A 256669-nucleotide genomic window follows, 5' to 3' on the forward strand; every position below is an offset into this window, starting at 1 on the left:
CTCATTCATGAACTTAATGTCAAGTGAAGGAATTTTGGGCACGACACTGATCTAATGGCACATCGGGTTCTGTTAATACTTCGGACAGCCCCTAAAGACTAGGGGACAGTTCTGCAATGACTGCAGGGCAAGCATTCCTGGCATTTTATCGCTTCAAAAATTGAATTTTTTGGAATTTGTTTTTAAAACTTTTATCGATAAAAGTTTCACAGGAATAAAATCATAAATACAAACTACAAATGTCAGTCATTATGAAAAAAACTTAGAAAATCAGCCAAACCTTTTAACAATTAGCAATAAATAGTGAAGGTACAAACATTTAGATAGCAAAATAGCACGAGGATCAATCTGAAACAGTCTGGGAAAATAAGGAATAATACAGAGCACAACAGAGGTAAAGGAAGAACCTGAAAGGAAAAGTAGAAACAGTGGAGCTGCTGAATAAAACAGGAAGAATAGAGTCCCATCATCGCAAGGAACAGATGAGTGCCACCTTGAAATGGCCGGGGGGGGCGGGTGGTGGGGAGGTGGGGAGGGAATGAAGTGTGCCAATTTGAATTAAGGTAAGAGAGAGAGAGAGAACGGTGGCAGCACAAACTGGGAAGAGTGCCACCTTGAGTGAGAGGGGTGTGGGAAGGCAAGAAGAGAGCCAGCATGAACCAAGGAGAGGGGGAGAGAAATGCTTCTATATCATTGTGACAGCTTTAAAATAATTTTAAAACAGTTTAAACAATCAAAATTAGTAACAGAGAGCACCAATACTTATCCACAATAGACCACACTTTTCCCACAAGGACTGAAGGAAAATCTGCTACAAATTTGACACAATCTTCTGCTATGCAAGTAATGGAATGTGGATATACCTGAAACTTAAAGTTATGGTAAGCCAAGTTTCTGCATCAGAGACCTATAATCAAGGCTGTTTTTGAGGCTGTCAGGTATTGCTAGTTTTGCAGGTTGACGTAAATGGGAGTGGTGCAGGCAGATTCACTCAACTAATAAAGAAACAAAATAAATGGAAAACCTTCAAAGAGGAGGCAACAAAGCTTGGACCCCAGACCTATGCTCCTACTAAGGGGAAGCCATATGTACATTAAGTCAAGACATTTCCACCCCACCTCCCCCCCTCCATGGCACTGTGAAGGACGGACTTGTGGATGTGTCTGTAAAATATGTGAGAGGATACTTACTTCAGCACATCCTCTCCAGCATACATCAGAGGATGAGCTGGTGCATGTTAAGTCCTGTACACCATTTTTAATTGCTCTCCTGCACACTATACAGAGAAATTCTAAGAATTGCCCGGCAAATAGCCTCCTCATCTCAAATGTCGATTTCAAAATCAACCTCACACGTCTCTCAAAAACAAAGCAGAATAGAAATGTAAAATCAGTTCATTAACAGAAACAGAATCGACAGTCCTAATAATTCTTATAGCATTTTCAGGCACAAGTAAGAAATGGCAGATTTGGTGATAAGAAAAGACATTATTAACTTTGAATGAAAATTGGTGCTGTAAAGCAGTTAAAGATTTAACCATTCCTCCCTCTAAGAGATAGAAGATGGGCAACTCAAGCCAACAGTGAAAACCATAAGTTGCACTAAGGGAGATAGCTCAGATTGTCCCAAATGAGGAAGCAGCAGACAGAACTTGGAAATAATTGAAGAGTACACAGCAAATTCTTAGGACTAGCTCCACAGCAGGATGCTACAGCTCATCTTAATCAGTAGATGAGAGATAAGGATGGCTGGAAAGTAAACCTGTTCAAAGTGTCTTTACATTGTAGCCTTTAAAGAAGAGGATGTATCTACAGCCCTGCTGTGCCAACCCAAAAAAAATCAATGGAAAAATATCAAATAAAAAGAAAAAACTGTAAATGTTAGAAATCTGAAATAAAAACAGAAAATACAGGCCAGTCAGCATCTTAAAATGAAAAGACAGATTATGATGTTACAGGTATATAATCCTTCATTTGAACTAGCTCAAAGGTATCAGTGGTAATAAGTGGATCCAAAAGATGAAAGCTTAAACTGAAGCATGAATGTAACCTGAGTTGGACATGGAGAGAAGTATCAATAACAGAGGTATGGTTGTAAAAGCAAGTCTTAGCAAGATACACACTCAAAACAGACCCTGACTGACTTGTTACATAATTCCAGCATTCTATATTTTTAATGGAAAAACATTGTTGATCGATGATCCATTCCTACAGCACACTCAAAGCATACAAAGCATTAAACTAGTATGAAATTAGGATTATAAATAGCAGGACTTAAACAAAACTGCTTTCTTGACAATGATTCATTTCCCCTTCCTGGCATCTCACTCAGGCTGAACAAGACTGTGTGAAACCTTAACATTCTGTTTGATTCTGAGCTGAGCTTCAAACCCCACATCATCTCCTCCACAATCTGTGTAACAATGCCCTCTCTGCCATTTCCTCAGTGCCTCTGCCGCTATAAACCATTTCTATGTTTTTGTCACATCAGACTTGATTATTCTTCATTCACGCTGCATTAACTCCAACTTGCCCAAATTGCAGCTGCCCATATTCTGTTCTACACTAAGTCCTGCTCACCCATAACTTCCATCTTTGCAGGTCTACATTGGCTCCCTGTCCCCCAATGCATTCAATTTAAATTCCTTGCCCTTCCCTTCAAATCTCTCCATGCCCACACTCCACTCTACCTCTGCAACCTCCACTGGACCTACATTCCCTCCCGTACTCTTCAGTCTTTTTAAATATTCATTCTCGGGATGTGTGGATCGCTGGTAAGGCAGACATGTTTGGCCCATCTTTCGTTGCCCTGAGAAGGTGGTGCTGAGCCTTCTTTCTAGTGATTTGATAAACTGAGTGGCTTGCTAGGCCACTTCAGAGGGCAGTTAAGAGCAAACCATGTTGGTGTGGGCCTGGAGTCATATATAAGCCAGACCAGGTAAAGATGGCACGTTTGTTTCCCTAAAGGACATTAGTGAAGCAGTTGGGTTCTTACGACAATCAGACAGCTTCATGGGCACTTTTACTAATATCGGCTTTTTATTTCCAGATTTTTTTTTAAACTGAATTAAAATTCTCAAATTGCCATGTGGAATTTGAACTGATGGATTATTAGTCCAGGCCGTTGGATTACCTTACTCTGACTCTGGCCTCCCAATCATCCCCTTTTCTTCACCCCACCATGGGTGGTAGCGCTTTTAGCCTCCTAGGCCCTATTCTCTGGAAGTCCTTTTCTAAACCCCTCCTCTTCCATACTCATTTCTTCCTTAAAAATCTTCTCAAAACCCATCTTTTTGATCAAGCTTACAACCATCCCTCCTAAACTCTCCTGGCTCAGCATTCCATTCCTTTTACAGCTACTCTGTAAAGTACTTTGGGACATTTTATACATTAAAAGTACCATATAAATGCATGATGTTGTTATTGCAAAACTTACATAAGAAACATATGCAATCACTCGATATTCTCCTTTCTTGCTCAGCTGGTAGCATGTTTGCCGCAGAGTCAGAGGTTATAGGTTCAAGCATCACTCCAGGACTTAATCAAATGATCTAGGTTGCCATGCTACTCCACTGCACTCCTGTACAGTACTGTGTTGTTGAAGGTGCAGCCCTTTGGATAAGATGTTAAGTTGAGGCCCCACCTGTTTGGATGATTCAGATCAACATCAAAGATCCTATGGTACTATTTGAAAGATTTAAATGGCAGATATATTTAAAAACAGTGCAGACAGCTGACTGGCTGCATATTACAATATTACTAGCAAAGTGATAACACCAGACTGACTTTTAATTATTTTTAATAGTTTTCCCAATTAGTTCAAGTAAGTGACTTGATTGTATTCACAGCCCATTGTTTACAAATGGTCTTTTTCATCCTATAAGGGCAGTTCCAAAAAATATATTTGCTTTTTCATTATGAGAAAAGTAACAAAGGCTAATTTATCCTGACCTTTTGCCCCGCAGGTGTATACACTGAGACAAGAAATTCTGATACTCCTTTGTCTCAAAAAACATTCCACCTATACTGAAATAGTTGCTTGATCCTTACTGCATGCTGACGTGTCTCTTGAAGTTCACATGATAGCTGTACAGCACACAGCCACATAACTTCAGTGTGTCAGAGTAACACTGCCTTTGCAACAACTGAAAGAACGAGTTAATTCAGCAAAATGCTGATTCAAAGACACAGTATGAATTGATTTAGACATCTGGTTCAGCCAATTTGAAAGAAATGACCCCTGGGTGGATTTTGTGATTTAAAAAATATTTGTGCAAATAATGTAAAGTTTTTAAAAATTAGTGTTTTTAAATTTATTTTCTACATCAGTTTCAGATAAAATCAGCTCCTGAAAATTATTAATTTTAATATCCTTTTATTTCTGTCTTTTTGTTTTACAACTTTACAATTGTTATACATCATCTTGTATAACATGACATCACACTGCGTTATAGTAAACTATTTTTTCTTAGAGTCGCTTTTTGATAACATTATTGAGGGGTACTGGCTTGCTTTGACCATGTGCAACAGCTAGAGGAGCACAGTGTTAAAAGTCACTTTTATATTGGTGCCTATATAGCTTCAATCCACTTCGGATCAAAAAAGCATAGAACAGGGTACTTTCTAAATGGTAAAAAGTTAAAAACAGTGGATGTCCAAAGGGACTTAGGTGTTCAGGTACATAGATCATTGAAGTGTCATGAACAGGTGCAGAAAATAATCAATAAGGCTAATGGAATGCTGGCCTTTATATCTAGAGGACTAGAGTACAAGGGGGCAGAAGTTATGCTGCAGCTATACAAAACCCTGGTTAGACCGCACCTGGAGTAATGTGAGCAGTTCTGGGCACCGCACCTTCAGAAGGACATACTGGCCTTGGAGGGAGTGCAGCGTAGGTTTACTAGAATAATACCCGGACTTCAAGGGTTAAGTTACGAGGAGAGATTACACAAATTGGGGTTGTACTCTCTGGAGTTTCGAAGGTTAAGGGGTGATCTGATTGAAGTTTATAAGATATTAAGGGGAACGGATAGGGTGGATAGAGAGACACTATTTCCGCTGGTTGGGGATTTTAGGAGTAGGGGGCACAGTCTAAAAATTAGAGCCAGACCTTTCAGGAGTGAGATTGGAAAACATTTCTACACACAAAGGGTGGTAGAAGTTTGGAACTCTCTTCTGCAAACAGCAATTGATACTAGCTCAATTGCTAAATTTAAATGTGAGATAGTTGGCTTTTTGGCAACCAAAGGTATTAAGGGATATGGGCCAAAGGCAGGGATATGGAGCCAGATCACAGATCAGCCATGATCTTATCAAATGGCCGTGCAGGCACGAGGGGCTGAATGGCCTACTTCTGTTCCTATGTTCTTATGTTCAATCATAGGAAAGTGACATCCGTGAGCCAGCTTCCTGTATATACATACCTAAAATCAGCTCCCATGTCCACATTTTGTGGGGATCTGCATTTCTGTTGTTCGGATTTAACAATGGATTTAAAAATAAGGGTTTTAACAATGGCAAAACAGGGTGCCAGCTCTTGGATGTTGCTCTCCTGAGCTTGAACTAAATAAGTGCCAAGTTAAAAGCACACAAAATGTCATGATTACTGATCCTTCCCTGGGTCAATATTGTATCTCAACTTCAGTGCAGAGTTCAGTAACTACTGCCCTGTCGCACCATTTCTTCTGTCCCAAGCATTTACCATTTTAACAAAATGAATTTAGCTCTAATAAAGTCTAGAGAAGCATTGAAGTTAACAGTATAGTAATGACAGGATTAGGCTAATGATGTGTGTATCATGCACAATGTGGGATCTCCTATGTCTGCAAAGTTTTCAGGAGGAATACACATGCATGAAGTGTCAGAAGGTTGCGTCACTCAAGCAGAGGAGTGCTAAGACAAACTGCAAGACAAACCAATGGAGTTTTTTGAGGATTTAACTGGTAGAATAGATAAGGGAGAACCAGTGGATGTGATTTATTTGGATTTTCAGAAGGCTTTTGATAAAGTCCCACATCAGAGGTTAGTGTGCAAAATTAAAGCACATGGGATTGGTGGTAATATACTGGCATGGATTGAAAATTGGTTAACAGACAGAAAACAGAGAGTAGGAATAAATGGGTCTTTTTCGGGGTGGCAGGCAGTGACTAGTGGGGTACCGCAGGGATCAGTGCTTGGGCCTGAGCTATTCACAGTATATATATCAATGATTTGGATGAGGGAACGAAATGTAATATTTCCAAGTTTGCTGATGACACAAAACTAGGTGGGATCGTGAGTTGTGAGGAGGATGCAAAGAGGCTTCAAGGCGATTTAGACAAGTTGAGTGAGTGGGCAAATACATGGCAGATGCAGTATAACGTGAATAAGTGTGAAGTTATCCACTTCGGAAGGAAAAACAGAAAGGCAGAGTATTATTTAAATGGTGATAGATTGGGGAATGTTGATGTACAAAGGGACCTGGGTGACCTTGTACACCTGTCACTGAAAGCAAACATGCAGGTGCAGCAAGCAGTTCAGAAGGCAAATGGTATGTTGGCCTTCATTGCAAGGGGATTTGAGTATAGGAGCAAGGATGTCTTATTGCAGTTATACAGGGCCTTGATGAGACCACACCTGGAGTATTGTGTGCAGTTTTGGTCTCCTTACCTAAGAAAGGATATACTTGCTGTGGAGGGAGTGCAGCGAAGGTTCACCAGACTGATTCCTGGGATGGCGGGATTGTCGTATGAGGAGAGATTGGGTCAACTAAGCCTGTATTCACTCGAGTTTAGAAGAATGAGAGGGGATCTCATTGAAACATATAAAATTCTGACAGGGGTAAACAGACTGGATGCAGGGAGCATGTTTCCCCTGGCTGGGGGTCCAGAACGAGGGGTCGGTGTCTCAGGATACGGGGTAGGACATTTAGGACTGATATGAGGAGAAATCTCTTCACTCAGAGGGTGGTGAACATGTGGAATTCTCTACCACAGAAGGCAGTGGAGGCCAAGTCACTGAATATATTTAAGAAGGAGCTAGATAGATTTCTAGACACAGAAGGCATCAAGGGGTATGGGGAGAGCGGGAATATGGTATTGAGATAGAGGATCAGCCATGATCATATTGAATGGCAGAGCAGGCTCGAAGGGCCGAGTGGCCTACTCCTGCTCCTATTTTCTATGTTCTATGTTTCTATGTTTCTGAGCTTGATGACCAACTGGTTGTCCTCCACAACATATGTGAAGAGGAAAGGTTTCTGAAAGAGACATTCCAGAAGATAGTTATGCCACAGATAGAGAGGAATAGTTAAGCAGAGGAAAGGAAGTGGGTGACTACTGCAAGACAAATCAATACAGGAAAATCCTGTGGGTCTGGACTTGTCCATTGGGTATACAGTTTTCAACAACACTGAATCAGCAATCCAGAGATTGAGTTCAAATTCCACCTATGGTAAATTGTGAAATTAATACAATAAATCTGATAATTTGTGGGCTAACACCAAAAAAAAAATGATTATTAAAACTACCGGACTGTTGTAAAAATCCAACTGGTTCACTAATGTCCTTCAGAGAAGGAAACCTATCACCCCTACCCAGTCTGACCTACATATGACTCCAGTCCCACACTATCTGATTAGCTCTTAATGTGTCTGACATTGACTAGCAAGCCATTCAGTTGTAACAAAAAAAATCACCCTTCAATCATCTTCACAGGACAACTAGGGATGGCAATAAATGTCATCTTGTCAATGTCACCCACATCCCAAAAACAAATTTTAGAAGTCCGTGATGAGGACAATGCACAGGGTAATCAAGAGCAACACCATGACACTGTGAAGATGTTACTCAAAGGGAAAAGACAGACACTAGTAATAAGAATAAGAGAATGACAGATGTGAGCAATTCTATAATTAGGGGGATAGAAAGCCTGTTTTTCAGCCATAAATGGGAGTCTCAAATAGTGTGTTGCCTCCCAGGCGTCAGGGTAAGAATGGGTGGAAACATTTCTGAAAAATGCAGGAAACCAACCAAAAGTCATGGTTCACATGCCTCTGCTCAAGCAACACAACTCAATAAAACAGGAAAGGGTGAGATGGAGGTCTTTCAAAGAGAATTTGAGGAGATTGAGATCATGCACTTTAATGCAGAACCTAAGGTAGTAATCTTTTTTTTTTATTCGTTCATGGGATGTGGGCGTCGCTGGCGAGGCCAGCATTTATTGCCCATCCCTAATTGCCCTCGAGAAGTTGGTGGTGAGCCGCCTTCTTGAACCACTGCAGTCCGTGACTAGTCCCAGCGCCACATACTCAACATGTCAGGGAGATATGTCAACATGTAGCTAAAAAGATAGTGTAGAAGGGATGGTATCTGATTCCTAGGGCATCGTGACAAAGTTTGGGACAGGCGGAAGTTGTACAGTTGGGACAGACTTCACCTAAATTCCATAGTAGTTCTACTGGTCTCCTGCTGTGACTCCAGCAGGAACCCTCAGAGAAATGGTGGAAAAAGTCAATTTCAGCTTCACGGTAGTGTGAGGTACAATAGCTAACATTTGTAAGAAATACAAACACAAGTATAATCCTTTGGACTGCTGGTGCTGCTGATTCATGCGCTGTGATACTAAAAAAAAACTCCAATGTTAAAGCAATAATTTACTCTGATGTCAGGAGTAACTTTATGATATTAAGATAATACTATCAGCATACATAGTTCAAAAAAAAATTAAAAGTTTAAAAATCTTCACTTCCGTTCTGCTCATCTGTCAGGTCAATAACACTGAAAGTTTTAATTTATTTATGTTATATTGAGTGGTATATTACCACCATCCCAAATAGTCCTGAAACTTACATCTGAAAGGAAGTGGAAATAATAACTGGTGTTTTTTTTCCCAAATTCATTGAAAGTTATTTTTTCACATTTAGCAGCTGATTGAAATCAATCTTCAAAATCATGGTAACAACCTTTGTAAGAAATACAAACACAAGTATAATCCTTTGGACTGCTGGTGCTGCTGATTCATGTAAAGATTCTCAGTGACTTGCTAAATTATTTCACTGCATCATAGGTAGGGAACTGCAAATTGCATTCCAAGCTTTGCTCAGCTTGATTCAGTCAGACACTCGCTAAACAGCAAGTTGCTACTCTTGGCAGGTTCTCAGTTGCAGCTGTCATACTCCAATTATAGTAGTTTATCTCCCACAGATTTAACTGTTCAAACAAGCAACAGATCTTTATCGTGCTGAAAACCATAGCATGTCCTTTGGATTCCAATTGCTTTGTTTGACATGCATGGGAATCTTCAGATCACTGGCCAGTTACCTTCATCAAGAGGGCAGATCTTAGCAAGATGATAGCCTTGTGACAATGAATGACTGCCAAGTTGGAGTTGATGGTGTCTGTGTTATCAATGGTAAATCCAAGATTCAGCCAAAAGAGAGTTAGTGCTGACCAGGAAGTCTAGGACTGGGTCTGTGTGACTGCCAGTTGGGCGGACTCAACAGCAGATGGTGTGGCCAAGGATTTATTTTCCTCTGCATCAGAATTCATAAACAAACTAAACTAGAACCTACTAGCTGCTCATCCACTAAGCAGCACCCCATTAGGTTATCTGGAAAAGCAGAGGGGCTTTGGAGCAGCACTTGAAGTTTCTTTGGAGCAATCAAGAGCTGCAGCATATTGTGAAGTCAGGATGTCCATTAGAATAATGAAGCAGGATTAGTAGGTTGTGTTCATCTGCAAGGACACACAATTACATGAAAATGATTCTAAATCATTTGTCTGTTGGCCAAAGTCTGTCATCAATTATGATCAATTTAGCCTAGAAGGGATTTTGGATCAGTTCATATCAGGATGATACTACTAAGTTAAATTCAGCTCACAAAAGGTTAAATCCATAAAGCACAGCTTCTAGGAATGTGAATTTAGATTCAGACGAAGCTTCTGTCCAGAATGGTACGTCCCTCATACGTCATCAGTTTGAGACAATGGAGTTTCATTAAACATCCACATATAACGCGGACGTAAATTTCTAACTTCATCGCATGGGCGGCAATCTGGCGGAGCAGATCGCCTGTCCATTATAGAATACATCATGGACTCAAATCAATGGGTGAAAATCAAGCGGGTTCTATAATGGGTGAGTGATGTGCTCCTCTAGATTACCACACATGTGGTGAAGAAAATTTACTCCAATATGTTGGAACAGCTTCCATTCATATGAGGAATGTGCAAGACAGGCCAGTAATGCTGCCAATTACACAGCTGCCTGGGCCCCCTATTTAAATAACCCTGACCCCAGGATTTGGGACAGGACCAGTGCACTTCAGACTGGAGGCCCGAAGTCCCATCCCGCCACATTTGTCACAGCAGAGGGGGGCCCCAGGAATTTCAGGTTCTTTGCTATTTAATGTCCAGGAAGTGTACAAATGTTAACTCTTTCTTGAAAGTTTCCTTTTAAAAGGTGTTCCTTATAGTGCAACTTCATTTAGGTTTCAATCTGTTTAGTTTCGCCCACGTACTGTCCTCCAGGCATTAACTTGTACTGATCAGGCAAACAGGAGGATTTGCAGATGTGGGAGCTCCTCGTATAATCTATTGCTTGGATTCATTGAATAGTTTTTATTCTGTTAGGGCAAGTTTGCATTCTAAGCGGATTACATTCTAAGCATTACAAACATTAAACCAATGTGGTTATTTTGTTTTTCTGTCTCAGTATATTACTCTTTTCATTAATATACCTCAGTGAAAAATGAGTTTTTAATAAAAGTAATATATTCAAACTAGTTGAGACCAAAGGACATTGGTTGATCAGCTTGCCCAAATAATCATACACTTATAGGGATGCACATGCATAGGACATTTCTTTCCCTGTATAACAAAATATACCAGCAACACTTGCACTAATATATGGCCGGGAATTTCCTCAGAGCTGCTTCCATTTGCCCCCGTCACTTCACCGGATGTGTACCGGAAACTATATGTGCATAAACTGGGTTTCCATCGCACTTCCGACGAAGTTATGGCGCTGGAGTGGGAGCAGCTCCGAGGAAATTCTCGGCCAGCATTTTTAACGTAGCAATGGTTAGTCCACACTTGGAGCACTGAGAACAGTTCTGGTCTCCATTTTATAAAAGAGGATATAGAGGCACAGGAGAAGGTGCAAAAAAGATTTACTAGGATGATACCAGAACTGAGAGGTTATACCTATCAGGAAAGATTGAGCAGGCTGGGGTTCTTTTCTCTAGAAAAGAGAAGGCTGAGGGGTGACCTGATAGAGGTCTTTAAGATTATGAAAGGATTTGATAGGGTGGATGTAGAGAAGATGTTTCCACTTGCAGGGGAGACCAGAACTAGGGGTCATAAATATAGGATAGTCACCAATATATACAACAAGGAATTCAGGAGAAACTTCTTTACCCAGAGAGTGATTAGAATGTGGAACTCGCTACCACAAGAAGCAGTTGAGGCGACTAGCGTAGATGCATTTAAGGGGAAGCTAGATAAACACATGAGGGAGAAAGGAATAGAAGGATATGCTGATTGGGTTAGATGAAGTGAGGAGGGAAGAGGCTCGTGTGGAGCATAAGCACCGGCATGGAACTGTTGGGCTGAATGGCCTGTTCCTGTGCTGTACCTTCTATGTAATTCAATATGTTTCAAGACCTTTCATAAAATGGGGAGCTGGAAACCAAGCAAGAGTTAGGAAAAGAATGTGGACCGCTATTTTTGAAATGGCAGGTGTGAGCAAAAGAATGCCTACAGGTGTGGTCAGAGGTTGGTTTTGAGGAGACCTTGGAAGATGGAAAAAGAGGCAGCATATCAGAGAGGTTTAGGAAGTGAATTCAAAAGTACAGCCCATAGTGGCTGAAGGCTTTGCCACGAATGGTGGATGAGAGGGAAAGGAGAAGGCGCAGTAACCCAGAGTCAGCCAAGTGTACTAAACAGATCCTAATAGTCTGCTGTCATTTTTAGCAATAAAAAGAGAAGAAAGTGCTCAAAGCCATTAGTATAATAAAACAGTTTAGTCCATGAATGTTCAGGTAAATCACTTGCCACAGTGAAAGAAAAGAGACAAAATAAATAGCAGAGATGCAAATTCAGTATTAAAAATGCAACAGAGTAATGAAGGTAAGAAAAAAATAAAGAAGGATTAAAAAAGGTAGAACAAAAGTGAGATATGGAAAAAAGACTTTGGGCCGATCCAGAGACTGTTTGAAATGTTTGACTGTTTGAAACCTACTTACTGACGTGTAAAAAATGACAGGCCAAAGAAGGAACTTGCATTTATATAGTGCCTCATCATATCCCAGTGTGCTTTACAGCCAATGAATTACTTTTGAAGTGCATTCACTGTTATCATGTAGTTAAATACAACAGCCAATCTGCTAACAGGAAATGAATGAATGACGAAATAATCCGTTATTAGGTGGTGGTGGTCAAGGAAAGAACGTTGGCCAGGATATGAGGGAAAATCCCTACTCTTTGAATAGTGCTTTGAGTTCTTTTATATCCACCTGAGATGGCAGACTGGGCTTTAGTTTAATGTCTCATCTTAAAGACACACCTCTGGCAATGCAGCACTCCTTCACCGCTACACTGAAGTGTCAGCCTAACTTAAGTGCTCAAGTCCATACTGGAGCCTGAACCCATGACTTCTTGACTCAGAAACAGTAGTGTTACCAACTAAGAGAAGTTGGTATTTAGGGCCTGAAATTCCAATTGGGCTCAATGGTGATAAAGGGTGGATCTACAGATGGAGTCCAAAATTTGGGATGGAACCGAATTGCACCAGGAATCCCCCATGTAAAAAGCCCAGCTACATTCCAGTCGGGGTGAGAGGATGAGTGTTCCGCCTACCACTCCCACATCAGTGGGTATGTGTCTAGAATTTCTGGGGGCTGCTGGTTTTGCACCAATGTAGCGAATAGATCATTTCTTTGCTCCACCAATTGTGCCTAGCACAACTGCAAAATATTATGTATGATGGCCATGCCAGTGTGTTGCAAAACTACACACCAACACAGAATTTTTCAGTGGTCCGCTGAAGCAGGCACTTACCCTCCTCCAATATGCTCTGGGATGGTGGTATGAAAGGGTCAACATATAACTGATGTGACCTCTGGTCTGTCACTTTGTGCTGTGTACCTTACAGAAGGTCTTGTGAGGGAGCTTACACCACTTGTCAGCACAGTGTTGACTTTAGTCCCTAGGTGGCATATCTTCAATAGCTCATGTTGGTTCCCCCTTGCTATAGGGTTTGAGGTCCTGCTGTGCCTTGTTACTGCTCTCTGAGGTAGTAGGTGACTCATGGTTGGACTCATCAGATTTGGACGAAGTTGACTTATCTGTGGCGACAAAAAAGACATGATCAAAACCCCTCATAACTTTGAGCAGAGTAAATGGGGAGAATCTGTTTCCATTGGCAGGAGGATCGGTAACCAGAAGACACAGATTTAAGATAATTGGCAAAAGATCCAGAGGGGAAATGAGGAGAATTTTTTTTACGCAGCAAGTTGTTGTGATCTGGAATGCACTGCCTGAAAGGGTGGTGGAAGCAGATTCAATCGTAACTTTCAAAACGGAATTGGATAAATACTTGAAGGGGAAAAATTTGCAGGGCTATGGGGAAAGAGCAGGAGAATGGGACTAGTTGGATAGCTCTTTCAAAGAGTCGGCACAGGCACGATGGCCGAATGGCCTCCTTCTGTGTTATATGATTCTATGATTGTTCTGTTAATTAATCTGAACTCCAGATGTACTGGAAATACAGAAGAACTGCTGGTGATACCAGAGAAGTACAGAATAATCATAGAATCATACAGCACAGAAGAAGGCTATTTGGCCCATCAGGGCTGGCCAGTTCTTTGAAAGAGCAATCCAATTAGTCCCACTGCCCTGCTCTTTCCCCGTAGCCCTGCAAATTTTTCCTTTTCAAGTATATATCCAATTACCTTTTGAAAGGTGTTATCAAATCTCCTTCCACTGTTCTTCGGGCAGTTCATTCCAGATCTAAAAAGTTCATCTCCACCAAATTTTGCATTTTCAAAATTGTACAAACAGATATAAACAAGTGGCGTAAGAAAGACATGATAGTACTTTCGAACTATATGGGACAATTGTTGTTCTTGTTTAAAAAAACCCTGTATTTCACACTTGCCAGACCATGCTGATTCTGAAGAGTTGCTGGGGGAGAAATTCTCTGCATGAACAAATTTCAGGCCACCTGCCTCACTGGCTGTGGCCTGAGGTGAGTGCTTGGGTGGGTGGGGTGGGGGGGGGGGGTGGAAAAGACAGCAGGAGGGGGCTGACTGCGGACAGCAGTGGTTGTCAGAAGTGCTGCGGAACAACAGGAGCTCCTCCTGGCTCCACATGAATTTAAGGAAAATTACTCATACTCACCTTTTCGCTGGCAGCTGGTTCCCAGGCTGCATCCACCAGGTGAAGTTAAAGGGAGTAGGCCTGACACCTGCTCTGTTCCTCAGGACACCAATTTCCCGAGGGATCCTAAAACAGGCATTAGGATCCTCCTTTATGTATGTAAGGGGCTTAACGCCTGTTTTAGGCAGCTGCTAGGGTTGCCTGAAAAATTGTCCAACCCACATGCAGGTCGGATGTCTTTCAGGCATCCTTGGGGTCTAGGATGTTGGTCTTTGAAATTGGGCCTGGTTGGCCATTAAATAGGCGCAATGAGGTCCAATATCTACTCCGCCATCTCATTTATCTAGAAGTTTGAAGTGTTTGATAATCTTGTGGACAATTGTTTACTAAATTTAGCCACCCTTTACAGATCACTGAGTTTTTAAAAAATAATTTTGTCATTTTCAAAGCTTTGTTGGCTTTATATACAGTCAGGATCTCAGCCTATTGTGTCCTTCTGTAGTTGAAAGAGCAAATGTTGTATAATAGGCATCCTCGTGGTTCAGAAATTGTTTAACTCGGATAAACAATTCCACTTTCATCTTTGGACTGTCTTTTCTATTCATTACTGCTACCAGTGCACAATGTCACTTTTATTAGCATAGGTCAAATGCATTGTTTCTGCTTGTTGGGTGATAATTTTTTTTATACATTTAGTGATTTAAAGTGATAAGATGGGACAAGAAAAATAAGCAGTGGGAATATAAACTAAACATTGTAGACTAGAAATTGCATGATACAAATCAAGCACAGGTTAAATGTTACTCTAGTGGGTGGGGGTTGGAATTTGGGCTGGAACTCAAGGTTGTTGGTTTTTTGTCAATGATAAAATGCAGGACAAATAACACTGCCCATCCCCGTTAGGGAAGCCAACACTTTGGAGGTGTTCCTGGACCACCTTGGGAATTCCAGAAGAAGTACTTCTGATAGGCCCAGCGGGGCCTATGTCTGCTGAGAACTGGCACAGGTTTTGCTTCGGGCCTAAAATGAGGGCCTGAAGGATCAACTGCCATTTTCACTTGAGCCGTACCGCACTCCATGAGAAATGGAAGAAAAAGTTGATCCTTCTTCTTTGGCTCCTATTCTCAGAGCAGATTGCTTCTCTGAGTTTCGCTGTCTCTAGGGCAGACACCTCTTTTGGCTGATACAGGCGTGAGCCCATTATTTTAAATGATCTTCTCTTTGGAATTCGGGACAGTGTCAGGGCAAGGTGAATACAGCAGGCAGCAGTTTCAACCCACCATACTTGTGCAAGTGCAATGGCACCACTGGAATTTTTACCCTTATTATTCTGTAGGACACAACATAGGAGAGAGATCTAAACCTCATGATGTTTTGTTGTCTGTATATGTTAAGAGCAGTAGTTAAACCTTCTTGTCCAGCAACTGTCCTTATCCCTAAATCCTATTGAAGTTAATTCACTGTCCAATTAAGCTTACGTTTATAGGTATTTCTAAATTGGTTTCAGTCTTTTGAATAGCTGGCTTCTAGACTAAATTCCATTGTTAACTTGCAATAAGGAAGCTCTATAGTGCATTATTACAGGGAGCTGATAATAGCTTGCTGATTGCCATTTGGTAATTGTCTACAAGCAAAAAGTGATGAATTCTACAACTTTAGAACTGAGGCGTGTCAATCTCTAGCTTGTATTCATCGCTTGCAAGCATGATGGAAGAGGATGTTTAAAGTGTGGCTATCTAGTTAATAATTGCTGGTCCTGTTTATATATGTGTGCATATCTATATGTATGCATGTGTTTCATAGAATCATAGAAGTTACAACATGGAAACAGGCCCATGTCGCCCAGTTTATACCACTAAGCTAGTCCCAATTTCCTGCACTTGGCCCATATCCCTCTATACCCATCTTACCCATGTAACTGTCCAAATGCTTTTTAAAAGACAAAATTGTACCCGCCTCTACTACTGCCTCTGGCAGCTCGTTCCAGACACTCACCACCCTTTGAGTGAAAAAATTGCCCCTCTGGACCCTTTTGTATCTCTCCCCTCTCACCTTAAATCTATGCCCCCTCGTTATAGACTCCCCTACCTTTGGGAAAAGATTTTGACTATCTACCTTATCTATGCCCCTCATTATTTTATAGACTTCTATAAGATCACCCCTTAACCTCCTACTCTCCAGGGAAAAAAGTCCCAGTCTGTCTAACCTCTCCCTATAAGTCAAACCATCAAGTCCCGGTAGCATCCTAGTAAATCTTTTCTGCACTCTTTCTAGTTTAATAATATCCTTTCTATAATAGGGTGACCAGAACTGTACACAGTACTCCAAGTGTGGCCTCACCAATGCCCTGTACAACTTCAACAAGACATCCCAACTCCTGCATTCAATGTTCTGACCAATGAAACCAAGCATGCCGAATGCCTTCTTCACCGCCCTATCCACCTGTGACTCCACTTTCAAGGAGCTATGAACCTGTACTCCTAGATCTTTGTTCTATAACTCTCCCCAACGCCCTACCATTAACGGAGTAGGTCCTGGCCCGATTCGATCTACCAAAATGCATCACCTCACATTTATCTAAATTAAACTCCATCTGCCATTCATCGGCCCACTGGCCCAATTTATCAAGATCCCGTTGCAATCCTAGATAACCTTCTTCACTGTCCACAATGCCACCAATCTTGGTGTCATCTGCAAACTTACTAACCATGCCTCCTAAATTCTCATCCAAATCATTAATATAAATAACAAATAACAGCGGACCCAGCACTGATTCCTGAGGCACACCGCTGGACACAGGCATCCAGTTTGAAAAACAACCCTCTACAACCACCCTCTGTCTTCTGTCGTCAAGCCAATTTTGTATCCAATTGGCTACCTCACCTTGGATCCCATGAGATTTAACCTTATGCAACAACCTACCATGTGGTACCTTGTCAAAGGCTTTGCTGAAGTCCATGTAGACCACGTCCACTGCACAGCCCTCATCTATCTTCTTGGATACCCCTTCAAAAAACTCAATCAAATTCGTGAGACATGATTTTCCTCTCACAAAACCATGCTGACTGTTCCTAATTAATCCCTGCCTCTCCAAATGCCTGTAGATCCTGTCCCTCAGAATACCCTCTAACAACTTACCCAGTCTGTAGTTCCCAGGCTTTTCCCTGCCGCCCTTCTTAAACAAAGGCACAACATTTGCTACCCTCCAATCTTCAGGCACCTCACCTGTAGTGGTGGATGATTCAAATATCTCTGCTAGGGGACCCGCAATTTCCTCCCTAACCTCCCATAACGTCCTGGGATACATTTCATCAGGTCCCGGAGATTTATCTACCTTGATGCGCGTTAAGACTTCCAGCACCTCCCTCTCTGTAATATGTACACTCCTCAAGACATCACTATTTATTTCCCCAAGTTCCCTAACATCCATGCCTTTCTCAACCGTAAATACCGATGTGAAATATTCATTCAGGATCTCACCCATCTCTTGTGGTTCCGCACATAGATGACCTTGTTGATCCTTAAGAGGCCCTACTCTCTCCCTAGTTACTCTTTTGCCCTTTATGTATTTGTAGAAGCTCTTAATATATAATATACATCTATATAAATGTATGGTGTGTTTAATATAATGCACTACCTAGTGTACCTAGTGAGATTTTGCAGGTACTGCAATTAGATTAGCTATTATGATAAATTTAATTTCATTGTTAAATCTTAAAGTTCATGTACTTAGATCCTGGACCACTGTATGACATGTCACAGGCCATATCTAAAATTTGCACAATCTTATCTAGGCCATTGAAGAGAAGGAGTCAAGTGGATATGAAGGAACGCCCCTCCTGCAGTCAGAAGAAAATCAGAGAGCGTATCAAACGATTCTGCACTCTTTGATCTCCCAGTGGCCATCCTGAGACCAGCACGACAACAACAACAATAATAACTTGCATTTATATAGCGCCTTTAACGTAGTAATACGTCCCAAGGCACTTCACAGGAGTGTTATCAAACAAAATTTGACACCGAGCCACATAACGTGATATTAGGACAGTTGACCAAAGAGGTAGGTTTTAAGGAGCGTCTTAAAGGAGGAAAGTGAGGTAGAGAGGTGGAGAGGTTTAGGGAGGGAATTCCAGTGCTTAAGGCCTAGGCAACTGAAGCCTCGGTCACCAATGGTGGGGCAAAGGAAATCGGGAATGCACAAGAGGTCAGAATTGGAGGAGCACCGAGTTCTCGGAGGGTTGTAGGGCTGGAGGAGGTTACAGAGATAGGGAGGGGCGAGGCCATGGAGAGATTTGAACACAAGGATGAGAATTTTAAATTCGAGGCGTTTGTGGAACGGAAGCAAATATAGGTCAGTGAGCACAGGTGTGGGATTTGGTGCAGATATGGGCAGCAGAGTTTTGGATGAGCACAGGCAAAGAAAGGAAGAATGAAAGATTAGCATTTACATAGCACCTCATCACAGAAACATCTCAAAGCACCCTACATATAATTAATTACTTTGATGTACAGTAATTGTTGCTATTTAAGAAAAAGTGCCAACCATTTGTGCATGGCAAGATCCCACAAACAGCCATGAGATGATTGACCAGTAAATTTGTTTTTGGTAGCATTAGTTGAGGGAGGAAAGTTACCCAAGACACCATGAGAATTCTCTCTTCTTTTTCAAATAATATGATGGGATCTTTAACATCTACCTAAGCCATTGGAACTGGCAGAGAGGGGCTTAGTTTAACATTTCGTCCAAAGGACAGCAACTCCAACAAAGTAATACTCCCACTGGAATGTCAATTTAGATTATGAGTTCAAACATTAACATGGGGCTTGAACTCACAGCCTCTGATTCAGAGAGGAAATTGCCTGGCCACCCTTTTAGTTAGAGAATGCTGCAGGGAAGGACCTAACTTTTAAAATGGGAGGTAGCAAAATAGCATCACAATCGAATAACTTCCATAGTTCCCCAGATGCTGAATTCTCAATTTCATTCATGCCAACATGGGTCATCACCAAACAAAAACTAGTTCTTCCCCAGTGTCATTCGAGGTGTCTGTTATACACCTCCCCATGATAAGATAGATGATGGCCTGGAAGATGGTAACCTGTCTATGCTCTCAGCTGGAGATGCTACATGACCCAAGAAGATACAATAACAACAAATAGCAACAACGACACCAGCACCACAAGAAGTTAAACGTAGATTATCAACTATTTTTTGTTGAGTTATTAAATGTGTGTTTAGTTTGTTTTACATTACATTTTCATAAGATCCAAATCAGTATACAGAACACAATAGGAGTTAGCTAAATAAAATGGAACCTGCTTTAAAAATTCATGTGCCACTGAAAAATCTTCGTGATGATAGTTCTTTCATGTTATATATAACCAGTGTAGCCTCTTTAAAAAAATTGTTTTTATGAAGAGTATGTTGCAGCTAGCATGAGGTGTAAATATTTCCACAAATGAGGCAGACTAAAGAACTTCCATATGCATTTTCAAGCTCATGAGTGGAGATATTCAACCATATACATAGTTTTGAGATAGTATATTTATAATTTTTTTTTCTTTTATCCAATCACAGAATACCACCTGTGCTGACCAGTATTACATTTTCATTTCTCTATGGTGTGACTGAGTGAGATTGCCAACTATTAAGTCTTGGCTGAGTGGTAGCACTCTTGCCTGAGTCAGAAGGTTCAAACCACACTCAGAGACTTGAGTACATAATCTAGGCTGGCACTTCAGTACAGTACTGAAGGAGTGCTGCACTGTTGGAGGTGTTAAACTGAGGCCCCATCTGCCTTCTCAGGTGGACGCAAAAGATCCCATGGCACTATTCAAGAAGAGTAGGGAATATATTTATCCCTCAACCAACACCTTAGAACAGATGATCTGGTCATTTATTAATTGCTGTTTGTGAGACCTTGCTGTGCACAAATAGGCTACTGCATTACAACAGTGACTACATTTCAGAAGTACTTCATTGGCTGTAAAGCACTTTGGGATGTCATGAAAGACAATATATAAATGCAAGTTCTTTCTTTCTTCTTTCTTTAGTGCTGAACCGTGGGCAGCTTTTTGCTACGAACTTGCATCCACCAGGAACTGAGTTAGAATTAGCCAAACCTACTTCATTTGAGAGTGGAGATTTCCATTGCAACAGCATGGTAGAAGTCATACCAAGGTGTCAGAGTAGTGGGCTGACTCACTGAATCATTTCTGATGTCTAGGTCCAAAACACAATTTGTACAACATTCTCTAGAGTCTAGAGTGCTCCAGTTTTGCATTAAACACTTATAAGGGATAATTTTGGAAACTACTGATGAGTCAATAGATCACAATAGGGAAGAATATTGGCCCATTCAACAAGGGATGCACATAAAAGCTAGGCTTTGTATCTACAATTTTGATTGCTGAACTACAATACTATTTTTAGTAGTCAGTTTCATTAAATGTGTGCCTAAATACACTATAAATGGGCATTGTAATATTTAGAAAGCAACATTACAACTGTTGGGTCTAAATAGATGAAGAGATGGTGATGACATCTGTACAAAGGTCAACTTTGTGCACTGTAATGCACATTACAATTTTACATCCCCAATCAACAGTTAATTGAAAAACTACTACACTGTAATCAGTCAAAAAACTCATTTGCTAAATATCATCAGTTACAAAGCAGAGATATTTCACATACTGCTGACTCTCATAGAATGGATAGCAGCAAAAAAATAATTAGCAAAGTAGCAATGAAGTTGAATTTTTTTAATGTTTCCTTAATGTTTTTTCTACATACATCTGTGAAACTCACAAGAACCAGAAAATAACACAAATTATACATCTTTTGGTACATTCTATTTTCTTACTAATTATAATACGAACATTCTGAATGCTGCAATAATCTTGAATTTCTGTATTCAATACAAACTTATATTTATGTACATATAAATATAAAAGTGTTATTTTGAGTTTTTTGTAATTATCAACCTGTTATTTTTTCAAAAATAATTTTTAAAACATAATTATTTAAAAAGATATCCTGTCTTTGGACCGGTCTCTATCCAATTGAAGGACAACCAAAATCTGCATGTATAGTACAGGTGCTGCAATAACTGCTTTTTTAAAAAAAGAAAAAAGTTCAGCAGTCCATGAATCCTGTCTGAAAGTACATTGATGAACAATTTCAATAGATAGCTAATTCATTCTGTTCATGACTACAAGACCTGAGGGCTCAAATCTGCATTTTTTTCATATTGGGCCAGAAATCACACAGAGTGGTGGGGCAACATTCACTGCAGCTCCTGCAAATTAAATCAACGAAAATACTTACCGCGGGCTCTGTGCCATCAAACTGCTTGAATTTGAACTTTAAACAAAATGTGCGCTATCAACCCAGTCTCTGAGCAGTGTGAGTTGCTGCACGGCCAGAGAAGTCTGTGAGGAGAAGATACACCCACAAAATCTGCCAGGAAGAGAAGTCGCGCCCACAGACTCTGGCTGCATTCATTTAAAGTTAGTATTCTGTATGTCATTATAAATTTTTTTTAAATTATAAAAAGCCAAAGAAATAATTGAATTAAATGAAAGAGACAGAAGGGAAAAGTAAAACTTTTTTAAAACATTTTTTTGATTTAAAAAAAATTTAATGACCAAATACTATTAAAATAAGGAGTAATATAAGACTCCACATTTTTAAAAGTTAATTTTTAGTTGTTTGGCAGTCATTAAGACTTACTGGGCTGTTAAAACTTAGTTTAGACCTGGTATTTTTAAGCGTACCTGTTTGGTGACTTACTGTCCAGCTGGGCAGATGAGCATATTGGTGTTTTCTCAATGATTTTCCTGATTGCAGCGTGTGATGGCCCTTCAATTCCATATCACCGGCAAACCACTAGGAGCAAGTTCTGGATTTCAGCGTTTCACTGCACATGTGCGAACGCAGGAACTTACTCCTTCAGTTCACCACTAAAAATTAAGAACGCTGTTGAGCTCCTCCATTATTTAAGGAGTGATTTCTGGCCCATTATCTTTTGTTTTTCCCCTGTTGAAGACACTAACTCTTGCTGGGTAACCTGCTCACACATCAAAATAAAGAAAAACTCTTGCTGGGTATGTTTCTGTGAGTGCAAAGACACCCAACTACAGGGGATTCAACTTTTATAAGGTAAATGCAATAACATTTGCAAACTGTGATTGTCACATGATCAAACCTGCAGGAATGCGTCCAATCTCAGTTGGCAACCCTAATGATTAGGGTGTTGGACGTGGGGATGGGGAGGGTACAAGTAAAGGTGGAGCAGAGCCAGGCATTATGTGGAAATGGAAGAAAGTGATTGGGGATATCATGTTGAAAGTGAGACTGAAGGGCTTGCTCAGCGTAGAGGATGTTGTCAATTGGATAACTAGGGGATTTTGTGTCTTTTATCAGAAGAAAAGTGTCTTCTGATCAATCCTTGTTAATCAATCAGAATCAAGATGTGAAGATGCCGGTGATGGACTGGGGTGGACAAATGTAAGGAGTCTTACAACACCAGGTTATAGTCCAACAGCTTTATTTGAAATCACAAGCTTTCGGAGCTTTCCTCCTTTGTCAGGTGAATTGAATATGAATTGAAGGGCCATCACACGCTGCAATCAGAGAAATCATTGAGAAAACACCAATATGCTCCTCTGCCCAGCTGGAAAGTAAGTAATTACGCCACCAAACAGGTACGCTTAAAAATACCAGGTCTAAACTAAGTTTTAACAGCCCAGTAAGTCTTAATAACTGCCAAACAACTAAAAATGTACTTTTAAAAATGTGGAGTCTTATATTACTTCTTATTTTAATAGTGTTTGGTCATTAAATTTTTTTTTTAATCAAAAAAATGTTTTTATAAAGTTTTCCCTTCTTTCTCTTTCATTTAATTCAATTATTTCACCTGACGAAGGAGGAAAGCTCCGAAAGCTTGTGATTTCAAATAAAGCCGTTGGACTATAACTGGTGTTGTTCGACTCCTTACATTAATCAGAATCAACATTACTTTTGAACCTTCTCACTGGGTGTCAGGAGGTAACGTCTAATTTCTCAGACAATTTCAATAAGCTGCTTTGTTTGTTAAAAGAAAGCAATGTGTCCAATGGAGAATTTGCATTCAAGAGTATTAATTTTTTTTGCCAGAACTGGGAGTTGTAGAAATTAGCAATGTTGCTGCCAACGATTTATAATTTTTAAACAACTATAAAAGAGAGGAAGATCAAGAGTTATGGGGAGGGAATTTCTTCAGTGCCTGAATAACCAATAGGGTCTCCAACAGTGCCCCTGGCTGTTTGACTCCACTTCCTCAATAGAGCAAGGTCTGATATCAGGCTTGTATTTTGATGAAATGTGATGGTTTTACTAAGAAGAAAAATGTGAATAGAATGTTGCAAAGAGCAGACCGCACAAAAGTGCACAGGTACCAGGCACACATTCAACTGGACTATCTGCAGTTTTGAAAATTGGATTGCTACAAGGACAATTGCCTCAGGATTATTTCTAATGATAAAATGATTGTCTGGATCAAACTTTGTGGGTCATATTACCATGCATCTACTGCTGAATGCTTTATGTTTTCACTGAGTATAATTACTCGGCATTCTGCACCGTCCTTGTAATATTAAAAACAACTTTAATATAGCAATGGAAGATGATTAAATCACTGATTGGCACAATTACTGTGGACCAAATCTCATTTTAAAAAAGCCAGAGAAAAATGTGAGCCCCAGGGAGTTAGGCCTGGAAACTGGTTGGCTGCAAGTTTAAAAAAATTAGGTGAGTTAGCAGCTCTTAAATGACGTGTGCTTGCCTTTAAAGGGCCGTTGCCAGCAACTGTGTGGCTGAAGGGAGCAACAGATTTTGCATCAAGATGTATGTGTGACAAGGGCACTGTCACAGACTCCTGTCTCCAATAATGACTTGTTGGAGGTGTTGTTGCAGGAAGGTGCTGCTGTTATACAGATGCTTAATGCTAACATGATCTTCACAGCTGTAAGAAGAGCTGTCCCAGACCTTGAAGTTGTCTATAAATCAGATTACATCAGGTGGTGTTGCTCGGTCACTTTCTCTGCAGTGAAATAGAGATGCCAAAGACAGGTCATGTGTGACATAGCCAGATAAGGGTGGCATAGTCTGTAAATGTGGTTCCTCAAGCATTGATAGCAATGAACTTACCACATGAAGTGTCATTAGTTCTGAAGTTATTGTGCCCTCTTGAATTGGTCCTCCTGGTTCATGTGGCACTATGGGAACAGCCAAAGGGATTCCAATCCCCAACTTTATTAGCTATAACTCGCACTGCAGCTATGATCCCAGGAAAGTGTGTATTAACACAATTGAACACTTCCACAAAAAGGCAAAAATGTAGAGGGAAATAAAAGTGGGGGAATGGGACTAACTGGATTGCTCTTACAAAGAATTGGAACAGGCTCAATGGGCCGAATGGCCTCCTTTTGTGCTGTAATGATTCTAAAAGTATGCAAGTTGTTGAATGGACAAATAGGGAAATGCCAAAAAAACTAGACTTCAACATTTAATGAGACATCAAACATTGTTTTCAGGGACACTCCAAATCAGGCCAGGCCTATTTTCTTTGGATGATTTGAGTGCGGGGATAGAGTCTCACCCAAACTCATGAAATTCAGCATAGGAACCAACTTATTATTTGCATATGAAATTGTAGGTTTTGTTTACTGGTAACACTGACTCTTTGCTCCATCTAAAATTGTGCATCAGAAAATTGAGTTCTCCATGAATACGGCACAATTTTCCAACTTCTACCTGCCAACAAAGAGGCTCCATGCCATCGGCCGAACTTCGGGAAATCAGGACTGCTCTCTAAATCAAATTAGGAGTAGTGTTTAATACCTTGGACTGTTAGATGCTACTAGTTGTTACAAATACTGCAGTTTTTTCACTAAGTATAAATATTACTTGACAGGAATTCATTAATGCTCAGCAAAATTAAATCATAACGTGTTTCCAGGATTTTCAAGCAGTTTAAATTGATATATGTATACAATAACTGGAATTCAATTAACATGGGGAAATTTAGCTACTTTAGCTTAACAGAGTGTTAGAGGTGCCAGTTCCCAATGTTTGGCTGTCGCACAGCTTTCAATATCTGTCAGTTTGATTCTGTTTATAGAACTCTCATCTGTACGTCAGAAAAATGGGGGTTTCCACTGCAGGACTTTTAAAAATATTTTTTCTTGGGATATGGGTAACACAGGCAATGCCCATTTATTGCCCAACCCTAGTTGCCCTGAGAAGGTGGTAGTGATCCTTTACCATCAACTTCTGCAGTCCTTGTGATGATGGTGTTCCCATGATGGTTTTAGGTAGGGAATTCCAGGATTTTGACGCAGCGATAATGAAGGAATGGGCTGTATATATCTAAGTCAGAATGGTTTATGACTTGGAGGGAAATTTGCAGGAGATGGTATTTCCATGATATTGCTGCTTTTGGCCTCAGTGGTAGAAGTTTTGGGGTTGGGAGGTGCTGTCAAAGTGGCAAGGTGCTGCAGTGCATACTGTAGATAGTACATACTGCAGCCACAGAATGCTGGTAGTGGAGGGGGTGAATATTCAGTACAGTGGCAGGGGCACCGATCAAGTGTACTGCTCTGTACTGGATAGTGTTGGGCTTCTTGAGTATTGTTGCGGCTGCACCCATCCATGTAAGTGGTGATTATCCCATCACACTCCTGATTTGAAACTTGTAGATGGTGGAGAGGTTTTGAAGATCAGAAGGTGAGCCCCTCATTGCAGATTATCCATGAAGCCATGGTGTTGATGTGGCTGGTACACTAAGGCTTTTCATAGAATCATAGAATCACAGAAAGGTTACAGTATGAAAGGAAGCCTTTCGGCCCATCGAGTCCGCGCCGGCTCTATGCAAGAGCAATCCAGCAAGTCCCACTCCCCCGACCTATCCCCGTAGCCCTGCAAATTTTTTCCTTTCAAGTACTTAGCCAGTTCCCTTTTGAAGGCCATGATTGAATCTGCCTCCACCACCCCCTCGGGCAGTGCATTCCAGATCCTGACCACTCGATGTGTAAAAAAGTTTTTCCTCATGTCACCTTTGGTTCTTTTGCCAATCACTTTAAATCTGTCCTCTGCTTCTCTCTCTCTCTACTCTGTCTAGACCCTTCATGATTTTGAATACTTCTATCAAATCTCCTCTCAACCGTCTCTGTTCCAAGGAGAACAACCCCAGCTTCTCCAGTCTATCCATGTAACTAAAGTCCCTCATCCCTGGAACCATTCTAGTAAATCTCTTCTGCACCCTCTCTAAGGCCTTCACATCTTTCCTAAAGTGTGGTGCCCAGAACTGGACACAATACTCCAGTTGTGGCTGAACCAGTGTTTTATAAAGGTTCATCATGACTTCCATACTTTTGTACTCTATGCCTCTATTTATAAAGCCCAGGCTCCCGTATGCTTTTTAACCGCTTTCTCAACCTGCCCTGCCACCTTCAACGATTTGTGTACATATACGCCCAGATCCCCCTGTTCCTGTACCCCTTTTAGAGTTGTGCCCTCTACTTTATATTGCCTCTCCTCGTTCTTCCTACCGAAATGTATCACTTTGCATTTTTCTGCATTAAATTTCATCTGCCACGTGTCTGCCCATGCCACTAGCCTGTCTATATCCTCTTGAAGTCTATCACTATCCTCCTCACTGTTTACTACCCTTCCAAGTTTCGTGTCATCTGCAAATTTTGAAATTGTGCCCTGTACACCCAAGTCCAAGTCATTAATATATATCAAGAAAAGCAGTGGGTCCAGTACCAACCCCTGGGGAACACCACTGTACACCTCCCTCCAGTCCGAAAAACAACCGTTCACCACTACTCTCTGTTTCCTGTCCCTTAGCCAATTCTGTATCCATGTTGCTACTGCCCCCTTTATTCCATGGGCCGCAATGTTGATGATAAGCCTACCATGCAGCACTTTATCAAACGCCTTTTGAAAGTCCATTTACACTATATCAACTGCATTGCCCTCATCTACCCTTTCTGTTAGCTCATCAAAAAACTCTATCAGGTTAGTTAAATACGATTTGCCTCAATAGTGAGCCCAAGATGTTGATGGTGGGGGACATGGTGATAGCAGTGCCTTTGAGGGCCAGGGGGAGATGGATGGGAAAAATATGAAAAAGTGACATAATCGACATTGCAGAGGGAGCAGCGGTGGAGCCCGAAGAATATAAGCTAAGTGTTTAATCTATTATCTACACTCTAATTTGAATTATATAGTTGGATATGGTTGATTAAATGGCTAAATAACGTAAGATAGCACATACAAGGCAAGGTTAAAAACCAAACTATCAAATTTAAATAAGTAAATAGACCTAATAGAATAAATTTACTAAGCTGAGCGATAGAATAAACTAAATTATCATTTAAGGTGATTCAGTTAGCACTAAAGATAAATAAATAACTGCTATGTACTCATTAAATAAATATTGAATAGTAAATGGCAGCAGAGGCAAGGGGCTCGATTTTAGGAGCGTGTTTCCGGCGGGTTCCCAGCGGGGTGGCCCCGAAAATCCCGATCTCCGGTCACGTGACCGGATCGCGACGAAGTCCCGGCCACTTCCGGGTACCGCGCTGACGTGCGGGGCTGCGCGCGCAAGCCCCGCTGGTGGGAATCCCGCAGGCAATTAAAGCCAGCGGGGTTCCACTTGAGAGTACTTACCTTGCTCGTTGTGGTCAGTTAATGAGCTGAAGCAGCTGTCAAAAGAGGAAGTGTGGGATTTTAGGTTCAAGGCAGTGAGTTTCCCACACTGGGGGAAACAATCTCCCTCCAACCAGGCGTGTTGCAGCCAGCAGCCTGTGGCAGGTGCCAAGGTGCGCTCCACGGGGGAGAGCCCTCACCCACGCAGGAGGCCACCGCGTCACATAGGGCAACCCCTGCCCTCCACCACCCCCCGCCAAGCCAGAGGACAGACTGACACGAAACCGCAGCCCCAGTCCGAGGAACCACACACCTACCCTGCACAACCCCTCAGACCAACACCTGCCAGTTGGGTGGTGTGTGGAGACCCTCGGAGGACGAAGAGCATGACCAGCACCAGCAGCCTCGCAGTCCACGCCGTCCGCCGCAGGGACGTGGATCCCCCCAACACGGTGCTGTTGCACGCCCACCTGCACAGCAGGAGGGAGGGCTACCGCAGAGAGAGACGCGTCGCAGAGGGCACTACCCTCGCCACAGGGTCCACAGACCGAGGCGCAGCTCCCCGGACCTCTCCGAGCAGCAGTGCACAGGGAGGCGCAGATTCGCTCGACATGTAGTCGTGGAGATCTGCAGCCTCTTTCATGCCGAGCTGCTCCTGGCTGGCCCCAGCACCAACTGCTTACCTGTCGCTGGCAAAGTCACCACTGCCCTCCACACCTTCTCCTCCGCATCCTTCCAGGGTGCAGCCGGCTACACCGCCGATGTCTCTCAGTCGTCTGCGTGGACGAGCCCTGCAAATACACCTGCACCTACTCTGCAGTAACACGATGGGTGGCATCAGTGGTGGGTCCTCATAGTGATACCCAGGAGCGGGCATTATTGGACACAACGGACAGGATTCGCGGAGACATGGCAGTGGTGGTGTCAATATAATGTGTGCTGTTTGTTGCTCTGAAATTCAATATGGGTAACACCCATGACAACCCCTCAGACACCCTTGTGCACCCCCTTCATGCTGACGAGACGTTTGCCTTACGCTGCCTACTGCACATATGTGATGCATGCCCTGTGGCTGCAGCACAGGTGGTGGCAGGTTGAGTGAGGCTGGCCGTGAGGGAGATGCACGAGAGGGTGAGTATGGGATGGAGCAATGAGATTGTATGAGGAGTGGGTTGTGTGTTAGTGGCAGGGTGAGTACTGGCGAGGTGAGTAGGTGGAGGTAAGATGAGGATGGGGTGTGAGTGGGTATGAAGGGTGATGTGACAGAATAGTGTTGGCGGTGCCGAAGGAGATGTGGGGTGGGGGCAGTGTTGTGGCAGACGGAGTGTAGGGGAAAGACTTCGTGTTCTCACTGCGGCTGACCTACTGCGGTCATTGCAGCGCCTCCTGCACTGTATGCAGGTGGGCGATATGTTGGTGGCGCAGGTGACCCCCTCTGCCACCTCGAGCCAGGCCTTCTTGGTGGCAGAGGCAGGCCGCTTCCTCCCGCCCGCCGGGGGAAAGATCTGTGTCCGCCCCCTCCTCCTCACCCCATCTGATGATAGCTGGGGTGAGGCATCATTAAACTGGGAGCAGCCTTCCCCCTGGGCTGCTCCATGCTGCAATTTGTCCCATTGGTTGCAGCATCTGTCAGTGGAGGACTGCCCCTTTAACTAGAGAGCCTCCAGCTGACAGATCGTACTGCGCATGCGCAGCCCGCCCGACACGCAGACCAGCAGCGCGGAGCCCGGAGGAGCAGGTAATTGATTCCTATTAGTGTGTTGCCTGCTACGATCGCGTGGGCAACCCACTAATTTCGCCGAGAGTGTTGACCACGCTCCCGGAGGACCACCCGCTGGGAACCCGCAGGCCTGCTAAATTCGGGCCCAATGTGTCAGGACTGCAGAATATGGGGATTTGTGGACAGTGAGACTGTCCCGGATGACCACATCTGTAAGAAATGTCTCTGCTTTGAGTCACTCCAGCTCAGAGTCATTGAACTGCAGTGTGAATTACAGACACTCTGACACATAAGGGAGGATGAGGAATGTCTGGTTAGTTTACACCAGAACACAGTCACACCAAGTAGAAAGATGTAGGTACAGGAAGAGCAGTGTTTGACTGACAGTCAGCAGGGTAAGGGAAATCTAATGAAGGCAGAGAAGGATGAACCGCAGAATCTGGTCCTGTCCAACAGGTACAATGTACTTGCTGCCTGTGGGGATAAAGAGAAGGAAGGACAGCTACAATGCTGACCAAGGCACCATGGAGCAGGAGGCAGTTAAAGGGGGATGGGAGCAGAACAGAAATGTGTAGTTATAGGCGATTTGATAATTAAGGGGATAGACAGCATCATCTGCAGTCACGATCGAGAGTCCCAAAGGGTGTGTTGCCTACCTGGTGCCAGGATAAGGGATTTCTCAAAGCAGCTGGAAAGGAACCTGGAAAGGGAGGGTGAAGAACCAGTTGCCGTGGTCCTTGTCAGAACCAACGACATAGGAGAAGCAGTGAGGAGGTCCTTCTAAGAGAGTATCAGGTGCCAGGAGCTAAATTAAAAAGAAGGGCCTTGAGGGTAGTAATCTCAGGATTACTACCCGAGTCCTGTGCTAATTGGCATAGGGACAAACTGATGAGGAAAATGAATATGTGGCTGAAAGACTGGTGTGAGAAAGAGGGGTCCCATTTTCAGTGGTCCATGTTCTTTGAATGTGGGTACAGGTGGAACAATCCTACTTCTACTGGCTCCACATTCAGGTAAGTATACTTTGAAATCTGACTTTGTTGGTTGTGGCCTAACAGGTGGTCCCCTTGCCTCAGGGCAAACCAATCTTGCAGTGGGCACCTCAAACAAGTGTTAGGCCCCTTATTGTGCATATGTAAAGGGACTAATGCCCATTTCAGGTGTGGGGGGCACTGCACGTCAATTTTTTGGCCTGTACCAAAATGGTGGGTGGTGCATCTCCGGCTCGTAATGAGCATATTCTACCTGCCTGCCAAATTGGAGGTTCAATGGGCTGTTTATCACCCGAAAAATGGGCGCTGCATGGCCAAATTTCTAGGCCAAGGTCATCACCTTCCTTGAAACTGTTACAGGGGTTCATTTTAACCTAACCCACCCAGCAATGAAAAGTACAATCAGGTAGGCTGTAAAACAGGCACTTGATCCGATCAGAACAATGTGAGTTTCCTGAGATTTATGGTGTTCTGTGATCTAGTGTAAAGCCACATTATAGCCTTTTCCTATTTTCAAAAAATTCTTAGATGGTTATTTTATACTGGTAAGATATTTTGATTGTCCCACAGGACCATTTTTCTCAGTAAGTTTTGCTTTTTTTCCTCCAAAAAAGTAAGACAATTTGTTATATATTCTGTGCCAATTTGGAATGCAATAGAGAATCAAAAATATGTCATTCACCACCAGCAAGTTATTGTCTCTTGCTACCACAATATCCTTCCCCCATCCTGGAGGAAAGAATAGTCTGTGCCAATGTCAATATCAGCCAAACCTTGGTCAACAGGATGTTTGCATCTGTGAGATCCTGATAATAACCTTCCCCACTCCCAGATCAAGATAAAGTCTTGCACTGACACGTAATGCTTGATTCAACAGCTCAGCCAAGAACTGACAAAATCACTCATTGGACAAAGTCCTGTTGAATGGCTGCATTCAGACTTAGGGTTTCTCTTCGATGCAAAATGTTCCATTAAGCCACCCAACATTAGAATCCAAACACAGCTGGTGTAATTACTAGCTTTTGTTTACTGCATATCCAACCATGAATGCATTCTCAAGACAGTCTCACTTTAAGTCTGAGAAATTTATACACACACACCCACACTCTGCAGACCTGTTTGCTCTCTGATAAATGTTATAGCAAAGCTCATTTTCTAAATTCCAGGATCAAGGTTAAACAAAAAATGGTATCCTTTTCCTCTCCTCAAAAGTGGTTTATCAAACAATAAAATGCCCCTGGACCCAGATAGGCAGTAAGTAGCATTTTATTTCAATCAAGCCTACAAAATAGAAAAAGCACTCCAAAATCAAAAAAAAAATCCTGGAAGGGGCAGCAGCTTTCCTCTGCGCAACAAATTCAAGGGCCCTGCAATAAATGGATGCTATGCAATAATCTTGACATCTACTTATGTCATCAGCACAGCAATATCTTCTAATCAGCCCTAAGGAAAAACTAACATTTGACAGTTCATTAGTATTTGAAGATTTTAGGTAATAAAAAATGTACTTAACTTCCATATTGTGCTGAAAAAGCGTAATTATCTCACTACTTTAGCTTGTACTACCATTTATTATATGGTTTTTGTTTTTTTTAAATCCTCTAAATGCAGCTTTCCCTTTTCAACTCCTCTCCAAAAAATTATTTGAAATCATAGCTCATATACCGTTAACTGGAGTTTGCTTTATTTATTCTGCCTTATGAATATGTCAAAACTAGCTGTAAATAATATTCCATGATGTTGACTGGCTGAGTGGAATTACCATCAGCCTTACAAATGGAATAATAATCCGATTTCTCAGTTGCCATAACATGTCCTTCCCTTTTTATTTTGACTTTTTATTTATTTCATGAATCAGAATGTAGTCTATTATGAGGATGGAAGGCTTTCTCTTGCTCTTTGTTTCATTATTTGAGCCATTATTGCCTCTCTGTCGAAGTAACTGGAAACCATATTGGAAATCCTCTTGGGGACAGGAAAATTAAAATGAGAGTCATATCTGAGCACCCAAAATATATTTTAGATGTTTTATGGAACCAATTTAAATTTCTATTGCTATTAGCAAGCAAAGGTTTTCCTTTCATTGCCAAGTTTCTCTCCTTCCCTCGCCTCCCCTCCTAATCGTGTGGAATCCTTGCTGGAATATTGTTCCAGAGGAATTGGGTACCTTCTCATGCCTCACTCAATTGTCCATTTGTGAGCCTTGAAACTTGAATGAGTGTTGGCGGGCTATTTTATCAGGAAGGAAATTAGTGCCAATCCTGATCCTGTTCTTGTTTGACATCCACAGACACGTATATATACCCACGTGCGTGCGCGTGCACACACACACACACACTTCCAGCAGGAGTCGATGGATGGTTAATTTTTGTGTTGTGTTGTTGACAGTACTGTCTGTAGTGATACAATATTTTTTTGTAAGTGTTGCTACACTATGCTGCTTCCTCTCTGATTTGGGGTAAATTTCAGGCAATGCAACACTACTAAAACCATGGTTTAAGCTTTGCACTGTTATGCTGACCTCCCAATGTCCAATGACACTGTACATCCAGAACAATGCTGTGAGGAGGGTAAAAAAAAATTGCCTACCAAAGACAAAATCATAATCTCCTGAAAGCTATCTTTGTTGTTTTTCATCCTTTTAGTTTTATATGGTTATTTTAAACATCTACTGTTTATTATTAAGTGTATTTTAATTATGTTGGGTGTAGTACTTACAGTGTTCATCATTAAATGATGGAACGTTTGCAGCATTCAAAGATTCTCAGTTGTCTCATAGCCAACCAACCACTATCTTTGTTAGAGGAGAGTTAAGTGGGATATCGATAAGACCAAGGTGGTTCCATGATGACGTGCCTGATTACTGAGTCTGTCAACTTTTTGTGACAGACTCAGTAATCAGATACCTGTTGCCAGGTAGGTCAGTAGTACTCCAGGGTTAGGTTGATGATTGACTAGTCAACCCAGCTCATTAATGGGACACAGACTTGTAATCAGGAGCTGGGATTCATCTCACTTGGCTCTGGATAACCCTGCAAGCCAATATGCTAAAGGATAGGATGGTCCTGGCTGGACAAGCTGCAGGAAACTTACCAGCCTTCTGTGCTGATAGGTTGTATAGTTTTGGCTGGTTAAACCTCAGCAGTACATCTGCACACACTTAGGAGTTCCTAAGCCTTGACTGTTGTCAGCTGACTAATAAAAATACATTACCAAATATTGCAGTCCTCCAGCCATACTTGTGGATGTTGCTGCTGCACGATTCTACAAAACACAAATTTCTGGAGAAATGTTGAAGATCATTCCACTGTATCAAAAACTATGAAGTTCAATTCCTGCAAGTGAAGCTGAGTTTTGGAAGTATGCTAAGGTACTTTGATGCAATTTTGTAGGATCGGTTCAAAAGGATGTTCTTCAATATTCACTCCGGGTTCAGATGTTGTGGAATCAACCCCATTCACTCCGGAGTTCATTCCACAGCATTCAGAATAATGGAGAAACAACTGCACATGAACAGCTATTTCAAAGTTACAAATTGCAATTTCATTTCTTACCACTGTATCCTCCCTAAAGACCAACCAAATGTGCTTATTTCTGCAACTGCCTTGGCAATACATCACTGTCTTGGCATGCAGTAAGCTGGTCTATATGGGTGAGCCAGTCTGCTCAATCTACCAGGACCAAAATATTTGGCTGCCTCTGATGAAAATATTTATAATACTGCTGCACCTAGAGTTAACCATCTCTTTTGATGGGTTTTAGACCCTCCAGAGGCAGCAGTGCCACCCCCTCAATGCTCTCCACCACCCACCCCCATCATGTACCTTGCCTCAATTTGTTAAAGTAAGTGAGATGCATGACAACCAGGAAGTCTTCATTAGGGAACTGGGCTCTGCTTCAGATGTGATGCACAGTTTAGGTCCAGCTTTCCCTATCCAATTGTGTAGCCTACTGGAAATTTATTTTACATATGACTCAGCCTCACCCTTACATTGAATCATAAGAACTCTGTTTGAACTGATCACCTTTAATTCAAATCCAAATTATGCTTTGATCCAATTAAAACAGTATAAGCATTGCAGTTTCAGCCAATTAGATTAAGATAATTTCACTCACTCAAAGAACAGCAAATCTTGTGCTACATGTGAGTCATGTTTCATTCTTGCCTCTGAAAGAACTGCCATAACTCACCATCCAGTGAGCTTTTCTGTGTTCAGTTTTGGCCAATTGGTCACAAAAAAAGATAAACTTACATTGGAGCTAAAAGACTGATCTCAAATATAAAGGGGATGAGTTATGTGGAAAGTGGCGAGAAGCTTAAGCTTTACAATCCAGAACTAGGGCAGTTAAGGGAGCTTTATTACTAGAGTATATAAAATATTAAATGATGTAGATAAAGTAAAATGTAGACTATTATTTCAAAGCGTACCAAGAAAGTAAGGCTAGAGGACATAAATGGAAATTAGTGAAAAGTTAATTTGGAACAGATTAAGAACAACTTTTTCACTCAGAGTGATAAATGGTTAACGTTATAGAAGGTATGCCATGTGAAGTTGTGTTTGGATTCCATTTGTATTTAGGACTCCATTTTGCGGTTAAAAGACCGCAAATCTCTAGAAATTTACTGAAACTCTCAGTATCTGCAAAATGTCAACAAGATAGCCCAACTCTCCAAGGCTGGTACTGACTGTCGTCATATGATAGATTCTGCTTCCTTGTGTAGTTCGGACCTTCTAACTGATACATCCAGCTGTTTGACTGCTATGCGTTTACCTTTTCCGTACATGTAAGGAGATAAGACAGTTTATGTTATGTTCTGAGGCCCTGTGGAGCCTTTCACTCCCTACTACCATGAGACAGTGAGCACTTGGAATGTTGAGCTAATGGTACCTAATGTAAACAAAGGTCATGGAAAAGGTATCATGTAATGGCCTTTGACCGAGGGTATAATTGCATACCATTGTCATAGGAAGTTAGGGAGATCGAGGGGTGGCCACCCTGCCACTGAGCTCAGCAACTGTAACATCAGGTCTCTCGCAGTTTTCACATCATGTACGTTGTCTGTGAGTATCATTTCCTCTAATAAATCTATAAGCGAAAGACTCTGCATCTAGAACTCTCATTTGTGGCACAGAGACAACAGCTCCAAGCTTGGTCTTTCGCAAGCAGCCTATTAACAGTTAGAATAATCTACCAAGCGAGATAATAGAGGCACAAACATGTGTTTTCAAAATACAATTAGATGCTACGATGGAGGAGTTTATTGTACGAGACACATGGGGCTCAATTTTAACATTGAAAAAATGGGTGGTTTGAGGGTAGGGGGGCATTGAAAATTGCCACCATTTCAGACCCGCCCCCAACCCGCCTCCAACCCTCCCAATTCTGGTTTTCACCGAGGCAGGAAGAGGGGCGGGCAACCAACCCACTCCCAGGAGGCGGGTCGGGCCTTAAAACTTTTCAAGGAGGCTTTGGGCCTCCATTTTTCTGGACTTCCCGATTTCAACCCCAGGGGGCCAGAATTCCCGGGCCTTCTATTTTATGCCTCGTGAAAGGAGGCGAGAAGGCCCGAGACTAGCAGGTAGGTGCCTAGAAAGGCGCAGCTTGTGGGCCAGGAGGAGCAGGAGTGCATCCCCCAGGCCCAACTAGCCTATCTACACCGACCCCGTAACCATCACTGACCCCCGATCCCCGTCCCCTCTTGACCCCCGATTCTCCCCCTCAACAATTGCGGACCCCCGCGATGACCCCCTGATCCCTCCCCCCCCATGACTCATGACCCCCATGTCAACCTATGCCCACCAATGCCCCATGTGCCTGCCCATGCCCCCAGTGCCCAACCAATCCCCCATGCCCACGCATGCCCCACCTGTGCATACTCATGCCCCCTGTGCCACACCCTCCTCTTCCCCCATCCATACAAAGACTTACCTGCAGACTTACCTGCAGGCACCCTCTCCCTGGCTGGTCTCCCTTCCAACTCAGTCAGACGCGAAACCGACAAAAAAAAATAAAAGATGTCCTTACGTCAAAATCGTAAGGATGTTCGGGAAACCAGTACTAATAGGCTTCCCGCCCTCAATTTGAGCCCCTGCCCCTTCCCAGCTCGGTTTTAAAATTAAGCCCATGAGTTTCAATTGATGACTGGCCTTTTCTCATCCCTGATTTTTCTCATGTTCTAAAGTTTTATATACTTCACTATTTATCCAAATCAGGCCTTGAAGGATGTCAAAATATTTTGGTGGTTTATGCTCATGCCATTAGTTAACCTCCATGCATGGAACAGTTGAATCTCATAAATTTGCCCATAACACATCTGATTGCTGTGAATGACAGCTAAAATCACAACTGCCTATGTACAATAGGTACTGAGTTCTTTTACCTCAAGGACTGGGACTTGCATCCAGCTCAGACTGATGGAATGACAGTCTTTTCTCCTGTAAGGGTGTCAAGTGAAATGAGTGCCAGTTTCAATCGAGTTCATAATTGAGGTGAATCCATGGAACAAAGCTGCCTATAATTTGACAATAATTAACTGGCATTTATTCAAACAGAACATGAGAATGATTTGTGTGAGAAATGAAAAATTCACAGGGGGGGTAACAGGCAGTGCTCTTCAGAGTTTGGGGTTAAAGTACATAATGGAGTAGACTGAAATTTACTTTGCTTCTATACCTCAGGTTAACCTCTTCTGAATTTCTTAATTTGTGTTTTTTTTATTTCTTGAGCAACTTCAGATAACCACACTTAAACAAGAAATACAAGATCCAGCAGCTGGTGTCAAGACCACTAGTACCACCTGCAGGAGAAAATATGAGTCTACAGAATAACACATTATTACTGTTTAAACCGAGAGAAATAAGGGAGATATAACACATGTTTATAATGTCACCCTTCCAACCACAACTGGAAGTTTTACGGTTGTGTCTGATCAAGAATCACTTGTTCACTTGTTACATAAGAGCAGATATTTTAGCAAAAATGTTACGGTTTGTTTTGTTAAAAGGAAAATCTCCAATGCTGTAAATTTTTAAAAATCAGAAAATGTTGGAAACACTCAGCAAGTTAGTAAAAAGTAAAGACAGGTTATGATGTTTTGGGTATGAGCCTTACTACAGTCTGCATAAAAATGAACTTTCTTTTATCAACAGATTGTTTTATTATGAAAGCTGGAGGTTAAGGAGGTTTAACAAATAAAACAACTCTTTTCACCCTGCATGCAAGACATAGACATGTCACAGTTGAAGTGTAGTTAGTTGTAATTACATTTGGCTAGTTTGGAAAAAGGCTTCTTGAATTGAATGATGGACGTGTTGTAAACATGGTCGTGTTCATATTTCCCAACAAACTCTACCACTATTGATCAACCCTGGCAATCTGCCTGAGGTAGAGGTTAAAGTAAGTTGATAAAGCATCATGACAGATTTATGTCAGTTTAAACATATTTTAGTCCACAACACGAAATTTCCTAGTTTGATTCAAATTAGTACATAAATGTTAGTCTCGTTCAGAAACCCTACGAGGATGTGAGGAATGGAGAAATGCCAGATGGTGTGCTACTGAGATGGGGGTTAGGGTAGATTATTGGGGAAGTATAAAGAGAGCTTTACTTTGCATCTGGCTGTGGTATGCCTGAACTGGAAAGGTGTGATCTTAATACCAGGTGTAAAAATTGACAAACATGTACTTTTTCTGAACACTGACATCTCCAAATCAAAAGCAAAGTACTGCGGATGCTGGAAATCTGAAATAAAAACAGAAAATGCTGGAAATACGCAGGTCAGGGCAGCATCTGTGGAGAGAGAAACAGAGTTAACGTTTCAGGTCGAAGAAACAGATGGTGCCTCACTTGTTGAGCTTTTCCCGCATTTTATGATTTTATTACTGACATTCCTAACCCAGATGACCACAAAATTTACCAAAAAGGCTTTGGGGAGGAAGCTGTTTATATATAAACTTGTAATCAAAGGGGAATTACCACCTGATAGGGTGGGGTCTTGGAAAATGTACCCTATCAGTAAAGCCTTGCATGCAACGGACAGCTTATCAGAAAATTGCACTGTAAAGAAAGTGCACTGTAAGCTGCCCACTGCATTAGGAAACAGGGTCTCAGAAATTTGTCTCAAAGTGCCCTGAAAGATACAGGGCTGGATTTCCCTCTTTGCGGTGAGGTAGCAGCAGGGTGGGACCTCAACCCACAGGCCAATTCACCAATTTTACAGGGAACAGGTATCTGATGCACTACATCATAGTATTTGCCCCTGATGTCCAGGTGAATATTTTTCTCTCAATCAACACCACCAAAAACAGATTGAGTGTTGCTTTGGCTCAGTGGTAGCACTCTTACCTCTAAGGCAGAAAGTCATGGGGTCAAGGCCCACTCCAGAGACTTGAGCACATAATCTGGACTGACACTTCACTGTAGTACTGAGGGAATGCTGCACTATTGGAGGTGCCATCTTTCAGATGAGTTGTTAAACTAAGGCCCCATCTGCCTGTTCAAGCAGATGTAAAATAACCTATTGGAACTATTCAAAGAATAGCAAGGGAGTTTATCCCCCAACACCACCAAAAATAGATGATCTGGTTTCTTATCTCATTGCTGTTCGTGGGACCTTACTGTGTACAAATAGGCTGCTGCGTTTCCTACATTACAACAGTGACTACACATCAAAAGTGCTTTATTGGCTGTGATGTAAGTTCTTCATTATTTCTTAACTGGCCATTCACCTCATTGCTATTAGCTATTTGTGGGACTTTGCTGTCTTGTGTTTACACACGTAATAACAGTAACTGCAGTTATTATTATTTAGTGTACGCAGAGTAGCTGCAGTTCAAAGTAACTGTTGTATGTGAAGTGCATTGGGATGATTCTTTGAGACAATGTTAAGGTGCTACATAAACGTAAGTTCCTTCTCTACAGCAGCTAATGTGCTTCAGCAGTTTTTCAGAGCAGACATTAGTAGCATTTCCACAAACAAAACCTTCCCAAAATCTTTTATAATTGATATTGCTGCACTGAAAACATAATGAAGATGAATTTTCCCTATTACTTTATCCCTGCTGTTAGGGGTGATCAATGAGTGGATTTTGTGCAATTTATTTTGATTAACTTCATAATGCACCATAAATTTAAAAAGATCTATATACCCTCTATTAAGTGAAGGAACTTCTTTAAATCTGCTATTAAAATGAAGATTTAAAAAGCTATAATGAATATTGTGAAATTGAATGATTTATAGTCTCAGTCTGATAATCCCTCACACCATAGTGTTAAATAAAAGCAGCTCTATGTGCCATGACCTTGGCTGTTCTGTACGGTGCTGTTCCCACATACTGGCACTAAATGAAAGGAGGTAAAAAATGTTCTTCTTAAACTCAATGGGGGCAATTTTCGATTCAGGCACATATCAGACAGGCAGTAGGTGCTGCGTCTGCTCCATTCGACCGATGCAGTTAGTGGGTGATCCAATCAATTTTCAAGATCGGGCCTCATTAACATTGAATAAACGAGCTGCCAGCACTATTGGTGCTCCCTATAGATAGCTCACAATTTGGGAGGGCAGGAAATCACTGAGGGGTAGTCATTACTTAAAGACACCAAAGCCCCTTAAAGGGGTGGTGCACTTTTCAATGGTGGTTAATGGAGAATTATTGAAGCAGCATGCATCATGACATTGTCCAGCCCCTTCTCCCCCACTCCACCCAACCCCTCACCCACACCCCTCCCACCTCCACCCCGCCCCCCCCCCCCCCCACCACCACCGGTTCTCTAATGCAGCCATGGTGCAAGTGAGCAACAGAAAGGAAATCCTCTACTCTTCCGATGGGTGATGGGTGCCCCATCAAATTAGCTAGCAGCAATAGAGAGAGGTGGTTGAGCATGTCAGTACCAGCAGCAATTAGGGAAGCAAAGAGAAACGACGAGAGTAAATTATCAAGGAATATGAAAAGAAATAGAGAACGGACACATAAATAACAAAAGAAAAATCAGAATAGGGATGGGGCCACTAAGGGACGCACAAGATAAACTCACAGGTAATGACAGCAAATTGGCAGAAATATTGAATAGTTACTTTGCCTCCATATGTACCAGGGACTCTAACATGGTGGGCTGGACATTAGAAGAAGAGATCAAAAAAGATAATTAAACATTTAAGATAGAAAGGGGGGAAATAATTGATAAACTAATCAAACTAAGAGAGAATAAAACCCCAGGTCCAGATGGATTGCATCGGCGAATATTAAAAGAAGTTAGGGAAGAGATAGCAGAAGTACCTATATATAAAAATTCATTAGAAAAGGGAATAGTGCCAGAGGGCTGGCGGACAGCTAACGTTATTCTTACATTTAAAAAGGGAGATTGAACAAGTCCAGTGAATTATAGACTAGTTAGCTTAACATCGGTGGTAGGAGAGATAATGGAACCTTTACTCAAAGATGTAACACCTAGAGAATGAAAATATAATAACGAATAGTCAGCACGGATTTCAAAAGGGAAAGTCATGCTTGACCAGCCTTATTGAATTCTTTGAAGAAGTAACAGAAAGAGCAGACAAGGTTAATGCAGTAGATATAATATATTTTGATTTCCAAAAGGCCTTCGATAAGATACTGCATTGTAGACTCATGGCTAAAGTCAGAGCATGTAGAGTCAGGGGACAGGTAGCAGAATGGATAGCAAGCTGGCTACAAAACAGAAAACAGAGAGTAGGGGTTAAGGGTAGGTACTCAGACTGGTAAAAGGTGGAAGGTGGTGTAGCACAGGGATCAGTGCTGGGACCATTGTTGTTCACAATTCACATTAACGATTTGAATTTGGGAATCAGAAGTACAAGCTCAAAATTTGCAGATGACACCAAATTGGGGGGTATAGTTAATACAAAGGAAGAATGCATCAAAATGCAAGAAGACATTAATAAACTTGCAGAATGGGCGTGTAATTGGCAAATGAATTTCAATATAGATAAGTGTGAGGTGGTGCATTTTGGTAGGAAGAGTAAGGAGGCCACATACTCCTTGGATAATAAAAGTCTAAACGGGATAGAGGAGCAAAGGGATCTAGGGGTACAGATACACAAATCACTAAAAATAGCGACGTAGGTTAATAAGGCCATAAAAAATGGCAAATCATCCACTAGGGTTCATTTCTAGAGGTATAGAATTGAAAAGCAAAGAAGTTATGTTAAACTTGTATAGAATTTTGGTTGGATCACACATGGAGTATTGTACACAGTTCTGATCACCTCCATATTATAGAAAGGATGTACAGGCATTGGAGAGGGTGCAAAAAACATTCACAAGGATGATACCAGAACTGAGAGGATATGCTTATCAGGAAAGGTTGAACAGGCTGGGGCTCTGGGGCTCTGCAGGTTGACCTGATAGAGGTCTTTAAGATAATGATAGGATTTAATAGGGTAGACATAGAAAAAATGTTTCCACTTGTGGGGGAAACCAAAACTAGAGGTCATAAATATAAAATAGTCACTAATAAATCTAATAGGCAACTCAGGAGAAACTTCTTTACCCAAAGAGTGGTAAGAATGTGGAACACACTACCACAAAGTGTAGTTGAGGCAAATAACATAGAAGCATTTAAGGAGAAACTAGATAAGCACATAGCAGAGAAAGGAATAGAAGGGTGTCCTGATAGAATTAGTTGAAGTAGGGAAGAAGGAGGTCTCGCTTGGAGCATTAACGCTGGCATAGACCAGTTGGGCCTGTGCTGCAGTTTCAATGTAACTCCTGATTTGTACCGCCCGTGGTTTGTGGGCAGATTGAGGAACTTGCAGTAGCAATGGGGGTGTCTTAATGAAGCCCCCAACTGTTTCCAGCAAGAGCTCAGGCCCTAGGTCAACTGGAAAATCCGAACAGGCAGACCTCCTTTCTGTCACTTCGCACTTCCTGTGTCAAACTTTAAAGTCACACTTTTTGATTCATTCCCATTGATATGCTTGTATTTTATATCCAACAAAATAGTCCAGCAGCTAAAAATACAACTCAAATCTACCAATAAGACAAAGCAGAATCTGAATCAATCAAACCACAGAATTGTTTTCAAAATCCTTTTGACCACAACTAATCAGAACTCAGTAACCACGAGACTAAGCAAAATCTGCCAAAATAAAAAGCAAATACTGAACAAATTAATCTCTCAAAATATTTTTCTGGGAAAATTTTGTTGCCCACCATTTGTTCCCTCGGCCTACTGAATACACATTGGTTATAAAATACAATTTATAACATAACTAACATGTGAAAGCATAATAGATTTATGAGAAATGTTTCAACATTACCATAAAAATGCCCAAACTCTATTGGAAGTGTATCTATTAAGTTTTTGCCCCCAAGGCTTTACTTCTATAGGGCCTGGAGCTCAAGATTTTAGCCCATCCTGAACTGTCACACAAAGTTTCTGGCCCACTGTGTCCTGTTCCTGGCCCACACTGACCTGCTCTGGTTCACACTAACCCCAACGCCTTCAGGCCCACCTCCAATCCTTGGCCCTATCCACTCTGCCCATTCTCACCTTTGTTCTGCTGAATCCAAATTGTCTCTGACTTCTTCGGTCGACAAATATAGTATAAGCGGATTGAGCAGTAACAATCAACTTTAAACTGGTATCAGGTCCCAAATACTCAACCTCCTTGATTTCTTTGAGGGAGTGACAACCCAAGTTGACTATGGTAAAGCCTACGATGTTGTGTACTTAGACTTTCAAAAGGCACTTGATAAAGTTCCACACAAAACGTCACTAATTAAGCTCAAAGCGGTGGGGATTAAGAACAAAATTTGAATATGGATAAGAAATTGGCTGAAAGGTAGAAACAGCGGGTACTGGTTAATGGCATAAGGCACATGTCCGTGTGTCCCGTTCCCCCCAGTCCCCGCCGCCCCCCAGCATTTGGCTAGTTGCGTCAGAAGGCCCAGATCTTCTCATTTTGTACCCTCACGTCCCTCAGGAATTTTGGCCCCTATGATTCTAGATTATTAAGTCACTTCCTGGGGATGCATATTTGGGGCAAGTACTTGGTACAGGAATCTGTTGTGTAGCCTTCTCTTAGTAGCCTTCTTAGGTCTTCCATCTAATTGCACATATGGAGCCAGGTCTGGTGAGTGTTGTTGACAGCATTCACCGTGTCAGCTATTTGCTGCCATGCTTGTGATACCACTTTCTTCTGTTGAGGATGCCCTTCAGTGGCGATGAGGACAGAATCCTTTCCCTCACTTCACTCAGTATGAGCTCCAATCCAACATTAGTTACCATAGCGGTATGTGGGCAAGAAACCTTAATTGTGCAGTAATATTGCTGCTCTTAACCCATATCCTGCTATTACAGGCAGGAATAGAAGCACTTAAATGGCAGCTGAAATCCTTTAAATTACTAGCAACTGCTCAAATCATGAAAACGTTACTTCATACAGCCTATTCAGCAAGTGTTAGCTCACATGGAATAGATAATGACTGCCCAGATAGTTTTGGGCATGAAATCAGCACTATATGGGCAGGGAAGGGGGCTGAAATTTGAGGCAGAAGCCATTTCCACTCCTTCCTTGCCTCTCTGACAAATTCCGATGGAGAGGGCACAGGGAAATTCCAGGCGATTGATTGCTGTTAGATGAACGGCACCAAAATACTGGATAATCCAGCAAATAAAATTCCTACCATTTTCTTTAACACACTATCTTAATACTTGGATATATTATTCAGTAGAGATGACACTTGTAGACTTTCCAAAATATTATTTTTTATATTATAACAATTATACAGTGGTGTTCCCCAAGGGTCGGTACTAGGACTACTTCTTTTCTTGATATATATTCATGACTTGGACTTGGGTGTACAGGGCACAATTTCAAAATTTGCAGATGACACAAAACTTGGAAGGGTAGTGAACAGTGAGGGGGATAATAATAGACTTCAAGAGGATATAGACAGGCTAGTGGAATGGGCGAACACATGGCAGATGAAATTTAACGCAGAGAAGTGCGCAGTGATATATTTTGGCAGGAAGAACGAGGAGAGGCAATAAAACTAAATGGTACAATTCTAAAGGGGGTGCAGGAAAAGAGAAACCTGGGGGTATATGTGCACAAATTGGTGATGGTGACAGGGCAGGTTGAGAAAGCGATTTAAAAAATATATGGGATCCTGGACTTTATAAATAAAAGCATGGAGTACAAAAGCAAGGAAGTTACGTTGAACTTGTATAAAACGCTGGTTCGGACACAACTGGAGTATCGTGTCCAATTCTGGGCATCGCACTTTAGGATGGACGTGAAGACCTTAGAGAGGGTGCAGAAAAGATTTACTAGAATAGTTCCAGGGATGAGGGGCTTCAGTTACGTGGATAGACTGGAGAAGCTGGGATTGTTCTCCTTAGAGCAGAGAAGGTTAAGAGGAGATTTGATAGAAGTGTTCAAAATCATGAAGGATTTAGATAAAGTAAATAAATAGAAACTGTTCCCATTGGCGGAAGGGTTGAGAACCACAGGACACAGGATTAAGGTCATTGGCAAAAGAACCAAAGGCGACATGGGAAAAGCTTTTTTACACAGCGAGTAGTTATGATCTGGAATGCGCTGCCTGAAAGGGTGGTGGAAGGAGATTCAATCATGGCTTTCAAAAAGGAATTGGATAAATACTTGAAGGGAAAAAATTTGCATAGCTACGGGGAAAGAGCGGGGGAATGGGACTAACTGGATTGCTCTTACAAACAGCCGGCACTGGCTCGATGGACTGAATGGTCTCCTGTGCTGTAACCATTCTATGATTTTATGATGACAAAAAAATAAATCCTCTATTTAGGTCAGAGATTTTTTAAATTTATTGCCAGAACACGAAAAGCTGTCACTTCCAAGCTTGATTTCTCCAATGATCTCCTCACTGACCTCTCAAATTCCACTCTACCTAAACTCAAACTCATTCAAAACTATGGCACTCACACCGTCCCACTCCCCTGTTGTTCTTGTCCTCACTAACTTCTATTAGCTTCCCTCCCCCAATATATTGAATTCAAAAGCCATGTCCCCATTCACAGACCCCTCCTGGGCCTTGCTACTACCTCCTCCAGCTCTGTGTGCTGCTCTTTTGACTCTGGCCCTGCATATTCTCCCCTCCTTTACTTTACCTTTGATGGCAGTACCTTCAGCCATATTGGCCCTTCATTCTGGAACTCTCTCAGTAAGTTACTCAATTTGCTACCTCTCTCTCATCTTCAAAAGCTCCCTATCTTTTTCGACCACCTCCCCTAACTCTTCTCTCACTACTGGTCAGTGTCCATTTCTACTCTTTGGATCAACTTGGGATGCTTCCTACATTAAAGGCACTAAATAAGTACAGAGGCATAGCTCAGTATTCAATTCACTCTGAAGTCCCTTATTCTAGCACAAGCATCTGGGAACATTATTACACAAGAACATGAGAAAGAAATGGCCATCAAGCCAGCTCCTTTTCATGCAACATATACAATCAACTCTATCATCAGCTCTACCCACCGACAGAACTCCACCCCATTCATCCATGCTTACTTCTCAATTCTTGCCAACCACACTCCATATACCACCCTGGGCTTAGCCATTGTGTCCTATTAACATTAGGAGAAAACAGTTATTTTAGAAATGTGAGATTTTACCATGCATTTATGCCTACCCACTTAATCATTTGAGTTACTTGCTTCATTTCTATCTCCACGGTCATAGTTATCCCACAATGTTGTATTTGTAGGAACTTATTTTCTCAATAACATGACAAACATCGCGCAGGATCAGTGATAAAAGGAGAAGCAAGAGAGGAGAGAGCAGAGTGCGGGATCAGCGATAAAAGAAGGAGAGAGAGAGTGGAGAGTGGGATCAGCGATAAAAGAAGGATCGAGAGAGGAGAGAGAGAGAGCGGAGCGTGGGATCAGCGAAAAAAGGATCGAGAGAGGAGAAAGAGAGAGAGAGTGGAGTGTGGGAGAGAGGTGAAAAAACATCTAAAGTGATGTCAGCACAAGGGAAGGAGCTGATTGATGAGTAGTTGGTGAGTGTTCTTTTTCTGGTGAGTGTTTATTTTTGTTAAGTTTAGTTAATAATCTAATAAATCCAGAACTAGCTGCGCCTCTGGCCAAGCTGTTCCAGTACAGCTACAACACTGGCATCTACCCGACAATGTGGAAAATTGCCCAGGTATGTCCTGTCCACAAAAAGAAGGACAAATCCAATCCGGCCAATTACCGCCCCATCAGTCTATTCTCAATCATCAGCAAAGTGATGGAAGGTGTCGTCGACAGTGCTATCAAGCGGCACTTACTTACCAATAACCTGCTCACCGATGCTCAGTTAGGGTTCTGCCAGGACCACTCGGCTCCAGACCTCATTACAGCCTTGGTCCAAACATGGACAAAAGAGCTGAATTCCAGAGGTGAGGTGAGAGTGACTGCCCTTAACATCAAGGCAGCATTTGACCGAGTGTGGCACCAAGGAGCCCTAGTAAAATTGAAGTTAATGAGAATGCGGGAGAAAACTCTCCAGTGCCTGGAGTCATACCTAGCATAAAGGAAGATGGTAGTGGTTGTTGGAGGCCAATCATCTCAGCCCCAGGACATTGCTGCAGGAGTTCCTCAGGGCAGTGTCCTAGGCCCAATCATCTTCAGCAGCTTCATCAATGACCTTCCCTCCTTCATAAGGTCAGAAATTGGGATGTTCGCTGATGATTGCACAGTGTTCAGTTCCATTCGCAATCCCTCAAGTAATGAAGCTGTCCGAGCCCGCATGCAGCAAGACCTGGACAACATCCAGGCTTGGGCTCATGAGCGGCAAGTAACATTTGTGCCAGACAAGTGCCAGGCAATGACCATCTCCAACAAGAGAGAGTCTAACCACCTCCCCATGACATTCAAGGGCATTACCATCGTCAAATCCCCCACCATCAACATCCTGGGGGTCACCATTGAACAGAAACTTAATTGGACCAGCCATATAAATACTGTGGCTACAAGAGGAGGTCAGAGGCTGGGTATTCTGTGGTGAGTGACTCACCTCCTGACTCCCCAAAGCCTTTCCACCTTCTACAAGGCACAAGACAGGAGTGTGATGGAATACTCTCCACTTGCCTGGATGAGTGCAGCTCCAACAACACCCAAGAAGCTTGACACCATCCAGGACAAAGCAGCCCACTTTATTGGCACCCCACCCACCACCCTAAACATTCACTCCCTTCGCCACCAGCAGCAATTGGCTAGAGGCGCAGCTAGTTCTAGAGCACAAGTCTTCAGCACTACAGCCAGGATGTTGTCGGGGCCCATAGCCTTTGCTGTATCCCGTGCACTCAGCCGTTTCTTGATATCACGTGGAGTGAATCGAATTGGCTGAAGTCTGGCTTCTGTGATGGTGGGGATATCGGGAGGAGGCCGAGATGGATCATCCACTCGGCACTTCTGGCTGAAGATGGTTGCTTCAGCCTTGTCTTATGCACTCACGTTCTGGACTCCGCCATCATTGAGGATGGGGATGTTTACAGAGCCTCCTCCTCCCATTAATTGTTTAATTGTCACCACCATTCATGACTGGATGTGGCAGGACTGCAGAGATTTGATCTGATCCATTGGTTGTGGAATTGCTTAGCTCTGTCTATAGTATGTTGCTTCTGCTGTTTAGCATGCATGTAGTCTTGAGTTGTAGCTTCACCAGGTTGGCACCTCATTTTTAGGTACGCCTGGAGCTGCTCCTGGCATGCTCTTCTACACTCCTCATTGAACCAGGATTGATCCCCTGGCTTGTTGGTAATGGTAGAGTGAGGAATATGCCGGGCCATGAGGTTACAGATTGTGATGGAATACAATTCTGCTGATGGCCCACAGTGCCTCATGGATGCCCAGTTTTGAGCTGCTCGATCTGTTCTGAATCTATCCCATTTAGCACGGTGGTAGTGCCACACAACACGTTGGATGTCGTCCTCAGTGCGAAGACAGGACTTCATCTCCACGAGGATTGTGCGGTGGTCACTCCTACCAATACTGTCATGGACAGATGCATTTGCGACATGTAGATTGGTGAGGACAAGGTCAAGTAAGTTTTTCCCTCGTGTTGGTTCGCTCACCACCTGCCGCAGGCCCAGTCTGGCAGTTATATCCTTCAGGACTCGGCCAGCTCGGTCAGTAGTGGTGCTACCGAGCCGCTCTTGGTGATGGACATTGAAGTCCCCCACCAGAGTACATTCTGTTCCCTTGCTACCCTCAGTGCTTCCTCCAAGTGGTGTTCAACATGGAGGAGGACTGATTCATCAGCTGAGGGAGGGCGGTAGGTGGTAATCAGCAGGAGGTTTCCTTGCCCATGTTTGACCTGATGCCATGAGATTTTATGGGGTCCAGAGTCAATGTTGAGGACTCCCAGGGCCACTCCCTCCTGACTGTATATTACTGTACTGCCACCTCTGGTCGGTCTGCCCTGCCAGTGGGACAGGACATGCCCAGGGATGGTGATGGAAGAGTCTGGGACGTTGGCTGAAAGGTATGATTCTATGAGTATGGCTATGTCAGGCTGTTGCTTGACTAGTCTGTGGGACATCTCTCCCAATTTTGGAACAAGTCCCCAGATGTTAGTGAGGAGGAATAAGGCAGATGAGCTGAGGAAACAGATAGACACATGGAAGTACATTATCTTAGCGATTACAGAAACATGGCTTGAACAGGGGCAGGAATGGCAGCTGAACCTTTCTGGTTACACGGTTTTCAGACAAAATAGAGAGGGGGATGTAAAAGGAGGGGGATGGCAATATTGGTTAAAGAAACAAATATGGCTGTGAGAAGGGATGATATGTTAGAAGGATCATCAAATGAGACCATATGGGTTGACCTAAAGAACATAAAAGGGGCAGTCACTCTGCTGGGTGTGTACTATAAAGCCCCAAACAGTCAGAGGGAGAATTTCTGAGAAGTGCAAAAACAATAGGGCAGTAATAGTAGGAGATTTCAACTACTCTAATATTGACTGGGATACAATCAGTGCATAAGGAATAGACGGCGCAGAATTCTTAAATTGCATTCAGGAGAACTTTTTTAGCCAGTACATAGCAAGCCCAACAGGAGGGGGCGCAGTTCTGGATTTAGTTTTGGGGAACAAAGCTGTTCAGGTGGAAAGAGTATCAGTGGGAGAGCATTTTGGTGGTAGTGATCATAATTCAGTTAGATTTAGCGTAGTTATGGAAAAGGACAAAGATAGAACGAGCGTAAAAGTTCTAAATTGGAGAAAGGCCAATTTTACTAAGCTGAAAAGTGATTTAGCAAAAGTGGACTGGAAACAGCTACTTGAAGGTAAATCAGTGTCAGAGCAGTGGGAGGCATTCAAGGGGGAGATTCAAGGGGTTCGGAGTAAACATGTTCCCACAAAGAAAAAGGGTGGGACTGCCAAATCTAGAGCCCCCTGAATGACAAGGAGCATACAGGGTAAGATAAGGCAAAAAAAGGGAAGCTTATGTCATTCACCGAGAGCTCAATACTGCAGAAAGCCGAAAGGAGTATGGAATGTGTAGGGGTGAAATTAAAAAGGAAATTAGAAAAGCAAAGAGAGGGCATGAAAAAATACTGGCAAGTAAAATTAAGGAAAACCAAAAAATGTTTTATAAATACATAGAGCAAGAGGATAACTAAGGAAAGAGTACGGCCTATTGGAGACCAAAAAGGTAAACTATGTGTGGAGGCGAAAGATGTGGATATGGTTCTCAATGAATACTTTGTGTCTGTCTTCACAAAAGAGAGGGACGATGCAGAGATTGTAGTTAAGGAGGAGGAGTGTGAAATATTGGATGAGATAAACATAGTGAGAGAGGAAGTATTAAGGGGTTTAGCACCTTTGAAAGTAGATAAATTGCCAGGCCCGGATGAAATGTATCCCAGGCTATTAAGAGAAGCAAGGGAGGAAATAGCGGAGGCTCTGACCATCTGGGCGGTGTGGTGCTTAAGGATTGGAGGGCTGCTAACGTTGTACTGTTGTTTAAAAACGGAGAAAGAGATAGACCGAGTAATTATAGGCCAGTCAGTCTAACCTCGGTGGTGGGCAAATTATTGGAATTGATTCTGAGGGACAACATAAATCATCATTTAGAAAGGCATGGGTTCATCAAGGACAGTCAGCATGGATTTGTTAAGGGAAGGTTGTGTCTGACTAACTTGATTGAATTTTTTGAGCAGTAACGAGGAGGGTCGATGAGGGTAATGCATTTGATGTAGTGTACATGCGTTTTAGCAAGACTTTAGACAAGGTCCGGCATGGCAGACTGGTCAAAAAAATAAAAGCTTACTGGATCCAAGGGAAAGTGGCTAGTTGGATCCAAAATTGACTCAATGGCAGGAAGCAAAAGGTAATGGTTGACGGGTGTTTTTGCGACTGGAAGGCTGTTCCAGTGAGGTCCTGCTAGGCTCAGTACTAGATCACTTGCTTTTTGTGGTATATATTAATGATTTGGACTTAAATGTGGGGCTTGATCAAGAAGTTTGCAGATGATACAAAAATTGGCCGTGTAGGAAAGCTGTAGACTACAGGAAGATATCAATGGACTGGTCAGGTGGGTAGAAAAGTGGCAAATGGAATTCAATCCAGAGAAGTGTGAGGTAATGCATTTGGGGAGGGCAAACAAGGCAAGGGAGTATACAATAAATGGAAGGATACTGAGAGGGGTAGAGGAACAAAGGGACCTTGGATTGCATGTCCACAGATCCCTGAAGGTAGCGGGACAGGTAGATAAGGTGATTAAAAAGGCTTAGGGGATACTTTCCTTTATTAGCTAAGGCATAGAATATAAGAGCAGGGAGGTTATGCTAGAATTGTATGAAACATTGGTTAGGCCACAGCTTGATACTGCGTAGAGTTTTGGTCACCACATTACAGGAAAGATGTGATTGCACAAGAGAGGGTACAGAGGAGATTTATGAGGATGTTGCCAGGGCTGGAGAATTTTAGCTATGAGAAAAGATTGGATAGGCTGGGGTTGTTTTCTTTGAGGGGAGATTTAATTGAAGTGTATAAAATTATGATGGGACCACATAGAGTGGATAGGGAGGACCTATTTCCCTTAACAAAGGGGTCAGTGACCAGGGTGCATAGATTTAAAGTAATTGGTAGAAGGATTAGATGGGAGCTGAGGAGACATTTTTTCACCCAGAGGGTGGTGGGGGTCTGGAACTCACTGCCTGAAAGGGTGGTAGAGACAGAAACCCTCAACTCATTTAAAAAGTACTTGGATGTGCACTTGAAGTGCCGTAACCTACAGGGCTACGGACCAAGTGCTGGAAAGTGGGATTAAACTGGATGGCTCTTTTTCGGCCGGCACGGACACGATTGACTGAATGGCCTCCTTCTGTGCCTTAACTTTCTATGATTCTATGAACATCATATTTAATTGTTTTAACAAAAACTGTTTTATTTCTGATTTAATTAACTTGTCCTATTTGTTCCATTTGCAGGCTTACTCCTTCTGCTGGGAGCATGTGTGAAAGGCTTTCTGAAATCCCACAGGACAGCTTGCTGTTCTGTAATGTGAAATTCACTTTTGCAAATATTTGAGTAGTTGAAGTGATTTCCCGTTGCCTTCCACATAGTTTTTATCTCCGGATTACCTTCTTTTAGGTGGGCTGCAACCAAGGCTGAAGAGCCCCACCTGTCCTTTACAAAGTTTGGAGGGGGGCACCCACACCCATCAGATGCAAGTACTCCCAATGGACATCCTTCCAGTACTCATAGGAACATAGGAACAGGAGTAGGCCATTCAGCCCCTCGTGCCTGCTCCGCCATTTGATAAGATCATGCCTTAATAGGGTAATAATAGTGGGGGATTTCAACTTCCCCAATATTAACTGGGATACTCAGAGTGTAAAAGGCTTAGAGGGTACAAAATTCTTAACGTGCATCCAGGAGAGCTTTTTGAGCCAGCATGTAGAAAGTCCTACAAGAGAGGGGGCGGTACTGGACCTAATTCTAGGGAATGTGGCCGGCCAAGTGGAAGAAGTGCTAGTAGGTGAGCACTTTGGTGACAGTGACCATAATTCGGTGAGATTTAAGGTGGTCATGGAAAAGGACAGGGAGGGGCTGGAAATAAAGGTTCTAAATTGGGGGAAGACCGATTTTAATAGGATAAGGCAGGATCTGGCCAAAATGGACTGGGATCAGCTGCTTGTAGGAAAATCCGCATCGGAGCAATGGGAGTCTTTCAGAAGGGAGATTGAGACCATACAATGGCAACATGTTCCCGTAAAGGTCAAGGGTGGTTCCAAGAACTCCAGGGAACCTTGGATGTCAGGGGATATACGAGAATGGATTAGGAGAAAAAGGAGGGCTTTTGGCAGATACAAAAGGCTAAAGACGGAGGAAGCCCTAGAGGAGTACAAAAAGTGCAGGGGGATACTTAAAAAAGAAATTAGGAGATCAAGGAGGGGCCATGAAATAACACTGGCGAGCAAAATAAAGGAAAATCCTAAGATGTTTTATAAGTATATTAAGGGTAAGAGGATGACTAGGGAAAAAATAGGGCCCATTAGGGACAAAAATGGCAATCTGTGTGTGGAGCCGGCAGATGTAGGAGGGGTTCTAAATGAATTTTTTGCATCTGTTTTCACTATGGAGAAGGACGATGTAGACATAGAAATACGGCAGGGGGACTGTGATATACTCGAACATATTAACATCGAGCGGGAGGAGGTATTGGCGGTTTTAGCAGGCCTAAAAATGGATAAATCCCCAGGCCCGGATGAAATGTATCCCAGGCTACTGTGTGAGGCAAAGGAGGAGATTGCGGGGGCTCTGACACATATATTCAGAACCTCTCTGGCCACAGGGGATGTGCCAGAGGACTGGAGAACCGCTAATGTAGTACCATTATTCAAGAAGGGGAGTAGGGAAAAACCGGGGAACTACAGGCCAGTGAGCCTAACATCAGTGGTAAGAAAATTATTGGAAAAAATTCTGAAGGACAAAATTAGTCTCCACTTGGAGAAGCAAGGATTAATCAGGGATAGTCAACATGGCTTTGTCAAGGGAAGATCATGTCTGACTAATTTGATTGAATTTTTTGAGGGGCTGACTAGGCGTATGGATGAGGGTAACGCAGTGGATGTGGTATACATGGATTTCAGTAAGGCCTTCGATAAAGTCCCCCACAGGAGACTGGTCAAGAAGGTATGAGCCCATGGAATCCAGGGTGCCTTGGCACTTTGGATACAAATCTGGCTTAGTGGCAGAAGGCAGAGGGTGATGGTCGAAGGTTGTTTTTGTGACTGGAAGCCTGTGGCCAGTGGGGTACCACAGGGATCGGTGCTGGGTCCCTTGCTGTTTGTGGTCTACATTAATGACTTGGATATGAATGTAAAAGGTATGATCAGTAAGTTCGCTGATGATACAAAAATTGGTAGGGTGGTAAATAGCGAGGAGGATAGCCTCAGTCTGCAGGACGATATAGATGGGTTGGTCAGATGGGCGGAACAGTGGCAAATGGAATTTAACCCGGAAAAGTGCGAGGTGATGCACTTTGGAGGGACTAACAAGGCAAGGGAATACACAATGAATGGGAGGACCCTAGGCAAGACAGAGGGTCAGAGGGATCTTGGTGTGCAAGTTCACAGATCCCTGAAGGCGGCGGAACAGGTAGATAAGGTGGTAAAGAAGGCATATGGGATACTTGCCTTTATTAGCCGAGGCATAGAATATAAGAGCAAGGAGGTTATGATGGAGCTGTATAAAACACTGGTTAGGCCACAGCTGGAGTACTGTGTGCAGTTCTGGTCGCCACACTACAGGAAGGATGTGATCGCTTTGGAGAGGGTGCAGAGGAGATTCACCAGGATGTTACCAGGGCTGGAGCGCTTCAGCTATGAAGAGAGACTGGGAAGATTGGGTTTGTTTTCCTTGGAGCAGAGGAGGCTGAGGGGGGACATGATTGAGGTGTACAAAATTATGAGGGGCACAGATAGGATGGATACTAAGGAGCTTTTTCCCTTCGTTGAGGGTTCTATAACAAGGGGACATAGATTCAAGGTAAAAGGCGGGAGGTTTAGAGGGGATTTGAGAAAGAACTTTTTCACCCAGAGGGTGGTTGGAGTCTGGAACTCACTGCCTGAAAGGGTTGTGGAGGCAGGAACCCTCACAACATTCAAGAAGCATTTGGATGAGCACTTGAAATGCCATAGCATACAAGGCTACGGACCAAATGCTGGAATATGGGATTAGAGTAGACAGGGCTGATGGCCGGCGCGGACACGATGGGTCGAAGGGCCTCTCTCCGTGCTGTATAACTCTATGACTCTATGACTCTATGGCTGATCTGTGATCTAACTCCATATACCTGCCTTTGGCCCATATCCCTTAATACCTTTGGTTGCCAAGAAGCTATCTATCTCAGATTTAAATTTAGCATAGCTAAATAGACTCATAGCTGACTCTTCAGTCTCCGCTCACCAGGGCTGTCTGGAGTGAGGCCCAAACCCAATCCTTATGACACAAAGGTAGGAATACTACCACTGAGCCAATGGGCAAAGAATACATAAGAACATATGAAATGGGAGCAGGAATAGGCCATACAGCCCCTCGAGCCTGCTCCGTCATTCAATCAGATCATGGCTGATCTTTGACCTCAACTCCACTTTCCCACCTGATCCCCATATCCCTTGATTCCCCTATAGTCCAAAAATCTATCCATCTCAGCCTTGAATATATTCAATGACTCAGCATCCACAGCCCTCTGGCTTAGAGAATTCCAAAGATTCATAATCCTCTGCGTGAAGAAATTCCTCCTCCTCTCAGTCTTGAATGGCCGACCCCCTTATCCTGTGACTATGCCCCCTAGTTCTAGACTCTCTAGCCAGGGGAAACAACATATCAGCATCTACCCTGTCAAGCCCCCTCAGAATCTTATATATTTCAATGAGATCACCTCTCATTCTCTAAACTCCAGAGAGAATAGGCCCATTCTACTCAAATATTAGAATCAAAGATACAAATCTTTTTGAGAAGAAACCTTTGCTGTAACATTCACTTTTTCATTAAAAGTACCAATATGTTAATGTGCGAACTAAAAAAATAAAGTAGGCAATTATATATTTTTCTAAGACTAATCCAGCTGACTCTCAATAAAGTTAGTTTACAGTGATGTTGGTAGTAGCAATAAAAAAAAGTTTTCTTATGAGGTGAGTCGGTAATTTTCTCAGCCTCACCAGTTTCCGGAGCTTTCAGTTCCTACCCCTTCACTCTATTTCATTACCATGGCTGATAACTTGTTTTTAGTCTTTAAGATAAAAAAAACCCATTATACTTCATTGTTTATTTTGCACTTTCAAAGTTCTAGCATCATTCTGTTTGGTCATATCTTTGTCATTTAGCAACAGCTGCTCTGTAATATCATTTCTTCTTTGAGTGAGTTTTATAAACTGCACAAGAGATTGTTTGGAAATAGTCATCTCTCTTACCATTTATAAGTTGCAAATGTGCTATGTTTAAGACATTCTACCAATTTGTTTTAGAAGTTCAAGTGGTAAAGCACTTAGCTCTCAATTGGAAGGTCATGGGGTCAAGTGTGACAGCTCCCTGTCAACTGAATCCTCACTGACACAGTATTCTGGATGAGGTAGGAGCATTTAAATTAAAAGTTAATAATGCATCACTTTCCTGGGGTTCTGTCTGTCGGAGACCCACGCTGTACACTCAGTGAAACTGGTTCTTAGAGGTAGTGATAGTCCCTTCACATTAGAGGATCTGAAGCAGAGCTGACAGCCACTTACTCCCACCTCTAGACAGAAATGTTGAGTTTCTGTGGGTCAGCAAGGGTTGCTCCTCGGCAAGAGGCCACCTGGACTGCAGTATCCTCCACCTATCTGGGGCATATGCCCTTTTCCAGGGGCATTACTGAAAAATTGGCCTTCTTGTCTCCCTCAGTTTTTACTTCCTCCTACAACCTTCAGGTTTTCAACACCTAAGCTTGACTTCATGCAGTCACTATGGGCCTTAGCCCTTCTAAGTTTGGAAATTTTTTTGTTAAAAAAGTCACAAAGCTGCATCAGGACCAGACATGGAAGTGTCACCAGTATCAACAGCCCTTACCTCCCAGCAACCAGAGACTGGACGCCAGTGACTCAGACAGGTGGAGTAAGAACAGAGCTTTTGAAAATTAGATAAATCCTACCTGTGATACTCCCAGTCAAGCTAAAGCATAAACATGGCACAAAAAACAATCACAAGCTACTACTGCTTTGGAGAATGGCCAAGTCGTATTAATGTATTCTTTTTCTTTTTTTTATCCTCTTTTTCCCCACCTTTCTCTTCTTTTTTTCTCTTTCTCTTATTTCTCTCTCCCATTTTCTGTCATTTATTTTCTTCAGATCTATCTGGCTGTGGGATTGCAAATATTTTCTGTTGCTTTCTATTGTCCTTCAGTGAGACAGAGCAAAATAAATGCCAGGAATTACTGGCACAGTTCATACACGTGGCAGGAGATCTTATAAGAACCTCTTGCTGTAAATGAAAGAGTTGGCAGACCTGTTAATGTTATATATGGGAAAAAGGATGAAAGTAATTAATCGAACCAGAATCAGTTTAACTGAACATTCTTCCGGAGAGTGTTGATACGGATAGCTTGTAAGACAATCACCAGAATCCAACTGTGCTCTTTCCTCAAATGGATTTAAGTTTCAGTAAGTTCTCTTCTTCCATGGGTATTGGTACTTATTACATTCTCCCAGATAGAATTACTCTTCAAAGACTCAACAAGACCAGAGATAAGGTCAAACTAACAGAAAAGACAGACTGCCAAGTCTTTCTGATGTACAGGACTGAGTTGGCAATAACAGAAACCTCAAAGAGGTTGAAACATTAATGGATTACAAACCAGAACAATTTGTTGGAGGGTGAGTTATGAGAGTCTCTCTGTGTCACCAATTAAGTTTATTTTTGTTAATTCATTGTCCAGACAGTCTGAATAAAGTCAGAATACAGTTGTACATATAAAATACTTACAAGGATTTGACACTGCCCAACAACATGCACTGAAATAAAGCCTAAGGGTGACATTGATAATTCTGCTTATTACAAGTTCTGAATACAAAAGAGAATCCACCCTCCCCAATCTCATTATAGTTTATATCATGTAATACAATACAACGTCAGTTCAAATCTCGTTGATCATTGGAGTACGCGCCATGACACTTACCATTGTCAAAAGGACAAAATGAAATAAACCCACTTCCCATAAGCTGAGCACATGATATATTGTATAGAAGAACACAGGCTGAGCCCATGATATATTGTATAGAATAACACAGGCTGAGCCCATGATATATTGTATAGAATTACACAGGTTGAGCCCATGATATATTGTATAGAATTACACAGGTTGAGCCCATGATATATTGTATAGAATTACACAGGTTGAGCCCATGATATGTTGTATGGAATAACACAGGCGGAGTCCATGATATATTGTATAGAATAACACAGGCTGAAGTCCATGATATATTGTATAGAATAACACAGGCTGAAGCGTATTGCAAACACATAGGGATAGAAATTCGCCTTGGACGGTGAGGCTAAACGGTCAATATGGCATCAGCTGCCTGTTATGCGCCCGCTTAATATTCAGTTCAATTCTAGGCAATGGAACTGAATATGGAGTAAGGCGTATAACAGGCCGTCGATACGATACCGCCCATTTAACACTACTGCCCAAGACACTCATGTTTAAACCTTATGGTTATCATGTTTAACCTTATGGTTATCATAGTATTTCAACCTCCTCACTGTATTCTGGCCTTGTACTGCACACCAGCCTATTTCCTATACAAACATGCCAGCCTTACAGTGGAATACATTTTAGCCCAGATTTTGAGAGGGCAGCAAAATTCTTAATAGGACTGCGCCTTGCCAGTAGGGGAAGGGCTGACCTGGCTGGATATTGTAAGGCTAGTTCCTTGCTCCTCATTTGAATAAGAAGAACATGCCGAAGGAGGCTGACCAGCAGTGTGTTTGGCTGGTGGTGAGGGAATTTTAGCTACACATCAGCTCTCAGATATCCTCCCTATCACAAAGTCAGCCTAATTCCACCTCTGTAAAATCACCCGCCTCTACCCTACCTCAGACCACCGATTGCTGAAAAAAATGTCTGGATTCAGATATATGGGGAACACTCCCCCATGTACTGAAGCTCCCTTGGAGATCCCGCAGCAGGAGGTGCAGCAAAGAAAGGTGATCCTCTTTGGAGAAAAAGCCACCCTCCTGTGAAAGCAGAAGTAAAGTTGCTTAGATGGAGATGGTGCAGCAGGTGAATTGTGTCTCCCATGTCTACGGGGATGAGGAAGTAGTTTTGTGTTATCAGCAGGAATATTAAGATAAATTCACCCAACTTTCCACATATTATTTTACAATTGGGGCACACTTTGCATGGCCCAGAGAAAAATTTTGAGATGCAGTACCGTCAGGGAGGAAGGATGCAAAGTATGGAGTCAATATTTTCCTTTTCCTACCCTATTTTATTCCATAGAGGCTGAAGTGCACACTTTTTGTGCACAGAAATAGCTTTCACTATAACAATTAAATGCTAAGAACCAACAGTGACATCAGAACTGACATATGTGCTACATTGCAATGCATTCACACAGGGCTGACTTTCTGCGTGCAGTGCCAATTTCTAACATCCGGATGTCTTGTGTGCGCTCCCAGCATAAGGCTGCTAACAACCACTGTGAACAGATGCATACTGGCAGTAATGCATCATGGATTTGTACAACTGCAGATGGGTGGCAACTTCACAACCATTTACCGGGGAGCCCCTGAGGACTGAAGGACCAAGATTGGAAACACCTTTTCCCACAAACTTTATGATTCCATACAGGAGTCTGTTGGTGCCAAAAAGGACAGAAAGTTCCACATTGACGGGCTGCACACTTTTCAGTGGATCCCTTCAGTCTGATGTCACGTTAGCTGCTAGAAACCCTACAGAATGCCCAGCATCTAGGGCAATGCTATTGGAAGGCACAGATGAGGTAGCTTGTTCTCAGACTGACCGCACATCTGTCCAATCCAGCCTAACCTCTGAAAGGATCAAGGAAGTGCCAGTTAGTGGGCAAGCACTGCCAGCTAGTGCCTCTCAGACATTGCTCCAGCTGTAGCAGGGCTATTTCACAAACCTGCACACAAATGATATAATGGCAACTTCATCTCTTGAGACTTGGCTTGAACAATAGCTGACCACCACACTTGCTGTCCCCATTTTGGGAGTATTTAGATGTAGCACTGGATTAGGAAGTAGAGTTAGAGGGTCACCAAAGGGAAGCAGAATGTAGAAGTATTTTATTGTATAAATATCACATAATAAAGTTGGAGTGCTTTATTTCTCTTTGGTTCATACAGTTTTTTTTGGGATGGACCATGTTAAGATAATGGGTAATGGTAGGATGTTGTAAGCTACAGTGGAGGGAAAAGTATAGCATGCTGTTTCTGGGTATAGTATGCAGTGTTTCATGTGTCTGCAATAGTTGCAATTACTGAAATCAGTTATCAATCAATGACTACCACATCAATCTCCCAAAATGCATCACTGCCTCTTTCATTTTCTCCTCCTTTACTTCATCCTCCTCTTCAGCTTCTACTGCAACATGGGGTTCCTGTTCATCATGCAGCATGATCATTTTTCTTTGTATTGCAGGGTTAAGTAATATGCAACACACTATGATTATCTTGAGATTGTTCACCGATAGGGAAGCGGCCACCTCAACAGTCCAACCAGTGGAATCTTTGTTTCATAATTCCTATAATGTGTTCTACTATTATTCCAGTTGGGGCATGTGACTCTTTGTATCACCATTCCACTGCTGTTCAGGATTTCACAGTGGTGCCAGCAGCCTTGGTCTCTCAGTGGCCATCCACCCTGTCTTTGTGAGCCTTCAAATAATGCAGGTACTCTGGACTGCCACAATAAAGTGATCATGGCCATCACCTGGATAATTGGCATTCACATACATAATGTTGTTTCTGTGGTCAGATACCACCAGAGTATTAACGGAATGGAACCCCTTTCCATTTATGCAGGCCATAGGATTGACATGAGAAGCCCTGATGCCCACATGGGTGAAATCTATGATGTTCTGGACTCTTTGGAACCCTACCACCAAAGTTCTGTGCCCTTTCAAGCTGATGCCTGCCACTTTTGTTTGCAGGAAAGGTGATTTGGTTGCAGTCTATTGCAATCATTAGGGCAGAAATTCTGCAATGCTGCTGCACCTGGAGAAGTGTGGTGGGACAGAACTTCTACTCACTGCCTTGACCTGCCACTGGTCTTGTCCAAAATCCTGGAGATGGGGTCATTTAAATAATTGAGATGGGCACCTATACGTGTAGCAATGCAACAGAGACGCCCACCTGCAGGAAGCAGCAAATGTTGAAACATTACCATGCCACTCCAAGAATGGAAGCCCAAGACCTAGAATGGGCCAAAGAAGAACAGCTACAATATTTTTATCATTATCCCTCAAAGAAGAGAATGGGATCTACACTTGCTCTCAGCAGGTCCTGCTGGGCCTATCAGGAATACTTTGGGTAGAATTCCCAGGGAAGCCCAGAAACGTCTCAAGAAGTTGGGTAAGTGAAGCATCTGAGAGGGCACTGGTGGAATGTCTGCCCACCTCCAGAAAAGTAGGTTTTGACTTTTTAGGTGCAGCAATAATGAACTTTGGGGCTGGAGGTCTTCTGGCAGCTGTTTAAGAATGGCAGGCAGAAGAATCTGCAGCTGGCAGCCACTAACATTTGGGTCCTACAACAGAGATCAACTTTCCTGCCCTGCTTCTGAGTGCAAGACCTTTGCAAGGGGTGTTCCTCACCGGGGGAACACCGGGGCCGTGATACTCCCAATCAACCCATAGATATAGGCGAATCTGGACTAGCGCTCAGGCAGGCGGTGGTGGGAGGGAGGCGAATCAGCTCCATGAAATCGTTTGAGGGACACTAACATAATAAGCCACCCCAGCACAACCTCAAGAAAGCGTGACAATTTCTTCATCACGAAATGCAGTGCACTGCTTATCAGATACATGGGCCTATGCAACCTCCTCTCACTGCTAGCAAGGCTCCTCACCGGTAATGTAGCCTCACAAAATTGGCCCTTTAATATCCTATATTAACTATAGTGCTAGTGTGCTAATGACACTTCTGTGGATCCCATAAGTGAAGAGATGGCCTATTCAGGTTCACAACTTGAGACCCGTCATATTTATGATTTTTCTTCATCCTTCACCACATAATTATTCTAGCCCTTCATTAAAATATAACTCTTCAAAATAGGGATTGAATCAAAATTAAAGGTGGGTCAATGAGTTAAGTGATAAATGCTATGTAGTTTTATCTGGAAAAATCTTAAATGAGAGCCTTGCCTTCAAAGGAGGCTGATACAGTCTAGGATGAGACATACCTAAATGATTAATCAGGTGCCAAGTTTGAGCAATAGGTGGACAATAAATCAATTTATGCATCACAAACCATTCATTATTATTTAATAGTGGGTTGGAGAGCTCTTATCAGTCTGCATTAATTATATATGGCCTGCCAATTTATCTTCAGGATACTGACAGTCATTCTGGGTTAATTTTATACTGAAGGTATGTGGTAGCAAGAAAGAATAATTTTTGACATATCTTTTGCTATGTAGTAGGCGCAAATCACACAGGAACCAATGCACTGATTCTGTATGCTTCAGTATAACAACACCAATGAAAGCTTGCATTTATATAGAACCTTTAAGATAGAAAAGAACATCCTAAAGTGCTTTACCAAAATGTAAGGGAAAAAATGAGTGCCGAGCCAAAGAAGGAGATATTAGATGGGGTGACCAAAAGCTTGCCCAAAGAATTGGGTTTTAGGAGGGCCTTAAAGGAGAAGGAGATGTACAGGAAGAGGGGTTTAGGGAGGGAATTCCGGAGCATGGGGCCTGGGCAGCTGAAGACATGGCTGCCAATGGTGGAGCAAACGGAGGGGGGATGCTTGAGAGGCCAGAGTCATGAGAATTGGGAACTAAAGGAGGTAACAGAGAAAGGAAAAGGCTATGAAGGAATTTAAACATAGCATGCAACTTTTAAATGAGGCGTTGGGAGAGCGAGAGTCAATGTAAGTCAGCAAGGACAGAGTTGATGGGTAAGCGAGACTTGATGAGGGATAGGATACGGGCAGGCAAGTTTTGGATGAGCTTAAGTTTACTTTGGGTGGGGAATGGGAGGCTGACCAGGAATTACTTTAAAGTTGAGTGCAAGACTTCCAAGGATGGTGGACTCATATTAATTTTAGAATGAACAATTTTGATAGAAATATTTTATTCAGTGGATAGATCATTTGGAAACCATAAATCAATGAGTGAAAAGATTTAACTAATATTTTATGGCAAGATTTTCAAAGAAGTGGTACTATTTTACAATAATCATTGACAACTGCAATTTCCCCAAGCGACAAGGTTACGATTTTGGTTATACCACCAAGAAAAGGTGCAGAGCAGATTTCAGGCACTTCCTTACAGAGCAAAAGAAAAAAAATCAGCAAGTTAGTCACCCCTGTCATTTGTTGCACACCTCCCAAATACCAGCTCTAGAGCAACATTGGCAAAGGCCTGGATGAATATTGTGGAATAGTGAGGGAGAAGGACAGGGTGAATGGGAGATCTAAAGTTGCCTCTATATGCCACTTTATGTCAATGGAAAAGTAGTTTTTGATGTACATTGATATATGAATAGCAATATAACTCAAGAATTGGGTTCTGATTTTAACTCCTGAGCACATTGATAGTGTAAGATGTGAAACTAACTCTAGTAGACAGTCTCACACTCCTTGGGCTTCACACTAGATGGAGTATATCTCTAGCCTGGTGCCAATCTATGTTTTAAGTGTCGGGGCAGTACAATGGATAGCCTAGCACTTTCTAAGCTTACTGTGGAATCATTTTAATGTTCAGGGAGCTGCTACATCCGTACCATCCTAACATTAAAAATTAGCTTCACACTCCTTTGTCATTGAGTTCATCGTGATCAATAGCCAGCAGTGGGACTTGGGACTGCTGGCTGAACATTGTGATAAAATGGCAGCATAAAAAGATGAAACAAATAAAAAATAGGTTGGGGAAAAAGTAAAATAATTTACCAAATCATTTCTCATGTTCAATTAAATTTGAATGTTAACCAACAGCAATAAGGAAAACAGAAACTAAATTTATCATTAATCCTGTCTTGCACAACCATTAGATTTGAAGTTGTAACAGTTAAAAATGTTAATATAAATGGTTTGAAGAAAGATGGGGCTCTGTGTCACAATCGCCTCTCACAACTTCAGTGCAGATTTGTCGTTACACAAGACTACAAGAAAAGACTGTGGCTGCAGTATTTACACTTCATTTTGACCTTTTCCCTCTGAGGATCTATCCATTATGATGAAGAAGATTCTTTCCTTTAAATGGTAGCTAAATATTCCTACCAAAAACTGTTGCCACGACCCTAGGCTCCTACACAGTGAGATCCTGCTGGGAGAATGAATAATGGTAAATAGCAATCCTGGTCCCTACTTCAGATCCCATGATTTGCAAGATTGAAATCCAGAAATACCAGTAGGCAGGCAGGATTGCAAACAATACTCTGCCCCTGTATGGCAGGCATCACCTGGGACTGTGACAGACAAAGTAATCTCAATATCACATCTGTCACTCCAGCTAATCAACAGACAAGAAAGCAAAACAAGTCTAGCACAATTTCTTGTTGTTTAAATATGAAATTTAAAATTGGAAAAGAAAATGAATGTAAATAGTCCTCTCATCTGAAATCAGGCCATTTTAAGTTTACACTATTCCATTTTTTAATGAGTATTATGTTCAAATAAAGGTTAGCTGAAAACTGCAGAGAGACAGAGTTAAAAAAACAAGAAGAACTATCAGCTTGCAGTCAAGCAATCAACGCTGACTGTTTTTTCCATGATGTAAAATTAATGTTAAGCTCATTCTTTCAGGTCAAATGAATGAATTATTTAGTCATTTGCTGATTTTTATCTGTCCTTTTATGCTTTACCTACTGTGTCTGAGATGAATATAAATGATAGATGCCAATGCAAACATCAAAACTTATGTGCCCCAGATTTCCTCAGGAGACAATCCTGTCGGTTGCCATGATCAGCTGAGACTGCTAGAAGTGCTTTACTTTGGAGCCTGCAGCCTGAAGAAACTTTGAGACGTGTTTGCTGGAGTTAAGGGCTTCATAGAATCATAGAATGATACAGCACAGAAGGAGACCATTTGGCCCATCATGCCTGTGCTGGCTCTTTGAAAGAGCTATCCAATTAGTCCCACCCCCGCTCTTTCCCCATGGCCGTACAATTTTTCCCATTTAAATATTTATCTAATTCCCTTATGAAAGTTACTATTGAATCTGCTTCCACCGCCCTTTCAGGCAGTGCATTCCAGATCATAACAACTCGCTGCGTAAAAAAATTTCTCCTCATCTCACCTCTGGTTCTTTTGCCAATTACCTTAAATGTGTGTCCTCTGGTTACCGACCCTTCTGCCACTGGAAACAGTTTTTCCTGATTTACTCTATCAAAACCCTTCGTGATTTTGAATGCCTCTATTAAATCTCCCCTTAACCATCTCTGACCTAAGGAAAACAGCCCCAGTTTCTCTAGTCTCTCCATGTAACTGAAGTCCCTCATCCCTGGTATAATTCTAGTAAATCTTTTCTGTACCCTCTCTAAGACATCCTTCCCAAAGTGTGGTTCCGAAAATTGAACACAATACTCCAGCTGATTTATAAAGGTTTAGCATTAGTTCATTGATTTTGTACTCTACGCCTCTGTTAATAAAGCAAGGATCCAATATACATTTTTAACAGCCTTCTCAGCTTGTCCTGCCACCTTCAAAGATTTGTGTACGTATACCCCCAGGTCTCTCTATTCCTGCACCCCCAATAAAATTGTACCAATTCATTTATATTGCCTCTCCTCGTTCTTCTTACCAAAATGCATCACTTCACACTTCTCTGCACTAAATTTCATCTGCCATGTTTCTATCCATTTCACCAGTCTGTCTATGTCCTCCTGAAGTCTGTTACTATCCTCCTCACTGTTTACTACATTTCTGAGTTTTGTGTCATCTGCAAACCTTGAAATTATGCCCTCTATACCCAAGTTCAGGACATTAATATATATCAAAAAGAGCAGTGGGTTAATACCAACTCATTGAAACCTTTTCTTTTTGTCTTGCATTTGGATAGAGCTTGACATCCCTTTGAAAGCCTGAAGGCTTGGCAGACCACTGGAGTATTTTTGCCCCCCTCACTTAATACCAGCTATAGGATTCCTAATGGGTATGCCCTTGTTTGCAATTTTAATGATGGAGGAGGAGCATTTGATGATGATGCGCCCTACAAGATTTACCCTGAATAATTTACGACCACGGAGATCTTATCAAGATGTCATTGATGAAGGCTGCATGAAAAGAGTGCAGTTCACCAATGAGGCTATAGGAGAACCGTGCCAGTTTGTACATGAAGACCTGCAGCTAAGACCATTTATCTCGACAGCTCTGCCTGTGGCAGTAAAAGTTACCACCACTTTTATGCCAACAGCTCATTTCAAGCAAACACAGAGGATCTGTGTAATACCACCCAGAATGCCAGCCAGGTAACTGACACACTTTTTAGGAGAGCTGGGGGATACATCGTTTGTCATAACAGCAAGGCAGCAGTGTGATAGGATCATACAGTTTTATCACATTGTAGTTCAGGGTGCAATAGATGGCTTGCACATAGCATTGTGAGATTCTATTGGTAACCTCTGCAAATTTCTTAGTAGAAAGGACTACTATTCGCTGAATGTCCAAATGCAAAACATCTTTTACGCAGATGCCACATTTGCTAGAGGCTGTCATAGTGCCTTCAGCCTCAGGAATCCTGCTCTCACTGAGCTCTTTAAGAAGTTAATCAAATGAATAGCTTGTGAGTGACAAGGCACACCCTTCGCTGCCATAGATAGTGACCCACCTAAGAATTGCAATAACAGCAGCTAAGGAGCGCGTCAACAAAGCACATGAATTAATCCGAGTTGTCAGAGAAAGAAACATGAGGGTCTTAAAGGAGCATTTTCACTGCCTTGATCAACCAGGAGGGGGCTGCATTATATTCCAGAGCATGTATCAAGTCGTAGCTTAATGTGTCCTTCACAACTTTGCCATCCAAAAAGCCTGGAAATTAAGATTCTTGGGAAAGGGGCCCGCGTTGCTTTGAAGGCAGCATGGAGAAGAACAACAGGTGAATAGTCACTCAGAGGACTCCTCAGTGATGGCTGCAAGGGACAACAACTTATCAATGAAGCGTTCACATCTGTTTAACAGTCTCCCTTTGTCTCCATTGCCATTACTTCTTATCCCCACTTTCAACAATTACAAATCCTTCAATCCAGTATCCATCCTCGATCGTCACAACACATCAGACTTCTTTAGCCCTACATGACCATGCAAGTCTACATAGTATGAATAAAGAACTAAGTACAACATAAGTGTACACTTTCCTGTATGACTAGAACCTGCATGAATAACTCAGTATGAAATAAGTGCACATTCTCCTTTATTACAGGTAACACGAAAGTCAACATAAGCCATCCTAGTCTTCCCTTATTTTGGCGCTAAACTAATGCCAATGTATATTTAAATAAGCTGACCCCATAATTTATGGCAGCATCAGCACTGCTTTCGATCATCATATAAAAATGCCGCCTCCGAGCACAATACCAGCATAAATGGCCCTATGGATTTTGGGGGCTGTAGATTATAAAACAATTGTAGAAAAGGATTTGATCTGAAAAAGCCCTGTTGGCATTCACCTAGGCTGTTGTAAGAAGTGAGAGAGGAGATAGCAGAGGCTCTGGCCACAATTTTCAATCCTCCTTAAATATGCAGTTTGCCATGGGACTGGAGAATAGCTAATTAAACACCTTTGTTCAAAAAAAGGCAGAAGAATAAAGCCATAGCTCTCTCCGCATTGCCCTCTTTCAACAACAACAACAACAACTTGCGTTTATATAGTGCCTTTAACGAAGTAAAACATCCCAAGGCGCTTCACAGGAGCGATTATCAAACAAAACTTGACACCGAGCCACATAAGGAGATCTTAGGACAGGTGACCAAAAGCTTGGTCAAAGAGGTAAGTTTTAAGGAGCGTCTTAAAGGAGGAGAGAGAGGTAGAGAGGCGGAGAGGTTTAGGCAGGGAATTCCAGCGCTTCGGGCCTAGGCAGCTGACAGCATGGCCGCTAATGGTGGAGCAATTAAAATCGGTGATGCACAAGTGGCCAGAATTGGAGGAGCGCAGAGACCTCGGAGAGTTGTAGGGCTGTTGGAGGTTGCAGAGATAGGGAGGGGCAAGGCCTCAAAGATGAGAATTTTACAATTGAGGCTTTGCCAGACCAGGAGCCAATGGAAGCCAGCAAACAAAGAGGTGATGATTCTAAGGAAGAGAGAAATGGATGGGGCAATGAAGAGCACTGAAAGGGAGAGGGAAAGGGGTAGAAGTTGGGAACAGCACTTGGTTGTGGGGACAAGGAGAGTACCAGCATTAACTGAATAGGAGGAAAGTATCACCTTAAACTGGGGCAATAGGAGAGGGAAAAGAGTGCAAGTTAAATGGGGGCTGGGAGGGAAAACGTGCCAGTTTGAACTGGGGCATGGAAGATGTGTACCAGCTTGAACTAGGTTAGGAGGAAAAGAGTGTTAAATTGAACAGGGAGCAGAGGGAGAAAAGTTCTGTTATGGAGTGAGAGGGTTAGGGAAGGAGACAGTATCTGTGAAAGAATGGAGCGTTGATTGGGTACAGTGTCTCTGGTCCTTAGGAGGTGGAGTGCCTCTGAACTAGAGTGGGGGTTGAATAAGGGAAAGTGACTGTTGAGGAAACTTTTGAAGAGATCATTGTTAGCCCTAACTGTTATGTTCTTGTGTATTTCTACACTCCATACTCTAGAATTTTCAATTTCTGTATCTTAGCCTGCAGGTCACAGGTCTTATGTACAATCAATTAACTGAATTTGAACTAGTTTAAGTTGAACTTAAAGTAACTGTAGCATCAGTATGAGAAACAGACCCGAGTGAGGCTTCAACTGACTGCAGGTCACTGCAGCTACAGATCATTAACGATGGATTAATGTGACTACGGATGCCAATGCACCCAAAACACCCCCTGAACGGGTGTAATCGGCAAAACTTACCATGCCGACTTGGGGGTATGGCTAGTTTTGTGGGCGGAGACTGCTTTGGGCAAATTGACTTTTGAACCAACATAAAAGATTGCAGAAGCTCGTGCATAAGTGGTTATCGGCGTAACTCATTTACATTGTAAATTCCGCAAACTTTTATGCTATTTCAGTCGATTCTGCCCAGATTGCGTTGATATCTGGGCGGAAAACGTGTAGAAAATCATACCAAAATGAGACAAAAGTACTGGCTGGAAAGGTCATATGGGCTGTCACCAGGAGAGAGGATGAGTTTTCTGCTTCTGCATTGACCAGTCCATGGTTTTCCGTCACTAACAGAAGTGCTGACATGTGCAGAAGCAGAAAACTCAGGCCTTCACTTTTGTTGCATTATTGCCTCCTTTTTGTACCCAATACTCATCAGTGCCACCAACATGTCTCTCATGAGGATCAAAAGTGTATTTATTCCTGACATGACATTGTGTTGGCATTCCTGCTGGGACAATGTCTTTAGCAATGTCCAATTTAAAGAGATGTTCAGCCAATTAACCACTGCTCCCACTTCTCCATCACATTATGGGGAAGACCTATTATTTAAACTAAATTGTAGGCGATTGTTAGTCTTGTGCACAGTCAATGCGCAGGCTTCAAGCACACAATGTGCATGTCCACTATACCGCAGCAATGATTAAAGGGTTAAATTATGAAGGCAGGTTGCATAAACTTGGCTTGTATTCCCTTGAGTTAGAAGGTTGAGGGTGATCTAATCAAGATCTTTAAAATGATAAAGGAATTCAATAGGGTAGATACAGAGCAATTATTTCCTCTGGTGACAGAATCCAGAATGTGGGGCACAATCTTAAAATTAGAGCTAGGCTATTTAGGAGTGAAATCAGCAAGCACTTTTTCACACAAATGGTAGTGGAATTCTGAAACTCTGTCTCAAAAGGCTGTGGATGCTGGGTCAATTAAAATTTTCAAGACTAGCAGCGATAGATTTTTGTTAGGTAAGGGTATCAAGGGATATGGAACAAAAGTAGTTAAATGGAGTTGAGGTACAGATCAGCCATGATCTAGTTGAATGGCAGAACAGGCTTGAGGAGCTGAATGGCCCATTCCTGTTCTTATTGTCCAGTGTTCCTATGTAATAGACATATTGGGCACAGATAATATGAGCACCCTGCATTGAGTGGCTGACATCAGATTATCGGCACCAGCCTTCCCAGGAATTGCTCGAATCTACATTAAATAAATTCAACTAGTCTCAGCTGCTGTCTTCCACTTGGCTTCCATAGTCTACAAGACATCCTTCCTCAGAAACCATTATAAAATCCAGTGTGTAAGTCATACTTTCGCATAAAATGTTATGATCTACTGACTAAGTGATGTGAATATTATACTACAGAATTGATCTTTTAGAAGAGGTGTGAACAATATACTTGGTGTATGGTGATTTACTCTCATATTCTTACGGTGCAGTGCCTCAAACAATATAACAAATAATTTGAAGCCATGTTCCTGCACCAGGAGATGCTCAGATGCAGCTTTGTTGTTATGATGTATTGTTTTTAGGTCTCCTAATAATTGAACATCAAATGATAAAGGAATAACAGAATTTTTAAAACAAGCTAATTTCTCATTTTAAATCAAATGGTGAGTATTTCTTTCACGTGCTCAAGAAAGGTAACCAGATCTTGGGATATATAGCCAGAGGGTTAGACCCAAATCCCAGCTGGTGGTGATGAGCTGGATTCCCTCATTGCAGTGCAGCAATATTTTAGCCTGCCCCTCCAATTGCACCATAATCCAAACTCACTTTCCTGGGTTGGGGGTCATTTCTAATGCAGGTTGGGCTCCCAGTAGGATTTATGCCACCAAGGAGGAGCCCGCCACTTCCACAGAGGGAAATTGGGCAGTGCTGCAGTGGGGCTTCCCCTGCAGGACCCGAAGAGATGGAGACCAAGGCTACAAAGATAGGTGTCTGGGTTGAACTGGAGGGAGAGGGGGCTACTACTAGGCCTCCCCCCTCCATCCTTACACTTCGGGGCCTTCCTACCTCTAGGCTTCTTCTGGCAGTTCCACGGTGCGGCAGCTAGCACGGAAATCCAATGAGAATTAGGACGCTACTGCCCTTCCACCTCACCAGTATTTGCAAGTGGTGGGTGGGGAAGGGGTGGCCATTGGCAGTCATGGCAGGGGTGGGGTAGGGAATTTAAAGTTGGGGCATGACAGCAGCAATAAGCCTTGCCACCCAATTTTCCGTCGCTTCCAATCTAATTTTGGGCGGGATCATGGATGAAAGCCCAGCCCAATGAAAAGGCACTGGTATGGCCACACCTGGAATATTGTGGATAATTCTGGTTGCCTTACTACAGCAAGGATTTGTAGCACTGGAGCCAGTGCAGAAAAGAGCAACCAAACTGATACTTAGTTTGAGCTACGAGGGGAGGTGAAAGAACCTAGGATTGTTTACTCTGGAGAATAGAAGGTACAGGGAGATATTATTCAAGACTCTTAAGGAAATAGATAAATTGAAACCTAATAAAATGCTTGAGACTGCCACAGACTCTAGATACAGGGACATGAGCTCTAGCTTTAAAGAGGCAAGGTGCACAGACAGTTTAGAGGGTAGTGAATACATGGAATGAAGTGCCCAGGGAGACAGTGGAGGCAGAGTGCAGAAACACTTACGGGAGAATTAGATCGATATTTGGGGTGTTGGCGATTGAGAGGTCTTAGTTCGTGGGATCAGACAGATGGACTGCAGAGTCTTTTCTGTCCTCTACATAATGTAATATGTATTTCCACGCCAAACATATTTGCTTTTAATCAGCCAGGCAGCTGCAAATGTAATACTCGAAAATCAAATTCTTTGGTCTTATGAATAAGTAAGTTTATTTATCTAGAGTTACTTTCATTGTAAAAGGAAAGGGAAACTTACAGACTTTTTTTTAATGTTGATTCATCTTATATAACAACTAGCTCCTTGATAGGAAAACTCATTGGGCTCGATTTTCAAATGGCAGTGGGACAGCAGCCGGGGGGTTGGTGGGGGGGGGGGTCAATGGACGTGCGACAAACCCGGATAATAAAATCTTACTGTTCCCCACGCGATCACGAGTTAATTGGTGGCCCTTACCGTGGCTTCCGAGTTTGCCGTCTGAAAGCTGCACAGTGGGCGGACTGTGCATGACAAGCTGTCAGCTGGAGCATCTGTATTTAAAGGGCCATTGCTCCAATGGCTTTTGCTGGAGCAAAGACCAAAACAACACAATGGAGCAACACAGAGGCAAGGATGCTCCAAGATTTAATGATGCCTCACTTCAGGTGCTACTGGCCGGGGTGAGGAGGAGGAGGAGGGAACTATTTTACCCGGCTGACAGGAGGAAGTGCCCTGTGTCTGCCACTAAGGAGGCCTGGCTCAAGGTGGCAGAGGAGGTCACCAGCAGCAGCAACATCTCCTGCATCTGGGTCCAGTGCAGGAAGCGTTTCAATGACCTAACTAGATCAGCCAAAGTGAGTACACTTACTGATTCTCCTGCATTCCGTGGTGCACATCACCCCCCCTCCCCCCCCCCAACTCATTCTGCACTGCCAAGACTACTCTATTACATCACTCCTCACACCCTCTTAAAGCTCATCCTCAACATACCTTCACTTCCTCACCTCCTCATTTGTGACCCCACCACTACCACTAGCCCCAATCCTCATCCAATGTGATGTCTCTGTCTGATACTCACCCTCTGATGCACCTCTTTCATGGTCAGCCTCACCCAAAGCAATGCATTCATCAACTGACCACTTCACCATCACTCACTCACACGTTTGTACTTTCTCCCGTTCCAGGAGAAGAGAGCGCAAGATGCACGCGAGAGGGTGAGGACTGGAGGGTGGGCCACAACAAATAGTGGTCCTCACAGACACGGAGGAGGCGGCCCCGGAGATCAGCTGCATCCTCGAGTGCCTGTCCGTCGGGGCGCCGAGACTGGCACCCCACAAACGTCTGGTAACGCAACTTTAACATTCATCACACAACATGAATTGATGTTAACAATGATTGGCATGTTGAACACCTCAGTATGCTTATCGCAACGTGACACATCTATGATGATGCTTAATATTACCTTCTGTTCTCTTACAGGCCCTTCAATGACCGCAATGATGGCAGAGGGCGATTCCTCAGAGGAGCTCCCAGCCTCTGAGGGCGCACCGACACGTCTTAGTGAGCCATCCACCAGCGCAGATACTCACACCTCGGTGGGTCCTATTAGTCAGTTAGTTGGTTTGGCACCAGTGAGTTACCACACACAATTGAGCACAAGCAGACATTGGTGGCAGAGGCAGCTTTGGAGAGCCCACGTTGGTGGGAGCATTCCTCTCCAGGCTCTGCTCAGCTGGATGCAGATGCTGAACCCTAGGGGCCATCCTTTAAAAGGAGAATGATCGAGGGACAGCAGCACATTTGCAAAGTGCTGGAACAGATGCCACACACACTCTCCACAAAGTGCAGAGGATGGAGGAGTCCAACTCCTGCATGTGTGGAATGGTGGCACAGGTATGGGAGGGAATCTCTGAGATACTGCCACAGGGACATATGCGACTGTTTGAGATAGTGTTGCAGGTAAGTGCAGGAATGTCTGCGATGGAGAGAAGGCTAGCCTCCGTTGAGCTTCAAGCACGGCTCACAAATGAGCTCATTCAGGCCCTAACAACGGCAGTTCGGACTCATGGTGAACAACATTCTGCCGCCTTAAATAGGCTGACAGACATTTTAGAAGTGGCCGTCCAAGGCATCACACATGTCCTCCAAACTGTTGTCCAGCAGGGTGGTCGGAGTGAAGTGGGCCTGGCGCAGGAGAGGGATGATGGTGAACGCGGACATGGAAGTGGGGACGCCACTCAAAGCACTCCCACATCTCACCCGTTGTCCCCTTCTCAACCAGTACATGCAATGCTGCCTCCTCTCCAGGTGGCCGGTTGTCCAGCAGGGTGGTAGGAGTGATGTGGGCCTGGCCCAGGGGAGGGTTGATGGCGAAAGGGGATATGGAAGTGGGGACGCCACTCAAAGCGCTCCCACATCTCACCTGTTGCCCTCCTCTCAACCAGTACCCACAATGCTGCCTCCTCTCTAGGTAGCCTAGTCAGGTCCTGCACAAATGCAGGTGGAGTTGTCATTGGAGGGGCCCTCACGGGCTCCAAAACCCAGAGAGCGTAGGCCAAAAGCATCTAAGCAGTCAGGGCATGAGCAAGAGCAACCTGCCACTACCTCTGCTGCAGCCATAGGGGATGCACCACGTAGAAGTAGTAGGAAGAGAAAGGCTAAGGATTTGTGATCACGAAGGGTATGCACAAGGGTGTCTGACAGACTGTCATGTTTTTCATTTATATTTGGTTTTTGTTAAAGTCACATTAAATGTTATCATTCTCACCACTACTGCCATGTCTAGCCCATTCTTGACTGGCTTTTGTGATAGGGCCCTTTCATGTGCTTCACCATGAACGGCGACAATTGATGCCACCCAGTGGGTCACTTTACAGTGGGTGTATGTATAGTTACAGGATTGTTTTGTGCAGGGAGGGTGGGTGTGGGGGTGGACTTGTGTTGGCGCTGCTCTTTCCAGGTGATGTGAGGACTGGACTCTTCTCACTTTCTGATCTTACGAGAACCGTTCACAAATGAGTGACTCCCTGGCCTCACGAGCAGCCAGGTGAGCCACTGTTCTGCCCATGGGTTCATCCTCCTCCTCCTCCTGCTCCTCCTCCTCAATGTGGAAAGCAGATGTGGATGTTGGATGAGGGGATGGGGCCTCCTCAAACGGTACCACTCTCTGTTGCACTATGTTGTGCAGGACACAACACACTACTATAATGCGACCCACCCTCTGGTGCGTATTGAAGCGCTCCCCCAGAATGATCGAGGCACCGAAATCGCATCTTGAGCAGCCCTATCGTATGTTCAATTATAGACCCAGTGACGATGTGGCTGTCATTGTATTGACGTTGTTGCTCGCTGTTGGGGTTCCTCAGAGGTGTCATGAGCTAGGTGAGCAGGGTATATCCCTTGTCCCCACGGAGCCAGCCCTTAAGGGTGTTCGGTGCAAGAATGAAGGAATCGTGGCAGCTGCCAGGGAATCTGGCGCACACGTGAAGGAATCTTTTGCGGTGGTCACAAACGAGCTGAGTGTTGATGGAGTGACACCACTTTCTGTTGATGAACAGTCCTGGCTCATGTGGAGGTGCTCGGATTGCTGTATGCAATCGATTGCACCCTGTACCCGTGGGAAGCCAGCCACAGGGTGGAATCCCACTGCCCTCTCTGTCTGGCTAAGATCGTCCATGGGGAAGTTGATGTATTGCAAGCCCTGCGAAACGCGCCATTGGTGACATGCCTTATGCACTTCTGTGCAGACGACTGAAAGACCCCGGCGTTGTCACCGGTGGCACCCTGGAATGATCCGAAGGCGAAGAAGTAGAGGGCAGTGGTGATTTTAACAGCGACAGCAATGAGATGCCGCCAGGCCCAGCCGGGAGCAGCTCGGCATGAAGAAGGCTGCAGATGTCTGCGACCACCTGGCAACTCACTCTCAGCCTCCGTATGCACTGCTTCTCAGAGCAGTCCAGGAAGCTGAGCCTCAGTCTGTAGACCCTCTGGCGAGGGTAGTGCCTCCTGTGACGTCGCTCCCTTTGTTATTGCCCTCTGTGCTCTTGTGCGGGTCCCTGTGGCGCAGCACTGTGTTGTGGAGCTCCAAGTGGCAGAAGTGCATGCCGTGCCTGGCGAGACTGGTGATGTTGCTCATCCTCAGATGTAGTGGTGAATGCAGCCATCGCGCCCCCCCAAACTGATGGTGTCAGTTTGAGGGGATCTGAAAAGTTGGTAAATATGCATAAACAGAAGAATTCTGAGTGGAAACCAAGAATTTTCTGTCTAAACACAAAGATCTCCCAGCCAAAAGTTTGTCTGAGAGAACTGAGTGCCCTGCTGTAATAACTCGCCTTTTATCCCCATCTGTCAAACAGGGATTTAAATGTCCAAATGGCTGCCTGCTGAAACACGGCTCCTTCAACATGGAATGTTTCACACAGCACGGGAAACATGCTGAGGCAGAATGAAAATCACTCCCCTGCCTCAATCATCATGAAATTAACAACTTCAACAAGTTCAACGTTTATAAGTGCTTTAAATATCAGCCCGCCAATCCAGAAGCGCGTGCACACAGATGCGTCTGCGTGAGACGTGGAAGTCGGTGGGTTGGAGCCGGTTTCCTTACCCACTCGGGATTTTCCCGATTTTCCCAGCCCCAACGCACCCGCCCTTTGATTTGAAAATCGAGCCCATTAACACGAACAAGCCACTGTCCCAAAATAGTGTATCAGGTTCAGAAAGTAATTGGGGTCGATTTTAGAATGGCTGAGTGGGTGCGTTGGGGGCTCGTAAAACCGGGGCAACCCAGAGCAGGTCCGGAGCCCGGCTCCAACCCGCCCACTTCCGGGTTCCCCAGTGACGCGTTCGGGTGCGCGCGCAGCTCCCGCATGCGGGACTCCCAGCGGCAATTAAAGCCGGCGGATGATAATTTAAATACTTACTTCCCTAGTTGAGGTCCTTGACAGACCTCATTGACAGGAGATTTTGGCAGGGGTGCAATTTTCAAGGCTTCTCAGCATTTCCCGTGCTGTGGGAAACACTCCCTGCTTAAGTAGACGTGTTTCAGCCAACAGCCAGTGGGTGATGCAAAGGTGTATTTGACAGTCGGGGGGAATACCTCATTTATTGCAACAGGGCACTCTGTCACTCTGTCACAAGACCTCCAACCAACACTATACACCACTATACAACCAACACTATACACCAGATACATCGACGACATTTTCTTTCTATGGACCCACGGCAAGGAATCACTAAAGAGACTACACGATAACATCAACAAGTTCCATCCCACCATCAAGCTCACCATGGACTACTCCTCAGAATCAGTTTCTTTCTTGGACACACGAATCTCCATCAAAGACGGGCACCTCAGCACCTCACTCTACCGCAAGCCCACGGACAACCTCACGATGCTCCACTTTTCCAGCTTCCACCCTAACCACGTCAAAGAGGCCATCCCCTATGGACAGGCCCTGCGAATACACAGGGTCTGCTCAGACGAGGAGGAACGCGATGGACACCTACAGACGCTGAAAGACGCCCTAGTAAGAACGGGATATGACGCTCGACTCATCGATCGACAATTCCGACGGGCCATAGCAAAAAATCGCATAGACCTCCTCAGGAGACTAACACGGGACGCAACCAACAGAGTACCCTTTGTCGTCCAGTACTTCCCCGGAGCGGAGAAACTACGCCATGTTCTCCGCAGCCTTCAACATGTCATCAATGAGGACAAACACCTCGCTATGGCCATCCCCACACCTCCACTACTCGCCTTTAAACAGCCACCCAACCTCAAACAGACCATCGTTCGCAGCAAATTACCTAGCTTTCAAGAGAACAGCGTCCACGACACCACACAACCCTGCCACGGTAACCTCTGCAAGACATGCCAGATCATCGACACAGATACCACCATCACACGAGAGGACACCACCCACCAGGTGCATGGTTCATACTCCTGTGACTCGGCCAACGTTGTCTACCTCATACGTTGCAGGAAAGGATGCCCCAGAGCATGGTACATTGGCGAGACAATGCAGACGCTGCGACAACGGATGAACGGACACCGCGCAACAATCGCCAAACAGGAGGGTTCCCTCCCAGTCGGGGAACACTTCAGCAGTCATGGACATTCATCCACCGACCTTCGGGTAAGCGTACTCCAAGGCGGCCTTCGAGACACACGACAACGCAAAATCGTCGAGCAGAAATTGATAGCCAAGTTCCGCACCCATGAGGACGGCCTCAACCGGGATCTTGGGTTCATGTCACGCTACACGTTACCCCACCAGCGAACAAATGTTATCTGTTTTTAATATAACGGGTCAGTTGCTGTCTTTTCTATGAGTCTACCTCTCTATCTCTGTTTTTTTTTGTTTGTTGTTTTTTTTTGGTGATTTGTATATTCTGTGAGACCTGGCAGGTAACACCTGTCTGTCTGCACACTGATTGCCTTGGCAACGGGCAGTTGAAAAAACTGTCTGTACTCACCAAGCATTGTTCTGTGAATTATAAATGCGATTTCATTTCGAGGATTTCATTTTCACATCGTTCACCTGACGAAGGAGGTAGCCTCCGAAAGCTTGTGAATTTAAAATAAAATTGCTGGACTATAACTTGGTGTTGTAAAATTGTTTACAATTGTCAACCCCAGTCCATCACCGGCATCTCCACATCATGACTTCAGACAAAGTTTTGGCTGCAACACCTTTGTCGTTACACTCAAAATTATTAACTTATACCCTAAACTCTGCTGTGCAAACACATTTACCTACTTTGCACACCCCCTCAAACTCACACCGTCAGGATGGGGGGGCGCCATGGCTGCATTCATCACTTCATCTGAGGACGAGCAACATCACCAGCCTCGCCAGACACGCCGTCCACCTCCGCCATGTGGAGCTCCACAACACAGTGCTGCACCACAGGCACCCGCACAAAATAGTCGTGCAACTACACATATACCCACTGTAGGGTGACCCAATGGGTGGCATCAAGTGTGGGTGTTCATGGTGAACCTGCACAAGCCAGTCAAGAATGGGCAAGATGTGGCAGTAGTGGTGATAATAATAAGATTTATTGTGAATGGAAAACAAAACAAATATAAATAAAAAACATGACAAAGCGTCAAACACCCTTGTGCATCCACTTTGTGCTCACAAAACCTTTGGCTTACTCATCTTACTACTCCTACATGGTGCATCCCCTGTGGCTGCAGCAGAGGTAGTGGCAGGTTGCTCTTGTTCATGCCCTGACCAATTAGATGCTTTGGGCCGACGCCCTCTGGGTTTCAATGCTCGTGAGGGCCCTTCCAAAGACTGCTCCACTTGCACCTGTGCAGGGGCAGACTCGACCATCTGGAGAGGAGGCAGCATTGCAGGTACTGGGGCAACGGGTGAGATGTGGAAGCGCTTTGGGTGGAGTCCCCACTTCCATGTCCCCTTTTGCCATCATCCCTCTCCCGGGCCAGGCCCACATCACTCCTACCACTCTACTGGACGACAGTTTGGAGGACATGTGTGACGCCTTGTAAGGCCAGAGCTAGTGTATCTGCCTGCCTGTTTAAGGCGGCAGAAAGTTGCTCGCCCTGAGTCCAAAACGTCGTTATCAGGGCTGCAATGGTCTCATTATTGAGCCATGCTTGAAGCTCGATGGAGACTAGCCTTCCCTCCATCGCAGACATTCCTGCACTTACCTGCAACACTATCTCAGAGATGCCTTCACGTCCCTGTGACAGTATCTCAGAGATTCCCTCCTGTACCTGTGCCACCATTCCACTCATGCAGGTGTTGGACTCCTCCATCCTCTGCGCGATTGTGGAGAGTGCGCGTGGCACCTGTTCCAGCACCTCGCAAATGTGCTGCTGCCCCTCGATCATTCTCCTTTTAATGGATGGCCCCCAGTGTTCAGCATCTGCATCCAGCTGAGCAGAGCCTGGAGAAGAATGCTCCCACTGACGCGGACTCTCCACAGCTGCCCCTGCCACCAGTGTCTGCTCGTGTTCACTTGTGTGTGGTGACTCACCATGTGCAACCCCAACTAAGTGACGACAGGGACCCACCGAGGTGTGTGTATCTGCGCTGGTGGATGGCTCGCTCAGATGTGACGGTGCCCCCTCAGAAGCCAGCAGGTCCTCTGAGGAATCACCCTCCACCGTCACGGCAGTCACTGAAGGCCCTGTAAGAGAACAGAAGGTAATATTAAGCATGATGACAGATATTGAGGTGCTGAAGATGACAAGGCAAATTTACATCATTTGCGATTGTGAGTGCTGAATGTGAAAGTTCTGTCACCAGCCGTTTGTCAGGTGCCAGTCTCGGCATCCCCCACGGATAGGCACTCAAGGGTGCGGCTCAATTCGAGAGCCTCCTGCTCCGCATCCGTGAGGACCACCAGATGTTGTGGCCCTCCTCCGGTCTTCGCCCTCTCCCATGCATTCTGGGCTCTCTTCTCCTATAAGGGGAGAAAGTAGAGAGGCGTGAGTGAGTGATGGTGACGTGGCCAACCATTGAATGCATTGGTTTGGGTGAGGCGAATCGTGAAAGAGATGCATCAGAGGGTGAGTATGAGACAGAGCCATGACATTGTATGACGATTGGGTTGAGTGGTAGTGGTGGGATGAGTACTGGGGAGGTGAGTAAGTGCAGGTAAGTTGAGGATGAGGTTTGAGTGGGTATGAGGAGTGATGTGATAGAGTAGTGTTGGCGGTGCCGAAGGAGTTGTGGGGTGGGGGCCGTGATGTGGAAGACGGAGTGTAGGAGAACGAGTAAGTGTACTCACTTTGGCTGACCTAGTTAGGTCATTGAAGCGCTTCCTGCACTGTATCCACGTGCGCGAGATGTTGCTGCTGCTGCTGACCTCCTCTGCCACCTCGAGCCAGGCCTTCTTGGTGGCAGAGGGAGGCCACCTCCTCCCATCGGCCGGATAGAAGATCTCCCTCCTCCTCCTCACCCCATCAAGTAAGACCTGGAGTGAGGCATCACTAAACCTGGGAGCAGCATTTCCCCTGGGCTGCTCCATGCTGCTGTTTCAGGAGCAGCATTGGAGGACTGCCCCTTTAAGTTGGGCTCCTCCAGCTGACATCCTGTGATGCGGGTGCGCAGTCCGCCCATTGCGCAGGTTTCCAATGGGAAACCCGGAAGCCAAGGTAAGTGGCTTCAATTTACTTGCGAGCGTGTAGGGAACCCACCGATTTTACTGGGCGGGTTACCCACGTGCCCAGTCGACCCCCCGTTGCCAACCCGCCTCCCTGGTAATATCGGGGCCATTGTCTCCAATGTAGCAGTTGACATCCTGTAATCGACTGGAAAATGATCCATCTGCAAAATTAAGTTGGCACTAAACAAGACCTCATTGATTGACAACCAAAAGTTCTGCATCAGTAGTTCAAGTGACAGTTAAGTTATCAACAGAGTGACTCTTCATAGTAAGAGGTATTCTTACCTGTGAGGTGATTCATGATATGTCCTTTATCCCATTATTGGAATTTACAAATGACTATTAAGTCCTATAACTTTTGAAACAATTTGATAAATGAAGGAAAGCAAACTAAGACCTCTCAACCGCCAATACCCCAAATATCGAAAGAGAAAAAAATAACAGGGACTAAACTATTGGAAATCACAATTTGGACTCTTATTTGGCTAATCTTTGGCAAGCTTTCTCTGATTTTGAATAGAATTGAGGATTTTGGCTATACCACCTGTGGAAGAGATGTCTGGAGTCCAAGCAGCAGATTATGATTGTCAAGAGCTCATCCGAAAACTCATTGTAGCACTAAAAGCTACCTTCAAAATTGCTATTGAAAATGGGATTGAGAGAACAGATCAAGATTTCTGATCCTTTCTTCCTGGTGTGCTGACTGCCAGTCTTGTGGAGCTTTCACTTACTGTTCCTGTTTCTAACACCTTTGACTGGATGAAGCTGGAGTGGGATCTTGATCGAGAGATGATTGCTTACCATTTGCACTCATCAAACTAATTGTATTGTCTCTTATCTCTACATGCAAATTGGTATGACGGTTTGCTACTGGGATTTCCAGGATAAAGGAATGATGGCCACTGTTTGAGTTACTATATTGAAAAATACAGAAAATAACAATTATGCTTTCTTCACATTAATTCTTGATTGCTGCATTTTTTGTTGCTGGAACAATCCAACATTTTGAACTGAGATCTTTTGCTTCAGGGTGGCATCTTTTCACTGTAAAAGATAGACTCTGAACTGAGACTATTGAAAACCTTAAGTGTTTATGCACATATAATACTTCACTAAATTTCAGTGTAAAATTCATTAAATAAATAACTCATGAATAAAATAGTACTTATACATTTACAGTCATTCCCCTTTTTTAAAAAAAGCTAATAAGAATTATGGATGACTTCTTTTTTAATGTTATTTCTGTTTATTTTAATGTAATATTTTGTTGAAATAGGAGGGTTGATGGCATCATTACGATGACCAACTTGGAGCAGCTAGTGGGTCCAATTGTGTGAGGAGCTCTTGAAATTATAGTGGTCTAGATATGGAGTGTCAAGAGTATAAGTATACTATGGCAAAATGCGACTGTTCACTAAGTGTTAACACTTAAGTCCCTGAGACGAAGGACTGTGAAGAATAAGATCTTAAGTAGCCCAGTTACTGTTGAAGAGGTAGGTATTAAATCCTGAACCAATGGTTATCTCAATCTAGTATTTCACATCCAGGCATTTGAGAGAATTTGGGGTAAATCAGCATGCTCTGAAATGTCCAAGTGTAGACAGATTTACTTCTGTTCTTCCCCCATCAGCATATGGGCGAGGTATCAAGCTGCCCTTGTAAAATCTAATTAACAATCTAAAACATAGCATAATAGAAAGAACCCGAGCGAAACTGTGAATACAATTTGAAATGTCGTCTCCTTTTACTTCTGAATCTGAGCTCAGCTATCTTTTCTCTCGCTGTCATAAAAGAATGTATATTGCTGTCTGATTCAATAATGTTAACTCTAAAATCGAAGAAATTACAACAAAAAAAAAGCTATTCAGTCCATTGTGTATGTTAGTTCTAACTCTGCAGGCATTTACTCTGATCTCCATTCCTTGCATTTTCCCACATCCTTTTATATTATTTTTAAAACTTATCTAATTCCGTTTTGAATTATGTTATAGTCTCTCCCTCAATAACCACTTGTAATAAAACATTCCGGGAGTTAAAACTCAATATCGCAGGAAAACAAGCGCATGGATCGCAGTACGCGATTAACCCATTGCAGTGCAGGCAGCAGGTAAAATCCATGCTGCCTGCTGCTTTAACTGATTGCTACATACCACCAGCGCTACCCTCGCTGATTATTTGCTGCATGCATGAAGAAGGAGGCCGATATGGGGAGTGCAGAACGCTACTTAATGGGAGCCTTAAACTCTTAAAGGAGAGTTGCATTGTGGCTGCAATTGGAACTAAAGGCAATCTTGACTTACATCTTGGAGAATGGCAGAAGGTGGCAGAGAGTGTGCTGCAAGGATCTCTGATGCTGTACTGGAGGCCTTGGTGCAGGAGTTGGAAAGGAGGAGGGACATTCTATATCCACCAGAGGGCAAGAAGATCTTCAGAGCACATGATGAGAAGGCAGTGGCAGGAGGCCCAGAGCAGGTGAATGCCATGAGTATGGCTCCATGTACCAGGAAAAAGTGTTGCAAGAAGTTCAATGATCTGACAAGAGTTGTCAAGGTAAGATGAATCTTCAAATGGCATCTCATAACAACTGCACCATTAGGCTCATCAACCGTTGAATTCACAACACCCCCATCCCCTACTTACAATCTCAATCTCTATCAATCAGTACTGAAGACTTCAATTCATATGCTTAATCTCACCCTCACACACTCAGCGCTATTGCAAACTTCACACACACACTGACAGCTATTCAAACTTGCCAGCCACATCACCCAGACATTTTACAGGACACTCACTAACACACTTCCCTCTTTCTTGCAGGAGAAGGTGGAGCATAACAGGAGGCAGCAGCGCGCCTTCATATACTTACCCCCATGGAGGACGGTCCTGGTCATAATGGGAAGGGACATTACGGAGGCCATGGCCACTGACGACGCTGGAGGGATCAGAGATCAAGGTTTCTGCAAAACTAATCCTCCTTCTCTCGTCTCACTTCTCCATCACCCCACACACTCTGAATGAGAAGCTACAGCTGGTGTCAGCATGCACTTCTTCCTCTCTCCTCTCCCCACGCCACAACCTAACCCTTGTTTCTTTTTCATTTCAGCTCCCCAAGAAGTGAAAGTCCCTCAGCCAGTGGAGGAAGTTGAAGAGAGCGATGATAAAGATTCACCGTCACTTGATCTTACTCTCGCAGCCACCAACTCAGAGACTGACACTGCCTGGACTTTAGAGGCTAGGGCAGAGGAGGGATTTGCACGTAGTGAGACACCGGGCACAAGTGTGCTGGAGCTAGGGCGGGGGGAAAGGATGCCACAGGTGCCAGCTCACCGGAGGGCAAGATCGCTCACTAGTTCTGCTCCAGAGGACTCAGATGATGACTTCGATGGGCCAGGCTACAGAAGAACGCTTATCAGCATACATCACAAAATGGTTGGTGCACTGGGAAGCCTGCCAAGAAGCTTGCGCACAATGTCAAGGAACATGGAGATCTCCACTTACAACTTGGCACAGGGCTTTGCGCAAAGCTTGAAACCCATCCTTTCCAACGTGCAACAGGTGGTCGCTTTGATTAGCACTGCTGTGGAACCCACCACGATGCAGCGTCGGATGACCAATCTGACAGCTCCCACAGCACAGATGCTGCCATGGAAGCTCAGACTGCTGCCATCGTGGCTTAGGGTGCCCCTGTTGAAAGGGGTTTCCAGGGCATCACAGCAGTTCAACAATCTGTTCTCCAACGGGTAACTGGGATTTCTGAGGCACTGCCCCGGAAGAGTGGCCTTGGTTCCATGCTATCCTCTCTCAGGAAGACAGCACACCTGCTCCCACCCCTGCCACTCCACCAGTGCCCTTGCTATTGCCTGTCAGCTAGCCAGGCCAGACTGCTGCAGCCCAGGCCGAGAAGGTACAGTCTACAGCTGGGCCCTCTAGACCCAGAGCTGCTCGAGGTCACCCTCCAAGGCCATCTGTAGTCTTCTCAACTGAATGTCAGCAGCCTTCCATCTCCCATGCTCCAGCCATTGGGGAAGCGCCTCATAAGGTGCACCAGGATAGGAAAGGGTACACGAAAGACAGGCACCAAGGAAACGCACAATGCTGATTCGATTAATTTTGTACGCATTATGCAATGATTCATTTGGTACATCTAGATTATATTTTGCATTTGGTGTTGGTTTTATGTGCAGTCAACTGAGGAGGTACCAATAAGTATTGACAGAAAGAAGACGATGTGATGGTTATTGAGAAAGGAAAGGTAAGCTGTGTGGGACTGTTGGTGAATGGGGAGGTCCAGTTGAGGTTAGCGGAAGCATTCCTCAATGAGCTGATCTCATAGAGCACCAACAGAAAGGGGTTATCTAGTTTGCAGCCTCTCTTCTTCTGCCTCCTCATCACACTCCTCCTCCTCAGCTTGTCGACTGGCAGGTGGTGGCAAGAGCTGGTCCCTCATGATGGCCAGGTTTTGTAGTGTGCAGCATATGACCACAAATCTGGATACCCACTCAGCTGTGTACAGCAGGGCTCCTCCTGAACTGTCCAGGCAGCGAAAGCATTGTTTTGAGCATGCTGATTGTCTACTCCATGATGTTCTTTGTGACAGCATGGCTCTCATTGCACTGCTGCTGTGCAGATGTGCATGGGTTCCTGACCACAGTCATGAGCCATGTCAAGAGGGGATAACCCTTGTTGCCAATAGCCAGCCTTTAGCTTGGAGGGCTAGTTGAATATAGGAGGTACAGACGACTGCCAATGAATGAAGGAGTCGTGACTGCTGCCAGGATGGTGGGCACAGACCTGCATGATGTGCTGCCTGTGGTAGCAAACCAGCTGTACATTGAGGGAGTAGAATCCCTTTCTATTGATGAAGATTGCAGAGTTATCATGGGGAGCATGCAACATGATGTGCGTGCAGTCATTGGCACTTTGCACCATGGGGAAGCTTGCGATGCGGGCAAAACCTTGTGCTCTTTCCCCTGCTTCTCTCAGGCAATTGGGAAGGAGATGTATGGATTTATGTTGGTATAGAGAGCCTCAGTGACTTGCACTGCGAACTGGAAGATGTTGCTAATATGTCCTGTTGAAGGCTGAAATGAGCGCGTCACATCGAAGTTTCGAGCAACAGTTACCTTGGCAGCCATAGGCAGTGCTGTCCTTATCCTGCCTTGAGGCTGCAGTTGTGGATGCAGCAGCTGATATATCTCAGTGACAACCTCTTTGGTGAAGCGAAGGCACTTCATGCACTGCTCCTCATTGAAATTGAGGTGCGAGAAGTGGACCCTGAAGAACCTCTGTGGATATGGCCTCCTGCACTTCTTCCTTCTCATCCCTCTTCTGGCAGTTTGTCCAGCTCTGTTGTGTCCCCCTTCATGCTCACAGTCATGTTCTATTCCGAGAGGTAGCCCTACCAGGCCACCCATGTCTGGAGGCAAATAACTTGTGCATTAGATAACAGCCACAGGACTGCAAGCGCAGCCAGACCCCTTTCTCTGTAAATTACTGAACTTTCAACAGCCCCATAACTGAGCAAAAAAGGCCTATAAGTCGAGCAGCAGCCAAAAGTAATAATCCAGCAACTTACCTGTGATTCCTGAATGATCCCTTTATATAATGTTTGCGGGGGGTCCTTCATGCCGTTTAGCATCATGTTCTGATGAGTGAGGTCAGCACAGGACATCCGATTGACTGAAGCCTTCCAAAATGCCAATGGTGGCCTCAATTCAGTATTGCACGCTGATCCACATCATGATCTCCCTCCTCTATATTTGCCGGCGTTCGATAGGCATGCGCGCGCTAAGCCCTTTACCAAGATGGCACGCTGCACAATTCCCATCGTGAATGCGCATCTTGGACACCATTTTGGGTCCTTAGGTGGCTGCATAGTGCCTGAAAAACAGATGCTACCCGGCCCAATTTAAACCCCTCCATGTTCTAATAACCCTCGTGTGGAAAAGAAAATGTTCTATTTTCCTCCTGTGTTCTTCTAGTGATAATTCGGAGTATATGCTCCAATCACCAACCAGTGGAAACAATCTTGCACTATTTACCCCCTCAAAATCTTTCATAATTTTGAAAACCCCTCTCTATACCCCTCCAATTTTTCAGTCCTTTCTTCATAACTATAACTTTTCATTCCTGGTATCATTCTAGTGAACCTTCATTCTATCCTTGTCATGGCTCTAAAATCCTTCCCATAATGGGGTGGTCAAAGTTGCATACAATACTCAAACTGTGGCCTAATGTCTTGTACAAATTCAACATCACTTCCCTGCTTTTATAACCAATGTCCTTGTATATAAAGCAGAAAATCTCATTTGTCCTTTTCTGGGCCTTTTCTAACTGCACTCCACCATTAAAGATCTATGTATCTTCCACTCTGTAACATGTAACATGCTAGAAATTTAAAATGTTATTGCACACAAATAATTTTTTAAGTTGCCTTGCTCAGCTTATGGAAGGTTGCACTTGCTGAAACATTACTGTAAAATGTGATTCTGGGACAGCACTGACTGCTAGCCATTTTCTGTGTTTTAATAAACTGCTTTTGGTTTATCTAGCTGTATCCAGCCCTTCATTTGAAGTTAGCAATCAAAAGGGGGTCCATCCATGCAGTGAGAGAATCAGGCTGTGAAGCATGACATGCCCATCAGAAAGATAGCTGACTGCATTGCTACTAACGTTAAAAGAGTGCCATTTTCATTAAAATGTATTTTGACAAGACCTTTTTGTTCAGGTAGGGAGAAAACCATCATGTTGTGTGGTTGCAAATGATTAATTAGCATCAGTTCAGAGGCAAGCAATACTCTGCCAGAATAAATTGGCAATCCAAATCGAAACAACGCTCATCCCTGCCATGTCTTCAATTGCCAGGTTGCTTGTGAGTTTTCCCTCACTGAAAATGCTACCTTCTCTTGTGAATTTTATTTTTATTCTACCCAGTGATGGTAGGTGAAGGAAAAACCAACAGACAGAGACAGTAAATAATGATGGGGTCTGACCTCGAGCACACATCTTTTTGTAGTGAAACATAAAAAGGCATTACACCACCGAATGCATCAATAACTTTGAATGCTGAGTCTGGACCTTACAGTGCAAGGTTCAACACAAAAATTGCAGGCTAAGCAGCTTTTTACATCCTATTCACCACAGTATCAGCACTCACTGCTTGCCTTTCCTTCTTTCTTCTAAAGATGGTGACTCCTACAGATGTTGGCAGCCCTCCATTATCATATCCATGTGACCATTTATAAGTTTGGACAGTGAGTGCTAGCAAGCTATTGGTCAGGGAGGGGCATTACAGCCAAGTTGGATTCTATCCTCTAGCAGCATCCAAACAAGTACACTATCCAGCAGGAAATCCTGGCTAACAACACCCCCACCGCCCCCCCCCACAGCATGGGATACCAAAGCCAACTGTAGTGCCCCCTGCCCTCCCCAATCAATAACCCAGCTGAGATCAACTATCTCAGCACAGGGCTTCCAAGATCCCATTGGGACTATTTGGTCTATAATGACACCAACCAGTAGCACATCTGAGCTTATGCCCTGCACCAGTGGGCAGCAAGGAATGTGACAGTGTGTCTGCTTCTTTAAGGCCTCCTCCAATGCCAGCACTTGAGGGAGCTTCAGACCTGATACCCCAGTGCCCCTTAGCAATGCAAGAGAATGGCAACTGGAAGTGGGTATCTCAGAGACAATAGCTTTACTGATATGAGAGTCACCTCAGTCCTAATAAGACTCCAGAGGAATCTTTCCAGGTTTGTCAACTTCAATTCACTGAAGACACTCAGCTATAAATTGCTGCCTCCTTTCTGTGGCTCTCTTGCTCCTCTTACCTGATGTAAAGAAGGAAAGCCTTCTCTATCTTCTCCATTATCATCATCCCCTTCAGCTTCAGGAAGCAGTCACCCTTTCTGTATAACATACAAATACACAGCAAGCTACAATGAATCAGAGACTCTTATTGGGTTGTCCTGCAGTTAACCTGTGGAATTCTCTACCACAGAAGGCTGTGGAGGCCAAGTCACCGAATATATTTAAGAAGGAGCTAGATAGATTTCTAGACACAAAAGGCATCAAGGGATATGGGGAGAGAGCTGGAATATGGTATTGAGGTAGAGGATTAGCCATGATCATATTGAATGGGGGAGAAGGCTCGAAGGGCTGAATGGCCTGCTCCTATTTTCTATGTTTCTATGTTTTATGTTTCTATGTTTCTACCAGATTTATTGAGGCACCTAAAATGAAACTTCAGAATGCCAATGATCTGCTCTATCCATAGTTCTGTAGTCCCCCAGACCTAATTATATTTGTGTTCTCCCCCTGTCTGTTGTTGCCTTATTTGAATTATAAGCCATGACTTTAGGGGATAACACTGATTCCCAATCAAAATCCTGATACAGGGTTTTGAGTCATCAGGGTTGTTATGGTGGATTGATGCATTAACGTGCAGGATAAGGTGGGTGATTGAATGAAATCCTTTCCTGTTCATGAAACTGAACAGGTTCTCAGATGGGGCTTTCAATGCCACACAAGTTCCATCAATTGCTCCTGATGCCTGTAGGTATCCTGCCAATCCATAGAATTGGGCTGCTTGTTCTCTTTGTTCCATAGGTTCCATGAAGAAGGTAAACAGTAAGGCCCACCAGAATAGGGCTTCAGTGACCTTCCTTATAAAATGGTATGCTGCTTCCTGACTGATGTGACAAAGGTCACGGGAGGCTGCCTGGGAAGATCCTGCAAAATAATTCAAGGCAGTGGTCATTTTCACTGCCACAGATAATGCCATTTCCCCTTGTTGAGGTGGGCTACAATGCTGCAGCCAGCAGCTGGCGTAACTCCCCAGTAGCTTCCAGGAGGAAATGCAGTCTTCTGAGGCATTGACAGGCAGAGAAATCTAAGTAAGACACTGTAAGGTGTGTAAAACTTGTTAAGTGCGTTGAAAACAAGTATCTTCTATGATGCCTCACTCTAAGTTCCAACAATCTATCCTCTTTCATTTCCTCATCTTCTTCCTCATTATAACTAAGGTAGAGAGAGATTCCCATTAGGAAATCCATTTCTTCAGTCCAAAAAATAACTTTCTCCAATACTCGCTATAAATGCTTGGAGAAGAAGTCTTCGGAGAAACTCCAGAGCACCAAACAGCAAATATTGGGACAAAGTGTCCCAAAGCTTCAGATATCTCAACAAATATGGCCTCCTAAATGCAGTATCCATCTCAGGAACTATTCCATCCCATCAACTGAGGACTCAAGAAAATCCTGTGCTAAAAAACAACAAACATTCTCCCAGCAGCCAGACTACCATCAATGCGCAGGAGCCCCAATCTAACCAATTAAGACTGTTCATGCAATCAAAGCCATTCCAGTAAGACATTGTTTTGGGTCGAGGTCATGTGTTCAATGACATCACTACATGTTGCATCATCTTATTTGGCAACAAATTTGTCTCAACTGAATTTCAACTTTTGAATCTATTTTAAGAATAATAAAATTATCATTTACATTTGTTTCTATTTACATCTATGATATGAACAGAAAGTAAGTTTGGGAATATTTTGCACACACGATTTAGCCAAAAGGTTGATCCAACATTACAACTTGTGTTACTCTATCAAGTTCACCCATTAAATAAATATATCTGTTACAAATTCAGGTCTGCTGTATGCACCTTCTTGAGTTGCGTGGTCTGAGCATCTTCGTTTTATGGAATTGACTCACATTGCCTTATATCTACTTGTACAATAGCGACACCCAGAGGAGTAACAATAGAATCTCCTTGTGAGCGGAACTGAATTTCCATGTCTTTTCTTCAATCACTCCAAAGGAAGAGTGAGTTAACAGGAAATGAGGCAAAGTTTGGTTCGAATTGTAAACTGCTTTATTCCACAGTAAAATGCAATGTACAGAGAATTAGGTATGATCAGAGTTGCTTAGTTCAATCAATATCATTTATACTCACATAATGATACAAAATAAAGAACACACAACGCTACTTCCACTTGGTGGGTCGTCTTACTTAACTTAATCGTGATGTGGAGATTGCCTTGGCAACGGGCAGTTGCAGGGGCAGTCTGTAAACACCATTTATTATTGTTCAATATGTATAAATGCGTAGGCTTCAAGGAGATCTTGAAACATTTGCCTGAGGAAGGAGAAAATCTCCGAAAGCTTGTGAATTTAAAATAAAATTGCTGGACTATAACTTGGTGTTGTAAAATTGTTTACAATTAACTTAATCGGTATAATCCCTCTGCATCCTGTTCAATAGCCCAGGTCAGAATCACTCTCCTTGCTGTCCCTTGTCTTGCCTAACTTGTTGCTGCCTGATTACCTGTGCAGCATCTTGGGTCTTTTGAGGTAGGTTTTTTGAGAAAGGGGGTAATCAGAACCTAAAAGAGGAAAAGACAGGTGTTACTCATCATCAGAACTCAGTTTGAAAGTTTTGTTTTGATGATTATGATTTATCCATAACCTTCCTGAAGCTACCTAGAGATAAAAATAGTTTATTTAAGATCATTAAATCAGCACACACTCAATCTAGGTAATTCCCTGCCTGCCTCTGAGCTCCCGATGAACACAAAATCTAGGCTGGCACTCCAGTGCAGTGAGGGAGTACTGCACTTTTGGAGGTGCTGTCTTTCAGATGAGACGTTAGCCCGAGGCCCTGACTGCTCTCTCAGGTGAACGGAAAAGATCCCATGGCACTATTTCAAAGATAAGGGGAGTTCTCCCCAGTATCCTGGCTAATATTTATCCCTCAACCAATATTACTAAAAAAAAGGTAACCTGGTCATTATCACATTGCTGTTTGTAGGATCTTGCTGTGCGCAAATTGGTTGCCGTGTTTCCTACAACAGTGACTACAGTTCAAAGTATTTCATTGGCTGTAAAGCTCTTTGGGACGTCCTGAGGTCGTGGAAAGTGCTATATAGATGAACTTGCTACCTGTGAGGATAAGGATAAAGACTGTCGGAAGTACAGCCAGAATGCTGACCATGGCATCATGGAGCAGGAGGCTGTCCAAAGGGAGGAGAATGAGGCAAAGCACGATCTGGTAGTTGTAGGGGATTCAATAATTAGGGCGACAGATAGCACCCTTTTTAAGCAGGATCGAGAGTCCCACATGGTATGTTGCCTACCTGATGCCAGGGTGAGGGACATCTCAAACCGGATTGAAAGAATACTGGAGAGGGAGGGGGAGGATCCAGTCGAGACCAACAACATAGGAAAGAATAGGCAAGAGGTCCTGTTCAGAGAGTACCATGAGTTAGGAGCAAAATTAAAAAACAGGACCTCAAGGGTTATAATCTCTGGATTATTACCCAAGCCACATGCAAATTGGCGTAGGGATAAGCAGATTAGGGAGGTGAACACGTGGCTGAAGGAGTGGTGTGTGAAGGAGGGTTTCCATTTCATGGGGCACTGGCACCAGTACTGGGACAGGAAGGAGCTGTACGTTGGAATGGGCTCCCTCTGAACCAGGCTGGGACCAGGGTCATAGTGTAAAGGATAAATAGGGCGGTCACAGGGACTTTAAACTAGTAAATGGGGTGGGGGGGGGGGGGGAGATTCAGGTGGAAAAGGTAGTATAAATAATATAAATAGTATAAAAAATTAGGAGTGAGAAATAAGAAATGTGTGAGAAAAACAACATTATATAAGCTTTCTTTATAGAAACACACGGAGTATAAGGAACAAATTGAATGAATTGCAGGCGCAAAATCAACTTAGAGGGTACGATATGGTAGCTATTACTGACACATGACTATAAGACAGTCAGGACTGGGAACTGAATATACACAGGAAGGATAGGGAAACCAGTAGAAGGGGAGGAGTAGCCTTAGCAATTAAGGATGAAATTACCTCAATGATAAGAGAGACTATAACAAGAGGTAAGCAGGCAGTGGAAACTTTATGGGTAGAATTAAGAAATAGAAAAGGATTTAAGACTGTAGTGGGAGTTGTGTATAGGTCCCCTGGTAGCAGCTGTGAAGTGGTAGAATGTATAAATGCAGAGATTAGACAAGCATGAAGCAAAGGCAGAGTGGTTTTAATGGGGAATTTTAACTTGCACATTGACTGGGATAAGCAGACGAGCTCACGTCAGAAAGGTAGTGAATTTCTTGAGAGCTCAGGACAGCTTTCTGCAACAATATGTTCTAGAGCCAACAAGGGGGCAGGCCATATTAGATTTAATAATGAGTAATTAATTGGTTTCCAGCCTAATGGCACGTGAACACTTAACTATTAGCGATCATAATATGATCGAGTTCAACATTGTGTTTGAAAGGGAGAAACCTGTATCAGCTACTAAGATTCTAAATTTAGGTAAGGCCGACTTCAACGGGATGAAACAGAGACTGTCCACAGTAAACTGGGCAAATCTGTTAATGGGTAAAATGATAGAAGATCAGTGGGAGGTGTTCAAAAAAGAATTTAACATGATACAGATCCAATTTATACCCTTAAGGGGCAAGACCTCTACTTACCAAAAAGAAACAACCATGGACAACAAAAGAGGTAAGGGACAACATAAAACTAAAAGAAAAAGCATACAAAAAGAAAAAATAGTGCAGATCCTGGTGATTGGGAGAGATACAAAGTACAGCAAAGGGTGACAAAACAGATCGTAAGAGCTACAAAAGAGGAGTATGAAAAGAAACTTGCATGGGATATTAAAATCAACACAAAAACCTTTTAGAATTTTATTAAGAAAAAGAGGGTGGTCAAGAGCAATGTGGGCCCCTTAAAAACTGATAATGGTGATATTGTAAATGAAAATAAGGAAATGGGAGACAGGTTAAATAATTACTTTGCATCAGTATTTACAGTAGAGGAAGAGGGTAGCATGCTGGACACCCCAAGGAAACTAATTTTGAATCAGGGACAGGGACTCACCATAATTAATGTAAGCAAATTAACAGTAATGAACAAAATAATGGCACCAAAGAGTGACAAATCCCCAGGACCAGATGGTTTCCGTCCCAGGGTTTTAAAGGAAGTAGGTGAGAACATTGCAGAAGCCCTAACTATAATCTTCCAAAGTTCTCTTGATTCAGTTACCGTTCCTTTAGTTTGGAAAATTGCACATGTCACTCCGCTATTTAAGAAAGGTGAGCGAGGAAAACCAGGGAATTATATACCAGTTAGCCTAACATCTGTTGTCGGGAAATTACTAGAGTTTATAATTAAGGATAGAGTGACTGAACACCTTGAAAATTTTCAACTGATCAGAGAGAGCCAGCATGGATTTGTAAAGGGTAGGTCATCCCTGACGAACCTGATTGAATTTTATGAAGAGATGACTAAAGTAGTTGACAGGGGAATGTCTATGGATGTTGTTTATATGGACTTCCAGAAGGCATTTGATAAAGTCCCTCATAAAAGATTATTAGCTAAAGTTGAAGCTCATGGAATTAAGGACAAATTATTGACCTGGTTAGGAAATTGGTTGAGCAGCAGGAGACAGAGAGTAGGGATAATGGGCAGGGACTCAAATTGGCAGCATGTGACTAGTGGTGTCCCACAGGGATCTGTGTTGGGGCCTCAACTATTCACTGTATCTATTAACAAGTTAGATGATGGGATAGAGAGCCACATATCCAAGTTTGCCGATGACACAAAGATAGGCAACATTGAAAGCAGTGTAGATGGAAGCATAAAATTACAGAGAGATATTAATAGATTATGTGAATGGGCAAAACTGTGGCAAATGGATTTCAATGTAGGCAAGTGTGAGGTCCACTTTGGACCTAAAAAGGATAGATCAGAGTACTTTCTAAATGGTGAAAAGCTCGAAACAGTGGAGGTCCAAAGAGACTTAGGGGTCCATGTACATAGATCATTAAAATGTCATGGACAGGTGCAGAAAATAATCAAAAAGGCTAATGGAATGCTGGCCTTTATATCTACGAGGGGGTAGAAGTTATGCTACAGCTATACAAAGCTTTGGTTAGACCAGACCTGGAGTACTGTGTTCAGTTCTGGGCATCGCACCTTAGGAAGGATATATTGGTTTTGGAGGGAGTACAGCATAGATTTGCTAGAATGATACCTGGACTCTGAGGGTTAAATTATGAAGAGAAATTACACAAACTAGGGTTGTATTTCCTGGAATTTAGAAGATTAAGGGGTGATTTGATCCAAGTTTTCAAGATATTAAGGGGAATTGATAGGGTAGATAGAAAGAAACTATTTCCGCTCGTTGAGGTGTCTAGGACTAGGGGGACATATCCTAAAAATGAGAGCCAGAATTTTCAGGAATGAAGTTAGCAAACACTTTTACATGCAAAGGGTGGTAGAAGTTTGGAACTCTCCTTCACAAATGGCAGTTGATGTTAGCTCAATTGTTAATTTTAAATTGAGATTGATAGATTTTGTTAACCAAAGGTATTAAGGGATATGGGGCAACCCTCTCATCCCATGAATCAATCGAGTGAACCTCTGTTGCACTGCCTCTATGGAGACCAAAACTGTACATGGTATTTCAGGTGTGGTCTCAACAAAGCCCTGTACAATTGCAGCAAGACTTCCTTACTTATATACTCCAACCCCCTTGCAATAAAGGCCAACATACCATTTGCCTTCCTAATTGCTTGCTGTACCTGCTTGTTAAATTTCTGTGTTTCTAATATATGGAGTTAGGTCACTGATCAGCCATGATTTCATTGAATGGCAGAACAGGTTCAAGGGGCTAAATGGCTTATTCCTGTTTCTATGTTCCCATAAAGAACATAAGAACATCAGAAATAGGAGCAGGAGTAGGCCATATGGCCCCTTGAGCCTGCTCTGCCTTTGAATAAGGTCATGGCTGATCTTCAATCTCAACTCCACTTTCCCACCCAATCCACATATCCCTTGATTCCTTTAGAGACAAAAATCTTTCAATCTCAGTCTTGAATATACTCAATGACTGACCATCGACAACCCTCTGGGGTAGGGAATTCCAAAGATTCACAACACTCTGAGTGAAGAAGTTTCTCCTCATCTCAGTCCTAAATGGCCGACCCCTTATCCTGAGACCATGCCCCCTAGTTCTAGACTCTCTAGCCAGGGGAAACAGCCTCTCAGCATTTACCCTGTCAAGCCCTCTCAGAATCTCTTATGTCACAATGATATCACCTCTCATTCTTCTAAACTCCAGAGAGTATAGACCCATTCTACTCAATCACCCCTCATAGGACAACTCACTAATCCCAGGAATCAATCTAATGAACCTTCGTTGCACCGCATCTAAGGCAAGTGTATCCTTCCTTAGGTAAGGAGACCAAAACTGTACACAGTACTCCAGGTGTGGTCTCACCAAAGCCCTGTACAATTGCAGCAAGACTTCCTTACTCTTGTACTCCAATCCCCTTGCAATAAAGGCCAACATACCATTTGCCTTCCTAATTGCTTGCTGTACCTGCATGTTAACTTTATGTGTTCCTTGTACAGACACCCTAATCCCTCAGAACACCAACATTTAATAGTTTCTCACCATTTAAAAAATATTCTGTTTTTCTATCCTTCCTACCAAAGTGAATAACCTCACATTTCCTCACATTATATTCCATCTGCCACCTTCTTGCCCATTCACTTAATCTGTCTATATCCCTTTTCAGACTCTTTGTGTCCTCCTCACAGTTTACTTTCCCACCTAGCTTTGTATCGTCAACAAACTTGTATACATCACACTTGGTCCCTTCATCTAAGTCATTAATATAGATTGTAAACAGCTGAAGCCCAAGCACTGATCCTTGCGGCACCCCACTAGTTACAGCCTGCCGACCTGAAAATGACCTGTTTATTCCTACTCTCTGTTTTCTATCCATTAACCAATCCTCTATCCATGCTAATATATTACCCCCAACCCCATGAGCCCTTATCTTGTGTAACAACCTTTTGTGTGGCACCTTACCAAATGCCTTTTGAAAATTAAAATATACTACATCCACTGGTTCCCCTTTAACTACCCTGTTAGTTACATCCTCAAAAAACTCCAATAGATTTGTCAAACACGATTTCCCTTTCATAAAACCATGTTGCTTCTGCCGAATCATATTATTGTAAACAATTTTACAACACCAAGTTATAGTCCAGCAATTTTATTTTAAATTCACAAGCTTTCGGAGGCTTCCTCCTTCCTCAGGTGAATGAAATGAAATCCTCGAAATGAAATCGCATTTATAATTCACAGAACAATGCTTGGTGATGACAGACAGTTTTTTCAACTGCCCGTTGCCAAGGCAATCAGTGTGCAGACAGACAGGTGTTACCTGCAAGGTCTCAGAATATACAAATCACCAAAAAAAAACAACAAACAAAAAAAAAACAGAGATAGAGAGGTAGAAACATAGAAAAGACAGCAACTGACCCGTTATATTAAAAACAGATAACATTTGTTCGCTGGTGGGGTAACGTGTAGCGTGACATGAACCCAAGATCCCGGTTGAGGCCGTCCTCATGGGTGCGGAACTTGGCTATCAATTTCTGCTCGACGATTTTGCGTTGTCGTGTGTCTCAAAGGCCGCCTTGGAGTACGCTTACCCGAAGGTCGGTGGATGAATGTCCATGACTGCTGAAGTGTTCCCCGACTGGGAGGGAACCCTCCTGTCTGGCGATTGTTGCGCAGTGCGCGGTGTCCGTTCATCCGTTGTCGCAGCGTCTGCATGGTCTCGCCAATGTACCATGCTCTGGGGCATCCTTTCCTGCAACGTATGAGGTAGACAACGTTGGCCGAGTCACAGGAGTATGAACCATGCACCTGGTGGGTGGTGTCCTCTCGTGTGATGGTGGTATCTGTGTCGATGATCTGGCATGTCTTGCAGAGGTTACCGTGGCAGGGTTGTGTGGTGTCGTGGACGCTGTTCTCTTGAAAGCTAGGTAATTTGCTGCGAACGATGGTCTGTTTGAGGTTGGGTGGCTGTTTAAAGGCGAGTAGTGGAGGTGTGGGGATGGCCATAGCGAGGTGTTCGTCGTCATTGATGACATGTTGAAGGCTGCGGAGAACATGGCGTAGTTTCTCCGCTCCGGGGAAGTACTGGACGACAAAGGGTACTCTGTTGGTTGCGTCCCGTGTTAGTCTCCTGAGGAGGTCTATGCGATTTTTTGCTGTGGCCCGTCGGAACTGTCGATCGATGAGTCGAGAGTCATATCCCGTTCTTACTAGGGCGTCTTTCAGCGTCTGTAGGTGTCCATCGCATTCCTCCTCGTCTGAGCAGACCCTGTGTATTCGCAGGGCCTGTCCATAGGGGATGGCCTCTTTGACGTGGTTAGGGTGGAAGCTGGAAAAGTGGAGCATCGTGAGGTTGTCTGCGGGCTTGCGGTAGAGTGAGGTGCTGAGGTGCCCGTCTTTAGGGAAAGACGGAAAGACGGACACCTCAGCACCTCACTCTGCAGGAAAGACGGGCACCTCAGCACCTCACTCTACCGCAAGCCCACAGACAACCTCACGATGCTCCACTTTTCCAGCTTCCACCCTAACCACGTCAAAGAGGCCATCCCCTATGGACAGGCCCTGCGAATACACAGGGTCTGCTCAGACGAGGAGGAACGCGATGGACACCTACAGACGCTGAAAGACGCCCTAGTAAGAACGGGATATGACGCTCGACTCATCGATCGACAGTTTCGACGGGCCACAGCAAAAAATCGCATAGACCTCCTCAGGAGACTAACACGGGACGCAACCAACAGAGTACCCTTTGTCGTCCAGTACTTCCCCGGAGTGGAGAAACTACGCCATGTTCTCCGCAGCCTTCAACATGTCATCAATGACGACGAACACCTCGCTATGGCCATCCCCACACCTCCACTACTCGCCTTTAAACAGCCACCCAACCTCAAACAGACCATCGTTCGCAGCAAATTACCTAGCTTTCAAGAGAACAGCGTCCACGACACCACACAACCCTGCCACGGTAACCTCTGCAAGACATGCCAGATCATCGACACAGATACCACCATCACACGAGAGGACACCACCCACCAGGTGCATGGTTCATACTCCTGTGACTCGGCCAACGTTGTCTACCTCATACGTTGCAGGAAAGGATGCCCCAGAGCATGGTACATTGGCGAGACCATGCAGACGCTGCGACAACGGATGAACGGACACCGCGCACCGCGCAACAATCGCCAGACAGGAGGGTTCCCTCCCAGTCGGGGAACACTTCAGCAGTCATGGACATTCATCCACCGACCTTCGGGTAAGCGTACTCCAAGGCGGCCTTCGAGACACACGACAACGCAAAATCGTCGAGCAGAAATTGATAGCCAAGTTCCGCACCCATGAGGACGGCCTCAACCGGGATCTTGGGTTCATGTCACGCTACACGTTACCCCACCAGCGAACAAATGTTATCTGTTTTTAATATAACGGGTCAGTTGCTGTCTTTTCTATGTTTCTACCTCTCTATCTCTGTTTTTTTTTGTTTGTTGTTTTTTTTTGGTGATTTGTATATTCTGAGACCTTGCAGGTAACACCTGTCTGTCTGCACACTGATTGCCTTGGCAACGGGCAGTTGAAAAAACTGTCTGTAATCACCAAGCATTGTTCTGTGAATTATAAATGCGATTTCATTTCGAGGATTTCATTTCGTTCACCTGAGGAAGGAGGAAGCCTCCGAAAGCTTGTGAATTTAAAATAAAATTGCTGGACTATAACTTGGTGTTGTAAAATTGTTTACAATTGTCAACCCCAGTCCATCACCGGCATCTCCACATCATGGCTAATCATATTATGACTTTCTAAGTGCCCGTTACCACATCCTCAATAATGGGTTCCAGCATTTTCCGTACTACTGATGTCAGGCTAACTGGCCTGCAGTTCCCTGTTTTCTTTCTCCCTCCTTTCTTGAATAGCGGGGATACATTTGCTACCTTCCAATTCACTGGGACTCTAGAATCTAGGGAATTTTGGAAGATCACAACCAATGCATCCACTATCTCTACAGCCACCTCTTTTAGAACCCTAGGATTTAGGCCACTAGGTCCTCGGGATTTGTTGGCTTTTAGTCCCATTCATTTCTCCAGTACCTTTTCTTTACTAATATTAATTATTTTAAGTTCCTCACTTTCATTAGACCCTTGGTTCCCCACTATTTCTAGTATGGTTTTTGTGTCTTCTACTGTGAAGACAGATACAAAATATTTGTTTCTCCTGTCTCAGCCTCTAAGGGACCCACGTTTACTTTCGCTACTCTCTTCCTTCCTACATACTTGTAGAAGCTCTTACAATCTGTTTTTGTATTTCTTGCTAGTTTTCTCTCAAGTCTTTCTTTCTCTGAGCTCCCATGGAGTCTGGAACAGAGACAGATGCAATAGTCAGCCAGTTTATCTTGTGAATGTAGAATGCACTGCTCGTTAGGATTATTATAGGTGCGTCTGGTGAAGGGCTTCAGTTCACAAATTAACGTGATGTATCTCGGGTAACGTTCCTCCATTAGTGGCCATTCCTTGAGCTACCGAGGCCCTAAGCTCCTCCCTAAACCTCTCTGCCTTTCTACCTTTCTGTCCTCCTTTAAGATGCTCCTTAAAATCTACATCTTTAACCAAGCTTTTGGTCACCTGTCCTAATATGTCCTTATGTGGCTTGATGTCAAAGTTTGTGTGATAATCCTCCTGCGAAGCGCCTTGGGATGTTTCACTACGTTACAGGCGGTATATTAATTCAAGCTGTTGTTGTTGAAGGGAACTGTAAAGTTATATGGAAGTTCTTATAACTACCTTTAGGTTGCATTCACACACCCTTTAAGTTTGTTTGAAAAGTAGTTACTATTTTGCAGTGATGCGAAAGATGGTGTGTAAACGAGGTAAATGTCAGATTGAATAGAGCTTCAGACCCTAGTACCTCGTGGTTTCAGACCCGAAATTCAGATCGCAGACTACCCTGTAATGTCTCATGCAGTTCAGGATCCAAAGGGCAAAATATTCTGGTGCCAAGAAAAGAATAAATTTTAAGCTGTACAAAAATGTCTTCACTGAGTTGTTCTCCCTGGGGGTGAAGTTCCAAAGTAAAAAGAATCAAGTGTTTTATGCGACATGCATCGTGATGTCATCACTCATGACATCATCACCACTGGAATCCCCAGGAGCTCAGACTGGGTTTTTGGAATTGCTGTGTGAATGGGGACTCTAAACCTGAAGCAAACTTACGAACAAATTGTTCCCATGTTCCATGATGGACTATGAATACACTCGATTTTCAGATTTAAAATATCTGTAACTCTTTCAGGATAAATTAGTTTTGGGTTGAAAGGAAGAATTACAATATGCTCCAAAATTATAGAAAATCCACTCAAAATAAAATATCAAAAATCAAAATTTTGTGGGGATATGCCCCCAGACCCCTAAAAAATAAGTTTTATGCAATAGGTACTTGTATCCCCCTTTAGTATACTTGAGCTTTTCCTGTGCAATAAAAGTGATTGCATGTTCAGCATATCCTGATCTTCAGATGTCACGAAGCTTATTTTAGTGCTATTTTTGAGCTGTCAGCTAATTGGTCTGTATTTTTTTTCTAATTTTCTTGATTGGCATGTTATTTAATGTCTAACATCACACATCCATTATGACGTTGCACCTCTGACACCCCTGTTCATTATCAATGAGGGTGTTCTCACCTCTTCGGTCAACTCAGCTTGGGGTGAAGGGAGAAAAAAGTGAGGAGAATCTTCTCTGTTATATATAATGCCAATCATCACCGTTTAATTCTGACAGTCAGCATTTTGGGATCCCAGACAATGCTTACTTTCAAAAATCAGCATTTAAAACGACGACGGATTCCAGGAGAAATATATTCCTCTAAAAAGCGAGAACAAATAAATCAATAATGAAACAACATGGATGAATAAAGAGATAAGGGTAAAATTGAAACTAAAGAAAAAGGTATACTCTAAGTACATAGACAATAAAGGAGAGGATAACAAAAGGGAATACGAAGAGATTAAGAAAGAAATCAAAAAAACAATTTGGAAAGCAAAGAAAAACTACGAGATTAAATTATCAAGGAATATAAAAAGAAATAGTAAAGTATTCTACAGACCATAAATAACAAAAGAAAAATCAGGATAGGGATAGGGCCACTAAGGGATGCACAAGATAAACTCACAGGTAACGACAGCAAAATGGCAGAAATATTGAATAGTTACTTTGCTTCCGTATTTACCAGGGACCCTAACAAGGTGGGCAAGACATTAGAAGAGATCAAAAAAGATATTAAAACATTTAAGATAGAAACGGGGGAGATAATTAATAAACAGTCAAACTAAGGGAGGATAAGACCCCTGAATGCTGAGGGGTGACCTGATAGAGGTTTTCAAGATAATGATAGGGTTTGATATGGTAGACGTAGAGAAAATGTTTCCACTTGTGGGAGAGTCCAAAACTTGAGGTCATAAATATAAAATAGTTGCTAATAAATCCAATAGGGAATTCAGGAGAAGCTTCTTTACCCAGAGAGTGGTAAGAATATGGAATGCACTACCACAAGGAGTAGTTGAGGTGACTAGCATAGATGCATTTAAGGAGAAGCTAGATAAGCACATGAGGCAGAAAGTAATAGAAGAGTATCTTGATAGGGTTAGATGAAGTAGAAAGGGAGGAGGCTCATGTGGAGCATAAACCCCAGCATAGACCAGTTGGGCCGAATAGCCTGTTTCTGTGCTGTAGTTTTGATATAACTCGATGTAACACTGGGTCCCTTTTCCTCAGTCCTGCACCTATCTAAGTCTGACTGCTAATTTTGGGCCCTTGTATACGCAATGCCACACCCAGTGCTTAATGAAGAAATTCCAGCTGCTGTATACTGTAGGTGGGAATTCTTGCAAAAAAAGGAATTTCCATTCGGCAGAATAGAGAATCCAAAATCATTGCTATTATTGCTAAGGGCAACTCTGAAGAGAGAGGACCCTGACATAGGTATGAATGGGACTGATACAAAGAATGGGGGGGTGTAGATGGCAGTTAAGGAGAAAGGGGGAGCAATAAAGCGAATAGTGAAAAGGAGAGGGAAATTGACGGCAATGAAGGGAAAGGGGCAGAAGCTGGGAATAGGATTTCAGGGTGGGAGAGAAAAGAGAATGCCAGTATTAACTCAGAGAGAGTGAGAAAGGAGAGTTTCAACATGAACTAGGGGCCAGGAAGAAGAATGCCAACACGGAGCAGGCTTGAGGGGCCGTGTGGCTACTCCTGCTCCTATTCCTTATTTCTTATGTTGAACAGGGACGGCTGGAACAGTAGAGACTGTTTGTGAAACTGTGGGGAGTTGGATAATGTATGATGCCTCTGTTAATTGAGTTGGCAGGGGGTCTAGCATTGAGAAGTACAACAATGTCGTGGTTTATGTCACTGGGATAGTAATCCCGGGCTAATAATCCAGAGAAGGTGAGTTCAAATCCCATCATGACAGTTTGAGACTTTGAATTCAGTTTTAAAAATCTAGAGATAAAAAAAGGCTGTGTCAATAAAAGTGACCACAATGCTGTTTTTTTGTTGTCAAAATCCAACTGGTTCACTAATGCTCTTTAGGGAAGGAAACCTGCCATCCTCACCCAGTTTGGCCTATATGTGAATCCAGTCCCACACAACGTGGTTGGCTCTTAACTACCCTCCTACCTGGCCACTCAGTTGTATCAAACTGCTACTCAGTGGTTCAAGATGGCTAATCACCACCTTCTCAGGGCAACAATGCCATTCTTGCTGGCGACATCTACATCCTGAGAATGAATAAATTTTAAAACGGAAGTGTCTGTTTTGGGGAAGCGATGGTCTGATTGTTCTGTTGAAAATCCAAATGGCGCTCACCGTTATTTATGCGCAAATCGGACAGCAACTTCAGGTGAGGGCAGATGCGCAATTAAACACGAAAATCCAGAAGTTGCTGTCCGAGATGCACTGCTTCTCCGTTACCTTCGCGAAAACTCAAGACGCTCGACACCATCCATGACAAAGCAGCTCGCTTGATTGGCACCCCATCCACCACCCTAAACATTTAGTCCCTTCACCACCGGCACACCATGGCTGCAGTGTGTACCATCCACAGGATGCACTGCAGCAACTCGCCAAGGCTTCTTCGACAGCACCTCCAAAAATGCGCAACCTCTACCACCTAGAAGGACAAGGGCAGCTGGCACATAGAAACACCACCTGCACGTTCCCCTCCAAGTCACACACCATCCAGGCTTGGAAATATATCGCCATTCCTTCATCGTCACTGGGTCAAAATCCTGGAACTCCCTACCCAACAGCACTGTGGGAGAACCTTCACCTCACAGACTGCAGCGGTTCAAGAAAGCAGCTCACCACCACCTGCTCAAGGGCAATTAGGGATGGGCAATAAATGCTGGCCTCACCAGCGACGCCCACATCCCATGAACGAATAAAAAAATGCATCTCACTGTCTGCCTCACCATTCAGATGCATTGACCGGCATGGAGTTCTTGTACTTGCATGGTAGATATGAACTAAACTCATCACAGAAATTTAGGGCTTGTCCATTTCAGTCTAAGTACCCTTTTTAATGGTATAGTGTTAATCACTGCCAAAGAACCTCGCTAGCACTGAAAATTAACTATTACAAGTGTGGAGTCTCATTGTTTCAGCTTTTAATTGTTGTTGGAGATTTTTTTTCAAATTTAAATTAATTTTTTTAACTTTTTCTTTCTGTCTCTTTTTTCCTCTATCTCTTAATCCAATCTTTCTTTCTCTCTCTTTAGTTCTCTTCCTGTACCTGATTTGACATTTAATTCACTATTCTAACTTACACTTCCTGGTTCAGACTCTGCGTTGCTCATTTCACAATCCTTCAATCTGATTGATTAAGGAGATACACAGCTGTTTGCCCTGTTCACACAGATGCCAGATGCCCTGTAGAGGGCATCGCACACTTTCAGTGCAAGATCTCATTAAACGAGCAAGGGCAAGTCTAACTAACAACAGATGTGGTTCCTTGACCAGCTACAGCAAATTCTGGGTCAGTAATTGTGAAATATAAACCCACTTAAAATTATGCCACACTTTAAATATTAAAAAAATCATTTTTTTCCCCAGTAAACATGTCCCTCGACCTCCTGCAAATGCACTACTTCCAACATTTGTATTTCCCTTAGACTTTTCATGTACTTATAACGTTTGTTTTCCCCTTCAATACAAGTGAAGGATTTTCACAAGAAGTTACAAAACCTCCATGACTCCGTGTTTTCAAGTCACTCTTGGGGGTGAGCTTTTTCACAGCTGTGTCAGTAGTTTTCTAAATGTCTCCTCTCACGGTTGCTGGGTGACACTGACTCACTCGGAGCCTCTCCGCGGACAGCGCCCCCTGCGGCCGGCGGAAGCGGCGCGCCAACGGTTCCTCTCATTTTGACTGGTCGGCGCGTCGTGACTGGGGCGCGTGCGCAGTGGGACGGAAGTTGACGGGACGAGGCCCGGACTTTTCCGTTTATTTTCTGTCACTTTTTGCCTCCCTCGGCCTCTGGCGGCTGCGGGTTTTCACCGCGCGGTGGCTCGAGCCGAGAGTAGGCCTGGGGTCGTGGCTAGTTTGCGGGATGGTTTGAACGGCAGCCACGAGGAGAGGATGGCAGCACCGAGAGCGGGAGAGCCGCCAGGTACTGTACCAAAGGCCGAGCTGAGTCGGCCCAGGCGCACCGCCTCCATTCGCTGTATTGGGGGCGAGTTTATCGAGCGGCTGTGGAATGAGGCGCTTGCTGATGTCGTCATGTGAAGGAGCTTAATGTCAGAGATGGTTAACACTTAACTTTTCACTTCTTGAGAAGAAAAGGCTGAGAGGTGACGTGATAGAGGACTTTAAAATGATGAAATGGTAGACGTGGAGAAGATGTTTCCACTTGCGGGGGAGACCAGATCTCTCTGTTCCTGTACCCCTTTTAGAGTTGTGCCCTCTAGTTTATATTTCCCCTCCTCGTTCTTCCTACTGAAATGTATCACTTCACATTTTTCTGCATTAAATTTCATCTGCCATGTGTCCGCCCATGCCACCAGCCTGTCTATATCCTCTTGAAGTCTATCACTATCCTCCTCACTGTTTACTACCCTTCCAAGTTTTGTGTCATCTGCAAATTTTGAAATTGTGCCCTGTACACCCAAGTCCAAGTCATTAATATATATCAAGGAAAGCAGTGGCTCCAGCACAAACCCTTGGGGAACACCACTGTACACCTCCCTCCAGTCTGAAAAACAACCGTGCACCACTACTCTCTGTTTCCTGTCACTTAGCCAATTTTGTATCCATGCTGCTACTGCCCCCTTTTATTCCATGGGTCTCAATGTTGTGCCACTTTATCAAATGCTTTTTGAAAGTCCATATACACCACATCAACTGCATTGCCCTCATCTACCCTCTCTGTTAGTTCATCAAAAAATTCTATCTGGTTAGTTAAACATGATTTGTCTTTAACAAATCTGTGCTGGCTTTCCCCTAATCAATCCACACTCGTCCAAGTGACTGCTAATTCTGTCCCGGAATATTGTTTCTAAAAGTTTCCCCACCACTGAGGTTAAACTGACTGGCCTATAGTTGCTGGGTTTATCCTTTACACCCTTTTTGAACAAGAATATAACATTTGCAATTCTCCAGTCCTCTAGCACCAAACCCATGGAAGATTATGGCCAATACCTCTGCAATTTCCACCCTTACTTCCCTCAGCAACCTAGGATGCATCCCATTTGGACCGGGTGACTTATCTACTTGTTGTACAGCTCGCCTTTCTAGTACCTCCTTTATCAATTTTTAGCCCATCCAGTATCTCCACTATATCTTCCTTTACTGATACTCTGGAAGCATCTTCTTCCTTGCCACCAGCCTGTCCATTTCCTCTTGAAGTCTATCACTATCCTCCTCACTGTTTACAGATGCGAAGTACTCATTTAGTACCTCTGCCATCCCCACTGCCTCCATGAGTAGATCTCCTTTATGGTCCTCAATTGGCCCTACCCCCTCCTCCTCCTACCCGTTTGCTGTTTACATGCCTGTAGAAGACTTTTGGACTCCCTTTTATGTTGGCCGCCAGTCTATTCTCATACTCTCTGCCCCTTGTTTCTTTTTTTCACTTGCCCTCTGAACTTTCTATATTCTGCCTGGTTCTCACTTGTGCTATCAAGCTGATATCTGTCATACGCCCCTTTTTTCCATTTCATCTTCCTCACTATCTCTTCTGTCATCCAGGGAGCTCTGGCATTAGTTGCCCTACCTTTCTGCCTCGTGGGAATGTGCCTAGACTGTACCCGAACCATCTCCTCTTTAAAGGTCGCCCACTGTTCAATTACAGTTCTGTCTGCCAATCTTTGATCCCAATTTACCCGGGCCAGATCTGTTCTTATCCCATTGATATTGGACGACCTCCAATTGAGTATTTTTACTTTAGATTGGTCCGTGTCCTTTTCCAAAGCTATTCTAAACCTTATGATACTATGATTGCTGCTCCCTAAATGCTCTCCCACTGACACTTGCTCCACTTGGCCCACCTCATTCCCTAGCACCAAGTCTAGCAATGCCTCCTTCCTCGTTGGGCTGGAAACGTACTGGTTAAGAAAGTTATCCTGGACACATTTCAAAAATTCCACACTCTCTCTGCCCCTTATTATTGTTATCCCAGTCTATATTAGGATCATTGAAGTCCCCAGTTATCACTACTCTATAACTTTTGCACCTCTCTGTAATTTCCCTACAAATTTGCTACTTTATATCCTTCCCACTAGTTAGTGGCCTATAGAATGGGGGCACCCAGTAGTGTAATGGCACCCCTTTTATTTCTTAACTCTAACCAAATAGATTCTGTCCTTGACCCCTCCAGAACACCCCCCCCTCTCATTCCCTATCTTTCCTGAACACCTTGTATCCAGAAATATTTATTACCCAATCCTGCCCTTTTTTGAGCCAAGACTCTGTTATTGCCACGACACCGTATTCCCACTTGATGTTGGACAAGCAGTCATAAAACATAGTAACACTCATGAAGTCGAAGGCGGTGGCAGAGATAAGATCAATACCTCTTTATTGAATTACAGCACTGCACTTTGTGGAGAGTTTTCACGTAATGTTCTGTTGTCTCAACCACCAAACTGCAAAATGATTCCTGTAGGCACACAGTTGTGATTCCTGCAGTTCACTCCAAAGAAAATAACTTTGTGATGTTACACACATTGTGACTCAACCGATATAATTTCAAGTCCCTATATTTTAAAAAAAGTGACATCATGCGCACCACTTTCATCTTTAGAGAAATTCAAGCCCTAATAGCAGTCAGATGAATAGTTTTAAATAGAATTTGCAAAAGAGGGCTAGACGAAAAAAGACATCAGTCCATCTAGTTCACCTTCTGCTATCCTGGTTGTTGCATGATACAACAATAATGAAGTTGTCAACTAATCATGGCAATCAATCTCTCAATTAATCCATAACAGACATGAGACAAGGAAACCTCCAGTGGTGGCAAGCTTTGGGAGCCACAGGTCCAAAGTTACCTGTTCCTCTGATTATGGTAACCATCAACTGCTGATGGCTGCTTGGGTGAGGTACCAAAGGGTAGATGGGCACTGGTGAACCATACCTCAGCAAGGAGTCGATGCCTCTGCGGCGAGGGGGGGTGGAAATTGGTGGAGAAAATTGTTCTTTTTAAAAAAAAATTACTGTCTTATATACCATGTAAGAGTTTACAAGGCAGTAATTATCCATAAATATATATACTATAACAACAACTTGCATTTATAAACTGCCTTTAACGTAGTAAAACACCCCAAGGTGCTGCACAGGAGCGTTATCAAACAAAATTTGACACCGAGCCACATAAGGAGATATTAGGACAGGTGACCAAAAGCTTGGTTAAGGAGCATCTTAAAAGGAAGTAGAGATGCTGAGAGATTTAGGGAGGGAATTCCAGATCTTGGGGCCTAGGCACTTAAAGTGGCTGGAGTGATTTAAAATCAGGGATGTACAAGAGGCAAGAATTGAAGGAGCGCAAAGATCTCTGAGGGTTGTAGGGCTGGAGGAGGTTACAGAGATAGGGAGGGACAAGACCATGGAGGGATTTGAAAAGAAGGATGAGAATTTTAAAGTTGAGGCGTTCCCAGACCGGGAGCCAACATAGGTCAGCGAGCACGGGGGTGATGGGTGAACAGGACTTGGTGCGAATTAGGATATGGGCAGCAGAGTTTTGGATGAGCTCAAGTTTATGGAGGGTGGAAGATGGGAGGCTGGCCAGGAGCGCATTGAAATAGTCAAGTCTAGAGGTAACAAAGACATGGATGAGGGTTTCAGTAAAACATGAGCTGAAGCAGGGGCAGAGATGGGCGATGTTAGAGGTGGAAGCAGGCAGTCTTGGTGGTGGAGCGGGTATGTGATCGGAAGCTCATCTCAGGGTCAAATAGGACACCAAGGTTGCAAACGGTCTGATTCAGCCTCGGTGACCAGGGACAGGGAACGGAGTTTGTGGCAGGGACCGAAGACAATGGCTTCGGTCTTCCCAATATTTAACTGGAGGACATTTTTGCTATGTCAGACAAGCAATGTGACAAATCAGTGACAGTGGAGTGCTCGAGGGAGGTGGTGGTGAGGCAGAGCTGGGTGTTGTCAACGTACATGTGGAACCTGACATTGTGTTTTCGGACGATGTCGTCCTAGATGAGAAATAGGAGAGGGCCAAGGATAGATCCTCATGGAACTCCAGGGGTAACTGTGCAGGAGCGGGAAGAGAAGCCATTGCAAGTGATTCTCTGACTATGACTGGATAGATAGGAATGAAACCAGGTAATGCAGTCCCACCCAGCTGGACGACGAAGGAGAAGCATTGGGGAAGGATGGTGTGCTCAACCATGTCAAAGGCTGCAGACAGGTCGAGAAGGATGAGGAGAGATAGTTTACCACAGTCAGTCACGTAGGATGCCATTTGTGACTTTGATACGGGCTGTTTCATTACGTTGGCAGGGGCGGAAACCTGATTGGAGAGGTTCAAACGTGGAGGTGCGGGAAAGATGGGCGTGGATTTGGGAGGCAACAATACATTCAAGGACTTTGGAGAGGAAAGGGAGGTTTGAGATGGGCCAGTAGTTTGCAAGGATAGAGGGGTCAAGGGTGGGTTTTTGAGGAGAGGGTTGATGATTGGAGATTTGAAGGGAGGGGGACAATACTTGAGGAGAGGGAACTGTTAACAATATTAGCTAACATGAGGGCCTGGAAGGGAAGTTGGGTAGTCAGCCGTTTAGTGGGAATAGGGTCGAGGGAGCAGGAGGTGGGTCTCGTGGTCAAGATGAGATCGGAGAGGACATGAGGGAAGTTTGGAGAGAAACTAGAGAAAGGTGCAAGTTCAGGGCTGGGGTGGGGGGGGGGGGAACCGTCGGGGAAGTTTGGCTGGTGGGCTAGGGGAATGGAGGGAAGCAGCAGAGATAGCTGAATGGATGGTCTCAATCTTAGTGACAAATAAGTCCATGAGCTCCTCGCACTTGTTGTCGGAGGCGAGGGTGGAGGAGGCAGGGGAGAGGGATTTCAGAAGATGGTTTGTCGTGGAGAAGAGAAGCCAGGCGTTATCTCTGCATTCCAGGATGATCCTGGAATAGTGAGCAGTTTTAGCAGAGGAGAGCAGGACTCTATACTGCTTTGTGGTCCAGCCAGATCTGGCGATGAATAGCTAAACCAATTGTCTGCCATAAACGTTCAAGTCTCGGACTTAAGGGAGCAGAGATGAGGGCCGTACCAGGAGGAACGACCAGGGTGAGAGAGAGTAATGGTTTTAATGGAGACAAAAGCATCAAAGTTGGCGGTGAGGGTGTGATGGAGCAGATCGGTAGCTGCAGAAATGTCATGGTGAATGGGGGGCCAAAGGCTAGACAGTTGTTATAGGCTGTTATTTCCTGGCAATAACTGTTGCTTTGTACTTAGAAACGTAATCATTGTTGTGGACATTATCACGTATCAGCGACATAGGACACTGTGTCTGCCACGACAGCATAAAAAGGACTAAAACTGCCACAGTATGCATTAAAAACAAATGTGATTTCCAGGCTATCATATTGGTGTAATATTCAGGTGGTGGTTGTAAACTTCTGGAGCTCTTTTTATTTTGAAATCATCTGAACTTGAGGTTTTTTTCCATTAATCTCAACTTTATTGATGGTCATATTGTTTAAATTTTATTAGATGATGGTAGAAATGAGGAAATTCTGAGACAAATATTTTTCCAGCATCCCGCATGAATCTCAATTTTTTTTAATGAATCTGTATTCAACAGGTGGACTGGAGCTTAATCCAGATGCTGCAGATTTCATTCCTCGGGAAATGCAGGAAACTCAGAAAAACAAGAACCCAGGGGCTTTTAGCAGGAACAATAACACAAATCAACCATCAAGGCAGCAACCATTTCGTAGCTATCGGTGTGGTTTGACACACAAGAGGGAATATTATCAGCAGTCAAGGAATCATTATGAAGAAGACCCCCCTCCTAATCCCAGGACAGGCAGTGAGGGTCACAGGACTAACCATAATAATAAAGCAGGTATGCATAGCTTCCAAAATCAGCGCCGTCACCGGATGAGAGAAGACAAGTCCTGTTCTGGAGAAACGTGGCTTGCTGAAGAGTCACAGCAGGAAACTGTTGGAAACTTTGTGCAACCAAGTTTATTAGAAAAAGATGTTATACAGAAAGACCCAATGGAGGCCGGGGCAGAATTGGTGGAACACCGAAAGATTGAAAATTTGGAACAAGAAAATTGGCGAGCACCAGATAGTCGAGGAGGAGCTAAACCAAAGAAAATTAACCTGCATGTGCATAAACCTGATCGAGGAGTGGCTAACCAAGGAAGACTATCCTTTGAAAAAGACAATAGAACTTTTGGAAAGAAAAGCAATGAAATGACAGAAAACTTGAGCCCACCAGAGGCTGGTCAAACAGAAACACTTAATGAGCCTGCTGGAATGGATAAGAATGGTGAAAAATACAACGATGAGTCACAGAGAAAATTTCCTAAAAGTAAAAATAGTCAGAGAGGATTCACCTGGGGCAAAGAATACTCTGACGATGAAGTGTACAGAAGTCATAATGCAGACAATGTGAGGAAAGGCTCAAGTTTCTCCATGACTGCTTCAGAATTGGATGCCAAGGCTGATCTAAATGAGGAGAGAGCAAATCCCAAATTGCGAGACCGGTTGAGCCACCGAACACAAACGTGGAAGGTGAGTGAAGTAGAAAGAAGAAGAAAACGACCACAAGATCTGCAAAAAAAATCTTTTGATTCAGGAAGGAAAACATCTTGGAAAAAACAGATGGAAGTACACAAGAGCAAGGAGACTCACACAGGTTAGTTTATTAAACCTCATTCGTTAAAACGTACTGATTTTTAAAAAATGTATTTTAAAAAATAGTTGAAGTAAAAAAGTTGTTGTATTGTGGGAAAGCGCCAAAGTTCCACCAGTACTTTGGTAGGTTTTAAACCCTTCTTTAACCTCTTGCTCCCCCTCAAATCCTAACAGAATTATACAATGCAAACTTATACCATTCAAATTGCTTCCACTGTCACCAAGCAATAAAAGATAATGTAAGTTGTAGAATCTATTAAGTTGTTAAGTTATGATATGTATCTTTGTTTTCAGTTTCATCAAAGTGGCCTGAGGAAACGAGTGAAGTAGGGCTTTTTAATTAAAAGGGACAAATTTAAGGATGCAACAGCTTTACTAAATTATTTTGAGAAATGTCAACAGACTGAAGGAACCTTGGTGATCATCCGTATTGAAGAGCTATCAGCCATTTATCACTGGAACAGGTCATAGTTTGATATTTTTGCTGATCACTGCATCGTGACAAATGTTCACAAGATTGGTTACGTTCTGGTAGAATTTATGGACTTCCTCAAATAGCTATTCGAGGCAACACAAATGGTAAAACTATACCTACTTGTTTATCCAACACATCCTGAAAATCAGGATTTTGCACCTAACAAAGCTAACAAAGCTCATCCCTCTCCATGGAACCTTTTCCCAAAGGTAGGGGAGTCTATAACGAGGGGGCATAGATTTAAGGTGAGAGGGTAGAGATACAAAAGGGTCCAGAGGGGCAATTTTTTCACTCAAAGGGTGGTGAGTGTCTGGAACGAGCTGCCAGAGGCAGTAGTAGAGGCGGGTACAATTTTGTCTTTTAAAAAGCATTTGGACAGTTACATGGGTAAGATGGGTATAGAGGGATATGGGCCAAGTGCAGGCAATTGGGACTAGCTTAGTGGTATAAACTGGGCGACATGGACATGTTGGGCCGAAGGGCCTGTTTCCATGTTGTAACTTCTATTGTTCCAAATGCCTCTGTCATGCCTTGTTCTTTGCCAGTAAGAACATAGCCGCATGTTCCCATTGTTCAACCAATTAGATAAATGATATCAACTGCTATAGGAGGATGGTATGGTGGGAAGGCCCTGGGAGAACTTGGGATATCTAAGTCTTGGCTCTACCAACTGCACCTAAGCTCTTTGACTAAGCAAGTGGGGAAAAATTGTGTACTCCATACAAGACAAATAGAAGCCCTGCAGGTAGCTTGAATTGGAAACTCTTAAATATAGTGATGAGTTTCTGCATGTGTCTCCGGCTAACCAAAAAACAGCCATTGGGGTGAAGTTCAAGTGGCTTTTAAAATAGTCGATGAGAGCATCCCGGGTTCCTCTGCGTCATCAGATCTGCCCATTGGATGCTGAAAGTACCGTGTGCTCTGAGCACAGCATCTTGAATTCTGTATTCTGTAATTTTTTCCATATTTTTCTGTTTTTGTTAACTTCCTGGCACATTTATTTCTGTTGCTCGAAACTAACAGAAAACATTTTTACACTGAGAGCATTTTTCTTTGGGTAGCTGACATTGTCTTTCAGAAGTAGGGGGTTCTTGGTGTTGATTTTTTAAAATATTTGTTCTGAGATGTGAGCAAGGCCACATTAATTGCCCCTCCCTAGTTGTCCTGAGGGCATTAAGAGTCAATCACATAGTGTGCAAGGAAACCTCCTGCTGATTACCACCTACCGTCCTCCCTCAGCTGATGAATCAGTCCTCCTCCATATTGAGCAGCACTTGGCGGAAGCACTGAGGGTAGCAAGAGCACAGAATGTACTCTGGGTGGGGGACTTCAATGTTCATCACCAAGAGTGGCTCGGTAGCACCACTTCTGACTGAGCTGGCCGAGTCCTGAAGGACATTGCTGCCAGACTGGGCCTGCGGCAGGTGGTGAGCGAACCAACACGAGGGAAAAACCTACTTGACCTCGTCCTCACCAATCTACCTGTCGCAGGTGCATCTGTCCGTGACAGTATTGGTAGGAGTGACCACCGCACAGTCCTCGTGGAGATGAAGTCCTGCCTTCGCACTGAGGACACCATCCAACATGTTGTGTGACACTATAACCGTGCTAAATGGGATAGATTCAGAACAGATCCAGCAGCTCAAAATTGGGCATCCATGAGGTGCTGTGGGCCATCAGCAGCAGCAGAATTGTATTCCAGCACAATCTGTAACCTCATGGCCTGGCATATTCCTCACTCTACCATTACCAACAAGCCAGGGGATCAACCCTGGTTCAATGAGGAGTGTAGAAGAGCATGCCAGGGATAGCACCAGGCGTACCTAAAAATGAGGTGCAAACCTGGTGAAGCTACAACTCAGGACTACATGCATGCTAAACAGCGGAAGCAACATGCTATAGACAGAGCTAAGCGATTCCACAACCAATGGATCAGATCAAAGCTCTGCAGACTTTCCACATCCAGTCGTGAATGGTGGTGGACAATTAAACAACTAACGGGAGGAGGAGGCTCTGTAAACATCCCCATCTTCAATGATGGCAGAGTCCAGCACGTGAGTGCAAAAGACAAGGCTGATGTGTTTGCAACCATCTTCGGCCAGAAGTGCCGAACGGATGATCCATCTCGGCCTCCTCCCGATATCCTCAGCATCACGGAAGCCAGTCTTAATCCAATTCGTTTCACTCCACGTGATATCAAGAAACGGCTGAGTGTACTGGATACAGCAAAGGCCATGGGCCCCGACAGCAACCAGGCAGTAGTGCTGAAGACGTGCTCCAGAATTAGCTGCGCCCCTAGCCAAACTGTTCCAGTACAGCGACAACACTGGCATCTACCTGACAATGTGGAAAATTGCTCCGGTATGTCCTGTCGACAAAAAGTAGGACAAATCCAATCCGGCCAATTACCGCCCCATCAGCTTACACTCAATCATCAGCAAAGTGATGGAAGGTGTCGTCAACAGTGCTATCAAGCGGCACTTACTCACCAATAAGCTGCTCACCGATGCTCAGTTAGGGTTCTGCCAGGACCACTCGGCTCCAGACCTCATTACAGCCTTGGTCCAAACATGGACGAAAGAGCTGAATTCCAGAGGTGAGATGAGAGTGACTGCCCTTGACATCAAGGCAGCATTTGACCGAGTGTGGCATCAAGGAGCCCTAGTAAAATTGAAGTCAATGGGAATCGGGGGAAACTCTCCAGTGGCTGGAGTCATACCTAGCACAAAGGAAGATGGTAGTGGTTGTTGGAGGCCAATCATCTCAGCCCCAGGACATTGCTGCAGGAGTTCCTTAGGGCAGCGTCCTAGGCCCAACCATCTTCAGCTGCTTCCTCAATGACCTTCCCTCCATCATAAGGTCAGAAATGGGGATGTTCGCTGATGATTGCACAGTGTTCAGTTGCATTTGCAACCCCTCAGATAACGAAGCAGTCTGTGCCCGCATGCAGCAAGACCTGGACAACATACGTTCTTGGGCTGATAAGTGGCAAGTAACATTCGTGCCAGATAAGTGCCAGGCAATGACCATCTCCAACAAGAGAGAGTCTAACCACCTCCCCATGACATTCAACGGCATTACCATCGCCAAATCCCCCACCATCAACATCCTGGGGGGTCCCCATTGACCAGAAACTGAACTGGACCAGCCACATAAATACTGTGGCTGCAAGAGCAGGTCAGAGGCTGGGTATTCTACAGTGAGTGACTCACCTCCTGGCTCCCCAAAGCCTTTCCACCATCTACAAGGCACAAGTCAGGAGTGTGATGGCATACTCTCCACTTGCCTGGATGAGTGCAGCTCCAACAACACTCAAGAAGCTCGGCACCATCCATGACAAAGCAGCCCGCTTGATTGGCACCCCATCCACCACCCAAAACATTCACTCCCTTCACCACCGGTGCACTGTGGCTGCAGTGTGCACTATCCACAGGATGCACTGCAGCAACTCGCCAAGGCTTCTTCGATAGCACCTCCCAAACCCGTGACCTCTACCACCTAGAAGGACGAAGGCAGCAGGCACATGGGAACAACACCACCTGCACGTTCCCCTCCAAGTCACACACCATCCTGACTTGGAAATATATCGCCGTTCCTTCATCGTCGCTGGGTCAAAATCCTGGAACTCCCTTCCTAACAGCACTGTGGGAGAACCTTCACCACGCGGACTGCAGCGGTTCAAGAAGGCGGCTCATCACCACCACCTTAAGGGCAATTGGGGACGGGCAGTAAATGCTGGCCTCGCCAGTGATGTCGACGTCCCATGAACGAATTTTTTTTAAAAAGCCATGTGTAGGCCAGACCGAGTAGCGGTGTCAGGTCCCCTTCCCTGAAGGAAGTTATGATGTGGAGATGTCGGTGATGGACTGGGGTTGACAATTGTAAACAATTTTACAACACCAAGTTATAGTCCAACGATTTTTATTTGAAATCTACAAGCTTTCGGAGGTTTCCTCCTTCCTCAGGTAAATGTTCAGGAGCTCCTTGAAGCCTACGCATTTATACATCACAGAACAATACATGGTGTTTACAGACTGCCCCTGCAACTGCCCGTTGCCAAGGCAATCACCGTGTTCAGACAGAGAGGTGTCACCTGCAGAACCCCCGAATACACATTCAACAAAAAAACAAACAGGATAAAAAAACAGAGAGAGAGAGAGAGGCAGAAGCATCTGGAAGGCAGAGAAAGCCAGCAAATGACCCATTATATTAAAAACAGATAGCTTTTGTTCGCTGGTGGGGTAATGTGTAGCGTGACATGAACCCAAGATCCCGGTTGAGGCCGTCCTCATGGGTGCGGAACTTGGCTATCAATTTCTGCTCGACGATTTTGCGTTGTCGTGTGTCTCGAAGGCCGCCTTGGAGAACGCATACCCGAAGATCGGTGGCTGAATGTCCCTGACTGCTGAAGTGTTCCCCGACTGGGAGGGAACCCTCCTGTCTGGCGATTGTTGCGCGGTGTCCGTTCATCCGTTGTCGCAGTGTCTGCATGGTCTCGCCAATGTCCCATGCTCTGGGGCATCCTTTCCTGCAACGTATGAGGTAGACAACGTTGGCCGAGTCACAGGAGTATGAACCATGCACCTGGTGGGTGGTGTCCTCTCGTGTGATGGTGGTATCTGTGTCGATGATCTGGCATGTCTTGCAGAGGTTACCGTGGCAGGGTTGTGTGGTGTCGTGGACGCTGTTCTCCTGAAAGCTGGGTAATTTGCTGCGAATGATAGTCTGTTTGAGGTTGGGTGGCTGTTTAAAGGCGAGTAGTGGAGGTGTGGGGATGGCCATAGCAAGGTGTTCGTCGTCATTGATGACATGTTGAAGGCTGCGGAGAACATGGCGTAGTTTCTCCGCTCCGGGGAAGTACTGGACGACGAAGGGTACACGTTACCCCACCAGCGAACAAAAGCTATCTGTTTTTAATATAATGGGTCATTTGCTGGCTTTCTCTGCCTTCCGGATGTTTCTGCCTCTCTCTCTCTCTCTCTCTCTCTCTCTCTTTTTTTATCCTGTTTGTTTTTTTGTTGACTGTGTATTCGGGGGTTCTGTAGGTGACACCTCTATGTCTGAACACGGTGATTGCCTTGGCAACGGGCAGTTGCAGGGGCAGTCTGTAAACACCATGTATTGTTCTGTGATGTATAAATGCGTAGGCTTCAAGGAGCTCCTGAACATTTACCTGAGGAAGGTGGAAACCTCCGAAAGCTTGTAGATTTCAAATAAAAATCGTTGGACTATAACTTGGTGTTGTAAAATTGTTTACAACTGAAGGAAGTTAGTGAACCAGTTGGGTTTTTACGACAATCCGGCAACTTTCATGGTTATTTTATCTGCTAAACCACAAATCACCAGATTCAACTGAATTCAATTTCCCAACTTGCATGCTGGGTTATGAACTCAACCTCTGGATTGCTAGTCTACTACCATAACCACTTTACTAGTGTAACCCGCCATGTTTACATTTATACAGGGTCCCTGCGCGCACAAGTGTGAAAACTACTGTGTTACAGGTCTGTGACTAGTGGTGGGAGCAATTTGAGGCAGTGAATTAAGAGTATCTCACAAGCTATGTTTTGATACAACTTTCCAATGTATTTGCTTAAATGTGTTTTTTTCCCCCCTTTTTTTATACAGTGTATAACGGGGGTGTTTGCTAGTGCTGTTGGGGAAGGTTCAAATTAGAGTGGCGGGGGATGGGAACCTGAGCGGGGAGTCAGAAGGGAATAAAGTTGAGAGCAGCAAGAGAGGGGAAGACCCAGGGGAAATTTACAATACAAATAGTACAAACAGTTGTTCAAGAACAAGTGAAAGGGAAACGCGTAGAGCAGCGGAAAGAAAGTGTACTTTAGGCATAACAGATAAAATAAAAACTAGAAGGCGTAAGGCGATTAACCCAGCATCAAAGCTGAAGGTCAGGCTAGGGTGTGTGGCCCAACTAAGAGTTCTATATACAAATGCACAGAGTATAAGGAATAAATTAAATGAACTACAGGTTCAAATTCAAATTGGAGGGTATGACATGATAGCTATTACTGAGATATGGCTGCAGGATGGTCAGGATTGGGAACTAAACATACCAGGTTATAAGGTCTACAGGAGAGATAGGGAAAATGGAAGAGGGGGTGGAGTAGCCTTAGTGATTAGAGATGAAATCACTTCAATGATAAAGGGGGATATAACGAGAGGTAAGCAGCCAACAGAGACCTTATGGGTTGAATTGAGAAATAGGAAAGGATCTAAGACTATAGTGGGAGTTGTATATAGGAGCCCTGGCAGCAGCTCTGAAGTGCTAGATTGTATAAATGCAGAGATTAGACAAGCGTGTAAGAAAGGCATAGTTGTCTTAATGGGGGACTTTAACCTTCACATAGATTGGGAAAAGCAGACTAGCAACTGTCAGAAAGGTAGTGAATTTCTTGAGTGTGTCCGGGATAGTTTTCGCCAGCAGTATGCCCTAGAGGCAACAAGGGGCAAGCCATACTAGATTTAGTAATGAGTAATGAACCAGATTTAGTTAACGGCTTAACTGTGCGTGAACATCTATCCAATAGTGATCATAACATGATCGAATTCAATGTAGTGTTTGAAAGGGAAAAAAGTGAGTCAGCTGCTAAGATTCTAGACTTGGGCAAGGCCGACTTCAATGGGATGAGACAGAGACTGTCCACAGTAAACTGGGCAAACCTGTTAATGAGTAAAACGACTGATGATCAGTGGGAAATGTTTAAAGAAACATTTAACGTGATACAGAATCGGTTTATACCCCTGAGGGGCAAGAATTCTACTTGCCAAAAAAAACAACCATGGACAACTAGAGGTAAGGGACAATATAAGACATAAGGAAAGGGCATACAAAAAGGCAAAAAATGGCACAGATCCTGATGAATGGGAAAGATACAAAGATCAACAAAGGGTCACAAAACAGATAGTGAGGGCTACAAAAAGAGAGTATGAAAAGAAACTTGCAAGGGATATCAAAACCAATACGAAGAACTTTTATAGTTATATTAGGAAAAAGAGGGTGGTCAGGAGCAGTGTTGGCCCCTTAAAAACTGCAAGTGGGGATATTGTCATTGACAATGGGGAAATGGCGGACATGTTGAACGATTACTTTGCGTCAGTATTTACAGTAGAAAAAGAGGATAGCATGCCGGAAATCCCAAGGAAACTAATATTGAATCGGGGACAGGGACTCGATAAAATTAATATAAGTAACAGTAATGAAGAAAATAATAGCACTAAAGAGTGACAAATCCCCAGGACCAGATGGTTTCCATCCCAGGGTTTTAAAGGAAGTAGGTGAGCACATTGCAGATGCCCTAACTATAATCTTTCAAAGTTCTCTAGATTCAGGAACTGTCCCTCTAGATTGGAAAATTGCACATATCACTCCGCTTTTTAAGAAAGGAGAGAGAGGGAAACCGGGGAATTATAGACCAGTTAGCCTAACATCTGTTGTGGGGAAAATGCTGGAGTCTATAATGAAGGATAGGGTGACTGAACACCTCGAATTTTCAGTTAATCAGAGAGAGCCAGCATGGATTTGTGAAAGGTAGGTCGTGCTTGACAAACCTGATTGAATTTTTTGAAGAGGTGACTAAAGTAGTGGACAGGGGAATGTCAATGGATGTTATTTATATGGACTTCCAGAAGGCATTGATAAGATCCCACATAAGAGACTGTTAGCTAAGATAGAAGCCCATGGAATCGAGGGAAAAGTACGGACTTGGTTAGGAAGTTGGCTGAGCGAAAGGCGACAGAAAGGAGGGATAATGGGAAGGTACTCACATTGGCAGGATGTGACTAGTGGAGTCCCGCAGGGATCTGTCTTGGGGCCTCAATTATTCACAATATTTATTAACGACTTAGATGAAGGCATAGAAAGTCTCATATCTAAGTTTGCCGATGACACAGATTGGTGGCATTGTAAGCAGTGTAGATGAAAACATAAAATTACAAAGTGATATTGATAGATTAGGTGAATGGGCAAAACTGCGGCAAATGGAATTCAATGTAGACAAATGTAAGGTCATTCACTTTGGATCAAAAAAGGATAGAACAGGGTACTTTCTAAATGGTAAAAAGTTTAAAAACAGTGGATGTCCAAAGGGACTTAGGGGTTCAGGTACATAGATCATTGAAGTGTCATGAACAGGTGCAGAAAATAATCAAGAAGGTTAATGGAATGCTGGCCTTTGTATCTCGAGGACTAGAGTACAAGGGGGCAGAAGTTATGCTGCAGCTATACAAAACCCTGGTTAGACCGCACCTGGGGTACTGTGAGCATTTCTGGGCACCGCACCTTCGGAAGGACATATTGGCCTTGGAGGGAGTGCAGCGTAGGTTTACTAGAATGATACCTGGACTTCAAGGGTTAAGTTACAAGGAGAGAGTACACAAATTGGGGTTGTATTCTCTGGAGTTTAGAAGGTTAAGGGGTGATCTGATCGAAGTTTATAAGATATTAAGGGGAACAGATAGGGTGGATAGAGAGAAACTATTTCCGCTGGTTGGGGATTCTAGGAGTAGGGGGCACAGTCTAAAAATTAGAGCCAGACCTTTCAGGAGCGAGATTAGAAAACATTTCTACACAAAGGGTTGTAGAAGTTTGGAACTCTCTTCCGCAAACGGCAATTGATACTAGCTCAATTGCTAAATTTAAATGTGAGATAGATAGCTTTTTGGCAACCAAAGGTATTAAGGGATATGGGCCAAAGGCAGGTATATGGAGTTAGATCACAGATCAGCCATGATCTTATCAAATGGCGGAGCAGGCACGAGGGGCTGAATGGTCTACTCATGTTCCTATGTGTATTGGTATCAATAAGCTGATTGATAACACTTATCTATGTCATACCTTAATGTTGTTTAGCAGATAGAACTCATTGTAATGTAATATTCTAAAATGTTCACATTTTTCCTTCCAATCTGTTTAGTCTTCTAGCCTGGGCCACACTGACACTGCCCTAGTCTTTCCTCAGTAGCCACTAGTAGTAGTATTTGTTCTAACTACTTGTACCTTTTTGTCAGGATCACTGATTGAACATCTTACAGCTGAGAAATATGAGTGTATGGTTTGCTGTGAGGTGATCCGTGTGATGGTACCTGTCTGGAGCTGTCAAAGCTGTTATCATGTGTTCCACTTGAACTGTATTAAGAAATGGGCCAGATCACCAGCTTCTCAGGCTGAAGGTTAGTTTGTTGGAATTTTTGTTTGCATGTAGCATTTGGGTTCTGCTGCCTTGCTTGTTTTATAAAATATAGAGCATACAGTTAATAATCACTCTTCCCCTCGAGATTAATTAGGACAGGGTCTTTTACAGTACAAAATGTTACATGTTGAAAGAAGCATGGAAAACTATCAATGGCAAAAACTCATTGTAAAAATGTGCACATCTACCTGCAGTACAAATTACACGTGTAGGTGCCACCGTAAATGGCCATTTTCTATTATAAATCTGTCCTGCTAATGTTAAAAGAAAGACTTGCATTCACGCAGTGTCTTTCATGACTTCTGGACATTCCCAAATGCTTTACATCGGGGAGAAGTAGTGCCATGGGATCTTTTACATCTACCTGAGGGGGCCTCTGTTTAATCTTTCCTCTGAAAGATAGCATCTCCGATATTGCAGCACTCCTTTAGTACTGCGCTGGAGTGTCAGCTTAGATTTTGCGCTCACAGATTTTGAACCCACACTTTCTGACTCAGAGGTGAGAGTGCTATCACTGACCCATGGCTGACATAAGAACATGCCTTGATATAGTAAACTAATTTTACTGAATTGACCAACACTTACAGACAATGGCCACCTGATGAGTCTGTCATTTTTGCTTCCAACAGAAGAACCAGCAGCCTTATCTGTCCAGAGTTCAGAAAGCTGTCCACCCCCTCCCCTCCTCTCCTCTCCCCTTCCGAACATACGAAAATGACGGACAGGAAAAGGTCAACTGGTCCATCGCGCCTGTCCCGTACAGTCATGTTGCAATTAAGCATCATGACTTCGAATGCTCCCACACACCAGCAGCCATATAATCTCCCAGGAGAGATAGAAAAAACAGATTTAAAAAAAACCCTAGGCCCATTCAGGGGGAAAAATTCTGGCAAATTCCTCTCCAAACCCAAACGGTCATCAAAGCAGATTCCAGGAGACCACAGACACCATGAGGCATATCACCCAACATCCCACCTACTTTTTGTACGCACTGATACCAGTCTCAGACAGAAACTCATCTAGCTGCCTTTTTAATGTTTGCAGTGAATCCACAGTCACTGCACAAGCCGGCAACTTGTTCAAGAGGTCATTGACCCTCTGCAAAAAAAAAAACCCTGACCCCTAATCTAATTCTATGCTTATGTAATGTGTGCACATGTACCCTGGTTCTCCTTAACCTGTCTAATTCAAATAGTCTATCCACACAGAGAGTCTAATCTGTTTACTATTTTAAATACCTCAATCAAAATCTACTCTAAGTCTGCACTTTTCTCGAGTAAGAAGACCCAGCTCTCTAAGGCCATCGTGATAACTAAGGGCTGTGATATTCACTTGGCCAATTCAAGTTGCCGCTTTAGTCCCAGATTTAAACCTTGAATTTACAGTATATTTTACTGTGACTATTTTAAAAACTGTATGTAGTTGCAAATTGTCACCTAGATTTTCGGGGGGCAGGAGGGGCCTCCTACTGTAACTTTGGTGACCGATCGCCGTAAATAACTGTTTACACCGTTTCTCTAGGGTTTCTGCTAATGTTATGGCGGAAGATCAGGCGAACCTCTGCAAAAATTCCACCCTTGTATGAATAAGTTACCATGGATAAAGCTAGTGTATTTTTATGGAATTATTATTTTTAATAAGTTTTGTTTCAAGGGAAAGCTGCATTCCAATTCAATAGCTGTGTGAAGCACTGATGTAACAAGTGAAGTAAAATGGCAAATCTTTCAGAAGCTATTTGTAATCAGTAAGGATCAGCTACTTGGAGAGGGGTAGCTTTGCTATTAGCAAATTTTGTCTCCTCTTACAATAAATAACCGAATGAAAGTGTGTATTGAGAGGCTACGGGAATAAACTTTTTTCCTACTAATGTGCTGGATAACGATATATATTTTTATATGCTAGATGGGAATGGTGGTTGGCGATGTCCTGCTTGTCAGAATGTTTCTGTACGAGTCCCTAACTCTTACATGTGTTTTTGTGGTAAGTAGAGAAACTCTATGCAAGTGTGTGAAAATTTTCAGCAGTAATTGGCTTTTGAAAAATGTTGTCTATAAATGAGTGTCTTGAGTCTTTTGTATATAACAGGAAATGTAATGTGTAACTTGATTACTTTTATTGTTACATGAAGATGGTTCTGATGTGCATAAAAATAGATTTGGGGTGCAAATTATACACCATTTTTAAGGCTTAATTGCTCATTTATACCATATGCAAACACTAGAACAGTGGTTTATTTTATGACCTGGTACTGCTTTGGAACATTTGATTTCTCGGATAGTATAACAGCCAGTCATAATTTGGAAACTTCAGTACTAATGAAACTGAGCACAAAACTACATTTACAAAAAAAAACTGCCTCACTTTTAATGAGACCAATGTATTTTTCTTGTTTTTCTCTATTTGTCGCACCAAATACTTGCAATTTGATATTTTTCATTATTGAACTATCCTGGGCTTTTATCCCATGCACCCCTGTATCACTCCTTAATTATTTCACTCATGGTTCATGTAAACTTTCCTGCCTGTGCACCCAAAATCTCCTTTTCTGGCTCCTTGCTAATCCACCCTTGTAATGCTGTTTTTGATTCTCTGGCTACTGCCTCTGCCACTTCATGTTCTGTCACCTGTTATCACAGTTTTGATCTCCCACATGTTCTTGTCTCCCTACTTTGTCAATGGACTCTTTTATAATGCAACCAGTCCACTTCTGCAACAGGATGTGGATTGAAAAGAAGCAGTATTATTTTTCACTTTGATCCACTTCAACTGCAGTTTACAATCCAGTTATAGCATAAAAGGAAGTGCACTGGAGCTTGATGACTTACCAAAAAGTGAACAGAGTAACTCAAACCTGCACATCTTACTTACCTTTTGGGATTCTTTGACATTGTTCGATTTATTTTTTAGTAAATGACAGAACTCTGTTTTGTTTAACTTATATGTATGTGGTTATAGTCATGGTTAAAACCATAGGTCTAAATGCTAACAATAAAAGATTTTCATTGAAGTAACAAGTAGAAAAATTGGGTACTTTTTTTTAAGAGGAGTTATTTCAAGGTAGGGGAGGGGAGAAGAAATACACGGTAGTGTGACCCAGGACTCGGTGTTGGGACCACCGATATTTCTCTCTTGCTCCAGTGCAAAGACAGATGCTGGTGAGACTCAAATGGATAAATTAATACTTTTTGTATCTGTTTTTACAGTAGAGGAAGTGGGCAAAACACCAGTGGTGCAAGGAACCTAAAAATAAGTCAAAGGGAGGAACTTATTGGATTTGATATAAGTAACAAAATGGTAATGGAGAAAGTAATGGCACTTAAGATAGACAAATCTCCAGAAGCTGATGGTTTTCACCTTAGGCAATTAAAAGAAAGGTGGGGCAATTACAATTGTTAGTCATAACTTTCCAAAGCTTTTAGGTTTGGGAATTGTACCTTTTTGGTTTCGAAAATTGCAAACATTACTCCATTATGAAAGAAAGCAAGCGAGCGAGCGACCGACCGACGAACGGAATGGTACTGCAAGCTATCAGCAGGGACAGAGTGACCGCGTGCATAGACCAGGAGGGGCGGGTCAGATCAGAGAGAGTCAGCATGGATTTGGGAAGGGTAGGTCATGTCTGACTAATCTAGTTGAACTGTTTGAGGAACAAGGTGGACAGGGGAGTATCGATGGATGTTGGCTACATGGACTCCCAGAACCCCCTACTTGTAGACTCTCCAGCCAGGGGGAACAAACCTCAGCATCTACCCTGTCAAGCCCCATCAAAATCTTATATTTCAATGAGATCATCTCTCATTCTTCTAAACTCGAGAGTATAGGCCCATTCTACTCAATCTCTCATCCCAGGAATTAATCTAGTGAACGTCCGTTGCGCCGCCTCTAAGGCAAATATATCCTTCCTTCGATAAGGAGACCAAAACTGTACGCAGCCTTGCTGTATCTGCATGCTAACTTTCTATGTTTCTTGTACAAGGACACCCAAATGTATAGTTGAATGAAATAAATAAATAGAGTTGTCTATCTAAGTTTGCAAATGACACCAAGTTAGGAGACAAAGTAAGTTACATAGAATTTACAGAACAGAAACAGGCCATTCAGCCCAACAGGTCTATGCCGGTGTATATGCTCCACACGAGCCTCATCCCAAGTTATGTAGATAGCAGCATGAAGTTACAAAGGGACGTAGACAGATTAGGTGAGTGGGCAAAACCGTGGCAGGTGAAATTCAATGTGCGAAAGTGAGGTGATCCTCTTTCCATCCTAGAAAGACAAGTCAAAATATTTTCTTAATGGCGAGAGACTAGGAACTGTAGAGGAGCAAAGGCATTTGGGTGTCCAGTTACACATCACTAAAAGCTAGTTGACAGGTACAAAAAGTAATCAAAAACATTAATGGAGTTGGAATACAAAAGGAAGGGAATTATGCTTGTACAGAGCCTTGATCAGACGCCATCTGGAGTACTGCAGCCAGCTTTGGGCATCGCACGTCAAGGATATATTGGAGGGTGTATAGTGCAAGTTCACTAGAATGATTACCAGGACTTAAAGGATTAAATTATGAAGACAGGTTAAATAAACTTGGCTTGTATTCCCTTTTAGATGGTTGAGGGGTGATCTAATTGAGATGCTTAAAATGATAAAAGGATTCAGTAGGGTAGGTACAAAGAAGTTATTTTCTCTGGTGGTTGAATCCAGAACAAGGGACATAATCTTAAAATTAGAGCTTGGCCATTCAGGAGTGAAATTAGGCAGCACTCTTTAACACTAAGGATAGTGGAAATCTGACATTCTGTCCCTCATAAGGCTGTGAATGCTCAGTTAATTGAAATTTCCAAGACTGACATCAACAGATTTTTTACTAGGTAAGCGTATCAATGGATAAGGATGAAAGGTGGGTAAATGGAGTTAAGGTACAGGTCAGCTATGATCTAATTGAATGGCAGAACAGGCTCCAGGGACTGAATGGAACTATGTTGAACTCCATTACAAAACACAGTATAAGTCAGAGGAAGTCCTGACCAAACTGTACAATGCCCTGCATCTCGAGTACTGTGTTCAGTTCGAGCCACTGAGACAAACGAGAAACATTTCTCTGCACTGCCTCCAGTGCTTGAGAGCGTGTGGTAGACCTCTGGAAAGACTGGAGAATTTAAGCATTCCAGCTTTGAAAGGAGCTGCCTGAGAGGTGATCTAATTGGAGGTATATACGATAGTTGTGGAAAAAGTAAATCTGGAATATTGTTTTAAATTAAATTGCGAGAGTTCAAACTAGAAAAAGGTAACTTTAAGACTGACTTCAAGAAATTCTTCCTTACACAAGTGATCAACATGTAGAATGAACTTCGAGATTGAGTAGTGGAGGCAAAAACCTTGGCTGAATTGCCTAATTGATCTAAATTCCCCCTGTCTGACATTACATCGCTCAGAAGTACTCTGTTCCCTATTTTCTTAATCCAACTTTCTTATTCTGTCCCAGGTTCTATCCTGGATTTTCTGAACCCCTTTACTGTAAAGACAGCATAGAATATATATTTTGTTTGCTACAACTTTACCATTTTAACTCTTTGTTACATTTGTTTTCATAATACATCCCCATGGTTTGATGCAAAGCTTTTTATATGGGTCTTTGTCAATGGCTTTCTAGAACTTTAAATAAACAATATCATTCTGAGTTCCACTGTCTACTTTATTTGTCATTTCTTCAAAGAAGTTGAGGTTTATCGAGCAAAATTTTCCCTTTTTAAATCTACAGTGGCTATTTCTTATTAGTCAATGACATAAGAACATAAGAAATTGGAGCAGGAGTAGGCCAATCGGCCCCTCGAGCCTACTCCGCCATTCAATAAGATCATGGCTGATCTGATCCCAACCACAAATCTAAAGAACACAAGAAGTAGGAGCAGGACCCGGCCACACAGCCCCTGGGCCCTCTGCGCCACCCACAGGGCATTGACCGATCCGAACTCAGCTTCATGTCCAATTTCCTGCCCGCTCCCCATAACCCCTAATTCCCTTTACTTCTAGGAAACTGTCTATTTCTGTTTTAAATTTATCTAATGATGTAGCTTCCACAGCTTCCTGGGGCAGCAAATTCCACAGACCTACTACTCTCTGAGTGAAGAAGTTTCTCCTCATCTCAGTTTTGAAAGAGCAGCCCCTTATTCTAAGATTATGCCCCCTAGTTCTAGTTTCACCCATCTTTGGGAACATCCTTACCGCATCCACCCGATCAAGCCCCTTCACAATCTTATATGTTTCAATAAGATCGCCTCTCATTCTTCTGAACTCCAATGAGTAGAGTCCCAATCTACTCAACCTCTCCTCATATGTCCGCCCCCTCATCCCCGGGATTAACCGAGTGAACCTTCTTTGTACTGCCTCGAGAGCAAGTATGTCTTTTCTTAAGTATGGAGACCAAAACTGTATGCAGTATTCCAGGTGCGGTCTCACCAATACCCTATATAACTGCAGCAATACCTCCCTGTTTTTATATTCTATCCCCCTAGCAATAAAAGCCAACATTCCGTTGGCTTTCTTGATCACCTGCTGCACCTGCATACCAACTTTTTGATTTTCTTGCACTCTGACCCCCAGATCCCTTTGTACTGCAGTACTTTCCAGTCTCTCGCCATTAAGAAAATAACTTGCTCTCTGATTTTTCCTGCCAAAGTGCATAACCTCACATTTTCCAATATTATATTGCATCTGCCAAATCTCCGCCCACTCACCCAACTTGTCTATATCCCCCTGCAGGTTTTTTATGTCCTCCTCACTCTCTACTTTCCCTCCCATCTTTGTATCATCTGCAAATTTTGATATGTTGCACTCGGTCCCCTCCTCCAAATCGTTAATATAGATTGTAAAGAGTTGGGGACCCAGCACCGACCCCTGTGGAACACCACTGGTTACTGGTTGCCAGTCCGAAAATGAACCATTTATCCCAACTCTCTGCTTCCTGTTCGATAACCAATCCTCCACCCATGCCAGAATGTTACCCCCAATCCCGTGATTTTTTATCTGAAGTAATAATCTTTTATGTGGCACCTTGTCGAATGCCTTCTGGAAGTCTAAATACACTATGTCCACTGGTTCCCCTTTATCCACCCTGTACGTTATATCCTCAACGAACTCAAGCAAATTTGTCAGACATGACTTCCCCTTCATAAAGCCATGCTGACTTTGTCCTATTAAATTATGCTTATCTAAATGTTCCGTTACTGTCTCCTTAATAATAGACTCCAAAATTTTACCCACCACAGATGTTAAGCTAACTGGCCTATAATTTCCAGCCTTCTGCCTACTACCCTTTTTAAATAACGGTGTTACATTAGCAGTTTTCCAATCTGCCGGGACCTCTCCTGAGTCCAGGGAATTTTGGAAAACTATCTCCAAAGCATCCACAATCCCTACTGCCACTTCCCTCAAGACCCTAGGATGGAAGCCATCAGGTCCAGGGGATTTATCCGCTTTGAGTCCCATTATTTTACTGAGTACCATCTCCTGAGTGATTTTAATCGTATTTAGCTCCTCCCCCCGTAGAGTCCCCTGTTTGTCCAGTGTTGGGATATTCTTAGTGTCCTCTACTGTAAAGACTGAAACAAAATATTTGTTCAGCATTTTTGCCATCTCCATGTTTCCCACCATTAATTTCCCGGTCTCATCCTCTAAGGGACCTATGTTTGCCTTAGCCACCCTTTTTCTTTTTATATAACTATAGAAACTCTTGCTATCTGTTTTTATATTTTTTGCTAATTTCTTTTCATAATCTAACTTCCCTTTCTTAATCAATCCTTTAGTTACTTTTTGCTGTCTTTTGAAGACTTCCCAATCTTCTATCCTCCCACTAAGTTTGGCTACCTTATATGTCCTTGTTTTTAGTCGGATACTATCCTTGATTTCTTTACTTAGCCACGGATGGCTGTCATTTCTTTTACACCCTTTTTTCCTCAGTGGAATATATTTATTTTGAAAGTTGTAAAATAACTCCCTAAATGAACACCACTGCTCATGTACTGTCTTACCCTTTAATCTATTTTCCCAGTCCACTTTAATCAATTCCGCTCTCATACCATCATAGTCTCCTTTATTCAAGCTCAGTACGCTTGTTTGAGAATCAACCTTCTCACCCTCTAATTGGATATGGAATTCAACCATGTTGTGGTCGCTCGTTCCAAGGGGATCCTTAACTAGGACATTATTAATTAATCCTGACTCTTTACACAGGACCAGGTCCAAGGTTGCCTGCCCCCTAGTAGGATCAGTTACATACTGCTCAAGAAATCCATCCCTGATGCACTCAATGAACTCGTCCTCAAGGCTGCTCTGCCCAATTTGATTTGTCCAGTTAATATGATAATTAAAATCCCCCATAATTATAGCTGTTCCCTTATTACATGCCCCGACTATTTCCTGATTAATACTTCTTCCAGCAGAGTTGCAACTATTAGGAGGCCTATATACTACTCCCACTAATGTTTTTTTTCCCCTTATTATTCCTTATCTCCACCCAAACTGTTTCATTATCTTGATGCTTTGTCCCAATATCATTTATCTGTATTACAGTGATTCCTTCCTTTATTAACATAGCCACCCCACCTCCCCTTCCTTCCTGCCTGTCCTTCCTGATTGTTAAATACCCTGGCATATTTAATTCCCAGTCGTTGTCACCCTGCAGCCATGTTTCTGTAATGGCCACAAGATCATACCCATACGTAGTTATTTGTGCCGTTAACTCGTCCATTTTGTTACGAATGCTACGTGCATTCAGATAAAGAACTTTCAAATCTGTTTTGTGACGCTTAGTTCCTGCTTTTTCCTTTTTTAACACATATAGGTATTTCTCCAGATGACTCCTTATAAATAGATTCAATTATTTTACCTGCTATTGATGTTTGGCTAATGGGCTTCTAGTTGCCTGGGTCATGCAAGTCACTCCTCTTAAATGTCAATACTATGTTGGCTTGTTTCTAACCACATGGAACCTCTCCAGTACCCAAGGAATCTCATGAATGTAGCTAGTGTACCACATTCTCCTCCCTAGTCTCATTTAGCATCCCAAAAAATAACCTTAAGTTGTGATTTTTGCAGAACCTATTTTGTGATTATTAGTGCTCTCAGCAAAACAAATTGTGATGGATTGCAGCCCCTAGTCGTGAACTCACACCTTCTTGAGGCATGCTGTTGAGGTTGTTTTGCAGTGTTTTTTAAAAAAAAGTGACAAGATCTCATATGCAAACTGAAGGTGATGCTTCTGGTAATGTTTTGCTCTATGTACTTGTAAGGTAAGGTTAACAATCCAGAGTGGAACAGAAATGAAATACCTCACAGCTGTGGAGAGCTTTGTGGAAAGAAACGATCCGGCAACGACTGTCCTCACTCATGTAACATGTAAGCACAAAAGACATGAGAATGTATGCCTTTTTTGATATTTATTACTTTACATTTGATAATTTGCTTCAGTGTCTTAATATGGGTACTCTAAGACGTTTTTTTTTGAGTTGCTTCTTCATTAGAGCATGTTAGTACCAAATACAATTATTTTGCATTTTAATGGAAATCAATTTCTGCATGCTACTAATTTTCAGTTCCATCTTTCACTGGTACCAACTCCTTTAGACTTGTACAAAATATACTTGGGCCAATACTGTATTTGCTTACAGTGTTGTTAATACCATGAAACCTCAATTATCCACCAATGTGGGCACTTCCCTCCCCCAGTGGAAAATAGAAAGTGGAAGATACTTTAGAGTCCCACTAAGATAAACTGTAGTGGAATTTTTTTTTAAAAAGGACATAGATGAATTCTATCTTGACTGCAATAAATTGCTTTGGTTCAACCAATCCACTTGTCAGAAATGATTAACCATATAAAGGCACGTACTGAGTGTAGTGAAGCGTCGTTAGAACAAATTTAGTTTCTGCAAGTGTCTTAATTTTTTTTTAAACTTTGAGCTGGGCAAAGTTTCCTTTTTTTAAGATTTTTTAAATGAATCTAATAAATGATGTCAAAAAGACTCTCATAAGCTTTCATTAAAGTCTAATTCCAACTGGATGATGCCACTTTTTAAAAAAAAACTCGTTTGTTTCTGTCCTCCCAAAACAGATTGTGGTGGGGGGAAAAATAGTGTTTTTTTATCATGAGGAAATGAGATGTTTCAAAGTTTGTAATCGTGATGTTTTTCTGAAACTTACGTACTTTAATATAGTGCTTATTCACTGCTATTGGGTTCAACCTGTACGATGTATACTTTTTTCATTAACGTACACATATGCAAATCAACCATCCAATCTGCTCTTGTCCAGCCATTTTTGGAGACCCCAAAATAAGAAGAATATAACAGCAAGCTTAAGTTACAGTATTGCACCCCAAAGTGGAAGTACAATCACTCACTCCCACTGATACAACCCAGCCCAACTTTTGCTGCTCCACCGACCCCAAAGTATTACATTCCAAAGAGAGAGGAACATAACTGATGCCTGTTGGTGTTGTGCCCCAGTACTGATGCCATTGCTCTCCAACCAGCCCAACTCCTACAACAATAATTGTGAGAGTAATTGAGTGTTTAATAATCAAGGTCGTACTTTATCAATATTTCACACCATTAGTAGATTTCTAAATAACAATCATATAAAACCATTGTAAACAATTTTACAACACCAAGTTATAGTCCAACGATTTTATTTGAAATTTACAAGCTTTCGGAGGCTTCCTCCTTCCTCTGGTAAATGTCAGGAACTCCTCGAAGCCTACGCATTTATAAATCACAGAACAATACATGGTGATTACAGACAGTCTTTGCAACTGCCCGTTGCCAAGGCAATCACCGTGTTCAGACAGAGAGGTGTTACCTACAGAACCCCCGAATATACATTCAACAAAAAAAAAACAAACAGGAAAAAAAAAGAGAGAGAGAGAGAGGGGCTGGAACATCCGGAAGGCAGAGAAAGCCAGCAAATGACCCGTTATATTAAAAACAGATAGCTTTTGTTCGCTGGTGGGCTTACGTGTAGCATGACATGAACTCAAGATCCCGGTTGAGGCCGTCCTCATGGGTGCGGAACTTGGCTATCAATTTCTGCTCGACGGTTTTGCGTTGTCGTGTGTCTCGAAGGCCGCCTTGGAGTACGCTTACCCGAAGATCCGTGGCTGAATGTCCCTGACTGCTGAAGTGTTCCCCGACTGGGAGGGAACCCTCCTGTCTGGCGATTGTTGCGCGGTGTCCGTTCATCCGTTGTCGCAGTGTCTGCATGGTCTCGCCAATGTACCATGCTCTGGGGCATCCTTTCCTGCAACGTATGAGGTAGACAACGTTGGCCGAGTCACAGGAGTATGAACCATGCACCTGGTGGGTGGTGTCCTCTCGTGTGATGGTGGTATCTGTGTCGATGATCTGGCGTGTCTTGCAGAGGTTACCGTGGCAGGGTTGTGTGGTGTCGTGGACGCTGTTCTCAGCAAATTCGTTCGCAGCAAATTACCCAGCTTTCAGGAGAACGGCGTCCACGACACCACACAACCCTGCCACGGTAACCTCTGCAAGACTGTGACCCCTCGTTCTGGACCCCCCCAGCCAGCCAGAATACCCTCTAACAACTTACCCATTACAGATGGCAACCAAAGGTATTAAGGGATATGGGCCAAAGGTGGGTATATGGAGTGAGATCACAGATCAGCCATGATCCTATCAAATGCAGAGCAGGCACGAGGGGCTGAATGGTCCACTCATGTTCCTATGAATACAGGCCTAGTCAACCCAATCTCTCCTCATACGACAGTCCTGCCATCCCAGGAATCAGTCTGGTGAACCTTCTCTGCACTCCCTCTATGGTAAGTATATCCTTTCTTGGGTAAGGAGACCAAAACTGCACACAATAGTCCAGGTGTGGTCCCACCAAGGCCCTGTATAACTGCAGAAAGACATCCTCGCTCCTGTACTCAAATCGTCTTGCAATGAAGGCCAACATACCATTTGCCTTCCTAACTGCTTGCTGCACCTGCATGTTTGCTTTCAGTGACTGGTGTACAAGGACACCCAGGTCCCTTTGTACATCAACATTCCCCAAACTATCACTATTTAAATAATACTATGCCTTTCTGTTTTTCCTTCCGAAGTGGATAACTTCACATTAATCCACGTTAAACTGCATCTGCCATGTATTTGCCCACTCACTCAACTTGTCTATCGCCTTGAAATCTCTTTGCATCCTCCTCACAACTCATGATCCCACCTGGTTTTGTGTCGTCAGCAAACTTGGAAATATTACATTTGGTTCCCTCATCCAAATCATTGATATATATTGTGACTAGCTGGGGCCCAAGCACTGATCCCTGCGGTACCCCACTAGTCACTGCCTGCCACCCGGAAAAAGACCCGTTTATTCCTACTCTCTGTTTCCTGTCTGTTAACCAATTTTCAATTCATGCCAGTATATTACCGCCAATCCCATGTGCTTTAATTTTGCACACTAACCTCTTATGTGGGACTTTATTAAAGGCCTTCTGAAAATCCAAATATACCACATCCATTGGTTCTCCCTTATCTATTCTACCAGTTACATCCTCAAAAAAAAACTCCAGTAGGTTTGTCAAACACAATTTCCCTTTCATAAATCCATGTTGACTTTGTCTAATCCCGTTGATATTTTCTAAGTGTCCTGTTATCACATCCTTTATAATAGACTAGCATTTTGCCTACTACTGATGTTAGGCTAACTGGTCTGTAGTTCCCTGTTTTCGCTCCCTTTTTTTTAAATAGTGGGATTACATTTGCCACCCTCCAATCTGCGGGAAGTGTTCCATAATCTATAGAATTTTGGAAGATGACAACCAATGCATCCACTATTACCATGGCTACTTCTTTTAGTACTCTGGGATACAGATTATCAGGCCCTGGGGATTTATCGGCTTTCAGTCCCATTAATTTCTCCAGCACTTTTTTTACTAATACTAATTTCCTTTAATTCCTTCTTCTCACTAAACCCTTGGTTCCCTAGCACTTCTGGGAAATTATGTGTCGTCTTCCATGAAGCCAGAACCAAAGTGTTTGTTTAATTGCACTGCCATTTCCTTGTTCCCCCATTATAAATTCGCCCGTTTCTGACTGTAAGGGACCTACATTTGTCTTCTCTAATCTTTTTCTTTTTACATGTAGAAGATTTTACAGTCCACTTTTATGTTCCTTGAAAGTTTACACTCATACTCTTTTTTTTTTTTTTCCCCCCCCCTCTTGATCAATCTTAGTCCTTTTTTGCTGAATTCTAAACTGCTGCCAATCCTCAGGCTTGCTACTTTTTCTGGCAACTTTATATGACTCCTCTTTGGATCTAATACTATCCTTAATTTCTTTTAGCCATGGTTGGGCCGCATTTCCTTTTGTGTTTTTGCGCCAGAAAGGAATATATGACTGTTGCAATTCATGCATTCATTCCTTAAATGTTAGCCATTGCCTATCCACCATTGTGCCTTTGAATGAAGCTTCCCAATCTATCATAGCCAACTCACTCCTCATACCTTCATAGTTCCCTTTGTTTAGACTTAGGACCCTAGTTTTGGATTGGACTACTTCACTTTCCATCTTAATGAAGAATTCTATCATGTTATGGTCACTCTTCCCTAAAGGACCCCGCACAACAAGATTATTAATTAAACCTTCTCATCGGGTATTGTGCAATCTAAGATGGCCTGTTCCCTAGTTGGCTCCTCAACGTACTGGTCTAAAAAACCATCTCGTACACACTCCAGGAATTCATCCTCCACAGTATTATTGCTAATTTGGTTTGGCCATTCTATATGTCGATTAAAGTCACCCATGATTACTATAGTACCCTTGTTACATGCATCTCTAATTTCCTGTTTGACCTCATCCCCTACATTACCACTACTGTTTGGAGGCCTATAGACAACTCCCACCAGTGTTTTCTGTCCCTTGGTGCTTCTTAACTCCACCCAGACTGATTCTACATCTTGATTTTCTAAGCCAATATCCTTTCTCACTATTACTCAATAACCTTTTATAGGTTATAACCTATAGTTTATAGTTATTGACCTTTAGCTTATTCAGCTTGTGCCATCTACAAGGCACAAGTCAGGAGTGTGATGGAATACTCTCCACTTGCTTGGATGAGTGCAGCTGTAACAACACTAAAGAAGCTCGACACCATCCAGGACAAAGCAGCCCGCTTGATTGGCATCCCATCCACCACCCAAAACATCCACTCCCTTCACCACCAGCGCTCCGTGGCTGCAGTGTGTACCATCTACAGGATGCACTGCAGCAACTCGCCAAGGCTTCTTCGACAGCACCTCCCAAACCCGCGACCTCTACCACCTAGAAGGACAGGACCAGCAGGCACATGGGAACACCACCTGCATGTTCCCCTCCAAGTCACGCACCATCCCGACTTGGAAATATATCGCAGTTCCTTCATCGTCGCTGGGTCAAAATTCTGGAACTCCCTACCTCACAGCACTGTGGGAGTACCTTCACCTCACGGACTGCAGCAGTTCAAGAAGGCAACTCACCACCACCTTCTCAAGGGCAATAAATGCTGGCCTTGCAAGCGATGGCCACGTCCCATGAACAAATTTCTTTTAATAAGTTGCTTTCTTTAATCAGTTATAAACAACATTCAGAGGCAGTCATCAACTAGTACCTACGCTATACTGAGAGCTTTAGTGTAATAAGTGGTAAGTCAGAGAATTGAGGGAATTTCTGAATAATAAACTATATTCAGTAAAACTGGAAGAAAATGACTCCTTCCAGTTAGACTAGCTTTGATGTGTATTGACTTATGTCCTATGCTTTATCTTGGTAGTTAGATTCCCACTGCATTCTCAATTTATTGACACGACTACTTTATAACACATTTAATGATCCCTAGCCAAGAAAATCCATCTAGGTTATTTAATTGCCAAGTTTAAATAAATGGAGCCCTCCATCCATCCAACAATTCTAGTGCAATGTTGTTAATGGTCCTAACATTGCACAAAAGTTCACTGTGAATGAATCTGTTTTCCCTCCCTCTCTGTTCTGATAATCCTTGCTTACCCATGTGGTTAATAAAGCTTGCTACCCGGTTGATCGTAACCCTTTTGTTCATTATATCTTGGGTATTTAATTCTCAGAATGCCAACAAGTCCACGTATCTTTGAATACCTGGGCCAATTTTTCAAGTGTTTGGCTTGTACATTGATCCTAAATTACTAATAGTAATAAAGCTAGTTAAATGTCAAGACTAGCTTTATACAAGTAAAATATGCACATGTAAACAATTTTAAATAAAAATCAAAACATTTTCAACTTCTCACCTTCTCTTACCTTTTTTCCCCCATTCTCCTATATTTATTTTACATTTTGCTTTATTTCTAATGTACCAGTTTTCAACCAACATTGAAAATCTGGGCCCCTGACTGAAAATTGGCTCTGAAGGCTAAATGAAGCTCGGAAATCTAAACAGTTACAGGTTTGTGATATGTGACCAGGTCAATCTCATGAATATATATCAAATCAGAAGAAAGAAAGATTTCAATCCATATGGCAGGATTTTAAATCACCATGTCAAATTTACAGATTGTCTCTCGGGCTTTCGTAGCCTGAGTAGGGACTTTCTGGCATATGTGTAAGTACGAGTGTCACTTGAACGATTTTCCCACTAAATAGAACAATTTTGAAACACACAAGTTATCAAAAGTATTACTTTTCAGTAGAATTAAGTTATTTTTGTACTTTTTGCAAATAAGAGTTTCTGAAGCAGAATCTCTCCTTCCAGCTTATGCCATCCTGGACCATGTCCATCATGTCCTGCATTTGTGACAAAAGCATGTGAATGTGGCAGAACAAGGTAAGAAACCCGGTTAAGTTATTCTGCATCCTCCATATCTGTTCATTTCTGAGCATTGTAATGTCCATTTTTTTGGAATGTTTTGAATTTATCTTTCGTATTTACATGTCATCCCTTTCTCATGCCTTTCTATGAAATATCTTTTTTACATTAAGATACTATATAAATGCAAATTGTTAGTTTAAATTTTGTACTTTGTCATTCTCTATCAAAACTTCAAATATACCTTTTTTCTCGTGATTGCTGCTGTTGTAATTTTCTATTTACTGCAGTAGCTTTCAGCACTAAAAACCCCAAGGAGGGTTCTGGATTCTTTCAAAGTATTCTAAATCATGCTTAATTTATGTCTAAAGTAACCTTTATTGATTTTTATAAACTGATTGATTGTCTCAACAGACCATGTCAAAGATTTTGGAATAAAATGGATTTAGTCAATTCACAATTTATTGCTTTATAAAAGATGTTAAACTGTTATGGACTCTCCCGTACTTCATTGGAAAGTGTTTAGCAAGGATATTGGCATCGTACTTCATATTTTTGATCAACTTGCATTTTCTGGAGCCCTTTAATTCAAAAATAGTACAGAAGGGGGCCATTCAGTCTATCGAAACTATACCAGCTCTCTGAAAGAGCTATTCACTTATTCCCATATTGACTACAGTGCCAAAGGGAAAATATTTTGCCTGTAGCTATTAAGTACAGGGATGCATCGCATGGGTATTTAAGTAGAACTCAAAACAAGTTGTGTAACTCATTGGTAAGGCTACATTTGGAATAATGTGTAGAATTTTGGGCACCTTGACTTTGGAAGCATATATTGAAGGAAGGGAACCTGAGAAAAAAAAAACTCCAGGTTGGGTGAACAGAAAGAAAAAATTCTGACTTATGAGCCACACTCTGTTTAAAGAAGTTAAGCACTTTATTGCCTTCATCATAATTCCTTTCTCTTATTTAGTGCAGAAATGAGACTGATAACCATTTATAATTTTTAAACCATTTACAAACCAGTCAAACTTCCTGCTGTTTCCTTGTCACAGCATCTAACTTAGATACTGCATTTGTGGCATCCTTGTTGACTTTTTTTTAATCAAAAACAAATACGACACAGAATATTTAGGTATAACTTTTATTAAAAGTGACTTCAGTAGGTATTTCATGACTAATCTCATGCATTGATACTCCAATATCTTTTGTTCATTTATTTTCTGTATAGTAAATTTTTGAAACCTGTCAGGAGGATTTAATTTCTTTTTTCTCCTCTTCATAGTCAATCAGTTCGCTGTGGTCAGCCTGGAACCATTCACTGCAATAACGTGTGTGATAATCTTCTAAATTGTGGAAAGCATACATGTGCCCAGGTGTGCCATGCTGGGAAGTGCCAGCCATGTCCACTTACAGTTCAGCAAGGTAAGTAGCCAGAACTCTTTATCCCTCATTTAGGGATAGATGGTAGACTTTCATAAAGCTAATTTTTACCCTCCAATAGAGATTGTTTATTGCAGTGCAGAATTTGGTTGAAGTTAAATATGCCAGCTACAGTTATAGAAATCTTTTAAAGATTGTGTCATCCTGTCTTAATTGACAATATTGGGATAAAGGAATGTCACTGGTTCAGAAAGTAATTTATTGCATACATTATGCATGCTAAAATTGACATTTTAATTTGTTATATTACAATATATTTGGCTGTCTTTCCCACATAAAACAATCGATTTTTGACAACATTTCTGCTGTTTGTGAGTCTACACTGCATTATCCTGTCGTCCTTCTGTGGTTGCCTTTTTAAAAAGTAGCCATACTGGGAACTGGCCATGTGTCTAAGTACCGTAGGGGAGATTTTCCTGGGTCTGCACCCAGGAGCATTGGATTGTCTGTATGCAGCGGTTAGTGTGTAAACTAGATAAGTCGGAGCACACTGCTGTAAAGGAACCCATTTAAATTCCTTTCCATGAATTTAAATGGAGGGAAAATCGGGTGGATTCTTTTATAGACATGTGTTCCTACCAGCCCTATTTTCCAATATTTGCCACACCGAGGCAATCTAGCACAATCTGGGCGCAAACCCAGGAAAATCTCCCTTATTTAATCCAGTCACTAATTAGTCATCACAGATCCTAGATTGCTCCTCACAAACTTTCTATTTATTATCAGAGTCTTAGATCTGTTGTTCTGGAAGCTATACATGTTTTTTTCAATCATTTCCACAACCCTGTCTGTAAATGTTGGCTTGGTATCTGAGATTATAGACTATAGATTTCAATGCATTTATTAGTCAGTCATTAAGTACTGGATTAATTTGAAAAGATAGCATAGTGAGAACTCCCCCTTTGTGCAAGATGCTAAATATGCAGTATGCTTGTTAAAATAGCTTGTCAATGCAAATATTTTATACATTTCTGATATGAGTGGGGTTTCAGAACCAATGTCAATAATGCATTTTCTTGTGGCATTATAATTAATTTTTGTAAGATTTCCACAACATACCTCTGTTAACTGGTGGTGAGAGATGGATTTTTTTTTAGTTGTCTGATAGAAAACCCATGACTTTTCTATTCTTTGGCTCTTTTAACCCTTTCTCTACATTGTGAAACAGTTCAAGTACAGTAATCCAGTAGCCTGCTAATTTGCAGAATAGAAAAAATACCTGAATTAGCACATCAAGTGTACAGATCCTTGTTGTCAATTTGTCTCTTTCTAGCCTGCTACTGTGGAGCCAATTTTCGAGAAGTGCTCTGTGGAACAGATAAAGAAGAATATGATGGCATTGGCTACTTTTCTTGTCAGAAACCTTGTGACAGGTAAATTGAGGCACAGATGCATGATGTAATTTTTTACTTAGCATGGTGGATCTTCCTGAGGCAGTGCTCACAGTGAGTCAGAGAATATACTGTTTTATAATGTGGGTCTGCTAAGCCCCAAGAAAAGTCATCTCTCCCGCTCTCACTGAAGCCAGATATGGATAGATAGATTAGATATATATATTTCTTTTTCTCTTCCACCCCTTCCCCGTCCAGGAAACAGGGTATCTTTCTCTGCTTGCTCCTCCTCCTTGCCCTCGCTCAAGAGCCTGAGTGTGTGTGTTGTGTGTCTTTCTATCCCTTTTTCTCTCTCTCTCTATTTTCTTTGCTGTTCTCTAATCCCTGTCATCCTGTGTTCAATACCTGATTCTTGATATCCCCATAGCATTTGTTTGTCTCTAACTTTCTGTTGCTGTCTCTCCCACCAGGCTTGCTGCTAAAGTGTAATTAAATTGAAAACAAGATAAACACCTCCTGGTGTCTCCATTACCTACCCATCTTTTCTCTCTCTCGCAGAATGGATGTATTTTCAGTCGACCACTCTCTTGTTTCTCTCTCATCCCAATCTCCACCTGAAACAAAGTAGAAAGTTCCTTCATTGGAGACGGACTCTGTGTTTGTGCATATTGTTGATTATATCACTGATTCCCAAACTTTGGAGCTGGGGCTAGTCAGTTAATTCTTATAACCTCTTGCAGCCCTCTAGCTAAGATTGTTGGTAATTCTTCAAAAAATGTGCCCTTTACTTCTGTTTTGCTCGATCTGCTGCTTTACTTTTTTTCTTTCTTTTCTCTTTTTTTACACTTCTGTTTTACCTTTTTAGTAAGCGAACAATTGCAAAATGACCCAGACTGCGGGAGCATGTGTTTTGTATGATTTCAGGAAATCTTTTACATAGTAAATAGAATCTTTATGCATTTTGTTTGTTTGCATCATGCCTCTGAAAGTGGTACCTAGCTGCCTTGGTGAGGATTGTGAAGTGTGGGGAGAAGAGTATTATTTTTTGTGGGTGTTACAAACATACAAAAAACAGCTGTCCATCGAGCCTGTCCCATTAAGATGTGTTGCAATTAGGCGACACAACCCCAGTACTCCCTACTCAACAGCAACCATGTAATCTCCAGGAAGAGGCTAAAAAAGAACCGATTACAAAAAACACTAGGGAAATTGTGGTATGTATGGGGAGTTGGTATCAGAACTTTTTGTGGAATATGATTGGGGAGAAAATTGAAGTTGAGAGGTTTGGTTTTATGAAATATGATTTGGTTATTTCCTAATTCTGTTACCATTTAGAATGGAGAAAAACACAGACTTAAACATTTAACCAGAGATGAACAAGGAAATTAATGGTCATGAGATAGATACCAGACGCTCTGTACATGAGGTGCAAGACATAATCTGTCTAAGGAAGTGAACTGTGATTCCAGAATTAACATGTTGTAATGTATTTCATTTTCTAAAACAAAAGCATAGAATCAAACTACCATTTTTATAATTTTTAAAAAAGGCCATTATGACAACTTAGTGTTGGCATTGTGAATTTTTTGTGGGGGGTTCATGCATGGATGGATGGATAAGAATCATACATGTAAACTAAAAATGTTCATGTTACTGATTATAAGTGAGAACGACCACAGGAATGCTGAAGCCATGGAAGAGTATCTCGTGCCACTATTTCTCGCAAGCAGAGCTGAAATCAGTGTTGCTTGTGCAGCCTTATCATTGTGATTACTATTGAGATGCATCCATATCATAGCATTTCAGTACAATTTTCTAGCTATTTTGTGTATTCAACAGCCACAAGGATTAAGTTTGTGAAATGTTTGTCTTCTGCAATTGCTTCAATCTGTGCCACGTTGTTATGCTACCTAATTTACAAAATTGTGATATTCTTCAGTCATATAATGTGTGCATGAGAGATTTCACTTAACAAAAATCCAGTGGCACATCGTTTGGCAATGGCAAAAGTGATTAGAACCAATGTTTTTGGATGCAAACAAAACAATTTTTTCACTCTAGTTACATTGACTGTGAGCTTCTTGTGCTGTTACTGCAAATGATATTCTTTTAAATATTTAAATTTCTATAGTGTAACCTTTAAACTTGTAATGTGTGTGGCATCATTGTAGTTATCAATATTGAAGCAAGTATCAGTCCGGTATATTCTGTAACCTGACTGGTGGTGACCTTTACACCCCATTGTTCACCTTAAAGTTTCATGGATCCTAAACATGTTCACTCCCTTAGGAAGCTCAACTGTGGAAACCATAACTGTCTCCAGCTGTGCCATCCATCTGCATGTCAGCCCTGTCCTCGCCTGCCAAAATTGGTGCGCAGCTGCCCTTGTGGGCAGACTCCTTTGTGCAAACTTTTAGAGCTTGGTTACCCTGAGCGTAGGAACTGCACTGAATCTATACCATCATGTGGGAAGACTTGTGGCAAACCCCTACCCTGCGGTTCTGATGGTGAGGAGAACAGATGGTTTTGATTTCTTGTATTTTTGAAATCAGTAAAAACAAAATCTATTTAAAATTGAGATTTTATGTTTTTTTTTAATTCGTCAGTAGATGTTACTTAATCATTCCGGTTTATTGACTAAACTTTTTAAAGTAGATTTCACCTTTTTCAATAATTAAGTGACTCGACAAATCTATATAATATGTACACATCATTCTCTGACATTTGATAGTATCATTAACGTGTTCAGTATATTGTGGTAAATTTTTCTGTAATCTGTTAAAATAACCTGGAAATAGGACACGGTTGTCACAGAATTACCTGTGTCTGTGGTAGTATATCGTGTATAATCTGTTGTCCACCATGCAGCACTAATTTAGTTTTCAAATGCTTCAGTGAACTGATGATTTAGAGACAATGCTAAAAGAAAATTCGCTACCTTATAATTTATAGATGAACATCATTAATAGTATCTTTTTAGGATCTAAGAGGCTGTACTCCACTTTAGTTTCAGATAATCGTAAACCGCTTGAATTTTGCTTTAAGTTTTGATGTCATTTGAACGTCTTGACCAGACTGATACTTTGTAATTCACTTTCTAGTATCTTGTGTCTATTATTTTCAATATATTGAGATTCATGATATGGAGAAAGAACCTGTATCCAAGCAAAATATTAGATTTTTCTAAACCAAGTAAAATCATGCCCTTGCTCATCCTAACCTGTGTGATTGTCATAATTATGGTTATGTTTATTATGATGGAAAAGAGAGAACCATACTGAGGGTGCAGTTACAATGGGCTTCATCTTGATTGGCTATACTGGTTTGTTCAGGACAACCCTTATTTGGTGCTGGAACAAAGTACAATAAAAAGAAAAGTGCTGGAAATCTGAGATAAAAACACAAAATGCTGGAAATGCTCATTCAGCACCTGTAAAGAGAAAAGTCATGTTAACAAGACTGTATCTTGCACCAGAACTGTGAACTAAGTTAGGTGGGCAATTTAGTACAGCTAGAAAAAATAGAAAGAAAAAGGTGATGGAAGAGAAACAGAATCAGAGAGATGGAGGTAATAAGTTGAATGATCTGCAGATTGCTTAATAGAAAACTGTTAGATGATATAAAAGATCATGTGAGACAGTGGAAAAACATTAAAAGAATAGAAGAACCTGCAAATGATTAAGAAGATGAAAAGACATGGGAGAGGCCCATAAATGAGTTGAGAAAATGGGGGAAATTGGGAGAGAGAAAAAAACCTCTGTGGTAGGTGTGAAATAAAATGCTGACAAAACATAGGATAAAGAGGGACAAACAAGGCAACACCACGAACGCAGACCACTCTGCCAGCACTGTGTTGATGTGGATCTGCGCTTGTTATGTCTCCTCTCCTCGCAGACCCACCCTATAACACTAGCTTCCCCCAGCTGTAAAGAAAATGCCATATATGGCTAAAGTTGAAATTACTGGTCAGTGTTTCAGATTAGAGGGCTTTAGGGTGCCCAGAGAAAGATTAAATATTGTCCCTGTAGCTTGCATTGAGCTTGGTTGGGACAGTGTTTGAGGCCAAACGCACTGAGATGGGGGTGTAGTTGAAGTGATGAGCCAGAGGGGAGTCATGCTCACATTTGCATAGTTATTTGGGAAGTGTGGCCTAATCTGTGTTTGGTATTCCCATTGTAGAAGAGGCCACACCAATGTAAATTTGCAGTCTCACATCAAAGAAGTGTTTCAGGCATTGCACTTGTTGCTGTAGGAGGTAAATGGACAGATGTTGCATCTACTGTAGTTGTATGGGTAAGTGCCAGGGGATGGTTAGCTGCCAGTTGAGTTAGTGGAAAAGTAAACCAGAGTATCCTTGAGGGAATGATCCCTTTGTAAAATAGAAACAGGAGGAGATGTGCTTGGTGGTGGGGTTATGTTGCAGGTGGTGGAAGACGATCTGACAAATATGGGCCTGGTGGGGTAGAAGTTGAGGACAAGATGGGAGGGCCCTGTTGTTGCAAGGGAAGGGGGTAAGAGTAGAGGCCCAAGAAATGGGACAGATGCAGAAAACATTTCAGGTGTGGAAAGTGGAGTCTCCAGAGCAAATGTGACCGAGATGGAAAAATTGGGAACGTGCTCCATATAGACCTAGATCTGATCAAGTCCATTAAGGGTATTGTGCAGACAGTTCTTTATCAAATGTAATTTTGGCATATTTTATTCAGTACACAAATTAGTAATACTGTATGACAGCATTGTAAAACTATGAAACTGCTCTTTATCCTTGGGGCTCGTGCCAAGTATGGCCAAGAAAGTGGATGGCCTGCTCCCAGGCTTAATAGCTGCAAGGTAGTGTGGCCTAGCGACTCCTCCCTCAGACTAATTCTTTCTTCATGTTGAGAAGTATCTGTCTTTTGCCATGTACCATTCCAACAACTTGCATTTATATAGCACCTTTAACATAGTAAAACATTCTAAGGCACTTCACAGGAGCATTATCAAACAAAATTTGATACTGAGCCACATGAGATATTAGGATAGGTGACCAAAAGGTCAAAGAGGGGGGTTTTAAGGAGTGTCTTAAAGGTGGAGAGTGAGGCGGAGAGGCAGATAGGTTGAGGGAGGGAATTCCAAATCTTAGGGCCTAGGCAGCTGAAGGCGCGGCCGCCAGTGGTGGTGATTAAAATCGGGGATGTGCAAGAGGCCAGAATTGGAGGAGCGCAGAGATCGCGGAGGATTGTAGGGCTGGAGGAGGTTACAGAGATAGGGAGGGGTGGGGCCATGAAGGGAGTTGAAGACAAGGATGAGAATTTTAAAATCGAGGCTTTGCCGGACTGGGAGCCAATGTAGGTCAGAGAGCACAGGGATGATGGGTGAACGGGACTTGGTGCAAGTTAGGATACAGGCAGTAGAGTTTTGGATGAGCTTAAGCTTTTATGGAGGGTGGAAGATAGGAGGCCGGCCATGAGAGCATTGGAATAGTCAAATCTAGAGGTAACAAAGACATGGATGAAGGTTTCAGCAGCAGATGAGCTGAGGCAAGGCGGAGACGGGCGATGTTAGAGGTGGAAGTAGGCGGTCTTGGTGATGGAGTGGATATTGGGTCCAAAGCTGATCTCTGGATCAAATAGGACGCCAACGGTGCGTACGATCTGGTTGAGCCTCAGACAATGGCCAGGGAACAGAGTTTGTGACAGGGACCGAAGACAATGGCTTCGGTCTTCCCAATATTTAATTGGAGGAAATTTTTGCTCATCCAGTCGGACAAGCAGCATGACAAATCAAAGTAAGTGGAGGGGTCGAGAGAGGTGGTGGTGAGGTAGAGCTGGGTGTTGTCAGCGTACATGTGGAACCTGACGTTGTGATTTCGGATGATGTCACTGAGGAGCCAAGGATAGATCCTTGGGGGAGTCCGGAGATAACGGTGCGGGAGTGGGAAGAGAAGCCATTGCAGGTGATTCTCTAGCTACGACTGGATAGATAGAAATGGAACTAGACAAGGGCAGTTCCACCCAGCTGGACGATGGAGGTGAGGCATTGGAGGATGGTGTGGTCAATCGTGTCAAAGGCTGCAGACAGATCGAGACTGGTGAGGAAGGATAGTTTACCACAGTCACATAGGATGTCATTTGTGACTTTGATAAGGGCCGTTTCAGTGACGTGGCAGGGATGGAAACCTGATTGGAGGGGTTCAAGCATGGAGTTGGGGGAAAGATGGGCACGGATTTGGGAAGTGACAACACATTCAAGGACCTTGGAGAAGAAAGGGAGGTTGGAGATGGGATTCCACAGCAGAAAAGTTTAGTCTGGGAGATCAGAAGAATGGTGCATCAAATTGACATCCCACAACTCTTGTATCAGAATACACTGTTCCACTGCCGCCACTTCCCTTGATACTGAATGAACAGTCAGCTGTCTTTCAACAGATCATTTTGTAGCTACAGGAAGTGTGAGATACATGTCCAGAATTAACACTGTTTTTCTTGAAATCTAGATTCTATTCATACTTGTAGTAACCTTTGCCATGAAGGTGAATGTGGGCCATGTGCTGGAACTTCAACTGTTAACTGTCGGTGTGGATTTAAAAAGAAGGTGCGTTAAGAGACAGATCTGTGGTATAATGTATCCTATTACTTTATCCATGTCATTCTCAATACTAATACACTTCTGCCATTGAAATTTAAATTTGTATTATGATGCTTTTAACCACGATGAGCTGTATCAGGATCCAGGATTAGCTGCAGCATGCACACGCAGTTACAGTAATTAGCAGCATCTGAAAATAGTGAATAATTGATGTCAAATTCTAAACCAAAACAATTCTTACAACTACCGCTAATTTTTAAAGTAGCATTAGTGCCCAATGTAGCGATGGATTCACTATTAATCTCTGGGTTTGGCTTAGGATTTGAGGCTTTACCATTTGTAAGTGGTTGTCCACTATATCCATGGCTAATATAAGTGCACAGTATTCCTTTTATTGAACTGTTTACTTTGCATCTTCAGTGGTAGAGATGTGGAGGAGGATTTAATTCTACAATAATAACTTCATTTTAATCACTCATAATCTTGGAGAAAAACTGCAGAGTTTAAGAAAAGGAATTTTGAGTCAGTGAGAGCATTTCAGCTTGTGTAATAATTGTTGTTCATCATCTTCTGCGTAGGATGTTCCCTGTGTCAACATTACTAAGGAAGGTAAGCACTGAGATACTTCCAGCCTTTTGTATTAAGAAAATTACAGCATTCAGGTAAAAAGTTGCAGGATACTGATTATTTGTTGTTCATTTTAATTTAAGATTTTTTTTTAAATAGACCAAATGAGCATTTACATTGGTTTTGAGGATTACATTTTTTAAAAAGTTTTTCTTTTTCTCCCTTTCTTCAGTTTCCCCACACCATGCATAATTTCTGGATGCAAGAATGGGGGGAATGTCCTCCAAAGCCACTGTGAAACTATTTGCTAAGAAGTGTGTGACAATGCTTGGGTGATTGTCTCTTGTTTTTCCCCCATGCCGCCCCTCTTTGTTGAGAAGTCTTCCCACAGCACCAGGGCTGAATTTGATATCTTGCCAACTCCTACACTCTTTACAGTGCTTTATAATTAGTCCTTTCTATTGTTCAGAGCTTAAGAAGTGAACACCAAATTTACCTCTTCTGATTATTTACTTACGCTCCAATTGTATTATAATATTTGCAGTGATACGAAACACATACCGTTGGTCCCCATCTAGTTCCCAAGCATACTAAAACCAAGCGATGTGAAATCAGTGCCTGGGACCATCATATATCACACTGATTTTGCTCGGCTGCAATAAAACTCCAGCGTGGTATGGAGCTGTAGTGTAAAAGTAATTTGTTGGACTTCTGTGGATTTTTTTAAGACTTTGTTCAAAATCTTTTTAATGTTATGAAAGAACAGATGTTCCCACCTGTGCTCTCCTAACTTTTTTTTTAAAAGCTTAGATACGGAACACATCCATCTAAGACCCTTGTGCAGAGCTGCTTTATGGCTGACCTTAGTGCGACTGACAGCAAGGCACAATCACCAACTCTGGGGGTCTGCTGACTTTGTATCTCATTTCATAGATACTGGTCTGAGATTGGCATCTGCAGCATAAATGCAGCCAATTTACTTCCTGAAAAGGTGATCTTGCTACCTACAATGAAAAATCCTGGAAATGTTTTTTTTATTTCATTATTTGTAAGGTCCTTGGTTCAGTGTTTTGAACTATCCATAGCTAAAACACGTATGTATTATAGGGCAATGTGGCTACTTAAATAGAGTTTAATTCTCTTGAAATAATTCCTTACTATTTTGTATTTTAAAACAAGTTTGCTGGGAAGTGGGAAGAAATTGGCTGTATTTTAGCTTTCAATTCTTTGTCTGACTGTCTCTTTACAAAATTGTGAAATCTTGTATTTTTGACAGTATTGGGGATGTAATTGATCTTGTTTTACAATATATTACCTAATGCTTATAGTATCTACACTATATTGCATTTCTGGAAGGAGATTGGCCTTTGTGTAAGGATAAGTCTCCATGAGTTGCTGTGTAATATCCTCTCTTATGGTATTCTCTCTTTGCTGTAAATCCCTTGTGTGCCAGATCTGCTGTTCTTGTGTGACAAACGCTGCAATAAGAAACGTTCTTGTGGCCGCCATAAGTGTAATGAAGTTTGTTGTGTGGTAAGTGGAACAAAATGTTTGAGGTTTCATTAATGCCCACTTTGTTTTTTTTTAATATACGTAGTATGCAGCACAGAACTAATATGTATTGTGACAATTATGAGCATTTCTGATAGAGATACCCCTATATATCTAAATATATTTATCATTTTTATTAAAGGACAATAAATATAATTTATAATATTTACAGTAATTGGCTGGATTACCACTGGACAAACTTGCAATGATAATCCTTCAGTGTGGAAGTTGTCATGTATCTGCATGGTTGCATTGGTATCTGCCATGATACCAGGTATCGGCAAAAACAATGGAAGAAGATGGGGGTACCCATGTATTCCACAATACTAAAAGAAAGACGCGAATGATTTTGGTGTTAGTAATCTCCTCTTTGAGTTCAATAATTATAACGTGACTGTAAACCTCTGAAATTACTGGCTGGTGGTCACTCTTGGGTAACTATTGTTCGCCATGCCTTTTCCATCCATGGTCTATCTATTTATCTATTTTTTTTTTAAAAACAAGTTACATCTGGCACGTGCGGATCTCACACTTTGTTTTGCTTCTGTAACGATCTTAAAATGCTAGTTGTTTCCTAAGACCGACTAGGACGTTACAATCTGCAAGGTTCTCTCACTAGACAACAATTAAACTGTATGATACCAAGGGTTGTTTAATTAGAGCAGATAGACTATGTAGGCATAAAGGTACAGGCCAGTACCCACCATGCACTTTCCCTTGCCGTAATATATGCACCCTTCCCTCCTTCTATACCAACTTAACATTATTTCCTCTGCTTCCCTGTGTCCTGCATCTTCGTCTCCACTGCCATCTCCATGCTGCTTACTACGCCCCACTCCCTTGGTACCTTGGAATACCACAACAGACCCACTAGGCATTAATTGAATCATTTTGAAATCTCTGCCAGGCAAGTTGTGAATAGTATACAATGACGGTATGTTTGCTAAACAGACAGGATACTGTATTTGGAAGAGTTTAGAGGCTGTAATGCCATATGTAATGTAACCACTTCATTTAATTCTATTTTTTTCAAGGATACCAAGCACAAGTGTCGTCTTCTCTGTGGACGCAAGCTTAACTGTGGACAGCACAAGTGTGAGGAGCCTTGTCACCGTGGAAACTGTCAGAATTGCTGGCAAAGTAGTACGTAGGAAGCCATAAAAGATAGTTGTATAATAATTTGATTTGGTGTCCATAAACTATGTAATTTATGAGCTAAAATGTATATTTATAAGTTGTTTTTACAATTCAGAGACAGCAAGTGCATGTCCCAAGTGCGTAATTACATAAATGCAGAGCCTGCCTGCTTCTTTAGATAATATAATTGCATAGAAAGAATCAGAGATTTAGATTATCCACTGTGAAAACTGCTTTTTTTTTCACAATATCCAGTCTTTTGCAAAACAAACCTCTGAATCCATTGCAGGATTTGAGAAGATTCATTTCATTTCATGCAAACTGTTTGCTCAAAAAACTTTTAAGTCTAGTGCACTGCAAAATTTGTAATACTTGTGAATTGAAAGATAATCCTTCAGTGATCTCATGGCTGAAGGAAAACCATTTGGTTGGGGTAACTATCTCCAATTTGCCTAAAATAGTAAGAAACACTTTCAATTAATCTTCAGCTTATTAACTATACATAAGCTAGAGAACCGAGCTAATGCTTAGAATAAGCAATGTAATACAACTGTAAAAACGAATTTAATGAGGGGGTTGATTTTAACCCTACCCACCCAATGGAAAGTGGGCTGGTGAGCAACTAAAAACTAGCAGGTTACTTACCTGCTCAGATCCAGACCATTTTCAATATTAACCTGCAGGATTTTGCAGGCGAATGCAGGTGCCTCATATATTCACACAAATCGGGGTTCTATTGTCTCATTTTAACTGGAGCCTAAGCGAGGAAGCACTACAGCTTTCCCCACCAGGCAGAAGCAGGTCTGCAGCTGGTCTGAAGAAAGAAGCAGCTCTGCAGGTAAGTCTAAAACTTTCCATTGTGTGGCCAAGAATGCTGCTCCACAGGATGTTGCCTATCCCGGTCTCCCCTTCCCTCCTGCAAGACCCTCCCAACACCCCCTCTTACCTAGAAGCCAGTGGGCAGCAAAGGCCTAACTGACTTCATTTCCCAGCAATTGCTCTGTAACCTCTTATTGCCCATTCCAGGTGGGAAGTGGACCGGCAGCATTTAAATGAGGCTTGTCGGTTAAAATTGCCATGGTCTCACTCTGCCGGGTGGGAAATCAACTCCCACTGGAAATCTGCTCCAAGTTAAAAATCTGTCCCAAGTTTTTTCTCTCTTTTTCTCTCCTTTTTTCTCTTTTTTTTCTCTCCTTTTCTCTCTCTCTTTTCTCTCTCATTGCACCACCGCCCCCCCCCCCCCCCAACAGTCATTTTCTTTAAACGTGTTATCCCTTGTAGACTGTAAGTTTTCAGTGTATGACAATGCAAACTGTTGAAAGATAGATCTCTTACAATTAAATCAACATTTGCTGTTTAGGCTTTGATGAACTAACATGTCATTGCGGGGTATCAGTGATCTATCCTCCAGTACCATGCGGCACCAGACCTCCAGAGTGCAAAAACCCCTGCACCCGGGAACACGAGTGTGATCATCCAGGTAAACGAACAGCTCCACCACTATGTCCATTAAATTAAAAGCATGTTGTTGTCATCATCGTCGTATACTTGTTTAAAAATGCATAAATTTATATTAATGATTTGGACATAGAAGTTCAATGTAAGCATCTTAAATTTGCAGAGGATACCAAATGAGAGGGAGACCAAAGACCTACAGAATCAATTCGGATGGGACTAGGGTGCAGAGTTTCCGGTGGGGACCAAACCGGATTGCATCAGGCTTCCTAATATTGAGCTGCAAGAAGTTAGTGGAACAGTGGCAGATGAAACATAATATGAAGAAAAATGGGTGATTTAAGTACTTCATGAATGGTGTCAAATAGCTACAGGCTAAGTTGAAAGATCTAGTGATATTAGTAAACTCAGCTCTAACATGTCCAGCTCCTGTAGAACAGCAATCAAAGCAAATAGAATTACACAGTTATATTGCTGGAACAGTGGAGTATAAGTCTGATAAAATCATAATGAAACAACAGTGCGTTGGTTAGACCACACATTTAATACCGTGTCCAGCTCTGGTTACTGAGATGCAAGGAAGGCATTCAGACCCTTAAGCTAGTGCAAAGAAGAACCATGGGACCAATCCCTAGCAGCAGATGATGATTTATGAAGATAGACTGAGGAGACTTCAACAGCAATTTGTATTTAATTAGCACTTCTAACACAGCAAAATATCCCAAGGCACTTCACACTTTCCCTCAGACCCAAGCGGGAGTATGAGGGAAATTAGGGGAAGTGGCCAAAAGTGCAGTGGAAGAGGTAGGTTTAAGGAGGCTTTTAAAGGGGGGAGGGGTGGGAAAGAGACGTAGCAAAGTGGAAGTTTAGGGAGAGTTCCAGAACATGGGGTGAAAATAGCTGACTGCTCTGTCACCAATCATAGAGTGGAGGGAGGGGAAATGCACAGTAAACATGAGTTGGAAGAGTAGAGGGTATAGGCAAAAACATGGGGCTAGAGGAGGATGCAAAAATTAGTGACAAGTGAGTCCATGAAAGGATTTTAGAATTAAGATTTTGAAATCTGTGTGTTGAAGAACAGGGAGCTAGTGTAGATCAGCAAGGATAGTGGAGACAAATGAGCAGGACTTACTGGATGAGTTAAGAGTTTATGTATGGTGGATCTTGGGTGCCAGTGAGAAGGGCTTTGGAAAGATCCAGTCTGGAGGTAACAAAGACACTAATGGGGGTTTTGGCAGCAACGCCATGGGGGATATATAGATGAGGAATAGCTGGGTGCAAGGATGGAGTCCTGGGGCACATCAGAGCTGATTCTGGGTGTAGTAGGAGATTGTAGATGTGCTGCCTATATTAGGACAGATAGGAGTTAAACCGTGAAAGGACAACACCATAGAAATGGAGCGGCAGTGGAGGAAGATGGTGCGGTCGACTGTGTTGAAAGTTGTTGGGAAGAAGGAAGAATGATGCATTGTGGTCACGGGAGCACACAATATCATTGGTGACTTTGACCAGGGTTGCCTGAGTGCAGTGGATAGGACAGAAGCCAGATTGAAGCGATTTGAACGGGAAGAGGTAGGCACGCAGTTGGGTGGCAACAACACATTCCGTAATCTTAAGAAACTGAGGTTGGAGATAGGAATTCATAACCTTGAAAGGAGGTGACTGAGATGGGGCCTCAGATATAATGCAAGAAAGTGAATTGTATAGAAGACTGAAATACAAATTTAGGACTGATGTCAACCAGGTTTTCTTCACACACTATGATCAATGTGTGGGATTGATTTATGGGTGAAGTTGTAGAGGCAAAAGCCCTGGAATAATTCAAGAAATATTTGGATGTTGTGATGAGAGGGACTGAGGGCCAGTTAAGTTGTTCTGATGGATGTATTCAAATAGGATGAAAGGCTTCCTTATCTGTATCTTATGGTTTCAGAATTATTTAGCTTATTCTTCCTTTCTCCACATAGTGGTGCTATATTTGTGCATGATCTAAGTGTTCCTTGCATAAATTGTTTTAAATTGAATGTAGTTGCAATGTTATATTTACAATTTTGAATTCAGACATTTAAATAACTGACTTTCCACTGACTCGCCAGGATGGATATAGTACTGTATTGGGTGCTGCTGATTTTGGCATTGGTGTTCTACAGAAATAACTGTCTGGCTGCATGTATGTATTTGTCTATCTGTTTAACAGTTGATTGTACACTGGCTGAAAAATGTAATGTATATCAGCTGGATTGTGTGACCTGGCTGAAGTTTACTTGATTACAGCAAAAATATGAGTTAACTGGTGTAGCAGTTGAGTCAAACTTTAGTTTACAAATTACATTTATATAGTACTCTTCATATAAAAGAACTTCTCTGAGAAATTTTTAGGGAGAAAGAGATGGACACCAGCCAGGAGGTTGGGGAAGAGTGCAAGCACAATTAAAGAGAGAGGTTTTCAGGAGCCTTTTGAAGGCAGGGAGAGAGGTAGAGTGTGATTTTTTTGGAAGAGTTCCAGAGAGCAAGGACACAATAGCTGGAAAGTTAGCCGTTGATGGATCAGAGGGGTTGGAGAATGAGCAATAACCTGCAGCTAGAGGAACTGAATTTATTAAACTTGCAGATATGCAGTCCTCTGCGATGGTGAGACACCTTGACGTAGTGCAAGGGTTAAGCAGCCATTACTGCCCTCCTTCAAAGAGCTCGCTTTTTTTTTAAGCAAGTTCAAGCACTGGAAAAATAATTGTGGAGTGATCTTTAAATATACATTTGCTGCCTTGCTCCAATTTTTGTAATGCTGTGAACTGTTCTCTTCACTTCTGTGGCTTAGAATATTTTTCTCTCTTTCCCAGATGTCTTTGATAACACTATCTCTTCTGTACTCTCCACTTCCCATCTTTATCTTTTTCCCTTACTGTCAACATAATCTTTGTGTCTTGCAAAACAGTTAGTGGTTTCATATTTCTGGAAATTCATATCTCTTGCATGAAAATCTGCTTTGAGGAAGAGAAAAGGAAAGGTGCCAGTTGTATGAAGGGTTTCACATTCTTGTCTCCTGGATTAATTTCAAAACAACTGCCATATGTTTCCCTGATGTCCCTTTTCTTCCTACCTTCTGCCTGTAATCATGCTCCATTTCCTTAAGCTCCCACCCGGGGCCTGTGGTGTATTTGTCTCGATTTCCAAGAATCCAGAATCTTTTCCTTAGAGTTTTACTAATGATGAACAATACCTGCTGTAGTAAACGTCTAGTGCTTTCTCCACTATAAAGTGCAGGAAAAGGAACCGGAGGTTTGGTCCACGCATTATAATTTTCTGAGAATTCATTAAAAGAACAGGTGGTTGTTATCTCACTGCTGTGCTGAGTTTTCACATACAGAACTGTAAAATGCATTATGAATTTTACAGTTAATTGATAACTGAGAGCCCTGAATTCCATCAAAGTAAATTTTCCATTTCTCTCTCTAGCTTGGTCTTATTATCTCCACAATTATGTCCACTCACTTCAGTTCATTCTCCCTCTTAATCCTGCACCTGCTGTGATGGTCCTCAAGTTATGATTCTACAGTTGCAAATTAATAAACAGCTTGCATTTATATAGCGCTTTTAACAGAGTAAAAACATCCCACGGCACTTCACAGGAGCATTATCAGACAAACTTTGACAAACTGAACCACATAAAGAGATAGTAGCTCAGGTGACCAAAAGCTTGGTCAAAAGGTAGGTTTTAAGGAGTGATTTAAAAGACGAGGGAGAGATTTAGGGAGGGAATTCCAAACCTTAGGGCCTAGACAGCTGACGGCACGGCCGCCAATGGTGGAGCAATGAAAATCAGGGGTGCCAGAATTGGAGGAGCGCAGAGATCTCGGAGGGTTGTAGGGCTGGAGGAGGTTGCAGACATTGAGAAGGGCGAGGCCACGGAGTGATTGGTGCAATGTATGTGAAATTGAATTTTTAAAAATCTGATAATCTCTGGACTACCACCATGAATGCTCCCAAATTGTTGTAATGTGGTCACTAATATCCTTCAGAGAGGGCTCTACTGTTCCTAGCTGGTCTGTCCTACATGTGACTCCAGTTCCACACTGTTTGACTTAATGCCCTCAGGACGACTAGGGATGAGCAATAAATGCAGCCTTGTCAATGTTGTCCATAACCTAAGAACAAATAGATTTTTTTTAAAACGTACAACTCTCCCTCGGAAGATTAAATGGGTGGGATAGAGTTCATGGCTGGTTATGTTGTATATGGTTTGTTGAAGGAATGGATCATTTGACTCCTTCCATGTGTCCTTATATTTTCATCCAATGCTCACAAAGAAAATGCAGGGTTTTTTGGATGTTCTACCTGTGTTTATTTGCCTTCCTTAAGAAATTAAGTGGAGAGACCATGACCACTGAAAGATAGTGGTGGAAATTATGGTTACTTGGTTACTTTCTGTTGCTAAATCTGATTGCTAAATTGTTTACTAATCCCTTGCCAGTTTATGGAGCCACTTCCTCCTTTTTCCACCCCCCCCCCCCCCCCCCGGCCTCCCATTTCATGCTGGCACGCTTCGCACTTCCGTACATGTTGCAATTTTCCTTGCATCCCTTTTAATTCCCTCCCTCACCAGGTTAACAGCACATTTCTCCCCCTTACCTCAAGTTCACGCAGGTACTCTTTCACACCCTCCCCCCGCCCTCCACTCCCCATTCAGAGTGGCAGGGTTCTGCTGCTGAATCTTCCCTAAGTCCTCCAGATCAGAGCTAGTCTTCACACCTCGCCTCTGCTTCTGCTCTTACCTGAAACTGGAGTCAAGAATTCCTCCTCACTCCCAGAAGTCATTTAGCAGATTTGGATTTCCCCAGAGTAGCAACACTATATCAGGCAGGAGCCTGGAGTGATGAGTCAGGAAGCAGAGCAACAATAATTTTTCAGATTCCAGGATTAAAATGCAGCCGTGATTTCCCCCAGCCCTGCCCCCATTGGCCCCTGCCTATGACTATACAAAGTATATGCTGCCTGTTCATAGGAGAAGGCTAGATGAACTGAATATCCTATTGTGTATTACTAGAATGTACATCACAGAAACGGGCCATTCAGCCCAACAGGTCCATGCTGGTGTTTATGCTGCACACGAGCCTCCTCCCACCCTTCTTCATCTAATCCCATCAGCATATCCTGCTATTCCTTTCTCCCTCATGTGTTTATCTAGCTTCCCCTTAAATGAATGTATGCTAGTTGCCTCAACTACTCATGGTGGTAGCGAGTTCCACCTTCTAACCACTCTCTGGGTAAAGAAGTTTCTCCTAAATTCCATATTGGATTTATTAGTGACTATGGGCTCGATTTTAGCACCCGCGATCGGGTGCGTTCATGGCGGGGGTGGGGGGGGGCTATGAAAATCGGGGATTCCCAGGGCAGAGCAGGAGCCTGGCTCCAACCCGCCCACTTCCGGGTTTCCCACTGACGCGCTCACATGCGCGCGCAGCCCCTGCATGTGGGCCTCCCGCCGGCAATTAAAGCCGGCGGGGTGCCACTTAAAGTACTTAAGCAGGTACTTCACGTTGTTTACAGACCTGATTGACCTGTTATTTTAGCAGCGATGGGATTTTGCAATTGAGAGAGACTATTTCCCTTACTGGGGGAAACACTCCCAGTTCAAACGGACGTGTTGCAGCCAGCAGCCTGTGGCAGCTGCAAAGGTCCATCTGACAGGTGGGGGGGGAGACCACTCTGTCACTTTGGACAAAGTTTGGCCTCCACCACCTTCCTCCTAACAATCGAATTCACCAACTTGGAACCTCAACCCCGGTGTGCGGACACATTTACCTACCTTGCGGACCCCCTCAAACGTACATCTTGCGGATGGGGGCTGCCATAGTTGCAGTCATGACCTCCTCGCAGGACGAACAGCATCACCAGCCACGCCGTCCACCTCTGACGCGTGGAGCTCCACAACACAGTGCTGTGACACATCCACCTGCACAGCAGGAGGGAGGGCAACTGCAGAGAGATATGCGTCGCAGAAGGCACTACCCTCGCCACAGGGTCTACAGACCGAGGCTCAGCTTCCTGGACCTCTCTGAGGAGCAGTGCATACGGAGGCTCAGAGTCAGTCACCAGGTAGTCGCGGACATCTGCAGCCTCCTTAATGACGAGCTGCTCCCGGATGGACCGAGCACCGTCTTCCTACCTGCCGCTGTCAAAGTCACCACTGCCCTCAACTTCTTCACCTCTGGATCCTTCCAGGGTGCCACCGGGGACATCACCAGCATCTCTGTCGTCTGCACACAAGTGCATGGATGACCGCAGTCAGATGGAGAGGGCAGTGGGATTCCACGCTGTGGCTGGCTTCCCACGGGTGCAGGGTATAATCGATTGCACCCATATAGCAATACGAGCACCTCCACACGAGCCAGAACTGTTCGTCAACAGGAAGGGCTATCACTCCATGAACATTCAACTCATCTGTGACCACCGCAAGTGATTACTACACGTGTACACCAGATACCCTGGCAGCTGCCACGATTACTTCATCCTCAGGGAGTCCACCATGCCACCCCTCTTCCACTCACCCAACACCCGCAAGGGCTGGCTCCTCGGGGACAAGGGATATCCCCTGCACACGTGACTTATGACACTTCTGACGAACCCCACCACCGAGCCACAGCGTCGATATAACGACAGCCACATCGCTACCAGGTCCACAATTGAGCAGGCTATAGGGCTGCTCAAGAAGCGCTTCAGGCGTCTTGATCAGTCTGGGGGAGCGCTTCAATATGTGCCACGCAGAGTGGGACGCATTATAGTCATCTGTTGTGCCCTGCACAACATGGCACAACAGAGAGGGGTGCCGCTGGAGGAGGCCCCATCCACATCTGCCACCCATATTGAGGATGAGGAGGAGGGGGCCGAGGAGGTGGAACAACCCATGGGCAGAACAGCGGCTCACCTGGCTGCTTGTGAGGCCAGGGAGTCACTGATATATGAACGGTTCTCCTAACATCGGATTGTCTGAAGAGTCCAGTCCTCGTCACCTGGACAGAGGAGCGGCCATACCAGCCCCCTCCCCTGCCCCCTGCACAAAACAGTGGTGCAACTACACCTGTACCCACTGTAGTATGACCCAATGGGTGGGACCAAGTGTGCGTCTTCATGGTGAGCCCCATGAAAGGGACCTATTGCACAAGCCAGTCAAGAATGGGCAAGACGTGGCAGTAGTGGTGATAATGGGATTTATTGTGCATGTGGCAGAAAAATAATATAAATAAAAAAACATGCCAAATCGTCAAACACCCTTGTGCATTCCCTTTGTGCTCACAAAACTTTCGCCTTGCGCTTCCGGGAACCCCTATGTGGTGCTACCCCTGTGGCTTCAGTGGAGGTAGTGGCAGGTTGCTCTTTTCCATGCCCTGACCGATGAGATGCTTTGGGCCGACTCCCTCTGGGTTTGGGTGCCCGTGAGGACCCCTCCAAAGACTGCTGCACCTGCACCTGTGCAGGGGCAGACTCTGCCACCTGGAGAGGGGGCACCATTGCAGGTACTGGTTGAGAGGGGGGCAACGGGTGAGATGTGGGAGTGCTTTGAGTGGCGTCCCCGCTTCCATGTCCCCTTTCACCATCATCCCTCTCATGGCCCAGGCCCACATCACTCCTTCCACCCTGCTGGACGGCAGTTTGGAGGACTTGTGTGAAGCCTTGGAAGGCCACTTCTAAAGTATCTGTCAGCCTGTTCAAGGCTGCAGAATGTTGCTCACCCTGAATCCGAACGGCTGTTGTCAGGGCCTGAATGGACTCATTGTTGAGCCGTGCTTGACGCTCGAGGGAGGCTAGCCTCTCCTTCAATGCAGACATTCCCGCACCTACCCGCGACACTATCTCGGACGCCTTCATGTCCCTGCGACACTATTTTGGAGATACCCTCCTGTACCTGTGCCACCGTTCCCCCTCATGCAGGAGTTGGACTCCTCCATCACCTGCACGATTGTGGAGAGTGCGCGTGGCACCTGTTCCAGCACCTTGGCAATGTGCTGCTGCCCCTCGACGACTCTCCTTTTCACGGCTGGCCCCCAAGGTTCAGCATCTGGGTCCAGCTGAGCAGATCCTGGAAAAGAGTGCTCCCACCGACACGGACTCTCCACAGCTGCCCCTGCCACCAGGGTCTGCTCGTGCTCACGTGCGTGGTGACTCACCATGTGCAAGCCCAACTAAGTGAGGACGGGGACCCACTGAGGTGTATGTATCTGCGCTGGTGGATGCGTGGCTCAGATGTGACAATGGACCTTCAGAGACCGGCAGGTCCTCTGAGGAATCTCCCTCCACGCTCACGGCGCTCGCAGATGGCCCTGCAAGAGAACAGAAACCAATATTAGGCATGTGGACAGATGTTGAGGTGCTGCAGATGCCAAGTGATGCTAAGATCATTCGCTATCATGAGTGCTGAGTGTTAGCTTTCTGTCACCGGCCGTTCATGCAACCCCAGACTCGTCATCTGCCACGGACAGGCACTCCAGCGTGCGGCTGATCTCCAACGCCTGCTGCTCCGCATCCATTAGGACCACCTGGTGTGGCGGGCCCCCTCTGGTCCATGCCTTCTCCCGGGCGTTTGGGCATCTCTTCTATCAAGGCAAAACACAGAGGTGTGATTGAGTGATGGTTGCATGGTGAGCTGCTGCATGCATTGGTGTGGGTTGGGTTGGGTTGAGCATGAGGGAGATGCATGGGAGGGTGCGTGTGCAACTTAGCCATGATATTGTAGGAGGATTGGGGTGCGTGGTAGTGTTCGAATGGGGACAAGGGCGGTGAGTACGTGCAGGCAAGGTGAGGATGATAGTTGAGTGGATGTGAGGAGTGATGCAAGAGCGTTGTGGTGGCAGTGGAGAACGGGTTGTGTGGTTGTGGAGGTGATGTGGAAGATGGAGTGTGGGAGAATGCGTAAGTATACTCACTTTGCCTGACCTGGTTAGATCATTAAATCTCTTGTGGCACTGGACCCAGGTTCGTGCCACATTGCCGCAGCTGCTGACCTCCTCTGCCACCTCCAGCCATGCCTTCCTCGTGGTGGAGGGAGGGCACTTCCTCCCATCAGATGGGAACAATATTTTCCTCCTCCTCCTCCTCCTCCTCCTCCTCCTCACCCCATCCAGCAGCAGCTGGAGTGAGGAGTCTGAAAATCTTGGGGCAGCCTTCCCTCTGGAGTGCTCCATGGTGTAGTATTGGTTGTTTGCTGCAGGAGGAGCATTGGTGGACTGCCCCTTTAAATAGAGCTGCTCCGGCTGACAGACCTTACTGCGCATGCGCAGTCCGCCCACCGCGCAGCTTACCAGCGGGAAACCCGGAAGCAAAGGTAAATGGCTCCAATTATCCTGTAATTGCGTGCGGAGCACACTGATTTCACCGGGCGCGTGGGACCCCCCGCCGCGAACCTGCCGCCATGGTAATATCGGGCCCTATATCTTATATTTATGGCCTCTAATTCAGGTCTCCCCCGCGCGTGAAACATCTGTGTCTACCCTATCAAACCCTTTCATAATCTTAAAGACCTCTATCAGGTCGCCCCTCAGTCTTTTTTTCTAGAGAAAAGAGCCCCAGCCTGTTCAATCCTTCTTGATAGGTATAATGTCTCAGTTCTGGTGTCATCCTAGTAAGTCTCTTTTGCACCTTTTCCAGTACCTCTATATCCTTTTTATAGTATGGAGAGCAGAACTGTGCCTAGTACTCCAAATGTGGTCTAACCAAGGTTCTAAACAAGTTTAACATAACTAACCTGCTTTTCAATTCTATCCCTCCAGAAATTGAACCCTAGTGCTTTGCTTTTTTATGGCACTACTAACCTACATACTTAAAGATGATTCATTCTATTCACATTCCCATCTCCTCGATTTGCAGCCTCTGTGTGGCGGTCACAGTTTACAGCAGTAAAGCCATAATGAAACTATTTCCTAGTATTTATTGTAAAATGTAGCGTACTTTTGAAGTTTATAGGTATTTTAGCCTGTCACTCATGTGCATTTTGTTACATTCCTACAGTGTTCCACAATTGCCACAGTGAGGAGAAGTGCCCACCTTGTACCTACCTCACTCAAAAATGGTGCATGGGGAAACACGAAGTAAGTATAGCTAAAGGAAACCAGACTTACTGTGAGATTTGTGGCTCCCAGCCAGACCATGTATTTAAAAGAAAACTGCAGAACGCCCATCTCTTCCCTGGCTGTTTCTTTAGTGGACACAGCAGTGATATCAGCTGATCACCACTTCTGAAAATGTGGTTGCTGGCAACCATTTTAATACAGATGCATGGAAAAATGGAAATCCAGCAGACTGGGAGTACTATTTTAAAAACAACAAAGTAATAGGGAGTATGAATTGAAAAAAAACTTGCAAAAGATATCAAAGCTAATAGTAAAAGTTTTATAAATATTTCACGAGAAATGTGGGCCCATTAAAGACAGATGCAGGTGATACTATAATAGATACTTGTTAAATGAATACTTTGTATCTGTTTTTACAGTAAAGGAAAAGGACAAAATACCAGCGGTACAAAGGAACGTAAAAATAAGTCGAGGGGAGGAACTTATTGGATTTGAAAATAAGTTTTAAAAAAAAATAGGGAATGGTGTAAATAATAGGACATAAGATAGACAAATCTCCAGGATCTGATGGTTTCCACTCTACAGTATTAAAACAAATGGGTGGGGAAATTGTAGGTGTGTTAGTCCTAATTTTCCAAAGTGTTCTAGATTCAGAAATTGCCTTTTTGGATTGGAAAATTGCAAATGTTACTCCATTATTCAAGAAAGGAGGGAGGGAGAAACCAGGAAACTACTGACCTGTCAGTTTAACATCAACTGTGGGAAAGTTATTGGAATCTATCATCGGAGATTGAGTGAGCATTTGAACAGGTATCAGCTGATGTAAGAGTCATTATAGATTTGTGATGAGTAGGGCATGACTGACCAATCTAGCTTGAGAAAGTCACCAACATGGTGGATGGGACTGTCTATGGATGTTGTCTATATGGACTTCTAGGAGGCATTTGATAAAGCTCCACACAAAAGATGATTGGCAAAAACAAAAGCACGAGGAATTGGAGGTAACCTTGTGATGTGGGTTGATAATTGGTTGGGAGGAAGGAGACAAAAAGTAGGGATAAAGGGAATGTACTCTAATTGGGAGGATGTGACAAGTGGTGTTCCCCGGGGATCTATACTGGGGCCTCAACTTTTCACCGTATCTATCAATGACTTGGATGAAGGAATAAAGAGTTGTCTGCCTAAGTTTGCAGATGACACCAAGTTAGAAGGCACAGTAAGTTGTGTAGATGGGAGCAGAAAGTTACAAAGGGACATGGACAGTTTAGTGAATGGGCAAAATTGTGGCAGATAAAGTTCAATATGGGAAAGTGTGAGGTCATTCACTTTGGATCCAAGAAAGACAAATCAGAATATTTTCTTAATAGCGAGAGACTAGGAACTGTGGATGAGCGAAAGGATTTGGGTCTCTAGGTACACATCACTAAAATCTTATGCACAGGTACAAAAAGTAATCAAAAAGGATAATGGAATGTTGGCCTTTATCTCAAGGGGACAGGAATACAAAGGGAAGGAAGTTATGCTTCAGTTGTAGAGAGCCTTGGTCACACCCCATCTGGAGTACTGTGGGCACTGCACCTCAAAGGATATATTGGTCTTGGAGTACAATGCAAGTTCATCAAAATGATATCACTGCTTAAAGGGTTACATTATGAAGATAGATAACGTAAACTTGGTTTGTATTCCCTTGAGGTTAGAAGGTTCAGAGGTGCTCTAATTGAGGTATTTAAAATGATAAAAGGATTTGACCAGAGAAGCTATTTCCTCTGGTGGGGTAATCCAGAACAAGGGGACACAATGTTAAAATTAGAGCTAGGCCATTCAGGAGTAAAATCAGGGAAGCACTTCTTCACACAGATTTCTACTACCCTTTAATTCTTTCTTCCCCCAAAAGGCTGTGAATGCTGGGTCAATTTAAATTTTCAAGACAGATCAACAGATTTTTATTAGGTAAGGGATAAGGATCAAAGATTGGTAAATGGAGTTGGGGTACAGATCAGCCATGATGTAATTGAATGGCGGAACTGGCTTCGGCACCAATTTGAATGACGGTAGTTTGGTCAGTCAGTCAGTACAGGTCCTCAGAACCTGGTTTAAATTTCTCTAAAGCGACCAAACAAATTTTGGTGATTACATATATATTAGTTTTGGGAGTTAAAATTTGACTGAGTAAATATTGTCAGTCAATTGAGAGCAGCGATGTAATGTAGCTATTATTTAAATGTCTGCTTTAACACTTTGTCACTTGTAAGAGACTGTCTATAGTGCATTTTATCACAATGATACAAGAGGTGGCTACTCTGGTATTTAGCCTGCCCAAAAATATACTGTGAAAAATTGAAAATTAATCTTTGCATATAAAGCATACATCACAAGGTATCTTTAGATTGATATGTTTTCTGTAACAATTGGAATGAGCATATTAAACTATTTAACTCTAATTAGATAATAGTAGATTTACTTTTTAAATATATAAATATATAAATATAAATATATATATATAAATAAATATATATATATATATATATATATATATATATATAAATGACACCTTGTACACCAAAGATTGGAACAGGTGGATGAAAGTGACAGAGCAGCCTGTTTGATATTGCTGTCATGAATGACTGTGTATTTTCTCCCCTCACTCATCAAACTCCATTTAAGTTGCCTTGATCTAGAGAATACTCAGACTTGAGGTGAGTTAGAAGGCTACATTTGCTCCATAACGAAACCCAAGTATACTGACACCAATGATGACGAGTGAACACGTTGCAAGAAAATTACCTTACGCTGCTTCACCCCCAAGTATTAAGGCTAGTCTACACTGCATGAAATACAGGGACTATTATCATTTATTGAAAATAAAATTTGTGGAGCAGCAATAAAGGAAAACCATAGAGACGTATATTAGGAAGTATTTGTGATTGATGGTACTTACCTGTAGAGTTGTTTTCTGTTTCACACGATCGAATCAGCATCATGCAGACATTAAATGCTGGATTACTGGAAGCACTAGATGCATTGATATCTTTAGTTGCATTCCACTACTCCTTGTGGACTAAGCGGGGAATGATTGCTTCAGTTTGCAATAGATCAATATTTTTACTCCACTTGGTTGCATGGTCATGTAAATGTATTGGAACACTTCAATTATTAATAATCCAAGTTCACTATAAGGGGGTTCAAGTGTTTTTTTATTAGTGGAGAGTAATAGCCAGAATATGTTAGGATTGTTAATCATGGGTCATTAATGGACATGTTGAGGCAGTACAGAAGATCAAAGTCTTTTCCTATGCTGTGTTGTAAGAGTAAAGCTAGAGAGGGACCCTGTAATAACAAAAAAAAAGTTCCAAAGTTCTTTTTAGAAGAGTAACTGCTGTTAGGAAATTTGAGAAGCTTAATGTAAGATTAGTTTGTGGCTGGGAACTGTTTGCACACAATAAATGCAGACATTGTTTCTTCTCCATTTCACATGAATTTTGTCAAAATGATTTGTCAGAAATGTCATGGCCTATTTTGGAGACCTTCAGCTGTTTGTTGCAGGTATCAGCTTGCCATTGTATTGTAGGTCTGCTTAACTGATCCCATAACTTGTGTTGAAGCCATAAATCAAGCATGCAATTCTTCTCATTAATGGCTAATTGTACATTTCCAAAGCTAATTGCAGAATTCAGAACTGTGTTTTGAACAAATGTCAGTTTGGAAGTTTACACGTGGGTGATAAAGCATGTGTCATATGCAGTGGATCTGATATTGCATTAAATCCATGTAACGCTTTTTCTTCCAGCCGCGGAACAATATTCCTTGTCACCTTACTGGCATTTCCTGTGGGCTTGCCTGTAACAAACTCTTGCCTTGTGGAATGCACAAATGTAAGAAGATTTGTCACAAAGGCGACTGTGTTACTGAGGAGCAATGTAAACAGCTGTGTATCATTCCACGACCTGACTGTAATCATCCATGTTCGTCTCCATGCCACCCAGATTCGCCTTGTCCGAAGACCCCATGCAATGCAGAGGTACAATAGATACTGTTCAGAAAATCAAATAAACCTTGTGAAAGAGAGAATTTGCATTTATATAACGTATTATGTCATCAGAATATCCCAAAGAGCCTTGCAGTGAGTTACTGAAAATGCAGTCAGTGTTGTTGTTGTAAGTAAACATGGCAGCCAGTTTATGCACGAACCGGTCCAAAAAACGTCAAGTGAATGAGTGGCCAGTTAATCTGTTTTTGGTGGCAGTACCTGAGGGAGGAATTTTGTCCAGGAACCTTGGAGAACGCCTGTATTCTTCTGAGTAGTGCCATGGGATTTTTTTTACATCCACTTGAGCAGTAAGATGGGGTCTTGGTTTACCGTCTCATCCTAAATATGGCACAATGCAGCATTACCTCAGCATCACCCTGAAGTGTCCACCAAGATTACATGGTCAGGTCCTGAAGTGGGGCTTCAACCTATGGCCTTGTGACTCTAGCACAACTAGTAACTGAGCCAAGCTAGCACAGCTGAGGAGGGGTACACGCCTTACGGGACATTGTGGACATCCTGCTGTTCCATCACGGTGTGATGGGATCTCCAACACACAGCACCATTTTGCTATTTCTATGAAGTAGCATTTAGTCACAAGGCCTGCTTTATTGTATTCAGTAATACCAAAATGTTTCTATGCGATAACCCCCTGTGTTTGAGATCATTCTTGACATTCCTGAAATTTGATCTTTTGTCAATTTTCTAAAGCACTGCCTCAACAACTTGCAATGGCAGCACAGTTGAGATCAGCAGCTTGCTTTGTTGGGAATTGTGGATGCTGACCTGCAGCTCACCATTCGGTATTGTATCATGTTGGACCGTTCTTGAGATGGGCAGTGGTGAGAGTTGGGAGAGAACACTGTGGCTCCAAGTTTGTGAGGACCGCACATAAAATCAAAAAATCCTATGTTGCCCCTTATAGTGCATTTAAGCCACTGTGCTTAAATTTTACTTCAAGATGTCAATCTGTAGGCCTGTAGATTTTTAAAAAAGAGTAATACAAATATGTATGAGTGTTGGTAAAACAAAGATGAAAACAATGATCACATTAATTGACTCCAGCATTACATTGTCAGATCTCAGCGTCTTAAAATGCAGGGAAAGGGTGTCACACAAAATCTAGTTTTACACTTAAAATAATCAAATAACTATTGAATTAGTCTTGCACTTTACATTTTTAAAATCATCGTTGATGCACTAAGAATTTGATACTCTGGCTTTGATAGTGATGCAAGTGTACAAATTAGCCACATTAGGCCACTTTTTGGATGTTATACTCTTTTTAGAATACTGTGTGAAAGTAATCTTGATGCAGTGCACTGAAACCTGTTTACCATGACAGCTGTTGTGTTGCAGGTGATATTACATTGCGGCTGTCAGCGCAGGAAAGAGATTATGATCTGCAGTGAAGCTTCCAGTAATTACCAGAGGTTTGTACTGCTTCCATTTGCAGCTGGTTCTCCAGTGTGGAAGTTGGATATTAGACATGTAATTTGATTCACTAATGAGTAACTCATCGAATCATAGAATGGTTACAGCACAGAAGGAGGCCATTCGGCCCATCGAGCCCATGCGGCTCTTTGTAAGAGCAGTCCAGTTAATCCCATTCCCCACAGACCGACAATTTTTTTTTCCCTTCAAATATTTATCCAATTCCTTTTTGAAAGCCAGGATTGAATCTGCTTCCACCACCTTTCAGGCAGCACATTCCAGATCATAACTACTTGCTGTGTTAAAAAGTTTTTCCTCATGTCATCCTTGGTTCTTTTGCTAATCACCTTAAATCTGTGTCCTCTGGTTCTTGACCCTTCCGCCAATGGGAACAGTTTCTCTTTATTTACTTTATCTAAGCCCTTCATGATTTTGAATACCTCTATCAAATCTCCTCGCAACCTTCTCTGCTGTATGGAGAACAACCCCAGCTTCTCCAGTCTATCCAAGTAATTGAAGTCCCTCATCCTTGGAACTATTCTAGTAAATCTTTTCTGCACCCTCTCTAAGCCCTTCACATCCTTCCTAAAGTGCGGTGCCCAGAATTGGACACAATACTCCAGCTGTGGCCAAACCAGTGTTTTATGAAGGTCCAACATAACTTCCTTGTTTTTATACTCTATACTTCTATTTATATAGTCCATGATCCCATATGCTTTCTTAACCACTTTCTCAACCTGCCCTGCCACCCTCAACGATTTGTGCCCATATACCCCCAGATCTCTCTGTTCCTGCACCTGCTTTAGAATTGTGCCATTTAGTTTATATTACATTTTAGCAGGAAGAATGAGGAGAGGTATCACTTCGCACTTCTTTTGTTAAATTTCATCTGCCATGTGTCTGCCCATACCACCAGCCTGTATGTCCTCTTGAAGTCTATTACTATCCTCCTCACTGTTTACTACACTTCCAAGTTTTGTGGCATCTGCACATTTTGAAATTGTGCCCTGTACACCCAAGTCCAAGTCATTAATATATATCAAAAAAAGCAGTGGTCTCAGTACCGACCACTGTGTACCCTCCTCCAGTCCGAAAAACAACCCTTCACCACCACTATCTGTTTCCTATCACTTAGCCAATTTCGTATCCATGCTGCCACTGCCTCTATTCTATGGGTTTCAATTTTGCTGACAAGCCTATTATGTGGCACTTTATCAAACTCCTTTTGAAGGTCTATGTTGTTAAAGAATGCATGTACGAGAGTCGTCTTAAATGCCAAAAATAATTTTGTCAAAGAAAGAATGAATTCGTCTTTTGGCTTGCACTCCTTCTAAATTTGGCATGGAGACCAGTTGAACTAACAGAGTACGTTCAAAAGTAGGTATGCGTTCTTTAATTCCAGTCTCTCTCAGGGTACAGTAGAGACATCACCTTCAGTATTGTACTACAAACTAACAGCAAAGCATATTCTTCATGTTACCTTTCCTTATACGTGAACATGCCTACTGAAACCTAATTAATATGCATATACTGAGTGTCTCTGTTCACCACTGAAACACTATTTTAAAAACAACTGGCTTTGAAACAGCTATTTCCTTACAAAGATTGCTGTGTCCTTGTTTACTTTAATTATGTGTGATATTCCTCCCATCAAACTTGATCTTACACAGATTACTGTGTCCTTGTTTACTTCCTCTTTACTTGATTGCTCTGATCGTCTTTGCAAGTAAGTCAGGGCTAATTTAACAGTCAGCGGGATTCTGTATATTTTTCCCGGGCTTGAGTGATACCCAATTTGCGTCTACACAATACCAGTCAATTGACATGTTTCAACATCTTTGCTCTGAGGAACTCACTATAACCATCTGTCTCCTTTCCTTTCAATAGGGTTGAATAACTACCCAATCAGTCTCACACTGTTTCCTTTGCCCTCATCAAAAAACTCAATCACATTTGTTAAACACTATTTGCCTTTAACAAATCCGTGCTGGTTCTCCTTTATTAATCCATACTTGTCCAAGTGACTATTAATTTTGTCCCAAATTATCGTTTCTGAAAGCTTCCCCACCACCGAGATTAAACTGACTGGCCTATATTTGCTGGGTTTATCCTTTTTTGAACAAGGATGTAACATTTGCAAATCTCCAGTCCTCTGGCACCACCCCCATATCTAAGGAGGATTTGAAGATTATATCCAGCAGCTCTGCAATTTCCACTCTTACTTCCCTCAGCAGCCTAGGATACATCCCATCTGGACTGGGTGAATTATCTACTTTAAGTACAGCCAGCCTTTCTAGTACCTCCTTTATCAATTTTTAGCTTATCCAGTATCTCAACTACCTCCTCTCTTACTGTGACTTTGGCAGCATCTTCCTTGGTAAAGACAGATGCAAAGTACTCATTTAGTACCTCAGCCATGTCCTCTGCCTCCTTGCGTAGTAGATCTCCTTTATGGTCCCTAATCAGCCCCACCCATCCGCTTGCTACCCATTTACTAATTATATGCCTATAGAAGACTTTTGTATTCCCTGTTATGTTAGCCGCCAGTCTATTCTCATACGCTCTCTTTGCTCCTCTTATTTCCTTTTTCACTTCTCCGTGCTTTCTATAGTCAGCCTGGTTCGTTCTTGTATTTTCAACCTGACATCTGTCATATGCCCCTTTTTCTGCTTCATCTTACTTTCTATCTCTTTCGTTATCCAGGGAGCTCTGGCTTTGGTTGCCCTACATTTCCCCCTTGTGGGAATGTACCTAGGCAGTACCCGAACCATCTCCCACTTAAAGGCCGCCCATTGTTTGATTACAGTTTTGCCTGCCAGTCTTTGATTCCAACTTACCCGAGCCAGATCAGTTCTCATCCCGCTGAAATTGGTGCTCCTCTAATTAAGTATGGTGATGAAAGTTTGGAAACAAGTCAACCCTTATTGCAGCCTTGGTGATTCAATACCTTAGTCAGGTGTGTCTGCAGCACTCCAGGGAACTGTTGATCAACCAACCAGCCTGGCTCACTAATGAAACCTGGAGGCTGGGGCTGGGATGCTTACCACCTGGTTCCAGATAACACTGCAGGCCATATCCCTAATCAATGGGGTGGTCCTGGATGGATAAACCATGGAATGTTCCTAAATGGTCTCCTGTAATGGTTTGAAATATCAGATTTTGATGATAGTGATGGCATAATTATAGAGTTAAGTTGAACCTGCCCCTCTGCTTTGTGGGTTTGTCACTTGTGGTTTGTGAGAATAACTTTTTGGCATGGAGAGATAACAAGTTGTCTGGTTTTGTTGTTCTTTGCTTCTACTGTCTGTAGGATAACTGCTATTGCTATGGCAAGTAAACTCTCTGACATGCATCTTGGAGACTCAGTGGAAATCAGTAGATTTATTTCTAAGAAAGAAATGAAACAGACCAGGTAAATCATTCTTGAACATATCTGTAGATGGTTTTAGAGCATTAGCTTACATAAGTAGTTTTTATCAATAGTAATAATTTTCCAAACTGAAAATTTGAGATTGCAAAAGCAAATCTAAAAGCACCAAGGGTTGACATTTTTGATGAAATATTAACCTGTATTATCCAAGTGAACAGGTCGTATTTTTGTGTTACTTTCAACATTGTTTTAAAAGCTTAGATGATATTTAGTACTAATTATAATGAGTACATTTTGGAAATGTGTGTGGGCTATTCAATATTTGAAGTAAAGTGTGAGTGTCAGGAAGGTTGTGCTGGTATTAAATTGCTATTTTTCTATACAGATTGGAATGTGATCAAGAATGTGCAACATTGGAGAGAAACAGGTGAGTTGTGCAGCGGTACAATGCAATGGATTCAGAATCATTAATGGGAAATTGTAACTTGTTTTATGGGAGTACCAGAATATAAGTACACGTTGCCTCTTGGCTTAACTTAAGACTGGCTAAGCCTGATTTGGTTTTATAGATTTTCAGCTCACTCACTAGTATTGAAAGAAAAACCACCATTGTTACAGTAATAAATCTACTCAAACACTAGGAACAGCTTTATTGTCCCACACTAAAATACTTTGTGCAACTATGGTTGCCAATCCTCAAAAGGGATGCACATGCATTGGAGAGGATGCATAGAAGAGCATGGTGTAAAGGGGATGAGCTATGAGGAAAGATTAGAGAAGCTTAAGTTCCAAAGTCTAGTGAGAAGAAAGCCAAAGGGGGAAGGGGAGTGGGACTTAACATTGAGTTATATAAATTATTAAATTGCTTAGATAACATGAACCCAAGATAATACTTTTCAGCTCATTCAGGTCCATATCCTAACCCATCACCCTTGTCCTTGCTGATTTATCTCGGGTGTCAGCGTTAGCTCAGCAGTAGCACTCTCAGCTCTAGGCCAAAAGTTTGTGGGTTCACCTTGGGATGTCCCAAAGCACTTTACAACCAATGGAGTACTTTTGAAGTGTAGTCACTGTTGTAACGTAGGAAACGTGGCAGCTAATTTTAGTACAGTAAGAGCCCACAAACAGCAATGAAATAAATGACCAGGTCATCTGTTTTAGGTGTTGGTTGAGGGATAAATGTTGGCCAGGACACAGGGAGAACTTCCCTGCTCTTCTTATAATGCTATGGAATCTTTACATCCACCTGAGAAGGCAGACGGGTGCTCGGTTTAACGTCTCATCCAAAAGGTTGCACCTCCAACTGTGCAGTACTCCCTCAGATTAAACAACTTTTTTCAAACAGTGCCTGATCGGTTTGATACATCCAACATTTTCTGAAGTGTTAGCCTGGATTATGTGCTCAAGTTTCTGGAGTGGAACTTGAACTCACAACCTTCTGACTTAGAGGTGAGAGTACTACCACTGTGCCATAGCAGGCACCTAAAAGTTGACCAGGCTGCTCGCAGAGAACGGTGTTGATCCATTGAGCTCTGGGTTATGGGCATGGCATGCTTCCGCTGCACCATTCTGCTCCAATATCTTGGATGCTAACTTGTCTGTCACTCAGAAGTCTTTTACATTTCTCCTTGCTGTTCCTATGTGTTTACTAAGTTTTATGTATGTTTTTCACAGGCGAGTAGCGGTAGCTTTAAATATTAACCCTGCCTCAGATCCATTTCACACTCGCGGTTTAGGATCCAAATACAGTGACAGTCTGAAGGAAGATGCAAGGTAGGCAGTGATTGTAAGCTTTGAAAAACAAGCGTAGATATATGGCAACCAATTTTAAAACTGTAACTGGATATATAACATCCTGGTTACAAAGCAGATGGATTAATCAGTTTTAACACTTCGGTATTTCATGCTGGTACAGTCACAATGAAATCTCTATAGTGACTGACTTTATTAATGTGGCAAACAATACTCATGGCTAAATGTATAATTTTCACAGCTCAAAAATAGTGGCAGAAATGCTGGAGTTATACAAATGGTCAGTGAGCAACTGAACGAGAGACAAGTTAAAGTTTTGATGAAACCCTTCACCCAGTTCTGATGAGTCTCGCCTGAATCAACTTGTCTTTTCAAATGTTGACTGATCTGCTTGATTTATACATTTTCTGTTTTTATTTTGGATTTCCAGCTTTCATGGTCCTGGCGCCTTTTTTTAAAAAAAAATTACTGTGGATTTGCATCATCTTGCCATAGGAAACACTAGCACTGCTATTTGTTCAAGTTCGATTTGTACATAACTGAACTTACTCATGTTTTTGTACTCCTGAGTTGTGTCGATTTAGTGCCATTTGTCAAAAAACTATTTCCCCTCACTGCTACACAATTGAAGTGTGCCCTTTGACCTTCAATTTTTTTTTAAATGGGTTTCTTTGCCAAAATAGAAAAACCTAAAGCAGCTAATTCATCTTATGAATGGTGATTCTTATTCCATATTGAAAGATTTGAGAAAATGTACCTACTCCATATCTTGTAAATAACTGGGTATGGTGAAATTGTAATGATTTTTGTGTTCAAAGAGGAGTCCATAATCTGGGCATGTCCTGCCCACATAGTTCAGGGATTGATACGAAATGGTGAATAGCTGTGAAATATATCTGTTTGGAGTGGTCAAAAAGATGATGAAAAAAGAAGAAAATGAAGAATAGAAATGTGGTCTACCTCATTAAAAGTTATTTAATTATGTATAATGCTCATCTACTAAATTAATCAGGATATGGCATACCCTGAAAAGTTGACTTGATTAAATGTAAGTTTTATTATAGCCAAATGTTTATTGGTATGTGCTCAGTTTTCTGACTATTGATGCATTGTCACGTTTGTGTTTGTTTTCCTTTATTCCTGACTGAAGGAAAGATCTGAAGTTTGTAACTGAAGTGGAAGAAGAAATGAAAGCTCTTGTGGAAGCTGTCAATAAGGTTAGTGGTGCAGTCAATGAACCACCTTTATTATCAATGTACCCACAAACCCACTGGTCCTATCTGAAAAGCCTGTATGCAAAAGGACAGATAAATGCAATGGTGGAAGGTCATCTGGAACAGAGCCAAATGCACGAAAATCTTAGCGGTATTATTCACTGTTGAGCCTGGTGCTGTTTTGGAAATGGTCACCCAGCAGGGAGATGGGATATGCTGCCAATAGTTTAATGATAATATCCCTGTCTCCCCCCATTAGTTCAGAATCAAAGGCAGATGACAAAAAGTGATGGTGGCTTTTTTGGGGGTAGAATCCCTCTACTGTGGATTTTTGTCACAAATCAGGGTTATTGCACTCTGAAAGTTTGTCTTCCTGAACATTCTATGTCACTAAAACCTAATGACAATACAAGCAGATATTCAGGAGAAGTTAATGTTAAAGAAGTTTTGACAAAAGTAACAGACTGCATTTACCGTCTTACATTTTCCTAAAATAAGGATCAAAAAAAGTTCATAAAATGGGTGCAGTACTGTGCTGTGAAGTGGTAAGATGCAAGTTCTTGTGGCTTAGTTTTTAAAAGAGTTCCTGTTCTTTCCTGGCCAAGTTCCACGAGGCGATCAGATACTTTTCTGGAGAGAGAAAAAATGGGGCAAACCACTGTAATCTATTTCCTATTGGCCCCTGCAAAACCACATTGACAAAGGCCTGAGAATGGGTTTCCTTGCTGCCTTTCAATGAGGTAATGATATGACAGGCAGAGAAAATAACTTGCAGAATTGTCGTCTTGTTAATCTTTTCAAGACTGCGGCAGTATTTCCCCCCCTCCCCTGACCAAATTGAAAATGTTACCAAGTTAAAGTTATTACACAAGTTGGGGTTGTATTCTCTAGAGTTTAGAAAGTTAAGGGGTGATCTGATCAAAGTTTATAAGATATTACGGGGAACAGATAGGGTGGATAGAGAGAAACTATTTCCGCTGGTTGGGGATTCTAGGAGTAGGGGGCACAGTCTAAAAATTAGAGCCAGACCTTTCAGGAGTGAGATTAGAAAACATTTCTATACACAAAGGGTGGTAGAAGTTTGGAACACTCTTTTGCAAACAGCAATTGATACTAACTCAATTGCTAAATTTAAATGTGAGATAGATAGCTTTTTGGCAACCAAAGGTATTAAGGGATATGGGCCAAAGGCAGGTATATGGAGTTAGATCACAGATCAGCCATGATCTTATCAAATGTAAGGAATCTTACAACACCAGGTTATAGTCCAACAGTTTTATTTGAAAATCACAAGCTTTCGGAGCTAACCTCCTTCGTCAGGTGAGTGAAGGGTTCTAAAAATGCACATCATATATTAGGCTGGGAGACGATCACAGCAAATCAAAGGTGTCTGAACACCAACGACACCTTTGATTTGCTGTGATCGTCTCCCAGCCTAATATATGATGTGCGTTTTTAGAACCCTTCACTCACCTGACGAAGGAGGTTAGCTCCGAAAGCTTGTGATTTTCAAATAAAACTGTTGGACTATAACCTGGTGTTGTAAGATTCCTTATCCACCCCAGTCCATCACCGGCATCTCCACATCATGGATCTTATCAAATGGTAGAGCAGGCACAAAGGGCTGAATGGCATACTTCCTATGTTCCTATAAAGTAAATCAGTAAAGATAATTAAATACAGGTCAGCACTTCCTTTTTTTAATTTTGGAAATATTAAATAGTTTCTTTTTTATCCAGGGCAAACAGCAGAAGAAGAGCCGTTGCTATCCCCCTATGAACCGGGAGCATCGCAGGATCATTCATGAGCTGGCTGAGGTCTATGGTGTTGAAAGCATCAGCTATGACAGTGAGCCCAAGCGCAATGTTGTTATCACTGCTGTGAAGTGAGTGTTGAGGAAGCTAAAGCAGGCCTTAAAATTACGTTTTATTTTTACTTATCTTTACACCCTCCTGACCCACATAAAAAGGATGGACATTTCTTTTTCTGCTGTTCATATTTGCTTGATGCATAGGGAACCAGTTAGTTCAGTGGAAAAGATATTTATCTTTCCCCTCAAATCTAGCATGTGTTTGTCTGATAACTGTAAAGATTCTATGTGAAATGGGTTTCACAGGGACATATTCAGTCCCTACTGGGCATAGGCCCACAGCACAAAACTATCTGCATTTCAACAGTGATTGGCAGTCACACTGAGAGGACACAAGATTTCTGTTTTAAATGGAAAAATGCCACATGGCTTTAGTAGGCACCCTTCTGAAGTTGGGACTGAGGCACATTTTTAGAAAGAAGAAAGACTTGTATTTAAAAAGCAGCTTTCACAATGACCAAAGCGCTTTACAGCCAGTGAAGTACTATTGAAGTGTAGTCACTATTGTAATGTAGAAAAATGCAGCAGCCGAAACAGCGCACATCAAGCTTCCTCAAACAGTTATGAGATAAATGACCACATAATCTGTTTCAATGATGTTGGTTGCGGGATAAACATTGGCCAGAACATGTGGGAGAACTCCCCTGCTCTTCGAAATAGTGCCGTGGGATCTTTTATGTCCATGGGGCCTCGGTTAAATATGTCATCCGAAAGACAGCACCTCTGACAGTGCAGCACTCCCTCAGTACTGCACTGGAGTGTCAATCTAGATTATGTATTCAAGTCCCTGGAATGGGACTTGAACCTACAACCTTCTGACTCAGAGGTGAGAGTGCTACCAACTGAACCACAACATTAACAACAGATTAACTGGTCATTTATTTAATTGCTGTTTGTAGGATCTTGCTCTACACAACTTGGATATAAAACAACACTAACCACAGGTCAAAAGTAATTCAGTGGCTTTGAAGCGCTTTGGGACGTCATGAAAGAACATAAGAACATAAAAACTAGGAGTAGGCCGTACGGCCCCTCAAGACTGCTCCGCCATTCGATCAGATCATGGCTGATCTTCAACCTCAACTCCACTTTCCTGCCCAATTCCCATATCCCTTGATTCCCTTAAAGTCCAAAAATCTATCAATCTCAGTCTTGAATATACTTAATGATAGAGCATCCACAGCCTTCTAGGGTAGAGAATTCCAAAGATTCACAACCCTGAGTGAAGAAATTTCTCCTCATCTCAGTCCTAAATGGCTGATCTCTTATCCTGAGACACTGCCCCCTAGTTCTAGACTCTCCAGCCAGGGGAAACAGCCTCTCAGCATCTATCCTGTCAAGCCCTCTCAGCATCTTATGTTTCAACAAGATCACCTCTCATTCTTCTAAACTCCAGAGAGAATAGGCCCATTCTACTCAATCTCTGAGGACAACCCTCTCATCCCAGGAATCAGTCTAGTGAACCTTTGTTGCACTGTGTCTAAGGCAATTATATCCTTTCTTGGGTAAGGAGACCAAAACTGTACACAGTACTCCAGGTGTGGTCTCACCAGAGCCCTGTACAATTGCAGCAAGACTTCCTTACTCTTGTACTCCAACCCTCTTGCACTAAAGGCCAGCATTCCATTTGCCTTCCTAATTGCTTGCTGAACCTGCATGTTAACTTTCTGTGCTTCATGTACAAGGACACCTAAATCCCTCTAGACATCAACATTTAATAGTTTCTCACTATTTAAAAAATATTCTGTTTTTCTATTCTTCCTACCAAAGTGAATAACCTCACATTTCCCCACATTACACTCCATCTGCCACCTTCTTGCCCACTCACTTAACCTGTCTATATCCCTTTGCAGACTCTTTGGGGTAAATTTTAACAGGGAGCCGGGAAGAGGGTTTGTTGGGGTTTCCTGATGGGAAACCCAGAAGTACGGGTTTCCCGGATGCCCTTACGATTTTGACTGGCCGTCAGTCGGACGGGAGAATACCCAAGGAGTGGATGCCAGCATAGAAACATAGAAAATAGAAACAAGAATAGGCCACTCGGCCCTTCGAGCCTGCTCCGCCATTCAAAATGATCATGGTTGATCGTCTAACTCAGTACCCTGTTCCTGCTTTTTCCTCATATCCCTTGATCCCTTTAGCATTAGGAAATATATCTATCTCCTTCTTGAATACATCTAATGACTTGGCCGCCACTGCCTTCTGTGGTAGAGAATTCCACAGGTTCACCACCCTCTGAGTGAAGAAATTTCTCCTCATCTCGGTTCTAAATGGCATACCCTGTATCCTGAGACTGACACCCCTGGTTCTGGACTCCCCAGCCATCGGGAACATCCTCCCTGCATCTAGTCTGTCTAGTCCTGTTAGAATTTTATATGTTTCGATGAGACCACCTCTCATTCTTCTAAACTCTAGTGAATATAGGCCTAGTCGACCCAATCTCTCCTTATACATCAGTCCTGCCATCCCAGGAATCAGTCTGGTAAACCTTTGTTGCACTCCCTCCATGGCAAGGACATCCTTCCTCAGATAAGGAGACCAAAACTACACACAATACTCCAGATGTGGTCTCACCAAGGCCATGTATAACTGCAGTAAGACATCCCTGCTCCTGAACTTTCATCCTCTTGCGATGAAGGCCAACATACCATTTGCCTTCCTAACTGCTTGCTGCACCTGGATGCTCGCTTTCAGCGACTGGTGTACAAGGACAACCAGGTCTCATTGCACCTCCCCTTTTCCCAATCTATCACCATTCAGATAATAAGTTGTCTTTCTCTTTTTACAACCAAAGTGGATAACCTCACATGTATCCATGTTATACTGCATCTGCCATGTTCTTGCCCACTCACCCAACTTGTCTAAATCACATTGGAGCCTCTTTGCATCCTCCCCACAGCTCACATTCCACCCCAGCTTTGTGTCGTCTGCAAACTTGGAAATGTTATGTTTAGTTCCCTCATCCAAATCATTAACATATATTGTGACTAGCTGGGGCCCAAGCACTGATCCCTGCGGTACCCCACTAGTCACTGCCTGCCACCTGGAAAAAGACCCGTTTATTCCTACTCTCTGTTTCCTGCCTGTCAACCAATTCCCAATCCATGCCAGTATATTCTCCCCAATCCCATGTGCTTTAATTTTGCACACTAACCTCTTGTGTGGGAACTTATCAAAAGCCTTCTGAAAATCCAAATACACCAGATCCACTGGTTCTCCCCCATCTATTCTACTAGATACATCCTCAAAAAAAACTCCAGTAGATTTGTTAAGCATGATTTCCCTTTCATAAACCCATGCTGACTTTGTCCAATCCTGTTAATGTCCTCCAAGTGTTCTGTTATCACATCTTTTATGAGACCCTAGCATTTTCCACACTACTGATGTTAGGCTAACTGGTCTGTAATTCCCTGTTTTTTTTTCTCTCCCTTTTTTAAATAGTGGGGTTACATTTGCCACCCTCCAATCTGTAGGAACTGTTCGAGTCTGTAGAATTTTGGAAGATGATCACCAATGCATCCACTATTTCCAGGGCCACTTCCTTTAGTACTCTGGGATGTAGATTATCAGGCCCTGGGGATTTGTCCGCCTTTAGCCGCATTAATTTCCCTAGCACTATTTTTTACTAATACTGGTTTCCTTCAGTTCCTCCCTCTCACTAGACCCTTGGTTCCCTAACATTTCCAGCAAGTTATTTGTGTCCTCCTTTTGTGAAGACAGAACCAAAGTATGTGTTTAATTGTTCTGCCATTTCTTTGTTCCCCATTATAATTTCCCCCATTTCTGACTGTAAGGGACCTACATTTGTCTTCACTAATCTTTTTCTCTTGACATATTTATAGAAGCTTTTACAGTCAGTTTTTATGTTCCCTGCTAGTTTGCTCTCATACTCCTATTTTTCCCCTCTTAATCAATCTCTTTTTGTCCTCCTTTGCTGAATTCTGAACTGCTCCCAATCCTCAGGCTTGCCGCTTTTTCTGGCAATTTTATATGCCTCCTGTTTGGATCTAATACGATCACTAATTTCTTTTGTAAGCCACCGTTGAGCCACCTTTCCTGTTTTATTTTTGTGCCAGACAGGAGTGAATAATTGTCGTAATTCCTACACGTTCTTTAAATATTAGCCATTGCCTATCCACCGTCATCCCTTTTAGTAAAGTTCCCCAATGTATCATAGCCAACTCGCACTTCATACTTTCATAATTTCCTTTATTTAGATTCAGGACCCTAGTTTCGGATTCAACTACTTCACACTCCATCTTAATGAGGAATTCTATTATGTTATGGTCGCTCTTCCCTAAGGGACCCCGCACAACAAGATTGTTAATTAATCCTTTCTCATTGCACAATACCCATTCTAGGATCGCCTGTTCTCTAGTTGGTTCCTCAACGTATTGATCTCGAAAACCATCAAGTACACACTCCAGGAATTCCTCCCCCACAGTATTATTGCTAATTTGGTTTGACCAATCTATATGTAAATTAAAGTCTCCCATGATTATAGTTGTACCCTTCTTGCATGTGCCTCTAATTTCCTGTTTAATGCCCTCCCCTACATCTCCACTATTTGGGGGCCTACAGACAACCCCCACCAACGTTTTCTGCCCCTTGGTGTTTCTTAGCTCCACCCATACAGATTCCACATTTCAACATCATGATTTTCCGAGCCAATATCCTTCCTCACTATTGCATTGATTTCCTCCTTTACTAACAACGCTACCCCACCTCCTTTCCGTTTTTGCCTGTCCTTCCTAAATATTGAATACCCCTGGATGTTCAGTTCCCATCCTTGGTCACCCTGCAGCCTTGTCTCTGTGATAGTAACTATATCAGAACCATTAATATCTATCTGCGCTGTTAATTCATCTACCTTATTGCGAATGCTCTGCGCTTTTAGACACACTGCCTTTAGACTTGTCTTTTTAAGGTTGCTAGTCATCTTAGGGTCATAGTGCAAAATAAAACTATCTGTTTTTCGCCCTTGTTTTCTCTGCCTTCCACTATTGCTTCTTCCCTTTCTGTCTTTTGTTTCTATCCTTGTTTCCCCCCTCCTCTGTCTCCCTGCTCAGGTTCCCATCCCCCTGCCATTCTGGTTTAAACCTTCCCCAACAGCACTAGCAAACACCCCCGCGAGGACATCAGTCTCGGTCCTGCTCTGGTGTAACCCATCCCGCTTGTACAGGTCCCACCTTCCCCAGAACTGGTCCCAATGACCCAGGAATCTAAATCCCTCCCTCCTACACCATCCCTGCAGCCATGCATTCATCTGGTCTATTCTCGTTAGCATGTGGCACTGGTAGTAATCCTGAGATCACTACCTTTGAAGTCCTGCTTTTTAATTTATCTCCTAACTCCTTAAATTCACCATGCAGGACCTCATCCCTTTTTTACCTATGTTGTTGGTACCAATATGTTCACCCTCCCCCTCCAGAATGCCCTGCAGCCGCTCAGTGATATCCTTGACCCTAGCCAGGGAGGCAACATACCATCCTGGAGTCACGTTTGCGGCCGCAGAATGCCTATCTGTTCCCCTTACAATTGAATCCCCTATCAATATAGCCCTGCCACTCTTATTCCTCCCCTCCTGTGCAGCAGAGCCAGCCAAGGTGCCACGAACTTGGCTCTTCCTGCTTTCCCCTGATAAGCCATCTCTCCCAACAGTATCCAAAGCGGTATATCTGTTTGAGAGGGAGATGGACCCAGGGGTCTCCTGCTCTACCTGCCTAGTCCTTTTACTCTGCCTGGTGGTCACCCATTTCCTTATTGCCTGCGTAATCTTTACCTGCGGTGTGACCACCTCACTGAACGTGCTATCCACGATAATCTCAGCATCGTGGATGCTCCACAATGAATCCATCCGCAGCTTCAGCTCCGAAATGCGGTTAGCCAGTAGCTGCAGCTGGACACGCTTCCTGCACACATAGTTGCCAGGGACACTTGTAGTGTCCATGACTTCCCACATAGTGCAGGAGGAGCATATCACGGGTGCGAGCTCTGCTGCCATGACTTGCCTTAAATTTACACTGCGTTCACCTCTCTGACTCTCCTTTTACACTGCACTCACCTCTCGGAACTCTGCTTTTACACTCTCCTCCCGCTCACGGACTTGGTTGATTCCGGGTATGGAAGGGTTGTCTTATGAGGAAAGATTGAACAGGTTGGGTCTATACTCATTGGAGTTTAGAAGAATGAGAGCAGATCTTATTGAAGCGTACAAGATTCTGAGGGCACTCGATAGGGTAGGTGCAGAGAGGATGTTACCCCTCATGGGGAATAGCAAGTAAGTCTTAGATGGGGGGGTGGGGTGGGGGGCGGTCAGATCAGTCATTGGTCAGGATGGGGGGGGTCGGAGATCATTGGGGGATCATTGGGCTCAGTCATGGGGGGTTGGAGATTGTGAGGGGGTGGGGTTCGGAGGATCGCGACATGTAAGCTTGTTGGGCCTGGGGGAAACACTTCTGTTTCTCCTGGCCCACAAGCAATGTGATAAAGGCACTCATCTGTTGATCCAGCCTTTCTTGCCGCCTCTCACGTGGCGAGAATCAGAAGGCCCAGGAATCCCGGTACCCAGGAGTTAAAAATAAAAAAAACGATTAAAATGGAGGCCCGCAGCCTCCTTTTTAAAAGATTTTACGGACCAACCCACCTCCTGAGAGTGGTTCGGCTGCCTGACCATAAGAGATGGGAGAAGGAGTAGGCCATTCGGCCCCTCGAGCCTGCTCTGCCATTCAGTGAGATCATGGCTGATCTGATTTTTACCTCAACTCCACTTTCCCGCCTTTTCCCCATATCCTTTGACTCCCTTGCTAATGAAAAATTTGTCTAACTCAGCCTTGAATGTATTCAATGACTCAGCCTTCACAGCTTTTTGGGGTAAAGAATTCCAAAGATTCTCGACCCTCTGGGAGAAGAAATTTCTCCTCATTTCTGTCTTAAACGGGCGACCCCTTATTCTGAGACTATGCCCCCTAGTTTTAGATTCCCCCATGAGGGGTAACATCCTCTCTGCATCTACCCTATCGAGTCCCCTTAGAATCTTGTATGTTTCAATAAGATCTTCTCTCATTCTTCTAAACTCCAATGAGCATAGACCCAACCTGTTCAATCTTTCCTCATAAGACAACCCTTCCATACCCGGAATCAACTAGTGAACCTTCTCTGAACTGCCTCCAATGCAAGTATGTCCTTCCTTAAATAAGGGCACCAGAACTGTACACAGTACTCCAGGTGTGGTCTCACCAACACCCTGTACAGTTGTAGCATGACTTCCCTGCTTTTATACTCCATCCCCCTAGAAATAAAGGCCAATATTCCGTTTGCCTTCCGGATTACCTGCTGCACCTGTATGTTGACTTTTTGTGTTTCATGTACGAGGACACCCAGATCCCTCTGTACTGCAGCATTTTGTAGTATTTCTCCATTCAAATATTTTGCGTTTTTATTTTTCCTCTCAAAGTGGATGACTTCACATTTTCCCACATTATATTCCATCTGCCAAATTTTTGCCCATTCGCTTAACCTGTCACTATCCCTTTGCAGACACTTCATGTCCTCATCACAACTTGCTTTTCCACCTATCTTTGTATCATCAGCAAATTTGGCCACAAGACACTCTGTTCCTTCATCCAAGTCACTGATATATATTGTAAATAGTTGAGGCCCCAGCACTGAGCCCTGCGGCACCCCACTAGTTACAGATTGCCATTTTGAAAATGACCCTTTTATCCTGACACTCTGTTTTCTGTTAGTTAGCCAATCCTCTATCCATGTCAGTATATTACCCCCAACACCATGAGCTGTTATCTTGTGCAGTAATCTTTTATGTGGCACCTTATCGAATGCCTTTTGGAAATCAAAATATACTGCATCCATTGGTTCCCCTTTATCCACCCTGCCTGTTACTTCCTCAACGAACTCTAATAAATTTGTCAGACATGATTTCCCCTTCATAAAACCATGTTGACTCTCCTCAATTGTATTATGAGTCTCCAAATGTCCTGCTACTACTTCCTTAATAATGGATTCTAGTATTTTCCCAATGACAGATGTTAGGCTAACTGGTCTATAATTACCTGCTTTCTGTCTCACTCCCTTCTTGAATAGGGGTGTTACATTTGCGGCTTTCCAATCCGCTGGGACCTTTCCAGAATCTAGTGAATTCTGGAAGATTACAACCAATGCATCCACTATCTCCGTAGCCACTTCCTTTAAGACCCTCTGATGCAAGCCATCAGGTCCAAGGGACTTGTCAGCCTTTAGAGCCATTAGTTTACCTAGTACTTCTTCTCTAGTGATAGTGATTGTTTTTAGTTCCTCCCTCCCCTTTGCCCCTTGATTTTCTACTATTATTGGTATGTTATTAGTGTCTTCTACTGTGAAGACAGACACAAAATATCTGTTCAATTCCTCTGCCATTTCTTTGTTTTCCATTATTGTTTCCCCAGTCTCATCCTCTAAGGGACCAATGTTTACTTTAGCTACCCTCTTCCTTTTTATATCCTTGTAGACCCTCGACCCGCCTCTGTTAAAACCGGAAGTAGGCGGGTTGGGGTCGGGTTTTACTTTTTTTTTAAACCTTCCCACCCGCCCCCAACCCACCTGTTTGTGGGGTTAAAATTTACCCCTTTATGTCCTCCTTACAGCTTACTTTCCCACCTACCTTTGTATCGTCAGAAAACTTGGATACATTACACTTGGTTCTCTCGTCTAAATCATTAATATAGGTTATAAATAGCTGAGGCCCAGGCACCGATCTTTGCGGCACCCCACTCGTTACAGCCTGCCAACCTGAGAACGACCCGTTTATCCCTACTCTGTTTTTTGTCCTTTAACCAATCCTCTGGCCATGCTAATATATTACCACTAACCCCTTTTGTGTGGCACATTATCGAATGCTTTTTGAGAATCCAAATGTATTACATCCACTCGTTCCCCTTTACCTACCCTGTTAGTTACACCCTCAAAAAAAACTCTTATAGATTTGTCATACACTATTTCCCTTTCATGAAACCATGTTGACTCTGCCTAATCATATTATGATTTTCTAAGTGCCTCGTTACCACATCCTTAATAGATTCCAGCATTCCAGAATGAAAGGTGTTATGTCGATGTGAATTCTTTCTATTGTTAGGCAGAGTGAAGCTTCCTCTACTCTATCCTGTGTTAAAACTGACATGAGTGTTTTGATGCTGATACTGTTTACCTGAAATGAAATGTTCCATTCCTCAGTATCAACATGGTTACTGGTGAATAATCTAGTCAACAGATGCTTCTGCTTTTGGCTTCTATGGCATTCAGTTCAGACTCCAGTAAGACCAACATTGAATGGCTGAAATAGCCTTCAAACTGAATCTTAATTTAAGATTTTTGAAAGTGGTAACGAAAATACTACACAATTAAGAGTTAGAACTTGGAGTTACTGGGTCTGAAAGTCCAAGCTTAACACTAACCAGCTGTGAATAAAGAACACAAACGAACTCGCTTAATAGCACCCGCTAGGGACTACCTCACAGATTGGGATTTTAAAAAGGGAATTTCTATAATATGGGAAGCAACAAAATCAAGGCTGGTCTGGTGCATGGCAACCTTTAGATGCCTAAAAGTCTTATAACAAGGGTGAATATAGTATAACATAAATTAAAGAAAAATGCTCACTTCGCTTTTTTTTTATGCTGCGAAGGATTTTTACAGAATCATAAGGTGACTACAGTATAACATCGTTTGTTGAGCTGTTTTGAAATTCGACTCCCATTCCTCCTTCACCCGCACAACACTAACTGACATTAGAGATGACTGGAAACCAGAGCAAACCAGTTTTTAGGCACATTGACCAACTAACCCAATCAGATTGCGAGGTGAAAGCCTCTGATTCAAAGATGAAAAGTCTTGTTAAAGTGGGATTTCTGTGCGCCACACTTGTGTATAAGTTGAAATTGCAACAAAACATTTTACAATTGGAAATATAGAGGGAAAAAAATGGACTTTAGAAATGGCTGTGTTAAAACAGGAATTACAATTAAATGAGTTGCAAAGAAACTGGTATGACTGTATTTCAGACATATAGTTTGATTACAAACCTTTCAAAAAAAAACAGGTTGTGAGGGTTCATCCCAAGACTTGCTGTAACAGATGGTCCTGATACAGGTGGTGGTAGATTTTTAGAAAAACAAAGCCTGGGAGCTAAGAAACAATTGTGAAGATGCTGACGGTCTAAAGATTAATGCTAATGTTGTCTCCCTTGTGTGCGCTGGACCTGCCACACTGAGTGGAATTGTAAAAGTAGCCACTTGAATTTTATCTGTTACACCAAGATTTGTTCTTTCACTCTGGTAAACCATATGAAAGAGACAGCTTTTCTTTGTAGTTCAGTACCTGGTTATATTTTATGCTAAAAAGCAGAATTTGATTTTGACTTGTGTTGAGGCTTTCTTTACCTAATTGGACTATTTCAATAAATCATTTTTCTTCCCAGAGGAAAATCTGTATGTCCAAATACTTCATTGACTTCATTGATTGAAAGAGAGATGGCAACAAGACCGCCACCACCAATTGCCCACTATAGGCAACAGGCACTTAAGTAAGTACCATGATGAGCATCAACTTCAGGCTGGCAACTGTGATTTCACAGGAAAGAATTCTTGTATGCAAAACCAAGCTAAATCTTCAATTAAAAAAAACTTTAACTATGTAAAATAATAATATTCTTCTGGCATCCTCTGCACAGCACTGGAGTTGAACTTGGGATGAATCAGAGAGAGGTGATTTCCCTCTGAGGCATTTCAAACATCTGCTTCATCTACAGGTGCCACTGATACTAAAAAGAAAAAAGACTTCAGTGACAGTAGGCCAGGCCAGGCATCCAACCCTGCTGCATCAGGGGAGGCAATGTAACATCCATCCAGTGTTGATAGCCAAGAGCCAACTCTAGGCTGATCAACACCCATACTTTACAGATTGCAACAATCTTTGCCAATCCATTCCATCTTCCCGATCCAAACCATAGCACAATACCAATCATAAAAGATACCTGCTGCATTCATAAGGGAGAATTCTCCCTTTACTGTTCAAGGAGAAATGCTTCCTTCTAAATGCAGTAGCGCAGGATCTGACATGATTGTTCGGACTGATATCCTGCAGTCTCCAACCATCGCATTTCCACCTGGCGATCTTCTGAGGCCTTGCCCGGAGTTAAAAAGATACTATTTGTAATCTTCTACATACTTCAAACGTGGGTCAAAATAAATTCCAATTTTTGTGCAAAACTCTTATATTGTGCAATAACCATCTGGGTCAGTGCTGCCAGATGGCACCTGACATCAGCAAATGCCATGGTCGGGAATGTAATTACCTCCTATAGTTTCCCTAGAATATGATCCAGACCATAAACTGCAACTCTGCAAATATTTAAAAAAAATTTGAGGAAGCAAGTATCAAATTTAATCTATGATGGGGAGATGCCGGTGATGGACTGGGGTGGACAAATTTAAGGAGTCGTACAACACCAGGTTATAGTCCAACAGCTTTATTTGAAATCACAAGCTTTCGGAGCTTTGCTCCTTCGTCAGCTTGTTGGACTATAACCTGGTGTTGTACGACTCCTTAAATTTAATCTACACAGTGCAAAGCCAGGTGTAGCAGGGCTTATCTGTGCAGTGCTTGCGAATATATCTTATAAGAACATAAGAAATAGGAGCAGGAGTAGGCCAATTGGCCCCTCGAGCCTGCTCTGCCATTCAATAAGATCATGGCTGATCTGATCCTAACCTCAAATCTAAATTCATGTCCAATTTCCTGCCCGCTCCCCGTAACCCCTAATTCCCTTTACTTCTAGGAAACTGTCGATTTCTGTTTTAAATTTATTCAATGATGTAGCTTCCACAGCTTCCTGGGGCAGCAAATTCCACAGACCTACTACCTTCTGAGTGAAGAAGTTTCTCCTCATCTCAGTTTTGAAAGAGCAGCCCCTTATTCTAAGATTATGCCCCCTAGTTCTAGTTTCACCCATCCTTGGGAACATCCTTACCGCATCCACCCGATCAAGCCCCTTCACAATCTTATATGTTTCAATAAGATCGCCTCTCATTCTTCTGAACTCCATTGAGTAGAGTCCCAATCTACTCAACCTCTCCTCATATGTCCACCCCCTTATCCCAGGGATTAACCGAGTGAACCTTCTTTGTACTGCCTCGAGAGCAAGTATGTCTTTTAATTATGGACACCAAAACTGTATGCAGTATTCCAGGTGCGGTCTCACCAATACCTTATATAACTGCAGCAATACCTCCCTGTTTTTATATTCTATCCCCCTAGCAATAAAAGCCAACATTCCGTTGGCCTTCTTGATCACCTGCATACTAACTTTTTGATTTTCTTGCACTAGGACCCCCAGATCCCTTTGTACTGCAGTGCTTTCCAGTTTCTCGCCATTAAGATAATAACTTGCTCTCTGATTTTTCCTGCCAAAATGCATAACCTCACATTTTCCAATATTGTATTGCATCTGCCAAATCTCCGCCCACTCACCCAGCCTGTCTATATCCCCTTGTAGGTTTTTTATGTCCTCCTCACTCTCTACTTTCCCTCCCATCTTTGTATCATCTGCAAACTTTGATCTTGACATTTATTCCTCTCGTTCTACTAAAAAAGCTCAGGATGCTCAGAAGCCAAGTATGTAATTTAGAGAGCACTTGTAACATCTTAGGTCCATGGGTACAGTAGCGTAGTGGTTATGTAACTAAACTAGTAATCCAGAGGCCTGGACTAATAATCCAGTGAATGGGAGTTCAAATCCCACCATGGCAGTTTGAGAATTTAAATTCCGTTTAACCAATCTGGAAATCTGGGGGAGAAAAAAGCTGTTATCAGTAAAAGTGACCATAAAGCTATTGGATTGTCATTAAAAACCCAACTGGTTCATTAATGTCCTTTTACATAAGGAAAACTGCTGCCCTTACCTGGTCTGGCCTATGACTCCAGTTCCACAGCAATGTGATTGACTCATAACTGCCCTCTGACGTGGCCTATAAAGCCGCTCAGTTGTATCAAACCTGGGCAACTATGGATCGGCAATAAATGCCAGCCTTTTCAGCCTACATCCCAAGAATTTATTTTTTGAAAAAGACACACTTTCATCTTCTGAAACTGTAAAGTTAAACAGTTTTCCAGCACTGCAGACCTTTTTCTGGGCTGGGTTTGAAACCCTGGCTGTAGGATTGATAGGTAGTGACTGAAACCCGTCCTTGCTAAATGTGCCATTAGGCTTGTCCGTGCCCTTTACTGAACTGACTTGACAGCTACATATTTTCAGCTATTTAGAATTCTAGGCCAGTTGTAATTGTGAATTTTGTTGATGCAAAGCTCAATTTAGAAGTAACCTGGTTCATGAAAGACTAGCTGTATGGCATTCTCAATCTGTGTAGCATATCTCAATATAATTAAACTAAAGTGTATTTTTTAAATATGTCCCAGTTTTAAAAATGTATTCATGTGCATATTGAAATTACAACAAAAATATACTCATCAATGAGACCTGTCTTGATGTGTTTTCCCCCTTCATTTTCAGATTTTTAATCCCTCAATCAAATTCTAGCAACAAGAATGTTTTAGTAGTGTTCAGCTAAATGCTGTGTAATGGAAATATTGTTCAAGATTTCAACAGATATCACATAATAGGATGGAATTACATGATGTATAAGCAGATCAGTTACATGTTGTGATGTGTTCATTGCTGACTGAAAAATGCACAAATTAAAAGAATTTTCTGTAACCTTGCAGGATTGACAATGGAACAGTCGCCCTGCAAAAGCCATTCAAAGAAGAACCAATCATTGATTACTTTGATGTACAGGACTAGAAGAGCACTTGTTTCTGAACACATTTGAAGTTTGAATCTCACATCCTCTAGAAATAGAGAGGGCAAGAGGTAACCCGATCAGTAGTGAACAGTAAGGAGTCAGTGAAGATTTATAGGGAGATACAATTTTGTCAATCTATAAACTTCAAATCAATCTGCACAACAAAGTGAGAAGCTAGTCTCTGCTGTAGGCTATTACTGTTGCATGAGAGAAACACAAAAAAGAAATGAAACCAGAAAAATCTGTAGGATGAATTATGTATACCGTACATTTCTATCAGCTGTTGTTGTGCTGCTGTAGGCAGTGTTGAACAAAGGGTTAACATTGTTTTCCCCTTGGTTATGTTTTTGAAAGAAATCAGCTTCAGCATGATGATGTTAATGGTGGCTGTGTAATAATTGCACTCAATAAAGATGAAATATATCTCAACTATGATTTATGCTGTCTTTCAATGTTAGCTATGTGTGAATGAACCTTCTATAGCAGCACAGTAGTGAGAATGAGATTAGTTACAGGAAGTTAGAACTCAAGATTCACACTTTTTCTCTTTCTCTTTCCCCCCCCCCCCCCCCCCCAAACCTCATCTTTCTCCCCATCCCTTTTACTGATTTCATGAAATGCAGTCTTGGTGACTGATTCGAGGAAGAAGCCCAACTGAGAGCCTTTGCTGAGACATTAGATAATTGATTTTTTTTTTCCCCCTAACCCCAACCTCTCCCTTCCTGAAGCTCGTGATGTATACTCGAGTATATACAACTGCAGAATATGGCAGATCGCTAATATCTCCATGTGATCTTGGTGAATATCAGCAAGCTATTCAGCTGTGAGAATGTCATAGTGTCAGCCCTGGCTCGGTCGGTAGCACTCTCACCACCAAGTCAGAAGGTTATGGGTTCAACTCCCACTCCTGAGACTTGAGCACAAAATCTAGGCTGATGCTCCAGTGCAGTACCAAGACAGTGCTGCACTGTCTGTGCCGTCTTTTGGATGAGACGTTAAAGCGAGGCCCTGTCTGCCCTCAGGTGGGCAGAAAAGATCCCACGGCACTATTTTGAAGAAGAGCAGGGGAGTTCTTCCTGGTGTCCTGGCCAATATTTATCCTTCAACCAACATTTTTTTTAAAAAAGAGGTTATCTGGTCATTATCACATTGTTGTTTGTGGGATTTTGCTGTGTGCAAATTGGCTGCTGTGTTTCCTACATTATAACAGCACATACACTTCAAAAGTACTTCATTGGCTGTAAAGCGCTTTGGGACATCCTGAGGTTGTGAAAGTGCTATATAAATACAGGTCTTTCTTTAGTTGAGCCTCACCCGGTCGTCATCTGAGGTCCTGTGTGTGTCACTGCAGCTCATGTTTCTGAGTAGCAATTGGGGGCAGGCACAATTGATAGCTTTCCCCACAACCACCATTACTCAACATTCAGACCGATTGACAGATCTGCCCCTGCCTGTGCCCGAGGACTGGAGGATTACAAATGTTACACCCCTGTTGAAAAAAAGGGGACAGGGATAAACCGGGTAACTACAGGTGTGTCAGCCTAACATCAGTCGTGGGGAAAATTTTTGAGACCATAATCTGGGATAAAATTAATTGTCACTTCAAAAAAGTGGTTAATAAGTGATAGCCATCATAGATTTGTTAAAGGCAAATTGAGTTCTTTGAAGTAACGGAAAGGGTTGATGGATGAGGGTAGCGTGATTGATGTGTCTTAGGACTTTCAAAAGGCATTTGGTAAAGTGCCACATAATACTTAACAAAATTGAAGGCCATAGGATTAAAGGGGCAGTGGCAACGTGGATACGAAATTGGCTGAGACAGAAAGCAGACAGTAGTGGTGAACGATTGTTTATCAGACTGGAGGGAGGTATACGGTGGTATCCCGCAGGGGTCAGTATTAGGACTGCTACTCTTGATATATTAATGACCTGGATTTGAGTTGAGGGTAGAATTTCAAAGTTTGCAGGTGACACAAAACTTGGAAATGTAGTAAATAGTGAGAAGGATAGTAGCAGACTTCAGGAGGACATGGATTGGTGAAAAAGGAAGACACATGGCAAATTAAATTTAATGCAGAGAAGTGTGAATTGATGCATTTTGGTAGGAAGAATGAGGAGAGGCAATATAAACTAAATGGTACAATTTTAAAGGGGGTGCAGGAACAGAGACCTGGGGGTGTATGCACACGCATCTTTGAAGGTGGCAGGACAAGTTGAGATGGCTTTTTTAAAAAAGCATACTGGATCCTGGGCTTTATATATATTTGTTTTATTTATATATTACAAAAAGAAGGAAGTTATGCTAAACTTTTATAAATCAATGGTTGGGCTTCAGCTAGAATATTGTGTCCAATTCTGGGCACCACACTTTGGGAAGGATGTCAGGCCTTGGAGAGGATGCAGAAGAGATTCACTAGAATGATACTACGGATGAGGGACTTCAGTTATGTGGAGAGACTGGAGAAGCTGGAGTTGTTAGAGCAGAGAAAGTTAAGGGGAGATTTAATGGAGTTGTTTAAAATTATGAATGGTTTTGGTAGAATAACTGGAACAGTTTCTACCAGATTTGAAATAATTGGCAAAAGAACCAGAGGCAAGATGAGTAATAATTTTTTTACAGCGAGTGGTTATGATCTGGAATGCATTGTGTGAAAAGGTGGTCGAAGCAGATTCAATATTAATTTTCAAAAGGGAATTAGATAATACTTTAAAAGGAAAAATTTGTAGGGATGTGGAACTAATTGGATAGCTCTTTCATAGATCTGGCACAGGCACAATGGACTGAATGGCCTGTGTTGTATGATTCTATAATTAATTATTATTTATGGGAGGCAGAAAATCTTCAAATCTTGCTTCTACTAAGTTTGACATGATTCTGAAGACAGGATCTGGAGCTACCTGTGTATAATTTGATGGTACATCTCCACACACCTAGCTGAACAGCAAAACAACAATTAGTCTCTGCACTGATGAATCTAATTGGTACATCACATTTTTAATACTTTTGGGTGAAACTTGCAGTGTACTGATAGTCACAGCCAACACAAAAAACAGTCATAAACATGTATGCTGCACATAAGCTCTAAGAGAGTTGGAGTATTCAGGTACTTGGCAACTTTTAACATTTTGTCATCAAACCTGCTCATCTGCAACACAACCCCAGCATACATTTTCCACCACGGTCACTGTGCTGCTTCTCTCACTCTCTCTCTCTCTCTCTCTCTCTGATGGGCTGTGTTAAAAAGTCGAGGAACTCTAACATCCTCAGCACCAATGAAATAAATACATGACTTTCATTGAACTGCTTTGTCATCAATCCGAAGCAAAGAGAAATAATAGTGACTATGGAGGGACAAGTGGGATTGGGCAGGGGGATTTGAATTGGAAATGGGGACCTGAAGCTGGCAAAGAGGATCTTGGAGACTTGGTAATGGCAAAAAGATGTGGTAATTTAAAGAAAGCTGGAAATGGCCTGTAACACTCACCTGATGAAGGAGAAAGCCTCCGAAAGCTTGTGATTTTCAAATAAAACTGTTGGACTATAACCTGGTGTTGTAAGTTTCCTTACATTTGTCCACCCCAGTCCATCACCGGCATCTCCACACCATCTAGTAATGTAGCTTATAATTTACTAAAAATAGTCTTTCATGTGTTTATGTAGTTACTTCAGAAAAGTTAATATGCCATCTCAATGTTTATTTAGTGTTTTTTTCTGGACTGTGCATATTGCAAAAGCAAGAGACAAGAGGTGGAGATGTGAAGGAAAGCACTACATTTAAGGTCAGTTCTTTCTAGTCTGTTTTATATTTTTACACCAGTATTCCCAACACAAACTATTTGCATTGTTAGAAATCAGTAATTCATACTACAAACCAAATCCAAAAATACTTTTTGCAAGATAAACAAAAGTGTCTAAATGTAAAATCCAAATCCTAAACATTAAATTTCAGGAGAGAATTCACACATTCTAATCATGTTGGTTATGTAGTTTTTAATTTGGTTTGGATCATAGGGAGGAAATATTCAAATCTACATTTGTACTGTAGTGAAGTTCATTGTTCTGTTAACCTCTGAACTCAAGCGTTTGTTGGCGAATGTGAATAGGGCAGTCTTCACGGTCAGTATCTGAACACCATTCACGTTGAAGAGATTATTGATCCCTTCTCTGCAGAGCTGAAAAAGACAGAAGGTTGATTTAACTAACATTAACCCTAGTAACATTAAACATTCTTTGCTAATATATAATATAAAAAAGCTTTAGATTTACAAAATTTCAATACAGTAGCAGCTAAATTTCATGAAGTTGTATACATGGAATTTACAGCGCAGAAACAGGTGATTCAACTGGACCATTCTGATGTTTATGCTCCATACGAGCCTTCTCCCACCCCTCTTCATTTCGCCCCTATCAGTATAACCTTCCCGTCTTTCTCCCTCATATGTTTATCCAGCTTCCCCTTAAATACATCTATGCTATTCGCTTCATCTGCTTCGAGTCCTGGTTGAATCAATGGCTCCAGCTCACCAGTGCCTTGTGGTTTGCCTGTAGGTACAGTCAGCTCCCTGGACTGGGGTAAGTGGGGTGTGGCCCTCCATAACCAAGTAAACCGAAACTTGACCTAGGTGTTTACACAGACCTAATAATACTGAAGTCCACTCTGAGCTTTCCTTTATTTTTTAACTTTTATATAATTAAATTCCATTTCTTTCTTGGCCGGGAACAAGGGATATAAATGGTTAATAATCTTTGGTTGACCATTGCCAGTGCCTTCACATTGATAGGTAGATCTTCAGTGCCCCACCTTTTCCTTTGCACATGAGTTTTCCTATGGTATGAAAGGCCATCTCCAATGGTGCATCCTTGGTATCGCCGAAGTGTACGGCTTGGATGGGCAGTGATGATTTATCACGCAGGATCCCTTCATCTGTTCTCCAGATGTGGTCATTACTATCGCAATTGCAGAGCATTCCTGGGACAGAACAAGAGTCTAGAGCAGCAACAAAAAGGATTTGATAACCACCAATTCATACAATGATTCACATATTTTAATTGGGATATTCAATAACTGACTTATTTGTCCTTCTATCTCTCCAGCTAGAATAGGCAAGTGTATAAATATCTTATACATTTATGTTGCCATTTGGCTTTAAACAAAAAATGTCTCAGCATTCAGAAGCTGCTGTTTTATCACTGTCCTGTAGATGTTAATTGGATTTGGTTATACATCATGCAAAATAATTTCTATAACTCAGACGTCAGATCCTAATCTAACTTCCGAGTGACTGAAACTGGGATGCAAGACCAATTCTAGGAGATAGTATTACAATGCTAGAACTTCACATCAGGTATATCTTGACCCAGGTATGAACCTATGTTATAAAAATGCCCAGATGTTAACCAGATGAGAGCTCTTTTGTTGTTGAGTTCAATCCATAGCTTCATCATCCTCGCAGCATGATTTTTCAAAAGCTCTCCTCACCAATCTCCCAACCTCTGTCCTACACAAACTACATTTGCCCAGAACTTTATCCTACACTAAATTCCTCTATGACCTTGTTCCTCCCTATTGCTGCAATCCTTTCAGAGTCTCCATTCTATCAACCCAGGCCCACCGTGCATTCTTTCTGCTCCACTATTGATGACGCCAACATCCTGGAATTCTCTCAAACTCCTCTGCCTTGTGTTTCTCTCTGTCTCCCTTCAAAAGCTTCCTCAAAATTTACCTCTTTGACCATGCTTTCAGTCACCTCTCCTAGTTCCCTCCCACTCCCTGCTTAAGAAAACTTACAAAATAGATGTAAAATCATCATCTGTTTTCTTTTGGCAATAACTGATTTACGGTCAATTAATAAATTCCTTGTTTTGAGGAGGTTTGTGTTTCAAAGAAAGTTACCTTAACACTCAGTTCAACATCATTCTTTCTGCAGCACTTTTTTAACCATAGGAAGATTGCTAACTGCAACAACTTGTGTTACGCCTCCTTTCAAACTCGGGACGTTCATGTCATAGTTTTATATTTTTAATCCACGATTTCAAGCAGAATTTAATTTCTCAAAAATCCCATTGTAGCCATGTGTAAGCTTATAGATGTATAAGTTTATCTACTGCGGAATAATATATTTAATTGATAAAGGTGTTTACTATTTTGAGATCTTTAACCCAGATTAGAAATGATGTTCTTCAATAGATAACTGTGTTATTGCATAATTTTGGATTTAAGTTTACTATTGAACAATAGATCAACAAGCAAATAAATAACAGCAATATAATGCATACATATTTACAGTAGATTCATAATATTAACTCCTCAAAAGGAAAATAATGTTTGCACTCCTTTTGCTGAAGTGTTATTTTATGGCTAACCTCCATGCAGTTATTTTCTTACCTAATATCAGCAAATGCGGATGCTAATCAGCCTGACTTATCTCTCTTTTAATCGTTCCAAATCGACTCAATGATTTGAAAGTCCAGGCTCATAAATACTCCCCCAACAGTTATAGATTTCAATAACTGTCAGCTAAATTAAAAAGTAACTGCTAGACATTCAAGTAACTGATTAAATTGCAGCAGGTTTTTATTCAAATGTGGCTTGTTTCCTCTCCAACCTGTAGCTTCAGAGAACAAACCAACAAAGTCAACACAACATTTATATCAAGTTAGTCTGAGGACCTCAGTTTCAATGCAACTGTTTTAAAACCTCCATGTATTGTCAATGAATTGAAGGAACTGCTGTTAAGCTAAAACTAAACAAAAATATTTCTTTTGTGTCCCAGAGTGAACCAACAGAGATGGAAATTTTTTAACTCATCTTCACAAAGATGATACATACTTTTTTTTAAAATCACATTTAAATTGATCTTGTGTTTTTTTAAAATGATCCTTAAAACAGAGTACTCTACATTCCAGAATATACACAATCAAAAAGCTGATTGATTGAGTTTCTCGGGTACCTGTCATTCCACAAGCACAGCGACCACTATCTGGACTTGCACCTCCCCAGTAGAACATTCTCCTTCCATCCCAGGACATCCACCAGCCCCAGCCTGCTTGGATGAAGCGAATATGGCGACAGTCCAGCTATAGGCACAATAGGAAATGCTGAGATGGAGCAGCATAAAACATAAAGCAATTATCCCTGAAACCATGGTCAGTGTTGTTTCTTGGCTGCAATACATGTTCCATATTGGTGGTTTTTTTGGGTAGTTTTCGACTGATTTAGAACAGCTAAAAATGTCCCCTCTATAGTTTCTTGAAGACACTGTCCAGTAATGTCACAGGGGTGTTTTGCTTAATAATTTCTATTACTTAATAGTGAGTTCAGCTTTACATAATATCAAAGTACAACTCCACGCAGTGATTTGATGGGGGCAGGGGGAGGTAAATTTCCATCATGTTGATGGGCACATGCAGCTACATTCATCTCTATATTTATTCTGGGAATTAGAACAAGTGAAGCCATTTTTTCTCTTATTGACAAAACGAGGTGAGAGACTAAAGCCCATATTGTGAGACACCAGCAGGACTGGAGAGAGTAAAAGAGAAGATTAGAAAGCTGAATGAATGGAAAATGAGGCATTGTGGGCCCACAATTTCCCAGTCAGTGCTCCTGGAAAATGTCAGGAGAGCCTGACCGAGGAATCGGCCCTCAGGTAAACTTAGAAGTCGTAATTAAGTGACAGCAAACCTGGGTTGTAAAAGCTTGAAACAAGTAGGAGGATGGAAAGACTTATACGTTGTGAAAACTGCAGTTGAGAGAATTTTAAAACAAATGTATTGATTTCAAATGGTGGTTCTTTAAGACTTGAACAGCACTCTTACCTTGACGTGTTGTTCACAAGATTCAGAAATGCGTGTGAGGGCATTCAGCTGGAGCAATTCTGCTTCATATTTTATCTCTCTGCTGTAACAGCCGGGTTCCTCACAGGGAGCAACTCTTGTGCGTCTTTCACTGTCGTGGCTCACAACGGTTATAGCTGCAGTAGACACATGACAGTCATTGTTTCATTGAAAACTCTTAAGTAAAGCCTTCGTTATAATTTGTGGCCTAGATTTTCCTCCCATTTTAGGGGTCCAAGTACAGAAATTACTAAAAGCTAGTGGACAGGTACAAAAAATAATTTAAAAGGCTAATGGAATGTTGGCCTTTATTTCAAGAGGGCCGGAATACCAAGGGGTGGAAGTTATGTTACAGTTATATAAAGCTCTGGTTAGACCCTATTTGGAGTACTGTGTTTAGTTCTGAGCACCGCACCTCAAGAAGGATATAATGGCCTTGGAGGGGGTGCAGTGCAGATTCACCAGAATGATACTGGGGCTAAAAGGGTTAAATTATGAGGACAGGTTGCATAGACTAGGCTTGTAATCCTTTGAATATAGAAGATTAAGGGGTGATCTAATTTAAATTCAGAAATGCGTGTGAGGGCATTCAGCTGGAGCAATTCTGCTTCATATTTTATCTCTCTGCTGTAACAGCCGGGTTCCTCACAGGGAGCAACTCTTTTAAATTTAAAAACTGAAAGATTTTTGTTAGTCAGGAGTATTAGGGGTTACAGAACCAAGATGGGTAGATGGAGTTAAGATACAGATCAGCCATGAACAGGCTTGAGGGGCTGAATGGCCTACTCCTGTTCCCAATGTTTCTATGTTAACTGCACTTCTAGAAACCCCTATGCTATTATCTGAACTAAAATGTATCAAAGTGGTTTGGTGCGATAAAATCAGATTACCTCTCAGATTCTTTCAGTTTAGCAAGATTATAATGCTTTGTAAATGTGATTAGGCCTATTTGCTTATGTGGAGTGTTAACGCTGGTATGGACTGGTTGGCCCGAATGGCCTGTTTCTGTACTGTGACTTCTATGTATTTCTGTGTTTTTGAAAGGCAGTGTGGTTTGAAATTATTTTGATATCAGCTCAGTTGAAAATTGTGTGCTTTAGTTCAAATAAAGCAGAATTTACTAGCTAACTTCCCTTGTCATTTTGATTGAATCTAATTACCAGTTGATGGGTCAGAGGTCATATCACAAAAAACCTCAAACTGTAGAACTCCTGTTCCAACTCCGTCTGGGTCAATGCTGTAACGATGTGATTCCTGGAACCCTTCCTCCTTCAGTGCAGCACATGACTCCAGCACTGGGACTTTTGAACCTATAAACCACAGGCCAGCATACACAAAGTTACTTAACGCCTATAGGCCAGATGTCAAATTTGCTGGATAAAGAAGCTTTATAATTTTATCTCAACAGAAAAGAATTGTCAGCTATTGCTTCTACCTTTAGTCTGGTTTATATACTTTTAGCGATAATAATGCAACAACAATTTGCATTTATACATAAATTAATTTTACATAAAAAATCATCCCAAGGTGTTTCACAGATAGGTGTAAAGAAAACAGATACCAAGCCCGGAAGGGGAAGTTAGGAAAGGTGACTGAGTGCTTGGTTGAAGAGATTGGTTTTGAGAAGGTTTTCTGTTAGTGAGGAAATTCCAGTGAGTAGGATCCCAACAGCTGAAGGGTCTGCCAACAATGGTATGGTGAAGGGGAGAAGGAACATACAAAAGGTCAGAGTCAAAGGAACAAGAGGAGGATACAAAGGAGATTGCAGCGATAGGATTGGGCAAAGCAATGGAGAGAGTTTTAGACATGGACAAGGATTTTAAATTTAAGGTGTTGGATGGGGAGCTGATGTATGGCAGGCTGATGAAATAAAGCCTGAAGTAAAAACAGAAAATTCCGGAAGGACATAGAATGTGTAGGAACAGGATAAGGGGTCGGCCATCTAAGACTGAGATGAGGAGGAATTTCTTCACTCAGAGGGTTGTGAATCTTTGGAATTCTCTGCCCCAGAGGGCTGTGGATGCTGAGTATGAATATGTTCAAGACTGAGATTGATAGATTTTTGGACTCTAGGGGAATCAAGGGATATGGGGATCGGGCAGGAAAATGGAGTTAAGGTTGAAGATCAGCCATGATCTGATTGAATGGCGGAGCAGGCTCGAGGGGCCGTATGGCCTACTCCTGCTCCTATTTCTTATGTTCTTAAGAGACTATTTCAATCCATCTGGCTGATCAGTGTCTAGGAAATACCACATCCCATAATACCTGACCTACCCTCTATCAATTTTTTTGCCAGGTATTTTTCCAAATGTCTCTTTTATTTGCTGCCTCCCTGGAAATCGATTCTATACATTCATCATCTTTAGTCTGGTTGTTATAAGACTAGCTGTACTTAAAGTAGATAAGTCACCTGGTCCAGATGGGATGCATCCTAGGTTGCTGAGGGAAATAAGGGTGGAAATTGCAGAGGTGCTGGCCATAATCTGCCAAACATCCATAGATACGGGGGTGGTGCCAGAGGACTGGAGAATTGCAAATGTTACATCCTTGTTCAAAAAAGGGTGTAAGGATAAACCCAGCAACTACAGGCCAGTCAGTTTAACCTCGGTGGGGAAACTTTTAGAAACGATAATCCGAGACAGAATTAACAGTCACTTGGACAAGTGTGGATTGATTAGGGAAAGCCAGCTCAGATTTGTTAAAGGCAAATCGTGTTTAACTAACTTGATAGAGTTTTTTCATGAGGTAACAGAAAGGGTAGATGAGGGCAATGCGGTTGATGTGGTGTATGTGGACTTTCAAAAGGCGTTTGATAAAGTGCTGCATAATAGGCTTGTCATCAAGATTGAAGCCCATGAAATAAAAAGGGCAGTAGTAACATGGATACAGAACTGGCTAAGTAACAGGAAGCAGAGAGTAGTGGTGAACGGTTGTTTTTCAGACTGGAGGGAGGTGTACAGCAGAGTTCCCCAGGGGTCAGTACTAGGACCACTGCTTTTCTTGATATATATTGATGACTTGGACTTGGGTGTACAGGGCACAATTTCAAAATCTGCAGATGACACAAAACTTGGAAGTGTAGTAAACAGAGAGGAGGATAGTGATAGACTTCAAGAGGATATAGACAGGCTGGTGGCATGGGCGGACACGTGGCAGATGAAATTTAACTCAGAAAAATGCAAGGTGATACATTTCGGTAGGAAGAATGAGGAGAGGCAATTTAAACTAAAGGGCACAACTCTAAAAGGGGTACAGGAACAGAGGGATCTGGGGGTATATGTGCACAAATCGTTGAAGGTGGCAGGACAGGTTGAGAAAGCAGTTAAAAAAGCACACGGGATCCTGGGCTTTATAAATGGAGGCATAGAGTACAAAAGCAAGGAAGTCATGATGCACCTTTATAAAACACTGGTTCGGCCACAACTGGAGTACTGTGTCCAGTTCTAGGCACCGCACTTTAGGAAAGATGAGAAGGCCTTAGAGAGGGTGCAGAAAAGATTTACTAGAATGATTCCAGGGATGAGGGACTTTAGTTACATGGATAGACTGGAGAAGCTGGGGTTGTTCTCCTTGGAACAGAGAAGGTTGAGAGGAGATTTGATAGAGGCATTCAACATCGTGAAGGATCTAGATACAGTAGATAGAGAGAAACTGTTCCCATTAGTGGAAGGGTCAAGAACCAGAGGACAGAGATTTAAGATGATTGGCAAAAGAACCAAAGGTGACATGAGGAAAAACTTTTTTGCATAGCAAGTGGTTAGGATCTAGAATGCACTGCCAGGTGGGGTGGTGGAGGCAGATTCAATCATGGCCTTCAAAAGGGAACTGGATAAGTACTTGAAAGGAAACAATTTACGGGGCTACAGGGATAGGGCGGAAGAGTGGGACTAGCCGGATTGCTCTTGCATAGAGACGGCATAGACTCAATGGGCCGAATGGCCTCCTTCTGTGCTGTAACCTTTCTATGATTCTATGTAAAGTAGTTAAATCTAAATTGTCTATGTTTGAGGCTATGTCCTCTTGTAGCTGTGAGTGTTATACATATGGGCATTAATTTTGTCTATGCCTTTTAGGATCTTGAATACCTATGAGGTCACCCCTGAGCCTTCTCTTCACCACTGTAAACTTTCACAACTTCCGCAGCCTCTCCCCATAACTCGTGCTTAATCTCAGCTATCAATTTAGTGCCCTTCACTGCACCCTCTCCAATGCTTGGATGTCTTTCTTATAATTGATTGTACGCGGTATTCCACTTGGGAATGGACCAGTGCTCTGTGCAAACTCAATCACTGAGATGTTTGCTCTATTCCTCTGGCTATACAAAACCGAGATCCAGTTTACTCTCTTTACTGCTGCCGCACAATGTGCTGATAACTTCATCAATTTATCCACCAGTACCTCCAACTCACTCTCGTGTATTGTGTACTGTAAAATAAGACCACTTATCTTATGTTGCCACTGTTTATTACCTTCTTAGTAAGGAGATTGGTATCTTTCCGGAGAAACTAGTCCCTACTGAACAGCTTCTTCCTTCCCCTTCCCATCTAAACCATCCCTTAAGCCACACAACCATTTTAGTCTCTTCCCTATCTGGTGCAGAGTGTGGCACTGGTACTAATCCTGAGATTACTACCCTGGAGGTCTTGCACTTTAGTCTATTCTCTAGCTCTTGAAACTAACTTTACAACGGCACGAATCTGCTCTTTCATACGGACTTGGTTCCTATGTGAACCAAAACCTCTGGCTGTTCACCCTCTTTTTCGAAGAGTTTCTTTACCTCCTCCATTATGTCCTGGAACCTTGCACCTGAGAGGGAACATACCATATGGAACTCCTGGTCATGATTGAAAAAAATCTACCTATCATAGTAGGTACAGCACTGGAGGAGGCCATTCGGCCCATCGTGCCTGTGCCGGCTCTTTGAAAGAGCTATCCAAATAGTCCCATTCCCCTGCTCTTTCCTCATAGCCCCGTAAATTTTTTCCCTTCAAATATTTATCGAATTCCCTTTCAAAAGTTACTCTTGAATCTACTTCCACCACCCTTTCAGGCAGTGCATTCCAGATCATTACAACTCACTGCATAAAAAAATGTTTCCTCATGTCGCCTCTGGCTCTTTTCCTGATCACCTTAAATCTGTGTCCTCTGGTTACCAACCCTTCTGCTACTGGAAAGTTTCTCCTTATTTACTCTATCAAAACCGTTCATGATTTTGAACACCTCTATCAAATCTCCCCTTAACCTTCTCTGTTCTAAGAGCAACCCCAGCTTCTCCAATCTCTCCACATAACTGAAGTCCCTCATCCCTGGCACCTTTCTAGTAAATCTCTTCTGCACCCTCTCTAAGGCCTTGACATCCTTCCTAAAGTGTGGTGTCCAGAATTGAACACAATCACCCTAATTATAGAGTCCTTACGACTATGACCTTCCTGTTCAGTGTCCTTCTCTTTCCTTCAGATAGTCCTTCACTTCATGATACTACGGTATTGCTCCTGACTACCCTCCCTGAGTCACCAGCATTGTCTGCTTCATCGCTAAGAAGAACCATGTTCCTATCAGACAACACTAGAAGTTTGGGATTCCCCTTAATTTTCAACTGTGAGCAGTCACCTACTTACTCCATCTCACTTCACTATCCAACTCTTGACTGTCTGTCAATCTGTGGGATGACGACCATCTGGAGTGTGTGTTCTCCATCCCATATGTTGTGTATTGTAGACAATCGTTCCTCAAGCTCAGCAATGTTCTGCTCATGAGTCACAGTCCTCTGACAATTCATGCAAGTGTAATTCCCCCTGTATAACGCATGGATTCAGATTGCCCACATCTTATATATTGCGTATGTCATGAGCTATCCCTGAGACCCAGTCACCTCCCTTTGCTGGTCCCTTCTAAATGTGATCAAACCATCTTTTATATGCCTAAGGTTACCTCAGCATGAGTTACCAATCTCAGCCAAACTTTCCAAGGGAGATAAGGCTAAAGAAAGAAATGGAAAGAATTTGAATTGAGATAATGCCATTCACGACCTCAGGACGTCCCGACAAAGTACTTTTGAAGTGTAGCCACTGATGTAATGTAGGAAACGCAGCAGCCAATTTGCGTGCAGCAAGGTTCCATAAACAGCAATGAGATAATGACCAGATACCTGTTTTTAGTGATGTTGGCTGAGGGATAAATATTGGCCAGGACACCAGTAAGAGCTCCCCTGCTCTTCTCCAAATAGTGTGTGGGATCTTTTGCACTCACCTGAGAGAGCAGACGGGGCCTCAGTTTAACCTTTTATCTGGTTTTATGAAAGACAGCACCTTCGATAATGCAGTGCATCCTCAGTACTGCAGTGAAGTGTCAACCTAGATTATGTGCTCAAGTCTCTGGAGTGAGACGTGAAGCCACAACCTTCTGACTCAGAGGCAAGAGTGTTATCACTGAGCCAAGGCTGACACCAAGGCACTAACCAACCAGAGAGGAAGTAAAGACCACAAGGCAATTAAACCCTAGTCTAGCTTTCAATAGATGGTTTAAAAGCAATGTAAGAGGCCTGGGAATAGATAGCCTGCCTGAAATTTTGGTTGGGGAATTTTGCTTAAAAAGAAGTTAACTTACAGTAATGTGGGTTGAGAGTGAAACGGGCAATGCATAATTAATAATTTCTTCAAGTAAAATATCCTCATTTAAAATCTGGTATTAATAAGCTCATTGTAATATCATGAATTATTAGAAAAAGAAAAAAATGTTACAAAGCCATGGTTTTTGTGCTTTCTGCAGCTAATCACCTTTCCAGCTTGCTATTAATCAGTCAACTTACAAGAACATCTGCAGTTCATAAAGGTCTGTCGGCAAAACTACAAAAAGCACCGCACAAGTATTCCACACAGGAGTAATAAAACATTAGTTTCAATTGCCCCCAAGGTGTTTTTTGACTGTGGAAAGGTTAACTACAGCTGGATTTCTCATACTGCAATAAACCTAACCTCAGTCAGGAAAACTAGTCGCAGTGAATCAGGCTGTAACCAAGTCAGAGGCACAAACATCAACAAGATATATACAGTATTAAAACCAGCTTAAAATCTGAACAATGTGTGTATAAATCCTTTAAATTGTGTTATTTCTTGAGCATTTCAAAACATTTAAACATCACAACTTGTTTTCTCATTCTGTACTTTTACTACTGAGATGTAAATGTTGCTCTGCTGGTAATGAAACTGGCCACACATTTCCTCAGGGCCTGGGCCACACTCCCACTTAAAGTGTCCAGGAGTGCAGCGGAAGCAGGGGGAAAGGCAGGCAGGACCCAGACACATAGGATCTCTGACCAGAAAAACATCAGAGACCTGCTACTGAGAGGGTCCAAGGTGGGCAGGAGATACAACCACCCCATACAAGGCCGCTGATGGAATAAAGAGGCCAGGCCAGCAGGATGGCTCCCCCATTGGATTTCCCCTAGGTACCACCTACTTTCCGCCAGCAATGTGGGCGCTGGGAAGAAACCAGCATCTAGGTCATTGTGCGTGTGGGAGTGGGAATGAGACCACTGGAACGTCCAGACTGAGGTCATTGCCTGGAAGTCCCCGGAATTAGCGCTCTGCCCCATCCTTATGGTCACATGCAGAGCCACACCAATTAGAGGGGACCAACCAGCGGTACCCCCATGTGGCCATCTAGCGCTGCATCATCCAACTCCCCCACCCTGTCCCACCCCATGGGGATCTTGGCCACCAACCCTTGATCGCCCCATTGTGTTCAAATGACGGGGGGTGTGGGGCTCGGGAAACCGGCACATTTCCCTGTCTCCAGTGGAGTGGATACACATACTGCGGCAGCAGCGGTTAGCCCGCTGATGGTTCTGTTGGAGGGAGGGGGCTATCTCTCCCTCTCTTGTGTCCCCATAACTTTATCAAACTAGGCCTTGGTTCATCCAGAAGCCTTCATACCAATTGTACCAATCTGCAGCCTTTAACAATTGCACCTCCTTTTTCGAGTGCTGCAACACTGCTGATCGCTGCCTGGCAGTAGCAGGCTCATTGTGGATGCCAGAGATACTGCCGGAAAGCACCCAGCATTTTTAGTAAGCCCTGACCAAGGTAAAACGGGTCAGGTTTATGGCGATATCAGGCAGAAGTCCCGTTCCCGACCCACCTCTAGCGGCAAATCTGCCCTGGAGCAAAATCCAGCCGTAAGAATACAGAAATACAGCGACTTTCAGAAGGTATATTGTGCACTGAAATAGCATAATTATCACACCGTTCACTTCACACTGTTATAACGGTGTCAGTTTGACTCAGTTGTGTGTTCGAGGACTTAAGCACATAAGGATAATTTTCCGAGTTTGTGCTGTTGGTGGGGAGCCTCACCCATCAGCAGCACAAACTGTAGGTTTGGACATGCACTGCCCATCATTCTCCGGTAATTATGGTCGCTAGATTGTGGGCGGTATGAACCAGAACTTCTGGTTTGCATTGCCAGAGGTTGGGGCACCCGCCATCAGCAGGCACTCTGAAAATTACTTTCATAATCTAGGCTAATTATTTTATGCAACGAGTTGTTATGGTCTGGAAGGCACTGCCTGAAAGGGTGGTGGAAGCAGATTCAATAATAACTTTCAAAAGGGAATTAGATAAATACTTGAAAAGGAGAAATGTGCTAATTGGATAACTCTTTCAAAGAGCCGGCACAGGCACGATGGGCTGAACGGCTTCCTTCTGTGTTGTAAGATTCTATAATTCTATCTCACCCAAGTGGCCATTATTCATGCGTCTAGCACAGAGGTGTCACCTGAGCCCAATTCTTTTCTCACACATGAACTTCCAGCAATGGTCACTGAATAGTGTTCAGAAACAAGAATCCTGACTGATTTTCTTACTCCCTCGGCCAGGCGTACTGTAGCCAATTGTAGCAGCCTGGCTGAGACCCTGGCTGAGATCACTAATACTGGGATGTAGCAGCCTGGCTGAGACCCTGGCTGAGATCACTAATACAACACAGACTGGAGATTGCACCATCCCAGCTTATATAGTTCAGCTACTCACTGGATAACCATGCAGAGTTCTTAGAGGAGCATTCGGCAGGTTTGTTTTATGATCAATATTTAGCTTGTTAAATGACTCAAGCACAGAATTGTTAGTGACATAACACAATAGAGACCAGCTCATTTTTAGATCAAGTTTTTTTAGTCACAACTCTGAAATTGCAGTTCCTGAACCTTCCACAATGTGTCATCTAAAGTCAAAATTGATTCCAACCGGGCAACTGGATCAATTGTTTGAAACAACTTTGGAGGTTCATCCTTGGTGTGCACTTATATTTTTAGCTATTTCAATAAGGCTTGACCTGACCACTTGCATCCAGACATGACATAACAGTAATCTTAACAGGACTTCAGCCACAGAAATCCTGGACTGTTTGGTTATCAATGTCTGTGCTTTTCTCTGTTACCTCCAGTTCCTTTACTAATCAGATATTTATATATTTATCCAGTTATATTGTTTGTTATTTCATGATGAATTTCAAACTGCTTTAGCAACCTTCAAGCATTTCTTTTGAAGTGAGTTCCCTGTTTGTTTTCTAGGGTGGCCTTACCCTGTCCATAACAACGAAATTTGCCAATCCTGTGAAATGCCATCTCCACAGGTACATCTCTTGTGTCTCCAAACCTCACTTCCTGTACAGGAAGAATGGTTTTGTCTGTCAAATATCCTTTGTCTTCTCTCCAAACACCGTCATTTGCATCACAGTTGCATGTGGATAGACCCAGGGCACAATTGCCTGTGTAAAAAATAAGTTGGATTTTTTTAATGGCTCAATATATTGAAACAATTTTTCTACTAGTAACCTTCAGCATTTTTAAATATATAATCTGCATCATAAACATAAAGTCCATGTATTCACAATAGACTACCAGCATACTCACACAAAAAAAACTTCTTTAAATAACCCGGTTCCCAGTCTCATGTAGCTTTCACAGGAGACCCAGAGCGGCAGATTTAAACAGAGCCCGAGAGCAGCAGCAGAGCCTATCGGGAGGCCCAGACCCCAACCCAGAGGGGAAACAACAGAGGGGAAAACTCAAAAAGTGCGTCATAGTGAGCACAGAGTGAGGAGCAGCGGAGCCAAGGAATTAGAGCTGATTGTTTAATTCATCATTTATCTTAAGAATTAAGAGCATAATATCATTTAGCGCTGAGGGTAAGTCAGAGTAAGTGTTTTTAGTGGATATTGTGTTTAGTGGTTAGTGTCTTTAGTGGTTGGTAGTGTTTTCAGTGGTTAGCATGTTAGTGATTGTTTAAAAAGAGCGGAAAACCAGAGCAGTTAATCAAACTGAGGGAAAAAAATCTCAAAAGGTGACGAGATAGCACAGAGGGGCGAGCGGCAGAACCTGAGGAAATTAAACTAAATTTGAGCTCAGAGGTTGAGAGTGAACTTCTAATGAAGTGAAGCGCTAACAGAGTGAGGACAATCAACTGGGAATTAGGTGAGTGTGGGAATTAGGTGCAGAGAGGGAAGGAGGTGCTAAGTGATTTAAACCACAGACTGAGCGGAGCATAAAAGGGAGCAGCACGAGGAATCAAAAATCAAGAAAAAGTCAAAAAGTGACGTCACAAGACAAGGAGGAGTGCCGAGGGTAAGTCAGTAAGTATTTAGTTCATTGGTTAGTGTTCTTTAGTGGTTAGTTAGTGTTTTAGTGTCAGATAAACAGTAAAGTGCCTTAAAGCTAAACAAACAGTTTAAATAACTGTTAGCTAACATGGCAGGACAGCTGGGGCCCATCGCATGCACATCCTGTGCCATGTGGGAACTCCAGAACACTTTGTGTGTCCTGGAAAACCACATGTGCAGGAAGTGCTGCCCATTGCTCGAGCTCAGAGTTTCAGCTTGAGGGGCTGCTGGCATCACTACAGCGCATATGGGAAGCCAAGAAGTTCATGGATAGCACATTTCAGGAGTTCAGGCAGAGAGGGAGTGGGTGACCACCATACAGATTAGGAGGAACAGGCAGGCAGCGCAGGAGTCCCCTGGGAGTGTGGCACTCACAAACCGGTATTCAGTGTTGAATACTAGTGAAGGTGTTGACACCTTGGGACAGTGCAATCAGGAGCAAATCCACGGCATCGTGGGGAGACTCAGCTGCACAGAGGGGCAAAAGAAAAATGCAGTTGTTATAGGGGATTCGATAGTCAAGGGGATAGACAGGCGTTTCTGCAACCGCTGCTGTGAATTCTGCATGGTGCGTTGTCTCCCTGGTGCCAGGGTAAAGGACATGACTGAGAGGGTGCTGAACATTTTGAGAGGGGGGTGGGTGGGGGGGGGAGAAAGCGGAACAGTCAGAAGCCGTGGTTCATATGGGAACCAATGACATAGAAAGGAAAAGGGTCGATGCCCTGCAGTCAGAGTTTCAGGAGCTAGGGAGGAAGTTAAAAAGCAGGACCTCAAAAAGGTAGTAATCTCTGAATTACTAGTACCATATGCTAGGTGAGTATAGGAATAGTAGGATAAGACAGGTTAATGCTTGGCTGGAGCAATGCTGCAGGAGGGAAGGCTTCAGATTCCTGGGGCATTGGGAACAGTTCTGGGGCTGGAGGGAATCTGTTCAAGATTGACAGGTTGCACCTCAACAGAGCTGGGACCAATGTCCTCGCGGGGAGGTTAATTCATGCTGTGGGGGAGGGTTTAAATTAATTTGACAGGGGGATGGGCATCGGGATGAAACATTAGAGAGGACAAACAATGTGCTAAAAGGACTGGGAGGGACAAGTAGCACTAGAGTAAAGAATAGTTCAGAAATAGGAGGGATCAGACAGGGGGCAAACGCGAGGCAGTCTAAGATGAGATTGGAGTGCATGTGTGTAAATGCACGTAGCCTGGTAAATAAGGTTGGTCAGCTGTAAGCTCAACCTGCCACATGGGACTATGATATAGCGGCAGTAACAGAGACCTGGCTCAAAGAAGGGGAGGATTGGCTACTTAATATTCAGGAAAGATAGGGAAGGAAAGAAAGGAGGAGGGGTGGCAGTATTAATCACAGAAACTATTATAGCACTGGAAAGGGATGATTTCTTTGAAGAGTCAAAGGCAGAATTTGTTTGGTTAGAATTAAGGAACAATACTGGGGCTATTACGCAACTGGGTGTATACTATAGGCCACCAAATAGTGGGAAGGAGATAGAGGAGAACATGTGCCGTCAAAATACAAAAAGATGCAGCATGAACTCTAGAGTAGTGATAATGGGGACTTCAATTATCCCAAATATAGACTGGGACAGTAACAGTGTAAAGGGCAAAGAGGGAGAGGAATTCCTGAAATGTGTTCAAGAGAACTTTCTGGAACAGTGTGTTTCCAGCCCAACCAGGAAGGAAACAGTGCTGTATCTCGTTCTGGGGAATGAAGTGGGGCAGATGGAGTATGTTTCCGTGGGGAGCATTTGGGGAACAGTGATCATATCATTAGGTTTAGAATAGTTATGGAGAAGGACAAGGAACAAGCAAATTTGAAAATGCTTAACTGGAGGAGGGTAAATTTCAGTGAGTTATAAAGGGATCTTGCCCAGGTGGATTGGAATCAAAAGTTGGTGGGCAAAACAGTTATTGAATAATAGGGGACCTTCAAGGAGGAGTTGGTTCGGGTACAGAGTAGACACATCCCTTCAAGGGGGAAAGGAAAGGTATTCAAAGCTAGAGCTCCCTGGATAACTAAAGATTAAAATGAAACAAAAAAGGGAGGCCATATGATGAATGTCAGATTCATAATACAGTAGAGAATCAGGTTGAATACAGAAAGTATGGAAGAGATCTAAAAAAGGGAATAAGAGGTCAAAGAGAGAGAATGAGCATAGATTAGCAGCTAATATAAAAGGGAACCCAAAAGTCTTTCTTAAACATATAAATAGTAAACAGATGGTCAAAGGAAGCGTGGGACTGTTTAGGGACAAAAAAAAGGAGATCTTCTTGTGGAGGCAGAGGGCATGGCTGAGGTACTAAATGAATACTTCGCATCCGTCTTCACTAGAGAAGAGGATGCTGCCAATGTGGCTGTAAAGGAGGAGGTAGTAGTGATATTGACTAGGATAAAAATAGATAAAGAAGAGTTACTTAAAAGATTGGCAGTACTCAGAGTAGAAAAGTCACCCGGTCCAGATGGGAAGCATCCTAGGTTACTGAGGGAAGTAAGGGTGGAAATTGTAGAGGCTCTGGCCACAATCTTCCAATCCTCCTTCGATATGGGGATTGTGCCTGAGGGCTGGAGGATTGCAAACAATGTGAAGACTAGTAACAGACTTCAGGAGGACACAGACAGACTAGTGAAATGGGCAGACACATGGCAGATGAAATTTAATGCAGAGAAGTGTGATGTAATGCATTTTGATAGGAAGAATGAGGAGAGGCAATATAAACTAAATGGTACAATTTTAAAGAGAGTGCACGAACAGAGAAACCTGGGGGTGCACATACACAAATCTTTGAAGGCAGGACAAGTTGAGAAGGCTGTTAAAAAAGAATATAGGATCCTGGGCTTCATTAATAGAGGCATAGAGTACAAAAGCAAGGAAGTTATGCTAAACCTTTAAAAAACACTGGTTAGGCTTCAGCTGGAGTATTGTGTTCAATTCTGGGGATCAAACTTTAGAAAGGATCTCAAGGCCTTAGAGAGGGTGCAGAAGAGATTTACTAGAATGGTGCCAGGGATGAGGGATTTCAGTTATGTGGAGAAACTTGAGAAGCTGGGGTTGTTCTCCTGAGAACAGAGAAGGGGAGATTTGATAGAGGTATTCAAAATCATGAACGGTTTTGACAGAGGAGATATAAATGAGGAGAAACTGTTTCCAGTGGCAGAAGGTATCCAGAGAACACAGATTTAAGGTGATTGGCAAAAGAGCCAGAGGCAACGTGAGGAAACTTTTTTCTAAGAGCGAGTTGTAATGATCTGGAATGCATTGCCTGAAAGGGTAGTGGAAGCAGATTCAATAGTAACTTTCAAAAGGGAATTGGATAAATACTTCATGGAAAAAAGTTTACAGGGCTATGGGGAAAGAGCAGGGGAATGGGACTAATTGGACAGCTCTTTCAAAGAGCTGGCACAGGCACGATGGGCCAAATGGTCTCCTCCTGTGCTATAACTACTATGACACTATGATACTATGAACTGCTTCAAGTAGAAGTGTTTTGCTTGTTTTAGTTGCTGGTGCTTGGAGTTTGTTCCAGTTATGTTGCAGGTAAGTGAAGAGGTAGTTAAGATACTGGATGGGCTAAAAATTGATAAAGAGGTACTAGAAAGGCTAGCTGTACTTAAAGTAGATAAGTCACCCGGTCCAGATGGAATACATCCTAGATTGCCGAGGGAAGTAAGGGTGGAAATTGCAGCGGTACTGGCCATAATCTTCCAAACGTCTGTACATATGGGGGTGGTGCCAGAGGACTGGAGAATTGCAAATGTTACACCCTTGTTCAAAAAAGAGTGTAAGGATAAACCCAGCAACTACAGGCCAGTCAGTTTAACCTCGGTAGTGGGAAAACTTTTAGAAACGATAATCCGGGACAAAATTAACAATCACTTGGACAAGTGGGGATTAATTAAGGAAAACCAGCACGGATTTGTTAAAGGCAAATTGTGTTTAACCAACTTGATTGAGTTTTTTGATGAGGTAACAGAGAGGGTCGATGAGGGCAATGCAGTTGGTGTGGTGTATATGGACTTCTAAAAGGCATTTGATAAAGTGCCACATAATAGGCTTGTCATCAAAGTTGAAGCCCATGGAATAAAGGGGGCAGTTGCAGCATGGATACTAAATTGGCTAAGTAACAGGAACCAGAGGGTAATGTGAACAGTTGTTTTTCATACTGGAGGGAGATGTGCAGAGGTGTTCCCCAGGGGTCAGTACTAGGGCCGTTGCTTTTTTTGATATATATTAATGAATTGGACTTGGGTGTACAGGGCACATGCAGAACTTTACTCATGTGCAGTTCTTCGGAACGAGAATCATAACTTTCACTTCTGCCTGCAGACCTTCCCGGGTTGTTGGGAAAGATCCGTACAGACCAGCAATGTGAAGTCATGGCTGCTGGGAGCAGCACTGTAACATCAGCACTGCAACAGCATCAGAGAAACACAAACTTAAAATGAACAGAATTTATAAATTCAACATTTAGAGAGATCGTCCCATTACAGATTCGAATTGTGATTGATTGTCATGAATACCCTTCATCATCTGGAAAAAAGAATTTGTAATTTATGAGTGAGTCATAAAGATCGAAAGAAAGAAATACTTGCATTTATAAAAGGGTTCGGGTGTTTCAGAGACATTTACAAAAGAGATAAACTGTATCTGTTTTTAATTATTACGTGTAGTCCCTCTTACCATTTTCCCCACAAGCACATTTTCCACTGTCAGTCGAAGCTCCACCCCAGGAATTTATTTTACGCCCATCACGAGACACCCACCAACCCCAGTGCTGCTTAAGGAAGCGGATATGGCGACATTCCAACTAAACAATACAAAAACATCAAATATTTTTTGATTATATAGAATTACACAGAATTTTACATTACAGAAACAGACTATTCAGCCCCATTGATCTATGCCGGTCTTTATGCTCCAGACGAACCTCCTCCACCTCACTTCATCTCACCTTATCAACATATCCTTCTATTTCTTTCTCCCTCATGTACTTATCTAGCTTCCCCTCAAATGCACCTATGCTATTTGCCTCAACCACTCCATGTGGTAGCAAGTTTCACATTCTCACCTCTCTCTGAGTAAAGATGTTTCTCCTGAATTCCTCATTGGATTTATTAGTGACTATATTATATTTATGGTCCCTAGTTTTGGACTCCCCACAAGTGGAAACATCTTCTCTACATCTACCCTATTGAACCCCTTCATAATTTTAAAAACCTCTATGAGGTCACCTCAGTCTGCTCTTTTCCAGAAAAAAGAGCCCCAGCCTTTCAGTCTTTCCTGATAGTTGTACCCTCTTAGTTCTGGTATCAATTTAGGGCTACATTCCTATGAAGATGGAGCACAGCACATTTCAAACTATCTGCACCATGGCATAGCAGATAATAATAACTGTCCCCGTTTGTGAAAGTACATCCAGAGTTACAGTTACTTTTCCTATCTGTGTTCTTTCACTGTTTACATCAGCGTCCCCTGATATATTCCAGACCTATCAAGAGTCAAATCATGGAAGCAAGCCTAAACAATGGTACTGAAGGTACTTTAACCCTTCAGGCACTATGGTCGAGTATACTTATAAGCACAGTCAGAGCTATTTGCTATTTGGAGCCAGTTTAAAGTCAATCAATTGGAAAATTTGGTGTTTTGCTTTCACCTCCAAAATGGATAGTGGAATCAGAGAAACAAAAGAATAAATGTGAAAGATTTTACATTTTTTAAAAAGCAGGAAAAAATATTTGAATAGCTAGATTTACATAACAGAATAAAACTTGTTCACATTTTTTTAAATGACAAAGTTTAGGGTTAATATTATAGCACCAAAGCTGCTTCTAGTATTCACACTTTTTTATTACTGAAATATTAGTGTTTGTTTCAGTTCCACAAATCACATGCTGAAAATGAAAGCAGTCAGCCCAGGGAGTTTTCCTGAACTGCCAATAGTCTACGGTTTAACACATCTGTAACAACAATAACATGTATTTATATAGCACGTTTACAGTGGAAAAGTGTCCCAAGGCACTCCACAGAAAACGAATGATAAGCCAAAGGGAGAGATTAAAAGGGTGACCAAAAGCTTGGTCAAAAATCTGGGTTTTAAGGAGGCTCTTAAAGGGGGAAAGGGAGGTGGACAGGTTTATTGAGGGCATTTCAGAGTGTCGGGCCATGGCAGCTGAACACATGCCTGCCAGTGGTGGAGTGAAGATAGTGGGGGAATGGATTGGAAAGTCAAGTCTCAATGATTGACTGATTTTAGAACCACAGGTCACATCCATACATGTTCAGTGAAAAACGGAATGGGGAATCAGTGCTTAAGCAGCACTATCTCATTGCAAGTGAAATAACGACTTGAAATAATGGAGTAATTACATTGAGGTTTGCATACAAAACAAGAAAATACCCACCATTCAACGATGACATTTCAAATGGGTACTACAGAAAAAGGAAGCACAGTGAAAACTGAATGGGGTAGATTTTCATTTTCACTGCCTGGGCGACAATCTGCTCTGCCAAATCACCACCTAGCGGTGAAGACAAAACACTACCCTAATGTGTTCGTCAGACTTTCATTAACATGCTTCTAAACTGTCTTCACAAAAACCATTTTTTTAACATCATTTTGTTTTCTCTTTTTTATTTTGTAAAACCACTATAACTATTAAATGAAAGAGGAATCAAGCACACACTGTCCGTTTTTTTTACATTAGCTATAACGTATGAAATGGTTGTAATGGTGTATGAGTTACTTACACTGACATACTGTTCACAGGACTTTGAAGCCTCCGTTAAAGCCTTAAGTTGATCTAGTGATGCCTGATTGTAATTGATGGTTTGAGAATAGCACCCAGCATCTTCACAGGGAGACACACGCATTCGATTCTCTGAATCATGACCTATCACTGTAATGCCTTAAAAAACACAGAAATTGTTATTTTCAATAAACAGACTATTCAATATTAAAATCAAACTTATCCTGGTCTTCTGGTTTTCAGGTGAGGCCAGTATGAGTTTGTTTTCACTCAAATTCATTGTTAAATATTTGCTGGTGCTGCATTTCATTTCACGCAAGCATCTGACATATGCATTATTTTTATCCAAACATTATATCCATAATGTTCCAAACCACTTCACTTTCTTGGTACAGAAATTCTGATTAAAGCATAATCTTCGAACAGAAACAACCTGGTCCACACTAGAATATACCTCATAGTAGCTGAACAGGGTGCAAATCACCCTTTTACTTTCTGAGCTGGGAATGGCAATGACCCAGGAATAAATATGAAACAAAATTTTTAACAACACAATTAAATAAAATACCAAAAATTACAAGAAAAATACTGATTGAAACAAGATCAGTTTTTAATGTGCAGTAAACTAAATTTGGCCTGCTACCAAATTTATCTAGAGGCGAAACATAGCACATTTTGGAAATCTAAATCGTCTTTTGTCATACTTGTTTTTAGAGATAACTCAAAGACCATCCTCAAATTTGCACAAACGCCTCTTCTACATCTATTTATCACAGGAATAGGATTTCTAAGCTAACATACTTTATTTTTTTAATTACTCTTCTCCCAATCAAGGAAGCCATTTTTTGCCATTTCTAAAGTTGGGCATTAAAACCTAGCATATCTGCATTCTTGGCTCCTAAATTGGTATATAATCTGAGATCAGTTCTGTTCATCGTCACATGCAATAAGATTGGCCCACAATAAAAACCTATAGTCACTGTTGTTATTTAGGGAAATGCGACAGCCAATTTGTGCACAGCAATGTCCCACAAACAGCAATGAGATGAATGTCTAGTTAATCTGTTTTGATGTTGTTGGTTGAGGGATGAATGTTGTCCCAACACCAGGAAAACTCCCTGCTCTTCTTCAAAAACTGCCATGCGATCTTTTACATCCATCTGATTAGACAGATGGGGCTTTAGTCATCCAAGAGACAGCATTACCTCAGTAGTGGCCTGAATTGTCAGCCTGGATTATGTGCTGGAGTCAGGTATTGAGGCTTGAACCCATGACCTTCTGACTCAATGGTGAGAGTGCTACTATTGAGCCAAACTGACACGTATAGCATGTATAATTCTAAATTGCCTACAAATCCCATGTTTGATTTCTTTCCCACTGTGGGGTAGTCTATAATGTACTCCCAATATGATAACAGATCCCTTCTTATTTCTTAACTCAACCGAAATAAACCCCATCTGAGCTCAGTAATGCCACTTCCAGAAACCACAGAATAAAGTTGCACATTTCTAACAATGCCTTTTTAAAAAAAAAGACACAAAATTAATCTGATTCTCGAACTCTCTCTGTGCTAAGAGGAATTTCACCTCATAGTTTCCTATTACCACCGCGACAAGGCATAACGATTTTTAAATAACATTTATGAATATTAAGAAGGCTCCACAACATGGTTGAATTCCATATCCAATTAGAGGGTGAGAAGGTTGATTCTCAAACAAGCGTACTGAGCTTGAATAAAGGAGACTATGATGGTATGAGAGCGGAATTGATTAAAGTGGACTGGGAAAATAGATTAAAGGGTAAGACGGTACATGAGCAGTGGTGTTCATTTAGGGAGTTATTTTACAACTTTCAAAATAAATATATTCCACTGAGGAAAAAAGGGTGTAAAAGAAATGACAGCCACCCGTGGCTAAGTAAAGAAATCAAGGATAGTATCCGACTAAAAACAAGGACATATAAGGTAGCCAAACTTAGTGGGAGGATAGAAGATTGGGAATTCTTCAAAAGACAGCAAAAAGTAACTAAAGGATTGATTAAGAAAGGGAAGTTAGATTATGAAAAGAAATTAGCAAAAAATATAAAAACAGATAGCAAGAGTTTCTATAGTTATATAAAAAGAAAAAGGGTGGCTAAGGCAAACATAGGTCCCTTAGAGGATGAGACCGGGAAATTAATGGTGGGAAACATGGAGATGGCAAAAATGCTGAACAAATATTTTGTTTCAGTCTTTACAGTAGAGGACACTAAGAATATCCCAACACTGGACAAACAGGGGACTCTCGGGGGGGAGGAGCTAAATACGATTAAAATCACTCAGGAGATGGTACTCAGTAAAATAATGGGACTCAAGGCGGATAAATCCCCTGGACCTGATGGCTTCCATCCTAGGGTCTTGAGGGAAGTGGCAGTAGGGATTGTGGATGCTTTGGTGATAGTTTTCCAAAATTCCCTGGACTCAGGAGAGGTCCCGGCAGATTGGAAAACTGCTAATGTAACACCGTTATTTAAAAAGGGTAGTAGGCAGAAGGCTGGAAATTATAGGCCAGTTAGCTTAACATCTGTGGTGGGTAAAATTTTGGAGTCTATTATTAAGGAGACAGTAACGGAACATTTAGATAAGCATAATTTAATAGGACAAAGTCAGCATGGCTTCATGAAGGGGAAGTCATGTCTGACAAATTTGCTTGAGTTCTTCGAGGATATAACGTATAGGGTGGATAAAGGGGAACCAGTGGACGTAGTGTATTTAGACTTCCAGAAGGCATTCGACAAGGTGCCACATGAAAGATTATTACTTAAGATAAAAAATCACGGGATTGGGGGTAATATTCTGGCATGGGTGGAGGATTGGTTATCAAACAGGAAGCAGAGAGTTGGGATAAATGGTTCATTTTCGGACTGGCAACCAGTAACCAGTGGTGTTCCACAGGGGTCGGTGCTGGGTCCCCAACTCTTTACAATCTATATTAACGATTTGGAGGAGGGGACCGAGTGCAACATATCAAAATTTGCAGATGATACAAAGATGGGAGGGAAAGTAGAGAGTGAGGAGGACATAAAAAACCTGCAAGGGGATATAGACAGGCTGGGTGAGTGGGCGGAGATTTGGCAGATGCAATATAATATTGGAAAATGTGAGGTTATGCACTTTGGCAGGAAAAATCAGAGAGCAAGTTATTTTCTTAATGGCGAGAGACTGGAAAGTACTGCAGTACAAAGGGATCTGGGGGTCCTAGTGCAAGAAAATCAAAAAGTTGGTATGCAGGTGCAGCAGGTGATCAAGAAAGCCAACGGAATGTTGGCTTTTATTGCTAGGGGGATAGAATATAAAAACAGGGAGGTATTGCTGCAGTTATATAAGGTATTGGTGAGACCGCACCTGGAATACTGCATACAGTTTTGGTCTCCATACTTAAGAAAAGACATACTTGCTCTCGAGGCAGTACAAAGAAGGTTCACTCGGTTAATCCCGGGGATGAGGGGGCGCACATATGAGGAGAGGTTGAGTAGATTGGGACTCTACTCATTGGAGTTCAGAAGAATGAGAGGCGATCTTATTGAAACATATAAGATTGTGAGGGGTCTTGATCGGGTGGATGCAGTAAGGATGTTCCCAAAGATGGGTGAAACTAGAACTAGGGGGCATAATCTTAGAATAAGGGGCTGCTCTTTCAAAACTGAGATGAGGAGAAACTTCTTCACTCAGAGGGTGGTAGGTCTGTGGAATATGCTGCCCCAGGAAGCTGTGGAAGCTACATCATTAGATAAATTTAAAACAGAAATAGACAGTTTCCTCGAAGTAAAGGGAATTAGGGGTTATGGGGAGCAGGCAGGAAATTGGACATGAAGCTGAGTTCGGATCGGTCAATGCCCTGTGGGTGGCGGAGAGGGCCCAGGGGCTATGTGGCCGGGTCCTGCTCCGACTTCTTGTGTTCTTTAGATTTGTGGTTGGGATCAGATCAGCCATGATCTTATTAAATGGCGGAGCAGGCTCGAGGGGCCGATTGGCCTACTCCTGCTCCAATTTCTTATGTTCTTATGTTCTTATGTTCCACATGCTTGTTGCCAAAAATTAAAAGTATTAAATAAAAACTGGTCACTCAGTGGACCACTAACCTGTTGCAGAGTCAGAGACCATGTCACATTCCACAGGGAAAGGATCTACTCCACCATCCACACCATCAGGGTCTATGGTGAAGACCCCAGACTCTAGAATGCCTGCACTCTTTAAGGCTGCACAGGACTCCATAACTGTGACAAGTTCAAAGTAAGATGTGAGGAATATGTTTTCATCCTACTGTTTCCTCTAAAAACATAATCTAACATTATCGTTTAGTCTTCAGCTTCTGGTTTGGCAGAGTCTGTTTGTGATTATCATGCTTTTGCATTTTTACTGGAGATATTTTCTCAGGTTCAGTGTCACTGGTCACTTCTGCAAGTGATTGTTATATTTCCTACAATCCGGCATGTACCTTTTTCTGTTGAGAAATTCTTTGTGAGACATTGGGTGTTAAGCCCTTACATGCAAAGTTACAAAAAAATTCAGCACTGACAAAAAGGTACATTTTTGTCACAATGCTGTTTTCATAAAATGATGATATGTTAACAGCCTTTGGTCAATTCCCCTTTAGGCTGCAGTCATTTTTCATATATATGGACTTATCTGCTGAACCCTTCTAAGAATAAAAACTTTTGCAAAATCATTTATCTTCACTCATGATCATAGAATCATAGAATTCAGCACTGAAGGAGGCCATTCAGCTCATCGTGCCTGTGCCCGGTCTTTGAAAGAGCTATTCAATTAGTCCCATTCCCCTGCCCTTTCCCCATAGCCCTGCAAATTTTTCCCCTTCAAGTATTTATCCAATTCCCTTTAGGAAGTTACTATTGAATCTGTTTCCATCACCGTTTCAGCTGATGTTTCATACCACCTACCTTTGTATCATCAGCAAATTTGGATACATTACACTCGGTCCCTTCATCCAAGTCATTAATATAGATTGTAAATAGTTGAGGCCCAAGCACTGATCCTTGCGGTACCCCACTAGTTACAGCCTGCCAGCCTGAAAATGACCCGTTTATCCCTACTCTCTGTTTTCTGTCCATTAACCAATCCTCTATCCATGCTAATAGGTTACCCCAACCCCATGAGCCCTTATCTTGCGTAACATCCTTTTATGTGGCACCTTATCGAATGCCTTTTGAAAATCCAAATATACTACATCCACCGTTCCCCTGCTAGTTACATCCTCAAAAAACTTGAATAAATTTGTCAAACACGATTTCCCTTTCATAAAACCATGTTGACTCTGCCTAATCATATTATGATGTTCTAAGTGCCCTGTTACCACTTCCTTAATAATGGATTCCAGCATTTTCCCAACGACTGATGTCAGGCTAACTGGCCTGTAGTTTCCTGTTTTCTCTCACCCTCCTTGTTTGAATAGCGGGGTCACATTTGCTACCTTCCAATTCGCTGGCACCGTTCTAGAATCTAGAGAATTCTGGAAGATCACAACCATTGCATCCACTATCTCTGCAGCCACCTCTTTTAGAACCCTCGGATGTAGGCCATCAGGTCCAGGGGATTTATCGGCTTTTAGTCCCATTAGTTCCTCAAGTACTTTTTCTCTACTGATATTAATTACTTTAAGTTCCTCACTCTCATTATCCCCTTGGTTCCCCACTATTTCTGGTATACTTTTTGTGCCTTCTACTGTGAAGACAGATACAAAATATTTCTTTAATTTGCATCTGCCATTTCCTGATTCCCCATTATAATTTATCCTGTCTCAGCCTCTAGGGAACCAACATTTACATTTGCTACTCTCTTCATTTTTACATACTTGTAGAAGCTCTTACAATCTTTTTATATTTCTTGCTGGTTTACTTTCATATTCTATTTTCTCCCTTATCATCAATTTTTTGGTCGTCCTTTGTTGGTTTCTAAACTCTCCCAATCCTCAGGCTTATTACTTTTCTTGGCAACATTACAGGCCTCTTCTTTTAATCTAATACTATCCTTAACTTCTTTCGTTAGCCACGGGTGGATCACTTTTCCCGTGGAGTTTTTATTTCTCAATGGAATGTATATTTGTTGAGAATATTGAAATATTTCTTTAAATGTTTGCCATTGCTTTTCAACCATCTAACCCTTTAATTCAATTTCCCAATCTACCTTTAACAACCTGCCCCTCATATCTATATAATTGGCTTTATTTAAGTTTAGGACTCTAGTTTCGGACTTAAGTATGTCACTCTCAAACTCAATGTGAAATTCTATCATATTATGATCGTTCTTCCCCAGAGGATCCTTTACTGTGTGAATACTAATTAACCCTGTCTCATTACACAATACAAGATCTAAAATAGCCTGTTCCCTGGTTGGTTCCATGACGTTTTGCTCTAGGAAACCGTCTCGAATGCATTCCATGAAATTGTCCTCCAAACTACCTTTGCTAATTTGATTTGCCCAGTCTATATGCAGATTAAAGTTCCCCATGATGACTGCATTTCCTTTGTTACAAGCTCCTATTATTTCATGATTGATACTCTGTCCAATGGTATTGCTACTATTAGGGGGCCTATAAACTACTCCCACCAGTCTTTTCTGCCCCTTGATATTTCTAATTTCCACCCATACAGATTCTACTTCCTGATCTTCCGAGCCAAGATCCTTTCTCTCTACTGTTCTTATGTCATCTTTTATTATTAGGACTACACCCCCTCCTTTTCCATTCTGCCTGTCTTTTCTAAACATCATGTATCCTGGAATATTTAGCTCCCAATCTTGGTCACTTTGCAACCATGTCTCTGTAATGGCTATAAGGTCAAACCCTTTTATCTCTATTTGTGCAACTAATTCAATTATCTTTTTTAAACAGGTTTATAAAACACTGGATAGGCCTCAGCTAGTGTATTGTATTCAATTCTGGGCACCACACTGTAGGAAGGCTGTCAAGGCCTTAGAGAGGCTGCAGAAGAGATTTACTGGCATGGTGCCAGGGATGAGGGACTTCAGTTATGTGCAGAGATTGGGGAGCTGGAGTTGTTCTCCTTAAAACAGAGAAGATTTGATGGAGGCGTTCAAAATCATGAAGAGTTTTGATAGAGTAAATAAGGAGAAAATGTTTCCAGTGGCAGAAGGGTTGGTAACCAGCGGACACGGATTTAAGGTGATCGGCAAAAGAGGCAGAGGCGACATGAGGAAACATTTTTTTATGCAACGAGCTGTAATGATCTGGAATGTACTGCCTAAAAGGATGGTGGAAGCAGATTCAGTAGTAACTTTCAAAAGTGAGTTTGATATGTACTTGAGTGGAAAAAAATTACAGGGCTAAATTACTAATTAACCCTGCCTCAGGAAAGTGCAGGGGAATGGGACTAATCGGATAGCTCTTTCAAAGAGCCGGCACAGGCACGATGGGCCAAATGCTTCCTCCTGTGCTGTACCTACTATGATACTATGAACTTAATATGATATGGTCATATATGAGAAACCAAAGCAAAGGTTTTCAACTGAACTTGTGTGTGAAAGTACCTTACTCATGCTTTCTATCCCTATATTGTACAGCCACACAATTTACTCAAAGGTTTAGGTGAAATTAAGATATTTGTATTTTTTTCCTTTAAGTAACTATGGAAAAGGTGTCTTCTTGTCACCCCTTCATTTATAATTTTGTGGAAATCTTCCTACTATGATTATGATGTCGTTAACACAAAGCAATTGTGACAAGCTGAGTACAAAAGTCACACCGAAATCAAAGATAAATACAGGTTCAAAAAATAATCAGGTTTAGGTCTGTAACAAGGATATATTGAAACACACATTTCCATTTTTCATAAATCTGTGGGGTTTTAAAAAGTTTTTTAGTTTGAATGCACTATTAAATCTCATAATCAAAAGATGCTCCTGAAGAATGTGTTGGAATTACAATACTCAATGCTGTGGAGTGTTACAATATGAATTCATATCCCCTACCCTCCGTGTAGAGAGTTTTCAATCTCATTCTCCAATTTTCTCTCATTCCTTGTTGGAGGCACCAAAAGCAGGATGTCTCTCCCTCAGGAAGGAGAGAAAATGATAGGGAGAGTTACCGATCCTACTCTTACACATACCGTAGTGCTTGGTTTCACAATGGTGATGGCAGGGGCTTCGGAACAGATTGTCTACAGACATGTCCTCTCAGCTGGAGATGGAATGTTGCATTGGGATATCCAGAAAGGGGAAAAGATGAAATAGTGGGCCAAATCTTCCTTGAAAAATAACGGTGATTTCACAACGCACGCCATTATCAATGCGCAAATCAGCCAGTAAGTTCAGGGGATGAAGAGATACACCGTGAGCTATGAATCCCCAGAACTTGCTGGTCGATTTACATCACTCCGCCAATTTGCTTCACACAATCGGCATCTCACCCTCAACCTCCCCATTATTTTTAAGAACTTGCTCCATTTGCACATTAATTGCCAACTAAACTCACCACAGGAAGTTAGGGCTCCTACTTAACAGCATAAGTACCTTTTTAACAATGTGATAATTATTAATGCAATGCCAATCAACTTCTCCAGCCCAGAAAGGGAACAATTTAAACTGATGAGTCTCATTACTGCATGTAGTAAAGCCTTCTTAGAGATTTTGAAGTGTCATTTTTAAACTTTTTCTTACTTTTTCTTTGTCTCTTTTTTCTCTCTCTCTCTCCTAATTCAGTCTTTCTTTCCCTCTCTTTATTTCTCTTTCTGTACCTGATTTGACTCTAATTCACCCTCCTTCTCCTTTGTTCCTCTGTTCCTTTCTCAATCCTTAAATCTCATTGGTTATGGAGATACACTGTTGGTCCCATTGTTCACTGAGGTCCCAGATCCTCCCCCGTTGCCTTCCCCGTTCCATTATCAGCTCGCACTCCCAGCAAGTTACGCCGCAAATTATATTCGAGTTGAAGGGTGCCGGAATAAGTCTAACTAATGGCGCACGCTGTAAGTTGACAAATAAGCCAAAAAGTTTTTCAGGCACAATTGGATGAGGGGAGTTTTCTAAATAAATATGCACTTAACTGTTAGAGGGAAGCTAGAAAAGTTCCGATTGTTTCCTGAACTGGACTCACTGATAGTATCTGACTTAGTATCTGACTCAGAATCAGAGCATTAACCTTTGAGTGTATGCACAGATTTGAGGTGCCCAAATGCCTATCTTAACTAATATAATTAGCAAATTCAATTCTGTATTTACATTGAGCTCAAACAGTGCCTTTTGTTACAGCACCATCTGAGGGCTGCAGTATATGAATCTAAAGTGACATGGTAACAGGATACACCATTTGAACACCAACAGTTATTTCACTACAGAAAATAATAGATAATGGCATCCTCATTATTATTTTACCCTCTCAATCACCCCATGTCTTTGATCCTTCCTCTGCCTATGCTTTGGCCACTTTTAAAGGCAACATAAAAATAGTAATTCCTACTGAGCTTCAAAATAACAGTTTGAAAAGTCTGCGCCATGGATCTAGGATCCAACCTGTTTGAAACTTATTTGATACATAGGCTTAAAATAGAATCTATCCTCATCAAACCTCCAACTGAAGATGTGGTCAGGCTGCCTGAGGAAATGCAGGCCAGATTGTTGATCTGATAACTGAGTTTATATGAAGGAGCAGATGTCAGCATTAGCATTTCATTAGTAACGTAGGGGTAAATTTTCATCTTCAGTGCTTCCAAAACTGAGCTTAATGCACCAGATGTGCATTTTTAAACATTTGCTCTCAAAATGTAGTGACATTGGCAAGGCCAGCATTTATTGACTATTCCTTGTTGCCCTGATGTGGTGGGGCTTCTTAGAGATTTTATTTTTTAAAAGTGAGTTGATTGCAAGACCACTTCAAAGATCACTTGATGTAGACAAGTCATTTGTAGGCCAGACCAGGTTTGGGTGATAGATCCCCTTCTCTGTGAAGGATATTAGTGAACCAGTCAGGTTTTTATATCAATCAGCAGCTTTCATGATTATTTTTTCCAATGCTAGTCCACAAATTACCAGATTTATTGAATTCAACTTCACAACTTGCCACAGTAGGTTTTGAACTCACAATTTTAGTTTTAATGGACAGAAAATCATGAAGGGTGCACACCTGAATTCCCAATATGAAAGCTTTATAGCATAGTTGCTAGGTGTCACTACTCATGTGGCCAGCTCCTACCTTTGTGCTTGTTCTGATTTTGATTGATATTTCTGTATCCAGAGACAGCCCAGACTAGGAATAAATATGATTTAAACCAGCACATGTTTTAGTTCAAAAGGACTCATCCACTTAGCTCCATGTCACTGCAGTTAGCAGGAACTCCATGGTAAAGATTTCCCATGTATGCCCTATAGCTTCAGTTAAAAAACTCTGGAAAGGGACTAAGAAACCTGAGCTGAATTGTTATACTGAACGTATAAAATGATTTAATGTACCAATAAAAGTTAAGTGACGTATTGACATCTAATCTGCTGATTTATTCTTGCTTCTGCAAACTTTTACTTGCCACAATAAATTTGATTCATTGGTTTAGTCTGAACAATATGGTCTGTCATGTGTTTTTTTTTCATCAATTCGGAGAGATCAGCAGTATATGACGCTATCCCATAGTATTTCTGGTGTGTAACCCAACTCTATAAGAGTAGATTGTTCACCCTGCAACATGCTATCCCAAATATTTCCCGCATAAGTTTTAGCTCATAGCAAGTTCAATCTTGCCTATGGAAGTTCATTTTTATGGTAAACATGGATAGACTATTGGGAAGAAACTTCAATTGTGGCAGTCTGCATTAGTGTACTGAAATGCTCGCTGAATTAAACAATAGATATGGAAGAAATGTGTCCATTTAATTGCCTTTTAAAAATTCAGTTGCTTTGTGTCACGCAATGATTAATCTAAACACTTTTATATGTTCTCTCTGTACATTTTTTTTTATTCGTTCATGGGATGTGGGCGTTGCTGGCGAGGCCAGCATTTATTGCCCATCCCTAATTGCCCTCGAGAAGGTGGTGGTGAGCCGCCTTCTTGAACCGCTGCAGTCCGTGTGACAGTAGATGGAAATTGTTTCTAAACCTGATTTATAAGCCCATCCTCTATCCCAATAATAAGGTCAGAGTACTAAACCTCAGATGTTGCCAGTATGGTACAAGTGCAGCTGAACAGAATGACTCACCCTGGCAGATCACTGCTGCACGTTCATTGGTTGTACATTTACCAGTCCTTCTGATATCACAGTCCTGCAGTGTCACCTCATCTCCCTTGCATTTAACATAAGAAACTGCTTGTGAAGTATTTTGCTGACTCACATCAACCCTGGAAAAAAAAACAGAAACCACAATTTATTCCTGGTACCATAAAACTGTCCATCTCAAGCTGCTTTAAATCTTCACTTATTACATGTTAATGCTTTCTCTTGGATGGGGAAAAATTTGTGCTCACCAATGTGAATGACATCAGTAATGAGAGCAGAATATTTTTTCTTTTAACGCACTAGTATCAGCATAAAGCATTCTATTCAACCACAGCAGATCACTCCACCTATACCAGTGTGACATTTCTACTTCCTGTATTATCCATCCCTGTGGTCCTTGTGAGTGACCACACCTGGAAGTGTCTGTGTGCACATCTCTACCTTGTTCACTTACATTTCTTTCTGTTACCTTTCTCGTGTTTGATCAGGTATCCAGTTGTGACGAAGGGTCATCGACCTGAAACATTGGGCTCGATTTTAGCGTCGGGTTTCCTGCGGGTTTCCAGTCACGATATCCAGTCACGTGACCGGATCGCGCCGAGATCCCGGCCACTTCCGGGTGCCACGCTGACGTGCGGGGCTGCGTGCGCAGGCCCCGCTGGTGGGAATCCCGCAGGCAATTAAAGCCAGCGGGGTTCCACTTGAGTGTACTTACCTTGCTTGTTGAGGTCATTAAATGAGCTGAAGCAGCTGTCAAAACAGGAAGTGTGGGATTTTAGGTTCAAGGCAGTGTGTTTCACACACTGGGGGAAACAGTCTCCCTTCAACCGGTCGTGTTCCAGCCAGCAGCCTGTGGCAGCTGCCAAGGTGCACTCCACAGCGGGTGGGAGAGCCCTCACCCACGCAGGAGGCCACCGCGTCACGTAGGGCAACCCCTGCCCTCCACCACCCCCCGCCAAGCCAGAGGACAGACCGACGTGAAACCACAGCCCCAGTGCGAGGAACCACCTACCTCCCCTGCACAACCCCTCAGACCAACACCTGCCAGATGGGTGGTGCGTTGACATCCTCGGAGGACGAACAGCATGACCAGCCCCAGCAGCCTCGCAGTCCACGCCGTCCACCTCTGACACGTGGAGCTCCACAACAGAGTGCTGTGACACATCCACCTGTACAGCAGGAGGGAGGGCTACCGCAGAGAGAGACGCGTCGCAGAGGGCACTACCCTCCGCACAGGGTCCACAGACCGAGGCGCAGCTCCTCGGACCTCTCTGAGCAGCAGTGCACACGGAGGCGCAGATTCACTCGACATGTAGTCGTGGAGATCTGTAGGCTCTTTCATGCCGAGCTGCTCCTGGCTGGCCCCAGCACCATCTGCTTACCTGTCGCTGCCAAAGTCACCACTGCCCTCCACAACTTCTCCTCCGCATCCTTCCAGGGTGCAGCCGGGTACACCGCCGATGTCTCTCAGTCGTCTGCGCGGAAGAGCCCTGCGAATACACCTGCACCTACTCTGCAGTAACACAATGGGTGGCATCAGTGGTGGGTCCTCATAGTGATACCCAGGAGCGGGCATTATTGGACACAACAGACAGGATTCGCGGAGACATGGCAGTGGTGGTGCCAATATAATGTGTGATGTTTGTTGCTCTGAAATTCAATATAGGTAACACCCATGACAAACCCTCAGACACCCTTGTGCATCCCCTTCATGCTCACGACACGTTTGCCACACGCTGCCTACTGCACATATGCGATGCATGCCCTGTGGCTGCAGCACAGGTGGTGGCAGGTTGAGTGAGGCTGGCCATGAGAGAGATGCACGTGAGGGTGAGTATGGGATAGAGCCATGAGATTGTATGAGGATTGGGTTGCGTGTTAGTGGCGGGTGAGTACTGGCGAGGTGAGTAGGTGCAGGTAAGATGAGGATGGGGTTTGAGTGGGTATGAGGGGTGATGTGACAGAGTAGTGTTGGTGGTGCCGAAGGAGATGTGGGGTGGGGGCAGTGTTGTGGCAGACGGAGTGTAGGGGAAAGACTACGTGTTCTCATTGTGGCTGACCTACTGAGGTCATTGGAGCGCCTCCTGCACTGTATGCAGGTGGGCGATATGTTGGTGGTGCAGGTGACCCCCTCTGCCACCTCGAGCCAGGCCTTCTTGGTGGCAGAGGCAGGCCGCTTCCTCCCGCCCGCCGGGTGGAAGATCTCTGTCCTCCCCCTCCTCCTCACCCCATCTGATGATACCTGGGGTGAGGCATCATTAAACTGGGAGCAGCCTTCCCCCTGGGCTGCTCCATGCTGTAATTTGTTCCATTGGTTGCAGCATCTGTCAGTGGAGGACTGCCCCTTTAAGTAGAGAGCCTTCAGCTGACAGATTGTACTGCGCATGCGCAGCCCGCCCGACGCGCAGACCAGCAGCGCGGAGCCCGGAGGAGCAGGTAAGTGATTCCAATTAGTGCACTGCCTGCTACGATCGCGCGGGCAACCCACTAATTTCACCGGGCGCGGAGGCCACGCACCCGAAACCCAACCCGCCGGAAACCCGCAGGCCTGGTAAAATCAGGCCCATTAACTCTGTTTCTTTCTCCACAGATGCTGCCTGACTTGCCGAGTATTTCCAGCATTTTCTGTTTTTAATTCAGATTTGACTGTGATGCCGACGACAATATTGCCTGCCAACAGTGTTGAGACTCACACAGAATAATGTGACTCAAGTGGATTATCAGAGGATGACAAACATCATGGAACTGTACCTCAGCAAGGAATCAATTGCTTCCACAGAGCAGTAGAAGATCAAGAGAGGAAAAAAAAGCATCCAATTATTTCTCTGTAATTTAATATTTTTAATTAAACTGTATTTTCAAATCTAGGCTGACCCTTCAGTACAAAACTGGGGGAGTGCTGCAATGCTGGCGATGCCATCCTCCGGATGGAACATTAAACCCAAGGCCTTATTTGCATGTTCCACTGATTCAGATAAATGTAAAAGATCTCATGGCACTATCCGTCAAAGAGCAGGGAGTTTCTCCTATTGTCCTGGCCTACATTCTTTCCTCAACCAACACCACCAAATAGATTAACTGATCATTCATCTTATTGCTGATTGTGGGATCTTGCTGTGTGGAAATTGGTTGCCATATTTTAATATTGAAAGGAGGCCTGTGCTCACTTTAAGTGGCTGCCAGGGCAGTGGCCCGAACGCCTGTGCAGATCTGCCTCTGCCCTGCTAAATTGGTTATTGTTGCATTCGTTTCATGCTTGGAAAACAAGCACAACAACGTTGAATTTAGACCCCACTCAGTTTTGGTATAAAAATGTAATCTTTTTTAATATATCTCATCTCAATCTTCATACTTCTGAGATGATAACAGTTCTGACGGTGGTAGAGGCAGGCTATATTGATTCCTGTGTGTATTGGAGGTGAACATATACATGTGTGGAATAACTATGTGTGAGCTAACATTGCCCAAACATTACACTACAAGGTCTACAGTGATATCTCTGTAAGTCCAAACAATTAAACAGACCTTTCATGTACAACACCCAACACTCACAGCTCATGTACCTTATTTACCTTGTGGCTAAAGCTGGTCCACTGAAGCCGAGCTGACGGCACACTACCATGGCATCTCTATTGGCCCACTGTTTAGCACATATTCCTCCCCAGTGCCCATCAGACACAATTTCTATTACGCCATTATATACATTCTTTCCTCCAACCAGATGGATATAACCTACAGGTAGCAGAGACAGAGAGAGCAAGAAAGTGAGCATGTCAGTGGCTTCAGGGTCTGCTAAATTAGCTGGCAGCTTCTAAGTATGGGATAAAAAAGATTAACTCCAAATCCTGTAACTTGTACTTCAACAAACTTTTTGAGGTCCATTAAAATAACATTTACCTCCTGGGATCTGAAAAGTGCTGAAATGAGCTGAAAATCCCTCTCGTTCCACAGAGGAGTCAGATCTCATTGTGATGCTCATTGTATTGGAAGAACCCTGGAGTTGTGGTGGCACCTTAGACCCACAGAATCTGATTCAATGAGGTTGAACAGGAAAAGCAGAATTTTAATTTACAGCTAATGCTTTAGTGCAAGTAAACACCAGGGATTAATAAAAGTTGTATCACATTTTTTAAACTTTAATTTTTAACCTACTCGTACAAATGCCACAATAACTGGTTCTAGCTTTTTTTTATATTTGTTCCTGGGAGGTGGGCATCAGTGATAAGGTAGCATTTATTGCCCATCCTTAATTGTCCTGAGGCCACTAAGAGACAACTAGGTAGTATGGGACTGGAGTCACATGTAGGCCAAAACAGCATGTCCCTCCCTGAAAGTCATTAGTGAACCATTTGGATTTTTACAACAACCCAGCAGCCTTTATAATCATTTTCTGGTACCAGCCCACAAATTACCAGATTTATTGAATTCAATTTCACAACTTGCTGTAGTGTGATTTAGAGTTTACAACCTGAGTTGCTAATCCAATACCATACTAGGCTGGTGAACAAAAGGTTTCCTGTAACTACAGCTGTGAATGATTTTGCTTGAGAGTTAGTAAGCATTAAACACTTACAAAATGGTTCAATACAATATAAGTTATTAGCAAATTCATAAAGTTGTCAGGAATAACAATTACTCCCTACACACATTACAATTGTGCAGTACTCAACATGCCCCCTATAACCAGCATTCCTTTTACAGAAATTATTTATCTTCTTATATATCTTGATTATTAATTTACAGTTCAGTGTCTTATAACTCATAAATACCAGTGGTTACCTGCCCATTTCCACTTGGCTGGGTCCTTTGCCATCATAAACAACCACATAATCATACTTGCATGTTCTGTGTTCTTCCACAAACAAGGATGTAAAATCCAAATGGATGAGATATCCAGGAGGAGCTTCAATCTCCCAGGTGCAGTCCATGTCACTCGGATAGGACTGTGGATAGTGTGGTGTCTGAAATCTTCCCTTGGTTTTTCTCATCACACCCCCACATGAATCTAACAGGAAGCACAGTGCACTTGGTCATTTGTGTTTTGCATAGCGGATACAAACCATCACCTATTGCACATTATTTAATCGATTACACTCAAGATGAGTAACTGGGAGTAATTATCACTGGACAGCTTTCTGGACATGCTGAGTAACAGGATTCAAAATCTGTCCTGCACTTAGAAACATAGGAACATAGGAACAGGGGTAGGCCATTTAGCCCCTAGAGCCTGTTCCGCCATTCATTGAGATCATAGCTGACCTGTGACCTAACTCCATATAGCCATCATAGCCCCATATCCCTTAATACTTTTGGTTAACAAAAATCCATCAATCTCAGATTTAAAATTAACAATTGAGCTAGCATCAACTGCCGTTTGTGGAATAGAGTTCCAAACTTCTACAACCCTTTACGTGTAGAAGTGTTTCCTAACTTCACTGCTGAAAGTCCTGGATCTAATTTTTAGACTATGTCCCCTAGTCCTAGAATCTCCAACCAGCAGAAATAGTTTCTCTCTATCTACCCTATCAGTTCCCCTTAATAGCTTGTGAACTTCGATCAAATCACCCCTTAATCTTCTAAATTCCAGGGAATACAACCCTAGTTTGTGTAATCTCTCCTCATAATTTAACCCTTGGAATCCAGATATCATTCTAGTAAATCTATGCTGCACTCCCTTCAAGGCCAATATATCATTCCTAAGGTGCGGTGCCCAGAACTGAACACAGCACTTCAGGTGTGGACTAACCAGGCCTTTGTATAGCTGTAGCATAACTTCTACCCCCTTTTATTCTAGTCCTCTAGATATAATGGCCAGCATTCCATTAGCCTTTTTGATTATTTTCTGTACCTGTCCATGACATTTTAATGATCGATGTACATGGACAAAGTCTCTTTGGACCTCCACTGTTTCAAGCTTTTCACCATTTAGAAAGTACTCTGATCTATCCTTTATAGGTCCAAAGTGGATGACCTCACACTTGCCTACATTGAAATCCATTTGCCACAGTTTTGCCCATTCACTTAACTTATTAATATCGCTCTGTAATTTTATGCTTCCATCTACACTGCTTACAATGTTGCCTATCTTTGTGTTATCAGCAAACTTGGATATGCGGCTCTCTATCTCGTTGTCTAAGTCGTTAATAAATACTGTGAATAGTTAAGGCCCCAACACAGATCCCTGTGGGACACCACTAGTCACATGCTGCCAATTTGAGTCCCTGCCCATTATCCCTACTCTCTGTCTCCTCCCGCTCAGCCAATTTCCTAACCGGGTAAATAATTTGCCCTCAATTCCATGAGCTTCAACTTTAGCTAACAATCTCTGATGAGGGACTTTATCGAATGCCTTCTGGAGGTCCATATAACAACATCCATAGACATTCCCCTGTCCACTACTTTAGTCACTTCTTCAAAAAATTCAATCAGGTTCGTCAGGCATGACCTGCCCTTTACAAATCCGTGCTGGCTCTCTCTGATCAGCTGAAAATTTTCAAGGTGTTCAGTCACTCTATCCTTAATTATAGACTCTAGTAATTTCCCCACAACAGATGTTAGGCTAACTGGTCTATAATTCCCTAGTTTCCCTCTCCCACCTTTCTTAAATAGAGAAGTAACATGTGCAATTTTCCAATCTAAAGGAACAGTTCCCTGAATCGAGAGAACTTTGGAAGATTATAGTTAGGGTTTCTGCAATGTGCTCACCTACTACCTTTAAAACCCTGGGATGGAAACCATCTGGTTCTGGGGATTTGTCACTCTTTAGTGCCATTATTTTCTTCAATACTGTTAATTTGCTTACATTAATTATGGTGAGTCCCCGTCCCTGATTCAAAAGGTAGATTCCTTGGGGTGTCCAGCATGCTATCCTCTTCCGACTGTAAATACTTAAGCAAAATAATTATTTAACATGTCCGCTATTTCCTTATTTTCATTTACAATATCACCATTATCAGTTTTTAAGGGGCCCACATTGCTCTTGACCATATTCTTTTTCCTAATATAATTGTAAAAAATGTTTGTGTTGAAAACCTTTGTGATACAGTATTTACTTACTTTTCCTGTGGAGCATAATTGTTATGGATTATTGAATCCGGTAATGTTTTTATAGACTTTGCCAAAAGACACTGTGGAAAGGGTGAAGAATAAGCAACACACCAAAACTGAATAGGGGCAATTATAAGTTAATTTGTATTTATGTATTTATCCCATTTCAGGCACTTTGATCCAGGCAGGTCTGTTAATTTTTCAAAAAATTATTTGGATGGACAAAGTGTCCCTTTTAAGAATCCTGTCTTTAAGTATTTACAACTTTTGACTTTTTTTTTAAAAGAGAAACTTTTTTTTGCTTTTTAATTTAGTTTTCTTTTATGCAGCTATTTTTGTGCCTTGTTGATGCTTCCTTCCTCCACAGAGCCTTCAACCACCGTTTTGCTGCATACTGGAATTCTCTCTCTCAATTTCTTTGCATTGCTATCGCTCTCCCCTCCTTCAAATGTCTCCTAAAAATTGACCTCTTCCATCAATTCTTCCCACATCTCTCTAACTTCTCTTCTATTTCCTCCGTGTCCACCATGGGTAAGGCATTTTGTTACATGAAAGGCATTACATAAACATAAATCATTGTTCTTTTTTCTCCTCTTCTTCATCTATGGTGTCTCTGCAACCAATAGAGAGAATCCACCACTTCTTCCCAAGTACCCTACAGCCAGCAGCCAGGAACTACAAGACATGACTTTTACCTCCAATATTTCTCCCCCTAACTGGCACATGTCACAAACCCTACTTGGTGCCTCCCTGCTGAACATGATTTAGATCAGGAACTGAACGGAGCAGGACTTTGTCTGGCTCCATTATCTGGAGGCTCCCTCTTTTTTAAGGTATTCTCTCCACATCCTCTTATCCAATTTTCTTGCTCATTGTATGGCCAAGAATGGCTGTCTGTTGTGCTCTCACGGGTGCACCAAATCGCTCTGAAAGCATCTGCCAGAAGTGATGCAGCTAAAATCCTTCAGATTTTCCTTCTTCTCTGTATGGAAGTTCCTGGCCTCTGCACATCACCTCCCCACAGTAGCATTGGTGAGACTGGGGACCCTGCATGCAAAAGATCAGTAGCACAAACCCACATCTCACTACTCCGCAGCATAGCACATTAATGATCCAACAAACTGCAGGATGACTACCCTGGCCCCAAAGACCTAACTTTGAAAACATAATTTGCTAAGTGACAGGAAACAGAGAGTAGTAGTGAACGGTTGTTTTTCGGACTGGAGGGAGGTGTACAGTGGTGTTCCCCGGGGTCGGTACTAGGACCACTGCTTTTCTTGATATATATTAATGACTTGGACTTGGGTGTACAGGGCACAATTTCAAAATATGCAGATGACATAAAACTTGGAAGAGTAGAAAACAGTGAGGAGGATAATAATAGACTTCAAGTAAACATAGACAGGCTGGTGGAATGGGCGGACACATGCCAGATGAAATTTAATGTAGAGAAGTGCGAAGTGATACATTTTGGCAGGAAGAATGAGGAGAGGCAATATAAGCTAAATGGTACAATTCTAAAGGGGATGCAGGATCAGAGAGACCTGGGGATACATGTGCACAAATATTTGAAGGTGGCAGGACAGGTTGAGAAAGCGATTAAAAAAGCACATGGGATCCTGGGCTTTATAAATAGAGGCTTGGAGTTACATTGAAACTTTATAAAACACTGGTTCGGCCACAACTGGAGTATTGTGTCCAATTCTGGCCAACACACTTTAGGAAAGACGTGAAGGCCTTAGAGAGGGTGAAGAAAAGATTTATTAGAATGGTTCCAGGGATGAGGGACTTCAGTTATGTGGATAGACTGGAGAAGCTGGGGTTGTTCTCCTTAGAGCAAAGAAGATTAAGAGGAGATTTGATAGAAGTGTTCAAAATCATGAAGGTTTAGATAGAGTAAATAAAGAGAAACTGTTCCCATTGGCGGAAGGGTTGAGATCCAGGGGACCAGAGAAGATTTAAGGTGATTGGCAAAAGAACCAACGGTGACATGAGGAAAAACTTTTTTACGCAGCGAGTAGTTATGATCTGGGTAGTGGAAGCAGATTCAATCGTGGCTTTCACAATGGAATTGGATAAATACTTGAAGGGAAAAAATTTGCAGGGTTACGGGGAAAGAGCGGGGGAATGAGACTAACTGGATTGCTCTGACAGACTCGATGGGCCGAATGGCCTCCTTCTGTGCTGCAACCATTCTATGATTCTATAATTTAAAGTAATGGTCAACAATTTTAATTTTATTATTTATTTATGTTGCATTAGCCAACAGAAATGGTTACAGTTTCATTTAGTACCATTGAGACAATAAACTGATAAAATAGTCACTGGGATGGAAAAGAGGGCAGGAAATCTAATCTGAAATTACATCTTAGATTGATTTTAAAGTGACACCGTTGTATTCTGGTAACAATTTGGATATATAGGTAGGAAGTTGCATATTCATCGATTCATTTCTAACCCTATAGGATGTTGTAAATCAAAAGGAGCTTATATGTGTTGTGGGATCTAATTGGTTGGACCAATTAAAAACTAATAAGTTTATTGATTTCATTTATATTTAAATAAACCTTCACTTACCTAAAGTCACAAATGAGGAAGTAGATAGAAGTACATTGTCTCCTTTTGGTGGTATTTCTGTGGTGACAACAGGAGACGTTAATGTGGCTGGCAGATGAAGCTTTAATGGTTCATTTGCTGCAGGTGTTTGTACAGAAACAGGACTTATGGATGATGCAGCAGAGGACGAAAACTCAGTGATATCTTCTGTGATGTTGGCAACATTCGTTACATCGAATGAGGAAAAAATCTCAACGCCTATCAAATGTGTCACAGAATATTGATTTGTTTCCTCTTTTGGTAATGGAACCCCTTCTGTGCCTGTTACTGGCTGGTCTCTATGTGTTCCAGTGGATGTGCCTGAAAAGTCTTCATTAATAGCTCCAGATGAGTTTTGCTCACTCTTTTCACTATATCTGAAAGATGTCTCTAAGATGTTGGAAATAGTTGTAACTGCCTGGAGTGTACCTTTGTCTACCAACGACTGAACTTTGCCATCTTTTCTGATCATCCGTAAATCATTACTATTGGTTGTTACACTGACAGGAGCATTAGAGGTGACATTCTGTTGTTGTACATCATCTAGGTAGAGTATGAGTGTCTGATGAAGACTGTCTTTGTTTAGGGTTTCTTTTTGATGGGCCAGATTCCTTTGCATTTTTATTGCATCTGCCCTGGAAGTGGTTGGTTGAAATGTTCTGTCTCCACTGGATATGGTAGATTCCATCTTTTCACTGTCTGTGAATTGCTGAGATTTGCCTAAAGGTGTAATTATACTGGGCAGTACTGAACTACCTACGGTCAACATTGGTTCAAATGTGTGATCTATACTGTATGCAATTGGTTGGACTGTATTTATTTCACTGATTGTATCTACCTGTGCATTTCTTTCTGTAGTAGCTTTTGCTTGTGATTCTGGATTATGTGTAATAGGTGTATATAGTTTGATATCATCATTCACTCTGGATGCAAAAGATTCTTCTTCATTATCATTTACAGTGAGGTTTGATTTTATATTTACTTTCCCCAGTTGATCTATGCTGGACACTGCTGCTTGTGAAAATCCATTTGCTTTGAATGTAGCATGTTCTACATTTATGCCTACAGTGGATGTCTCTGGAAAAGCTACTTCATCTAGACTAGATGTAGCCAGCTGTATTTGTTTATCTACACTTTGTGGAAGACTTGCACTAGATATCTGCCGATCGATCATCACTGCTTCAAAATTACTCTCTGTTCCCAAAAGGATTGGATCACCTCTCCTGGTTGAATCAAGCTGAACTGTACCTTGATGGTCCTGTTTCTTTCCTGTTAGATATGGAGTGTCCGCTACTTTAAGTGTCATAGGATGAAAATGATCCTCTATTGTGGTCATCTCTGACAGAGCAGCATTGTCTGTTCTTGACATGATCAATTGTGCTTTGGTATCCATACTTAGTGAAACTGGCAGAGGATCTGCAGTGGGTGTCTGTTGCTGGGCTGTACTATCCTTACCAACCTTTCCCAAAAGTTTTGTCCCTTTTGGATTAATTATATCTAGTTGACCTACTACCCCTTTAGTATAACATTCCTCCATTTGAAAAGACAAATCTGATTTGTCACTTTTCCTCATTTCTGTAACAGACTTCTCCAGATTCAACCCTGAATGTGTGTTCTTAATTGCATCAACATGATCCTTTTTCCACTCCATATCATTTGAATCTGATGAAGAGAATGGTTCTAATCTACTCAAAGTGTTCCCTTTGAGTTTTAACCCAGATTGATGATGTGGATCCTTTGTGTCAGTAATAGCATCCTCTAAGGTTAGCCCTGGTGCTACAGTGCTAATGACAGATGAAGATATCTCAGTTTCAAATGTATTTGTCACTGGTCTTCTTAATTTATCACCAGCCTCTGTTGAGACTCTTGTAATTGGTGATATGTGAGATAAAAGCTTTTGTTTTCCTGTCATCAAATGGATGTTTGGTTGCACTGCTTGACTTGTAATCATAGCAGATTCAAGAGTAACTGTCGAGATACTAACCCCCATAAACTCTTGCTGATCTTCATAAACTGATGAGGAATGCTTTAATATTTGTTTGGTAAATTCTGTGGCTGTCAATTCATTCAAACTACCTTGTTTGCCTTCAAATATGGATTTCTTATTATGGTTAGTGAGTGAAAATGAATCTGATAGGTCTGACTGAGTACTGCTTTGGAATTTGTTTGAAAGATCTGGACTTCCTAGATCTGCCTCTGTCACATTACCTTTACTAAGGAGTGTTTGTTTAGGGAGTTGAGTTATGACAGTTGTTACTTCGTGCTGAGATGATGTGCTCATATAGGGAATACCTCCTTTATTGGGGCTACTTTTGTGATTAAGTGAAGCTTGAGGGGGTTTAAAGTCCTCATGTTCTGAATAATTATCTCTTGTAGAGGTTTTAGTTCCATTAACAGTCACATTCCAAATTTGTAACAACTCTGCAGTTATTTCAGAGGAGGTTGTGGTTGAATAGTATTCTTTTTTGGTCTCATTGTTCAATTTGTTCATTATTTCAGACTTAGCCGAATTTACACTTAATTGAGCAGCTGCCATAACTTTATCTCTTTCTTCTGCATGTAATGGATGTTTACTATTTGAACTTGTATTAGAGTTCTCAGTCAAAAACTGTTTCACCAATTCCTTAATGTTGTCTGTTTCTGAAATGTTGATAGAGGAGGCAATTGAAGATTCTGCAAATGTGACAGAAGTTGAAGTTAACGTTTCAGAGTCATATAGATCCTTAGTATGTTCACTATGAAAGCTGGGTATTACAGTATTTGAGAACTGGATTGGTTTGTTTTTATTCTTATGGGTCTGGGTCAGATCTGGTTCAGCAATTTCTTGTTTCTTGGAAACATTCTTCCATGAGGAAGGTAGTATTGTACCCAATAACAGATTCACTGATTTTCTGTTAGAAGTTTCATCTTCCAACTGTATTGATTTATTATAAGCAGAGCAGTCATCATCGAGTTTATAACAATACACATCCCATTTTTCCAGCAGGTTCTTCTTGACTCCATATGATATAATGCCGACTCTGTTTTGGCCACAATTCCAGTTTCTGTGTATCCTGGGATAAGCTACTTCTCCTGATGAAATCCAACCTGCTCTGCATTCCTCCAGCCCAGCAAGGTAGGCGGTGTGAAGTTGATCCCTAGTTGCCACCACAGCTCCAAAGTCTTGCTCACAAGCCAGTTTAGCAGCAGGAAAAGTAAGTGAATAACGAATCCTCTGATCATAATGAAACACACCACTTAGACGTTCTAAAGAAAAGAAAGCATGTAGTTTAAAAATATTGAGCCTAAGAAAAATGTTCAAGTTTGACACATTTCGTTAAGAGACATTTACTGTCACCAGTTTTTCAAGATCCTGTTCTACAGTTAATTCCCTGCCATGGTCCTGATTGTCTTGTTACGTACTATAACATTAATGGTTTTCAACATTAACTTTGAAGAAACCAAGAAAAACTTAAAATATTATATACTAAATATACATCCTTAAATAATAGACACATAATTACAAATCAAGACTCCTGTTCTTACACTGTCATACAGATGTAAAACACATACAGGATGTCATGTTGTTGAATTTATCCCACGAGTAAGCAACAGCTTAAAAACTCATGAGTGGCACAGGTGGAAAGCAACTTTCCAGTCTTGTTCCAGAGTGAGATGGCAGTGCTAAGCATTAAGTGCTCAATTTGTGTTACACAATGGTAACATTTATTAGTATTTCTTTCCCTATGGAGCTGCCTTTTCTTTTCAAAAACAGAAAGAATACATTAATACTTCATGGGATGTCAGGTGGTATTGTGTTTGGATGAGACCTGGGGATTCTTGTTATGGTTCTGCTTTTATCACATCAACCTCTCAGTTATATAACCTTCCACATGCACAAATTTCAAGGCAGGCATACTCACACAAAGTCTCATGACCTACATCCTAGGGTTCTAAAAGAGGTGGCTGCAGAGATAGTGGATGCATTGGTTGTGATTTTCCAAAGTTCTCTAGATTCTAGAGTGGTCCCAATGGATTGGAAGGTAGCAAATGTAACACCGCTATTCAAGAAAGGAGGGAGAGAGAAAAAACAGGGAACTACAGGCCAGTTAGCCTGACATCAGTCGTCGGAAAATTGCTGGAATCCATTATTAAGGAAGTGGTAACAGGGCACATAGAAAATCATAACATGATTAGGCGGAGTCAACATTGTTTTATGAAAGGGAAATCATGTTTGCAAATCTATTAGAGTTTTTTGAGGATGTAACTAGCAGGGTAGATAAAGGGGAACCAGTGGATGTAATATTTTTGGATTTTCAAAAGGCATTTGATAAGGTGCCACACAAGAGGTTGTTACACAAGATAAGGGCTCATGGGGTTGGGAGTAATATATTAGCATGGATAGAGGATTGGTTAACGGCAGAAAAGAGAGTAGGAATAAACGGATCATTTTCAGGTCGGCAGGCTGTAACTAGTGGGGTGCCGCAAGGATTCGTGCTTGGGCCTCAGCTATTTACAATCTATATTAATGACTTAGATGAAGGGACCAGGTGTAATGTATCCAAGTTTGTTGACGATAGAAAGCTAGGTGGAAAAGTAGGCTGTGAGGAGAACACAAAGAAGCTGCAAAGGAATATAGACAGATGAGCGGGCAAGAAGGTGGCAGATGGAGTATAATGTGGGGAAATGTGAAATTATCCACTTTGGTAGGAAAAATAGAAAAGCAGAATATTTTTTAAAAGGTGAGAGACTAAGAAATGTTGGTATTCAGAGGTTTTGGGTGTCCTTGTACATGGATCACAGAAAGTTTACATGCAAGTACAGCAAACAATTAGAAAGGCAAATGGTAAGTTAGCCTTTATTGCAAGGGGGTTGGAGTATAAGAGTAAGGAGGACTTGCTGCAATTATACAGGGCTCTGGTGAGACCTCACCTGGAGTACTGTGTACAGTTTTGGTCTCCTTACCTAAGGAAGGATATACTTACCTTAGAGGCAGTGCAATGAAGGTTCACTAGATTGATTCCTGGGATGAGAGGGTTGCCCTATGAGGAAAGAATGAGTAGATTGGGCCTAAACTCTCTGGAGTTTAGAAGAATGAGAGGTGATCTCGTTGAAACATATAAGATTGTAAGAGGGCTTGACGGGGTAGATGCTGAGCGGCTGTTTCCCCTGACTGGAGAGTCTAGAACTAGGGGCCATAGGCTCAGGATAAGGGGTCGGACATTTAGGATTGAGATGAGGAGGAATTTATTCACTCAGAGAGTCGTGAATCTTTGGAATTCTCTACCCCAGACGGCTGTGGATACTCAGTCATTGAGTATATTCAAGGCTGAGATCGATAGATTTTTGAACTCTAAGGGAATCAAAAGATTTGGGGATCAGGTGGGAAAGTGGAGCTGAGGTTGAAGATCAGCCATGATCTGATTGACTGCGGAGCAGGCTCGAGGGGCGGTATGGCCTACTCCTGCTCCTATTTCTTATGTTCTTGTGTTCTCATACACACACATACATAAATAAATTTGGATACCATAACAGTAATGCATATATATGTAGGAAAATAATAATTACATTGTCTAATTAGTTACTTGTAAATTAATAATTTGATAAATTTCTGTAACAAGCTGCTGAAATAGAGTGTCAGAGACAGCAGTATACTATATCTTAGGTGAGGCATTTCCATGTACTGGTTTGTTTAGCATTAAAGGATATATTAATCGTCCCTTGTGTTCTCTGAGTTAGCCACGAATACTGAGACTTCCACAGGTCTAAAAATATGCAAATCTTTCACTAACATATAGCATCTATTAACAGTAGCTTCTGTCCACTTCCAATGCTAATTACAAAGTAGAATCCAAGAAATTACTATTCCATCATAGACTAAAGAAGTGCAATGCAATTATAATTTTGATTTTAGTGCATACTGTCCTGCAGTTTTCAAAGGGATTTCTTTAAGGATTTAGGAAGGCACTTTACTTTTGGAATTTTTGAATTTCATAGTAACAGCTACAAAATGCAAGAGAACACACTCAAGCAATAAGATCCTAAGAATAAAATAAAACTAGAGGTCAACATTACACTATATATAGCACCTACTTCATCCTTAGTTTCCAAATACATTAGGCTATTCTAATAGCTTGAATTACACTGTTTTCCACCCTTCCCATTGGACGTACAGCGATTTCAGCACACAAAAGCCAAAGGTGTCACTGAATAATTTAGCTGTTTGCGAGTTTGAGGTCCTGGAATGCTTGTCACTTGGATTTTCTCAAGCTTGTGAATTAGTGAGGTAATTCCATGATCCCACACTCTTATCGGGAAGCCACATTCACAGGGAGCACAGGTCAGAGAATTATTTTAACCCCATCTCTGACCCAAGATCCCTTCAAGGGCAACTTCCGTACTGGAAGCACAGGATCATAGTATCTCAAAGGCGTTTTTAGATAAGCAAAATAACTATGGAAACAAATGTTCAAGAGGAGAAATAATATCTTCTGCTGTCTCCTCAAGTCCCAGATAGTACAGAGTATAAAATGAGTCAGCCATTAAAGTTTGACTTACAGTATTGGGATACCCAGTTAAGAAGCTAAAATCATTACAGCATTGAAAAAAAACTTACATATGTTTGCTTTATTAAACAGAAATAAAGGAGGAAACTAGATGCAGCGGGGATGAATTTCCTTGCCATTTTCCGCGCACTTGCAGGAAGGTTCAATGGACCCATGGTGAACGCCCCTGATGCTACATTGGAGATAAACACCATGTGAGACGGCCTCCTGGGGGGACTTTTGCACTGCTGCATTCCAGAGTTATACTGGAACTTTGTGTTACTGCAATGCAGAAACTACTTCACAGCAACACAAAAGTAGCAGTAAAGCTGTACCCTTGGATGGTTGAAAGTGAACTGAAAAGCAGGAATCCATTAGAAGGCACAAGCCACAAGGCTAGTTTGTCAGTCAAATGAACCCTAAGACTGAATTACCGCCTGTAATCTTTTGCAACGAATCCAGTATTTTTTTTATACTATATATACCAGCAAATCTCCAATGATGTCTGATTGCACTTCTGTAAAGCAACTTGGGATGTTTTTCTATGTTAAAGGCACTATATAAATGCAAGTTGTTGATGTTGATTACAGGTAGTCTCAGATCTGGAATACTCTTGTGGTGTTTAGCTGCTAACCTGTCCAACACCTTTCTGACAGCTATTCTAAATAGTCAAAACCAAGTAATTGTAGCTACTTATAAACTGGAGGTCAATTAGAAAGCAATTGTACCCATAAAATTCAGGCTCCGGGTCTCTACGCATCTCTGACAAAGTGTGATATTTGGTGAATTATATATATTTTTAAGCCTTTATTAATGCCATTACTGCTGTCATTGAATGCTGGGCCAAAATGACACAAGACCTCCCAGAATATCAAAATAATGTGGAATTTCACAGGCTATCTGATTCTTTCACAGGAAATTACAGATTTCTTTTTCATGTAATAGAGTTCCTCGGCAATTATACACACAAATCAAATGGACATTTAAAAAGTTACTGGATTTGTATGATATAATTTACGAACTATTTAGATTTTAAATCGTTTTCAGTGGTAATTTTCCATACTTGCAATCTTTGTAAACAGAAATAATGACTGTAATTGTACCAGTAAAGCATTTAAAGTGGTAGACAGCCATTTTAGGCAATAATGTCCACACGTATATTATGGGGGAAATGTAGATTTTAAAAATTCGCCTTTCCATCTGAGAAGACACTCGTTTATTTAGTAAACTGCCGTGAGATGAAACTACTTACTGCTCAGGTAGAAAGCGCAATTCAGTTCCTGGGTGGAAACGCAGTAAATGACTGGCGGCAGCACCAACACGGTCAGTAAAAGAAACATGTCTAGTAAAGGAAAAGAATGTAATTAATAACCGGGTTTGTACAACGTGCGGAACCTCGCTACAGCAAAAATAATGCTGTGTTAGCGTCTGTATACTGCACAGATGACTTTTCTTTTAGAAATGTGAAGGAGCAAATGTTAAATCCTGAAGTAGCACTGACCTGAACAATTACTGTGTGATAGTTAACTGAGGTCTCCAAAGAAAGGATTGCTCAGAGCACAGCTCCCACTTTGCTCATTCACAGCCGTGCTGAAGTGAAGGAAGGAAAAGGCAGTTTGAAGAATCCCCGGCGCCAGGATCATCATCCTGACATGAACTCAGGACGGACTCTGGCGGTTTAGTGGGCTGTGTCCCGAGAGCAGGAAACAGCTCTCGACTTAAATTAACACAAATGCTCAGCCCTCATTCGCTGGACACGCTCAAACATGACACAAAGTGGGAGCAGGGATATAAAACTATCCCAGCCGACAATAATAAGGGCTGTTTTTTAAGTAGATATTTAGTAAACTTCTTCTAAACTGTAGTTGCTTGTTTTTTAAATGACTGTGTAAGTATGGACACAGTTCCTGTTAATTACAGTTTCCTGTGAGCCCTAATCCTAGAGGCAATTCCTTCAAACCATAAACTAAAAATGGAGCAAGATTGTAGCAGCCTCATCAGTACTCACTCCCTTTATATGTTCTGGCTCTAAATTTGGCTTTGTTTCACAGATTGTTAACTAATTTAAGAAACTTTGTTAAGAGTTCCGAAGCAATTTTAAAAGTGAAATGTGTTCAGGATAACTTTCTTAACCAGTAGGTTTCCGGTCCAATGAGGAAGGAGACATTGCTGAATTTAGTTCTAGGGAATGAGGTGGGCCAAGTGGAGCAAGTGTCAGTGGGGTAACATTTAGGGAGCAGTGATCATAGTATCATAAGGTTTAGAATAACTATGGAAAAGGACACAGACCACTCTAAAGTAAAAATACTCATTTGGCGGGGGGCCAATTTCAATGGGCTGAGAACGGATCTGGCCCGGGTAAATTGGAATCAAAGATTGGCAGGCAAAACTGTAATTGAACAGTGGGCGACCTTTAAAGAGGAGATGGTTCGGGTACAGTCTAGGTACATTCCCATGAGGCAGAAAGGTAGGGCAACTAAAACCAGAGCTCCATGGATGACAAAAGAGATGGTGAGTAAGATGAAACGGAAAAAAGGGACGTATGACAGATGTCAGGTTGATAACACAAGTGAGAACCAGGCAGAATATAGAAAGTTCAGAGGGGAAGTGAAAAAGGAAATGAGGGGCAAAGAGAATAGACTGGCGACCAACATAAAAGGGAATCCAAAAGTCTTCTACAGGCATGTAAACAGTAAACGGGTAGTAAGAGGAGGGGTGGGTCCAATCAGGGACCATAAAGGAGATCTACTCATGGAGGCAGAGGGGCTGGCCGAAGTACTAAATTGCAGTTTAGAGCTATAGATTGCACTCACGTGGCCATATGAGCCCCTACAGTCAAATCCCTATGTCACGTGAAAGGGATTTCACTCCCTTAATGTCCAACTACAGGCATTGGTTTCTCATGTCTGCACTCAAATTAAGATTGAACAAGCCACAGGTTTGCTGAAGGGAAGACTCAGGTGCTTAGATGGGTCCGGGCACTCCCTCCAATTTGTTTCTCAGAAATTGGGGAAGCCTGCTGTGTCCACCTGAATTTCAATCTTCAGAAAGACTTGGAAATTGAGATTCTTGAGGAGACGATTGATTCAGAAGCTGAGTCAGTGGAAACATGGACATGAGGAGGACACAGAAAGGTCACAGGCATCTGCTGGGAGGGAGCTGCGAGACAAACTCGTCAGAGAGACTTTCAGGAATGTCTGATCATAAGATAGCTAAACAACATCTGTAATAACCAGGATACTCCACACAATTTAAATCTACAACCCTTCATCATTAAACGCAGATGTCCCATGAGGGCCTTAAGTGAACAAGCTTCTTTTTCAGATCCAGTGTAATTCTATGTTTTCAAGGAAGGGAACTATGACCATTATAACAATCATTTTGACAACAAAAATCATATAATGTTTCTGAAACTTTATAACTGAGGAGTCAATTAGACTTGCCACTGTGTACTCCCCTTGTGACTTTTTGACCTTTCCTCAGTCCTATTTTAATGCTTCTTGTAGTAAGAGGAGTGGTGGGGCCAATCAGGGACCATAAAGGAGATCTACTCATGGAGGCAGAGGGGCTGGCCGTGGTACTAAAAGAGTACTTTGCATCTGTCTTTACCAAGGAAGAAGATGCTGCCAGAGTCTCAGTGAAGGAAGATATAGTTGAGATACTGGATGGGCTAAAAATTGATAAAGAAGAGGTCCTTGAAAGGTTAGCTGTACTTAAAGTAGATAAGTCACCCGGTCTGGATGGGATGCATCCTAGGTTGCTGAGGGAAGTAAAGGTGGAAATTGCGGACTTACTGGCCATAATCTTCCAAACATCCGTAGATACGGGGATGGTGCCAGAGGACTGGAGAATTGCAAATGTTACACCCTTGTTCAAAAAAGGGTGTAAGGATAAACCTAGCAACTATAGGCCAGTGAGTGGTGGGGAAACTTATAGAAACAATAATCCGGGACAGAATTAACAGTCACTTGGACGAGTGTGGATTGATTAGGGAAAGCCAGCATGGATTTGTTAAAGGCAAATCGTGTTTAAATAACCTGATAGAAACTTTTGATGAGGTAACAGAGGGTAGATGAGGGCAATGCAGTTGATGTGGTGTACTTGGACTTTCAAAAGGCATTTGATAAAGTGCTGATCTACGCTATGCCACTATAAATCAGGGGCATCTTAGAGCAGCAGTTTTGGAAAGCTTGTGCTAAATTCTTAACGGTGAATTGCAGTCTTTCACTGTGGTATTAGAAAGTCATTACTTTAAATTTTGGGGGGATTTTTTTTGCACTTTATTTTTGAGCTACTAGGTTAATTTGGGAATCTCTCTCAAGGCTATTTTTTAATTGGGAAATTTCCCTACAATATACTGTACAACTGTAGTGCGGGTTTCCCAATGGGGAATACCCTCTTTATGATATATTTGTTGCAGGAGGAAGAGGAGGAGGAACAGCAGAAAAGCCAGGAGACCAAGTCTATACAGCATCCCCACAGGAGCTCCAGCCCCTCCTGCCAACACGCAGTCACCAGGGTGTACAGGCCCAAAAGATCTTATTTGAATATATCCCTGGAGTTATGCATAAGGAGCCCGAGAAGAGCTTTGCTCTATCCCAGAGGGAGATCTGCAATCTTCCTCAAGAACCATGACAGCACTAACCATGGCTCAGAAAGTCACTATATTGCTTATTTTCCTGGCCACTAGATCATTTCAAGGGATCATTTCTGTCAGGTCAGTCAATTTGCTGCCATTCTTGCACAAGGCAAGAACCCAGCGGAGGCAACGGCCACCACGCCTAAACGAATGTGCAAGAACATCACGCAAAATTGGTCCTCTTCCATCATCAGAACACGACCAGCATGCTGGGGGCACTAGTCGTGCCCCAGGAGGCAGTGCACCAGTCCTGAAGGGGATGAAAGTCAATTAGCGGGGATGCTGGCATGGGCACACAGTGAGTCCGGAAGGGGGAGAAGAGATCGGGAGGGAGGAGAGCAGTGAAAAAGGAAATGAGGGGCAAAGAGAATAGACTGGCGACCAACATAAAAGGGAATCCAAAAGTCTTCTACAGGCATGTAAACAGTAAACGGGTAGTAAGAGGAGGGGTGGGTCCAATCAGGGACCATAAAGGAGATCTACTCATGGAGGCAGAGGGGCTGGCCGAGGTACTAAATTGCAGTTTAGAGCTATAGATTGCACTCACGTGGCCATATGAGCCCCTACAGTCAAATCCCTATGTCACGTGAAAGGGATTTCACTCCCTTAATGTCCAACTACAGGCATTGGTTTCTCATGTCTGCACTCAAATTAAGATTGAACAAGCCACAGGTTTGCTGAAGGGAAGACTCAGGTGCTTAGATGGGTCCGGGCACTCCCTCCAATTTGTTTCTCAGAAATTGGGGAAGCCTGCTGTGTCCACCTGAATTTCAATCTTCAGAAAGGCTTGGAAATTGAGATTCTTGAGGAGACGATTGATTCAGAAGCTGAGTCAGAGGAAACATGGACATGAGGAGGACACAGAAAGGTCACAGGCATCTGCTGGGAGGGAGCTGCGAGACAAACTCGTCAGAGAGACTTTCAGGAATGTCTGATCATAAGATAGCTAAACAACATCTGTAATAACCAGGATACTCCACACAATTTAAATCTACAACCCTTCATCATTAAACGCAGATGTCCCATGAGGGCCTTAAGTGAACAAGCTTCTTTTTCAGATCCAGTGTAATTCTATGTTTTCAAGGAAGGGAACTATGACCATTATAACAATCATTTTGACAACAAAAATCATATAATATTTCTGAAACTTTATAACTGAGGAGTCAATTAGACTTGCCACTGTGTACTCCCCTTGTGACTTTTTGACCTTTCCTCAGTCCTATTTTAATGCTTCTTGTATGAAAGACCTGCAGGCCTGGGTCTCAGTTGTGGACAGCTGATCTATATGACTATGAGCCTCCTCTCCGGGCTGACCGGTCCTCAGATCAACCCAACAAACTACTTCTATGGGTTTGAAATCTCCACAGCACAGCGCTAGCATGGTCCGTGGTATGAGCCCATTATTTTTCACTTCCTGTGATTTGTGAATCCACTGTGCTTCACTTGGATTCTCTGTTTTTTGCTGCATCCACATCTTTTTAAAAAATAATTTTCTCTTTCTATATTATTTCTTTATATATCATGCTTTGTTGTATATGTACCTCTCCTGTGTTTTTTCAGTCACCCCCTACCACTATTGGCACATTCTTTTGTCATTTCTATATATTTGCTTTATACTACTGAATATCTTTTATATCACCTAACTGTTTTCTATTTAACGGTTTGCAGGTTATTTAACACATTGGCCAGAATTTCCTCGGAGCTGCTCCCACTCCATTGCCATAACTTTGCCGGAAGTGTGGCGTTAACAGGGTTTCTTCCGTATGTCCAGCAAATTTACGGCAGCAGAGCAGGGCTGCTCTTTCAAAACTGAGATGAGGAGAAACTTCTTCACTCAGAGGGTGGTAGGTCTGTGGAATTTGCTGCCCCAGGAAGCTGTGGAAGCTACATCATTAAATAAATTTAAAACAGAAATAGACAGTTTCCTAGAAGTAAAGGGAATTAGGGGTTACAGGGAGCGGGCAGGAAATTGGACATGATTTTAGATTTGAGGTTAGGACCAGATCAGCCATGATCTTATTGAATGGCGGAGCAGGCTCGAGGGGCCGATTGGCCTACTCCTGCTCCTATTTCTTATGTTCTTATGTTCTTATTAGTTCCGAAGAGACTCACTGTCATTAAATCTCTCTCTGAGATTTGTGTATCTGTTGGTTCTCTGCCCTGTTCCTATTGTGCCTCCTTTTGCTTTCTATTTTCCCAACCTTAATGATATACCTGTTCATCTCTCAGCCTTCAGTCTGATGGAGGATACACACCCAAGATATCACAGCCTGCTGTTTCTTTCTACAGATGCTGAATGACCTGCTATGCATTTCCAGCATTTTCTGTTTTTAAATACAATCTTGGCCTACTGACTTTCTTTCACCTGTAAAGGCATCTGAGGGGACGGAGCAGAGAATTCTCTGGTGCTGCTATCCTGACAGAAGGAAGAATCCTCAGCCTTTTCCTCCTCTTCCATTAGGCATAGGATGAGGATATTGCTTGTCACTGATCTGTAAGAGAACAGACCTTATGTAATTGTCAATATCTCTTAATGCCTGAAAGTACACCAAATATCCGTAAAACCTCCAAAATGGTGTCCTGGAGCACTGGAAATATAGTAGATATTGGTCTTTCCATTCCATCACCCATGGCCTGAATGGCACCAGTCAAGGCCTGCATATTGGAGGTAATGACTTGCTTCCAGGACTTTGTTTCTGAGGAACATAAGCAGAGGTTTCTACAGCTCCCACTCGGTCCAGCCTGTCCTGCATTGTTGAGAAGCTCTCCCTGATATTGCTGCACTGGGCTCTGCCGTCTGCCGCACATTTTCGGAGATTGTTTGCATTGTTGTCATATGGGCTTGATACTCTGCCTGTTTTCATGGCAGGGCCCCTGAGATCATTGTCTGAACGCTTTTCAGCCAGGGGTTGATATTTCTGAAAGCTCCACTCAAGTATATCATGCTCCACTTCAAATACCTCATCATTTGGCTTCCTTGTGAATTATGAATTACCCTGTGTCAATTCCTCCCTTAGACTATCTGTATTGCCCTGAGTGAATCTATCTGGACTGCTGAATGCAAGTGGTAGAATGACTGACAGAGTGGGTGAATTTCTGCTGGCAGCCCCACATGTTCTAAGTCCTTGCACAAGTTCCTTCTCTCTCTCATCTTTCTTGCTTCTGGCTTCTGTGCAGATACGAAGAATGAGAAAAGCAATGGTTTCTTGCTGTCCACCTTTTAGGTTGTTAGTAGCCTGTCATTCTTGGGAATTGTGCGCAATCTTTTCTTATTAGGTTCATGTAAGAGTCTACTCCCTGTATGAACTTCAAAAAAGAGAAACCATTGCTGATCTTTGACCATTGACAGTTGGCCACCACAAATTATCTGTGAGTGCTGGCCCTCCCATGTCTCCATCCCTTACAGCATTAACAGAGTGAATTCCTAGATTTCCATTGCCTTCTCCTGCTGTGGTGTTAAGAGGCAGATCGTTGCTGTCCCTCTTCCTGTAGCCTGTCATTCTTGGGAATTGTGCACAATCTTTTCCTGCATGAAAGAGAATGCATGGACTCCAGCTGAAAAAAGGGAAGGCGAACAGACAATTTAGATTTTAACTACGTAAGGTGTCTGAGATGTCAGCAGAGACAGTGTTGCAAAATTCAAAAAGGGAAGTACAGAGAAATTGAAGAGGAGTGTGAGAAATAGAGCAGCGTGTGGTATTTTTTGAACTTTGGGCCCAGACAGATTGGACACCATGGTCTCTTTAGGTTAGGTACATCAGTTGCTTTCAAACTTTTCTGTGCAGTGGACCCCTGCAAATATTGAAATACTCACAGGAACTATGTACTAATATCTGGAAGACAATATCAGCTATCCAAAGGATAACAGTATTATCATTGTAAAAAATAGTTTTCTTAGCATACAGCAACAGGAATACAGAAACATGGTGACAGATGGATAGAGATCTCATGACATCAGCAACCCCCAAAATCCGCTTGCCTCTTCAGGATCCGGGAACCATTGTTTGAAATCCTCTGCTGTACATTCCTTATTCCCATGTTCGCCTTCCCTTTTTTCAGCTGGAGTCCATGCATTCTCTTTCATGCAGGAAAAGATTGTGCACAATTCCCAAGAATGACAGGCTACAGGAAGAGGGACAGCAGCGATCTGCCTCTTAACACCACGGCAGGAGAAGGCAATGGAAATCTAGGAATTCACTCCGCGAATGCTGTAAGGGATGGAGACATGGGAGGGCCAGCACTCACAGTTTGTGGTGGCCAACTGCTAATGGTCAAAGATCAGCAATGGTTTCTCTTTTTTGAAGTTCATACAGGGAGTAGGAAGGGCACTACCCACCCTAACGTGTAGATATTAATCAGTTTTATTTTGTGAAAAAGGCTTTTCTGCGGAAGTCATTAGACATCCATTGTGTTGATTTTTAATTGAATTGGATGCACTTTGGGATGCACTGATATTAACCACTTTCCAGCTCTTGGTCCGTAGCCTTGTAGGTTACGGCACTTCAAGTGCATATCCAGGTACTTTTTAAGTGCAATGGGGTTTTCTGCCTCTACCACCCTTTCAGGCAGTGAGTTCCAAACATTTCTCCTCAACTCCCCTCTAATCCTCCCTGTTCTTATATTCTATGCCTCGGCTAATAAAGGAAAGTACCCCATATGCCTTTTTAACCACCTTATCTACCTGTCCTGCCACCTTCAGGGATCTATGGACATGCACTCCAAAGTCCCTCTGCTCCTCTACACTTCTCAGTATCCTACCATTTATTGTGTATTTCCTTGTCTTGTTTTCCCTCCCCAAATGCATTACCTCACACTTCTCTGGATTGAAATCCATTTGCCACTTTTCTGCCCACCTATCCAGTTCATTGATATCTTTCTGTAGTCTGCAGCTTTCTTCCTCACTATCAACCACACGGCCAATTTTTTTATCATCTGCAAACTTCTTAATCATGCCCCCTGCATTTAAGTCTAAATCATTGATAGATACCACAAAAAGCAAGTACTGAGCCCTGTGGAACCCCACTGGAAACTGTCTTCCAGTCACAAAAACCGCCATCGACCCATTACCCTTTGCTTCCTGCCACTGAGCCAATTTTGGATCCAACTTGCCACTTTCCCTTGGATGCCATGGGCTTTTACATTTCCGATCAGTCTGCCATGTCTTGTCAAAAGGGCAATATACTATTTCAAATTTTGGGATACAGATTTTATCTCTCATTTTGCTGAGTTCCAGATCTCAGTGGTGTCACCTGTGTAGAGACACCAGGTGGGAAGCAGGCTCTTTCCTCTTAATGGAAGTCCAGTCACCAAATAATCACAGATGAGGAAGGCAATTAACTCTATCTTAATTCATCCACCCAGAAACGCCCATGGACCCCTCCCCATTGCAGCAACTTATTGTTTCCTAAGTGATTCTAGGATTTTCACTTTTACTACTTTGCCCAGGAAACCAATCCATTCTTTGAATGAAGAAGAACTTCCTGATACAGAGCTAAATTTTCCTTTTACTAGTTTGAACCTGTATATACTTGTCCTGCTCTTGAAATTTACTTTAAAGTAATATTCTGGATTTACCCTTTCCAGACTCTTAACTATCTTATATATCTCTATAAGATCACTCCTCAGATACCTACTTTCCAAGGCTGAAAAGCCCAAATTTCTCCAGTCCTTCTTCATAACTCAGATCTAACACTAGAAGTCTGCCTTATGGATCTTCGCATTGCTTCCCGTGCTTCAGTGCCTCAGCAACTATTTTTATTCGTTCATGGGATGTGGGCGTCACTGGCGAGGCCAGCATTTATTGCCCATCCCTAATTGCCCTTGAGAAGGTGGTGGTGAGCCGCCTTCTTGAACCGCTGCAGTCCGTGTGGTGAAGGTCCTCCCACAGTGCTGTTAGGAAGGGAGTTCCAGGATTTTGACTCATCGACGATGAAGGAACGGCGATATATTTCCAAGTCGGGATGGCATGTGACTTGGAGGGAAATGTGCAGGTGGTGTTGTTCCCATGTGCCTGCTGCCCTTGTCCTTCTAGGTGATAGAGGTCGCGGGTTTGGGAGGTGCTATCGAAGAAGCCTTGGCGAGTTGCTGCAATGCATCTTGTAGATGATACACACTGCAGCCACAGTGCGCCGTTGGTGGAGAGAGTGAATATTTAAGGTGATGTATGGTGTGCCAATCAACCAGGCTGCTTTGTCTTGGATGGTGTCAAGCTTCTTGAGCGTTGTTGCGGCTGCACTCATCCAGGCAAGTGGAGAGTATTCCATCACACTCCTGACTTGTGCCTTGTAGATGGTGGAAAGGCTTTGGGGAGTCAGGAGGTGAGTCACTCGCCACAGAATATCCAGCCTCTGACCTGCTGTTGTAGCCACAGTATTTGTATGACTGGTCAGTTTGGTTTAGTTTCTGGTCAATGGTGACCCCCAGGATGTTGATGGTGGGGGATTCGGTGATGGTAATGACGTTGAATGTCAAGGTGAGGCGGTTAGACTCTTTCTTGTTGGAGATGGTCATTGCCTGGCACTTGTCTGGTGCGAATGTTACCTGCCACTTATCAGCTCAAGCCTGGATGTTGTCCAGGCCTTGCTGCATGCGGGCTCGGACTGCTTCATTATCTGAGAGTTGGAAATGGAACTGAACATCGTGCAATCATCAGCAAATATCCCACTTCTGACCTTATGATGGAGGGAAGGTCATTGATGAAGCAGCTGAAGATGGTTGGGCCTAGGTCACTGCCTTGAGGAACTCCTGACTCGATATCCTGGGGCTGAGATGATTGGCCTCCAACAACCACTAACATCTTCCTTTGTGCTAGGTGTGACTCCAGCCACTGGAGAGTTTTCCCCCTGATCACCATTGACTTCAATTTTACTAGGGCTCCTTGGTGCCACACTCGGTCAAATGCTGCCTTGATGTCAAGAGCACCTCTGGAATTCAGCTCTTTTGTCCATGTTTGGACCAAGGCTGTAATGAGGTCTGGAGCCGAGTGGTCCTGGCGGAACCCAAACTGAGCATTGTGAGCAGGTTATTGGTGAGTAAGTGCCGCTTGATAGCACTGTCGATGACATCTTCCATCACTTTGCTGATGATTGAGAGTAGACTGATGGGGCGGTAATTGGCCGGATTGGATTTGACCTGCTTTTTGTGGACAGGACACACCTGGGCAATTTTCCACATTGTTGGGGAGATAATGTGTTGAAGCTGTACTGGAACAGTGTGGCTAGAGGCGCGGCTAGTTCTGGAGCACAAGTCTTCAGCACTGCAACTGGGATGTTATCGGGGCCCATAGCCTTTGTTGTATCCAGTGCACTCAGCTGTTTCTTGATATCACGTGGAGTGAATCGAACTTATTCTTTGATGGTTGGGAACTCGGATGGAGGCCGAGATGGATCATCTACTCAGCACTTCTGACAGAAGATGGTTGCAAATGATTCAGCCTTGTCTTTTGCACTCACATGCTGGGCTCTGCCATCATTGAGGATGGGGATGTTCATGGAGCCTCCTCCTCCCGTATTAATTTAAATGAAGGACTAGAATTTAGAAACTGAATGCAAATTGGTCAAATTCACCGGCAAAACCAAACTGGAGGGGCAATCACATTAGAAGAGGCAGCCAATGACCTACAAAAGGAATTAAATAAAAGATGTAAGTGGGCAGACCAGTGGCAGGTGACATTTAATAGATATAATTGTCAAGTAGTTCACATAGGAACAGAAAAACCTGGATGAGTGCAGCTCCAACAACACTCAAGAAGCTCGACACCATCCAGGACAAAGCAGCCCGCTTGATTGGCACCCCTTCCACCACCCTAAACATTCACTCCCTTCACCACTGGCGCACCGTGGCTGCAGTGTGTACCATCTACAAGATGCACTGCGGCAACTCACCAAGGCTTCTTCGACAGCACCTCCCAAACCCACGACCTCTACCACCAGAAGGACAAGGGCAGCAGGCGCATGGGAACAACACCACCTGCACGTTCCCCTCCAAGTCACACACCATCCTGACTCGGAAATATATCACCGTTCCTTCATCGTCACTGGGTCAAAATCCTGGAACTCCCTAACAGCAGTGGGAGGACCTTCACCACACGGACTGCAGCGGTTCAAGGTGGCTCACCACCACCTTCTCAAGGGCAATTAGGGATGGGCAATAAATGCTGGCCTTGCCAGCGACACCCACATCCCATGAACGAATAAAAAAAACCTCCACAAATGGTGCTGAAACAGCCCTGGGTGAAGTTGAATGAGGTCTAAGGTTATTAATAGACTTGGCAGTTAACATTCATTTCACAGCAATCAACAAAAGCCTTGGCGAGTTGCTGCAGTGCATCCTGTAGATGGTACACACAGCAGCCACAGTGAGCCGGTGGTGAATGGAGTGAATCTTTAGGGTGGTCGATGGGGTGCCAATCAAGCGGGCTGCTTTGTCTTGGATGGTGTCGAGCTTCTTGAGTGTTGTTGGAGCTGCACTCATCCAGGCAAGTGGAGAGTATTCCATCACACTCCTGACTTGTGCCTTGTAGATGGTGGAAAGGCTTTGGGGAGTCAGGAGGTGAGTCACTCGACGCAGAATACCCAGCCTCTGACCTGCTGTTGTAGCCACAGTATTTATATGGCTGGTCCAGTTAAGTTTCTGGTCAATGGTGACCCCCAGGATGTTGATTGTGGGGGATTCAGTGATGGTAATGCCGTTGAATGTCAAGGGGAAGTGGTTAGCCTCTCTCTTGTTGAAGATGGTCATTGCCTGGCACTTGTCTGGCGTGAATGTTACTTGCCACTTATCAGCCCAAGCCTGAATGTTGTCCAGGTCTTGCTGCATGCGGGCATGGACTGCTTCATTATCTGAATGGAACTGAACGCTGTGCAATCATCAGCGAACATCCCCATTTCTGACCTTATGATGGAGGGAAGGTCATTGATGAAGCAGCTGAAGATGGTTGGGCCTAGGACACTGCCTTGAGGAAATCCTGCAGCAATGTCGTGTGGCTGAGATGAATGGCCTCCAACAACCACTACCATCTTCCTTTGCGCTAAGTATGACTCCAGCCACTGGAGAGTTTTCCCCCTGATTCCCATTGACTTCAATTTTATGAGGGCTCCTTAGTGCCACACTTGGTCAAATGCTGCCTTGATGTTGTCAGGGCCCATAGCCTTTGCTGTATCCAGTGCACTCAGCCGTTTCTTGATATCATGTGGAGTGAATCGAATTGGCTGAAGACTGGCTTCTGTGATGGTGGGGATATCGGGAGGAGGCCAAGATGGATCATCCACTCGGCACTTCTGACTGAAGATGGTTGCAAACGCTTCAGCCTTGTCTTTTGCATTCACGTGCTGGACTCCACCATCATTGAGGATGGGGATGTTTACAGAGCCTCCTCCTCCCATTAGTTGTTTAATTGTCCACCACCATTCATGACTGGATGTGGCAGGACTGCAGAGCTTTGATCTGATCCGTTGGTTGTGGAATCGCTTAGCTCTGTCTATAGCATATTGCTTCCACTGTTTAGCATGCATGTAGTCCTGAGTTGTAGCTTCACCATGTTGGCACCTCATTTTTAGGTACACCTGGAGCTGCTCCTGGCATGCTCTTCTACACTCCTCATTGAACCAGGGTTGATCCCCTGGCTTGTTGGTAATGGTAAAGTGAGGAATATGCCGGGCCATGAGATTACAGATTGTGCTGGAATACAATTCTGCTGCTGCTGATGGCCCACAGTGCCTCATGGATGCCCAGTTTTGAGCTGCTAGATCTGTTCTGAATCTATCCCATTTAGCATGGTGGTAGTGCCACACAACACATTGGCTGGTGTCCTCAGTGCGAAGACGGGACTTTGTCTCCACGAGGACTGTGCGGTGGTCACTCCTACCAATACTGTCATGGACAGATGCATCTGCGACAGGTAGATTGGTGAGGACGAGATCAAGTAGGTTTTTCCCTGGTGTTGGTTTGCTCACCACCTGCCGCAGGCCCAGTCTGGCAGCTATGTCCTTCCCAACTCGGCCAGCTGGGTCAGTAGTGGTGCTACCGAGCCACTCTTGGTGATGGACATTGAAGTCCCCCACCCAGAGTACATTCTGTGCTCTTGCTACCCTCAGTGCTTCCTCCATGTGGTGCTCAACATGGAGGAGGACTGATTCATCAGCTGAGGGAGGACGGTAGGTGGTAATCAGCAGGAGGTTTCCTTGCCCATGTTTGACCTGA

The 256669-nt window shown here is 42.7% G+C and overlaps 2 protein-coding genes and 1 long non-coding RNA gene across 3 annotated transcripts; 1 reads left to right on the plus strand and 2 right to left on the minus strand.

Moving 5' to 3' along the window:
* Positions 1–90653: 90653 nt before the first annotated feature.
* LOC137334103 (uncharacterized) lies at positions 90654–105033 on the minus strand. Its single transcript, XR_010966064.1, has 3 exons — positions 104939–105033; positions 101380–101560; positions 90654–91164 (listed from the first exon to the last, which is right to left on the minus strand). It is a non-coding gene; the product is annotated as an uncharacterized lncRNA (long non-coding RNA).
* Positions 105034–105144: 111 nt separating this feature from the next.
* On the plus strand, positions 105145–189625 carry nfx1 (nuclear transcription factor, X-box binding 1). Its single transcript, XM_068004627.1, has 24 exons — positions 105145–105360; positions 110995–112059; positions 121558–121719; positions 123642–123719; positions 131024–131129; positions 137508–137579; positions 138847–138986; positions 140278–140377; positions 142625–142842; positions 146811–146908; positions 147481–147511; positions 148923–149002; positions 150055–150163; positions 151518–151637; positions 161615–161694; positions 165464–165694; positions 167063–167136; positions 170448–170549; positions 170893–170934; positions 172182–172280; positions 173410–173476; positions 175213–175358; positions 185815–185919; positions 189117–189625. The coding sequence occupies exons 1-24, from the start codon at positions 105330–105332 to the stop codon at positions 189193–189195; spliced, it is 3435 nt and encodes a 1144-aa protein (XP_067860728.1). The 5' UTR covers positions 105145–105329; the 3' UTR covers positions 189196–189625.
* Positions 189626–192181: 2556 nt separating this feature from the next.
* LOC137341512 (uncharacterized) lies at positions 192182–243479 on the minus strand. Its single transcript, XM_068004638.1, has 16 exons — positions 243332–243479; positions 243083–243172; positions 235289–238552; positions 230444–230669; positions 229562–229692; positions 229237–229396; positions 225647–225786; positions 218569–218703; positions 214451–214608; positions 212384–212510; positions 206613–206798; positions 198194–198343; positions 197016–197170; positions 196148–196274; positions 193999–194184; positions 192182–193369 (listed from the first exon to the last, which is right to left on the minus strand). The coding sequence occupies exons 2-16, from the start codon at positions 243168–243170 to the stop codon at positions 193347–193349; spliced, it is 5256 nt and encodes a 1751-aa protein (XP_067860739.1). The 5' UTR covers positions 243171–243172; positions 243332–243479; the 3' UTR covers positions 192182–193346.
* Positions 243480–256669: the final 13190 nt, after the last annotated feature.

This window comes from Heptranchias perlo, chromosome 2, assembly GCF_035084215.1.
Source record: "Heptranchias perlo isolate sHepPer1 chromosome 2, sHepPer1.hap1, whole genome shotgun sequence".
Lineage (NCBI taxonomy): Eukaryota > Metazoa > Chordata > Chondrichthyes > Hexanchiformes > Hexanchidae > Heptranchias > Heptranchias perlo.

What these genes read in the sequence shown, in the direction of transcription:
- nfx1 (XM_068004627.1), top strand. Translation starts at nt 105,330, where the DNA reads ATGGCAGCACCGAGAGCGGGAGAGCCGCCAG. An exon ending in GGTGTGGATTTAAAAAGAAG is followed by an intron (nt 146,909 to 147,480) that starts GTGCGTTAAGAG and finishes TCTTCTGCGTAG; the next exon opens with GATGTTCCCTGTGTCAACAT. An exon ending in GGTGCATGGGGAAACACGAA is followed by an intron (nt 161,695 to 165,463) that starts GTAAGTATAGCT and finishes TTTTTCTTCCAG; the next exon opens with CCGCGGAACAATATTCCTTG.
- LOC137341512 (XM_068004638.1), bottom strand. Translation starts at nt 243,170, where the DNA reads ATGTTTCTTTTACTGACCGTGTTGGTGCTGCCGCCAGTCATTTACTGC. An exon ending in ATTTCGTTGTTATGGACAGG is followed by an intron (nt 198,344 to 206,612) that starts GTAAGGCCACCC and finishes TGTGGTTTATAG; the next exon opens with GTTCAAAAGTCCCAGTGCTG. An exon ending in GACCTCTGACCCATCAACTG is followed by an intron (nt 197,171 to 198,193) that starts GTAATTAGATTC and finishes TGTCTACTGCAG; the next exon opens with CTATAACCGTTGTGAGCCAC.